Genomic DNA, 288,358 nt, shown 5'->3' on the forward strand with positions numbered 1-288,358 from the left:
CTCCAGACTGAACTGAACTTGACTCACTCCTCCAGACCAGGATCTTTTTTCAGGGAAGCTTCCCTAAAAGCGGGTTTTGAGCTCCCCTCCTGGCCTGGTTTCAAAAGGTGCTGTGTATGAGATTACCTGCCAAAGGATCACTCTTGTCTCCAGACATAGCACTACCCTCCCCAAGAGGAAGGCAGAACTACTGTGGTACCTGAACTCCTGGGGTGCCACAGTACCATTTATGACAATTCATTGTGTCCTGTCATTCAGCCAATTCCTTACCCAACTGCATGTAGTTTCCCCCAGTCTCTGCTTATGGAGCTTCAGTATAAGACTGTTATGTGGTACGGTATCAAATGCCTTTGCAAAGTCCAGATAAATCACATCAGCCGCATTACCAACATCCACATTTGCACTTACCTCCTAATAGAAACCCAACATTTTGGTTAGAAACGATTTATCTTTTATGAATCAATGCTAGTTGTCAGTTATTATATTATTCTCTGCAATATATTTCTGTAGGTCATCTCAACAACTACGCACACTACTGATGTCAGGCTTACCGGATGGTAGTTACCGTTATCCACGTTCTTACCTTTCTTAAATATGGGAACCACATCAGCCGGCCTCCAATCCTGTGGCACCACCCGTTACAAGAGAGTCTAAGAATATGAGATACATTGGTCTGTTGATTACTGAGCTCAATTCCTTAAATATCCATGGATGAATGTCATCTGGGCCAAGGGATTGTCAACGATTAAGTTACTCAGATGCAGGCGTACTTCTTCTTGTGTTAAACTGGTTATATCAGGTGATGAACATGGTAAACATGGATGAAAAGTGCCTGTTTAATATCTCAGCCTTTTCTTTGTCCTCTACAATTATTATAATATTGTCTTTTAAGGGTCTGATACCATCTGTTTTTTTTTTTCTTTTTGGCATTGATATATTTATAACATTCTTTGGATTTATTTTAATGTCGCTTGTGATTTGTTTCTCTGTACATAACTTTGCTAGCTTGATTTCTTTTTTTACATTTTTATTGAGATCTTTATACAACTGAAATGCTATTTCTGTGTTCTCAGCCTTCAAGATTTTGAATGTGAGTCACCCGCCAGGGCAGTAGGGTACTCGGTACTGGGTCCGGTCTTAAAGGGGATGTCACGATGGCTATGACCGGTCCGTGGCCCTCGCTCAATTAAAGGGGAAAGGTCTTTTAAAGGGGTTTTGGTATTAAGTCTATTTTCGTGATGCCACCTGTGGTTCTCGGTCAGTAGGGACCGACGCCGCTTAAAGGGTCCTCTGGGGTGAAGGTGTAGCAGCTGGAAGGTGACGTGGGCTCCCAAGGTGTGTGGTAACGATGTTGTATGCTGACGAATAAGTGAGGGACACAAGTTGTAAAGTCTTTACCTGGTTTACTGGTGGTAGTATTCCACAGTCAAGAGTACCAGGCACAGGTGGTGATGTGGTCCGGCCGGCTTGGAGACAAAGGTGACTCCTCTCCCAGGTGAGGTCCGTAAGCCTTTCCTACTTGCGCTAAGATGGCGAGGCCCCTGCTGCTTGTAGCTTACTGGCAAGGTATCCTCTCTCTCCTGTCCTGGAACAGCTGCCAGCACGGCCCGGACTCTTAGAGTACTGCTGTACCTCAGGCTTGGTGTGGGCAGTTTACGTGTAGTTTAGTGCCCTCCAGTTCTGCTATGTGTTTTAGAGTACCACTAAAGCCTCAGGCTCCCGGTTCCCGGTTTCTGCGCTTCGGCTCTGAGGGTGCCCGGTCACAATTCCCCTCTGAGCCCTTTTTCCACTCCTGTGCTCCATTCCTCAATGCTCCACTGCATACAAGAACCCTTCAGGTTCTCTTCCTTCCCTGGAGCTGCAGCTCAGTCCTGGCTGCATGGCTCCACTATCCACCTCACAGACTCCCTTCTGTCTCAGTGTCTCTCTCAGACTGCTCTCCTTGATCTCCCTGGACCAACTAACTGACTCCTCCTCCAGACCAGGATACATAAAGCTGGGGAAGCTCCCCTGAATCTGGGTCCTGAGCTCTCCCTCCTAGCCCGGATTCAGAATGTGTTGCATGTGTGTGCTTACCTGGTAAAGAGAATCCTCCCTGCCTCCAAGCATGATATCGCCCTCCCCGAAAGGAAGGCAACATCACTGTAATAACCGGTTACCTGGGGTGTTACAAAAGCCCTTTATTTTTGTCTTAATAAACTTTGTACTGTCTTATTTATCCATAATGGTTTCTTTTTACTCCTTGACATTTTCTACAGGGTTCTAGTAGTATAGCCTTAAACACGCCCCAGTTATGGTCGGGTATCCCCAGTTACCATGACATGGTCCCAGTCTACTCGATTAAGCTCTTCCCTTAATTTCTTGAAGTCAGTTTTCCTAAAGTTCCTCATTTTTTAATATTACATTAAAACTGACCTATTATTGTCACTGCTTTCCAAATGCTCCCTGACCTGTAGATCTAAAATTGTATCTGGTCTTTTTGACAGGACCAGATCCAGCAGATTACCTCCCCTAGTTGGGTCATCTACCAGTGGAGAGAAGTAATTGTCTTGAATTGCGAATAAGAAATTGCAGCTTCTAGCACAATCAGAAGATTCTATGTTACATTGAATGTCTGGATAGTCAAAATCCCCCATAATATGGACCCTATTATTATTTGCTGCCTTTTTAATTTGTTGCTGCATTTCCTTCTCTACCTGTTCTGCTATATTAGGAGGCTTGTAACAAACTCCAATTAGTAACTTCCCATTACTGCCATCCCCATATACATTTACGTATACTGACTCTACATTATCGCAACTCACTCCAATGTCATCATTGAGTACAGGCTTTAACAAAAATACACACCCTTCCACCTTTTTTTGCCTTTCCTGTCTTTTCCAAATATAGTGTAACCCCCTACAATTGTCATCCAGTCATGGCTTTTGTCCAGCCAGGTTTCCATAATGGATACCACATCATAATCTGTGGCAGACATAAGGGTCTCCAATTCATTTTGTTTGCAAGACTTCTTGTATTTGAGAGCAGACATTTAATACTATTAGAACATTTATTTTTCCTACTCACCTCCCTACTGTCCTTGCATATTCCAGCCTCCCTAAATCCTCATTGACCCCTTCCACCTCACTCTCTGTCTACTCTATCTATCAAGCAAGCAGATGTCAGTTGCTGGCCTTTGATTGGCTGTGTAGAGAGCTTGTCCCTATGCGGCAATACATTTCAATTGAGTGTGCATCCAAGGACACAGATTCAACAGAAATAAAATGGCTCCTGCACCAGGCCAGGATTGTCAAGAAGTCTACAATGTCAGTGGGCCGCACGTGCTGAAAGTACACTGAAAGAATGGATGACAGGTGAGAAGATTTTTTTTGTTTCTCTTGTATGTGAAGAATCTCATAATATGGGGACATACCTATAACATGGGGATCTGGATGGGGACATACCTATAATATGGGGATCTGGATGGGGACATAATTACAATATGGGGACATAACTACAGTATGGGGACATAACTACAGTATGGGAGCCAAAGTGGGGCAAAATTGCAAGATGAAGACGAGGTCACATTACTACAAGGGAACCAGGAGGGGGCATTAGTACAAGAAGGAGACGGGGATGGGGAATTATTACAAGAAGGGGACATTGCTACAAGATGGGGACCAGCATAGGGACATTGCTACAAGAGGGTGACAAGGATGGGGCATTACTACAAGAATAAGACTGGGATGTGGGACATTACTACAAGATGATGACAAGGATGGGGACATCACTACAAGATGAAGACCAGGATGGGGCATTACTACAAGATGAGGACCAGGATGGGGGACATTACTACATGATGGGGACCAGGATGGGGCATTACTATAAGATGGGAACATTGCTACAAGATGGATACCAGGAAGGGGGCTTTACTCTAAGAAGAGGACTAGGATGGGGACAGCATGTGGACATTAATACAAGAAAAGGACCAAGATGGGGGACATTAATACAAGATGGGGACTAGGATAGCGGACATTACGACAAGATGATGATCTGGATGGGGGACATTACTACAAGATGGAGACCAGGATGGGGCACATTACTACAATACGTTTGCCAGAATTACTGTTTGGTGCTAATTGTAAGACAATATTACTGTATGTTGTCAATTGGGAGAAATAAAATTATAAAAATAAAAATGTCAAAATAAAGCATGAAAAAATATTTTGCCACTTAAAATGCTGTTTTATATATAAAATAAAGTAATGAGAGAAAGTGCACAATTGTTATAGCCACATCCATAATGATCCACGCTATAAAAAATTAAATGAACACTTCAAAAATGTTCAAAAGGTGGATAGAAAAAAATGGAATCACTAAAAATGTAACTTTGTCCTGAAAAGATTGCAGCCTCCCAAATTCAATTTTTTTCTATGTGCGGTCTATTTACCAAGCCAAGTTTGAGACCCCTGGTGTAGAGCAAGAGGAGCTCAGATTACTGATAAAATATACAGCAGGTTGATGGAAAAGAATCAGTTTTAAGCCTGTTTCAGATGTACTAGAAGAAAATGAACCGATTTTCAGCAGTGTGCTGGATATTCATCAGTGTGTCAGTTTTTACCATCAGTGTAAAAAATCTGATGGAGGTTTTTAAGCCTCTCCAAGGAAAGAGTCAGTATAAAGTGACTACCACTTTGAGGCAACTAAGATGCCATCAGCATGCTGTCCGAGGCTTTTCACTGACCCAAAGATTTGCACTGATGAGGTTGATTCCTGACTTTGATCAAGAATGTCTCTGTATTTTATTTTTTGACAGACGGTCCACGAATAAGCTTGGACATGTGAACAGCCCCATAAACTAAAATAGGCACAGGTTCTATTTATGAAGAACACATACCGTATAAAAATTTATGTGAAAATCTTGCTCGGAGTCCTCATAGTGTATTGATAGCATTCTGTGCATGTGAGCATACAAGTATTGCTGTCAGCTACCTTCTCCTGGAAGCCTAACCCAAATAGAGTTTTACTTTGCAAAAATACAAAACAAAATCTTCTACCACAAAACTATACATCAATCTTATCAACTCCTCCTGCTTTATGATGTGCTGCACGCAGATTAGCTTTTTTCTAGTCTTATATACTAAATTTTTGCCATTTTCCCTCACACAAAAATTATTATATTGGTTTCATAGTGCCATCCTGTGGCAGAAAGATGTATTGTTACTTGCACTTCACATGGAAAATACAAAATATAGCATAAAGATACATGCAAACATTTCAATGTCACAGAAAGGTGATATAACTTTTATTGAATAACCAAGTACCATACAAATTATCTAACTCCTAAAGGGTCAAGTTATTTTCAGTTTTTTCTCTTTGGCACACATTTTTTTAATTTTCAGAACTTAGCATTAATAGTCTCATTTTATGTAGGACAAGTTTCATTTTCCACATTTACTATGTTATGATGGTTATTATGGCACCAAATACACCCACCTGGGATTTCAGAACTATTGAACAAGGGTAAGTAAAGGAGCAGACTGCATCCACAGGATGTGTAGAGCTATGAAAAGTTTATTTCTTCTGTTTTTGCATTTTGTCACATTTAAATGTTTCAGATGATCCAAATATTTTGACATAAGAAGGGACGAGTAAAACCAAATGGAGCTTTCAAATGACCATTTTCATATATTTCAGATGAAGACTTAATCAGGACCTTTATTACCCATGTGAAAAATTGAGCCTAGCTTGAGCCTATGCCATATTTCCCAACATTCACAGAACTGAAAGATGGACAAAACCTGCAGCACGCAATACAAAATTTTGACCATGTCCCCTATCCACACCCATTTACCATTTCTTTCTACCCTGGCAGGAGGAAATGTCAGGCAGGGTGGTGGTTATTGCATTTTTGATGCATTTTTTCCCCCTTCTTTGATGCATTTCTAGTGTAGATGTGAATCAGCATTTGTAATGTGTTTTTTATAATACGGAAAAGGTTTGATTTTGCAATTAAAAATGCAATTCTGTTTTTTACATAAGTTTTTTAGGCTCCACATAGAGACCTCTAGAGAAAAAAAAGCACCAAATTCACACAGTTCAGCAGCATCTTTAGGGCTCATACCCATTTGCGAGAGAAAAAAGTCGGACATGTGCTATGCGCGTGTCGTGCGAGTGTAATGCGATTTCCATGCGATTTTTTTTTCCTCAGAACATCGGTATGACATGCGTATGCAATCCGTATGCAATGCGATTTTAACATGAGGTTTTACATACAGCAATTCTCTGTATGTAAAAGCTCATGTTAAAATCGCATTGTAAAATACAACTGTACACATCGTTTCAAAATCAAATAATCTTCAAAGTATATATATATATATATATATATATATATATATATATATATATATATATATGTATATATTAGATAGATAGATTAAAAGCCGGCAGATGCCACGTACAGTATAGAATAGAATAGGTTAGAATAGAATATAGAGAATAGAAATATACACATAGAATAGGTATATATATATATATATATATATATATATATATATATATATACATATATATATATATATATATATATATATATATATATATATGTATATATATCAGTGATACATATACAGTGCCTTGCGAAAGTATTCGGCCCCCTGGAACTTTTCAACCTTTTCCCACATATCATGTTTCAAACATAAAAATACCAAGTGTAAATTTTTGGTGAAGAATCAATAACAAGTGGAACACAATTGTGAAATTTTTACCGAAATTTATTGGTTATTGTAAATTTTTGTGGAAATTCAAAAACTGAAAAGTGGGGCGTGCAATATTATTCGGCCCCTTTAACTTAATGCTTTGTTGCGTCACCTTTTGCTGCAATTACAGCTGCAAGTCGCTTGGGGTATGTCTGTATAAGTTTTGTACATCGAGAGACTGAAATTCTTGCCCATTCTTCCTTGGCAAACAGCTCGAGCTCAGTGAGGTTTGATGGAGATCATTTGTGAACAGCAGTTTTCAGCTCTTTCCACAGATTCTCGATTGGATTGAGGTCTGGACTTTGACTTGTCCATTCTAACACCTGGATACGTTTTTTTGTGAACCGTTCCATTGTAGATTTTGCTTTATGTTTGGGATCATTGTCTTGTTGGAAGACAAATCTCCATCCCAGTCTCAGGTCTTTTGCAGACTCCAACAGATTTTCTTCAAGAATGGTCCTGTATTTGGCTCCATCCATCTTCCCTTCAATTTTAACCATCTTCTCTGTCCCTGCTGAAGAAAAGCAGGCCCAAACCATGATGCTGCCACCACCATGTTTGATAGTGGGGTGGTGTGTTCAGGGTGATTAGCTGTGTTGCCTTCACCCCAAACATATCGTTTGGCATTGTTGCCAAAAAGTTCAATTTTGGTTTCATCTGACCAGAGCATCTTCTTCCACATGTTTGGTGTGTCTCCCAGGTGGCTTGTTGCAAACTTTAAATTACATTTTTTATGGATATCTTTGAGAAATGGCTTTCTTCTTGCCACTCTTCCATAAAGGCCAGATTTGTACAGTGTACAACTGATTGTTGTCCTATGGACAGACTGTCCCACCTCAGCTGTAGATCTCTGCAATTCATCCAGAGTGATCATGGGCCTCTTGGCTGCATCTCTGATCAGTCTTCTCCTTTTTTGAGATGAAAGTTTAGAGGGACGGCCGGATCTTGGTAGATTTGCAGTGGCATGATACTCCTTCCATTTCAATATGATCACTTGCACAGTGCTCCTTGGGATGTTTAAGGTTTTGGAAATCATTTTGCATCCAAACCAGGCTTTAAACTTCTCCACAACAGTATCACGGACCTGCCTGTTGTGTTCCTCCTACAGGGCAGTGGGAAGAGAGAGGCTAAGTGCCGGAATTGGCGCCTTTTCTGGGGTGGCTGGGGGCAGATGTTTTTAGCCGGGGGGGGCAATAGCCATGGTCCCTTTCTAGGCTATTAATATCTGCCCTCACTCACTGGCTTTCCCTCTCTGGTGCAGAAAATTGCACGGGAGCCCATGCCATTTTTTTCCATGAAAAAAATATTTTATTAAATACATACAGATGCCAAATTTTACACACACATAGTACTAACTGTATTAGTCACTGACATATATAAATCTAACTTTTCTGCAATGGTTTATTGTATGTAAACCATGCCTCCTATCCTGTCGGCTTCTGCATAATCATTGCAAAATAATTATCGGCTGTTCTGCTCTCTATCTCTCTGTGAAATATAATGATATATATATGTGTGTCACTGACATATATATATATACCATATATATATATATATATATATATATATATATATATATATATATAGGCAACACATACACAGAGCTGAGAACAGAAAAAAGCGGCACTCACCAATGTCAGCGCGGTGATGTTCTTTATTGTGTCATATTTGTTAAAATACAACAGCAGGTTGTAGGCGATGAGGGTGCGAGGAGGGTGAACTGGACGACGGCCGTTTCACGCAATCAGCACTTCCACGGGTTGTTGGACCCTCCTCGCACCCTCATCGCCTACAACCTGCTGTTGTATTTTAACAAATATGACACATTAAAGAACATCACTGCGCTGACATTGGTGAGTGCCGCTTTTTCCTGTTCTCGGCTCTGTGTTTGTGTTGCATGCTTTTGTATTTTTGAAAGCTGAGCACCACTTTGCAGTTACAATTTACACTGCATGCTGTGGGTCTGAAAAGGGTTACATACATCCGCTCCATTATAGTATTGCGCGTCCTGGTGCCATTCACTCAAGTTTGTTCTGAAGATATATATATATATATATATATATATATATATACAGTATATATATTCTGTGTGTATATATCCTATCTATTCTATTCTAACCTGTCAGTGTGATTTTACTTTACGCCGGACATGAATTGCCAGCTTTTCAAAGGACGCCAGAGCAAAAACATCGAATAGCACTCGCATGGTGCGAGGGCTGTGCGATTTTTTTTTTCTCGTACGCATTGACTTACATTGGCGAGTCTCGTCCGAGAATCGCAGCAATACGCAGCATGCTGCGATTTTTTTCTCAATCCGATTTCAGCTGAGAAAAAAATCGCAGATGAGATGTCACTCATTGAATAACATTGTTTTTTTTTTTCCCCAAAGAAACAAGGTGAATCACAGAGCAAAGTAAAATATATTATTTTATTAACAATAAACGCCAATAGTAATCATTAAAATACATAACAAAAAAAATTAAAGAAAAAATGATGACAGGGATAGTGACACCAATGAACAATGCTCAGCAATAATACATTATATACAGTACCAGGTATATCCAAAATATATTCAAACAAATATGCCCATGAGGCTAGGGGAAATAAGGTTTGGCAAATGCGAGGAGAAAGATGGTGGCCTATACTTATACACGCAAGTGCACAGCTGCTACAAGTAGCTAGTGTAACGCATCAATCAGTATGCCCATAGTATGTAGAGCCAAACCATCATGCAGTAGAGTAATCAATAGTACGCAAAGAAAACCCCCCACATCCACAATGGGTAAAAACCTCCCCACATCCAAAAATGGGTAAATCTGCAAGTATTTTGTAATGCTGGAGTGTAATGGAGGTAATACCAACCTAGATGCTGAGCAAAGGAGAGGACCTGACGCGCGTTTCGCTGATAATGCTTCCTCGGTTTTGGCAGGGGCGTAACATTGGTCTAAGTGAAATCTGATTTTTTTCGGATTGCACTTATCAGCTTCTCACACAAATGGGTATGAGCCCTTTGAAACACAATGGGCACAGTTTAGAAGATGCTATTGTACTGTGCGGTATTGGTACATTTTTTCTCTATAGGCCTCTATGTGGAGCCTGAAAAAACGTGTTAAAAAATGCCATTTCAATTTTAAGAGCAGAATCAAAGATTTTCTGCACTTTAAAAACCATATTAAAAACATGGCTTCTCATCTGTACCAAATAAGCATCAAATAATGGGGAAAGTCATAATAAAACGCAGCAAAAACGCAGTGATAAGAGAAGATTGTTATTGTGTATCAGTAGCCATGGGTGAGGTAGTCATGCTGAATATGTGGGTCCTGTCTGGGTGTGTGGACTTTGGCTATGCTGGCACTATGCCCTTGCAGACCTCATGATGCCCCTGACTTTGACTGGCTAGGACCAGATGATGTAGAGTTACTGAACAATAACTTGGGAAGAAGTATGTACAGGAGATAGCAGGTGCAAAAATTTGTGGACCTTTCTCTTAGGACATGTGACATTTTTATACACATTTAATTCGTTCCTGAGCTCGTTTATCTATCTCTGTCAGTTAGCCTCTCTCTCTAGGTTCACCTCTCAGCACAACACTTCAGGAGCTACCTTAGTCTCTAACAACAGCACCATTAACCATTAACCAGGAAGCGAGAGTTCTATTGTTCAAAGTGGTTCTGCGTCTGTTTCCCCTTAAGGGAGCTACTTGTCCCACTATAGCAATTACTTAGCTTCTCTGCTTGCCAATGCGCTGGGACTACCGCATGGGGGACTCTCATTTTGTCCCACTTCGTTTTCCTCCTTAGTGTTGCTCTGTAATTTCACTGTCAGATTACTCCATACCGTCCTACTAGGCTTCCTTCCCCAGATCTCATCTTCGGAGAATCACTCGCTCCAACCAATACTTTCCCTTATCTCCACTCTGGATCTTGCTTTCCATTGACTCAGTCTTGTCTCAGGGACACTCAATTCATGCGACTCTGAGGACTAATCAGACTAAAGGTCTGCCCAAGCAGCCAGCTAGGCTCTATATGCCTTCCTGATAGGAAACGCCTTCTGTCCCTTAACTTTAGTCCCTCTCACTCTGAGCTAGTCGCAACCATTAAGGGCTCCTTCTCACTTGCGAGAAATACGTCCGAGTCTTGCAGGTTAACGGCGGCAGAGCAGGGTTTTAACCTGCGAGACTCGGATGTATTTCTCGCAAGTGAGAAGGAGCCCTTACTCTACCTGTCCATATCAACTATCTGTCACTGGCCAGAACACAACTCTACTGCTAACAGACAAAAAAAAAGAAAAATAATACAATAATGATGCGCACACCTCAGTATGAAAATACATATATATCAACATGTTAGGGCATGCTAGGCTATGGGTTGAACTAGATGGACTTAAAGTCTTCCTTCAACCTTAATAACTATGTAACTATGTAAATATGATATATTTGTATAAAAATAGAAATTTTATTGAACCACTATCCATAAAACTGTAAAACCAAGTAAACTTGCTTCAATTTTTAATGTTTGAATAAAGGATTTTTTGATATTTTACATCCTGGAGCTGGATTCCTACATTTTTCTTCTCAAAACCAAGCAAACAACCTGAACCTATATCCAAAAGGTCAATTCTGATGTAATCATTGCATGGTAATACATAAATAATATATTATCAACCCTAGCAATAACACAAAAAATGTGCAATGCTAATACAGAAAACAGTATAACAATATACCAGCAGTGGCAACATATATAGAATATCCTTCAGAGTTTATACAATACGAGCATCAGACATATTATATCTACTGTATGAATGTATATGCCAATTACTAATGTAGCACCCCCACTGCCGCAGGGCCGAGGGGTACCCGGTACCGGGCCTCTGGGTCTCTGCTCTGGGGTTGTCACGGTGGCTAGACCCGGTCCGTGACCCTGCTGAGGGGCGCTCAATGGAAGGTGTGGATGGTGGTGGTAGTGCGGTGCAGTGCTGGTCACGGTAAATAACGAGGACACCAGGTTGCAGTCTCTTTACCTCTTTACTGAAGGCTTCAGGATCCTCAGTCCGGAATATGGTTAACCAGGCTGCGCAAGTCCGGCCGGTCCGATGGCACCTCCAGAGTTCCCTTTGCAGGTGGAAATCTGTGCCTACCTTCTAGCACTTGTGTGTTGCGGTCCTCCCCTGCTGTGCTCACGGGATAGTCCCCACAACTGTTGTGTCTGTTTCTCGTGTTCCCTCACAACTGTATTCTGATGTTCTTCTTCGTCCCCCAGATGCTAGGACGCACCCGTATGACAGGTAGGCTCGGAGCTCTTTCTGGACCCTAGTGTCGCCCTTCTCCTATTGTTGCCCCCTGTGTCTTCGTAGGTGATTTGTGTGAGACAGCCCGCCTATAGCTGACTGTCCTGCCGTAGGTTTGAAGTATTGCTTGGAGCCTAGTACTTCCTCGGCGTTCCGGCCACCGGCTACGCGCCTCAGTAGGATGTTGCCTCGTCTTACAGCACGACTCCTACTGGTATTTCTCCTTGTTGCGTTGATCTCGTTTCTCACTCAGCACAATATACCTCGCTTCTTGTCCTTTCTTAGGGCACCGCCGCTATCTAGTGCAGGCGCGGTCCCGTAACGTTCTCTCTGTTTGCTAGGTCTCTGCCAGGATCCCACCCCTGACAGGGACCCCCCTGAGTCTCTCCCCGCAACACCCTCTGCCACTGGGTGTTGCCTGTTCGATTCCCAGTCAGCTTCTGTCTAACTTCCTGTCTAACCCCCAGTTTTACCAGATTGTGAGGAGTGGCCTAATACATAGCACCCTTAGCTCCCCCTGGAGGCCAAACTGTGAAATGTATTGGTGTCTGTGATACCTGGTCAGGTGAACTCCTTCAGTGCCATCAGACGTACCATAGCCCCCATTAGCGGCGGAGCATCAGTACTGCAACGACCAGGACTCTGGGGCGCTGCACTAACATCAGCCAAGATATAAGTCTGTACAGTGTTTTCATTCAGCATAAAATAAATAACAGTCAAAATAGAGAGGGGTTATACAAAATAATTTAGAATATAAGCTTTAGCTTTATCTGTAATATTCAACCAAACACCTTCTCACATAGAATCTGAAAGAACCCACACTACTTGAAAAGGAAACACTGCTGGGGTAAATAGAATCACCCATGACAGGCCATGGAGCAGGCTATCACAAGCACCCCGATCGTATCGCTGTAAAACACAGATTCATTAGGGAAGGTGCCTGAAAGTTCAATAACATTTCTATTTGTGTACATATATATATCTTTTCATACTGAGGTGTGAGCATCATTATTGTATCTCTTTTTATTTTTTTGTCTACTGCTTGTTGTGGTACATGATGACGCACCCTAAATCATTTATGCCGTGCATCCTTTCTTTTTTTGTTTTCAAACTCTACTGCTAATAACGCACATCACTAAACACATTGAACATTAAAAACAATGCAATAATACATATGTCTTCGAGGGGTAAAGTGGCCAACACTTCCACCTTCTTACATGGACACCCGCAGAAAATGTGCAGAAAAAATAAAGTACTGCATGTGATCACCATCTCTGCATTACATTTTTATTACATTTTTTATGGGTTTAATGGAAAATAAAATCAATCACGTTATTTTTTAAGACCATTTATCGATCACCTTAAATAATCTGATAGCTGTTTTGATGTGGGGTATTTGCTGCTTTATATTTTTTTTTTATGAAAAAGTGCAGTACAAATGACATTATTGTAATTGTTTTCATTATTTTATTAATTTTATAGGAATTTAAAAAATCTAACTTTTTCTTTACATGGACATAGAAATACACAGCTACTGTATATACAAATGTACAGTATCTCTATATAGTAAATCCATCCTCAAAGGACAAAAGTTACACAGAGGTGTACACCACCCAGAGACTTAGAATACAGTATAGAAAAAGAAAAAAGATTATGCATAACTAAAATTTAAGTTTTATTCCAAGTTTTATTGTAATAAAATGTTAAATGTAAAACCATTGTACATACATCCTATTTGGATGTATATTGGGTCACAAAAAAAAAATTGCAATGTGACCCACTAGTAATCTTGAGCTGTATTGCATACTCTGACATCAAAGGCAGAATTTACTGGTACACTGAGATATATCTGTATGTACCAATGCATTTAAATGTCCCTGTATTCTAGAGGTGAAGGAAAAGTCAGATTTTATTCTTCCTAAAAACCTACAAAAAATAATGAAAAACAATTACAATAACATAAATTTCTCTTTTTTGAGAGTCTACCAGGAATCGACCCCACTACCTACATCATTGTAGACAACAGTTAAAGCTATGAGCCACACGCTCCAGTGACACTGCTGGCAAAATTTTGTATATTTAAATTTGCAGTGGAGGCCCTGAACTTACAGGCAGATTATACAGGCACATAGAGATACATTTGGAATACAGTATAGAAAAAGGAAAAAGATTATGTGTAACTAAAATTTTACTTTTATTCCAATTGTATTAAAATATTATATGTAAAACCATTGTACATACATCCTATTTGGATGTATATTGGGTCACAAAAATAATTTGTAATGTGACCCACTAATTCCTTTAGATAGAAGGATGTGGGAAACAAAAATAATAATAAGAACAGGGATAATGACTGCTGTCCCCCCCAAAATTAATGGTCAGATAAATCAACTATTAATCAAACAGGATCATATGGGAAGAATAATATAACTTTTAGCGCTAATAAGAATTAACTACACGCATCAAATTGTTATATCGTATAATTGGTGAATGATATAATCACATTTTCACCAATGCGGCGCTCCCATATGAAACCTGCGCTAGAAATTCTGCTAATTGTAACAACTCCTAGGACTGGTATGTTAAAAATGGTGGAGATCACTGTAGTCCCATTTGGGATAACTACAGATTATATCAAATATGAGACACACCACTAAAGGGGGGATTTTTGAACGCTGCCTGGGAGCCGCTACCATTAAGAGTATCCTGTGGCAGTGGTAATAATTGCTCTCAATCTCAGGCGTGATCACTCCCCGTACATATCACAGCCCATGGTGTGTTAATAGCGGGATTAAACACAAGTACGTGGCCGTGTGAAATATCCGCTATAAGCCAAGCACAGTTATGTACTGAGCGAGCGTAATTATCGCTCAGATTATATCAGTTGTAAATTCACCACCAAGAGGGGGTGATCGCTGCCTGAGAGCCTCTGCCAGTATTAGTAAGCTGCAACAGCAGTAATGAATGAACACTGCTCTCAGTATCAGGCGCGATCACTCCCCCTGCATGCCATGGCACATAGAGTGTTAACAGCAGGATGGAACACATGCACGTTACCGCGTGGAGTCTGTGATGTATGCCAGGTACAATCTAGTGCTGAGCGAACTAAATTATTGCTCAGATCATATCAGTTGTAAATTCACCACCAAGAGGGGGTGATCGCTGCCTGAGAGCCGCTGCCAATATTAGTAAGTTGCAACAGCAGTAATGAATGAACACATTCTAAACTATAGGACATGTGTCCCTACGTGCGTTTCACTGGTATACCAGCTTTTTCTAAGGGCATTGTCGGCCATACAACCCAAATATTTAGCTAACCTGTCAAGATTGACAGGTGTGATTGCTACCCAACACATGGGGTTGTGAATAAAGAGTTTAATAGGAATTGAATCATAGATGTCCATACTGCTCATTATTAGACTAAGACCAGATTTCAAACTTAACCATGAGCTTACAGACAGACATGTCATATATGCAACACCCAAGGTAACCGGTTGTTGCAGTGATGTTGCCTTCCTTTCAGGAGGGCGATATCACGCTTGGAGGCAAGGAAGATTCTCTCTATCAGGTAAAGCACTCACATCTGAATCTAGGCCAGGAGGGAGAGTTCAGGACCCAGATTGAGGGGAGTTTCCTTACACTTTATGTATCCTGGTCTGGAGGAGAAGTCAGTTAGTGGGTCCAGAGAGACCAAGGGAATAGTAGTGGAGAAGAGAGGAGAGCAGAACAACGTCTGGAGCAGACGTAGGGGCTGAGCCGCCACAAGGGAGCTGCAACCCTTGGAAAGAGGATTACTGAAAGAGTTGAATTGTGGAGGAGCTTAGAGGGAAGAAGCACAGAGGAGGAAGAGGCTCAGCAGGGGAACAGCAGAAGGACACCCTGGGAGCCAGAGTGCAGGAACCGGATACCGAGAGCCCGAGGCTATAGTGGCACTCTAGGACACTTAGCAGAACCGGAGGGCATAGGACTGTAGGTCAATTGCCTGCATCAAGTCTGGGGTGAAGCAGTAACTTTAGAGCCCGGGTCATGAAAGAGACCCTATAAACAGGCTCGAACTGCCTATCGTACAGACATCTGTCTTGGGACAGGAGAGAGGGGACTTGCACTGAGCATCAAGCGACAGGGACCTAACCAACTAAACAGCGCTAGAAGGAAAGGCTTACGGACCTCACCTGGGAAAGGAATCTCTTAATGCCTCCAAGCCAGACGGACCACAGCTTCCCTACACCTGGTACCCTGGACTGAGGACTACTACTACCACCACCAGTAAACCAGGTAAAGACTGCAAACCTGTGTCCTTGTTCTTTACTATATCATCCACCACATCATCGGTGCTATACACTTGGGAAGCCCTGGGGACCCCACATCACCTGTGGGAAGCGTCACCATCTAGCCACCCTACCATCACCCCAGAGGACCCCTTTAAGTGGCTTTGGTCCCTACTGCTAAGAACCACAGGTGACGTCACAAACCTAGACATTACAAATCCTATTAAGGACCTTTCCCTTTAATTGGGCTCCCAGGGCCACGGACCAGGTCGCAGCCACCGTGACATCCCCTTTAAGACCGGACCCCGCTGCCCTGGTAGGCAACTCATATATATTTCTTCTTTATCTAGAACATGATCTTAAAAGGATACACAGTGTATATCCAAAGAAGAATTGAATACACAAATTGTGAGCATCATAATATAACCAATTTCTATTATAATGTTTCTGACTCTATAACAGCAATAATAAAGGGTTATTGTCATATGTATATCCGATAGAATATTGGCAATACACCATGTTCCAAATTATTATGCAAATTACATTTTTCTCTGATTTTCCTAAATGGTCGGTGCATATGACAATCAGTCTAGTAAAAGTCATCACCCGTTAGAGTATACAGGTCCTTCTCAAAAAATTAGCATATAGTGTTAAATTTCATTATTTACCATAATGTAATGATTACAATTAAACTTTCATATATTATAGATTCATTATCCACCAACTGAAATTTGTCAGGTCTTTTATTGTTTTAATACTGATGATTTTGGCATACAACTCCTGATAACCCATAAAACCTGTCTCAATAAATTAGCATATTTCACCCGTCCAATCAAATAAAAGTGTTTTTTAATAACAAACAAAAAAAAACATCAAATAATAATGTTCAGTTATGCACTCAATACTTGGTCGGGAATCCTTTGGCAGAAATGACTGCTTCAATGCGGCGTGGCATGGAGGCAATCAGCCTGTGACACTGCTGAGATGTTATAGAGGCCCAGGATGCTTCAATAGCGGCCTTAAGCTCATCCAGAGTGTTGGGTCTTGCGTCTCTCAACTTTCTCTTCACAATATCCCACAGATTCTCTATGGGGTTCAGGTCAGGAGAGTTGGCAGGCCAATTGAGCACAGTAATACCATGGTCAGTAAACCATTTACCAGTGGTTTTGGCACTGTGAGCAGGTGCCAGGTCGTGCTGAAAAATGAAATCTTCATCTCCATAAAGCATTTCAGCCGATGGAAGCATGAAGTGCTCCAAAATCTCCTGATAGCTAGCTGCATTGACCCTGCCCTTGATGAAACACAGTGGACCAACACCAGCAGCTGACATGGCACCCCACACCATCACTGACTGTGGGTACTTGACACTGGACTTCAGGCATTTTGGCATTTCCTTCTCCCCAGTCTTCCTCCAGACTCTGGCACCTTGATTTCCGAATGACATGCAAAATTTGCTTTCATCAGAAAAAAGTACTTGGGACTACTTAGCAACAGTCCAGTGCTGCTTCTCTGTAGCCCAGGTCAGGCGCTTCTGCCGCTGTTTATGGTTCAAAAGTGGCTTTACCTGGGGAATGCGGCACCTGTAGCCCATTTCCTGCACACGCCTGTGCACGGTGGCTCTGGATGTTTCCACACCAGACTCAGTCCACTGCTTCCTCAGGTTCCCCAAGGTCTGGAATCGGTCCTTCTCCACAATCTTCCTCAGGGTCCGGTCACCTCTTCTCGTTGTACAGCGTTTTCTGCCACATTGTTTCCTTCCAACAGACTTACCATTGAGGTGCCTTGATACAGCACTCTGGGAACAGCCTATTTGTTGAGAAATTTCTTTCTGGGTCTTACCCTCTTGCTTGAGGGTGTCAATGATGGCCTTCTTGACATCTGTCAGGTCGCTAGTCTTACCCATGATGGGGGTTTTGAGTAATGAACCAGGCAGGGAGTTTTTAAAAGCCTCAGGTATCTTTTGCATGTGTTTAGAGTTAATTAGTTGATTCAGAAGATTAGGGTAATAGGTCATTTAGAGAACCTTTTCTTGATATGCTAATTTATTGAGACAGGTTTTTTGGGTTATCAGGAGTTGTATGCCAAAATCATCAGTATTAAAACAATAAAAGACCTGACAAATTTCAGTTGGTGGATAATGAATCTATAATATATGAAAGTTTAATTGTAATCATTACATTATGGTAAATAATGAAATTTAACACTATATGCTAATTTTTTGAGAAGGACCTGTACATCGCATTTTATTGAAGAAACCTCCAAATGATAAGAGTATAATCTCCAAAATGAATAAAAACTCAAAATGCAATGTTGTGTTATTAGGCACAGTAGAATTTCTAAACATTTCATATGTTTTAAAGAACTGAAAATGCTCATTTGTGGAATTTGCAGCATTAGGAGGTCACATTCACTGAACAAAAAAGCTATTTAATTCCAAAACATTCTAACAGGCCAAGTTACATGTTAAGGCTACGTTCACATTTGCGTTGTGCGCCGCAGCGTCGGGCGCTGCAGCGTCACCGCATGCGTCATGCGCCCCTATATTTAACATGGGGACGCATGGACATGCGTTGTGTTGCGTTTTGTGACGCATGCGTCTTTTTGGGCGCACGCGTCAGGGCGCAGAGGACGCAGCAAGTTGCATTTTTTTTGCGTCCAAAATCATACAAAAAAAGGACGCATGCGTCACAAAACAATGTGTTTTGCATGCGTCTTGCATGCATTGTGCGTTGCGTCGCCGATGCGTCGCCGACGCAACACACAACAACGCAAATGTGAACGTAGCCTAACATAGGAGCCCTTCTTTGATATCATCTTCACAATTCTTGCATCCATTGAACTTGTGAGGTTTTGGAGAGTTTCTGCTTGTATTTCTTTGCATGAAGTCAGAATAGCCTCCCAGAGCTCGTGTTTTGATGTGCACTGCCTCCCACCCTCATAGATCTTTGCTTGGTGATACTCCAAAGGTTCTCTATAGGGTTGAGGTCAGGGGAAGATGGTTGCCACACCATGAGTTTATCTCTTTTTATGCCCATAGCAACCAATGACTCAGAAGTATTCTTTGCAGCATGAGATGGTGCATTGTTATGCATGAAGATGATTTTGCTCCTGAAGGCACGTTTCTGCTTTTTAGACCATGGAAGAAAGTTGTCAGTCAGAAACTCTATATACTTTGCCGAGGTCATTTTCACACCTTCAGGAACCTTAAAGGGCCCTACCAGCTGTTTCCCCATGATTATGGCCCAAAACATGACTCCTCCACCTCCTTGCTGACGTCGCAGCATTGTTGGGACATGGTGGCCATCCACCAACCATCCACTACTCCATCCATCTGGACCATCCAGGGTTGTTCGACACTAATCAGTAAACAAGACTGTTTGAAAATTAGTCTTCATGTATGTCTGGGCCCACTGCAAATGTTTCTGCTTGTGAACACTGTTTAGGGGTGGCCAAATAGTAGGCTTATGCACTACAGTAAGCCTTTGAAGGATCCTACACCTTGAGGTTCGAGAGACTCCAGAGGCACCAGCAGCTTCAAATAACTGCTGCTTCGTAATGGTATTTTGGCAGCTGCTCTCATAATCCAATGAATTTGTCTGGCAGAAACCTTCCTCATTATGCCTTTATCTGCATGAACTCTGTCTGTGCTCTGTGTCAGTTACAAATCTCTTCACAGTATGATGATCACTCTTAAGTTTTTGTGAAATATCTAATGTTTTCATACTTTGTCCAAGGCATTGCACTATTTAACACTTTTTAGCAGCAGAGAGATCCTTTTTATTTCCCATATTGCTTGAAACCTGTGGCCTGCTTAATAATGTGGAACATCATTTTTAAGTAGTTTTCCTTTAATTAGAATCACCTGGAAAACTAATTATCACATGTGTTTAAGATTGATTTCAGTGATCCATTGAGCCCTGAGACAGAATGCCATCCACAAGTTTATTTGAAAAATAAAACAATTAAATCTTTATGACTCTTAAATCCAATTTGCATAATAATTTGGAACGCAGTGTGCATGCAGTCCATCCATATCAGAGAGATCTCAAATTATTTACCCCATCAGAAATTATATGTCTTTGTGCAAGGAACAAATTGTCACACTTTGAACCCTCAACACCTTGATCATTATTGTTAAGAATTATTGAAAAAAACTACATGTATAGATCACATGTACCTTGCTAATAGAAAACGCATAGATACTAATTGCACACAATTCCAAATTTAGATGTTATAACTAGTGATGAGCGAGCATACTCGGTAATGCTCGTTAATTGCCCCAGCATTGCTGTACTCGCGGTACTCGGCGAGTACAGAACATTTCCGGGTTTCCTCGGCGGGAGCTCGGGTCACCGCCCTGCATGTTTGGCGATCTTTAGAGAGCCAATCAACATGTAGGGATTGTCTGCCACACACTGCACTGCCATAGCCTTTTTGGTTGTGGCATTACAGTGATTGGCTGATCGCACAGCGTCATCAGGTCTATAAGAGACCTGGCCACCGCCCTGCTCGTCACGTTCAGCTTCTGATTCAGACAGTGTAGGGAGAGGTGCTGCTGAGATATGGTCAGATTTGGGGGTTTATCAGTTAGTGTGGGTCTACCATCATATTTTACACAAATTCAGTTAAACCAACAGTCCTTCTAAGGACTAATTACAGAGTATCTAGATTGCAGTGCTAGGTAGGCAGGGGACTGTATGTGGCTCTATACATATCAGTGCAAGGCATGCAGGCGCTGTATGTGGGTATGTAGATAGCATTGCATACATCAAGAGGGTCCATTCCATTACTGTCTGCTGCTGCTGCCTATTACATACAGTATATTGACCGTATATACCTAGCTCCAGGTATCAGTGGCTAGGAATAATTTTTTTTGCATCTTAATCCTGATTATTTTATTCCAAAGCAATCCAGGCCCCCTTTTTATTCTCCATTTGCTTGTTGACACTGCAGACTACAGCCAGATCCTTTTCATAGTACAGTGTGAAAATCCAGCTATTTTAAATGAGTTTGCCCGTCCCAGCCATCACATCTGAGTCCGCAGAAAATTCTGGCATTTTTTGTGGCACTGTAGTATTTTTTGGAGTGTCTTATACAATTTTTTGACACCATTTTGCTGCTAAAAAAATATTTAGCTACAGTTCAGATATTTAACTCTGTGTTTTGTCTGCCACACGGATCGCATATCATTGCGCTAAAAATTGTACCATTTCAGGCCTCCATAGAATTTTTTTTATTGTGTCATAGCCTACTTATTGACACAATTTTGGTGGCAAAAAAAATACAGGCCACATATTGTGGTATCTCTGTCAAATGCCTTTTCTATCTGTAGGCTAAAAATTGTGGCATTTGAGGGCTCCATTCAACTGTTTTTGCTGTGTCTTACCCTAATTCTATACAGTATTTTTCTGTAAAAAAACAAAAATACAGGCCACATATTGAACAGTGTGGTTCCTCTGTCAGATGCCTGATCTATCTGTGGTCTACAAATTAGGGCATTTCAGACCTACATTCACCTTTTTTAGCGGTGTGTTAGCCTAGTTCTATACAGTATTTTTCTGTAAAAAAAAGTACAGTCCACATATTGAACAGTGCGGTATCTCCGTCAAACGCCTTTTCTATCTGTAGGCTAAAAATTGTGGCATTTCAGGCCTACATTCCCCTTTTTTGTGGTGTGTTACCCTAGTTCTATACAGTATTTTTATGTAAAAAAAAAAGTACAGGCCACATATTGAACAGTGTGGTATCTGTGTCAGATGCATGATCTATCTGTGGTCTACAAATTTGGGCATTTCAGACCTACATTCACCTTTTTTAGCGGTGTGTTAGCCTAGTTATATACAGTATTTTTCTGTAAAAAAAAAAATACAGGCCACATATTGAACAATGTGGTATCTCTGTCAAACGCCACTTCTATCTGTGGGTTAAAAATTGTGGCATTTGAGGGCTCTATTCAACTGTTTTGCTGTGTCTTACCCTAATTCTATACAGTATTTTTCTGTGATTTTTAGCACAGATAAGTTTGGCCATTGATCTATTTTGTATTTGACTTTTTTTGGCTACAAACTATTTATATATATATATATATATATATATATATATATATATATATATATATATATATATATATATATATATATATATATTGTTCGGTCAGTTGATCTATTTTATTATATATTATTTTCTGACTTGAACGCCCTGCCCTTCTCCAGGTTTTAATTACATCTCAACACAATTGGTTCTGAGCCTCCTATATAAGTAGGCTTTATCCTGTCATTAGCCATAAGTAAGTGTTCACATTAGGCATTCAGCTCAGATACCATAGGTAAGTGTTCACACCAGACAGTCAGTGTAGTTACCCATTCGATCTGAGATTACCTTGACGTTTTGGTGAATGGGCTCACAACATTTGCAAATCTTGTGCTAAAAATCTCATGTGTTTGTTCATAAAGTTCATAAGCCAGTATGCTATTCACATTTCACATATTTCACATTTCCTTGTTTTTTAGCACAGATAAGTTTGGCCATTGATCTATTTTGAATGTGGTATCTCTGTCAAACGCCACTTCTATCTGTGGGTTAAAAATTGTGGCATTTGAGGGCTCTATTCAACTGTTTTGCTGTGTCTTACCCTAATTCTATACAGTATTTTTCTGTAAAAAAAACAAAAATACAGGCCACATATTGAACAGTGTGGTATCTGTGTCAGACACCCGATCTATCTGCTGTCTACAAATTTGGGCATTTCAGGCCTAGATTTACCTTTTTTGGTGCTGTTACCCTGGTTCTATACAGTATTTTTCTATAAAAAAGAAAAAAAAAAGGAAACATATTGAACAGTGTGGTATCTCTCTATCAAATGCCACACCTATCTGTGGGCTAAAACTTGTGGCATTTGAGGGCCCTATTCAAATGTTTTTGCTGTGTCTTACCCTAGTTATTTACAAGTTTGGTAAAAATAAAAAGAATTGTTACCTACAGTCCATATATTTTAAACTGTGGTTTTTACGCACACTGATCACATACAGTACAGACCAAAACTTTGTACACACCTTCTCATTTAAAGATTTTTCTGTATTTTCATGACTATGAAAATTGTACATTCACACTGAAGGCATCAAAACTATGAATTAACACGTGTAATTATATACTTAATAAACAAGTGTGAAACAACTGAAATTATGTCTTATATTCTAGGTTCTTCAAAGTAGCCACCTTTTGCTTTGATGACTGCTTTGCACACTCTTGGCATTCTCTTGATGAGTTTCAAGAGGTAGTCACTGGGAATGGTCTTCCAACAATCTTGAAGGAGTTCCCAGAGATGCTTAGCACTTGTTGGCCCTTTTGCCTTCACTCTGCGGTCCAGCTAACCCCAAACCATCTTGATTGGGTTCAGGTCTGGTGACTGTGGAGGCCAGGTCATCTGGCGTAGCATCCCATCACTCTCCTTCTTGGTCAAATAGCCCTTACACAGCCTGGAGGTGTGTTTGGGGTCATTGTCCTGTTGAAAAATAAATGATGGTCCAACTAAACGCAAACCGGATGGAATAGCATGCCGCTGCAAGATGCAGTGATAGCCATGCTGGTTCAGTATACCTTCAATTTTGAATAAATCCCCAACAGTGTCACCAGCAAAGCACCCCCACACTATCAAACTTCCTCCTCCATGCTTCATGGTGGGAACCAGGCATGTAGAGTCCATCCGTTCACCTTTTCTGCATCACACAAAGACACTGTGGTTGGAACCAAAGATCTCAAATTTGGACTCATCAGACCAAAGCACAGATTTCCACTGGTCTAATGTCCATTCTTTGTGTTCTTTAGCCCAGACAAGTCTCTTCTGCTTGTTGCCTGTCCTTAGCAGTGGTTTCCTAGCAGCTATTATACCATGAAGGCCTGCTGCACAAAGTCTCCTCTTAACAGTTGTTGTAGAGATGTGTCTGCTGCTAGACTTCTGTGTGGCATTGACCTGGTCTCTAATCTGAGTTGCTGTTAACCTGCGATTTCTGAGGCTGGTGACTCGGATAAACTTATCCTCAGAAGCAGAGGTGACTCTTGGTCTTCCTTTCCTGGGGCGGTCCTCATGTGAGCCAGTTTCTCTGTAGCGCTTGATGGTTTTTGCAACTGCACTTCGGGACACTTTCAAAGTTTTCCCAATTTTTCAGACTGACTGACCTTCATTTCTTAAAGTAATAATGGCCACTCGTTTTTCTTTACTTAGCTGCTTTTTTCTTGCCATGATACAAACTCTAACAGTCTATTCAGTAGGACTATCAGCTGTGTATCCACCAGACTTCTGCACAACACAACTGATGGTCCCAACACTATTTATAAGGCAATAAATCCCACTTATTAAAGCTGACAGGCCACACCTGTGAATTGAAAACCATTCCCGGTGACTACCTCTTGAAGCTCATCAAGAGAATGCCTAGAGTGTGCAAAGCAGTCATCAAAGCAAAAGGTGGCTAATTTGCAGAACCTAGAATATAAGACATAATTTCAGTTGTTTCACACTTGTGTATTAAGTATATAATTCCACATGTGTTAATTCATAGTTTTGATGCCTTCAGTGTGAATGTACAATTTTCATAGTCATGAAAATACAGAAAAATCTTTTAATGAGAAGGTGTGTCCAAACTTTTGGTCTGTACTGTATAGGTTTGCTCCAAATTCAGCCATTTGTAGTGAACGTGGAAGTCTATTTAAAATGGGCAAGGCACGTGGCAAGAGACAGGGAAGTGGACGTGATGCTGATGGTGCATGCAGAGGCGCAGGCCATAGGCAAGCTGAAATTGAGCCACAACAACCACCCACATCTTCTCACTCGACCTTCCTGTCCCAATTACTAGGGGACCGCAGCACACCACTATTGAACCCAAAGCAGTGTCAAAAGGTTGTTGGTTGGATAGTGGATAATGCTTGCAGTCACTTTGCCACCATCACCAACACCATGTCTTCCACTCAGTCAAGTAGCCGTGAGTCTGGACCGCATATTTCTCACCCTGATCCTCCTTCCTCCCACCATGTCCTCCTCATCTGTTAAGACACCACCAGTAGATCACCAGGGTTAACATGTTCCGTGATGCAACAGCCACATTACTATTGGCAAGGATGTTTATGATGCCATTATAAAAAATGTTTATACAGTAGGTTGATGCGTACCCCCCAGGGGGAAATGTTTTTCGGTACTTACACTTAGTGTATGGGCATTACAAGTAGAGTAGACCTGCTCCTTTAAACTGGGAAAACATTTTTCTGGCTGTCCTCCACATCTGTTAAGACACCACCAGTAGATCATTGGGGTGTGCGTGAATTTGGTGCAGGGCAGGCCTTAGAAAACAGTATGGCAGTACCAAATAAATAATGTGAACTTGGTTTTCCTGTGGCCATCCAGTACTTGGTTCAAAGGCTTATTGGGGTGCGTGTGAATTTGGTGAAGGGCAGGCCTTGCATTCAATGCATAAGCTAACAGTATGGCAGTACCAAATGAATAATGTGAACTTGGTTTTCCTGTGGCCATCCAGTATGTGGGTTCAAAGGCTTATTGGGGTGCGTGTGAATTTGGTGCAGGGCAGGCCTTGCATTCAGTGCATGAGCAAACAGTATGGGAGTGCTAACTGAATAATGTGAACTTGGTTTTCCTGTGGCCATCCAGTACGTGGGTTCAAAGTCTTATTGGGGTGCGTGTGAATTTGGTGCAGGGCAGGCTTTGCATTCAATGCAGGAGCAAACAGTCTGGGAGTGCCAAATGACTACTGGGAACTTGGTTTCATATGTCCATGCAGGACATCTGTTCCAAGGGTTATTGGGGTGCGTGTAACTTTGGTGAAGGGCAGGCCTTGCATTCACTGCATAGCCAAAGCAGTATGGCAGACTCAGTTCCCTAATAATGGGAACTGTAGGGATTGGTCAGCTGCTTCAACAATGCAGTTCTCCACTTTTGTTTCTTCATACTCAACACTGCATTTCTCCACTTCAATTTCTTCAGCCTCAACACTGCAATTCTCCACTGCCAGCTGTTCTTTAGCCTGAACACTGCAAATTCTCCACTGCCAGCTGTTCTTTAGCCTGAACACTGCAAATTCTCCACTGCCAGGTGTTCTTTAGTCTCAATACTGCAATTCCCCACTCCAGGTTCTTCAGCCTTGAAAAAGCCACTCAGGTGAAACGTACGTTGGGGTCGGAGTCCTGGAGGGCCACAGATCATCTTCACACTGGTACTAGTATTTTTCCAGAGATTTATGCACTTTAGTTGTCTGGGTTAGACTATTATTATTGATGCATATGCACTTTATTGGGATAGAAGGCCTATTGTAGCGCCATCTATTGGTTTTTGTTTTTGCACTTTGGAAGGTCACATATATGTATATGAATTATATATTTTTCTAGTACCTTTTTTATTATATGGATCTGGTCTTCTCATTAATTATACATTTTGTAATATAATGTAGTATTATTTGTTGTCTTTTCTTCTTTTTTGTAATAAATTTTGGTAATAAAATCATTTTTTAACATATATATATTTTTTATGTGATTATTTGATATATTTTCACTTTTGACATTGGTTATATGGTTATTTGTGGACATGAATTCGCTAGGGTGAATTTTGTTGTGTTTTTGACATTTAAAAAATGCACAACTCCGATTACAATCAAGAGTATGGGTCATACAAATGATGTGTACAATACAACAGAGTCCTACATGCCATAATATTTGATAGTTAACAAACCTCTAAATAGTAGCCCGATGCAAAGATTTGCAGATAAGAATAAATAAATGCAGGCTGGTAGCAATCACGAAATATATACAAAATATACCTGCTGCTATAATATAGTAAGTTTTAGATATTCAAACCCATAGAGGGTTATATGAAACCAGTCAGCTGCAAGGACCTCATTAAGCAGAGATTTAAATTAATGAAGTTAACAAGTAATGTGCAAACCGCTGACACATAAGCAACATAATACCCTTATCACAATTACCAGATAATAATTTAGACCCATATGGATATAATGGTCCATGAAAATTGCAAAAAAAGGCAAAAGACAAAATGAGGCAAAAAGATAGAGAGACTGCCACTTGAGATACCATTGAACCAGTAAGACCAAATACTTCACCCTATTCTAAGGTCATTGTCGCTCCCCATGTGGCAGAATAGTCAGGCAGAGTAGGTGCTAGACCCACGCGTATCGACACAACAGGGTGCCTTTCTTAAGGTCAGATGGGTGGGTATTAGAGCTGGAGTGACAGAGGCTTCAGATTTACAGCCTCATTTGTATATCAATTCACACGTTTTCTCAGTAGTGGAGGAACCCTCTGGCTATATAAAGGTGCTTCTGGACTTGTCTTTGAAAGAGATATAAATAGTGTGGAGAGTGAAATCCTGCTGACAGATTCCCTTTAAACTAAGTTGTGCCCTTGTACACCCATGTGCCTGTCTATGTCCATGGGATAGGTCAGAAGGTTTTACAGAGGACTGATGTATGCAGTGTGCAGGTCTAGAACACCACAGCCACACTCACAGGTACAGCAGCTTAGCTCCAATTTGCTTCAGTTGGGGTGGACCTGTAGTCCTTGAGAAAGGCAGCTACAGTATAAGGAGTGATGGGTTCCTGAGAGCATGCACTGATCACTTCCGGTGGCCCGGAGGCTTGCTGATGGTGGGAATGACAACAGCTGGACCCCTACCAATCTGATACTGTTAGTCGGACGTGTCCTGGACAGCCCATTTATTAATATTTGTGTGGACCACATAAACTAGACAGTCCTACTACGTCTTCAGAGACTGTACAGGTGCATCTCACAAAATTAGAATATCATCAAAAAGTTAATTCATATCAGTTCTTCAATACAAAAAGTAAAACTCATATATTAGAGTCATTACAAACAGTGATCTATTTTATATTTGTTAATATTGATGATTATCTCAGTAAATTAGAATACTTTGAAATGTATGTTCAATAAATGCACTCAATCTCCAGCATGCCTGACCTTAACCCCGTAGAGAGTCTATGTGGTATTGTCAAGAGGAAGATGAGAGACACCAGACCCAACAATGCAGACAAGCTGAAGGCTGCTATCAAAGCAACCTGGGCTTCCATAACACCTCAGCAGCGCCACAGGCTGATTGCCTCCATGCCACGCCGCATTGATGCAGTAATTGATGCAAAAGGAGCCCTGACTAAAGTATTGAGTGCATTTACTGAACATACATTTCAGATTTTAAAATCATTTTCAAGCTGGTGTTAGAGAGTATTCTAATCTACTGAGATAATGACTTTTGGGTTTTCATTGGCTGTAAGCCATAATCATCAACATTAACAGAAATAAACAATTGAAATAGCTCACTCTGTTTGTAATGACTGTATATAATATATGCGTTTCACTTTTTGCATTGAAGAACTGAAATAAATTAACTTTTTGATGATATTCTATTTGTGTGAGAAGCACCTGTATACTGTGGGGGCAAAGACTTGATGTTTACCATCAAACTCCACAAGTAATAGTTCAGTGGCTGGCCCTGTAACTGCCGCTCCATGATATTCTTGTAATCGGTGCTTTTCGTGCACTTGTTAATGCTCTGGCGTGAAGCGTCTCCGCACACTCAGTATATAACCAGCAATAGTCAGGATGTAACAAGTCCTGTATCCCTGCCAGGAACATGAATGTACAGCCGCTAATCAGCAGAACTGCAGCTTCCTGCCAGATAGCTGCTTCTTCACAATATCACAAGTTAAAAGTGGCCCTAATTGAGGGGCGGTGCGCAGTCAGAGCCGCCCAGCACCCTGCCATTGGCTGCCAAGCAAAACAAAAGACGGTATGAGTGAAGAAAAAACACAAGTAGGAAGTTCTCCCCCTGCCCGTCCTGCTGCTGTGCTGAGGAGCGGCTGCAGCCCCATGTCGTAACTACATCCTAATGTGCTGAAAACTTCTGTGCAGATTTAGTAATCGCGCTGCCTGTGACATGGCGACGTCTGGTACAGAGGACGACCAGCACAAAGAGATGCCGCATCATCGCCACCACACTGCAGCCGGCTCTCCAGCCCAGCACCACCGCTTGCGTCTGCCGAGCACATCCACAGGTGAGCGGTGAGGAGGCGCCCCCGAAATCAGCCAAGTAGTGGGGTACCTGGAAATGGACGGACTGTATGAGACCGTAGAGACCGACTCCGTATACAGCAGAGACCGACTCTGTATACAGCGGAGACCGACTCTGTATACAGCAGAGACCGACTCTGTATACAGCAGAGACCAACTCTGTATACAGCAGAGACCGACTCCATATACAGCAGAGACCGACTCCATATACAGCAGAGACAGACTCTACTATATACAGCAGAGACAGACTCTGTATACAGCAGAGACAGACTATACAGCAGAGACCGACTCTGTATACAGCAGAGACCGACTCTGTATACAGCATGCATGCATGCTTGATAAAGACCTGCTCAGGTCGAAACGTCGCTTGCTTTGATGGCATAATAAACTCTTTTGTATATACTTCACCTGGATGGAGCGCTGTGACCCTTTTTTCTGTATACAGCAGAGACCGACTCTGTATACAGCAGAGACAGACTCTATATACAGCAGAGACAGACTCTGTATACAACAGAGACAGACTCTGTATACAGCAGGGAAAGACTCTCTATACAGCAGAGACAGACTCTGAATACAGCAGAGACAGACTCTGAATACAGCAGAGAGAGACTATGTATACAGCAGAGACAGACTCTGTATACAGCAGAGACAGACTATATATACCACAGAGACAGACTCTGTATACAGCAGAGACAGACTCTGTATACAGCAGAGAAAGACTATATACAGCAGAGACAGACTCTGTATACAACAGAGACAGACTATATATACCACAGAGACCGACTCTGTATACAGCAGAGACAGACTCTGTAAACAGCAGAGACAGACTCTGTAAACAGCAGAGACTGACTATGAATACAGCAGAGATAGACTATATATACCAGAGACAGACTCTGAATACAGTAGAGAGAGACTCTGTATACAGCAGAGAAAGACTATATACAGCAGAGACAAACTCTGTATACAGCAGAGACAGACTCTGTATATAGCAGAGACTGACTCTGTATACAGCAGAGACAGACTCTGTATACAGCAGAGACAGACTCTATACAGCAGAGACAGACTCTGAATACAGCAGAGAGAGACTATGTATACAACAGAGACAGACTCTGTATATAGCAGAGACAGACTCTGTATACAGCAGAGACAGACTCTATACAGCAGAGACAGACTCTGAATACAGCAGAGACAGACTATATATACAGCAGAGACAAACTACGTATACAGCAGAGACTGACTCTGTATACAGCAGAGACCGACTCTGTATACAGCAGAGACCGACTCTGTATACAGCAGAGACTGACTCTGTAAACAGCAGAGACAGACTCTGTAAACAGCAGAGACAGACTCTGTAAACAGCAGAAACTGACTATGAATACCGCAGAGACAGACTATATATACCACAGAGACAGACTCTGTATACAGCAGAGAAAGACTATATACAGCAGAGACAAACTCTGTATACAGCAGAGACAGACTCTGTATATAGCAGAGACTGACTCTGAATACAGCAGAGACAGACTATATATACCACAGAGACAGACTCTGTATACAGCAGAAACAGACTCTGTATACAGCAGTGACAGACTCTGTATACAGCAGAGACAGACTCTGTATACAGCAGAGACAGACTCTGTATACAGCAGAGACAGACTCTGTATACAGCAGAGACAGACTCTGTATACAGCAGAGACAGACTCTATACATCAGAGACCGACTCTGTATACAGCAGAGACCGACTCCGTATACAGCATAGACAGACTATATATACAGCAGAGACAAACTACGTATACAGCAGAGACTGACTCCGTATACAGCAGAGACCGACTCTGTATACAGCAGAGACCGACTCTGTATACAGCAGAGACCGACTCTGTAAACAGCAGAGACAGACTCTGTAAACAGCAGAGACAGACTCTGTAAACAGCAGAGACCGACTCTGTAAACAGCAGAGACAGACTCTGTAAACAGCAGAGACCGACTCTGTATACAGCAGAGACCGACTCTGTAAACAGCAGAGACAGACTCTGTAAACAGCAGAGACCGACTCTGTAAACAGCAGAGACCGACTCTGTAAACAGCAGAGACCGACTCTGTATACAGCAGAGACCGACTCTGTAAACAGCAGAGACAGACTCTGTAAACAGCAGAGACAGACTCTGTAAACAGCAGAGACTGACTATGAATACAGCAGAGACAGACTATATATACCACAGAGACAGACTCTGAATACAGTAGAGACAGACTCTGTATACAGCAGAGACCGACTCTGTATACAGCAGAGACCGACTCTGTAAACAGCAGAGACCGACTCTGTAAACAGCAGAGACCGACTCTGTAAACAGCAGAGACAGACTCTGTAAACAGCAGAGACAGACTCTGTAAACAGCAGAGACCGACTCTGTAAACAGCAGAGACCGACTCTGTAAACAGCAGAGACCGACTCTGTATACAGCAGAGACCGACTCTGTAAACAGCAGAGACAGACTCTGTAAACAGCAGAGACAGACTCTGTAAACAGCAGAGACTGACTATGAATACAGCAGAGACAGACTATATATACCACAGAGACAGACTCTGAATACAGTAGAGACAGACTCTGTATACAGCAGAGACCAACTCCGTATACAGCAGAGACAGACTCTGAATACAGCAGAGACAGACTATATATACAGTAGAGACAAACTACGTATACAGCAGAGACTGACTCCGTATACAGCAGAGACCGACTCTGTATAAAGCAGAGACCGACTCTGTATACAGCAGAGACTGATTCCGTATACAGCAGAGACCAACTCTTTATACAGCAGAGGAAGACTTCAGATATACAGCGGAGGCAGACTTAAGATATACCGCAAAGACCGAATTCAGATATACAGCAGAGACAGACTTCAGATATACCGCAGAGACAGACTTCAGATATACCGCAGAGACCGACTTCAGATATACCGCAGAGACCGACTTCAGAAATACCGCAGAGACTGACTTCAGATATACCGCAGAGACTGACATCAGATATACCGCTGAGGCCGACTTCAGATATACCGCAGAGACCGACTTCAGATATACCGCAGAGACTGACTTCAGATATACCGCAGAGACTGACATCAGATATACCGCTGAGGCCGACTTCAGATATACCGCAGAGACTGACTTCAGATATACCGCAGAGACTGACTTCAGATATACCACAGAGGCAGATTTCAGATATACCGCAGAGGCAGATTTAAGATATACCGCAGAGGCAGACTTCAGATATACAGCAAAGGCAGACTTCAGAAATACCGCAGAGACCGACTTTAGATATACCGCAGAGACCGACTTCAGATATACCGCAGAGACCGACTTCAGATATACAGCAGAGACCGACTTCAGATATACAGCAGAGACCGACTTTAGATATACCGCAGAGACCGACTTCAGATATACCGCAGAGACAGACTTTAGATATACCGCAGAGACCGACTTCAGATATACAGCAGAGACCGACTTCAGATATTCCGCAGAGACCGGAGACCGACTTCAGATATACCACAGAGACCGGAGACCGACTTCAGATATACCACAGAGACCGGAGACCGACTTCAGATATACCACAGAGACCGGAGACCGACTTCAGAAATACCACAGAGACCGACTTCAGATATACCTCAGAGACCGACTATATTTTTATTTTATCTAGTTTTTCCTGGTTTAGCTAGGCCCACGCTCCTTGATTTCTGCACCAACTCTACGGGGGATGTGCAGCAGGAGGTGTCTAAAAGAGTTAATGGAGCTGTTTTGCATTGACTTGCATAACAAGTGGCCAGTAGCATCACTGTCCAGGTTCAATTGCTTGTCGCTTTGATCTCATGATTGTTGGGGTTTTCAGTAGTCAATCTTAAAAGGAACCTGTCACACCTGATATCGCTATTAACTTGCAGGTAAATTGTAAATTTGCAGGTTAATATTAGAAAGGTGTCCGCTATACTGAAAGCGCGGCTGTGTCTGACCATGCAGGAACATGGTGTGATCATACCTCATCTCTTGGGAGGGCAAGAGTATTGAGAAATTACTGCAGGGGATCACAGCTGCTGTTTTCTGTGAGGTAAAACATTTCCCTGGCTATTTAAAAACACTGTTTTACCTCACAGAAAGAACCAGCTGTTATGCTGTGTGCTGTCTGTATACTCTTTTGTGTCCCCTCTGCCCATGCGCTGTGGTATGATCAGACCATGTCCCTGTACGGTCAGACACAGCCATTACACAGTACACAGCAGGCGCACATTTATAAGATTATCTCAGCACAGGAACATTTTATTTAATCACATCAAATTGTGGAAATTATTATTATTCCAAGATCTATTGATTAAAATCAACTTTGTTTGTGGGGAAAACCCTTTTAATACCACACAAGATTGGAATACCCACATAGTAGTTGTTTCAGATACTATTGTTTACCTTGTTTGTCTCTCCACTCATCTAGTTTAAAAGTTTCCGTCCTATAATCAATTATAGAAATACACATATAAGGTTAGTCTAAGATACACATTTATTTTAGTTTCTGTTTACTTATACATATTTCTCATTCTTTACAGTTTTCCTGATTTTATAGTAATAAAATCTTTCCAGTTGTAGTTGTATGTACTGAATGTAAGGAATCTCGATGATAAGACTTAAAATATGTAAACACATCGAAAATAAATGATACAATGAGGGAATGAACCTCCAGACTTGGCTGGGATTCAGAGAACACCCACTTTGACTAAAATGTGAGAAATACGTAACTCATCAGGTAATTGTACACATTCCAACTAATTTCCAGAGTGTACTATTTACCACTAGTGATGAGCGAGAGTGCTCGTTACTCGAGATTTCCGAGCATGCTCAGGTGGTCTTCCCTAACAAGCAGGGAATCCCCAAACGTATTCAGGTTGTCTAACAGCCGCCAATCATGCAGCTGTGGCGACTCAAACATAATTTATGAGCAAGTCCAAAATATTCGGAGACCACCCGAGCATGCTCCGAAATCTCGAGTAACGAGCACACTCGCTCATCACTATTTACCACCCATTAAGAATATGGCATTGAGAGATTTGTCAACACTGTCCACATTTAGGCAAACACATCTCTCTGAGAGCTGAAACCCTGCAGCAACGCCCATGATTGATGCTTTCACTGATTGCCTGCGTATAGCCCTTCTGATGCTGCTGTCAATAGTAACAGCGACATTGCAGGGCATCGCAGAGGGCTCCCATTGGCACAACACAGGAGCAATCGCATTGGGCTAATGGTCTCCATGGTGACCCCAGGCCAAAAGATGGGATAGGGATGGTTTCCTTACTCTTTCCATTCTCAGGAATTATTATATTCCCTTTAAAGGGGTTCAATTATTTACAGTCAAAGGATGTATTTTCATATTTTGTAATTTTGGAGGTTTTTTTGAGCTTTGTATATTTTGTACTGTTTATATGAGTTTTTTTTCTGTATAGTGTGCCTGACCTCAGCACACTCCCGGTGCATATAGTGAAGGAGTCTGGAGGGTACTTATATGACCTTCCTTTGTTGTTGTTGTTCCTCTATAAACCTTTGGGTTTTTTAATTGTTTTTAAATCATGTCTTGCTTTGCTTGTCTAATTTTGAATAAAGATAATTTTGTTAAATCTTGTATATTCAATGGTGATCCTTGCCTTTACACGCTACTTTCTTTGTTGTTTGTCCAGGCCCAAAGACTGCCACAGGGTCACCCAGGGACGGAGGCCTGTAAGTTCCTGCTCAGAGCAGCAGCTGAAACGCCTCTTCCCTGCATGTGAGACGCTGATCTAATGCTCTGAAATGCAGACGTTTCCAGAGAATTCGATCAGTAATCAGGAAGGGAAAGTTGATATCCCATTCTGGGACAATGTAAAAAAAAAAAGTAAAAAAAAAAGTTAATAAAAATATAAATGTAAACATATTAAAAAAAAATCAGAAACTAAAGAACAAAAACAAGGAAAAATATGAATCCAATAAATACATTTATTTATGTAAAAGTAAAAATAAGGCAAAAAAGTACACAAATTTGGTATTGCCACTTCTGGAATAACCCGCCCTCTAAAACTGTCCCACCAGTTAACCCCTTCAGTGAACACCATTTAAAAAACAAAAAAAAACCAAGGCAAAAAACTATGCTTTGTCATCATACCACCGAACAAAAAGTGGAACAAAACGAGATCAAAGAGACAAATGTAAATAAAAATGGTGTTCTGAAAACAAGCCATCCCTACAGCTCTGTCAGTGGAAAAATAAAAAACTTATAGCTCTCAGAATGAAGCGATGCAAAACTAACTCTTTTTTCAATAAAGATAATTTTTATTGCGTAAAAACCCCAAAGCATAAAATAAATATGCTATCGCTGTAATCGTACTCACCTGAAGAATAAATCTGCTATATCAATTTAACCACATTCCCCCGAAAAATAATTCCTGAATTGTTGGTTTTGGTACATTCTGCTTCCCAAAAATCGGACTAGAAAGTGATAAAAAAAATATATCATGTGACCGAAAACGGTACCAATCAAAACGTCAGCTCGTCCTAGAAAAAACAAGCCCTCACATAACACTGTTGGCTGAAATGTGGAAGAATTATAGCTGTCTATACATGGGGATGCACAAAGTTGTTTTTACAATAAAAAGCGTTTTTTAGTGTGTGACAGCAGGCAAACATAAAAACCCCATATAAATCTGGTATTGCTGTAATCGCATCGACCCAAAGAATAAAGTCGTCTAATCCCTTATACCGCACGAGGAACGGCATAAAAAATAAATAAAACCAATTCACACTCTGTGGAAACTGGGGTGTGGCCTCCCTTTTCTGAGCGGGAAATTACACTTAAAGGCTTCCCCAGATTGGTGTTCACTGGTTGGGACCCGATCCATTTGTCTGCCCTTATTCACACACTGAGGTCAACTTTGACACATGATAAGGGTTTTAATATTAAACAGCCTAGGACCGTCCCGATCAGAGTCACCTTGTCGATGGTGGGATGGCTTATGCTATTTTTGATCAAAAACAGTATTACTAAGAACTCTGTGTTATTTAAATGCACTTTTGCTTTTTACTTATTTAGCTACAGTAGGGTTTTTGCTCATTTTGTTTCCTGTAGGTTTTTGAACAATTCACATGCTGTTGATTTTTTTTGTTTGTTTGTTTTCATTCTGCCTTCCAAAGATCACAGGAAGGCTCAGTGCACATTTATCCTGTGCTCTGCACTGAGCACTTACACCAAGGTTTAAGTGTAAATCTCTGAAAAGTGTGATTCAGATAGAACCCCCAGCAGTAGATTCCCTATAATGAGGCAGATGAAGGCACTGTGGACGCCATAGGACCTGTGATCTGGCGGTGTCAGTCTTTTTAGGATTGCATAACAGTGCTGTCTGCCACAGTTTTGGTAACTTCTCCAAAAAAAAAAACACTGAACAGAGGCCAGACTGAGTCCAGAGTAACTCTGCCGTTTCATTATAGTGAATGGATCCCTCGGAGTTTCATCTGAATCACGTCACTCAGAGACTTATATGGAAACCCCAATTTAAGTGCTCAGTGTAGTGCGCTGGATTACATGTGACATAAGAGTTATCAGCATACTCAGGAGAAATTTCGCAACAAATTGTATGGTGCAATTTCTCCTGTTACCCTTGTGAAAATGCCAAATTTTTGGCTAAAAAAAACATTTTTGTGGGAAAAATTATTTTTTTTCCATTTCCACAGGCTTAACGTTATACATTTCTGTGAAGCACGTGGGGGTTCAAGGTGCTCACCACACATCTAGATAAGTTCCTTGAGGGGGTCTAGCTTCCAAAATGGTGTCACTTGAGATCGGTTTCCCTTTCAGGCACATCAGGGGCTCTCCAAACGCAACATGGACAGCAAATTTTACATTCATAAAATCCAATGACGCTCCTTTCCTTCTGAGCTCTGCCGTGTTCCCAAAGAGTGATTTTCCCCCACATATGGGGCTTCTACATGCTCAGGAAAAAGTAGACCCTAAAATGTGTTGTGCAGTTTCTTCTATTAGGCTATGTGCACACGTTGCGGATTTTGCTGCGGATCTGCAGCTGCGGGTCCACAGCAGTGCCTTTTACCTGCGGATTTCTAAAATCTGCTTCGGAAAAATCCGCAGAGCTCCCCTTTCTACTGTGCACATACCCTTACCCTTGCAGAAATTTAAAAAATTGGGTCTCGTGAAAGAAAATTAAATGTACATTTTTTCCTTCTACATTTCATTAATTTATATGAAGCACCTGAAAGGTTAATAAACTTCTTGAATTTGGTTTTGAACACCGTGAGGGGTGCAGTTTTTAGAATGGTGTCACTTTTGGTTATTTATGTCATATAGGCTCCCTCAAAGTCACTTCAAATGTCATGTGGTCCGTAAAAAAAGGTTATGTAAATTGTGTTGGAAAAATTAGAAATCGCTGGTCACCTGTTAATCCTTATAACTTTCTAACAAAAAAATTATGTTTCAAAAGTTATGCTGATGTAAAGTAGACACATGGGAAATGTTATTTATTAACTATTTTGTGTGACAGAATTCTCTAGTTTAAGGGCATGAAAATTAACAGTATGAAAATTGCTACATTTTCTAAATTTTCTCCAAATTTCTGATATTTTCACAAATAAGTGCAAGTCATATAAAACAAATTTTGCCATTAACATGAAGCACAATATGTCATGAGAAAACATTCTCAGAATCAATGGGATCCATTGAAACGTTCCAGAGTTATTACCACATACAGTGACAGTGGTCAGAATTGTAAAATTTGGCCTGGTCAGGAAGGTGAAAACAAGCTTTGGGGTGAAGGAGTTAACGGGAACCTGTAACCAGATGTTTTCCCATATAAAGTAGGACCAGAACATGTAAGCCCTCATAGACAGCATTCAGACAGTGCTTTTTCTCTTTCTCATTACATGCTCATTGTAGTACTTTACTCTGCCCTTGCTCAGGCAGAAGGAAGTGTGCCTGCCTGGGAGCATGATGGAGGACACTGTGTGGATGACATAGGATGTGTTATCCACATGAAGCAAGAAGGAAGACAGTAAATGTAAAAAGAGAAGAGGTGCTGGCTCAAGACCAGGGACACCCATGGGATCGGACCGCGCAGTAGGTGAGTACATACAGTGAGGGAAATAATTATTTGATTCCTTGCTGATTTTGTAAATTTGCCCACTAATGAAGACATGAACAGTCTATAACTTTAAGGGTAGGTTAATTTTAACATTCAGAGATAGAATATCAAAACTAAAATCCAGATCAAATAATTATTTCCTTCACTGTAATAAAAACTTTTTTTGTGTGTTATGCAGAGCGCAGTGGGGACTTATAGTGCCTTGCGAAAGTATTCGCCCCCCTAGAACTTTTCAACCTCTTCCCACCTATAATGCTTCAAACATAAAGATGCCAAATGTAAATATTTGGTGAAGAATCAACCACAAGCGGAACACAATTGTGAAGTTGAGCGAAATTTATTGGTTATTTTAAATTTTTGTGGAAATTCAAAAACTGAAAAGTGGGGCGTGCAATATAATTCGGCCCCTTTAACTTAATAGTTTGTTGCGCCACCTTTTGCTGCGATTACAGCTGCAAGTCGCTTGGGGTATGTCTCTATCAGTTTTGTACATCGAGAGACTGAAATTCTTGCCCATCCTTCCTTGGCAAACAGCTCGAGCTCAGTGAGGTTTGATGGAGATCGTTTGTGAACAGCAGTTTTAAGCTCTTTCCACAGATTCTCGATTGGATTGAGGTCTGGACTTTGACTTGGCCATTCTAACACCTGGATAAGTTTACTTGTGAACCATTCCATTGTAGAGTTTACTTTAGGTTTGGGATCATTGTCTTGTTGGAAGACAAATCTCCGTCCCAGTCTCAGGTCTTTTGCAGACTCCACAGGTTTTCTTCAAGAATGGTCCTGTATTTGGCTCCATCCATCTTCCCATCAATTTTAACCATCTTCCCTGTCCCTGCTGAAGAAAAGCAGGCCCAAACCATGATGCTGCCACCACCATGTTTGCCCGTGGGGATGGTGTGTTCAGGGTGATCTGAGTTGCCTTTATGCCAAACATTTTGTTTGGCATTGTTGCCAAAAAGTTCGATTTTGGTTTCATCTGACCAGAGCACCTTCTTCCACATGTTTGGTGCGTCTCCCAAGTGGCTTGTTGCAAACTTTAAACAACACTTTTTATGGATATCTTTGAGAAATGGCTTTCGTCTTGCCACTCTTCCATAAAGGCCAGATTTGTGCAGTGTATGACTGATTGTTGTCCTATGGACAGACTGTCCCACCTCAGCTGTAGATCTCTGTAGTTCATCCAGAGTGATCATGGGCCTCTTGGCTGCATCTCTGATCAGTCTTCTCCTTGTCTGAGATGAAATTTTAGAGGGACGGCCGGGTCTTGGTAGATTTGCAGTGGTATGATACTCCTTCCATTTCAATATGATCACTTGCACAGTGCTCCTTGGGATGTTTAAAGTTTTGGAAATCATTTTGTATCCAAATCTGGCTTTAAACTTCTCCACAGCAGTATCATGGACCTGCCTGTTGTGTTCCTTGGTCTTCATGGTGCTCTCTGTGCTTCAACAGAACCCTGAGACTCTCACAGAGCAGGTGCATTTATACGGAGACTTGATTACACACTGATGGATTATATTTATCATCATTAGGCATTTAGGACAACATTGGATCATTCTGAGATCCACAATGAACTTCTGGAGTGAGTTTGCTGCACTGAAAGTAAAGGGGCCGAATAATATAGCACGCCCCACTTTTCAGTTTTTGAATTTCCACCAAAATTTAAAATAACCAATACATTTCGTTAAACTTCACAATTGTGTTCCACTTGTTGTTGATTCTTCACCAAAAACTTACATTTGGTATCTTTATGTTTGAAGCATGATATTGTCGGGGTCGTAAACGACAATAAACTCTCATTCACCAGTCATTCCAAATTAAACTATAAGCATGTGGTACCGGGTAAGAATGAGTCAGACAGGTAGCTGGTTCAATCTCAGTGCATGCTCGTGGATCCACACACATGTGTGTAACGGTCACAGCAACTGGCTTTATTTTAGAATACACAATACTATATTGAGTGTTAGGGGAAGGCGTGCATTAGGCGGGGTTTAAGCTAGCATTCAGTCTTTCTGATTTGCTCTGACATCTTCTGGTGGATCCTCCTTTTCTTCACATTCCTTAAGTTTCGATTTCCAAAGAAATGAATCTTAACCCTTCGGTCACTAACCTGAAACGAAACTGAACACTGGCAGCCATCTTTAAATACAATTACATTTGCATTAGCAGGGGAAAACTTATTGTTTCACAGTATAAGATATATAAAAGTACAAAGGTATATAAGAAAATATATTTTCACCTTGACAATCCCCCCTAAACACTAAGTTTTTCCCTTAAAGAAAGATCCTTCGAGACTGTCCATGTGATGGGAAAAGGGAGGTGGATTTCTTCATCCAGACACCTCAGAAACTCTCCCCTAGCGAGAGGCCTCCAGGCAGCTGAACCCTTCACTAACCTCACATGGAGTTCTCCCACTGTCCCTAAACTAAATCTCTTGGCATCATCTGAGAATGGGGGGTTTTGTCTACTCTCTTGAGGGGAATATACTTAGGGATCTCCCTTGGATCAGTACCATCGTACTCTGGTGGGTCTACTTCTTGATTGAGGAAGGCGCCAGTCGGAGTTGCTTTGGCAATAACCTTTTTATACAAGGGAATAACACAACAGAGAATTATTGATCCAATTATAAGGAAGGCAATTAGTACTAAACAAACTTATTGAAGGAATCCCTTGATCTCACCTAACCAACTGGAGAAGAAAGATGTGTCTACTCCAGCATACATGACACGTCATCTTATTGTCCTAATTTGTTCAACTTCTTTTTGGAACCTTCAGGTCTTTCGGATCTACATTTTTCCATTCAGGTCTGGCTGTCTATATTTCGTCTCGTAAGTCTTTGGTCATACCGTCAATGAATGTATTCACCAATACTCTAACATCAAGTGGGTTTATGGGACTGTACTCCATGTCTTCCCATTTCAGCTGTAACCGTCCAAAGTATAGCTCTACACTCTCTCCTTTAGTCACATTTGTAGAAAATCTTAATTTGCGTCCTAGCATGTCACCTGTTTTTGTGCTTACTAACTACCTAGGCCTGCCCAGGTGCACTTATACGTCCATCATATGATCATTATTTGTCTGTAGAATGAGAAAGGTTGGTTCTCAGGGTCAGCCAATTGTTTTTGCGTAGCTAGCTAGTCAGAGGGCCTCCAGGGATAATACTCCTGTATCTGTCTTACCCTACCTGATGTGGTTGGTGGTGGGGGCATGACATGACATGCTGGTCTACAGCTCCTTCCCAAAAGGATTACTGTCAGCCTACTCCTAAAAGTTAATGTCCCCACTATCCGCCAACCACAATCCTGTGTCAGCTTCTTATATCACTGCATGTGATCTTGTCTGGACAGGATTCAGTGTAATTCTCTTAGGTCGGGTTGCAGCACGAGTCATACAAGTGTTAGGGCCCAAATCCTCAACTATACCCTGGAAGGCATCACAGCTATAATTAACAAATCTTTGTTCACTGTAATATATATTATTGATCCATTCAACATTTTTATTAATCTGCACCTGTGGAATTATAGAAGCAAAGCCGGCATAAATCTGGTTCTGGGCTTTAAACTGGTCAGGCACCCCCCTTGGCACCCCAATAGCATCAATATATACTAGTGGATCTTCTTCATAACTCATGTGGAGCTGATCAAAACTTCTCCTCTTTCTGGTAGGTTCATCAGCTGTCTTTGGATCTCAAGGTAAAATCTTGAACTGCATAGCTAGTTTAACAGGGGTGCATTGGCCTATCCAGGCATTAGGCAACCTAGGACGGAGCTTACCGTCTCCACATAACCAATAAATATCGTACATATAATATATATGTTTGATTAGCAAGTCAATATCTAGAGAACTGTTCTCCTTGCAGAAACCTGTCTCAAAAATCCCTACTGGTGTACCTGTGGTGTCGTGCGAATTATAGCAGGTGTAATTGTCAGCTAATACGGTTACTTCTCCTGGGACCTTTAGTTTAGGTTCCTTATGAATTAGTGGGACGTAGTCTGGGCAATCAGTGGACTTCAAACCTTTCAACAAATTCATGACACAGGCGGTGGTGTTGTCATCAGGAAAAGCAATGCATGTGTGTACAGATGTGTATCCGCAGCAGCACAAGCAATACATCCTACAGAGATATTCTGGACTCTTACATTGTATCTCACCCATTCTAACCATAGGTTTTTCCTTGGGGCTGTTTGTGTTTCTATGGAGGAAACTTCTTGCCAACTGAGAGCTGGAATGGGTATCACTTCATTAACTACATTTTGCAAACGCTCACCTGGGCCTGTCTTAGCTGTACTGGTAACGGGGACTTTGGTTGGTCTGAAGCTAATATCCTGGAGCTGTATATGGCCTAAATTCCCATGGTATCCACTACTAAATACATAATTATAATGCCTTCCCAGTACATACGTCTGTAGGTCAGCAGATTGGGGCTTTCGAGATTTAGGAGGAGGGGGTGACAACTTTTACCCCATTTACAGCCCGTAAGTGGTTGCAGAAGGGCTGTTAGATGCATTCTCTCACGAAGACTCCTACCCGTCCCATCCTTAGGGAACATGGCTTCGCTAGGGTTATATCCCCAATCATCTCCCGTATTCCAGGCAGCATCTGTCCAATAATAACAATTATTGTTGTCATTTCTGGTAACACATATATAAAACTGGATGATCCCCTTTACCACCCGTTCAGTCTTGAGGCACTTGACTACATCACAGAAATCAAATCGCCAGATATTCACCAGGGCTGTCAGGTTTACCCAGAGAATAGTGGGACCAGAATTCTTATTTTTACAATAGGGACCAAAGAGGTAGGGGCGAGGATGGCCCCCATTTCCAGGATCAAAAACAACAGCAACATTTCCCTTCAGTCACTACTGTGACTAAACACTGGTTCGGTCTCTTTTACAATATGAGGCGTGGATCCAGGTGCTCTTTCCTTCAAGTTTTACTGCAGTGGGGGGTGACCGGGATCACCGTGTGGGGTCCTTCAAATCTCGGCTGGAGACAATCTCTGCGCACAAACTTTTTCACATACACCAGGTCTCCTGGCACAAAGGGATGGTGTCCAGAAACCTTATCTGGGTCTAGAAGAGAACTGAAGACAGTTAAATGCACTTTGGCAAGGTGTCCATGTAAGGCCTGCACATAGCTAGTCAAGTCCTGGTACTTGAGTTGCAACTGTTGTGGAAAGAAACATTCAAAATTGGGGATCCTGCCAAACAGAATCTCATACGGTGACAGTCCTGTCTTCCTGTTTGGGGTATATCTTACTGAAAACAAAGCTAGAGGAAGGCATTCTGTCCATGGTTTACCAGTCTCTGCCATTGCCTTCTGGATTTTAAGCTTAAGAGTTCCATTTAGTCTCTCCACTCTTCCACTGCTCTACGGATGGAGTATGCAATGCTTGACTTACCCCCAGTGCTGCCATTACCTCTGACATGATCTCTCCAGTAAAATGGGAACCCTGATCGCTTTCAATGACTTCAGGAACTCCATACCTGCATATGATCTCAGCCATCAGTTTCTTCGCCGTTGTCTTAGCCGTAGCTTTGGCAACTGGGTAGGCTTCTGGCCAACCTGAAAATAAATCAATGCAGACCAACACATACTCATACATCCCTACCCTGGGTAACTGAATATAATCAATCTGCAGTCTCTGGAATTGGTTAAAGGGCCGGGGAGTGTGCTTGGATGGGGTTTTCACTGTCCTACTCTGATTATGTGTGGCACATATCATGCAGCTCTGTACCTGCCTTTCTGCGCAGGTGGAAAACCCGGGGGGCAATCCATTGTTTCTGTAGGGTGTCATACATGGCCGTCTTCGAGTGGTGCACATTCTCGTGCAGAACCTGTGCCATCATTGGGTACAGTACCTGTGGTAGGCAGACCTTTTCACCCCTCCCCCATAGTCCAGTGACGGTATCAGAGCAAGCCCCTATCTTTTGCCACCTATTTTTCTCCTCCTTACTTGCCTGTTCTTGTAACCGGGCTAAGATGTCTTTCAACACAAGTGGAGATGGTGGGGTGTCTAGGTGATGTACTCTAGAGGCCACAGGAGTGCTTGCTGCTTTCTTGGCAGCCTGGTCTTGCCAGTGCGTTACCCTTTGTCCGTCCACCAGTGCCTTTGGTTTGTACCTTTACCTTTATAATGCCTGCTTGGGTCGGGAGCTGTAGTGCATTCATAAGTTGCTGGACTGCCTCAGCACGTTTAAAGGGATGGCCATTTGCTGTCAGGAAAGCCCTGGCTCTCCAGATAGGCCCATAATCGTGTGCAATGCCAAAAGCATACCTGGAATCAGTGTAGATATTTACAGTCTTACCTTCTGCTAGTTTGCACGCTTCTGTGAGCGCCTTCTGCTTCTTGTGCAGACATATGAGCTGGCATTGACTCTGCCTTGATTACCTCATGTTCTGAGACCACAGCATATCTGGTACAGTAGCGTCCTTGGTCATCTTGGTGACGGGATCCATCTACAAAAAGCTCAAAATCAGCATTAGAATGGGCACACTAGAGACCAGCCGTTTCCTGAGACATCAATTCTAGACAATCATGGGGTTTGGAAACCTAATCTTGTTCCTCTGGATCCATTCTAGAAAGAAAAAGAGTGTCCTTTTCCATGTCACCTACTCCTCCCCCCTTTGGATCCAGGGGAACTAGGAGAAAAGTAGCGGGGTTCAGGACAGTGCACCTTTTCAAAGTCACATTAGTAGGCATAAGAATAGCACAGCAAAGTCGCAGCTGTCCAGCCATGGACATGTGGCTAGGTTGTACTTGGTTAAGGATACTATGTACATCGTGTGGGGTGTGGACCATCAGTGGGTAATCCAAAACAATATCTGAAGAATTGTGTAGCAACAGCTGGACAGACAACACAGTCCAAATACATAAGGGATTTCCTCTTGCCACCCTATCCAGGCGGCCACTATAACAAGGTCTCTGTTTGTCTCCATGAAGCTGAGTCAGCACACCTGTAGCATGTCCTGCAGGTGAGCTCTGTCTGCAATACTGTGCAGCAGTGCTCGGGTGTCTTGGAATCATATACGGGGCCTGCAGTGTGTAACACTATATCACAGGGTAAATTCCCTTCCTGGGTGGACATAGCGTCTCCTGGATGCAAGGGGCCATAAACGGCAAGGCAGGCCTGACACTCTTGGGCTATGACTGGCCCCCCCTTTTCTAGCTATCTGTTGGGCCAAACCACCTCTATGTGACAGGGTAGAATTAGCTGGGTTTACTATGGCTCCCACCTGGTGGGTAAGTATGTCCCCATACCTCACTGAGAAAAGAACCTGGGATTCCTGAGGTGTGATGTAGTCAAGTGAATGACAGGGAACCAAACTTCAGATTCCTAGAAAGTCTGGCCTTGTAGGTGTGTAGGTTTCATGGGAAGAGGAGATGTAGGGGCCTTTCTGGGCTGGGGGGTCTGCTATCTACATCGATTAAAACAAATTCTTGGTCTGAAAATTGACATGGGGCTGGGGAGGGAGATTCCCAGACAGAATTAAAGGCGTATTGCAGTGTGAAGCTGGACTTGCGTGTAGATGGGAGGAGGCAGAAACTGGAGTCTGTTACATAGAGATAAGGAACACTATGACCTCGCAGCTACAGCGGTGGGGGCCAGTGAGCGAGCAAGAATTACTACTACTACGGCTAGTGATTTAACCCTTATCTTCCCTGCTGGGCTAAATTCCTTTGAAAACTCTTTACTATTTTCAATATATATCATCTGGAGTAGAAATCTCAATATCGGGTCTACTACAAAAAGGTATGAATGGGCTTTTTATTACAATGGGAATCCCAGATCTTTAAATACTACCATAAGACGCCCATAGAACTTCTCGGCAGTCCAGGATATATTGGTGCCTTTTTCCAATCTTTCAATTACTTACAAGTTTTCCTCTAAGACTAGACACAGGTCTATTTCACTTCCAATTTCATACAGTACTTATTGCTTTAAACACAAATCTCTCAGCGTGTACAAAACCAAGGACAGAGAAAACTTTGGGATGCAATACATGGTTTCCCTGTCTGTAGCCCACAGCACCGAAGGGAAAAAATTTCAAGCAGATCGCGCAGGGATTCACTCACCCCCTCCCATCTAGTAACACAGAGATAAGAACTTCCACTGCATTCTTCAGCGCTGAAGGGAGAGCAAGAGCCCAACTCTATACCCCCCTTTCTCCAGCACGTAGCGCAGATAAGGAGAAAAGAGAAGAACTGACAAAGAAATCTCGCAGCGGTCTGCTCCGCCCCTCCCCAACACTACATAGCACTGATACAAAGCTCCGTATCCTCTACAAAGTCACAAATTGCAGCAGTTTTCAGACTTAATTTCTACAAAACTTTCCTATAATCCTCCGTGGTCTGGGCGGAGCCCCAAGGAAGGTCCGTACGCACACACAAGGCAGGTCTCCACCCAGGTTGGATTCTGCACAACACAAACAGGACACACCTACGCTTCTGGAGATCTCTTTCCGCCGCCATTACAGGGCGCTGGCTGAGACTGCATTTTTATCATCAGTGGCACGGCGGCCATTTTACAATCTGTAAAATTACAGTTCAAAGGCATTTTATAACCAAACACGGGCTCTATATTGTCTGATCCTTCCTCTCAACCTATTTTCATCCTTTGTTCTTTAAGCCTCGCGCAACTCGCAGATAAGCTTCTTGACTGCCTCTTGCCCTCCCGTGACTATTGTCTTAACTTCCATGGCATCCTCATCTAACTTGTGGGGCACTGACTTCTTCTGCTTTAAGATACGCAGCTTGGCTCACAGAATACTACGCCCTGCTATAGCTCAGGATCGCTGGCAGCGATATCAACACTGGTATTCTACAATACGGAATCTCGCTCAACGTATTAGAAAAAGAAGAGCCTCGCGCTCAATATTTTCTGTCCCTAACCTGAACACCAGTGATTAACAGACTATCCTGCCACGATATTCTAAACAGTCGGGAGGCGGTCTCCTAGTGAGAGCCCTCCACAGAAATACAGGTGGTCCCTGCTCGGGACATCTTAATTACCTAGCTGGTACAACATCACAGAGGCTGCGTCTCCTATCCCTTCTCTAAGCCGCCCCACAATCTACAACTGGCTCAATCTATCACTCCACTTCACTACTAGACAATAGTCACGGGTAGGGTGGTTGAACGGAGTACAATGACCGGTGAAGGAGGTGTGGTGTACAGAGGACGCACCGGATGCGACGTCTCTCAGTTGCTGGTTCAGAGCGTGGCACAGGATCGCATTCGATCTCACCACTCGATCGGTCACCTCCCGGACCCAAGGAGGCCACAGACAAACCAATAACGGCTGAGACACTAGCAAGTGTGACACATACAATGTATATGATCGCCACTTACCGTGTGCGGAGGGTGATCAGTCCTCGAGGTCAGCCACTACGGGTGTCATCCACGGACATCCAGGCATGGGTCCAGGGGGTCTCAGATCGCTGGCCATGCCCCCCGTTGGGCTGCCAAATTGTCGGGTCGTAAACGACAATAAACAACTATAAGCATGTGGTACCGGGTAAGAATGAGTCAGACAGGTAGCTGGTTCAATCTCAGTGCATGCTCGTGGATCCACACACATGTGTGTAACGGTCACAGCAACTGGCTTTATTTTAGAATACACAATACTATATTGAGTGTTAGGGGAAGGCGTGCATTAGGCGGGGTTTAAGCTAGCATTCAGTCTTTCTGATTTGCTCTGACATCTTCTGGTGGATCCTCCTTTTCTTCACATTCCTTAAGTTTCGATTTCCAAAGAAATGAATCTTAACCCTTTGGTCACTAACCTGAAACGAAACTGAACACTGGCAGCCATCTTTAAATACAATTACATTTGCATTAGCAGGGGAAAACTTATTGTTTCACAGTATAAGATATATAAAAGTACAAAGGTGTATAAGAAAATATATTTTCACCTTGACAATATGTGGGAAAAGGTTGAAAAGTTTCAAGGGGCCGAATACTTTCGCAAGGCACTGTATATATAGCATTTTGGGCATACAGGTGCTGACCCTACTTTAAAGGGAATAGGTCACTAGGTTTTTACCATATAAAGTTGCTGTGGTTGTGGTAAAGTGTGTATTACCTTTTATTTAAAAGATTGAATGGAGATTTACTTGAAAACATAAGATTGCTATTGCAGCGAATACATGTATGACTCTCAGTTTATGAGACTAACAACCATTCTCACAAACATAATTAATTGTTTTTCACCACTTTATATTGTTTATTTTCCGTACCACATAACTGAGATTATGGCTACTAATAACAATGGTACCCACTCTGAGACTGACTTGTAAATGTTGAAAATTAATAAAAAGAGATTTGTTGTTAAGCCCTCTTTCACACATACATTATCAAGAATCAGTCACAATCCGTCAAAGTGTTGAAAAGATAGATCCTGTGCCGATTGTAAAAAATGGATGCACTGAATCTGTTTTTTTGATGGATCCGTTGAAGTAGTTACAGCTGGAATTTTGTGAGAGAGAGAGAAAGAGAGAGAGAGATTTTCCCCTGAATGGAAATCCTTCCAGGCATGCTCTGTTTCAAAAAACATAATCCATTGCTGGATTCCATTTTTTGATGGTCAGTGACAGATCCTGCATCCATTGGCTTCCATTATAGCCAACGACGGACAGCACTGGATCCGTCGCTGGGCGCTTTTGCGACGTACACAAAAAACGTTTCTGTGTGCGTTGTCCCCGCCCGACGGAGAAAAAAATTACGATGGATGAAGCGGAAGGCCATCCGTCACAATCAGTTGCTAATACAAGTCTATGAGAAAAGAACGGATCCAGCGGCAACATTTGCTGGCTCTGCTGTTTTCACAAAACGACGAACTTGGACGGAAACAAAAAGACTGAAGTGTGAAAGAGGCCTAACATCTAAGTGGTTTGATACTGTAAAAGATTTATTTAGCTTCTTTTATAATTAAGTCTTTCTTGTCAGAGCCAATTTTCACCTTCCTAACCGTGCAATTTTTTTTTTTTTTTTCAAATCTGACATGTCACTTTATTTGGTAATGACTTTGGAATACTTCTATAATATTTTGGTGATTTTGAGAAAGATTTTCCATGATACATTGTGCTTTGTTAGTGATACTTTTAGGTTGATATGATTTGCATTTTGTTTATAAAGATATCTGAAATGTAATGAAAATTTCCAAAAAATTGTGTTCTGACCCTGTCAGTCATAGTTCATTTTGCCTGGTTTGGTGTTGGAAGTGTAGTTTGTGTTTGGAGTAGGCATTTGGAGAGTTGTTTTGGGGATTTCTGTGTAGAGTTGGTTTGAGTGCTTATCCTTATTCTCACCTATTTGGTTTCTCCTACCTATCCCTTCTCTGTGATCCAACTCTGTTTTGTGAGTGTATTTGCATTATTGTAGTTTTTTTTATCAGTATCTGTTAACCTCTGTCCATCTGGTTAGTGTAATCTTAAGGTACCTTCACACATAACGATTTCGTTAACGATATTGTTGCAACGTCACGCTTTTTTGTGACGTAGCAACGATCCCGCTAACGATCTCGTTATGTGTGACAGCGACCAACGATCAGGCTCCTGCTGGGAGATCGTTGGTCGCAGGGAATGATCAGGACCTTTTTTTGGTCGCTGATCACCCGCTGTCATCGCTGGATCGGCGTGTGTGACGCCGATCCAGCGATGTGTTCACTTGTAACCAGGGTAAACATCGGGTTACTAAGCGCAGGGCCGCGCTTAGTAACCCGATATTTACCCTGGTTACCATTGTAAAAGTTAAAAAAAAAAACACTACATACTCACATTCCGATGTCTGTCACGTCCCCCGCCGTCAGCTTCCCGCACTGACTGTCAGTGCCGGCCGTAAAGAAGACCACAGCAGTGACTAGTGTTGAGCGATACCTTCCGATATGCAAAGGTATCGGTATCGGATTGGATCGGCCGATATCCAAAAAGTATCGGATATCGCCGATACCGATACCCGATACCAATGCATATCAATGGGACACAAAATATCGGAATGGTTCCCAGGGTCTGAAGGAGAGGAAACTCTCCTTCAGGCCCTGGGATCCATATTCATGTATAAAATAAAGAATATAAATAAAAAATATTGATATACTCACCCCTCTGACGGCCCCGGCTCTCACCGGTCCAAGCGTCTGCCTCCGTTCCTAAGAATGCAGAGTGAAGGACCTTCGATGACGTCGCAGCTTGTGATTGGTCGCGTGACCGCTCATGTGACCGCTCACGCGACCAATCACAAGCCGCGACGTCATTGAAGGTCATTCACTCCCTGCATTCTTAGGAACGGAGGCACCGCTAAGCGCCAGGGTCCGCCGGAGGGGTGAGTATATCAATATTTTTTATTTTTATTATTTATTTTTTACATGAATATGGATCCCAGGCCCTGAAGGAGAGTCTCCTCTCCTCCAGACCCTGGGAACCCGGAGAGCGGAGGATAAATGCCGGGTCGGGCTGTGTTCCGATTACTGGGAGATAGAAAGAACAAATAGCAGTACAAAATAGTTCTTATTTTTATTTTTGCATGGATCACTGTGCTGTATAGGTAATTGGGTGGATTTATTTTTCAGGTCGCTGCAATTACAGTGATACCAGATTTATATATTTTTTTTAGGTTTTGCTGCTATCACACAATAAAAATGCTTTATTACAAAAAGTATTTTTTTTTCATCACCATATTCTGAGAGCTGTAATTTTTTTGATCACTTTTTCTTCACATTTTCATACACGGACTGAACAAAAAACAGTAATTCAGTTACTGTTGGGGTTTTTATTTTGCGTCCTTTACCGTGATAAGTAATAAGACTGATTTGTTTGTCGAGTTGGTACGATTAAAGCAATATCAGATTTATATTTTTTTTATGCTTTGTTATTTTTACACACTAAAACAAATATTTTACAAAAATAATTTTTGTGTTTGCATTGCCACATTCTGAGATCTGTAACATTTTTATTTTTTTGGCGAATTAGTCATATTAGGGCTTGTTTTTTGCAGGACGGTTAGGCGTTTTCACTTATACAATTTTTCTTTACATATGACTTTTTGATTGGTTTTTATTCACTTTTTTTGAGTTACTATGATGAAAAAGTGACATTTTTAGTATGTTTTTTTTATTTTTTATGGCATTCGCCATACAGAATAAATAAAATGCTAGTTTTATAGAGTGGGATGTTCTGGATGTGTGCAATTATTTTTGTTTTATCCCAAACCTGCTTATTGAGTGGCAAAACGGCTTCTCGTGATTTGTGTGCCATTTTTTAAATTTTTACATGTTTTATTTAACTTTTTTTCATTTTTTACTTAGTCCCACTGTGGGATAGTTATAATTTTTATTTTGACTACTGTTCTCATACACTGCAATACTCGTGTACTGCAGTGTATGACACTGTCAGTGTCTCACTGACTCAGCCTGTGAGACCTAGCTTATAGCTGGATCTCCCAGGTCACCATACCCTTGGGTTATCACATGACCTCAGAGTACCATGTTAACCATCGCCACCAGCAATTCTCATCGCAGAGAACCAATGGTTACAAAGGAGGTCTTGTAGCCCCCGTTGTTGCTATTCACAGTTTTTTTGAAGGGGTTAATCGGCCTCTGTCAGTTGCAAATTTGCCCGGGGCTGCTACTGCAGGGTGTCAGCTGTCATGTACAGCTGACACCAGCTGGAATTGCGGCCACCAGATGGCGTTGGCCCTTATTCCCGATCACCATTTTAAAAAGATGATCAGGAAAAAGGCCCCTTAACGACCACCATTTTATTGCATACTTTCATTGTTTGAACTGAAGAAACCAGATCCCTGTGTGTGTACAAACACCTACCAGAGCTGACTATATATATATATATATATATATATATATATATATATATATATATATATATATATATATATATATATATATATATGTGTCATTTTTCATTGGGGAAAGTGTTCCAATATCATACTGTTTTTCTATGAGCAGCAAAAGCTATTGAATCTTTAGGATTAGCAGATAATTTGAAGATGAAATCAGACTGGTTTTTTTTTTTTAAATGGGATCACAGATGTGAGTGGAAGACTGTTTTTATTTAAAGAACAGGGTTCTATCAAAGTCTTATCTTTACAACATGTTTGTGCAAATATAACATGGCATAAACAAAGGAGACTTCAGAGAGTTGTTGATGCTCACAAGGCTGGTAAAGATTACAAAACCATCTGCAAAGCAAAGAGTTTGGGCTCTACTGTCAAACATTATGTACAAATGTAAGAAATTTAAGATCATTATTACCCTTCTCTGGAATGGGCAACCAACAAAGAGCACAAAGTAACCTCTAAGTAAATAAAGGCCTGTCTTAGGGTACTGTCACACAGTACCATTTTGATCGCTACGACGGCACGATCCGTGACGTCGCAGCGATCGTATGAATATCGCTCCAGCGTCGTAGACTGCGGTCACACGTTGCAATCACGGCGCTGGAGCGATGCCGAAGTCCCCGGTAACCAGGGTAAACATCGGGTAACTAAGCGCAGGGCCGCGCTTAGTAACCCGATGTTTACCGTGGTTACCAGCGTAAACGTAAAAAAAACAAACAGTACATACTTACATTCCGGTGTCTGTCCCCGGCGTTCTCCTTCTCTCCACTGTGTAAAAGCGCCATAGCCGGCAAGCACAGCGGTGACGTCAGACGTCACCGCTGTGCTCGCTTTCCGGCTGGCAGACGCTCACACAGTGGAGAGAAGCTGAGACGCTGGAGGACAGACACCGGAATGTAAGTATGTACTGTTTGTTTTTTTACGTTTACGCTGGTAACCACGGTAAACATCGGGTTACTAAGCGCGGCCCTGCGCTTAGTTACCCGATGTTTACCCTGGTTACAAGCGAACACATCGCTGGATCGCTGTCACACACAACGATCCAGCGATGTCAGCGGGTGATCAAGCGACGAAAGAAAGTTCCACACGATCTGCTACGACGTACGATTCTCAGCAGGATCCCTGATCGCTGCTGCGTGTCAGACACTGCGATATCGTAACGATATCGCTAGAACGTCACGAATCGTACCGTCGTAGCGATCAAAATGGTACTGTGTGACAGTACCCTTAGGGTACCGTCACACAGTGCTATCTTCATCGCTACGACGGCACGATCCGTGACGTCGCAGCGTCGTATGATTATCGCTCCAGCGTCGTAGACTGCGGTCACACGTTGCAATCACGGCGCTGGAGCGATGCTGAAGTCCCCGGGTAACCAGGGTAAACATCGGGTTACTAAGCGCAGGGCCGCGCTTAGTAACCCGATGTTTACCCTGGTTACCAGCGTAAACATAAAAAAAACAAACAGTACATACTTACATTCCAGTGTCTGTCCCTGGCGTTCTGCTTCTCTGCACTGTGTAAGCGCCATAGCCGGAAAGCAGAGCGGTGACGTCACCGCTGTGCTCGCTTTCCGGCCGGCAGGCGCTCACAGTGCAGAGAAGCTGAGACGCCGGAGGACAGACACCGGAATGTGAGTATGTACTGTTTGTTTTTTTTACGTTTACGCTGGTAACCAGGGTAAACATCGGGTTACTAAGCGCGGCCCTGCGCTTAGTTACCCGATGTTTACCCTGGTTACAAGCGAACACATCGCTGGATCAGTGTCACACACAACGATCCAGCGATGTCAGCGGGAGATCCAGCGACGAAAGAAAGTTCCAAACGATCTGCTACGACGTACGATTCTCAGCGGGGTGTCTGATCGCAGTAGCGTGTCAGACACAACGATATCGTAACGATATCGCTAGAACGTCACGAATCGTGCCGTCGTAGCGATGAAAATGGCACTGTGTGACGGTACCCTTAGGCTACTTTCACACATCAGGTTTTTTACATCAGGCACAATCCGGCGAATGTTGGAAAAAAACGGATCCGGCGGATCCGGAGCAGATTGTGAAAAACTGATGTGACGGATCTGTTTTTTCGACGGATCCAACTAGCATATCCAGATAATTGGATAAAAAAAAATTGGAGCATGCTCAGTTTAAAAAGCCAGAATCCGGTGCTGAAATCTGTCATTTTCCAGATCCGGCACCTTCCGACTCCCATAGGCTTCCATTCTAGCAAACAGCTGGAAGCGCCGGAGACAAAAAACGTTGATATGGACGTTTTTTCCAGAAACAGGAAACGGCAGATTTGCCGGATCCGGTGAAAACCGGATGAAAGACAATGTCATCCTGCGCAATCCGGCACTAATACAAGTCTATTGGAAAGAAAACGGATCCAGCGGCAACATTCCATTTTTTTTTAATTTAGCCAGATTGAGCCTGACAGCGAAAACCTGATGTGTGAAAGTAGCCTTACATTAGCTAATGTTAATGTTCATAATTTCATCATCAGGAGGACACTTAGCAAAAAGAGTGTGCATGGCAGAGTTGCAATGCAAAAACTATTGCTCTCCAATATTACTGCCTGTCGGTAGTTTGCTAAAGGCAACCTGTATAAGACAGAAAGCTAATGAAGCAGTGTGTTATGGTTAATGAGAACAAAATTGTAGTTTAAATAAGAAGAGTACTGTTTGGAGAAAGAAAAACACTGCATTACAGCATACAGACCTCATACCTTCTGTGAACCATGGTAGTGGTAGTATCCTGGTTTGGTTCTGGTTTCTACATTTGGCCCAGTACAGCTTACCATTATTGATGGGACAATGTATTCTGAAGTTTATCAGCAAATTCTAAAGGAAAATGTCATTACATCTGTCTATGAGCTGAATCTGAAGAGAATGTTGGCCATACAGTAAGACAACAGCAAGGCACACAAGATGTTCTACAAAAGAATCATTAAAAAAGAACAAAGTTGGGCCTCATTCAGGCCCCTGTTTTTTACCTAGGTATTCCATCTGTAGTTTTCATGGATAGAACAAGTGCCAATTATAATCTGTTAGGCTGTTCATATGTCTATTTTTTTCCGGACTGTGTGTATCTACAAAAAATATGCAGACATGTCCGCTTATGCATGGACCGAACACTGATGAAGCTCAGATCTTGGAATGGCCAAGTTAAAGTCCACTCCTGACATTACTCCTACAGAAATGCTGTTGAAGGACCTGAAGCGAACAATTCATAGGAGAAAGTCCACCAACATGATGGAGATTGAGCTGTTTTGTAGGGAGGAATGGGCTAAAATTCCTCAAAGCCTATGTGGGAGTTAATCAACAATTATTGGAAACAGACACAGTTTTTGTTGCATAACGGAATCCCATCACACGCGAAAAGCAAAAGTTCAAATATTTTTGACTCTCACAGATATTGTGATATTTGTTCATTTTCCTCAATAAGAATATTACAAAGTCTGTTTTTGAATGATTTGTTTAAATTGGTTCTGTTTATCTTCTTTTAAGACTTGAGTGGAAATCTGATGAAGTTGTAGATCAAATTTATACCATATCCAGTATGTAGAGGAAATTTGCTAGTAAACATTACAGTTGTAATATGATTCCCCTTCTTGTAACCATTTTCTTTTCTTGCAGTTCATATAAATTGTATTCAGTTGAGTAAACGAGTGTATGTCAACAATTTTTATATGTAAGCCATTTAAGCTTGTAGCTCTGAACTCTCCTGTCATAGTTTGTAGACTTGCTGCAGTGTCAGTGGTTCATCTGTAGAAAACACGTTTTGGTGACTCATTGTCCTACATGAAGAAATAACGCAGGATTATGTTTTTTGGAAAATTTTAGTGCCTGAACCCTCAATGTGGCTCTTTTTTACTTATCACTTGAGTAGAAAGTACTTTTTCTCAGGCTTTGTTCAATGAATACACTATGGTTAGGGAAAGTGTTGCATTAGAAATGGCAGATCGATCCATGGAGGACTGAGTTCAAGTCAAATTTCCTGAAATTTGCGGTTTCACTTAATTTCAAACATTTTTAAATTCAATTTGCAGTTTGCAAAAAAAAAAACACCTTACCTGTCACTATTTCCCATACTCCTGAAGCATCAGAGAGCAGGCTAATGCTATTTTGCATTGCTGCGTTGACTCTATCCATAATGCACTACAGCTTTGACATCTTACGGATTATAATATCTTGCACAGTGGTGATCTGTACCTGGACCATCGGAGATCATCTGGTCTCAGCGGAGCAGTTTGTATGCCATTTTCCATCTCCAGAGTCATTAGGTAAGTGCCTCTTTCCGGTAAAGTGTAAGCTCTAATGGTCAGCGGGGTCTTCTCTCTCTCTTGCCTGTAGAGTGTAAGCTCTTATGGTCGGCAAGATCCTCTTACACTCTCTCTCCATCCTGTAAAGCAGGGGTGGGGAACCTCAGGCCCCAGGGCCATTTACGGCCCTCGATGACCTTTTATCAGGCCCCGGGCAGATTTTCAGGGACCGCATTCTTGGGCAGGTAGGTGTATTTTGATTGCCACAAGCTCATTAATTTCTTCTTTCTCTGTTAGCACATACATGCAGTGTTCACTACTGAACATTGAAGGGCATGCAATGAAAGATTACATCCTGAAACCAGTGCCAGAGTCAGGATGTACTTTGTGGGCGGAGCTTTTACGGCCCCCGAATGTTGGTAAAAATATCCAAATGGCCCTTGGCAGCAAGGTCCTCTCTCACTCTATCGCATTCTCTCTCACGCTCTCATGCAAAGTTACTTGACTTTATAAGTAATTTTGCAATTTTACCCGTTTAAGAACTTGAGACAACCCCTTTAAAGTAATTTTCCTAAAGTATAACTCTGATTGAAGCTTCTGACACACTGTGGCATACATTGCTTATTAATTACCATTTTAAAGCGATATACCACATGATAAACATTGTATTTTGCCAGATGCCTTTGTATTGAGAAGTGTAGTATATTATGGTCTTCCAACTCACTTAAAAGAAATAGATGCAAATGCAACGCCCCCCACGGCCGTAGGGTACTCAGAAACAGGTGGGACAGTTCTTTGGAGAATTCACTGGGCCGTGACCCGACTCTGTGGCCCTGGGTGTGCAATAAAAATGATGCAAGGGAGAAAGTTTATACGGGATTGATTTGTGACGCCACCCGTGGTGTTCGGCAAGGGATGGTCCACTGGGGCCGATGGTGACCCAGCAAAGATGGTACAGCTCCCCACGGGTAGAGTGGCGCCCCAGGGCAGATATAGGGAAAATTAGATGATGGGTACTGTTGCAGTACTGGGCACGTGACGCAGTAAATAATTCTGAGGACACAGCAGGGTGCAGTCTTCACACTTTACTCACAGTCTCCAGGTTACAATCACCAGCCGGGTGCTGTGTCCTCCGGGTCGGTGGTCCAGCCAGCTCTCGGGTAGTTTGGGGTGCACTTTTCCAGGACCCCCTGCTTGTGTACCTTTCTGGGTCATCTCTCTGTGCTGGCTCTCACCATGGAATCCTTCTTCTTTTCCCACCAGCCATACCAGTAGGCGGATCCCTCTCCTTGATGGACAAGTCTTTTCTCATTCAAGTTTTTAGAGTGGGCGGGAACAGTTTTCGCGCCATTCGGTAACCCGGTCCACGATAGGCACACGAGACCCAGGTTTACCGGGTCGGTCCATCCTGTTCATGACATCAAAATGCGACACCCATCAAGGCCATGGTGTACTCAGAACCGAGTCGGACAGTTCTTTGGGGAAGTCACAAGGCCATGACCCGACTATGTGGCCCTGGGCGTGCAATAAAAATGATGCAAAGGGGAAAGTTTATATGGGATTTATTCGTGACACCACCCGTAGTGTTTGGCAAGGGATGGTCGACACTGCCCCAGGGCAGATATAGGGAAAATTAGACAATGGGTACTGTTGCAGTACTGGGCAGGTGACACAGTAAATAATTAGGAGGACACAGCAGGGTGCAGTCTTCACACTTTACTCACAGTCTCCAGGTTACAATCACCAGTCGGGTGCTGTGTCCTCCGAGTCAGTGGTCCAGCCAGTTCTCGGTAGTTTGGGGTGAATTTTTCCAGGACCCCCTGCTTGTGTAACTTTCTGGGTCATCTCTCTGTGCTGGCTCTCACCCTCCTGCCCTGTGCCTTACTCACAGTGTCCCAAGCCAGCAGCATCAGGTCCTGTCGGGTGACGTCCTCCTCGTCCCTTTGACCCTGTATATATATATATATATATATATGGCTGCCTTTTTAGCAAATGTGTGTAGATTTGGCTGTGGTACATACAGACACCAAAGCCTCCGGTTTGCTAGCTGAGTCCTACAGTCTCTCCACTAGTCTGGGGCCAGTGACCACTGTGACCTGATCCCTCCACCTGACTATGGTCAGCATAGATTCGGGCACCACGAGTGGATTCTTCACTTCTCTGGCCCCCAGGACCTCTTTCTCTCAGGAGCTCCTATCACACTGTACTCCTCTCACTCCTCTCCTCCTCATCAACTGACTAACTAACTCCACCTCCTTGCTGTTTCTATGACAACACTCCACTTCCTCCACCCACACCCTCTACCTAGTTCCCCCTCCAGCCTGAGATGGAGCCCTCCCTAAATAGGGTCCACCCAGGCCCCCTGGCCTGGAGTGGTGTGGGGTTGAATGGTAGTGTGTGGGTACCGGATAGTGCCCCCTCCTTACCCAAGAGTGAGATACCACACCTCTGGCTGAGGTGCAGTACCTCTATGGTGACTGGACCCTCAGGGGCACCACACAAACACATTGATTGAATAGGAATGAAACTTGACAAAAGAAGATGTCAAGTCAATAAATATGCACAATGGGTTTCAGTAATTCATATTTAGATAATCCCAAAATTTGATATTTGTATCTCCTTATTTTTCTAAGATTAGTTAATAATGAATATGATCATAGGATATTACTGAGTTTCTATAAGTAAATTACGTGCCTAGCCCATGCACATTGAGTAATTGTCACGATTCTTCCCCTCAGTGTGTCACGGGAAAATTGAATGACAGCTCAGTTGGTCCAGTCAAACTGGAAGGTGCTGGGTTTCTTGCAGATGCTCCTTGTTTCTAATTCCTTACTACTTAGCTGAGCTCTCAGCCCAGATCTCTGCCAATTGTAGCATTCACTCTCTGGTGCTATTTACCTGGAATTCTAGGCTCTGTCTATTGATTTATTGCTGTCTGACATTAGACCTAGTTCTGACTATCCACTTGCTCAACCCCTCTGCTCTGATCTGCTTTTCTCCTCGTATTCTGACTTCTGTGGACTGTGACTTGACTTTGCCTTTATCTTTTCCCTTTTGCTTATGACGTTTTCTCATGGTAGCTGACCATGGACTGTTTGACTATCCTGCCTCATGGCTTATCGGAGAAGGGTGACTAGCGTTACAGTAATCACTTGCAGAAGAATGTAAATGCTCATTTTCTTGTTTCTGACAATAATTAAATTAGATAAAGTGATAATTTTTATTTTAACTGAAAGGGGTTTCCCCACAAAGAAAAGCTAATTTTAATCAATACATCTTGGGATAGTAATCATTTCCACAATTGGATGTGATTAAATAAAATGTTCCTGTGCTGAGATAATCTTATAAATGTGTCCCTGCTGTGTACTGTGTAATGGCTGTGTCTGACCATATAGGAACATGGTTTAATGATAACACATCTCTTGGGCAGGAGGGGGAGCAAAAGAGTATATTGATATTATAGTACGGGATCACAAGTGATTCATTTGTGAGGTAAATATTTCCGTGTTTTTAAACAATGTTTTATGTCAAAGAAAGAATCCTTTACGATCCCGTGCTGTAATGTCTGTACAATTGTTTTTCTTTTTCTATCCCTCTGTGGTATGATTAAGCCATGTGCCTGTACGGTCAGACACAGCCATTACACACTACACAGCAGGGGCGCATCTATAAGATTATCTCAGCACAGGAACATTTTATTTAATTACATCCAATTGTGGAAATTATTATTATTCCAAGGTCTATTAATTAAAATTAACTTTGTGGAAAAAACTCGTTTAACTATCTGTTGCATCGCAGTGAGGAAGAGGGGAAATTTGCCAGGTAATTAAAGCCATTTATGTACCTTATTGTCACTTCCAAATTTTGATCTCCATTTAAAGGGAACCTTTCACAAGGATTTCCAAATATAAAGTACAGCTACCTCTTTTACAACATTCTAGTATGGTGTATGTACTGTATGTCCCCCAATCCCCTCTGCATAGCACAAAACATACCTTTTATTATCCCCCATACGGTGCTGTCCAATGGAAGTCATTGATCTTGATTCCTACTCCCTTCCTAGAATCACGGTCCTCCTTCTTGCTTCATGTGGATGACATGTCCTCCATCACTCACACAGTTTCCCCCATCACAATCCTGTGCAGGTGCACTTCTCTCTGCTCTGCCAAGGGCAGAGCAAAGATCTGTGATGTGCATGTACCAGGAAAGGCCAAAGACCACCAATGACCCAGAAGTAAAGCCAGTGCATGCACACTGCAGTACCTTGCTCTGTCTTTGGCAGGGTAGGGAGAAGTGTGCTTGCACAGACGCGGGATTGGGGACCAGTGTGTGGATGATGTAGGATGCATCATCCACATGATGCAGGGGAAGAGGATGGTAATTGTCGGAAGAGAGGAGGTACCTGATCAAAACCAGAGATGCCCATCGGCCCAGACCATGCTGTTTGTGGGTATAATAAAAGGGTTATTTTGTGCTTTGCAGAGGGTGCTGGGGACATAAATTAAATACAGCATTTTAGACTGCTGTAAACTAGAGCTTCTACCATATGCCTTTGGTCACGTTACCAAAATACTTGATGAATAAGATGGTATAAATTGTGTTTGTGTAGTAGTTACATTACCCTGATGATATTTGCATGTTTTAGTTTTTCAGCTTTGCATGTTGTTCTTCTCTATCAGGATATAAATTTGCATTGTAAAACAAGTATGGTCAAACATTATGATACAATGTTTCATTTTATTCTTCTTCCTCTTTTTTTAAATATTAAAGGGAACTATCACGTTGGATGTTGTGTTGGATATGACAGCAGTATGCTATAGAGCAAGAGTACTGTAGCTGAACACACTGATACAGTATATAGTTTTGTAAGAAAGGATTCTGAATAACTTTTATCCATTGAAATTCCTGCTTGGTTTATGTTGAGTCACGTGAGTCGTACTCTAATCATGGTTGTGTTTGACAGCTACTATATGTCTGTATGAGGCTGTCAATTGCTGAATTAGACTGATTACTATACTCGTACTAAGCATAAAAAGTATCAGTACTAAAGTGAAGAAATTACATTCCACCTGTAAATTACTGTAGACATAATGCGAAGCGTGACAGATTTCTTTTATAAATGTGTAGTGCCTCTTGGGGTGACACTCAAGGGTGTAAGGACCATAGAGATGGCTCTAAGGGACAGGAGACATGGGGCTATTATCAATTGAACTTGTCCTCATTTTATTGGTGGTGAGAGTCTGCACATCAGTGTGGTGAGATCTTCATCATTGCTGCAATTATGCCATATAACAAAGTAAAAATGAACTCAAATCATGAAAATAGATTGGGTTCGTCAACCCTTTTGTATGTTGTTAGCAGTGTGATGATGCTAAGCAGGCTCCAAAAGATGCAACATTTTTATTTTTACTTTTGCACTCCTGTCCTTCATGTAAACTCTGGTAACACTGTATTGTCCTCTAGTAGGTCATAGTTAAACATCATCTAGTATGGCTCTGATTCATCAAGAACAACAATTTTCTTGCCAGCCTTTAGGATGGAATGTGGTGGTGTCAGGTGCTTCTGACTCATGAAGAGGTGGACACTTCTTAATGAATTTGAATAATCTGACAAGTGGCGTGAGCCTCAGTGTGTTGCGCCAGAAATCTCACTCCAGTCAGAGACTGGAGAGAGCTTTACGGCATATGGAACACCACAGCTCATCATGAATTAAATGAGCTGTGGCGTCAAATCTTTGATGTGCCCCTGTCCTGCCCCAGCTCCATCCATTTCAGCAGTGCTGGCAGAAACTGCAGTGAGAATACCAAAACTCACAACCTTTTGGCACAACCCTGAGTTGTTCCAAAATTATATGACTTTTTCAAAGCTTTAAACCATATTGTTGGCATAAAATCTTTGCTGAATAAGCTCCACCCAATGTCATCTCCTTTTTAAGCTTTATATGTGTTATGAAAACAAATAGGGATGAGCGAACGTGCTCAGTGATACTCGGATATCGCTAGAGAATCTTGGTGTTTGGATGTGCACATTACTCGGTGAACATTAGCCTTTGCTCAATTTTAAACTCGAATACCTGTACCCCATGTTTGGCACCTGGTACACAGACTGAGACCAATGCACAGCTCTGTGAGAGTTACTATTGGAGGAAGAGATAGTGCTTGTCCAGGCCTGTATTTGCAGAGTTTAACGGATCAGAGTCATGTAATGTTGATACCGGTGCTGAAGATGAACCATCATACTAGCAGTCCTTGTAAGGGCTAATTTTGTGCTTTGCTGTTTATATCAGATACAATCTACATTTAGCCAAGCGAGGGACAGAGAGAGTTGCAAGAAAAGGGAGAGAGGCTGAATACAATCTTTAGGTAGGGATTAGGGCTATGCAGTCCATTTCGAAATATATAGCTGCAGCAGTTGACCACATCTTTATTTTTTGGGTGGAAAAATTGACTATATTGTCATCCATAGAGTATTATGTTCTTTGTGGTACATTTATGTGTTATATAACACTCCATAAAAGCATTGAAAATGTTCCTGTGTTCAATTACTCATCCATATAATATTATGTGGTCTGTGGTATATTTCATTGTTGCATAACAGTCTAAAAAAGCGTTGAAACATTTTTCTGTATTCAATTACTCATCCATTATGTGCTCTGAGGAATATTTGAGTAAGAGGAAGCTGTCGCAACAGTGGAGGTGGCAGGAACCCGTGGTCCAGAACTAGCCACTTTTCTGGAACCAACAAGACCCAAACCCAGGCCCCAGCCTTCACCGCTGGGGTTCTTGCGTACTGTGTACGGGAGAGTCAGGAACTGGGAAGCAGACTACAGGGCCTAAGCTGGTCAAAAAAGACAAGGAGGCAAGTCAGGATCAGGGCTGGAGAAATGTTAGTGGGCCCTCTAGCCACAAGGTACCGACAGTTGTCATCTCAGGAGGAGGTTGGGATCCATCAAAGATTTTGGGACCTGTAAACATATCTCATTCAACCAGCGGGCAGTAAAGATGGAACATTTGCCTTGAAGGCTGCAATAGCTGATGACTGGAGCCAGGGTCACGTTTCTCAAAATGGAGGGGAAACATCGTTGGTATGTGGTGGGTGTGATCTGAAAAGGAAGGGAGCTGGATGAACCCTTCTTGAGGAATGAATGGGCCTGGGAGAGGCTCCTTGAGGCGGCTTGAGACAGGGCTATTACCACCCCCTAGAGATTGTACTGTCCTTGGGGTTTGCCACTTCCTATATGGAAGCATGTAATAGTATAGGTGACACAGGGAATATCATCCATTTCTACATGTGCGGGCTCTAGCACTACCTGAAACCAGGTCACTTACAGCCCAGGCACCTGGAAATCGGGCTCCAGGAAGCACATGGAGGCAGTCTTCCAAGGAAGGAGAAGAAGTCGATGCCTTAAGAGTTTACTGTATTACTCTCCTTATAATTTTTTGCTGGCTTTGCAGTTTATGCAAAGTCTTTATGAGTGTAGGAGTATAGTAGCTACAATATTTGTATGAGGCCCACCAGTTGTTTACTTTCTGAAGTCTATGAATGATTGGATGACCCTCCTTAGAATCTTTCCTGTCTTTGCACCTTTTACAAAGCCCTTATGAGTGTGTGAGTACAACTAAAATGTAAAAATATTTAAACTTTTTTTAATGGATTCAATTAGTCATTTATACACGTTTACACAGTTCTTGTTACATTACGGTAGTATGTAACACTCCAAAAAATCGTTGAAAATTTTGTCTGAATTCAATTAGTCATCCAAACAGTATTAGTTGTGATCTGTGACATTTCAGTAGTACATAAGACTCCAAAAAAGCATTGAAAAACTTGTCTGTATTCAATTACTTATCCATAGAGTATTACATGCTCTGAGGGACATTTCTGTGGTATATAACACTGCAAAAAACATTCAAAAATGTCTCTGGATTGAATTAGCAATCCATACAGTGGGTGACAAAGATGGCAGAATCCAGAGAGATTCCAGAGGGAGTGACCGAAGGAATATCATAGCCAGTCCAAGCTGGCACGACAGCAGAGGTGGCAGTAGCCTGTTGTCTGGAACGAGCCAGAACCAGCAAGTCCTGAACCCAGGCCGCAGCCTTCACTGCCAGAGTTCTTGCAGACTGCAGATGGGAGAGCTAGGATCCAGCAACAAGTGAACGGGCTACAGGGCCTAGGCTGGTCAGGACCTGGGCTGGAGACATGCTAGCGGGGCTGCTAGCCGAAAGGTACCAACAGTTGGCATCCCGAGGGAGGTCGTTACATATGACCGGCAGCTATGTATTTTTCTTCTTTTATTTTTTTCGTGGCTTTGAACTTTCTGCAAAGCGTTTGAGTGTAGAAGTACATCAACTAAACTTTCAAAATATTTACACTAACATTTTTTTTCTGGACTCAATTAGTCATCCATGCAGTTTATCGCGTTTATTGTTGCATTACGTTGCTATCTTAATCTCCAAAAAAAAATCCTAAAATTTTTGGTAGATTCAATTACATTCAATTAGTCATCCATTCAGTTTAACGTGCTTTGTGTAAAGTTACAGTCTGTTAAAATATTTAAAAACCTCTTGGTACAGTTCACAAAATACTTTTATTCAAAAAATAAACTAATATATATAATGTAGAACCTGCTTTGCGTGAAATTTCATTAGTTTGAAATTAAAAAATGGCCAGCTACAGGTGTAAAAATTTGGTTGTTCAAAAATTGACTATTGTCTTATATCCTCTAGAACTTGGTTTGTGTGAAATTTCGTTCGTTTGCAATAAAAAAAAAATCTAATGTCAGGACTGTTTTTGGATTTCCAGGGGCACCTTCCCTGTGCTTAGCACTAAGGGTGCCTTAGCTATCACTGCTTCCCAGATTACTTCGAATGATGAAGATGCCAGGGCCACATACCTTGCTGAGCTCCTGAAACCGAACTAGGTCTGTTCCCTCCCCCACCCAGGGAAGAGGGGAGTAGTAGTGTATGGAAATGCACCAACCAGGGAATACATACAGGAATAAAGGAAAATACCAGTCATACAAATATGCTCTCACAAACAACAGACAGGAACAAAAGGGATTGAAGGAAGGGAAAAACCAAAGTAGAAGCAGAGGATCTGCATAAAACCAAAATCAAGCAAAAGTCTTTAGATAAATCCACCAAACGTCTCCTCAAACAGCAAAACTCCTCCAGCTCCGGAACCATGCACCATGAAACTAACTTTCTTAATCCCTGCTTGCCGGAGGCCAGTATATATAAGAGAGGAGAGTGGCCAACACTGAACAGCTGAGAGCATCAATGCAGGTAAGCATTCTGAACAGATTGAGCCCTGCACTGTTAGAAGAAACCTGGATTGTTTAATATGAAGGTGAAGGGCTTCAAATCAGTGCAGGAGTAGGAGAAATCAGACACCGCGGTATTCTGGCTCCTCTCTGTTGCGCTAAACCTGTGACCCCTAAATTGGTTTGCTATAGGTATAGAAATTTGCTTATTCAAAAATTTACTATTGCCACTGTATACTGTTGAACTTGGTTTTGTGTGAAACTTCATTGGTTTGAAATAAACAAAAATTGTCCTGCTAAAGGAATACAAATTTGGTCCCTCGGTACTCGGTCCCCAGCTGCCACTATTTTTCCTATTGTGGCCTCCCCATCTTGTACCAGCAAGTATCAAGAAAAAGCTCCTGTGGCCTTAACAAACGCGGTTACTGGGATTGTCCACTTAACGACTGGCATGTGGACAAGCGCTTGTGGCCAGAGATGCTATATTACTATGGCTGCACACTGGGTGAACATTGTGGAGGCCAGGGCCGAGTCCCGCTCTAGCACGGAACATGAACTACCAAAGTTGAGGATTGCTGGCCCTACTTCTAATGGGGTTTCCTTCACCTCCTTGACCAGTTCCTGCACCCCTCCTGCTCCTCCTTATCCTCCATCTCCAATATGCTATCTCAAAGCATGTCATCCACATCAACCGGAAACTGGAAACTCCAGAACACTGCCTCTGCGAAGCAGCAACAGGCTCTGCTGAAGCGAATTTGTCTAGGAGACAAACTGCATACTGTGGCAGAGTTATTGAAAGGGATAACAGACCAGACAGATCTGTAGCTCTCTCCGCTGAACCTACAACCTGTCAAGGTCATGTATGATAATGGAGGTAACCAGTTGGCGGCTGTGAAGCTTGGCAAGCTCACACATGTACCATGCTTCGCCCACGTGCTTAACTTGGTAGTTCACCAGTTTCTTTAAATCTACCCAGATTTGCCAGAGCTTCTGGTCAAAGTACGCCATTTCAGCACCCATTTCCACAAGTCAGGTATAGCTGCCGCCACTCTGACTGTGCTGCTGCAGCACCTGCAAGTGCCAGCTCACTGACTGTGTGCAATGTGACCACACTCTAGAACTCCACACTGCACATGTTGGCAAGGCTTTGTGAGCAACAGAAGCCAGTTGTGGAATACCAGCTCCAACATGCCCATCGGTATTCTGGTCAGCCTCCAGACATAACAACTGGAGAGTGGGCATGGATGTCTGACATTTGTGCAGTTCTTCAAGACTTTGAGGACTTCACAAAGATGGTGAGTGACGATGATGCCATAATCAGAACAACGATTCTGCTTTCTTGCCTACTTAAACAGTCGCTGCAGACAATTAAACATGAAGCTTTACATGAGGACCAGGTAGAGATGGAGGAAGACCTGAGACAGGGAGATATTACCCAGCCTCATCTCATCTGCTCAGATTGGGTAAAACTTGTGGTTTTCCTGAAGAAGAAGTAACTTTGTACTTCGAAACGCATCAAAATAAACCATCATTTTACTACACTGAGATATATGTCTTAAATCCTGTCGGTAGCGCGGAGACTATCCACAAACTCCTTCTAACCTATTGATGTCTGATGGTCACTGTCTGACCCAAGGATCTGCTGCAGCTGATATTGCACTGTATGCAGTTTTTTCGGATTAAACAGGTGAGTTTAATCTGAGCGTAAAGCTCACTATATTTCTCGGATACGACCCTATTTTGCGCTGATATCTCCTACAGTTTTCCTTACAGATTGGGTAACAATGAGCATATGAAGGCTGAGGAACAGGAGCACAAAAGAGGCAACCCACACAAACTTCTTCCCATCTCTCCTACGTGGATGGGCTGAGGAGTAAGAGATGGAGAAGATGGAGGGTAGTCATCATGGTGGAGACAGGGAAATGTTGGCTGTAGGGACCCTGCACATAAGGCAGACTTTATTTACCGTTGCCTTTCATGTGACCCTCGCGTTACATTCATCTTGACCAAAAAAAGGTCGGTTGTTCACCCTGCTAGATCCACGCTACAAGGAGAACTTTGCATCTTTTCTTCCTGAGGCGGAGAGGTCTTCAGACAATGCTAGTGGCAGGAGGCAAGTTTCCTTGCCCAACCAAGGAGGAAAGGTGAGGGAGACACACAACACTTACAGCAGAGGCAGGGGTACGCAGTCAAAAGGCATGGGACAATTTTATGACACCCTCCCAGCATCCAGGCCCTGATGACCGGGTATTTTTGACAAGGACACAACGTTTTTAAAGATGGTCAAGCAATAACTAGCTGACAAAACTAGCCTACTCCCTAATTCCTCTGCTACCTTCAGCTATTTTTTTATTTAAATTAAAAAATTTTTAAAATGTTGCCTTTACATGAAAGTTATTATACAGTAAACAATATTTGGTAACCTTTTTTCTTGTAAACTCCAATTTCTCATTGATTTTGAATGTTTTATTGTCAGTCCTTAAAGAGGAGTAAAAGTGTGACACATTTGTTCTCAGCAGCGATCTGGGAGTCTCAGAACTTATTCCAGCCATTTCAACATTTTCACTGCCCCCCAGACTTCATTGTAGGGTCTGCCAGAAAAATGCAATAAGATTATCTCAGCACAGGAACATTTGAATTAAACAAATTCAATTGTGGAACTTATTATTAAAACAGACAAGGCACCACGATAGGTGTGGCATTTGCTCCGTAATATGTAAATCTGTTTCTTGGCTTCTGGGAGAGACAGATTTTCCATGGTGATGTAGCACTCGCCTCTGACCTTGTGCAATGTGTGCATTGTCACATTGACAAAGTTCTGTCGATTTGCCAGGGAAACAAAACCGAAATGACTCAATTCATGCAGACTCTCAATCAAAATTCTTTTAACATCAAATTATCCTACAAATGGCACAAAGAAAGATCGATTTTCTGGAAATACAACTATCTGTTAAGGAGGATTGATCAATACAAATCAATCTATACTGCAAAGAGACAGCAGTCTATTCTCTGCTACACGGTTCCTCTGCACACATTCATCCAGTCATTAGGGCCATTGTGGTTGGACAGTTCCTGAGAACTCGATGTATCTGTTCCACCAATGAGAGGATTGAAAAACAATCTACCATTTTCAAAGACAGATTTAGATTTAGAGGATGTAGTGGCAGGAGTATCAAAAATGGCTACAGGAGAGTCATATTTTACTGCACATTTTTCCATTTTTGCAGGATGCAGCCAGGCTCTTTAGTGTTGGTTGGGTGAACTGGGACGTCTGTTCTTGTGGGGTGCACTCATATAGTGCTGGACAGCCCGCAGGATTTAATAGTATGGGTATCATTGATAGGCTGTAAGCCAGACACTGTGTACCACACGTACCTGTGTGAATGGCGTGCTATGCAAGCCTCTCGTGCATTTTTTACTAGGCAGGCATCCCCTCCATGAATTGGTAGGTTTGTGAGTGACTGTTTCCATCAGTATTTTGCACCTGTGCTACCCTGCCTTCATCATGGGGGTCTGCTGCATTTTGTCAGTGCATTTGTAATCTGACCTGGTGCTAGTAAGGCTGTTTCTTTTTCTAGTACGTTTATTCCACACCATCCATCAATGATGCGTCACACACATGTCTTTGACGTCAAAGAGTCATGATTTACCCGACGTGCGTGGACACGATGATGGCTTCTGACTGACATACACAGATTGGTGTGGACTGCGGTGCCCACACGCCACTTAAATGAACCCATTTTAAACCCATGTACAAGCCCTGACAGGGCAGCACAGTGTGCACCTACCCTTGAGAAAGCAATCAGGCAAAACGTGCTTCAGGACAGTGTGTATCATTTCCATACACCAAGCAGTGCATTTTGTATTAGCTTTTACACTTTTCTCAGGTAAATGCATGTAAATAAGTGTTTTTGAATGTATTATCAACTCTTGGCTAAAACAATTCCCATGGACTTTTGATATGTTTGTTTACAACTTGTCACTATTGCATTTGAGCTCAATGTTAATTCGTGCTTTTCCTGTGGATGTCACTGCTGATCAATATTCCTCCATTTTGTTATTTCTCCCTTCTTAGATTATGATACTATATAGGTATCATAATTTTTAAATATTGTCTTAATAAATCACAATTGTCTTTTAATATTCCTTGGTAGTTTTTGGCTATGCCAACCATGGTCTTTTGTTCAAATAATATATCTGTATGTGAAGGTCCTTCTGACCTGTCAATCACTGTGTTGGGCAGGTTTGGCAGCCAATGAGGGTTCTTGATGTGCTATTTAAATCTTCATTATCACTTGCCAGTTACTATTTTGTACACCACTTTATTAAGCTTACAATGGACCCTTTTTTTTCTTCCCTGGTTACTGTCCTCGTACACTCTTAGAGGGAACCTGTCACCCCCTCAGGCGTTTGTAACTAAAAGAGCCACCTTGTTCAGCACTAATGCTGCATTCTGTCAAGGTGGCTCTTTATTATTATTATTATTATTTATTGTTATAGCGCCATTTATTCCATGGCGCTTTACAAGTGAGGAGGGGTATACATAATAAAAACAAGTACAATAATCTTGAACAATACAAGTCATAACTGGTACAGGAGGAGTGAGGACCCTGCCCGCGAGGGCTCACAATCTACAAGGGATGGGTGAGAATACAGTAGGTGAGGATAGAGCTGATCGTGCAGCGGTTGGTTGATCGGCTCTTTTAGTTATGCTCCCTGCACACGCTGAAATAAACGCTTATAAAATGTGCCCCTCATACCATGAAATCGTCTCGGGTGCAGGTCTTTCCCCCCTACTCAGACGTAGCACAGCTGTCACTCCGGGCCTGTGCGCACCGGGTGCCACCTCCTCTTGCTTCATTAACATCCCTGGCGCCTGCAACTGCGCATGCCCGGAAAAAAAAAAATACAGCGCAGGCGCCGGGAACGCTAATGAAGCAAGAGGAGGCGGCGCCCGATGCGCACAGGTCTGAAGTGCGGCTGTGCTGCGTCTCATTAGGGGGGAAAGACCCACCCCGGGACGGCTCTTTTAGTTACAAACGCCTGAGGGGGGTGACAGGTTCCCTTTAACTCATTAAATACCTTTCTGGACTTGACCACAGAGAAGTTTTATTATCTTCTGCCTCACATCTTTGTCTTAACCTATGGACTATTCTGGTGTTGGCTACCAATATTGTTGTTGTCCTTGACTTTCTGGTTTTGACCGTCCTAGCTAACAGCATTTTCTCAATCAGCTCCACTATCCTGGAAGTAAACCAGGTACCTTAGCAGAAAAGAACAGATCACTTCACAGGGGTGAAAGAGTGAATACCAAACTGCACTTGAGACCTGCTGAAGTTTCTCTTCTTCAAAAGATAACATTAGCTTTTTATCGTTACTTTAGAGACTTCTATGGAACCTTCATGGATGTCTTCCATTCATGAGATTATAAAGAAATCATGGAACCAAGTACGCCAATATCTTCTTCTAGCTGTGGCAATGCTGTTCATGATGTGGCAACACTTCAAAGCCTTCATTGCATTGTGGTATGTTATTCCTTCCTGCATCTGGGCAATTTCCACATGTTCCTCCCTCACAACCATTTCCAATAACTTGTCTGCTTAATTTCAGGTGTAGTATTTCTTGCCAAGGACATTCTAAAAATAAAAGTGAGTATGACATTTCTCTTTAGATGACTGTAGGTCAAATGCTTGTTGTGCGAAATCTTATTGTTCTTGTTTTCATCTATGTTCAGGAAACCTGAGTGTGAATGCAGAAGTCGACTTGATCTCATATTGTTCTAACAAATGGAAAGGGGAAGCCCTTAATGCTAAGCAGATGCGGAAGGTAAACCTTATAAATTCTCCTCCTCTCCTACATTGTTCTTTTTGTACAATGGAAGCAAATGAAAGAATTAAAGAGTTGATTACCTTCACGTTGTCACACATGAAGGCTTAGGATGCAAGTCCCAGCACTGGGTATATTTCTGGCATATAAACATTTATACACCACTTGTTTTAATGACATTGAAATACATGAAAGAAATAAAGTTCAGATATCTTAAATTATTCTCCCTCCACAATATCTGTTACCAGATTTCATTATACAAACTACATATATAATTTGACAGATCTCTTAGGACTGATGAGGCCTGTTTACTAACTTTTAAAGTCAATGTCAGAATGGCTGTACAATTCTTTTTAAAAGTATCCCCACTTGATTTTAAAATAAGTAATAAGTCTAGGTAGGACAGGACTGATAAGAAGCTCATTTTAACATGAGACACAAATACTTTTAAAAATGATTAAACAGATGTTCTCACGAGGAATTTCAAAGTAACCACATCAGCCTCAAAGGGTGTTAAAGAGCCTATGTGTATATTGTGAAAAATATTGTTTCTATATATGAAACTGTATTAGTTCTGATACTAAGGCACCGACTCATTAAGACTGGTGTTTCGTATGCTGGTTTTAATGATGACCGGAGTGAAATGCGCCTTATTCATTAAGAGGGATGGAAAAGAAAGAGAATTCCAGCATTGAGATCTTCAGTAAAAACACTCTTTGTTAGAGAAATAGTTAAAAAGTTGCAATTCCAAAGCCAACTGTGATATGTAATGACTAAAGACATTTTCTTGCCATGGGGTAATGTGGTATTAGTATCTGAACCACTGGCGGACACAGACAGAAAATGGCCCCTGTGCAAGAACAATATATGGGCCCTTTGTAGCCCAAGAGCTTCTAAAAATGCAAAATTGCTTTGGAGATATAAATGGGCCCCCTTACCTCTTGGGCCCCCTTGCAGCTGCACAGGTTTCACCAATGATTTGTCCACCCCTGGGCTGATTCCCCCCCACCAATCTCAAAATTTTCACCTATTTTTAGCAAAATTTTTCGAGTTTATCATACAGTCATTTGAGCCCAAATCAAAAGTGGAAGCAAAAAAACAGAGTATATATATGAAGGAAGAACTTAAATTTCACCTTCTCCTGGATCAACATCTGTCTTTGGCTCAACACACTCCAAAATTACAACATAGTATTTCCCAAAAAAGGCTGTGTGTGAACCACGAAATTCCTCTGTTTGCTAATTATGTAATCATGATGCCCCTGGACTCACTGCCTGCTTAGAGGGTTAGAATGTGAGTAGGGGGCATCTTGGCCTCTTGGCCTATTAGGCTCGCAAAGCTGTAATTGGCATAAAGCATGGTTCTAAAAAGCATAAAAGTTTTTTAATCGGGTACAATAGTGTCAAGCTTCAGTGTGATGTTGCACAGAATCTGCAATCTGGATCAGATTCCCTTTTAGTTCACGGGTCTGGAAAAATCGATGGTCTGGTCTGAGACCTGTATGCATTTAGGTTTTCTGGTGCCAATTTCTTTTCTACTCTTAAAAATCTTCCTCATTGCCCATCTCAAAAGTTGTCATGTATATTTTTAAGCAGCTTTGATGTATCAGCCATAGTTTTCCAGTGTACATGCTCGTTTTTAGCTAGTTGTGCGTGAACCCTTTACAAGACAACTAGCTACTGTACACATATCTCTGATAGCTGCAGTAATATCTTATTTAGTCATCCCTGAAGGCTGATAGCACGTGTAAACGGCATAAACGTCTATAAAACTGTGCATCCAGTTTATTCACGAACAATATGTATCATATAAAACACAAGACCCAAGGATAAAAGGCACAAAGTGAGGATGCAGCTAATTTTACTGGCAATAGATGGATGCTCAAATGTTCTCTGAGGCAGTTACATAAGGAAAGCTTTCACGTCCATTACTGACTGCATGACTGGAGCTATGGCTATAACCACAGACTTTATTTGCTGTTTCAACTCTCACTTAGCAAATATAAAAATCTCATTAAATGGTTAATGTCACGTGATTCAGTCATCTGCCTAACCATGGGCAATGTGAATCCGAGCCTGGCTGTGTTATTGCACGTATGCTTTTCTATGAAAAGGTACGGTGTTACATATAATAAAACTAGTTTAACGATGCGGCTGTGGATGGCATTAAACTTATCTTGGCTTTGCCTATGGTCTCCAGCTGGGCTTCTCCAGTCACCGCTCTAGGTGATGACAGGTCTCTCTCCATAGGGAGAGAATTGTCAATCAACTAGACCGATTTTAGAAAAAGTCAGATTAGTGTCATCTCTACCTACCTATGGTCCATGGCCGGGTCTGTAAGCTATGTTTTCTCTAAAACACTGGAGCGTTTCATAGGAGAGCATACCTCACTGCAATCATACAACCAGGGTCTGATTCATGCTTGAATAGACTGAGGTTCCATTTAATAATCCTTCAAGTCCCAATTCAAGCTAGCTGCTTATTACTTCACAGTCAGTAGGGTTGTGACCATGCTTTTGCACAGGCCACCTGAGGTAATTGTAGCACACCATTGATTGTTTTGGTAAAGCAAAACTCTCAGCATGCTTTGTGATCTGCTTATTTCTATGAGTGAGGAGGGCATTCTCCACATAATTGAAGACTAGCTGTTCACAAGGAGAGAAGATATATCCACATCAAAACCAGTCTATATGCTGATGCCTGTGAGTAAAGTAGTTTGTTATCACAGAGACGATGAGGAGAACAGTGCCTGCGTGTCTGGGACTGATACATGGTAACTGTGTGAGTAGGTTGTAAGAGTGATGTACTGTTAGGTTAATGGTGTGTTATTAGTGTCTATTGCTGATATTACAGTACATAGCACTATAACAGGTTTTCCAAGCACCATATATGTGATCTATTTACATCTCCCCTTGGAGCCCAAACCACTTTCTTAATTGTATTCCTATTTACTCAATGCTGTTTTAGCACCACAGAGCTCCCATCCATGTTAGCATTGAATAAAGCATGCTGAGTGCATAAATTAAATTATATAATAACTTCCTCTCCATCCTTGGATCTGTGAGTCCCCCAGGTCTTGAGCGTACAACTTTAAGAAGTGGTTTCAAGGGATCCTGTCAGCAGGATTGTGCACAGTGACCAACAGACAGTGTCAGGTCGGCGCCGTTATACTGATTGACATGATACCTTGGGTGATGAAATCCATCTTGTGGTTGTTGTTTAATCTTTATTTTCAGTTTTGAGTTAATGATATGCTCATGCTCCGGGGCGGCCTGTGGGGGGTCTTCATGTGGTGCTGTGCTTACATATTCATCTGTATGACTTCTGACAGGTCACTGATCCCTCAGTGATCTGCCCCCTATTTTACATAATCTATCTATATAATTGTCTAAGGGTCACTTCCGTCTGTCTATCACGAAAATCCCGTGTTGCTGATTGGTCGCGGACGGCCGGCCGGGCATAGTCCGGCCGCAAATTCGCCCTTCTCTACTCCCTTCCAGTCAGCACCCCCTCCCTACTGCCCTCCAGTCAGCACCCCCATAGTGGTTTAGCAGTCCGTTAAACGGACTGTGCTACACCGCGGCATAACGAGGTGTAACGCAGTCCGTTAACGCTGCTATTAACCCTGTGTGACCAACTTTTTACTATTGGTGCTGCCTATGCAGCATCAATAGTAAAAAGATCTAATGTTAAAAATAATTAAAAAAATAAAAAATCATTATATTCTCATCTTCCGGCACCTTTCCCGCTCCTCGCGACGCTCCGGTCCCAAGAATGCATTGCGGCAATTACTGGAGATGACGTAGCGGTCTCGCGAGACTGCTACATCATCATGTGTTATTGCCGCAATGCATTCTTGGGACCGGAGCGTCGCGAGGAGCATCGCTAAACACCTGGGCTGGATCCAGGGGCCGACGGAAGGTGAGTATGTAACTATTTTTTATTTTAATTCTTTTTTTAACAGGGATATGATGCCCACATTGCTATATACTACGTTGGCTGTGTTGGATATTACGTGGGCTGTGTTATATACTGCATGGGCTGTGTTATATACTACGTCTCTGTGCTATATACTACGTGGGCTGTGCTATATACCACGAGGGCTGTGTTATATACTGCGTGGCCTGTGTTATATACTACATCTCTGTGCTATATACTACGTGGCTGTGTTATATACTACGTGGGCTGTCTTATATACTACGTGGGCTGTGTTATATACTATGTGGGCTGTGTTATATACTGCATGGGCTGTGTTATCTACTGCATGGGCTGTGCTATATGCTACTACACATATTCTAGAATACCCAATGCGATAGAATCGGGCCACCATCTAGTGAATGTTATATAAATATATGTATCATTGTAATCAGTATAACGGCACCTACCTGACACTGTCTGTAGGTTTCTGTGCGCAATCATGCTGACAGGTTCTCTTTAAGCTTCTCAGCCACAATCCCTAGTGATGTCACTGGCAGAATTCTCTATACTAGATTTGTATTCCAGGATCTCACTACAGGCAGATTATACTGTTAGAAATATACTGCTGTGTATAATGGATGTGTTTTTATTATAGAGGGAAAATAAGAGATTTTTTTAATCCTATAAAATTACTTAAAATTTACAATAAAAAAATACTTGATAATGAAAAAAAAGTCATTTTAATGTATTTTTTTAAATAATAAACATCACAAATCAGCAAATAATATGGACATATTTGGTGTCCATGTAATCTTAACGATTCGCACAACACAGTGATGCGATTATTTACAGGGATTGGTAAATGGCATAAAAAAGCGTGATTTATATTTTTTCGCTGTTAAACCCATAAAAAATGTAATAAAATTGTAATGCTGAGGCCGTGCTCACACATAACGTAAATGATGCGTTCTTTCTACTGCTTTATTTCTGTGCCAGACAACATAGTAAGAATCTTCTCTGATTATAGCGTATTTGCTACTTTTCTTTTATGTATTTTCCCCCTTATTTGATGCGATTTTTGGGTCATATATAACAAATCTATATGTTGTCTCTCCACTAGTGTTGAGTAGAGTTGAGCGACTTTCATTTTTTTAAGATCGAGTCGGGTTTTGTGAAACCCGATTTTGTCCAGAGTCGAGTCGAGTGCAGTCGGCCGATTATCGCTAAAAGTCGGGGATCGACCGAAACACGAAACCCAATGCAAGTCAATGGGGAAGCATAGTCGGCAGTGAGTGGAGGCCAGGAAAACACCTACAGTGCCCATTTTAATGCCAAAAACATCCATTCTTGTTTCTGAAGCTTGTCAATCTTAATTAACTTTATAATAATAGTTGGGCATAGGGAATTGGGGGTCATTTGGCAAAAGTTGTGGGGGGAGTAGGGCCGGCTCAAGTTTTTCGTGGGCCCAGGAAATGCGGACTACGTCACGGCGGTGTTGCAGGGAAAGGTAAGTATTTCAACGTTGCAAGTGCTGTGATCCTGAGCAAGCAGGGGGGGCCCACTCGTTCGCATTGGCACTGGCACAGGGCCCCTCAAAGTACAGCGATGTGTGTTTGCATGGCGGGGGCGCCTCCCACCAGCAGCGACACTTTTGCGTACTCTGAGGGGCCCTGTGCCAGTGACGTCGCCAACGAGTATGCCCCCCCACCTGATGAAGGAACCTGCACTTTCATCTGCACCTTCCTCTCTGTCCCTGTGTAAGGTGGTATAACATGCGGGAAGGGGAACCTTACTTTCAGCAGGGTCAGATTCTGGCTGTGTAGAGTATAAGGGGAATGTAGTGGTCTAGGTCAATGTACCAGCAGACTCATCTAGCAGTGGCTGGGCAATGGGCAGGATGAGGAGGAAACAGATATAGGGCCAAAGAATAAAGTAGGCTAAATGCAGTTCAAAATTGGTAACAGGACTAAACAGGCGGCATTGCTTTGTTCAGTGGAGTAGCAAACCCAAGAGCAGCAGACACTGTTTCAAGGGCATAACCACACTAGTAGGCCAAATGCAGTTTAATATCTGATAGTATAGGGCGAAAGCCAGAATGTGGAAGCTCAGCTTTGTTCAGTTGAGGACAACACCAGGCAGGGGCAGACAGACACCTTTAGTAGGCCGGAACAGCCAATTGCATTTTTAAAAATGGTAATTTGGAACTGAAGGTTGAAGCTCAGCTTTATTCAGTTGAGGACAACACCAGGCAGGGGCAGACAGACACCTTTAGTAGGCCGGAACAGCCAATTGCATTTTTAAAAATGGTAATTTGGAACTGAAGGTTGAAGCTCAGCTTTATTCAGTTGAGGACAACACCAGGCAGGGGCAGACATTCACCTTTAGTAGGCCGGAACAGCCAATTGCATTTTTAAAAATGGTAATTTGGAACAGAAGGTTGAAGCTCAGCTTTATTCAGTTGAGGACAACACCAGGCAGGGGCAGACAGACACCTTTAGTAGGCCGGAACAGCCAATTGCATTTTTAAAAATGGTAATTTGGAACAGAAGGTTGAAGCTCAGCTTTATTCAGTTGAGGACAACACCAGGCAGGGGCAGTCAGACACCTTTAGTAGGCCGGAACAGCCAATTTTTTAAAAAAACAGCAGTTAGTAAGAGGCAGAAGGTAGAAGCTCAGCTTTATTCAGTTGAGGACAACACCAGGCAGGGGCAGACAGACACCTTTAGTAGGCCGGAACAGCCAATTGCATTTTTAAAAATGGTAATTTGGAACTGAAGGTTGAAGCTCAGCTTTATTCAGTTGAGGACAACACCAGGCAGGGGCAGACATTCACCTTTAGTAGGCCGGAACAGCCAATTGCATTTTTAAAAATGGTAATTTGGAACAGAAGGTTGAAGCTCAGCTTTATTCAGTTGAGGACAACACCAGGCAGGGGCAGACAGACACCTTTAGTAGGCCGGAACAGCCAATTGCATTTTTAAAAATGGTAATTTGGAACAGAAGGTAGAAGCTCAGCTTTATTCAGTTGAGGACAACACCAGGCAGGGGCAGACAGACACCTTTAGTAGGCCGGAACAGCCAATTTTTTAAAAAAACAGCAGTTAGTAAGAGGCAGAAGGTAGAAGCTCAGCTTTATTCAGTTGAGGACAACACCAGGCAGGGGCAGACAGACACCTTTAGTAGGCCGGAACAGCCAATTGCATTTTTAAAAATGGTAATTTGGAACAGAAGGTTGAAGCTCAGCTTTATTCAGTTGAGGACAACACCAGGCAGGGGCAGACAGACACCTTTAGTAGGCCGGAACAGCCAATTGCATTTTTAAAAATGGTAATTTGGAACAGAAGGTAGAAGCTCAGCTTTATTCAGTTGAGGACAACACCAGGCAGGGGCAGACAGACACCTTTAGTAGGCCGGAACAGCCAATTTTTTAAAAAAACAGCAGTTAGTAAGAGGCAGAAGGTAGAAGCTCAGCTTTATTCAGTTGAGGACAACACCAGGCAGGGGCAGACAGACACCTTTAGTAGGCCAGAACAGCCAATTGCATTTTTAAAAATGGTAATTTGGAACAGAAGGTTGAAGCTCAGCTTTATTCAGTTGAGGACAACACCAGGCAGGGGCAGACAGACACCTTTAGTAGGCCGGAACAGCCAATTTTTTAAAAAAACAGCAGTTAGTAACAGGCAGAAGGTAGAAGCTCAGCTTTATTCAGTTGAGGACAACACCAGGCAGGGGCAGACAGACACCTTTAGTAGGCCGGAACAGCCAATTGCATTTTTAAAAATGGTAATTTGGAACTGAAGGTTGAAGCTCAGCTTTATTCAGTTGAGGACAACACCAGGCAGGGGCAGACAGACACCTTTAGTAGGCCGGAACAGCCAATTGCATTCTTAAAAATGGTAATTTGGAACAGAAGGTTGAAGCTCAGCTTTATTCAGTTGAGGACAACACCAGGCAGGGGCAGACAGACACCTTTAGTAGGCCGGAACAGCCAATTTTTTAAAAAAACAGCAGTTAGTAAGAGGCAGAAGGTAGAAGCTCAGCTTTATTCAGTTGGGGACAACACCAGGCAGGGGCAGACAGACACCTTTAGTAGGCCGGAACAGCCAATTGCATTTTTAAAAATGGTAATTTGGAACTGAAGGTTGAAGCTCAGCTTTATTCAGTTGAGGACAACACCAGGCAGGGGCAGACAGACACCTTTAGTAGGCCGGAACAGCCAATGGCATTTTTAAAAATGGTAATTTGGAACAGAAGGTAGAAGCTCAGCTTTATTCAGTTGAGGACAACACCAGGCAGGGGCAGACATTCACCTTTAGTAGGCCGGAACAGCCAATTGCATTTTTAAAAATGGTAATTTGGAACAGAAGGTTGAAGCTCAGCTTTATTCAGTTGAGGACAACACCAGGCAGGGGCAGACAGACACCTTTAGTAGGCCGGAACAGCCAATTTTTAAAAAAAACAGCAGTTAGTAAGAGGCAGAAGGTAGAAGCTCAGCTTTATTCAGTTGCAGCTTCTTGGCAATAATATAAAGAAGACGCGACAGGACAACACTCGGTGGATGCCATATCTGTGTTTTCAATGGAAAAAAACCTTTCAGTTAACTACTTGCAGGAGAAAGTTTTTGTAGCTGGTGGCCAATTTTTGTACTGTACCAGTTTTTTGTTGTATGTGTTTTTGTTTTTAATGTTAAAATGTCTGCATTTGATATCTCTCCAGTATTTTCTTTTTTATAAGCAAAATACTGCAGTTTTACATCGGTTACATGGATACACAGGCAGCTTGGTGGTGAGTGGAGGAGTATTTAAAGTAGGGACCGCAGACAGGCTATCAAAGGCCTAAAATAACAAACAATAGGCTCATGGCAGCTTTACAGCGGTTACATGGATACACGGGCAGGCAGCTTGGTGGTCAGTGGAGGAGTATTTAAAGTAGGGACCGCAGACAGGCTATCAAAGGCCTAAAATAACAAACAATAGGCTTATGGCAGTTTTACAGCGGTTACATGGATACACGGGCAGGCAACTTGGTGGTCAGTGGAGGAGTATTTAAAGTAGGGACCGCAGACAGGCTATCAAAGGCCTAAAATAACAAACAATAGGCTCATGGCAGCTTTACAGCGGTTACATGGATACACGGGCAGGCAGCTTGGTGGTCAGTGGAGGAGTATTTAAAGTAGGGACCGCAGACAGGCTATCAAAGGCCTAAAATAACAAACAATAGGCTTATGGCAGTTTTACAGCGGTTACATGGATACACGGGCAGGCAGCTTGGTGGTCAGTGGAGGAGTATTTAAAGTAGGGACCGCAGACAGGCTATCAAAGGCCTAAAATAACAAACAATAGGCTCATGGCAGCTTTACAGCGGTTACATGGATACACGGGCAGGCAGCTGGTGATGAGTGGAGGAGTATTTAAAGTAGGGACCGCAGACAGGCTATCAAAAGCCTAAAATAACAAACAATAGGCTCATGGCAGCTTTACAGCGGTTACATGGATACACAGGCAGCTTGGTGGTGAGTGGAGGAGTATTTAAAGTAGGGACCGCAGACAGGCTATCAAAGGCCTAAAATAACAAACAATAGGCTTATGGCAGTTTTACAGCGGTTACATGGATACACGGGCAGGCAGCTTGGTGGTCAGTGGAGGAGTATTTAAAGTAGGGACCGCAGACAGGCTATCAAAGGCCTAAAATAACAAACAATAGGCTCATGGCAGTTTTACAGCGGTTACATGGATACACGGGCAGGCAGCTTGGTGGTCAGTGGAGGAGTATTTAAAGTAGGGACCGCAGACAGGCTATCAAAGGCCTAAAATAACAAACAATAGGCTCATGGCAGTTTTACAGCGGTTACATGGATACACGGGCAGGCAGCTTGGTGGTCAGTGGAGGAGTATTTAAAGTAGGGACCGCAGACAGGCTATCAAAGGCCTAAAATAACAAACAATAGGCTCATGGCAGTTTTACAGCGGTTACATGGATACACGGGCAGGCAGCTTGGTGGTCAGTGGAGGAGTATTTAAAGTAGGGACCGCAGACAGGCTATCAAAGGCCTAAAATAACAAACAATAGGCTCATGGCAGCTTTACAGCGGTTACATGGATACACAGGCAGCTTGGTGGTGAGTGGAGGAGTATTTAAAGTAGGGACCGCAGACAGGCTATCAAAGGCCTAAAATAACAAACAATAGGCTCATGGCAGCTTTACAGCGGTTACATGGATACACGGGCAGGCAGCTGGTGATGAGTGGAGGAGTATTTAAAGTAGGGACCGCAGACAGGCTATCAAAGGCCTAAAATAACAAACAATAGGCTCATGGCAGCTTTACAGCGGTTACATGGATACACAGGCAGCTTGGTGGTGAGTGGAGGAGTATTTAAAGTAGGGACCGCAGACAGGCTATCAAAGGCCTAAAATAACAAACAATAGGCTCATGGCAGCTTTACAGCGGTTACATGGATACACAGGCAGCTTGGTGGTCAGCGGAGGAGTATTTAAAGTAGGGACCGCAGACAGGCTATCAAAGGCCTAAAATAACAAACAATAGGCTCATGGCAGTTTTACAGCGGTTACATGGATACACGGGCAGGCAGCTTGGTGGTCAGTGGAGGAGTATTTAAAGTAGGGACCGCAGACAGGCTATCAAAGGCCTAAAATAACAAACAATAGGCTCATGGCAGTTTTACAGCGGTTACATGGATACACGGGCAGGCAGCTTGGTGGTCAGTGGAGGAGTATTTAAAGTAGGGACCGCAGACAGGCTATCAAAGGCCTAAAATAACAAACAATAGGCTCATGGCAGCTTTACAGCGGTTACATGGATACACAGGCAGCTTGGTGGTGAGTGGATGAGTATTTAAAGTAGGGACCGCAGACAGGCTATCAAAGGCCTAAAATAACAAACAATAGGCTCATGGCAGCTTTACAGCGGTTACATGGATACACAGGCAGCTTGGTGGTGAGTGGAGGAGTATTTAAAGTAGGGACCGCAGACAGGCTATCAAAGGCCTAAAATAACAAACAATAGGCTTATGGCAGTTTTACAGCGGTTACATGGATACACGGGCAGGCAGCTTGGTGGTCAGTGGAGGAGTATTTAAAGTAGGGACCGCAGACAGGCTATCAAAGGCCTAAAATAACAAACAATAGGCTCATGGCAGCTTTACAGCGGTTACATGGATACACAGGCAGCTTGGTGGTGAGTGGAGGAGTATTTAAAGTAGGGACCGCAGACAGGCTATCAAAGGCCTAAAATAACAAACAATAGGCTCATGGCAGCTTTACAGTGGTTACATGGATACACAGGCAGCTTGGTGGTGAGTGGAGGAGTATTTAAAGTAGGGACCGCAGACAGGCTATCAAAGGCCTAAAATAACAAACAATAGGCTTATGGCAGTTTTACAGCGGTTACATGGATACACGGGCAGGCAGCTTGGTGGTCAGTGGAGGAGTATTTAAAGTAGGGACCGCAGACAGGCTATCAAAGGCCTAAAATAACAAACAATAGGCTCATGGCAGCTTTACAGCGGTTACATGGATACACAGGCAGCTTGGTGGTGAGTGGAGGAGTATTTAAAGTAGGGACCGCAGACAGGCTATCAAAGGCCTAAAATAACAAACAATAGGCTCATGGCAGCTTTACAGCGGTTACATGGATACACAGGCAGCTTGGTGGTGAGTGGAGGAGTATTTAAAGTAGGGACCGCAGACAGGCTATCAAAGGCCTAAAATAACAAACAATAGGCTTATGGCAGTTTTACAGCGGTTACATGGATACACGGGCAGGCAGCTTGGTGGTCAGTGGAGGAGTATTTAAAGTAGGGACCGCAGACAGGCTATCAAAGGCCTAAAATAACAAACAATAGGCTCATGGCAGCTTTACAGCGGTTACATGGATACACAGGCAGCTTGGTGGTGAGTGGAGGAGTATTTAAAGTAGGGACCGCAGACAGGCTATCAAAGGCCTAAAATAACAAACAATAGGCTTATGGCAGTTTTACAGCGGTTACATGGATACACGGGCAGGCAGCTTGGTGGTCAGTGGAGGAGTATTTAAAGTAGGGACCGCAGACAGGCTATCAAAGGCCTAAAATAACAAACAATAGGCTCATGGCAGCTTACAGCGGTTACATGGATACACAGGCAGCTTGGTGGTGAGTGGAGGAGTATTTAAAGTAGGGACCGCAGACAGGCTATCAAAGGCCTAAAATAACAAACAATAGGCTCATGGCAGCTTTACAGCGGTTACATGGATACACAGGCAGCTTGGTGGTGAGTGGAGGAGTATTTAAAGTAGGGACCGCAGACAGGCTATCAAAGGCCTAAAATAACAAACAATAGGCTTATGGCAGTTTTACAGCGGTTACATGGATACACGGGCAGGCAGCTTGGTGGTCAGTGGAGGAGTATTTAAAGTAGGGACCGCAGACAGGCTATCAAAGGCCTAAAATAACAAACAATAGGCTCATGGCAGCTTTACAGCGGTTACATGGATACACAGGCAGCTTGGTGGTGAGTGGAGGAGTATTTAAAGTAGGGACCGCAGACAGGCTATCAAAGGCCTAAAATAACAAACAATAGGCTCATGGCAGCTTTACAGCGGTTACATGGATACACAGGCAGCTTGGTGGTGAGTGGAGGAGTATTTAAAGTAGGGACCGCAGACAGGCTATCAAAGGCCTAAAATAACAAACAATAGGCTTATGGCAGTTTTACAGCGGTTACATGGATACACGGGCAGGCAGCTTGGTGGTCAGTGGAGGAGTATTTAAAGTAGGGACCGCAGACAGGCTATCAAAGGCCTAAAATAACAAACAATAGGCTCATGGCAGCTTTACAGCGGTTACATGGATACACAGGCAGCTTGGTGGTGAGTGGAGGAGTATTTAAAGTAGGGACCGCAGACAGGCTATCAAAGGCCTAAAATAACAAACAATAGGCTCATGGCAGCTTTACAGCGGTTACATGGATACACAGGCAGCTTGGTGGTGAGTGGAGGAGTATTTAAAGTAGGGACCGCAGACAGGCTATCAAAGGCCTAAAATAACAAACAATAGGCTTATGGCAGTTTTACAGCGGTTACATGGATACACGGGCAGGCAGCTTGGTGGTCAGTGGAGGAGTATTTAAAGTAGGGACCGCAGACAGGCTATCAAAGGCCTAAAATAACAAACAATAGGCTCATGGCAGCTTTACAGCGGTTACATGGATACACAGGCAGCTTGGTGGTGAGTGGAGGAGTATTTAAAGTAGGGACCGCAGACAGGCTATCAAAGGCCTAAAATAACAAACAATAGGCTCATGGCAGTTTTACAGCGGTTACATGGATACACGGGCAGGCAGCTTGGTGGTCAGTGGAGGAGTATTTAAAGTAGGGACCGCAGACAGGCTATCAAAGGCCTAAAATAACAAACAATAGGCTTATGGCAGTTTTACAGCGGTTACATGGATACACGGGCAGGCAGCTTGGTGGTCAGTGGAGGAGTATTTAAAGTAGGGACCGCAGACAGGCTATCAAAGGCCTAAAATAACAAACAATAGGCTCATGGCAGCTTTACAGCGGTTACATGGATACACAGGCAGCTTGGTGGTGAGTGGAGGAGTATTTAAAGTAGGGACCGCAGACAGGCTATCAAAGGCCTAAAATAACAAACAATAGGCTCATGGCAGCTTTACAGCGGTTACATGGATACACAGGCAGCTTGGTGGTGAGTGGAGGAGTATTTAAAGTAGGGACCGCAGACAGGCTATCAAAGGCCTAAAATAACAAACAATAGGCTCATGGCAGCTTTACAGCGGTTACATGGATACACGGGCAGGCAGCTGGTGATGAGTGGAGGAGTATTTAAAGTAGGGACCGCAGACAGGCTATCAAAGGCCTAAAATAACAAACAATAGGCTCATGGCAGCCTTACAGCGGTTACATGGATACACAGGCAGCTTGGTGGTGAGTGGAGGAGTAGTGCAAGGAGTGTCTGTCCCAGTACTCCCAAAATATAAATAGATGTTAATGTCTCGCAAAACAACCAAAACAAAAAAAAAGGTGGCATACTTAGGTACAGGGGTGGGCTCATCTACTGAGTTTCTGACATAGTAATTTGGCAGTAACTATTTAATGGTGCCAATATAGGACACAGACACAGACTACTTTAAGTTGCATCATAGATGTCTACAAATTTGTATTGTCAGTGCCAGACATTGAATGATGTCAGCGAATAGACTAAAGATTGGTGGAGCTGTGCGACATAATTTTGCACGTGGTAGAGCACATTTTGAGCTGGGGTAGGGGGGAACTCTCTTGAGGCCGGCGGGACCGCCCCAGGGCCCCTCATGTTACAACGGTGTGTCTGACGTTGGGTGCGCACCACCACCGCCAGAGACACTACATTGTACTATGAGGGACCCAGTAGCAATGCCGTCAACCAAAAGCGAGCACACCCACCTCTTCAGACAAACAGCAGTCTCACGGGTGCTTGCGCCAAGTCGCGATACCACGGCCCCGTGTGGGGAGTTTTGCCATTTAGGGAGGTGTAAACATGTCGTATGCTGTACAATCAGCTGCAGCAAATTAGACATTAGAAAAGTAATTCACAGGCAAGAGCTTTTCATAGGAAAGCTAGGTGTCGGCCGGGCAAGGTGGGGCAAAAGATTTCGAAATCCAGTTGTGGTTCATTTTAATGAATGTTAGATCGTCAACATTTTGGGTAGCCAGACGAGTCCTTTTTTCGGTTAATATTGAACCTGCAGCACTGAATACTCTTTCTGATAGGACACTTGCTGCCGGGCAAGCAAGCTCCTGCAATGCATATTCTGCCAATTCTGGCCAGGTGTCTAATTTGGAGGCCCAGTAATCAAATGGGAATGACGGTTGAGGGAGAACATCGATAAGGGATGAAAAATAGTTAGTAACCATACTGGACAAATGTTGTCTCCTGTCACTTTCAATTGATGCAGCAGTACCTGTCCTGTCTGCGGTCATAGCAAAATCACTCCACAACCTGGTCAGAAAACCCCTCTGTCCAACGCCACTTCTGATGTGTGCACCCCTAACACTCCTAGTCTGCTGCCCCCTGGAGCTCGTGTGAGAACGATCACGTGCGCTGTGTGCTGGGAATGCCTGAAGCAAACGGTCAACAAGAGTTGATTGTTTGGTTGCTAATATTAGTTCCAAGTTCTCATGTGGCATAATATTTTGCAATTTGCCTTTATAGCGTGGATCAAGGAGGCAGGCCAACCAGTAATCGTCATCGTTCATCATTTTCGTAATGCGTGTGTCCCTTTTTAGGATACGTAAGGCATAATCCGCCATGTGGGCCAAAGTTCCAGTTGTCAAATCTCCGGTTGTGATTGGTTGAGGGGCAGTTGCAGGCAAATCTACGTCACTTGTGTCCCTCAAAAAACCAGAACCCGGCCGTGACACGCAACCAATTTCCTGTGCCCCCGGGAAAGGTTCGGCATTAAAAATATACTCATCCCCATCATCCTCCTCGTCCTCCACCTCCTCTTCGCCCGCTACCTCGTCCTGTACACTGCCCTGACCAGACAATGGCTGACTGTCATCAAGGCTTTCCTCTTCCTCTGGTGCAGACGCCTGCTCCTTTATGTGCGTCAAACTTTGCATCAGCAGACGCATTAGGGGGATGCTCATGCTTATTACGGCGTTGTCTGCACTAACCAGCCGTGTGCATTCCTCAAAACACTGAAGGACTTGACACATGTCTTGTATCTTAGACCACTGCACACCTGACAACTCCATGTCTGCCATCCTACTGCCTGCCCGTGTATCCTCCCACAAATAAATAACAGCACGCCTCTGTTCGCACAGTCTCTGAAGCATGTGCAGTGTTGAGTTCCACCTTGTTGCAACGTCTATGATTAGGCGATGCTGGGGAAGGTTCAAAGACCGCTGATAGGTCTGCATACGGCTGGCGTGTACAGGCGAACGTCGGATATGTGAGCAAAGTGCACGCACTTTGAGGAGCAGGTCGGAGAACCCAGGATAAGTTTTCAATAAGCACTGCACCACCAGGTTTAAGGTGTGAGCCAGGCAAGGAATGTGTTTCAGTTGGGAAAGGGAGATGGCAGCCATGAAATTCCTTCCGTTATCACTCACTACCTTGCCTGCCTCAAGATCTACTGTGCCCAGCCACGACTGCGTTTCTTGTTGCAAGAACTCGGATAGAACTTCCGCGGTGTGTCTGTTGTCGCCCAAACACTTCATAGCCAATACAGCCTGCTGACGCTTGGCAGTAGCTGGCCCATAATGGGACAACTGGTGTGCAACAGTGTCATCTGCCGATGGAGTGGTTGGCAGACTGCGTTCTGTGGAAGAGCTGTAGCTTCTGCAGGAGGACGAGGAGGAGGAGGAGGAGGGGGTGCGAACGCCTACAGCCAACTGTTTCCTAGACCGTGGGCTAGGCACAACTGTCCCTAAATTGATGTCGCCTGTGGACCCTGCATCCACCACATTCACCCAGTGTGCCGTGATGGACACATAACGTCCCTGGCCATGCCTACTGGTCCATGCATCTGTAGTCAGGTGCACCTTTGTACTCACAGATTGCCTGAGTGCATGGACGATGCGCTGTTTAACATGCTGGTGCAGGGCTGGGATGGCTTTTCTGGAAAAAAAGTGTCGACTGGGTAGCTCGTATCGTGGTTCAGCGTACTCCATCAGGGCTTTGAAAGCTTCGCTTTCAACTAACCGGTAGGGCATCATCTCTAACGAGATTAGTCTAGCTATGTGGGCGTTAAAACCCTGTGTACGCGGATGCGAGGATAAGTACTTCCTTTTTCTAACCAGAGTCTCATGTAGGGTGAGCTGGACTGGAGAGCTGGAGATCGTGGAACTTTCGGGTGTGCCGGTGTACATGGCAGACTGAGAGACGGTTGGAGACGGTATTGTTTCCGCCGGTGCCCTAGATGCAATATTTCCTCCTACAAAACTGGTGGTTCCCTGACCCTGACTGCTTTTGGCTGGCAAAGAAACCTGCACAGATACTGCCGGTGGTGCGGAAAATGGTGGCCTTACAGTGACGGAAGGGATGTTGCGTTGCTGACTAGCTTCATTGGCCGAGGGTGCTACAACCTTAAGGGACGTTTGGTAGTTAGTCCAGGCTTGAAAATGCATGGTGGTTAAGTGTCTATGCATGCAACTAGTATTTAGACTTTTCAGATTCTGACCTCTGCTTAAGCTAGTTGAACATTTTTGACAGATGACTTTGCGCTGATCAGTTGGATGTTGTTTAAAAAAATGCCAGACTGCACTCTTCCTAGACTCGGATCCCTTTTCAGGGATTGCAGACTGAGCTTTAACCGGATGGCCACGCTGTCCTCCAACAGGTTTTGGCTTTGACACGCGTTTTGGGCCAGATACGGGCCCGGCAGATGGAACCTGTTGCGATGTTGATGCCTGCTGCGGCCCCTCCTCCACCTCCGCTTCTGAACTACTGCCGCCTGCACCCTGTTCCCCCAATGGCTGCCAATCGGGGTCAATAACTGGGTCATCTATTACCTCCTCTTCGAGCTCGTGTGCAACTTCGTCTGTGTCACTGTGTCGGTCGGTGGTATAGCGTTCGTGGCGGGGCAACATAGTCTCATCAGGGTCTGCTTGTGGATCTGTACCCTGAGAGGGCAATGTGGTGGTCTGAGTCAAAGGAGCAGCATAGTACTCTGGCTGTGGCTGTGCATCAGTGCACTCCATGTCAGAATATACTTGTAATGGGCATGGCCTGTTAAATGTTTCACTTTCTAAGCCAGGGACGGTATGTGTAAAGAGCTCCATGGAGTGACCCGTTGTGTCGCCTGCTGCATCCTTCTCTCTTGTTGTAGTTTTTGCTGAGGAGGACAAGGAAGCGACTTGTCCCTGACCGTGAACATCCACAAGCGACGCGCTGCTTTTACATTTACCAGTTTCGGAAGAGGAGGCAAAAGAGCTAGAGGCTGAGTCTGCAATGTAAGCCAAAACTTGCTGTTGCTGCTCCGCCTTTAAAAGCGGTTTTCCTACTCCCAGAAAAGAGAGCGTTCGAGGCCTTGTGTAGCCTGACGACGAAACTGGCTCCACAGCTCCAGACTTAGGTGGAATATTTTTATCCCCACGACCACCTGATGCTCCACTACCACTACCATCATTACCAGCTGACAATGAACGCCCACGACGACCTCTTGCACCAGACTTCCTCATTGTTTTAAAATCTTAACCAAAGTAACTTTATTTGTTGCTGTCAAACAACTTACACGGTGAGCTATAACTTCAGTATGATTTCAATATCCCTTAACAGGTTGGTGAGACCACAAGGAAAATCAGGCACAATGTTACACACTCTGTTTTCTGTGGCACAAAATCACAGAGATGACACACACGCAGGACTGTCACTCAAGCACTAATGTCAATATTAATCTCCCACCTAATTTATTTTTTATTTTTTTTCAGGGAGACTTTAGAAACCAAATAATATTAAAAAAACCAAAAAAATAAATAGCCTTTCTATGGCCCACTGAATGAGAGAGAGAGGTGGCACACCCAGGAGTCAAGACTGGCACACAAGCTGAAAGGGCAATATTACTCTCCCACTGTTTTTTTAAGTTTTTTTTTTTTATTTTCAGGGAGACTTTAGAAACCAAATAATATTAAAAAAACCAAAAAAATAAATAGCCTTTCTATGGCCCACTGAATGAGAGAGAGAGGTGGCACACCCAGGAGTCAAGACTGGCACACAAGCCGAAAGGGCAATATTACTCTCCCACTGTTTTTTTATGTATTTTTTGTTTTTTAAGGGAGACTTTAGAAACCCAATAATATTTTAAAAAATAAATAAATAGGCTTTCTATGGCCCACTGAATGAGAGAGGTGGCACACCCAGGAGTCAAGACTGGCACACAAGCTGAAAGGGCAATATTACTCTCCCACTGTTTTTTTATGTATTTTTTGTTTTTTAAGGGAGACTTTAGAAACCCAATAATATTTAAAAAAAAAAAAAAAATAGGCTTTCTATGGCCCACTGAATGAGAGAGGTGGCACACCCAGGAGTCAAGACTGGCACACAAGCTGAAAGGGCAATATTACTCTCCCACTGTTTTTTTATGTTTTTTTTTTTTTCAGGGAGACTTTAGAAACCAAATAATATTAAAAAAACCAAAAAAATAAATAGGCTTTCTATGGCCCACTGAATGAGAGAGAGGTGGCACACCCAGGAGTCAAGACTGGCACACAAGCTGAAAGGGCAATATTACTCTCCCACTGTTTTTTTTTTTTTGTTTTTTTTTCAGGGAGACTTTAGAAACCAAATAATAAGAAAAAAATAAATAAATAAATAAATAGGCTTTCTATAGCCCACTGAATGAGAGATAGCACACACAGCAGTGGCACACAAGCCCTGACTGAGGCCAATATTTTTCTCCCACTGATTGATGTAGTGTTTTTGTGTTGAGGTAGATTTTAGAACACAAATCAAGGAAAAAAAAAAAATGCTTTCTATGGCCCACTGAATGAGAGAGGTGGCACACCCAGGAGTCAAGACTGGCACACAAGCTGAAAGGGCAATATTACTCTCCCACTGTTTTTTTATGTATTTTTTGTTTTTTAAGGGAGACTTTAGAAACCCAATAATATTTAAAAAAATAAATAAATAGGCTTTCTATGGCCCACTGAATGAGAGAGGTGGCACACCCAGGAGTCAAGACTGGCACACAAGCTGAAAGGGCAATATTACTCTCCCACTGTTTTTTTATGTTTTTTTTTTTTTCAGGGAGACTTTAGAAACCAAATAATATTAAAAAAACCAAAAAAATAAATAGGCTTTCTATGGCCCACTGAATGAGAGAGAGGTGGCACACCCAGGAGTCAAGACTGGCACACAAGCTGAAAGGGCAATATTACTCTCCCACTGTTTTTTTTTTTTTTTTTTTTTTTCAGGGAGACTTTAGAAACCAAATAATAAGAAAAAAAATAAATAAATAAATAGGCTTTCTATAGCCCACTGAATGAGAGATAGCACACACAGCAGTGGCACACAAGCCCTGACTGAGGCCAATATTTTTCTACCACTGATTGATGTAGTGTTTTTGTGTTGAGGTAGAATTTAGAACACAAATCACGGAAAAAATAAATAGGCTTTCTATGGCCCACTCAGTGAGAGATGGCACACACAGGGATGGCACTGTAGCAGAAATGCCAATCTTAATCTCCCACAAAAAAAAAAAAAAAAAAAAAAAACAGGGACTGTCCTACAATTACTATCTCCCTGCAGTAATCTAAGCCAGGTATGGCAGGCAGCAATAGGAGTGGACTGATGCACAAATTAAATAAAAAGTGTGGACAAACAAAAAAGATAGCTGTGCAGAAAGGAACAAGAGGATATGTGCTTTGAAAAAAGCAGTTGGTTTCCACAGTGGCGTACACACAGCAATACAGCTATCACGGAGCCTTCTAGGGCAGCCCAATGAGCTACAGCGCTGAGGAAAAAAAAAAAAAAAAATAGCTTCCACTGTTCCTGCACACCGAAGGTGGTGTTGGACAGTGGAAATCGCTACAGCACAAGCGGTTTGGTGGTTAGTGGACCCTGCCTAACGCTCTCCCTGCTTCTGACGAAGCGGCAGCAACCTCTCCCTAAGCTCAGATCAGCAGCAGTAAGATGGCGGTCGGCGGGAACGCCCCTTTATAGCCCCTGTGACGCCGCAGACAGCAAGCCAATCACTGCAATGCCCTTCTCTAAGATGGTGGGGACCAGGATCTATGTCATCACGCTGCCCACACTCTGCGTTCACCTTCATTGGCTGAGAAATGGCGCTTTTCGCGTCATTGAAACGCGACTTTGGCGCGAAAGTCGCGTACCGCATGGCCGACAAGCACAGGGGTCGGATCGGGTTTCATGAGACGCCGACTTAGCCAAAAGTCGGCGACTTTTGAAAATGATCGACCCGTTTCGCTCAACCCTAGTGTTGAGCATTCTGATACTGCAAATATCGGGTATCAGACGATATTCGCTGTATCGGAATTCCGATACCGAGTTCCGATATTTTTGTGATATCGGAATCGGAAGTTCCTATAAGTTCCCAGGCGTGTGCGGTGCGTATGGTTCCCAGGGTCTGGAGGAGAGGAGACTCTCCTTCAGGCCCTGGGATCCATATTCATAATAATCTTTTATTTTTTATATAGCGCTAACATATTCCGCAGCGCTTTACAGGTTGCACACATTATCATCGCTGTCCCTGTTGGGGCTCACAATCTAAACTCCCTATCAGTATGTCTTTTGAATGTGGGAGGAAACCGGAGTACCCGGAGGAAACCCACGCAAACACGGAGAGAACATACAAACTCTTTGCAGATGTTGTCCTTGGTGGGATTTGAACCCAGGACTCCAGCGCTGCAAGGCTGCTGTGCTAACCACTGCGCCACCGTGCTGCCATTCATGTAAAAAATAAAGAATAAAAATAAAAAATATGGATATACTCACCCTCCGATGGACCCTGGACCTCAGCGGTGCAACCGGCATCCTCCGTTCCTAAGAATGCAGTGAGTGTAGGACCTGCGATGACGTCGCGGTCTTGTGATTGGTCGTGTGACCGCTTATGTGACTGCGACGTCATCGAAGGTCCTTCACTCACTGCATTCTTAGGAACGGAGGCAGACGCTTGCACCGGTGAGAGCCAGGGTCCGTCGGAGGGGTGAGTATATCCATATTTTTTATTTTTATTCTTTATTTTTTACATGAATATGGATCCCAGGGCCTGAAGGAGAGTTTCCTCTCCTTCAGACCCTGGGAACCATCCAGGATAGCTTCCGATATTTGTGTCCCATTGACTTGTATTGGTATTGGGTATCGGTATCGGCAATATCCAATATTTTTTGGATATCGGCCGATCCAATCCGATACCGATACTTTTGAATATCGGAAGGTATCGCTCAACACTACTCTCCACCTGTTTACAGGTGTTCCTACTTTCCCATTTCTTTTCTTCCCATCCAACCTCTTAAATGTTTTATGTATAAGGTATCTAATACAGTATGCGTATCATCACCCCTTTCCCTTACCCATTCTGTACATACCAATCTTTTTCACTTTTCTTTCCTCTAATTTTTTCTTTTTCCGTTTTCACAATTTTCCTTAATAAACCATATTTTTCCTTCCCCTTTTTCATTCTTAACCTTTTCCACCCTTTATTTTGTCTATATCTTTCATCCCTTTAAATTAAGCTTTTTTTGCTTTTGTTCTTGTTTGCGTCTATGTTACTGTGTATTTACAATATGTCTCACCCATATTTCTTTACCCCATTTACCGTTTTTTTTGGATTATAAGGCACTATGAATTATAAGATGCACCCCAAATTTTGAGGAGAAAAATAGGAAACAATGTTTTTTTTAATAAAATGGTGGTGCTTCTTATAATCCATGCGTCTTATTGCTTACCGGGGGTGGTGGCTGTGGTGAATCGGGGTCCCAGGGTCACTGCTGGAGGAGGCAGGAGTGGGGTGATCCCACAGGCTGGGATGAGGGGGTGTTCTGATGTGTGGCGTGCCGCTTCGAGTGTCTGTTGCTGCTTGTGTCCAGCGCTGCGGGGTGCCTGGCGGTGCTGCGGAGGTGTCCAGTGCTGTTGTGGGTGTTTCTGGTGCTGCGCGGGGCTCTGCCAACATTTTGTGAAAGGCCAGAGGCCCCTGCAGTTCCATGGTTTCCTGTGCGGTGGACTCTGTGAAAATGGCTGCCAGGGGGGCTCATGTGCAGATGGGGTTCTCTGCACCAAGATCTCGGGAGATGAGACCCATGAATCCATACGCTTATCTCTAGTCCCAGATACAGCGGAGAGTGCCAGATTTGGGTCTGTGGCGATCCAGTCTTGGGAGTCTTCTGAATTTCCCTCACTGCCACTGCTCCTCGGACAACTCCTCCTGCCAGGGGAGAAATAAATGGTAAACGGGTAGCTACAGCGCGCATAGCTCCCGAAAAGCTGAAATACATACTACTGATTAGGCCTACAAATAATCTGATAGTCTGATAGAAGGTACCAAGACTAAAAATGTTCATGCAAAACTTGATGTGCAAAAAATGTCACAAAATGCTATGTCCTTCATTACAGATGGCATTTTTTTTACAAGCAATGTAAAAAACCTACTACAAACAGTATAGCTCTATATGTATTTACACAGGCCTGCAGCTACTATGTGGGTTGGAGATGTTACCATTAGCAAGCACTTAATATGTGTTATTCTACATGATTGATACATTTACTGTACTGAGAAATGGCATTGTTCAGCCCCTGTAATCACTGTTTCACCGGTGATAAGTCTGAGAACTTCAATATTTGTGTTTTTAATCAATAAAATAAGTTTGTTACGTTTGTGATATTATGTGATGGAGTTTTTCAGGTAAATGTAATCAATATGCAAATCTGGCATTGTTTAGAGATGGTGTAAGGTTGGGACATAACGGATCTTCTTGACCATTTCTTACGGAAACCGCCAGTATTTGTATCAAGCCCTGAAATGTTGCTATTGGGATTCCAGAGTAGCAGCTGCCAAATCACAAATATCATTAATGGCATATAGTAGATGAAGAACACAGTTGTTAATATTGCATTCAGCTCCAAAAACCACTAAGTTAGTTTTTTGTATGAACAATAATACAAGCTTCAGCTCAGTGCGAAATTAAGGACGTAAGCAAGTTGTTATATCGCTACTGGAGAGAGGATAGGCAATTAGCTTCCTCAGAGAGAAAGAGGACTTGTATTTTACTGCCACCTATTGGTCAGTATCGATCCTCACAGGAGGCTTGCCACATGATTTAGGATAACTGGAGAATGCTGTCACATTTATGTTGTGTGTCATACTCATTGTAATGGTCGTTGAGAGACTGCACATGGATGTACTGTAACTCCCAATAGTGCTAGAAGTTTTACTAGTCAGGAATAGAAATGTGCTTGAGTCATAGAAATGTGATGGCGATGTTAATAAATCAATATATTAATAAAGTAACATGATTTATATGTTTATTAATATTGCTTTATTTTATATTACGGTACTTTAAGATGTGGTCTACCTTTTTGTAATACAGAATAAATGTATATCGCTATGATGACTGCAGTTTACTGACTATTTTTCATAGTTAGGATTGTAATGCAATGATCATTGAGATTCCTTAGCTGTGTTGTAAGCTGTTTACAGACCGTGGATTTTGCCGCAAAATAATACTAAGAAAATGTCTGGAAAATCTTACTAGAACAGCTAAACTTTATATGACGTTACTCAGAATCACTTCAAAAGATGGCAGCTGTGTACTGTTTATATGTGAAGGATGTTTCCCCACCTATCCCCACCCTCTTTAGCTTGACTTATAGCTTACTATCTGTGTGATGTCAAGAATGAGGCAAGGAAATTAGTCAGTGAGCTATCAATCAAGCTAAAGAGGCTTGTGCTAGGTGGGCAACACCCTCAGAGCTATTAATGCTTAATTTGCACAAAAAAAATTAAAAAGTTATTTCTCAGGAGTCAGGACTGCAACAACAGACAGGAGATCTAAACGTGTGAATGAATTTACCATATTCTTCGGACTATAAGAATCACCGGACTATATGACACACCTAGGTTTTAGAGGACAAAAATAGAATACATGGTCCCCTCATCCACATTTTGGTATACATGGCCCCCTCATCAATATCCTGGTATACATGGTCCTCTCATCCTCATCTTGGTACACAAGGTCCCCTCTTCCCCAATCCTGGTATACATAGTCCCCTCATCCACATCTTGGTGTACAAGGTCCCCTTATCCCCAATCCTGGTATACATGGTCCCCTCATCCACATCTTGGTGTACAAGGTCCCCTTATCCCCAATCCTGGTATACATGGTCCCCTCATCCCCATCTTGGTATACAAGGTCCTCTCATCCCCAATCCTGGTATACATGGTCCCCTCATCCCTATCCTGGTCAGAGCCGGTTTTAGGCAAAGTGGAGCCCTAGGCAAAAGTTAAATATGGGGCACCAAATGCTAACATATTGCACATCACACAGAAGCATTTCTGCAGTATTTACATGCGCTGAGTTCAGGCCGCTAAACGAGTGTGATCGACAAAATTTAAGTCGTTCGACACTTGTTTCCTGACCTCTTTACATCAACTGAGAAAGAATGATGGGAACAGAACAACCACTATTAGAACAATCTGTCCCCATATGGTATCATGTTATCAGCAGCACATCTACAGTTTACACCGGCGAAGTGCTGCTGAGAACAATGATTTCTTTTCCAGCATAAACAATCTAAAATCTTGATGAATAGGAATTTTGAGTGTTTAGCATAATATATCCCATAGTCCTCCACATAGTATAATGTGCACCACAGTCATCCATATTGTAAAATGCACACCCCATAGTCCTCCATATAATACAATGTGCCCCATAGTCCTCCATATAGTATAATGTACATCCCATAGTTCTCCATATAGTATAATACACTCCCCATAGTCCTCAATATAGTATAATGCACTCCCTATAGTTCTCCTTATATTAAAATACACTCCTCAGTCCTCCATATAGTATAATACACTCCTCATAGTCCTCCATATATTAAAATACACTCCTCAGTCCTCCATATAGTATAATACACTCCTCATAGTCCTCCATATATTAAAATGCATTGCCCAGTCCTACATATAGTATAATACATCGCCTCATAGTGCTCCATATAGTATTATACACTCCCCATAGTCCTACATATAGTATAATACACTCATCAGTCCTACATATAGTATAATACACTCCTCAGTCCTCCATATAGTATAATACACTCCTTATAATCATCCAAATATTAAAATACACTGCTCAGTCCTCCATATAGTATAATACTTGCCTCATAGTGCTCCATATAGTATTATACACTCCCCATAGTACTCCACATAGTATAATGTGCACCACAGTCCTCCATATTGTAAAATGCACATGCCATAGTCCTCCATATAATATAGTGTGCCCCATAGTCCTCCATATAGTATAATGCACATCCCATAGTCCTCCATATAGTATAATACACTACCCATAGTCCTCAATATAGTATAATACACTCCATATAGTTCTCCATATATTAAAATACACTCCTCAGTCCTTCATGTAGTATAATACACTCTTCATAGTCCTCCATATATTAAAATACACTGCCCAATCCTACATATAGTGTAATACTCGCCTCAGAGTGCTCCATATAGTATTATACACTCCCCATAGTCCTACATATAGTATAATACACTCCTCAGTCCTCCATATATTATAGTACACTCCTCATAGTCCTACATATAGTATAATACAGTCCTCAGTCCTCCATGTAGTATAATACACTCCTCAGTCCTCCATATAATATACAGTGGGGCAAAAAAGTATTTAGTCAGTCAGCAATAGTGCAAGTTCCACCACTTAAAAAGATGAGAGGCGTCTGTAATTTACATCATAGGTAGACCTCAACTATGGGAGACAAAGTGAGAAAAAAAAATCCAGAAAATCACATTATCTGTTTTTTTATCATTTTATTTGCATATTATGGTGGAAAATAAGTATTTGGTCAGAAACAAACAATCAAGATTTCTGGCTCTCACAGACCTGTAACTTCTTCTTTAAGAGTCTCCTCTTTCCTCCACTCATTACCTGTAGTAATGGCACCTGTTTAAACTTGTTATCAGTATAAAAAGACACCTCTGCACACCCTCAAACAGTCTGACTCCAAACTCCACTATGGTGAAGACCAAAGAGCTGTCAAAGGACACCAGAAACAAAATTGTAGCCCTGCACCAGGCTGGGAAGACTGAATCTGCAATAGCCAACCAGCTTGGAGTGAAGAAATCAACAGTGGGAGCAATAACTAGAAAATGGAAGACATACAAGACCACTGATAATCTCCCTCGATCTGGGGCTCCACGCAAAATCCCACCCCGTGGGGTCAGAATGATCACAAGAACGGTGAGCAAAAATCCCAGAACCACGCGGGGGGACCTAGTGAATGAACTGCAGAGAGCTGGGACCAATGTAACAAGGCCTACCATAAGTAACACACTACGCCACCATGGACTCAGATCCTGCAGTGCCAGACGTGTCCCACTGCTTAAGCCAGTACATGTCCGGGCCCGTCTGAAGTTTGCTAGAGAGCATTTGGATGATCCAGAGGAGTTTTGGGAGAATGTCCTATGGTCTGATGAAACCAAACTGGAACTGTTTGGTAGAAACACAACTTGTCGTGTTTGGAGGAAAAAGAATACTGAGTTGCATCCATCAAACACCATACCTACTGTAAAGCATGGTGGTGGAAACATCATGCTTTGGGGCTGTTTCTCTGCAAAGGGGCCAGGACGACTGATCCGGGTACATGAAAGGATGAATGGGGCCATGTATCGTGAGATTTTGAGTGCAAACCTCCTTCCATCAGCAAGGGCATTGAAGATGAAACGTGGCTGGGTCTTTCAACATGACAATGATCCAAAGCACACCGCCAGGGCAACGAAGGAGTGGCTTCGTAAGAAGCATTTCAAGGTCCTGGAGTGGCCTAGCCAGTCTCCAGATCTCAACCCTATAGAAAACCTTTGGAGGGAGTTGAAAGTCCGTGTTGCCAAGCGAAAAGCCAAAAACATCACTGCTCTAGAGGAGATCTGCATGGAGGAATGGGCCAACATACCAACAACAGTGTGTGGCAACCTTGTGAAGACTTACAGAAAACGTTTGACCTCTGTCATTGCCAACAAAGGATATATTACAAAGTATTGAGATGAAATTTTGTTTCTGACCAAATACTTATTTTCCACCATAATATGCAAATAAAATGATAAAAAAACAGACAATGTGATTTTCTGATTTTTTTTTTCTCAGTTTGTCTCCCATAGTTGAGGTCTACCTATGATGTAAATTACAGACGCCTCTCATCTTTTTAAGTGGTGGAACTTGCACTATTGCTGACTGACTAAATACTTTTTTGCCCCACTGTACACTCCTCATAGTGCTTCATATAGAATAATGCCCCGCCAGTCATCCATGTAGTACAATACACTTCCCATAGTATAATGCACCCCATCGTTCTTCATATAGTATAATGTATTCCACATAGTCCTCGATACAGTATAATGCAGCCACATATAGTATAATGCTGCCATCCCAGCATATAATGCAGCCACCCCACAGAATATAATATAACCCCCTCATAAAGTATAATGAAGCCCCTTACAATATAATCTAGCCACCCATAGAATATAATGCAGCCCTCAAAGAATACAATGTAGTCCCCTCATAGAGTATGATGCAATAACCCCTCATAGAATATAATAAATTTAATACATAGAATATAATGCAGTCCCCATAGAATATAATCCAACCTACCTTCCCATAAAATATACACTCCCTGACAGAAGTTATGTCACTTATCCATGTTATGTAAATAAAAGCTTATAACCTGACGTTAAATTCATCCATTGTTTGTATAAATGATTCTTTTGAAAGCTGAAATCCTCCGAAATGTGGTTTAGGTTAAGAAAATAGATTGGCATCAATGCAGAAATATTGATCAGTTAATGGACATAGATGCCTTTTAATGGCTAACTGAAAAGATGGTAACAAATTGCAAGTTTTCGAGAATACATACGTCTCTTCATCAGGCAAAGACTAAAACAAATTCTGAAGAATCACATATTTATGCACAACATAGTATAGAAAAAAAAAAAAAAAAGGGAGAGGGGAAAAAAAAACATGGATAAGCCAGGTGACATGAAGCAGAATTACCATGGGTGATAAACAGTTACGTCCATAAATATTGGGCCAATTCTTAGATAAGGATTGTTTTATTGTCCTGTGATTAGGGTCTGGTTCTGTTGTGATGACCCCACATGGTCTGATGGGCAAGTTCATTAGTTGATGTAACAGGACAATAAAACAATCCTTATCTAAGAATTGGCCCAATATTTATGGACGTAACTGTTTATCACCCATGGTAATTCTGCTTCATGTCACCTGGCTTATCCATGTTTTTTTTTCCCCTCTCCCCTTTTTTTTTTTTTTTTTCTATACTATGTTGTGCATAAATATGTGATTCTTCAGAATTTGTTTTAGTCTTTGCCTGATGAAGAGACGTATGTAGTCTCGAAAGCTTGCAATTTGTTACCATCTTTTCAGTTAGCCATTAAACAGTATCAACCACTGAGGACTCTCAATTCTAAATATTTTTCTATCTACTGGCTAACACGGTACCAAGATATATTTCTTTCCTGGACACAGATGGTCAGATTTTGGCAAGACAAAAGTTTTGTCATCCACAGAAAGTTATGTGATATTCAAACAAATAATTAACTTAAAATACAAATATATGTTGCATAACATTGGTTAATGAAGTTGTGGTGCTATTAGAGCCATATTTAATATTTTGTGTGACTTCCATGAGATTGAAGGACTGCATCCATGCGGTTCAACAACGATTCATACAATCTATTAATGAAGTCATCAGGAATAGCAAAGAATGCAATCTTACATGCCTCCCAGAGTTCATCTAGAGTCTTTGGTTTTGTCTTCCAAGCTTCCTCTTTCATCCTACCCCAAACATGCTCAATGATGTTCATGTCTGGCGACAGGGCTGGCCAGTCCTTGAGCACCTTGATCTTTTTTGCCTGGAGGAACTTTGTTGTAGAGATGGATATATGAGATGGAGCACCATCCTGCTGCAGAATTTGACCCCTTTTATGATTTGAAATATAAGAGGTAGCTAATACTTCTTGATATTTTAGGCTATTGATATTGACTTCCACCTTGCAAATGTTTCTCACACCGCAATACTGAATGTAACCCCAGACCATGATCTTTCCACCACCAAATTTAACTGTTTTCTGGGTGTATTTTGGATCCATAAGGGCTCCAGTAGGTCTACTGCAGTATTTGCGGCAGCTGTGGTGTAATTTTCTGAAGATTCATCAGAGAAATCCACCTTCTGCCACTTTTCCAGAGTCCATCTGTTTAGCACGCTGTGGGACTTTGCAAATGCCACATGGTTTTTTAGTTGCCTTTTGTTCAGTGCTGGCTTCTGGGCACTGATTCGACCATGGAGGCCATTTTGAGACAGAATCCTACAAACTATTCTAGTTGACACAGAGACTTGAGGTGACCAGGCCTGTTGGAGCTCTGCTGCAGTGGAAGAGGGGCTTGCTTTGGATTTTCTAACCAACAAACGTTCCTCCTGAGCAGTTGTCTTGCGGGGTCTGCCAGACTTGGGCTTGTCAAACACATCTCCAGTCTCTTCAAATCTTTTCTTAATTCTTTGTACTTGACGCTGAGACACATTAAAGGTGCCCAACCACCTCTGCAGTGGATCTGGTCTTCAGCCGCTTGATAATCCAGGCTTTGGTCGCAGGGTTGATTTTTGGCATGTTGTCAGAGCTCAAGTTGCAGTTTAAGTGAAGGTCTGGGGTGCTGGGTTTCTTTTTATGCACACTCTAATTAACCGATCATTTACTGAGCACAGGTGAGGATGTAAACTAGAATTGGGTGCATTATATGACCAGGTGACAAAACTTTTGTCTTGCGAAAATCTCACCATTCTGTGTCCTTTAACTGATCAATATTTTTGCATTGATGCCAATTTATTTTCTTAACCTAAACCACATTTCAGAGGGTTTCAGCTTTCAAAAGAATAATTTATACAACCAATGGATGAATTTAATGTCAGGTTATAAGCTTTTATTTACATAACATGGATAAGCGACTTAACTTCTGTCAAGGAGTGTTATGTAGCCCCATCAAACAGCTTGATGCAATCCTCCCCCAAAGAATATAATACAGCCCCCCATAGAATAAAATACAGCCCCTCCATAGAATATTATGTAGGCCCCCCATAGAATATAATGTAGCCCCATCAAAGAGTATGATGCATTCCTCCCCATAGAATATAATACAGCCCCCCATAGAATATAATACATATTTCCCATAGAATATAATACAGCCCCCCCATAGAATATAATACAGCCCCCCATAGAATATAATACAGTCCCCCATAGAATATAATACAGCCCCCTTAGTATATTATAGCCCCCCACAGTATATAATACAGCCCCCCACAGTATATAATACAGCCCCCCACAGTATATAATACAGCCCCCCATAGAATATAATACAGCCCCCATAGAATATAATACAGCCCCCCATAGAATATAATGTACCCCCTGAGAATTGCCCCACAGTCCAGCACTCATTGATATATTAGAAAAAAATAATCCTCACCGCTCCTCTTGCCCCTCACTGCTCCTGGCTTGGTTCTCAGCAGCTGCAGTCTGCCCGGCACACAGCAGGTGCCCGATGATATGGCGTCATCGTGCACCCGCAGTGTCAGGCAGAGGGGAATGATGGGAGAGGGAGCATCAGCTGACGCTCTCTCCTCCATCACTGAATTGAACTGTTCCGGCATCATAGACGCCGGTATAGTTGAATGCGTCGGCGCTGGCAGGGGGGTGAGTCGGCACTGGTGGGGCGAAGTCAGTGCTGGTGGCAGACGACTGGCTAGGGGCCCCTGAGGGAGCGGGGGCCCTAGACAGCTGCCTGGTCTGCCTGCCGCTAATGCCGACCCTGATCCTGGTATGCATGGCCCCCTCATCTATATCCTGGTATACATGGCCCCCTCATCCCTATCCTGGTATACATGGCCCCCTCATCCCTGTCCTGGTATGCACGGCCCCCTCATCCCCATTCTGGTATGCACAACCCCCTCATCCCTATTCTGGTATGCACGGCCCCCTCATCCCTATTCTGGTATGCATAGCCCCTTCATCCCTATCCTGGTATGCATGGCTCACTCATCCTGATCCTGGTATGCATGGCCCCCTTATCCCTATCCTGGTATGCATGATTTATGCCTGTAAGCAGCACATGGCAGTGATGTCATGCACTGCTTACAAACAGAGGACAGCTGCCAGAATACTCACTGCTCTCCATGCCCAGGGACTATGGGCATGGGGAGCAGTAGATATTCATTCCTTTTAGCAGTGGGCACACGTGATCCCCAGTCGTTGAATGCGATATGCATCGATTATGGAGGTGCCTCCACAAGCAATGCAGATCGCATTCCACAATCGCTGGTACCGTGGTTCCTCCTCTCATGCATTCAGTTCTGATGAAGGTCTGATGCAAGATCGTAAACGTTACACAAACCTTGAATGCAATAATTAAAGGAAATTTATTTCACTAGACAGAAATAGAAAAACCAGCTCACCTGTTGTGCATGTGTTGTGGGGAAGCACGGATATCGTGTAGTCATCACGTGTAACAAATGTAGCAAAAAAAGAAAAATCCAGCTTCCAAAAAAATTCCAAATTTATTGTGAATAAAACATGAAGTCCAATAGGATGAATTCACATGATAATGAGTAACAGATTACGCGTTTCGAACAACAGCTTGTTCTTTCTCAAAGCTACTCAGCATTGGTAACAACCTGATTATATATCAGCCCCAACCAATGAAAATTGAGTACCAATCACATGACACATAGTGACTCACAAAGTTTAAAATCACAGAGCAGATAAATATCTGGAGGATATACAAAGAGAAAAAAAAACAAAGAAATGAAAGAACACATTTAGGCCTCTTTCACACATCAGTGTCTCCGGGAAGTGTACTGACAGTTTTCTCATGTACCAGAGCCACTGACACACGTAGACCCATTCAAATGAATGGGTCTATGCACATGTCTCCATGTTTTCATGGACCGTGTGTCCGTGTTGAAAACACGGAGACATGTCCGTTTTTCTCCGGCAGCACGTACAGCAATACATCCTGCACACGTGCACATGGAGAACAGTGTGCACTCTCCTCCGTGTGCACGTACCGCCCGCAGGAGAGACAGCGCTACAGTAAGCGTGTGGTGCTGAAGGTGGCATTCATCTCTTCTCCCCGGCAGGAGAGAAGAGATGAAAGATCAAGTTTTTGTTCTTTTTTGTTAAAAATAAAGTATGCTGGTGACCTCCCACCTGCCATCCCCAGTGAGCCGCCCGGCCCCTTGCAGAGAAATACTCACCCAGCTCCCGCAATGTCTCCACTCTCCTCTCAGCGCTGGCAGCCTGTCCTGTGTGAGCGGTTACGTGGGACCGCTCATTACAGTGGTGAATATGCGCATATTCATCACTGTAATGAGCGGTCCCACCTGACGACTCACACAGGACAAGCTGCCAGTGCTGAGAGGAGAGATCGCGGGAGCTGGGTGAGTATTTCTTTGCAAGGGGCCGGGCGGCGCACTGGGGATGGCAGGCGGGAGGTCACCAGCATACTTTATTTTTAACAAAAAAGAACAAAAACTTGATCTTTCATCTCTTTTCTCCTACCGGGGAGAAGAGATGAATGCCGCCTTCAGCACCACACGCTGGGGGGACAGCGCTTACTGTAGCGCTGTCTCTCCTGCGGGCGGTATGTGCACACGGAGGAGAGTGCACACCGTTCTCCGTGTGCACGTGTGCAGGACGTATTGCTGTACGTGCTGCCGGAGAAAACGGACATGTCTCCGTGTTTTCAACACGGACACACGGTCATTGAAAACACGGAGACATGTGCATAGACCCATTCATTTGAATGCGTCTACGTGTGTCAGTGGCTCCGGTACGTGAGAAAACTGTCATTACACGTACCGGAGACACTGATGTGTGAAAGAGGCCTAAGAAATACAAGTTACATACAAGGGTTAACTCTAGTAGTGGAACATTATCTCCTTTCCAGCATTTAGACCTGCAGGGTGACAGGTATTCAAGCAGAACATCCAGTACACTTCACGAGTCATTAAGAGTCTTTTGACATCTCCACCTCTTGCTAGTGATGTAAGTTTCTCAATGCCGATCACTTGCAGAGACGCGGTATTTCTTTGATGACAGGAGACGAAGTGCTTGGATGCAAATGACATGGAGCGATTAGCACTAGTGGAGGTAACAATGTCAGTAATATGCTCTGAAATACAAATTTTCAGCATTTGGGGGGTGCAGCCTATTTAGCTCAAATTGCATGCTGCACATCTGATCAGGTAAACCACATTTTTGCTGTTGCAGTTAATAAATTGTTTTATTTTATATTGTTGTTTATTTTCACTATCATAGAAAAAGTGTGCAGTAGTGGAGTGAGTACACGTTCTGCATCTGGATGCACCACATTGATAAAAACCACTATTATGCAGCCAAGTGTGTGAATTGTTATTAGGATTGAAAAAACTTGGTGACAAAATGTTAGATAAAGCAGTGGCCTTTTTTGCCACCACTTGCCTCTTTTGTCAAGTGGTGTCAAAAAAGTGCACTACTTTATCTAACATTTTGTCACCAAGTTTTTTCAATCCTAACTTTTTGCAAGTCCAAGTGGGTGTTATCCGATGTGTTTCATTGGGGGAATGCCAATCATAAGCAGGCAGCAAAACAGTAAAAAATAAAAACACCTCCACCATGGCATAGGTTTCTCAGTGTGTGAGATATAATGATACAGCTGTGATCTCATGGTTTAACTGCATACATAATTAGAAAGTATTGGGAGATTAGAGCACAAATGACTCACACCTTTCATACACTGTGGGGTTAGAGGCAGCAAAGCTGAGTTTAGCAATGCCACATTACAAACCCTTCTATCAGCTATCCTCCTCTTGCAGCTTCTTCAGCTCTGCTGCACTGCCCCTTCTCCTTCACTGTGTATCCATAGCTGTGTGATACTAATTGCACTTAAGCAAACATTGAGTATTTGAAAAACAAACTGCATAACTGCTATATAGAATATACTTATAAAAATTAATAAACTCAGAGCACAAATTGACCAATTCATTACAGCTCTACAGCCGCGACAAGGTGTACGCTTCTTTGATGGGACCTTAACCTAATATCGTGCCTCTCACAGGCTAAAAACCTACAAATTTAAAGGGCTGGTATGATCCAGCACTAATTTAAAAATATGGAGTTGAAAAAAGCTTTAGGCTGGTGAGAGGAGTGCTCAGTCAGAAAAGGAGGCATTCAAGGCCTCCACTAGTACACTACAAAAAAGAAAACTGACTAGCACCTCCGAACAGAGTAAAGCAAGCGTGAACAAGTGCATGCTGCTATGACTGCATAATAGATAAATAAAAGAATACAGCAGCACTTTGTAAGTGCTAAGTAGAGTTGAGCGACTTTTACTTTTTTCGGATCGAGTCGGGTTTTGCGAAACCCGACTTTGTCGAAAGTCGGGTCGGGTGAAATCGGCCTATTATTGCGAAAAGTTGGGGGCCAACTGAAACACGAAACCCAATGCAAGTCAATGGGGAATCAAAGTCGGCTGTGAGTGGAGGACAGGAAAACACCTACAGTGCCCATTTTAATGCCAAAAACATCAATTCTTATTACTTAAGCTTGTCAATCTTAATTTACCTTATAATAATAGTTAGGCATTGAAAATTGGGGATCATTTGGCTAAAGTTGTGGGGGGTAGGGCTGGCTCAAGATTTTCGTGGGCCCAGGAAACGCAGAATACGTCACGGCGGTGGAGCAGGGAGAGGTAAGTATTTCAACTTTGCAAGTGCTGTGATCCTGAGCAAGCAGGGGGGCCCACTTGCTGGCACTGGCACAGGGCCCCTCATAGTACTGCGGTGTGTTTGACGGTGGAGACACTTTTGCGTACTATGAGGGGCCCTGTGCCAGTGACGTCGCCAACGAGTATGCCCCCCACCTGATGAAGGAACCTGCACTTTCATCTGCACCTTCCTCTTTGTCCCCGTGTAAGGTGGTATAGTATGCGGTAAGGGGAACCTGACTTTCAGCAGGGTCAGATTCTGGTTGTGTAGAGTGCAAGGGGAATGTAGTGGTCTGGGTCAATGTACCAGCAGACTCATCTAGCAGTGGCTGGGCAATGGGCAGGATGAGGAGGAAACAGATATAGGCCCAAATAATAAAGTAGGCTAAATGCAGTTCAAAATTGGTAACAGGACTAAACAGGCGGCATTGCTTTGTTCAGTGGAGGAAAACTGTAATGAGTGGCAGACACAGTTAGTAGGCCCAAATAATAAAATGGGCTAAATGTCTGCCAAAAAATTGTTCATAAATAAACAGGTGGCATAGCTAGGTACAGGGGTGGGCTCCTCTGCTGAGTAGCAGACAGTGGTAGTAGGCACAAAGTATTAACTGGTCTAAATGGAGGCCAGGGCCCCTGTATATTTTAACTATCATCTATCATTTCAACAAATTTGTATTGGCAGTGCCATTGAAGGATTTAACAGCACAGACTACACAGTGGTGGAGCAGGGAGAGGTAAGTATTGCAAGTGGTAGAGCACTGTTCGAGCTGGGGGGGAACACTCTCTCGTGGGCGGCGGTACTGGCACAGGGCCCCTCATATTACGACGGTGTGTCTGACATTGGTTGTGCACCACCACCGTCAGAGACACTTCATTATACTATGAGGGACCCTGTGCCTGTGCCGTCACCCAAGAGTGGGCCCACCCACCTGTCCAGGCAAACGGCACTTGCACGGGTGCTTGTGCCAGGTGGTGACCACGGCCCCGTGGGGGGAGTCAGCCCATTTAGGGAGGTATAAAAATGGCCTATGGTGGACATTCAGCAGCTGCAAATGGAGGAATTGGAGAAGTCAGTAAACAAGGTAGAAGGTGTATATAAACTTATTGAGAATTTAAATCTCCCTTTTTTGGGGGGGGAGACTGAACCAAAACTCAGGCCCTGTGCATAAAACAACACAATGTAAGTGGCAGAACGTGGCTGACTGACATACGACAAACTAACAGGACTGAAGTATATCCACTTTGTGAGAATTTGAATCTCACTTTTTTTTGGAGACAGCACCGCAACTCAGGCCCAGTGTGTAACACAACACAATGTAAGTGGCAGAAAGTGGCTGGAAGATATATGAAAAAATACAAGGACTGTAGTACAATTTCAGTCTCCCTACAATGATCTCAGGGCAAGTGTGGCAGCAATAAAAAGGACTGCTGCACACAAAAGTGTGGACAAATAAACAAGATAACTGTGCAGAAAGGTGCAACAGGATTTTTGCTTTTAAAAAAGCAGTTGGTTTGCACAGCTGCGTGCAAACAGCAATGCAGCTATCAGAGAGCCTTATAAGGCAGCCTAATAAGCTACAGAGCTGATGCACAAAAATATAGCCTCCACTGTCCCTGCAAAAAAAGGTGGTGTTGGACAGTGGAAATCGCTACAGCACAAGCGGTTTGGGGGTTAATCTTCCCTCCCTAACTATAGCCCTTCTTCGGATGAAGCTGCAGCAACCTCTCCCTATGCTGAGATCGGCAGAAGTAAGATGGCGGTCGGCGTGCACGCCCCTTTATAGCCCCTGTGACGCCGCAGAAAGCAAGCCAATCACTGTCATGCCCTTCTCTAAGATGGTGGGGACCGAGACCTATGTCATCACGCTGCCCACACTCTGCGTCCTCATTCATTGGCTGAAAAATGGCGCTGAAACATCATATGAAACGCGACTTTTGCGCGCAGATCGCCGACCGCATGCCCGATCCCACACTAGGATCAGGTCGGGTTTCATGAAACCCGACTTTGCCGAAAGTCGGCGATTTTTTAATTTGTCCGATCCATTTCGCTCAACCCTAGTGCTAAGAAGTATTAGGCTAGGATTCTTCTATATAGTAGTAATGCATTACATTACAAATTTGAGGACATACAGGCTTTGGAGGGATACATAAATTATTAACAAATTTAACAAATTTACTAATTACTTCTACTTATCATTTTGCACAAAAGATAGCAGTAAAGCTATACAAAGACAAATTAAAGTAAAGCAGATTAGGGACATTTCGATTTTATACCCTTCTAAATGTTAATAATACAAATAATAAAAGTTAATTTTTAGTCTTTCTAGTGATGATTCATTTGGGGTTCTCTCCAATTTGTTAGTAATTAATAATAATGCAGTTCAAACATCATATATTCAATGGCTGCATATTCTGTATCTTAGCACATACAGAGTGCAGCTGTATTATTTTTGTTTTACTCTGCAGTCATAGAAGATTGCACCTGTTCACACTTGCCTTGTTGTGTTTGGATGTGCTAGTCAGTTTTTTTTCATTATTTTTTGGAAATCACACATATCTGTTGTGCTCAAAAGTTGCTAACATACACCAGAGTTGGTAGGAATTATTTGCCTGTTTTTCTAAAAAAAATCACTAAAGGTGAAATGCAAACATTGTGAATAAATCAATGTATCCCATTGCAGTGAATCAGCTAAACCTAAATCAGAAAAAAATGTGTCTTCTCTCTCTAGGAGACTTCACTTTATTACATATAGAATATTATCATTTGTCAGACATACACAACATTGTCCCTATTATGTGCATAGAAAAAAGGAAAAAAACAGCTCACCCCACAATGTAGCTTGAGCTGCAGAGAGGCCTGCGATCCATGCCACCACACAGCGTTAGTTAGACACAGAGTAAGAAGAAGCTTAAACCAAGTCTAAGACCGCACTTGCGCTCGAAATGCATCTGGTAGCCTCTTTTTTTTGTGTCCCCCTACTACTCCTCCATTACAGAGAAATTTGTTTCCTACATATTTTTTAATTTCTCTGTTGATTTTTAACTGTTCTGGAAATTCATGATTTTAACCCCTTTCTGACTACCGTCGGTGAGCCCACATCAAAGCCACGACATATCGGCTGTTTTGAACAGCTGACATGTGAGTGCAATAGCGGCGAGTGGAATCGCGATCCACCATCCACTATTAACTAGTTAAATGCCACTGTCAAACGCTGACAGCGACATTTAACTACCACTTCCGGCCGCGCGGCCGGAAATACGCTCATCGCCGACCCCCGTCACATGATCGGGGGTCAGCGAAGCGTCGGTATAGTAACCAGAGGTCTCCTTGAGACCTCTATGGTTGCTGATGCCGGCTTGCTGTGAGCGCCATCCTGTGGTCAGCGCTCATAGCAAGCCTGTAATTAAAGGGAACCTGTCACCTGAATTTGGCGGGACCGGTTTTGGGTCATATGGGCGGGGTTTTCGGGTGTTTGATTCACCCTTTCCTTACCCGCTGGCTGCATGCTGGCCGCAATATTGCATTGATGTTCATGCTGTGTCCTCCGTAGTACACGCCAGCGCAAGGCAATATTTCCTTGCGCAGGCGTGTACTCCGAAGGACAGAAAATGAACTTCAATCCAATATTGCGGCCAGCATGCAGCCAGCGGGTAAGGAAAGGGTGAATCAAACACCCAAAAACCCCGCCCATATGACCCAAAACAAGTCCCGCCAAATTCAGGTGACAGGTTCCCTTTAAGCTACATCTGATGATCGCTGCTATGTAGCAGAGCCAATCAGGCTATGCCAGCTTCTAGCCTCCCATGGAGGCTATTGAAGCATGGCAAAAGTAAAAAAAAAAGTTTAAAAAATATGAAATAAATAAAAAAAATATAAAAGTTTAAATCACCACCCTTTCGCCCCATTCAAAATAAAACAATAAAAATAAAATCAAATATACACATATTTGGTATTGCCGCGTCCAGAATCGCCCGATCTATCAATAAAAAAAAGGATTAACCTGATCGCTAAACGGCGTAGTGAGAAAAAAATTCAAAACGCCAAAATTAAGGGGTATTTTGTTGTCGCGATATTGAATTAAAATGCAATAACGGGCGATCAAAAAAACATATCTGCACCAAAATGGTATCACTAAAAACATCAGCTCAGCACACAAATAATAAGCTCTCACCCGACCCCAGATCACAAAAAATGGACTACGGGTATTGGAAAATGGCTCAAATTTGTATTTTTTTTAGCAAAGTTTGGAATTGTTTTTCACCACTTAGATACAAAATAACCTAGACATGTTTGGTGTCTATGAGCTCATACTGACCTGGAAAATCATAATGGCAGTTTTAGCATTTAGTGAACCTAGCAAAAAAGCCAAACAAAAAACACGCATGGGATTGCACTTTTTTTGCAATTTCACCGCACTTGGAATTTTTTTCCCATTTTCTAGTACACGTCATGGTAAAACCAATGATGTCGTTCAAAAGTACAAGTCGGATCAACTTCTCCCTTCCCCATATATTATGACCAAATAAAGGACGAGTATAGAGCTTTTTCTAAAGCAGGGATCCCAAACCTGTGGCTCTGGAGCCACATGTGGCTTGTGAACCCATCCTGTGGCTCTCGACTGTCTGCCAGCTTAATGCATTAGCACCGTGTTTATCAAAAAGTTATGAAGAGAAAATCTCGTTGGTGTGATTTCTGTGGTAAAGGTTTTGGCTGTCATTATACTGATAAGGGCGTTCTTGGTGTCACTACTGTCGGGGGGGGGGGGCAGGAGCTGAATGTCACTGTTTGGGGAGGCACTGGATGTGGCTTGAAACCCTCTCTGAGATTTATGTGACTCATGAAGTAAGACAGGTTGGGGATTGCTGTTCTAAAGAGATAATTTACTAGAGAATGACATAGTGGCTTCCGAAGGGTTAGGGTACTGTCACACAGTGGCACTTTGGTCGCTACAACGGCACGATCCGTGACAATCCAGCGATATAGTTACGATATCGCTGTGTCTGACACGCTACTGCGATCAGGGACCCCGCTGAGAATCGTACGTCGTAGCAGATCGTTTGAAACTTTATTTCGTCGTCAAGTGTCCCGCTGTGGCGGCATGATCGCAGCGTCTAAGGCCGGCGTCACACTCGGCGTAAGACAATACGGTCCGTATTTTACGGCCGTAATACGGCCGAAATACGGTGAAATGTTCCCAAAATAGTGATCCGTAGGCAGGGTGTGTCAGCGTATTTTGCGCATGGCATCCTCCGTATGTAATCCGTATGGCATCCGTACTGCGAGATTTTCGCGCAGGCTTGCAAAACCGACATCTAATGGATTTATGTGCTCAAATGTTCATTAAAACATATATACAGTATGTATATATATATATATATATATATATATATATATATATATATATATATATATGTCATTGAGACACATATATATATATTCTGTATTTAGATTTCATTCAGCGCGATATCTGTGAACAGCCGGTAATTCAATTGCCGGCTTTTCATTTCTCCTGCACAAACCCGACAGGATATGAGACATGGTTTACATACAGTAAACCATCTCATATCCCCTTTTTTTTTGCATATTCCACACTACTAATGTTAGTAGTGTGTATGTGCAAAATTTCAGCGCTGTAGCTGCTGAAATAAAGGGTTAAATGGCGGAAAAAATTGGCGTGGGCTCCCGCGCAATTTTCTCCGCCAGAGTGGTAAAGCCAGTGACTGAGGGCAGATATTAATAGCCAGGAGAGGGTCCATGGATATTGGCCCCCCCGTGGCTAAAAACATCTGCCCCCAGCCACCCCAGAAAAGGCACATCTGGAAGATGCGCCTATTCTGGCACTTGGCCACTCTCTTCCCACTCCCTGTAGTGGTGGGATATGGGGTAATGAAGGGTTAATGCCACCTTGCTATTGGAAGGTGACATTAAGCCAGATTAATAATGGAGAGGCGTCAATTATGACACCTATCCATTATTAATCCAATTGTTGGAAAGGGTTAAAAAACACACACACACATGATTAAAAAGGATTTTAATGAAATAAACACAGCGGTTGTTGTAATAATTTATTGTTCTCGCAATCCATTTCCAGGCCCTCGCTTGGCAAAATAATAAACGCACAAGATACATACCTTCTGATGTCAGATCACGTCCCACGAAGTAATCCATCTGAAGGGGTTAACTAATATTACAGGCACAGCTGCGATAAACCACTCGCTCGTGCCTGTAATCCCCGGGTGCTGAAAGGAAAGCAGTGATCTGTACTTACATTGAGTCGCGGTGAGGCGCCCTCTGCTGGATGTTCTCATGAACTGCAGCCTGGGAACTTTTTCCCACGCTCCAGGTCATATGAGGACATCCACCAGGGGGCGCATCACCGCGACTGAAGGAAATGTAGGTCATTGACCTACATTTCATTCATTCGCCGGGGCTTACAGGCATGGAGCACAGCTGCATTTAGCAGGGCTCCTGCCTGTAATATTAGTTAACCCCTTCAGATGGATTACATCGTGTGACGTGATCTGACATCAGAAGGTATGTATATTGTGCGTTTATTATTTTGCCAAGCGAGGGTTTGCAAATGGATTGCGAGAACAATAAATTATTACAACAACCGCTGTGTTTATTTCATTAAAATCCTTTTTAATCATGTGTGTGTGTGTTTTTTAACCCTTTCCTACAATTGGATTAATAATGGATAGGTGTCATAATTGACGCTTCTCCATTATTAATCTGGCTTAATGTCACCTTCCAATAGCAAGGTGACATTAACCCTTCATTACCCCATATCCCACCGCTACAGGGAGTGGGAAGAGAGTGGCCAAGTGCCAGAATAGGCGCATCTTCCAGATGTGCCTTTTCTGGGGTGGCTGGGGGCAGATGTTTTTAGCCACGGGGGGCCAATAACCATGGACCCTCTCCTGGCTATTAATATCTGCCCTCAGTCACTGGCTTTACCACTCTGGTGGAGAAAATTGCGCGGGAGCCCACGCCAATTTTTTCCGCCATTTAACCCTTTATTTTAGCAGCTACAGTGCCCAAATTTTGCACATACACACTATTAACATTAGTAGTGTGGAATATGCAAAAAAAAAGGGGATATGAGATGGTTTACTGTATGTAAACCATGTCTCATATCATGTCGGGTTTGTGAAGGAGAAGGAAAAAGCCGGCAATTGAATTACCGACTTTTCACTAACACCGCTGCGTATTTCTCGCAAGTCACACTGCAGGTCCGTGTGGAATCCGTATTTTTCTCGCCCCCATAGACTTTCATTGGCGTATTATTAGCGCAATACGCTGACAAACGCAGCATGCTGCGATTTTGTACGGCCGTAGAAAGCCGTATAATACTGAACCGTAATATACGGCTAATAGGAGCAGCCCCATTGAGAATAATTGTGCCGTATGTAATGCGAGTTTTACGGACGTAGTTTCTGCGCTCTTACGTCCGTAAAACTCGCCAGTGTGACGCCGGCCTAACAAAGGTGTGCACGATATTCCCAATGTCTCGTATGACTTCTACATCGCAACTACGTCATGAAATTATCGCTCCAGCGCCGTGCATTGCAAAGTGTGACCGCAGTCTACGACGCTGGAGCGATAATCAAGCGACGCTGCAACGTCACGGATCGTGCCATCGGAGCGATCAAAGTGCCACTGTGTGACAGTACCCTAAGTCTAAATTTCTCAGTGTATATGCACGCAGAACTTTATAATTTACACAATGAAGAAAAGACTAACAGGATTTACTTCCTTTTAGCCTCCTCATTTGATGATTCATAATATACCTGAATCCATCTTACATACCATGAAGGTAGAAAATAGCACATATCTTCCCATGTGTTTACAAGCTGCATACAGTTTTCCCACAAAGTTGCATCTGCTGACTCAGAAGCGGGAAGTCTCACAAACCTGTCAAAAAAGTAAGACATTGGACAGCCCAACTATGACTAACTCAATATTCCTTGGCATAAATACAAGTGCTTTAATAATCATATTGGAGAGGAAATATTTTACTTTTGCTAATTATATACTGTAGTGTATATATAGCATAAATAAGAAATGTTTTATGGTTTGGTCTTGTACTTAAAGAAGTTTTTCAGGAGGTGACGAGTCCTTTTCAACAAGGCACTACTCTCTGTTTAGTGTGACTGGTGTATGGGGGTAATCTGGGAACAAGTAGCGTCTAAGTAGTTTCACACACCCCTGAAGGCAGCAAGGCATCTTTGCAGCAACTGTTCCACTGTTAACATTCTGCTGTTCTAGAGACTATGCCTACTAAGTATAAGAGTAACTGAGAAGCTAGTTACCTCTTCAACTTTAAGCTCCATGACTCTGTTAGAAAATAAATAAATGTTCATCTTATTTCCACAAAAAGGGTCTGCGATGACACAGTGGGGAACAGTGCACCTCCATTCACCCATTTTATACCTTAAAGTTGAGACTACTTTCATTAATAGAGCAAGTTCACAGTAGAAAAATGTATAGCTCTATAAAGACATCAACAAGAACTCATTATAATGGTTATATTTTATTGCTTATTTAAGTCCAAATCCACACCTGATAAAAATCTACTTCAGGATTTTATATTGCTTACCACCATGAACAGTGATGTATATTAGCAAGTCTCTGATATTACAGCTTACAACAGTTTCATTCAGTTTTCAAATAAATGGCAATGTACCTATAGGAAGGCCATGAAAATTACAGTCCTCGGAATCTACACTCATTATTTACTTTTCATCTTCTGGGTTAACTTTTATCTGCAATCACTAGACTTTTAATATATATGTGTATTATGTATACCAGCAATAGGTGATCTTGAATAGACTAAAATCTTGACATGTTAAAGTCTGACATTACTGCTTTCTGTTGTAGGCCTATGAAGATGTGTACTGGAAACATAATATCAAGACTTTACAACCAGTAAAGGAGGATAACTACTGTATGCTGAGAGCTGTAATGTTCCAGGTTTTCAGTCAAGCAATTCCTTTCCCTGCATGGATGAAGGAGAAAGACATCCTAAAGGTGCTCTATACTCTATACTGAGTACTGTATATAATCATTTTAATAATTATCTATTCTGTAGAAGAAGAAACTTTTGTATCTGGTAATAGGGGCTCTTTATCAGAAATGCTTGCAATTTCAGTTTTTCTGTTTAACCAAAAAAGGTTTAATTTTTACAACATTTTTGAAGTTTTTGATACAAAAATAAATGACTCACATCATAATAGATTTTACAGAATAACAGGATGCGATTTTTTTTCTTAACATCAAATGCCAGGTAATGTTGAATTGATTATTTTATATCACACAGGAAACATTATTTTACACAAAGTGCTTCATACATGAACAATGTATTAAGAAATGTGTCGGTGCTGCCCATTACAAACAATCACATTGCTTTAATTTTCTACTCAATACAAAACAAATCAGTGATCTGATTTTAGTTTTTGATCTGAGTGGCTGTAATTGACACTTAGGGTAAATGCACACGTTCAGGAATTGGCAGCGCTTTGGACACAGTGCATGTCCGCTGCATTCAAAGCGCTGCATGCTATTGAATGAAGGTGAATCCACGTGTTCACTGAACAGTGTGGATTCACTGCGTCCAATACATTGGACCGGTGAAATGTATCTTGCGGAGACAAGAATAATAGACGCGATAAACAGACATGCTGCGGTCTGGAAAGACGCACCGCATGTCTGTCTCCGCAGGTGACAGACGCATGGGATTGCACTTTTTTTTGCAATTTCAACGCACTTGGAATTTTTTTCCCATTTTCTAGTATACGTCATGGTAAAACCAATGATATTATTCAAAAGTACAAGTCGTCCCGCAAAAAATAAGCCCTCACATGGCCATCTCTGGACGCATACTGGACATGGGATTTTGTGAAATCCCATCCACTATGATGTAACATTTGTACACTACGGCTTGGACGCTACGCAAGTACGCAGCGTCCAACCCTCAACAATTACTGATTGTGTGCACATACCCTTACACTTTTCTGGGGCAGTTTTTATCTTACAAGTTGCATTGTCATAGAATAAATACATCTCATTTACATTTAACTAAACAGACCCTTTAACATGCATTGATAGTTTGATAGTGTGAAGGAATAATACCGGGTGGTTCAGAGGTCAAAGTTTGCAATGTGGAGTTCACAAGGAGCGTGTGACCGTCTAGACTGTACAGTGAGCGTGTATAGGAAGGCGAACAGTGGTCGCAGGATATTAACTGAATTGCAGAAGTGGCTGATTGGATCCCAGACACAACTAGTACACCCTTGTTGCCCTGGAAAGTGCAATAAAGTAAAGGGAAAGCTCAGTTTAGCAAATATGGAGCCAAGAGTCCAGGATGATAGCTGTCGATTTGTTGGGTCCCTGAGACACCAAAGGAAAATTTGGGACTGAGGCGACGTGTAGGTTAGTCAGAGAAGTGTGAGTCACTTGCACAGTGTATGAAGGGAGATACGTGTCACTGGGCATACTACAGTCAATAAAGTAGAACCAGACTGTTTATGCCACTATCACACTAAGTGCTGAGAGGGTTAATGTTAAAGTTACAATGTGCTGATTTTATGTGAGCACCCACAGCGTGGGAGGGAGGTTGCTCACCCTATCCCCTCTTGCAGAGCCAACACCGGCATGTATACTAGAAGGACCTGCGGTTATGTCACGTTCATGTGATCATCACATGGTCCTGGTTAATTACCTGAACACGAGAGACAGTTCTTATGGTGTAATGGGAGAGGAAGCAATCCCACGTGGCTCCAGGAGGAGCGGAGGACATTGCCAGGTGTCTGCAAGTGGAACTCTGGACTTTGATGAACTTTGTTTGTTTCTTTGTCCATTAAGCCAGGAAGGCTCTGCGTTTGTCTTCCTGAACCCTGCCTGACTTTAGTAAACCAGTAGGTGTTTCACTATCAAAGTGTTCCTGTGTCTACATGGAGGAGCAGATAAGCATGTCAACCCCTCACAAGTGTTAATGAATGAAGACCAGGTCACAAGTACTTAGAAGTGGAGTGGGAACAGAAGAGAGCAATGATACATAAAAGTATAGAGAGCTCAGATCACGTGCTACCACATGCAACTGCTACTAAGATTTCAACCAGCTGCATATCTTTCATCAAGTTCCATGAACAAACAATAAAGACATCACAATGTAACACATAGTTCAACGGTACAGATGGGCAGACACCTGGATGTTTGGGTCCGGCTGGTTTGGCCGAACAGTTACAGATAATTCGGGTACCAGAACAGTACCCGAACCCATTCACCTGAATGGGGGACCCGAACATCCAGTGTTTGCCATGTGCAAACACTGCTTCTGATCGGCGGTAAAATCATCCCCACCGGTCAGACAGCCGCGGTTCCCACACTGTCAAAAGACAGCATGAGACCGCATGTTTTCCGTTAAGCCAGGAAGACTCTGCTTTTGTTTTTCTGAACTCTGCCTTGGTCTTTTCTGACTTCAATAAACCCGCAGATGTTTCACTATCAAATGTTCCTGTGTCTACCTGGAGGAGCAGCTGAGCGTGGCAACCCCTCACACGTGGTGATTTGAGTGTGGGCAGAGATCCAGGAACATTTATAGAGGGTGAGGACAACTGCATGTCCTGGGTGAAATCCGCCATTCAGAGAAAGACGTCCGGAAGCATGGGAGTATTCATCAGCCAACACCTGCATTGTAAATAAATCATTTAAAAAAACACCTGCGTGGGTTCATATATAACCAAAATCTAAAGGACTGAGTACAAAGACAGCTTGTCAGGACTCTGAACATTTTTTACCTTTTGTGCTTTACTGCCCCTTTCCAAGATGGCATCTTTGGTCTCATGTGCACTGTGTCTTCCTGCTATAAAACTCCACCCCAGCCTTCAGTCTGTGCTAGAGTATTCTGCCTTGCATCCAGCTCCTGACCTTTGATTACTCCCTGGCTATATACCTGCTCCTGTGAACCTGTGTGGTGATCCTGCTACTCTGCTCTGAGTTCCTGCTGCATACACCAGTTCCAGTAATCCTCCTTCATCTGCTGCTCATATTTACTTCCATCTGCATTTGCTGGACATGTAAGTGTTTGCTGCTCTGCAAAATCCTGAGACTATTAACCAGGCCTCCCTGGTTGAGCTAAGATATGATTTGAACTGCCTTATAAGCTCATCTATCTGTGTTTGGACTAAGACAAGGATTTATTCGTGTCAAGTATCCTCAAGAATAACTGTGCTTCATAGACTTTCTGCTTGATTGCATTTTCCTCTGAAGTTTCCTATATACTGCTAAGCTGCGTTTAATATTTACACCAAGTGTTGTGGACTTGAGTCTCTCTCTGCACCTGTTTGAATCACCGTGTGATAATATAGACTTTACTACTTATAAAACTGTGTCCTGTGGTTGTCTTGTTCCACGTAAAGAGTCTCCTGAGTTATCCCCTATAATTATTACAGGATACTCTAGCCATAAAAAAAAGGAGACTTCTGGAACAATGACTGCAGAAAGCAGACTAGAGCAGGTGTTTTCCATAATTAGATCACTGCAGAAAGATGTGGAAGGTCTGCAAAATAAGTTTGGAAGCTTTGAACTCAATCAACAAGTGTTTGAATAGACTTTGCAGGACTTAAGCAACCGCATGGCAGCCCAGGAAAATAAACTTGCTGGCATAGAGTGCCAGTATGGACGGGCTTTTTAGGACATAAGCACGCAAATAGCTGCACAAGTGACTTTACCCTCTGGGCAACCGCCACCATCTAGCCCACCTAAGTTGCCCCCATTCAGATTTATTGGTGATCGCGACAAATTTTGTGGCTTTGTGAATCAATGTATGCTATATTTTGATGTGCATGCTGACCGTTTTCCTACTGATAGATCTAAAGTTTTGTGTGTAATAATGCTGCTGACCGCACGAGCGCTCGCCTGGGCGAATCCGATGATTGAGTCTCGTGACCCACGGTTAAATAACTTGGATGATTTCTTGGCTGCTATGGCATTAATGTTTGATGACCCTAATCGCCGTGCAACCGCAGAATCTGCTTTGTTGTCTTTACGCCAGGCTAAACTTTCTGTTATTGAGTATGCCACTGAATTCAGGAGATTAGCGGTAGATACCGATTGGGACAGTTATGCACAATTGCCTATTTTTAAAAGGGGTCTGTCTAGTATTATAAAAGATGAACTAGCTTGCTCAGAGTCACCCCAAGAGCTAGAGACATTTATACAGCATTGTGTGCGCATAGACATTCGCCTTACTGAGCGTAGGCAGGAGAAATTTGCTGCTTATAACAGTATTTCTAACTTTTCCCTTCCTTCCAAAGAGCCTGCAGGTAAAACCTCTCAGGAGGTGGAGGAGGTGCCCATGCAATTTGATTCCGTTCAGAGGCGCGAGATCAATGAGCGCCGGGAGCATTGCCTTCGTGAAAGTCTATGTTTCTACTGCGGCCAGTCTGACCACTTCTTGATCAATTGTCAAAACTGTTTTAAGATGTCTGAAAGAGAACCATCTGTATATTAAGCCGGAGAAATGCGAGTTCCATCGTTCTGAGATACAGTTCTTAGGTTATATCATCTCTCCCCAGGGGCTGAACATGGAATCTGGTAAGATTCAGGCTATCCTTGACTGGCCGGTACCCAAGAACGTTAAGGAGGTCCAACGTTTTATTGGTTTTGAAAATTTCTACAGACGCTTCATTCGAAATTTTTCTGATATTGTCCGTCCCATTACTTCCTTGACAAAGAAGGAAAAGCCCTTTAAGTGGTCATCACAGGCTCAAGAAGCTTTTGATCGGCTTAAGATCTGTTTCACATCAGCACCGCTGTTGATACACCCAGATCCAACACTTTCATTCATTGTGAAGGTGGACGCTTCTGATAATGCTTTGGGGGCTATTCTCTTCCAAAGAACTGGAGAGAAGGGTCTGCTACATCCTTGTGCTTTCTTTTCCCATACACTAACCTCGGCAGAGAAGAATTACAACATGGGAGACAAGGAATTGCTGGTTATTATTGCGGCTTTCAAAGAATGGAGGCATCATCTGCAAGGAGCTGCACAACAGATCATAGTGCTTACTGACCATCGCAATTTAGAGTTCCTTAAATCTGCTAGATGTCTTTCTCCTCATCAGGCTCGTTGGAACTTATTTTTAAATCAATTTAACTTTGTTATCTCGTACCGTCCAGGTTCTCGTAATGAGAAGGCTGATGCTTTATCCCGAATCCATGCTGTGGATTCCGTACCTGGAGCCCCGTCCAAGACCATTCTATCTGATGCCAATTTCATCGGAGTTATCCACGATCAGGACTTGTGGAAGGAGTACAGGGAGGCCTATGACGGTGATGTATTTCTGGCCAACCCACCTGTGGATATTAATCTTGTCTTTAAGGGTGGCATGTTGTTCAGAGATCGACGTATCTACATCCCTGAGGTCATCCGTCTGCAGATCCTCAAGTTGTTACATGATTCCAAGTTGGCTGGTCACAGGGGGGTACAGAAGACACAAGAGTTCCTGAGCCGATTCTTCTGGTGGCCAACTTGCCTGAAGGATACCAAGGACTATGTTCTCTCTTGCGAGGTATGTGCCCGTTACAAGACTCCTCATGTGGCACCTACGGGTCTTCTACAACCATTACCTGTTCCGTCCCACCCTTGGGGGTCTATATCAATGGACTTTATTGTGGAGCTGCCTACATCGGGGGGCATGAATACAATCATGGTGGTAGTTGATAGCCTGACTAAAGCTGCTCATTTTGTTCCATGCACCGGCCTCCCCTCAGCTAAAGATACAGTGAACTTGGTTATACAGAATGTCTTTCGGTTGCATGGGGTTCCGGATGAGATCATCTCTGACCGTGGAGTACAGTTCACTTCAAAATTCTGGAAGGGGCTTTGCTCTGCACTCAATATTAATGTCTGTCTCTCTTCCGCTTACCATCCCCAGACAAATGGTCAGACTGAGCGTACCAACCAGACGCTGGAACAATATCTAAGATGCTATGTCAGCCATCTCCAGGATGATTGGTTGGAGTTGCTGCCGTTAGCCGAATTTTCATATAATAATTCTCAGAGCGCCTCCACTAAATTTACACCTTTCTTTCCCAATCTGGGTTATCATCCGTGTATTTTACGTAGGTCTCCAATTAATTCTCCGGTTCCGGCAGTGGAGAAAAGGCTGACTGCGATGAGACAAAATCTGGAGGTTCTGAAGGAATCCCTGACCACAGCTCAAGAACGTTATAAGAGATCGGCTGATAGATTCCGTAAACCTGCACCCATGTTCAAGGTAGGAGATTCCGTATGGTTAGCAACTAAGAATCTGAAGTTAAACGTTCCTTCACAAAAACTTGGACAGAAATTCATTGGCCCTTTCAAGATCAACGGTATTGTGAGCTCTGTGGCCTGCCGGCTGAAGCTGCCTAGGACTATGAAGGTACACCCAGTTTTTCATGTATCTTTACTAAAGCCTGTATCTCCTAATACCTTCCAGGGACGTGTTGTGCCACCTCCGCAGCCTGTGGTGATTTTTTTTTTTTTTACTGAATCATGTTTATTAAAAATTTTTCAGGTTACACAGATAAACACAACAATTCCGCAAACAGAGCAGAGTAGATTATTAATACAATAAGAAAACAGACATACCAACGCAAGGGAGGGGGGGGAAAGGGAGTAGGTACACATAGGTATACAACTGTAGATTATTTAGATCAAAGGTCTAAACATAAACTAACCTACTGAAATACAGGTTCCTGAAAGTCAAAGCGACATATAAACTAGACAGCTAGGCACAGTGCAAGATTTTCACGTGCCGGGAGTATCAGATCCCGGATCACAGTAGGACAAGCGTCTTCACGCTGGGATAAAGGAAAACCGGCTATCAAGCCACGGCTCCCAGATCTGAGACTTTTTTGTTTTTGATGACGCAGATAACACCAGTGCCCGTTCGTATTGGCAATGAAGGTTCATCCTATCAATCACAGATTGTATGGTCGGTGCGCTAGTCACTCTCCATTTGGAAGCCACTGCCAGTCTAGCGGCTATAAACAAATGTGAGAACACACCTCTCAGCCCATGTGGGATCTCATCCAAACCAATATGCAATAAAACCATACTAGGTCGCAGGGCCACCCGAATCCCAGTCACCTCCGCTATCACGTCCTCTAAACTAACCCAAAGATTTTGTAATTTCGGACATGACCACCACATATGGCTAAGCGTCCCCAACATACCGCAGCCTCTCCAGCACAATGGGGAGCATTGAGGGCCAAAATGGGCAACTTTAACTGGGTAATAGTACCAGCGTAAGTGGACTTTTTTTAATTGTTCCAGATGGTTTACACATGAGGATACTCTCCGAACCTCTAACACCGCTTCCCGCCACCCATCAGGCGCTAGGGTGACCTGAAAGTCATCCTCCCACTGGCTCATGAATTGCAACTTAACCTCTGGGTCAGGATCATTCAGGGCTCTATACAAAATAGATACATTGCGAGTACTAGGACCAGGCACCAAGAAAAGACCATTTACTGTACGAACTAGGTTGGTATTAAAAAAGGGCGTCAGTTGAGTAGTGTGCATAAGATGTCTTAATTGTAAAAACTGATAAAATCTATGCCGAATATCAGGGTGTTTCGCAACTAGGCGATCAAACGGTTTAATCATTGTGTCATCAAGCAGCTGATGAAGTGATTTTACACCAGCTAGTACCCATGGCTGTAAATCTATATATGGAATATGTAATTCTAGCGCCTTCAGTGACACTTCAGTTAACGGAATTTTAATAAGAGACGGGACCGTCAGTCTCCAAAAATGCAGTGCAGTAGACATGGTCGGTAGGGGGAGACTACCTGTCCGCGGACCCAAAGCTTCAACCTCCAGCATGAATCGGGTGGAGCCTCTAGTTGCATAGAAATTTTCAATTTGCAACCATCTATGATCCTTATCAAGCTGCCACCAGTCCCGCAACCCTGCCACCACCGAGGCCTTATAGTACGCCATCAAATTTGGTAATCCCATTCCCCCCAACTCATAAGGGTAGTACATAAGGGATTTAGCCACTCTAGGAGTTTTGTGGGCCCATATGTATCTATTTGTTAAGCGTTGAAAGTTTGTTATAATTTTGCTTGGAACCCTCAAAGGGAGACATCTAAAACAATATAATATCTTGGGGAGAATTTTCATTTTGAAAATGTTGATTCTGGCCACCCAGGATGTCATAAACATATGCAAGGTGTCTAACACAGACTTAATCTCTCTGAATAGAGCAGAATAATTCACCCCTATAATATGTTGAGAACATGTAAGCTTTATACCAAGGAAAGGGATACCCTGATCAGTCCAACGAAAGGGAAACTTATTCTCTAATTCAGTTCTGACGACCAAAGGGACCGCGACAGGGAATACCAAAGATTTGGATGCGTTCAGTTTGTAATAGGATACTGACGCAAAATCCTCTAGTTCAGCCATGACTGCCGAGAACGACCGCTCCAGATCCACACAAGTTATGATAACGTCATCCGCGTATAGACCAATCTTATGAGCAGCCGGGCCCACCATCAGGCCTGAAATATCCGAGTTAAAACGGATTTTCTCCGCCAATGGCTCCATGCATAATGCAAATATAATGGGGGATAATGGACATCCCTGCCGCGTCCCATTGGTGATCAGAAAGGGGGCAGATACTACTCCAGAGGCGAGAACTCTGGCAGATGGAGTGGAATATATGGCCGAGATCGCCGATAGGATGGGGCCCTCCAAACCGAACTTCCGAAGAACACTTCCCAAATATCCCCAATGTACCCTATCAAAAGCCTTCTCAGCATCCAAAGACAGAAAGGCACTGGGAAGGCCCGACAGTTCCGCCACCCTGATGAGATTCAACATTCGGCGGGTACCATCCTTAGTTTCCCGGCCAGCCACAAAACCGACCTGGTCAGGAGAGACAAGAGAGGGGATTATCAAATGAAGGCGGGAGGCTAACAATTTGGTATATATCTTTAAATCACAATTCAATAAAGCAATGGGCCTAAAATTTCCAGGACTATCAGGGGTCTTACCTGGCTTAGGGAGAGTGGTAATAATAGCTTCCAGATTGGAGGCAGCAACTTTGCCTGATTCCCTCCAACTAGAAAACAACCTCAATAGATATGGGGCCAGAAGATCCTGAAAAGTGCGATAATATTCATTTGATAGTCCATCCGGACCAGGTGTGGTGTGCAGCTTACTACTTTTAATGGTTTTTTTAATCTCCTCCTCTGTAAATGGGGCATTTAACAAGAGTAATTGTTCTTGGGATACGCATGGTAAATTAACTGACTGTAGATATGAGTCGATTGATACCTGGGTGGGTTGACGGGTCTGCTGGTCAGAATGTAAGTTATATAAATGGGAGTAATACTTTGCAAATGTCTCTGCGATTTCAATCGGTTTCCTAACCAAACACCCATTCTGCCCTAGCAAACCATCTAATCTGGATTTAGCCTCTCGCTTGCGTACCCTACGGGCCAGTATAGCTCCCGCCCTATCTCCAGTGGCATAAAAATGAGTTTTAAATTTACGTAAATTATGGGCATAGGTAGAAAGCAAATTCTCCCGCAATTTAAAGCGAACCCCGTATATCTCATCCGATACCGCCTGAGAGGGTGAGGTTTTATTCAGTGATTCCAATTGATCAAGTCTAGTTAAGAGGTCATCCCGTAACCCTCTATTGCGCTTCAGTATGGAGGCTTGTTGAATGAGATATCCCCGAATAACCACTTTATGTGCAGCCCATAGAGTTTCATCTGAAACTTCCCCATTATTGTTAATGTGGAAATAGTGGGTCAGCTCATTAGAAATACCACACGTCACCCTCTCATTTAGTAAGAGAGAAGGGTTCAGGCGCCATCTAAAGGCAGGATTCACATGATGTTTTAATGCTAACTGTAACACAATGGGAGCATGGTCAGACCAGGTAATTAGTCCTATGTTGGAGGAGATGCATCTTGAAAGAACCGTAGTATCTACCAAAATATGGTCTATCCGAGAGTATGTACGGTGTCGGAAAGAATAGAAGGTATAATCTTTTTCACTCGCATGGGAGTACCTCCAGAAATCATGTAGATGATATTCTTTGGTTAAGCCTTTCAACTCTCCCCTAGGCCGAACGCCACCTCGTGAGCAGTCTAAATCTCTATCCATGGGGAGATTAAAGTCTCCGCAATATAACTTTTCACCCTGTGCCAAACCATCCACTCTTTGTAATACCTTGCGGATAAATGACTGTTGCAAATTATTTGGGGCATATAGGACTGTGATGGTGTGCAACTCGCCATTCAATGTGCATATGAGGATCAGAAATCTGCCCGCAGGATCCGCCACCCTCCGAATATATTTAAAGGCTAAAGTATTTTTAAAGATGATGCACACCCCAGCTTTTTTAGTGTTATTATTAGCGAAGTAGATATTAGAGAATTGTGGGTGACAAAGCCTAAAATTATCAGCTTCTATCAGATGTGTCTCCTGCAGGCAGATGATCTCCGCACCTGATTTTTTCACTTCTTTCCATAGGATGGACCTCTTACAGGGGGAGTTCAACCCCCTAACATTCAGAGACAAAATGGTAACACTCATAATTGAACATTCTAAACCTTGCTATCACACATACATCTTCATGAACCCACATCACTTGCATCAGTGTACCTGTGTTAGCCACATAAAAGATCACAGGAACCACATTAAAAAGACCCATCTCGGAGGTGTACCTAAAAAAAGAAAGACAAGGGAAACAAAACACAAAGAAAACTAGAAGAACTTCTAAACACAAAGTCATGTAGCCACTAGGCCAAAGGCCAGGCTGGTCAGGCGATAAACACCTAAAAGGTCAGTCCTAGACCGTAGGTGGATGCCAGCTCAGGGCAATTCCAAGAGTCACTCCCAAACAGGTAAAAATAACCAGGAGTTATCTTGGACGGGGTGCTGGAGCAGAGAAAAAAAGGTGGAGAGAAAAAAAAAAATAAAAATAGAGAAACAGAATATAAGATCCGCAGCACCCTCACAGCATAGTCCTGCATCCGGACAGCAACTCATTCTCCTCTTCAAGTTTGAAACCAGTCCTGAGCAATTTTCTTTCCTGTCGGATTCTGACGGGGAGTGAAGGAAATCTTCCATTCAGTTAGCATGATCTAAGCCTGCTTGGGAGATTGGCAGACTACACCACGACCTTCATAGGAAATTATCAGCTTGACAGGGTTGAATCCCCATTTGTATCGGATATGAACATCACGTAGTGCTTTACAGACATGAGCAAATTCTCGCCTCCTTGCCAGTGTGGGCGCTGATAAGTCAGAGAACACTTGTAAGCCATGGTATTCAGCAGGGAGCTCAGGGGTTTTCCTCATCTTCTGCATGAAGGCGTCTTTGGTAGAATAGAAATGTACGCGCGCCAAAGTGTCTCTGGGCAAGGCTGGGTTCACATGCCGTGGCTTAGGGAGTCTATGTATCCTATCAATTAGGAAATCCCTGGGGAGCAAGGAAGGGAGCACAGATTGCATGAACTTAATTAAAAAGTCAGCTAGATCTTTGTCTGGAATGTCCTTTGGTATACCCCTGACACATACATTATTTCTCCGTGATCTATCTTCCAAGTCATGCATCTTATCTTGTACCATATCCATATCCTCCCTCAAAGCTTTGTTTTCATCCACTAGAGCATTTATAGCTGTGGCATATTCGGCCATCTTGCTCTCAACATGTGCAGTCCTCTCCCCCAAGGATGAGACTTCCCCCCTAATCTCTTGCAACATAGACTGCATGTCTTCCTTTAGAGAAGCACAGATGGAGGCTAAAAATTCCTTCATGTCTCCTTTAGTAATAGGAGACAAGTTGCTAAGAGTCTCAGATGTCTCCCTCCCTCCAGAGCCACCAGATGAGTGGGAGGAAGCCGAGGGGGAAGCTGCTGCCATTTTACCTGCCGCATGTGCAGACTGTCTTCTGGGGAAGAAATCTGGGAGCCTCGGTGGGGAACTGCTTTTCTGCGATCTCCCTCGGGTCATCATGTGCCCAAGATCTTCCAGGAGCCGTTACAGTGCACAGAGAGGAGAAGAGATAATAAAAAGTGCTGATATTAGCCGGTTTAAGTCCGGAGAAGCAGGAGCCTGTGAGTTATGCTGCTTCTCTAGTCTGCATGCAGGCCACGCCCCTTTCCACCCAGCCTGTGGTGATTGATGGGCAAGAACAATTTGTGGTGGAGGAAATTATTGATTCCAGGATTTGCAGGAATCAGCTCCAATATCTGATAAGATGGCAGGGATATCCCCCCGAGGAAGACTCTTGGGAACCTGTGGAAAACATAAATACCCAACAGAAGATTTCTCGTTTTCATCAGAGATTCCCTGAGAAACCAGGTCCAGGATCATCCTGAGGCCACTTCTAAGGAGGGAGTAATGTCAGGACTCTGAACATTTTTTACCTTTTGTGCATTACTGCCCCTTTCCAAGATGGCGTCTTTGGTCTCATGTGCACTGTGTCTTCCTGCTATAAAACTCCATCCCAGCCTTCAGTCTGTGCTAGAGTATTCTGCCTTGCATCCAGCTCCTGACCTCTGATTACTCCCTGGCTATATACCTGCTCCTGTGAACCTGTGTGGTGATCCTGCTACTCTGCTCTGAGTTCCTGCTGCATACACCAGTTCCAGTAATCCTCCTTTATCTGCTGCTCGTATTTACTGCCATCTGCATTTGCTGGACATATAAGCGTTTGCTGCTCTGCAAAATCCTGAGACTATTAACCAGGCCTCCCTGGTAGAGCTAAGATATTATATGAACTGCCTTATAAGCTCATCTATCTGTGTTTGGACTAAGACAAGGATTTATTCATGTCAAGTATCCTCAAGAATAACTGTGCTTCATAGACTTTCTGCTTGATTTCATTTTCCTCTGAAGTTTCCTATATACTGCTAAGCTGCGTTTAATATTTACACCAAGTGTTGTGGACTTGAGTTTCTCTCTGTACCTGTTTGAATCACCGTGTGATAATATAGACTTTACCACTTATAAAACTGTGTCCTGTAGTTGTCTTGTTCCACGCAAAGAGTCTCCTGAGTTATCCCCTATAATTATTACACAGCTCTAATCCCAGCCACTTGCTGTTAAGGATCAGCAAATAATTTCTAAACAAATCAAATTTGTTTAGAATTTCCCAAGATTTGTGGATTCTAGTAAATGTGAATTTTGAATATGTTGTGATGCTACAGAATTAGGGATAGGTGAGGGGCCAGGTAGATTTTTTTTTTCATAAAATGGGGTTTCAGTAAATATAAATTAAAATAAAAGTGAAAGTTCTCTGAATGCAACAACATGTAAAAATAAAGTGTTTAAGCTGTTATGCCATTTTGTGCTCTTGTTTCTATATGTTTGGATCATGTGGTTGAGAGGTTTTAAAATTTATTTGATGTTAAAAGGGAATCTGTCAGTAGGATCAATCCTCCTAAGCCATCTATATGGGCATGTAGGTCATAGGAAGCTGAACAAAATGATGCCTTCATATTTGCAATCTGATGTGTTACTGCAGAGAAATCCACATTTTTCTTAATATAATGTGAATGAGCTGTTAAGATCTATGGTCCGGACATAGATCTGCATGAGAATCTGCCTCCAGTGCTTTTTTTTTTTTTTTTGTCCAATAAAGCATTTTTATAAAGGGCAGGAGTACACAGCTTTACATGGCATAGAAAAGATGTGGCAGGCTTATTAACTTATGTCCTGTTAAACTCAGTAGTACATCACTGGTCCTCGAGAGAATAAGTTAAAAAAATAATAACTTTGCTGCAAAGTATTGAAGTCCATTAGTGTCTTCTAAAACCACCTTCACGTCTGTTTACTCCCCTTTGGAATGAATTCTTGCTGTTGCCACTACGTCTTCCGTCAAAAGAGCTTTTATTAAGTGAAAGAATTACCTGTAGATAGATAAGGCGAGCTGACTGTCAGTAATTACATGAGTCTATAGGTCTCATTCACTAAATTCAAATCAAATGTTAGAAAAATAATGGCTTGCAAATTTCAAACTGTGTTACTTACAGTTGTATGAAAAAGTATTTGCCCCCTTCCTGATTTCCTATTCTTTAGCATGTTTGTCACACTGAAATGTTTCAGATCACCAAACAAATGTGAATATTAGACAAAGATAACACAAGTAATCACAAAATGCTTTTTTTAAATGAAGGTCTTTATTATTAAGGGAAACAGAAATCCAAACCTACAGGGACCTGTGTGAAAAAGTGATTGCCCCATAAACCTAATAACTGGTTGGGCCACCCTTAGCAGCTGTATATACAATAATTTGGGGTATACGTCAGAAGCTTACCCTTTTTTCTCCACCAACATTTCATGATGTTTGTCTGTTTTGTTCTTACAGCTCCCTGAAAAGCTCCTTTATTCCCAAGGATGTAACTGGATACAACAATTCAGCTTTGGCCCAGAGAAATATGCTGGCCCAAAAGTCTATACAAAATTACGCAGCTGTCTAGAACTTTTTAAAAATGAGGTAAATGTAAAAATGAGGTAATATTATCATATTTAATAGACTGATTTTTTTTTCCTACATATTAGAAACTCTGTGAATGATGGTGTCCTGTCCAGTATTTCTCACATGTTAAGTGTGCAACAGATCTATCAAAAAGCCATGCCAAATAATGAGTCTAGCTCAGACTAAAAATAATAGGTTTGGTCTGGTGTTGTTTTCCCAAACTTTTCTAAGTAAAAAAAAGTGCAATTTATTTTTTATAAAAGGTTACAGTTTGAATAAACTCTTTAGCCAAAATCACTCTTCTATTATTCATATTTCAGAGGTGGAGTAAGTGCTTTAAAAATATGTTGTCAAAACACTTTTCTTTATGAATTTATTCATACCAGACTACTGTCATAAAGTCATTGCTAAATCTCCCTATCCTGTTTCTATTTCTTGTCACATTGTACATGATTAAACTCATTTTTTATTCTGCTGAGAGCAAATTTTATGAAGGGATATGTCATAAATATCTGTACACCTGTGACCCAATTTATCAAAGTACTTAACCCATTAGTGACAGATCCAATTTGGTACTTAATAAACAAGCCAATTTTTATAATTCTGACCACTGTCACTTTATGAAGTTATAGCTCTGGAATGCTTTAATGTATCCCACTGATTCTGAAATAATTTTGTGACATATTGTACTTCATGTTAGTGGTTACATTTATTCGATATTACTTGAGTTTATTTATGAAAAAAACAGAAATTTGGCAAAAATTTTGAAAATGTTGCCTTTTTCAAACTTTTAATTTTGTTACCCTTAACCCCCTAACCCCCGGAGCTTTTTTCAATTTTGCGTTTTAGTTTTTCGCTACCCTCCTTCCCAGAGCCATAACTTCTTTATTTTTCTGTCAATATGGACATGTGAGGGCTTATTTTTTGTGGGACGAGTTGTACTTTTGAACAACACCATTGGTTTTACCATGTCGTGTACTAGAAAATGAAAAAAAAAATCCCAAGGGCGGTGAAATTGCAAAAAAGTGCAATCCCACAATTGTTTTTTGCTTGCCGTTTTTGCTAGGTTCACTAGATGCTAAAACTGATGATACCATTTCGGTGCAGATACGTTCTTTTGATCGCCCAGTATTGCATTTTAAGGCAATGTCGCGGCGACCAGAAAAACTTAATTCTGGCGTTTTGAATTTTTTTGCTTCCCCTCCCCCCTGCCCAGGAGCTGTGGTATGATCAGACCATGTTCCTGTATGGTGAGACACAGCCATTACACAGTACACAGCAGGGGCACATTTTTAAGATTATCTCAGCACAGGAACATTTTATTTAAATACATCCAAATGTGGAATCTATTATTATTGGTTCAGGATCTATTGATTAAAATCAAGTTTTGTTCGAGGGAAAACACCTTCAATGAATTCGGCACATTTTATTCCTGAATGCTCCTCATTAAGACTGCTGTGCAAAATTCAAGTCTTAATAAATCAGGGACCCAGAGTCTAAAAGGTGGGGACTCTCAAAATCATGAGAATGGAATCTCATGTTCTTTGTTCCTGTATGACTGTATACGACATAAAGGTAAAATATGAAGCAAACCTAGCCTGTGTAATCTTTCTTACAGTGTGTGGGTTCTCTATATTAAATTGCCATGTTTTTCTTTGCTTCAGTGGGTAGATTTTTGTGCCTCTAAAGATCGGATGAAAAGGATGAAAATGTGCCGGTCATTTTTTTCTGATGAAGCCAAAGAGAATAAAGTCTATGAGGCTTTAAAATTCATAATATTGTACTTGGTGATTGAGGCTCATGAAAATCTGAAGACTGAAGAGAAAACTCCCAGATTCTACGACTTCCTCTTTTCACGAGACACAACTGCTGATCCTCTGAGCTACATGATGAACCACTTGAACATGGTTGGTGATACCATGGGACTGGAACAGGTATAGTTTTTTTCATCTAAGACATATTTAGATAAAGGTTCACAAGGTTTTATGATTTTTAAGGTAGAAGGTAAGAGGATGAGTAATTAATTTCCTCTGATTTGATGTTTTTTCCTCAGTTTTATTGATTTGCAGGTTCATCACTCCATAGAATACAAGATGCTAAAATTAAACCAAAAAGGAGGCAGATCCTCTCATTTCTCTATATGTCAATGAAAAGATAAACTCACTTCTGTTATAACTTCTTACCAGAGGCGTAACGATCACGGTCACAGAGGGTGCAACCGCGACAGGGCCCACGGAGTCAGGGGTCTGCAGATGTCAATGCCGTTTTCATAATGAATGTGGTAGAAGCAGAGTGAATAATATAATGAATTCATTAATAATTTTGATAACTCTTTTACATCACATACCAATGCCCAAATCTACAGTACGCTTCAAAGATAGTGTGTTAAAATCTACATTAATAATGTTTCTGACTTGTCTATTATCCTGTTATATTGCAAGACCTGCTAAAGGGTCGATAGTGACTTTTAGGATTTCTGCTTTCAATAAGTGGCGCTATAGAGTTCAAGTCCTTTTCCTCTCTGTAGAGACAATTTGCATTAATAATAGCCACCCAGACAGAGAATATGTTACTGCTTAGCCAATGGTAAGGCTGAGTTCACTATTAAGAATAAACCAGTTTGGCTCACTTCTGAATCGAAACGTGAGCGGAGCTGGTGAGAAAGATGTCTGTAGTGGTGACTTTAACACACTTGTTCACCCTTAGATGTGGAACTAAGCAAAGCTGGATTATTCCTTTAAATGGAAACCATATTCTTTTTCAGGTGTGGTGAATTTTTCCTTGCTAACCCCCATTCGGTGTTTGTTTTAGTTGTGGACCAGTGAACACTAATAGTGACTAATATAGTAGATTGTAATTGTTTAGAAGTTACCCTGGAGATCTTTGAGATGTAATAGAAAATGACATTATTGTCTTGGAGTGATTTATATTGGGCTTCTAACAAATCGAGAAGAAAGTGACAATGGTGATACTTTTTTAATTTATGCACCGCCTGGTGGGATACGTGAGAAGCTGAAACAACAGTTTTATAGCGTCTTTATAAGTATATTTGATCAAAGGATGGTTTACTTTTACAAATCTGTCTTGTGAAGAGTCATCTAAATATGCTGTTTATTATCACAATAATAAAAAATAAGAGATCCACATTAGATAAAATTTGGCTATTCCCACTACTTTTATCTACCGTAAGATGTATGGAGACCTCCCAATTGTCCCTCAACAGATTATGCAAGGTCACAGGAGAAAGAGGTGGTTGGAATTCAATTGCCTAATCTGTTTGTTTGGCAGGGAGATAAGCCTGATGATTGTGACTTCAGCTCTTCTATAGAAAACATGGGAATGTTTGGATGTTCCTGTGCATGTGCACTTGAATGAGCGTGCTCTTCAAGAGTATTGGTAGTTGCTACATAATGTACAGAACTGTGCCAGGTCAAATGCTCCATGACCTGCTTTAATCAGCTGATCAGGGGAAATGCCTGGTGTCAGGACCCTAACCAAGATGATATTATTGTTTTTTTTTTTACTAAGGATAGCTCATCAATATTAAGTTATTTAACCCCTTAATGAAAACCAATACAACTTTTTACAGCAGTCATTAAGTGGCCTTGTTCCTCAGTGCTGCCTTTTAACAGCAAGGAGAAATAAACATATAACTCCCCCTGACTGACAAAAATGCAGCGGAGGTTAGTTTTGCATTATAGCTTCCTCCCTGCTGCATCAATCACAATCAATATTTGCACAGATTATGGCCATTTAATCCCCAAGATGCTGCTGTTTATGATGACTGTGGCATCTAGATCATAAACAGGGGAGGAGGTTCCTATGGTTGTCATGGCAACCGGAAGCCAATTAATGACCTCGGGATCTGCATCTGCCAGCTACTGTGGCATGCCCTGGTCAGAGTGTAACACTGAAACGTCTACTGCCCTGCACAACACAAGTATTGCAATGCAGTAGATTAGAGTATTAAATGTTCAATTCCCAGATTTGGACTAAGTAAGAAAGTTAAAAGAAAAAAATGTGTAAAAAGGTGAAAAAAAAATGGAAAAGGATGATACGATTGTGAAAACATGATTCGTCATTTCAAATTCAGTTTCTATTTAAACAGAAAAATAAACATAAAATAACTAAAAAAAATGTACATGTAGTTGATATTGCTGCATAAAAACTATAAATCGGTCACTTTCTTTATTCTTTATGGAGACACCATAAAAATATATAAAATATCTAAAAATAAGCCAAAAATGTAGCTTTTTTATCAGACTGGCACACACAGAAACTTAGATAAAATGCAATCAAAATGTATGTTAAAAGAAATTGGTACCTCATAAAATGTAAATTTGCCTTGCAAAAAAGAGAAAGCCCCCACACGGCTTTGTCAGCATAAAAATAAAAATATTATAGCTCTCAGGATATGACGATGCAGACGCAAATTATTTTTTGTAAAGAATTGTCTTTAATGTGCAAAAAGGGCAAAACATAAAAATACAATATAAACAAAAAACATTTCATGAACTGCTAATTTGGATTAGTTCTGCATCTGAAAAATCTGAATAAAAAGTGATCAAGAAATGTTATGCCCAGTAAGGCACCAATAAAAATCTCATCCTGCAAAAATCAAGCCCTCCATTGGCCAAAAGATTAAAAAGTTATAGCTCTTTTAATATCACTCCAATTTTTTTTTTTTTTTGTGTAAAAGTAGCAAAACATACGAAAAACCTACAGAAATCTTGTACTGCTGTGATTGTATTGACCTGAAGAATAAAATCACTTATATCCAACAGTCAACTACGATTAAAAAAAAACAAAGAAGCAAAACAATTCTTGAACTGCAGTTATTGTTCTTTCTGCCTCACATACATCAGAATGAGGCTTAATTTACATTTATCATCTTATTATCATCATCTTTTACATTATAAAAAATTACAAAAAGCAAAATGGGCTGATGCAAAAGCTTATCCACCCTTGGAGATTTGTATGCTCAGATAACTTTGAGCAAGATTTCGGACCTTAATTAGCCTGTTAGAGTTATGGTTGTTCACTATCATCATTAGGAAAGGCCAGGTGATGCAAATTTCCTAGATTTATAAAAATCCAGCCTCCTCTAATCTTATGCCAACAAATAGCAGCCATGGGTTAATCTAAGCAACTGCCTAGCACTCTGAAAATGAAAATGGTGGATGCCCACAAAGCAGGAGACGCTATAAGAAGATAGCAAAGCATGTTCAAGTTGCCCTTTTTCTCAGTCCGAAATGTAATTAAGATAGGGCAGTTAACAGGAACAGTGGAGGTTAAGTTAAAGTCTGCAAGACCATGTCAAATTTCAATGAGAGTTGATTGTAGGATTGCTAGAGAGGCAAATTGGAACCCCAGCCTGACTGCAAAAGACCTTCAGAAAGATTTGGCAGACTCTGGAGTTGTGGTACATTGTTCTACTCTTCAGAGACACCTGAACAAATATGCCCTTCATGGAAGAGTCATCATAAGAAAACGTCTCATGCATCCTCACCATAAAATTCAGCATCAGAACTGTGCAAAAGAACATGTAAACAATCCTGATGCTTTTTGGAAACAAGTCCTGTGGACCAATGAGGTTAAAATAGATCTATTTGGCCACAATGATCAAAAGTATGTGTGGGGAAAAAAAGGACACAGAATTTCAGGAAAAGAACATCTCGCCAACCATCAAGCATGGGGTTGAATCAATCATGCTTTGGGGTTTGTTGCAGTTAATGGCGCAGGGAACATTTCATGGGTAGAGGCAAGAATGGATTCAATTAAATTTCAATAAATTCTTCATGCAAACATAAAACTATCTGTAAAAAAGCTGAAGTTGAAAAAAGTATCACTTCTACAAATGGATAATGAGCCTACACACATCAAAATTCACAATAGACTACCTCAAAGGGTGCATGCTGAAGGTTTTTCAATGGCCCTCACAGTCCCTGTTCTGAACGTCTTTGAAAATCTGTGGCTGGACCTCAAAATAGCTGTGCATCCAAGACGACCCAAGAATATCACAGAACTGGAAGAATTTTCCAAGGAAGAATAGATGAAAATCACTCAAGAAAGAATTGAAAGAATCTTGACTGGCTACAGAAAGCATCTACAAACTGTGATGCTTGCATATGGGGTGCTACTAGGTACTTACCATGCAGGGAGCCCAAACTTTTGCATCAGCCAATTTTGTGTCATCTTTTTCCCTTTTTAGAGATCATTTCATCTTCAATTTGCTGTTCACAATACCAGTATTGGTATGTCACTGTATATCACGGTTTCCATCAAGCTGTGTAATTGTTATATAGTATCTTCAATCTAATCCAAAACACTCTTTTCGTTCTGAGCCACGCAGTGTGCCCAAGCAGTAGTTTTTAACCACGTGTGCGGTATCAATACATTAAAGAGGATTTTATGTGGAAAAAAATTACATTTGTCATTTTTTCGATCGATTTTGTGTTAGTTCCTGTGCTAACTTCCTGACTGCAGTTTTGAATTGTTTGAGGGGTGCAATTTTTACCAAATCTCTTTTGTAGTTGTTCCAATATATAAGACCCTCAAAGTCATTTTAAAACTGAATGGGTTCCTAAAAAAACAAGTATTGTACATTCCCTTGAAATATAATGAAAAATTACTGCTAAACTTTTAAGCCTTAAAATCCTAACAAAATTAAAAGATGTTTGAAAAATTATTGTAACATAAAATAAACACATGCTATATTTTATTTACTACATTTTTTTAAATGTTTTTTTAACTATCTGATTTCAAGGCATAAAAATTAAAAGTTTAAAAATTGCATATTTTTCTAAATTTTCAACGATATTTTCATAAAAAATGTAAAACCTATTGATCTAAATGAACCAATTACATAAAGTACAATGTGTCACGAAAAAACAGTTTCAGAATCATTGGGATCTGAAAAAGGCATAAAAATTACATGAAGTAAGAATTGAAAAATTGTGTTTTTGTCCAGAAAGACAAAATTGGCTCCATCACTAAGTGTTTAAACTTGCTTGGCATATAGAACTTCTACTTCTACTTTCAATTGTAGTCACTATGTAACTATATCTTCTCTTTTTTTTTCTAGGCTGAACTTTGTTTGTTGGGCTATGCTCTTGAAGTTAGGATAAAAGTGTTGCGGTTAACTAAATTTAACACAGAAGACTTTGAAATGATTTATCCTGCGGATCACAAACGAGATTGGCATGAGATTACTTTAATGACAGACGACGATCAACACTATAACATTCCAGTCATTCCCAAATAAAGCATCCACCAGATGTTTTCTGAAAGAGACAATATTGACTATTACAAATATAAATGACTTTATTGCAATGGTGGAAGTCATTCTTATTATCCCAATGCGTGAAACATGGTTGGATAGGATGAAAACACTGGATGTCTAGTGTTACATTTGTAAACAAAGATACTAGAATTCTGCTTGTACAAAAGTGTACATAATGCAAAATGTGTATTAAAATTGTTGAGGCTATATATATATATATATATATATATATATATATATATATATATATATATAGTACAGTTTTTATAATGTGCGATGTTAGCATATGCTGAACCTACCTGCATCCGGAGCACAGTAGGAGGTAACCCCAATGGTTTAGTTATGTCTGGAACCACAGAAAACTGGCCATCTGTAGATACCACCAGACAACATTTTAAAGGGTAACAAGGTCACGAAAGTAATTTAAGTCTTCACACACACAAAAAATAGCCTGTTATGTGCTACATGAGAGACAGCATCAAGCAATTATAGTAAGCCATGGATCTAGCTTTCCATTCAATGAGTCCAAGTCTGGGACTATTAATCTAAAGACTCATTTACACAACTGTAATTTTGGTCCTAGTGAAAAAAAAATGAAATCACTCTGATCAATGTTATTCAATGATGCAATGTAGATGAGCGATTTTTTTTTCATTGGCCAAATCTGCGTTTGAAAAAAATCACAGCATGAACTCGTTTCTTCTGTAAATTCGTTGAGACTCACCCATTCACGTCTGATGTCCTACGGATACACAGTGCAGCATGAAATTTTTACGGATACATTGCAATTCTGTAACATAGGAAACTGAAATTGGTCTTGTAAATGATTAATAGCTGCTGCAATAAAAAAAAACGGATTGTATACAGACTGCACACGGATGACAAATGAGAAAAAAAAATCATCCAAGGTTTTTGATGAAACGCTGGACAATTTTTTATACGCTCATATGAACTTACCCTAATCGGAAGTACATTTTCACTTTCATGCACTTTAGGTGCTACATGCATTATCACTAGAGATGGACAAACCTGAATAGTAAATTAGAGAACAAAATAGAGAAGTCCCCAAGTCTTTTATTTGAAATACAAAAACACACTCTTTAAATTAAAAATAACAAATACAGTTATACTCACCTAACGCCCATTCCACTGAAGCCATCATCTCCTGTAAAAAAAAAGAATAAAATAATAACATCCCTCACCTATCCGTCGTTCTGTCCCACACCATAATCCATGTCTGCGATAAATAGTTTTCAACCTGCATGGTGCCAAGATGCGACCGTCCAGGCTGAAAACCACTGGAGAATGAGTTGCTGGGAGCACAGCCTCAGTGACTAGCGGTGACATGATCGAGTATACCGTAGGTCACTGAGGCTGCTTTCCCAGTCGGGCCCCTGAACAGCTGTTACCTCAATGAGATCACAACTCATACAGTAAGAAAAAGTTTCATGGTGCATCCCTGAGCTCAGAGAGTTCATCTGGAGAAATTAGAAATTTCTCCCGGTGAACCCAAAACGGCACCGTTAAATTTTTTTCTCACTGTGCAAGTGGTGATCTCATTGGGGTCACCACAGTTCAGGAACCTGACTGGGAAAGCAGTCTCAGTGACCTGCGGTAACCTCGTCGACGTCACTGCTCGCCACTTAGGCTGAACTCGCAGCAACACATTCTCCCATGGTTTTCAGCCTCGACGGTGGCATCTTCGCAACATCCAGGTTGAAAACTATTAATTGCAGACATGGATTACGGTATGGGACAAAACGACGGATAAGTGATGGATATGGTTGTTTTTTGTTTTTGTTTATTTACAGGAAACAATTACTTCAGTTGAATGGGCATTAAGTGAGTATAACTGGCTTTTTTATTTTTAAATAAAAAAGTAAAAGTGTGTTTTTTAATTCTAATTAAGGACTTTATTCTGGGTGTGTGTTTATTTACCATATACGTGACTATAGGATTAGTAATGGATAGGCATCTTATAGACGCCAATCCATTACTAAGCTGTGGGCTTGATGTCAGCTGGACAATACAAAGGTGACATCAACCCCACAAACATGAACCCAACTTGTCACCACCACAGGACAAGTGGGAAGAGCTGGGCAAAGTGACAGGATTGGCGCATCTGATAGATGTGCCTTTTCTGGATAGCTGTGGGCTGCTATTTTTAGGCTGGGGGGTAATATCCATGTTCCCTTACCAGCCTGAGAATACCAGCCCCCAGCAGTCTGCTTTAGCTTGGCTGTTTGTCAAAAATGGGGGGAACCTATGCCTTTTTAAAATTATTTAGAGGTGACCCCTCTATTCTTGATAACTATGCCTGCTAAAGCTGACAACTCAGTGTTGCAGCCTGCAGCTGTCAGTTTTGCCTGGCTGGTTATCAAAAATACAGGGAAACTCATATTGTTCTTTAAAAAAAATATTTATTTATAGCGCAGGTGCCGGCTGATGAATGCTCCCATCAGTCGCCGCCTGCTCTCGCTGTTATTAGCTGGGCAGGCATAGGCTAATGGAAGTAGTAGTCCCATCAGCCGATGCCAGTGACAGGAGGTAAACTTTTTACCTCCGGTTACAGCTGCGGGTTCACGCTGTTATTTGACTGTATGGGAACCGCAGATATCTGTCGATCGGTAATGATTTTACCGCCGATCAGGGGCAGTGTTTGCTGCACTGTCATGCATATGACATTGTGGCAAACACTGGATGTTTGGGCCCCCCATTCAAGTGCACGAACCAAACATTTTTTTAACTTCGGCTGAACCCGCCGGACCCCAACATTCAGGAATTTGCCCATCACTAATTATCAGTACCATGGACAATAAATTAATAAATATTCCCCCCCCCTGCTTTTCATTAAATCAAAACCCCAGTTTTTACTCATCTTCAGGAAGCCTACTTAGAGATGTATGTTTTCATGGGGTTATGACATAAAAGTGTCATTTAAAATAAGAAGAATTTCATGCAGCAATATATTACATATAGTAATACAATTGTACCCATCTTAATTATTATGCCTTGATTATTACGTTTGTAAGGTGCCTGAGCGAGCTGTTGCTTCAGCACGCTCCGGCACCCTACATAATAATTGTGTCCCAGTTCCGGTGTGCATCACACTTATTTGTGGTACACAGATCTCCGCTGGCCCCAGGTTTTTATCTTCCAGGACTTTCGCAGCACACAATCCAGGGGACACCAAATACTTTGTAATAGTCAAACTTTTACTGATCAGTTTACGGTCATTACAATGAAGCATGTATGATATGGCACAACAGGTTACAGTCTTTCCCACCGGTTTCAGATATAACTTGAGCCCTAGTTCTCAGTCTGGCTAGAGCATCCCTCTTGCTAACTCATCTAGTGCTAGGAATTATTCTCCCCTGATGGCAGTGCACCCGAATTCCATCATTTCAACAGTGTCTAGGCTATACTGCAGCCCCAGAGGGATTTGCTTTCAGATAACATACATTACTATAAAATACATTTCACGATTTGGAATGTTAGAGAATTGAACACCATCTTTAGTCTACGTTCACATTTGCAGTCTGCGCCGCAGCGTCGGGCGCCGCAGCGTCGCCGCATGCGTCATACGCAACTATATTTAACATGGGGGCGCATGGACATATGTTGCACTTGCGTTTTGCGATGCATGCGTCACTGCGGCGCACGCGTCCGGGCGCAGAGGACGCAGCAAGTTGCATTTTTGCTGCGTCCAAAATCAACCAAAAAAAGGACGCATGCGTCGCAAAACGCAGCGTTGTGCATGCGTTTTGCTGCGTTTTTGTTTGCGTTGTGCGTTGCGTCGCCGACTCTGCGGCACACAACGCAAATGTGAACGTAGCCTTAAACACTCCCACAGGCTCACAAAGTATTTGGCATTGTGTGGGTGATACATTTTGGATGCATCCTTGGTTTGCACTATCCTACAATAGTTTCAGATCTCTTTCAATAAGTTCCAGATATTTCTGCATGGTTCCAGCATTTTTTTTCTGTATATAGTGCAGCAAAAGCCATTATTAAAGTATAATGTGGAGGTTTTTGTATATGCCCTGTGTATACTTGATTTAGTTGATGTGCAATTTCTCTGTTGTCAGCAAGTTGATTCCTTTGTATGCTTTAATATGATTCCTCTAATGTAGACTACACTTCTCATGATGCCTTTGGTACTAGCTCTGCTCAGCTACAAATGGTCTCAATCATACTGCAGCGTCTCATTGTATTTCTATGTGATGCAGTTTCAATTTCTCTGCCACCTCCTTGTGATGGTTTTCCCTATGTCAGCAATAGCAAGTAGGAGATAAAGTAACCCAGCTAAAGCTGCATCCCAAATGATTCACTAGACATAATGCTCAAAGCACACACAAATAGTAAAGACAGTCAGTGTGAGGCAGGGAAGTTTTATAACTCTGCATGTATAGGCTTCGGTGTCGCTGTTATTTGAATTGTGAAGCTGGAAAGAGAAGTATCTGAAAACTTCCAGGAAGGAAGTAATTGAAGATTACATAATCCTGTAAACCAGATGACGTGAGAGAATAATCTCCTTTCTAAACAGGAGTGCACTGGACTGGTAGTCATAATGGAGATGACATGATCCAAGAGCCAGTAATGAAAGGTTTAAAATGTGATGACACAACTCATCTGGAATAAAATAAATTACACTGTTCTAAAATTACTGTATTATGTGTCTAAAAAGACATGGAGTGCTTTTTAAGTAGATGTCAAGCTAGAAAAAGGCACTCCGTAGAATTGGGTGAACAGGATACCAACCCTTAGTATAGATGGGCGAACCCGAACAGTAAAGTTCGGCGTCCGTACCGAACACCTACTGTTTGGGCATGGAAACCGGACACGTACTTCACCAGGAAGTATGTGTTACTGTTCGGGTTCAGTGCCCCAAATACCGGGTGTTTATCGCACTGTCATGTGTATGACTGCTTCTGAGAGATATATAGCTCATAGTCAACTGGGGTGAACTCTCTAAGCTCAGCGCTGCACCGTGAGTCTTTCCCACTATGCTAGGAGGGATCTTACTGAGGTCACCGGAGTTCATTGGCCCAGTTGGGAACGCAGCCGCTCATTCCTCAGTGGTTATCCACCTTCACAGTCAAATTTTGACCCCGTCCAGGTAGAAAACTATTTATCAGACACCACCAAAGAAAACCTACCCCTATATATAGATACTCTTTATTAAATATCAAAAAACAGCAATGTATGAAAAATATACAAGAAAATACAAAAACACCCTAAAAAAAAAAGGGGATCACAGACAGGGAATCAGGGTAGCGACCCATGAAAAATTGTTGAAAAATAGCGATATGCTTACCATTGTCCCTAATAGGTCCTAGAATCTGATAGCCTACCTGACAGCCGAGGTTGGCACCCTAGTTTGTGATATGGCGCCCCCGCTCCACGGCGGCTCTCCCTTGAATCCCTAGGCCTTCCCTTAAATCTATCATTAAAATCACAGACAAAAACAACAGAAGACTACAGATCAAAATTGATGTATATCTCTTGTTGGCACCCTAATTAATGCACCCAAAAAATACCAAATATTCATAAAAGATCCAAAAAGCACTGAGATCTGAAGCAAAGAAAAGCTATATATGCAATTCAAAGGATACAACCACTTATAAGGGTAGTGAGCTTTCCTTGTGATAGAGTACATATAAACATTTGTCACAGATTATGTATAGGCTCAAAGTAACAGTTGGACTAGTAGTCCCATGCGATATATTCAATGTGAGCTCCACAAAGAAATATGTGTGCAATAACACGGCCACCTGCAACAGTAAAGTGCTTGAGGTGCAGATAAGGTGCCAAAAAAACATAGCTCATATATATGAATCAAACTTAGCTGTATACTGAAGGCCAATCCCTTGTGCACTATAGCTTTTCTTTGCTCTGCTTTGTTGAGCCCATATTGAACATACTGCACTAGACTGATATATTAAGCATATATTTAATATGTGATTGGTCTCTACATTTGGGTTATCATTGCTAATGCTCTGAGATTTATACAGTGCTAAGTAATTTTTACATTTTTTGGACATCTGTCTATATTATATTATTTATGTTTACATTTCTGAACAGATTTCAGTGCTTTTTGGATCTATTATGAATTTTTGGTATTTTTAGGGTGCCAACAAGAGATATACATCAATTTTGATCTGTAGTCTTCTGTTGTTTTTTGTCTGTGATTTTAATGATAGCTTTAAGGGAAGGCCTAGGGATTGGAGGGAGAGCCACTGTGGAGCGGGGGCGCCATATCGCAAACTAGGGTGCCAACCTGCGCTGTCAGGTATGCTATCACATTCTAGGGCCTATAAGGGACAATGGTAGGCATATCGCTATATTTCAACAATTTTTCAAGGGTTGCTACCCTGATTCCCTGTCTGTGATCCCCATTTTTTAGGGTGTTTTTGTATTTTCTTGTATATTTTTCATACATTGTTGTTTTTTGATATTTAATTAAGAGTATCTATACATAGGGGTAGGTTTTCTTTGGTGGTCTCTTAGTCATTACTCCCTTTTTTTTGGTAGAACAATGGACAGGTGAGGGATATGGTTGTTTTTTTAATCTTTATTTTATTACAGAAGACGAGGGCTTCAGTGGAATGGGTATTAGGTGAGTATAACTGTAATTGTTATTTTTAAATAAAAAAGTTAGTGTGTTTATTTATTTCAAATAAAGGACTTTATTCTGGCTGTGTGTTTATTTACAACTAGCTGTACTACCCGGCTTCGCCCGGGGTAATAACTGCTGTTAGCAAAATAGAATGTGTTAACAAAAATTTATTCTGCACAAAAAAACCACAAAACAAATAGATAGAAATGTAATTATTAAAAGGCAAAAACTAAGCTAATAGAAGCATTTTACAACATATATTTCAACACCAGAGATATTCCACACAGATTTAACTAAATTGGCCAAGTAATGTGAAGTAATCTTCTACTACTTATTCGAGAGCCTTTTGATAAACAACATTCTTAGTTTTTCCTTCAGGTGCAAAGACAAACAGATTTTTGGCTGTTCCAACTCTTGAACAGGCCACATAAAGTTGACCATGAGAAAAGCATGGAGATTGTAAATCTAAGCTAGCTGAAGAGCCCGGCGTTGCCTGGGCATAGTAAATATCTGTGGTTAGTTATAGCACCTCACTTCTCTTATTTTCCCATCACTCCTCTCATTTTCCCCATCACATCTTTCATTTTCCCCCTCACATCTCTCATTTTCCCCCTCACACCTCTCATTTTCCCCCTCACTCCTCTTATTTTCCCCCTCACTCCTCTCATTCCCCCCTAACACTTGTCATTTCGACCTCACATCTGTCATTTTCCGATCACTCCACTATTTTCCCTCACTCCTCTCATTTTGCACTCACACCTTTTCATTTTCACCTCACACCTCTCATTTTCACCTCAGTATATACATGTTTGTCATCTCCCTTATATATAGTATACACCTGTATGTCATCTCCTGTATATAGTATATACCTGTATGTCATCTCCCCTGTATATAGTATATACCTGCTGTGTGTCATCTCCCCTGTATATAGTATATACCTGTATGTCATCTCCTCCTATATATAGTATATACCTGTATGTAATCTCCTCCTGTATATAGTATATACCTGTGTGTCATCTCACCTATATATAGTATATATCTGTGTGTCATCTCCTCCTGTATATAGTATATAACTGTATGTCATCTCCTCCTATACATAGCATATACCTGTATGTCATCTCCTCCTGTATATACTATATACCTGTAGGTAATCTGTTCCTGTATATAGTATATACTTGTGTGTCATCTCCTTCTGTATATAGTATATACCTGTATGTCATCTGCTGTATGTAGTATGTACCTGTATGTCATCTCCTCCTCTATATAGTATATATCTGTGTGTCATCTCTCCTGTATATAGTATATATCTGTGTGTCATCTCCTGCATATAGTATATACCTGTGTGTCATCTCCCCTGTAAATAGTATATACCTGTGTGTCATCTCCTGTATATAGTATATATCTGTATGTCATCTCCTCCTGTATTAGACCTCGTTCACACGTTATTTGGTCAGTATTTTTACCTCAGTATTTGTAAGCTAAATTGGCAGCCTGATAAATCCCCAGCCAACAGTAAGCCCACCCCCTGGCAGTATTTATTAGCTCACACATACACATAATAGACTGGTCATGTGACTGACAGCTGCCGGATTCCTATATGGTACATTTGTTGCTCTTGTAGTTTGTAAGCTTATTAATCAGATTTTTATTTTTAAAGGATAATACCAGACTTGTGTGTGTTTTAGGGCGAGTTTCGTGTGTCAAGTTGTGTGTGTTGAGTTGCGTGTGGCGACATGCATGTAGCGACTTTTGTGAGATGCGTTTTGTGTGGCGACGTGTGTAGCAACTTTTTGTGTGTCGAGTTGCATGTGGCAGGTTAGTGTAGCAAGTTGTGTGCAGCAAGTTTTGCGCATGGCGAGTTTTATGTGTGGTGCATTTTGAGTATGTGCAAGTTTTGTGTGAGGCAACTTTTGCATGTGTTGCAACTTTTGTGCATGTGGCAATTTTTCCGCGTGTGCAAGTTTTGCGTGTGGCGAGTTTTCCATGAGGTGAGTTTTGCACGTGTGGCGAGTTTTGCATGTGGAGAGTTTTGCGCGTGGCGAGTTTTGAGCGGAGACTTTTGTGTTTCAACTTTTATGTGGCGAGGTTGGTGTATGTGTGGTGAAATGTGCGCTGAGGGTGGTATATGTGTTCGAGCACGTGGTAGTGTGTGGCGCATTTTGTGTGTGTGTTCATATCCCCGTGGTGGTGTGGTGATTATCCCATGTCGGGGCCCCACCTTAGCAAATGTACAGTATATACTCTTTGGCGCCATCGCTCTCATTCTTTAAGTCCCCCTTGTTCACATCTGGCAGCTGTTTAATTTGCCTCCAACACTTTTCCTTTCATTTTTTCCCCATTATGTAGATAGGGGCAAAATTGTTTGGTGAATTGGAAAGCGCGGGGTTAAAATTTCACCTCACAATATAGCCTATGACGCTCTCGGGGTCCAGACGTGTGACTGTGCAAAATTTTGTGGCTGTAGCTGCGACGGTTCAGATGCCAATCCCGGACACACATACATACACACATTCAGCTTTATATATTAGATATAACTATAAGATTAGTAATGGCTAGACATCTTATAGACTCTTCTCCATTACTAAGCTGTGGGCTTGAGTCACCTGACAAAGATGACATCAACCCCACAAATATGAATCCCACTTACCACCGCTACAGGGCAAGTGGGAAGAGCCATGCAAAGTGCAAGATTGGAGCATCTAATAGATGTGCCTTTTCTGGGTGGCTGCGGGCTGCTATTTTTAGGCTGGGGGCCAATGTACATGGCCCCTTACCAGCTCCCAGTGTCTGCTTTAGCAAGGCTGTTTTTTAAGAATGGGGGGGACCCCAGCTGTTTTTTTTTAAATATTTAAATAATTTTAAAAATTCTGAGTGCGGACCCCTCTATTCTTGATAACCTGCTTGCTAAAGCTGATAGCCGAGGGTTGCAGCTCCCTGCTGTGAGTTTTGCCTGGCTGGTTATCAAAAATACAGAGGAGCACCACTTATTAGTGGCAGCAGGCGTAGATTGATGGGAACAGTAGTCCCATCAGCCGACGCCAATGATCAGAGGTAAACCTTTTACCTACGATCACAGCAGTGGGCTCACACTGCCATTATATTTTACTTCCGATCAGAATCAGTGTTTACCATGCTGTTATGCACATGACAGCATGGCAAACACTGGATGTTCGGGTCCCCCATTCAAGTGAATGGGGTCTGGGTTCGGGTACTGTTTTGGTACCTGAACCCGAACGTTTTAAACTGTTCGGTCGAACCCGAACACGTTGCACCACAGACTGTCCAGAAGTTGACTGATGCTTTAATCCAGGTCTGGGAGGAGATCCCTCAGGAGATCATCAGCTGCCTCCTCAGAAGCATGCCCAGGCATTGTAGGGAGGTCACACAGGCACGTGAAGGCCACACAAAATACTGAGCATCATTTCCTTGTCTTGAGGCATTTCCACTGAAGTTAGATCAGGCTGTAATTTGATTTTTCTCTATCCCCATGATGGCACCACGGAGAGAGGGGTCCGCCCCCAGGGACAGGAAACCTACAGGTGAAAAAGGGCGTACCTCTCTCCCACATCAGTTGGTTTCCTGTCCCTGACGGGGAACCTACAGCAAATAGGGAAGATTCTTGAGTTCCTGCAGAAGGGGCTGGAAAAAGGCCTAGCTACAAGTACTCTAAAGGTTCAGGTAGCAGCCTTGGGAGCTTTGTATAATCATGATCTAGCCAGAAATCACTGGATCATGAGATTCATTAAAGCCTCAGGTAGGTCCAGGCCTATCCCTCTTCATAATGCTCCTCCATGGGATCTAAACCTTGTTTTAAATGCTCTAACCAAACCTCCCTTTGAGCCCCTGGCGGACGCCCCTTTAAAGATCTTATCTCTAAAAACCACACTCCTAGTGGCCCTAACCTCGGCCCGTCGCATCAGCGATATACAAGCATTATCTGCATGTCCACCCTTTACTCAAATACTTGAAGACAGAGTCATTCTTAATACTGACCCGGCTTACCTCCCTAAAATCGCGTCACAATTTCATAGAACACAAGAGATCTCCTTGCCCTCCTTTTGTCCCAGCCCCAAAAATGAGGGGGAAAAAGCACTACATACCCTAGATGTAAAAAGGTGTCTGTCCAATATCTATCAGCCACTAGGGAATGCAGGAAGGATAGGGCTCTGTTTGTCTGCTTCCAGGGTCCATGGAAGGGACAGAAAGCATCGAAAGCCACATTAGCGAGGTGGATAAGAGATGCCATCGCCCTATCCTACTCATCTGGCGGGACGGCCATCCCGGAGAATATAAAAGCTCATTCAACCAGAGCAGTGGCATCATCCTGGGCAGAGAGAGCTGCCGCTTCGATACAACAGATATGTAGAGCGGCCACTTGGTCTTCCCAGTCTACATTTTTCAAACATTACCGTTTAGACTTGACCTCCTCTGATCTCACCTTTGGGCGAAGGGTTCTAGAGTCAGTGGTCCCTCCCTAAGAGTTACAATCTATGCAAATCTCTCCGTGGTGCCATCATGGGGATAGAGAAAATTGTAGTTACTTACCGATAACGGTATTTCTCTGATCCCATGATGGCACCCGTATATTCCCTCCCCTTTCACACACAGGTGTGCACATTATAATGTATTAATAATTAGCTTTAGTCACGGTGCCTCTGATAAGTTAATTTGATTAAGTTTAATTTGTACAAATATTGAGTTGCAGCTGAAGTTCTGTATAAGGCTCTGTAAACCAACTGATGTGGGAGAGAGGAACGCCCTTTTTCACCTGTAGGTTTCCTGTCCCTGGGGGCGGACCCCTCTCTCCGTGGTGCCATCATGGGATCAGAGAAATACCGTTATCAGTAAGTAACTACAATTTTCACTTTGATTTTGAATATCACTCCAAATCCAGACCTCCATGGGATATTCATTTTGATTTACATTAATCATTTTCATGTTTTGTTTGTTCTCAATGCATTCCACTAAGTAACGAATAAAGATTTGCAACTAGAATATTTCATTCGGTGATATCTAGAATGTGGTATTTTAGTGTTCCCTTTATTTTTTTGATCAGTGTACACTCACCGGCCACTTTATTAGGTACACCATGCTAGTAACGGGTTGGACCCCCTTTTGCCTTCAGAACTGCCTCAATTCTTCGTGGCATAGATTCAACAAGGTGCTGGAAGCATTCCTCAGAGATTTTGGTCCATATTGACATGATGGCATCACACAGTTGCCGCAGATTTGTCGGCTGCACATCCCAAAGATGCTCCATACAAGGCAGGATGGATCCATGCTTTCATGTTGTTTACGCGAAATTCTGACCCTACCATCCGAATGTCGCAGCAGAAATCGAGACTCATCAGACCAAGCAACGTTTTTCCAATCTTCTACTGTCCAATTTCGATGAGCTTGTACAAATTGTAGCCTCAGTTTCCTGTTCTTAGCTGAAAGGAGTGGTACCCGGTGTGGTCTTCTGCTGCTGTAGCCCATCTGCCTCAAAGTTCGACGCACTGTGCGTTCAGAGATGCTCTTAGGCCTACCTTGGTTGTAACGGGTGGCGATTTGAGTCACTGTTGCCTTTCTATCAGCTCGAACCAGTCTGCCCATTCTCCTCTGACCTCTGGCATCAACAAGGCATTTCCGCCCACAGAACTGCCGCTCACTGGATTTTTTTTCTTTTTCGGACCATTCTCTGTAAACCCTAGAGATGGTTGTGCGTGAAAATCCCAGTAGATCAGCAGTTTCTGAAATACTCAGACCAGCCCTTCTGGCACCAACAACCATGCCACGTTCAAAGGCACTCAAATCACCTTTCTTCCCCATACTGATGCTCGGTTTGAACTGCAGGAGATTGTCTTGACCATGTCTACATGCCTAAATGCACTGAGTTGCCGCCATGTGATTGGCTGATTAGAAATTAAGTGTTAACAAGAAGTTGGACAGGTGTACCTAATAAAGTGGCCAGTGAGTGTATATATACAGGGCTGCCATCAGGGCATTACTTCCCTTACTGGTGTATGGGGCCAGGCGAGCAGAGGAGGCCCGCAGCGAGCCCCCTCTCTTCTGCTCACTGGGCCCCAGATTTTGCCAGCTCAGGAATGGCAACAGTCGCAAATCAATCACCGGCTGGCAGCTGATGTCCGTGCGCACATCACTGGCATATGAAGTCACTGTCATATGCCAGAACGAAGGTCCGCTCCTCAGATAAATCCTAGCAGAGGACACCGCTGGACTTTGGCCAGGTAAGGAGAAACGCTTTTGTAAAGCTATACTATTATACTACTACTAGAATGGGGTGCATTCTACTACTATGGGGGTGCATTGTACTACTCTGGTGGTGCATTCTACTGCTATGGGGGTGCATTATACTACTATGGGGTTGCATTATACTCCTATATGGGTTAATTATACTACTATGGGGTGTGCATTATACTGCTATGGGGGTGCATTATACTCCAATAGGGGTGCATTATACTACTATGGGGGTGCCTTATACTACTATGGGGGTGCATTCTACTACTATGGTGATGCATTCTACTACTATGGGGGTGCATTATACTACTATGGGGCTGCATTATACTACTATAGGGTGTGCATTATACTGCTATGGAGAGGTGCATTGTACTGCTATGGGGAGGTGCATTATATTATATATGACTATGGGATGCATTATACTACTATGCGGTCTGCATTATACTGCTATATATGACTATAGGGTGCATTATACTATTATATATGACTATGGGGATGCCTAATACTACTACATATGACTATGGGATGTAATATACAATTATGGATGGCTATGGGGGCAACATGGAGAGACATGGGGGCAGTATGGAGAGACATGAGGCAGAATGGTAGGACACGTGGGGTAGGTCCAGAATTGGAGGACATGTGGGGTCCAGAATTTGGACATTATTACTGTAGGGGCTAATTAAATTATATTGTTTTGAGGATACTGTTTTCAGTGTGGGGGAGGAGAGGTTTTTTCTTCATCTGTCATAGTGTAGAGGTTGGGGAATCTTGGAGTTGCTCTAGATAACTGTTACTTTCTGCAGAGATGAGTCCTGGCTAGTGTTGAGCATTCCGATGCTGCAAGTATCGGGTATCGGCCGATACTTGCTGTATCGGAATTCCGATACCGGGATTCCGATACTCTTGTGGTATCGGGTATCGGGTATCGGAACAACATTTTATTTTAATTCTCTCTTTTACACATTTTAACATTGTTAAAATGTGTAAAAGAGAGAATTAAAATAAAAAATATCGCTATACTCACCTGTCCGACGCAGCCGGGACCTCAGCGCAGGAACCGGCAGCGTTGTTTGTTTAAAATTCCCGCTTTTACATGGTTACGCGAACTCCCGGCTTGTGATTGGTCAGGGCGCCCATGTTGCCGGGCCGCGGACCAATCACAGCAAGCCGTGACGAAAATACGTCACGGCTTGCTGTGATTGGTCCGCGTCCCGGCAACATGGCCGCCATTAACCAATCACAAGCCGTGACGTCACGGGAGGCTGGACTTGCGCGCTTTTGAAAAAGCGCGCGTGTCCAGCCTCCAGTGACGTCCCGGCTTATGATTGGTTGCGCCGCGATCAACCAATCACAAGCCGGGAGGCTGGACACGCGCGCAATTTTAAAATGCGCGCTTGTCCTGCCTCCCGTGACGTCACGGCTTGTGATTGGTTAATGGCGGCCATGTTGCCGGGCCGCGGACCAATCACAGCAAGCCGTGACGTATTTTCGTCACGGCTTGCTGTGATTGGTCCGCGTCCCGGCAACATGGCGCCGTGACCAATCATAAGCCGGGACGTCACTGGAGGCTGGACACGCGCGCTTTTTCAAAAGCGCGCAAGTCCAGCCTCCCGTGACGTCACGGCTTGTGATTGGTTAATGGCGGCCATGTTGCCGGGACGCGGACCAATCACAGCAAGCCGTGACGTATTTTCGTCACGGCTTGCTGTGATTGGTCCGCGGCCCGGCAACATGGGCGCCCTGACCAATCACAAGCCGGGAGTTCGCGTAACCATGTAAAAGCGGGAATTTTAAACAAACAACGCTGCCGGTTCCTGCGCTGAGGTCCCGGCTGCGTCGGAGAGGTAAAGTATAGCGATATTTTTTATTTTAATTCTTTCTTTTACACATTTATATGGTTCCCAGGGCCTGAAGGAGAGTTTCCTCTCCTTCAGACCCTGGGAACCATCAGGAATACCGTCCGATACATGAGTCCCATTGACTTGTATTGGTATCGGGTATCGGTATCGGATTGGATCCGATACTTTGCCGGTATCGGCCGATACTTTCCGATACCGATACTTTCAAGTATCGGACGGTATCGCTCAACACTAGTCCTGGCTGGTTGACGATATGTGATGAAGAAAAGAGAAGGTGAAGAACTTCAACTAGAGACGTCGCCACTGAGTCAGTGTGTTACCTGTACACTGACACTGTACACTGCATACTATATACAGAGCTCCTGTCTATAATGTCACTGGGGGTCACTGTATTATATGTACACTATACACTATATACAGAGCTACTGTGTATAATGACACTGGTGAGCACTGTATTATGTGTACGCTGACATTATACACTGTGTACTATATATATATATATATATATATATATATATATATATATATATATATAGCTCCTGTGTACAATGTCACTTATGGCAAAATTAGTATTTTTTTTATTTTATTAATGATCAGTATTGTAGCATTCGGTTACTATGTGGTTGTAATATGTGGTCCGGCCATGGTGTGACTGGCCGTATTTTTTCCTTGTATGTGGTATTTTTCGGTAATTATGTGGTGGTAATATAAGGTCCAGCCATGGCGTGGCGGTATTTGTGCCCCGTATGTTATGTTATTTGGTCGCTTTAATCAGATGATGTGGATGCTGTGAAGAAGCATGTAACAAAGAGTTAACGGACGTGCTTTTAAGGAACAAATCAGTCTGTATGACACCATCTCCATCTACAAAAATGGAGATGTCCAGAAAGTCAATTTTTCTAGTATCAAATTTGTATGTCACTTTTGTTTTACTTCATTTTTTACTATAAATATAATATGACTAATGTTTGCGGTTATATTTGTATACTTGATTATTATACACTATAGACATGCTACTGTTATATTTAGGGTTGAGCGAAACGGATCGTTCATTTTCAAAAGTCGCCGACTTTTGGTAAAGTCGGGTTTCGTGAAACCCGACCCGACTCCAGCGTGGGATCGGCCACGTGGTCGGCGATCTTGGCGCCAAAGTCGCGTTTTGTATGACGCCTTCCCCGCCATTTTTTCAGCGAATTAAGGAGTGTGGGCAGCGTGATGACATAGGTTCCGGCCTGGTTTCTGCGGCGTTATAGAGCCATATTACCGTTTGGGCTGCAGTGATTTCCGCAGTTAAACACAACATATGCTTTGCACGGAGGAGAGAAAGAGAGAGAGGAGAGAGAGAGAGAGAGAGAGAGAGAGATATGAATCCACAGTGACTTGCATTGGGTTTCGTGTTCCGGTCCGGAACCCGACTTTACAGTAGAATCGGCCGATTTCACGCGATCCGACTTTCGAGAGGGTCGGGTTTCACAAAACCCAACTCGATCCTAAAAAAGCAAAAGTCGCTCAACCCTAGTTATAATAGTTTCTTTAATATATGCATTAATATTGGATATTTCTCCCCAGCAATTTTTCTTGCTTTCTTTGATGATACTCTCCACTTTTTTCGGTTCACTGTGCACTTTTTCACATTATTTTTGTTTTTTCGGGCTGGTGTTCTCAGTTTTGTTGCTGCAGTCTGTATGGTAACGGGTATTTTTATTGCCACACATTATGTTTACTTCGTTATGAATGTATTTTGGTTGTTATACCTACGGTATTTCTCTGGCGGCCGCTGTAATAACCGGTGTTTGTTTTGCCGGATATGACGTAATATACGCCTCGGCGTGTTACCGTGATTACGGCAATACTGTCCCACATGGGTCATTGTTAATGCACATGTTGGCGCTTTACTCCTATTGAGATCGCTGCCTCTACCGGATGTGTGTGATTGTTGCTGTGGTAAGCAATATCCAGTTTGTCTAACATGATGTACACATTATATGGGCCGAACGATCTGTTGTGTTTTTGTGGACATGACGACACTGATCCCACGTGGGTCATGACTATTATGCGCATGTGCTGTGCCCCGGAAATGTTTGCTCTATCCTGTGGTGTTAGTGATGAGTGGATGTCAATGTGACGCTACCCCTGATTGTATCCAATCTGATCATGCGTACATGGGAGGTTCCGATTAGCATATTTGAAGGTTCCTTTATCCCATTGATTCGTATTTGTATATATCATTACTGGCCAGTACCCAACCACCCCTGGACGAAGCATTTCATTGCAAAATGCGCGTCGGGTGTGGTGAGTCCCCAGGAGCATTCTTTTGGTAACTATACCCTTATTCACTTTTTTATATACACCTGTATTATTACTGTATCATTGGTGCCTTATTGTACATGGTCACACAGTTCCATTGGTTGTGCAGTGATTTTAGTATAGCACTTACGATATTTATTCTTGTATACACCGATTATTTGGGGCTACTCTTGGGTGTACCCACCATGTTTACCTGTACTTGTGGTTATATACCTTTTAATACATGTTTTTATTGTTTCTAATAAAGTTTATGGTTAATTTTACTGGCCCAGTGTGAAGTTGGTTCTTTGGTTGTATATGTGATTGTACTTCATGGCCTTTTTTGGTGGATATATTTAGGTGTTTCCATATATTTAATAAGTTAGTGTAGAGTAGGGCCTGGCCAAAAGAATCTACCTAGCCTTGGTGGTGGCTTAAAAAAATATTTTATCTAAAACAAAAGCTGCTGGCTGTGTATGTGATCTGGTGTTAGATGGGAACTGTTAATGAGTGATTGGTGAGGACGTGGTGAAGAGGTGGAGTTTTTCTATGATCGGGCAGTAGAACTGTGGATGGTTCAAGAGTTGGAGGCGGAGTTGGGGTGGAGCTTGGATGGAGTCTCAAGGGGGCCCCAACATTTTGCCAGTATGGGGCCCCAAAATTCCTTATGGCAGCCCTGTGTGTGTATATATATATATATATATATATATATAGAGAGAGAGAGAGAGAGAGAGAGAGAGAGAGAGAGAGACATATCCTCATCTGTGGGGTCCTATAGCCGGGGACACATCTATAAATGCAGTGATCGATACTGACCACTTAAGTCTGTTGCTCTATGTTGGGCATGATGAGATTTATGTCAACTGCTTTGAAATCTTTAACAGATCGGATGATGCTCAAGCGACTCGCATTGACAGAAGATCTGTTTACAAGTTCAAGCAGTGAAGTGTGAAGTGTGACTGTTTGAGGTTGTGGCCATATGTCTTTTATACTGATAACAAATTCAAAAAGGTGCCATTACTACAATTAATGAGTGTAGGATAGAGGAGCCTCTTAAAGAAGAAGTTACAGGTCTGTGGGAGCCTGAAATATTGCATGTTTTTAGGTGACCAAATACTTATTTTCCACCATAATTTGAAAAATAAATCTTGCCAAATCAAATTGATTTTCTGGATTTGTTTTCTCAATTATACACTGTGTGCAGAATTATTAGGCAAGTTGTATTTTGATCACATGATACTTTTTATACATGTCCTACTCCAAGCTGTTCAGGCTTGAGAGCCAACTACCAATTAAATAAATCAGGTGATGTGCATCTCTGTAATGAGGGGGGGTGTTGTCTAATGACATCAAAACCCTATATAAGGTGTGCATAATTATTAGGCAACTTTCTTTCCTTTGGCAAAATGGGTCAGAAGAGAAATTTGACGGGCTCTGAAACGTCCAAAATTGTGAGATGTCTTGCAGAAGAATGCAGCAGTCTTGAAATTGCCAAACTTTTGAAGCGTGATCACCGAACTATCAAATGTTTCATGGCAAATAGGGTTGCAAGAAACATATTGGGCAAAAAAGGCGCAAAATAACTGCCCATGAATTGAGGAAAATCAAGCGTGAAGCTGCCAAGATGCCATTTGCCACCAGTTTTGCCATATTACAGAGCTGCAACGTTACTAGAGTAACAAAAAGCAGAAGGTGTGCGATACTCAGGGACATAGCAAAGGTAAGAAAGGCTGAAAAACGACCACCTTTGAACAAGAAACATAACATAAAACGTCAAGACTGGGCCAAGAAATCTCTTAAGACTGAGTTTTCAAAGGTTTTATGGACTGATAAAATGAGAGTGACTCTTGATGGGCCAGATGGATGGGCCAGAGGCTGGATCAATAAAGGGCAAAGAGCTCCACTCTGACTCAGACGCCAGCAAGGTGGAGGTGGGGTACTGGTATGGGCTGGTATCATCAAAGATGAACTTGTGGGACCTTTTCGGGTTGATAGTGTTGAGCGATACCTTCCGATATCGGAAAGTATCGGTATCGGAAAGTATCGTCCGATACCGGCAAAGTATCGGATCTCGCGGATTCCGATACCCGATCCCAATGCAAGTCAATGGGACGAAAATATCGGAATTAAAATAAACCCTTTCTTTCCTTGTAGGTTCATTCTATATGAAGGAAAACAAATAAGAATAATGCAGGATGTATTGGGGGAGGTGGCGGAGACATTAAAGGCATAGAGGTTTAGCCCAATCAAATAGAATAGCAGGAATTTTAATTTTTTTTAAAGACGTTCGGAGTTACAAAGATATTGACTATGTTAAGATTTTTTTTATTTTGTCAGATATTGATGTTTCACTACTTCGACGCCCTTCACCCTCTTTTTTACTTCTCCACACTTTCTTCTTCATCATCATCAGCATTTTTGACATCAACTTCTTCTTCACCTTATTCATCTTCTTCATCTTCTACCTATAATTTTTTTCTTTTACATTGTTCATATTCTTTTTATTTAACTATTATTCTTTTTCATATTCAACTTCTTCATCATATTCTTATTTGTGACAGGCATTCCCGTAGTTGTTATCTATAAAAGTTTGAAGATTACACCTTCCGTTCTGCCTGTCACAAAACAGTTACATTTGTCCGCGTTCAGTTTGGCCTGCAGCATCAGGCTTTATCCAGGGGCACCACGAGGAGGAACGGACTCACCCCAATACACTGCTTAGTCTTCTTCTGCTTATAATTTAGATAATATCTTTTGCTCTGATATTTAGTGTTATGCTTAATGTTCTTCTGCTCTTTGTTCTGCAGCCTCTTGTTCTTCTGCTTCTCGGTCTCCCATGTCGTCGTCGTCTCCAGGGTCGTCGTCTCCGGGGTCGTCGTCATCGGGGTGGTCTTCAGGGTCATCGTCTCCAGGGTCGTCGTCATCTCAGTGGTTGTCGTCTCTGGTGTCGTCGTCATCTTAGGGGTGGTCTTCCGGGTCATTGTCTTTAGGGTCTTGAACTTGAAAATGTAGCAGAAGGTACAAGAAGGCTGAGAAAATGCCGAGAAACAGCTGATGGAACTGGAACTCGGATGGCTACCCGAAGGTCCAAGAGCCAATGGAACTACCGAGGACCAGCTGACGTTACTGGAACCCGGTTACTAAGCAGGAGGTACCTGTGCCTGAAAGCACTACCAAGGACCACCTGACGTTGGTGGAACTCAGACACCCAGAGGGAGGCACCTAAGCCAAAGGCTCTGCCCGGAACCAGCTGACGGTACTGGAACCAGGATGGGGAGCAGAAGGTACAAGAGCAAAAGGCACTGCCGAGAACCAGCTGACGGTACTGGAACCCGGATGGGTAGCCGAAGGTCCAAGAGCCAATGGAACTACCGAGGACCAGCTGACGTTACTGGAACCCGGTTACTAAGCAGGAGGTACCCGTGCCTGAAAGCACTACCAAGGACCACCTGACGTTGGTGGAACTCGGATACCCAGAGGGAGGCACCTAAGCCAAAGGCTCTGCCCGGAACCAGCTGACGGTGCTGGGACCAGGATGGGGACCTATTCAAGCTTGTCTTCCTAGAGCCCCAACTAGCGGTGTTGGAGCAAAGGGTCAGCAGGGGGAGCAGAGTGTAGGCCGAAGCCTGCACGGGAGGCATTTGTAGGTCTGTTGTGTCTGCGTGGCGTTTGCAGGACACGTTGCCGGCTACACAGCAGGGGAACAGCTGGCGGTGCTGAACCCCACTGACAGAGTGGCGGGTGTTTTGCTCTGTGCAGCCAGCACTTCCGGGCACCAACTGGCGGTGTTAGAGCCCAGGCTCTGCGGGAGGAGCAGAGTGTAGGCCGAAGCCTAATTGAACCAATTTTAAAGGTAACCTTTAACCCCCCCTCAGGGGTTACAAACTAGAAGAGCCACACCTTAGGCAGCAGTAATGCTGCACAAGTCAAAGGTTGCTCTTTTAAATTCTGTTCCTTGCACACGCTGAATGAAACACGTATGACATTTAGCCCCTTAAACAATCAAAACTGTCTTGGAGGCGGGAGTTTCCTTCTTAATGAGACGCAGCACAGATGTCAAGAATCCCATTTTGGTGCTGGGCGCGGCCTCCTGAGCGTCGTTATTTGCTGTACAGGAGTCTGCGCTGTCGTGTTATCCCTTGGCCTTGCGCTTTTAGCGCTGCCCGTCTTCTGACATCATTTAATGTCGGCCGTTGCGGTTCGCGATGACCATGAATCCCAGCCCCGCAGTGCCTTTACAGTGTTTCACACTGCGGGGCTGGGATTCATGGCCTTGCGCAGTACATATGTTCGCCTCTCGCTCGGGTCCTTACACCTGCTACAGACTGTGCGGCGTCAGCTGATCTCTTATCGCATGCCACGGCCATGAAGCCGTACAGTCTGAAGAAGGCGGAAGGAGCTGAGTGACAACAGGCGAAGATATGCACTGCTCATGCCCGTCAATCACACCCTCGCAGTCAAAATAAATAAGACACCGAGGGGCGTTGTGTCGGGCAGGGCGGCCGCAGAGGCGCAGCCAGCCAAACAATGATGTCAGAAGATGGGCAGCGCTACCAAGGGGGTTGCAGCGTGTCATTACAAAGGAAAGTCACACCTCAGGGACGGTTTAATGGTCTCAGGGGACACATTTTAGACGTGTTACGTTCGGCGTGTGCAAGGAGAATAACTTAGTGAGCTACCTTATACAAATGCAGCATTACTGCTGTACAAGGTGGCTGTTATACATACAAATGCCTGGGGGGGGGGACAGGTTCCCTTCAATTTCAGTTCTTGTGTCTGCGTGGCTTTTGCAGGACACGATGCCGGCTACACAGCAGGGGAACAGCTGGCGTTGCTGAACCCCACTGACACATTGGCGAGGTGTTTGGCTCTGTGCAGCCAGCACTTCTGGGCCCCAACTGGCAGTGTTAGAGCCCAGGGTCAGCAGGAGGAGTAGAGGGAGCAGAGTGTAGGCCGAAGCCTGCACTGGTGGCAGCTTTGTGTCTGCGTGGCTTTTGCAGGACACGTTGCCAGCTACACAGCGGGGGAACAGCTGGCATTGCTGAACCCCACTGACACATTGGCGGGTGTTTTTCTCTGTGCAGCTAGCACTTTCGGGCGCAAACTGGCGGTGTTAGAGCCCAGGGTCAGCAGGAAGAGCAGAGTGTAGGCCGAAGCCTGCACTGGAGCAAGTTGAAAGAGAACCTTTAACCCCCCCAAGGCGTTTGTAGCTGAAGGAGCCATCTTGTACAGCACTAATGCTGAAAAAGCTAAACTTAGCTCTTTTAATTATGGTCCTTGCAAACGCTGAACTTGACACTTATGATATGTGTCCCCTCACACCGTTAAACCATCCGGTAGGTGGAACTTTCATTTGTCATGTGACGCAGCACAGCCGTCATTCTTACCCCCTTGGCGCCGTGCGCCGCCTCCTCAGCGTTGTTTGAATCTGTCCCGGAGCCTGCGCTGTTATGTTAGCCCTTGGCCTTGGATCTCGTCCAGCACAGCCGCACAGGCGCAGCCAGCCTGACACCAAATAATGTCAGAAGAAGGGTAGCGCTAAGTGTGCATGGCCAAGGGCTAACATAACAGCGCAGGCTCCGGGACAGATTCAAACAATGCTGAGGAGGCGGCGCACGGCGCCAAGGGGGTAAGAATGACGGCTGTGCTGCGTCACATGACAAATGAAAGTTCCACCTACCGGACGGTTTAACGGTGTGAGGGGACACATTTCATAAGTGTTAGGTTCAGCATGTGCAAGGAGCACCACGAAAAGAGGCACTTTTTCCTTTTGCATCATTACTGCTGCACAAGGTGGCTCTTTCAGTAACAAACGCCTGGGGGGGGTACAGGTTCCCTTAAATTTAAGTTGTTGTGCCGCGTGGCGGTCGCATGACACGTTGCCGTATACACAGCAGGGGAGCAGCAGGCATTACTGAACCCCACTAGCACATTGGCGAGGTGTTTGGCTCTGTGCAGACAGCACTTCCGGACAACAACTAGCGGTGTTGGAGCCCAGGGACAGAAGGAGGAGGAGGTGGAGGAGAGAGGAGGGATTGCCACACACACAGCTGGGGAACAGCTGACGTTACTGAACCCCAATAACAGAGGAGCGACTGTTGACTGTGCGGACAGCACTTCCAGGCAACAACTAGCGGTGTTGGAGCCCAGGGACAGAAGGAGGAGGAGGTGGAGGAGAGAGGAGGGATTGCCACACACACAGCTGGGGAACAGCTGACGTTACTGAACCCCAATAACAGAGGAGCGACTGTTGACTGTGTGGACAGCACTTCCAGGCAACAACTAGCGGTGTTGGAGCCCAGGAACAGAAGGAGGAGGAGGTGGAGGAGAGAGGAGGGATTGCCACACACACAGCTGGGGAACAGCTGACATTACTGAACCCCAATAACAGAGGAGCGACTGTTGACTGTTCGGACAGCACTTCCAGGCAACAACTAGTGGTGTTGGAGCCCAGGGACAGAAGGAGGAGCAGATAGGAGGTATTGCAGCACACACAGCAGGGGAGCAGCTGACGTTACTGAACCCCAATAACACGGCAGCAAGTGTTGACTGTGCGGACAGCACTTCCAGGCACCAACTAGCGGTGTTGGAGCCCAGGGACAGCAGGAGGAGCAGAGGAACACAGTGTAGGCTGAAGCCTGATTGGAGAAAGTCAAAAGGGAACCTTTAACCCCCCCCAAGGCGTTTGTAGCTGAAAGAGCCAGCTTGTGCAGCACAAAGGATGCAAAAGGAAAAGGTGGCTCTTTTCATTATGCTCCTTGCAAACACAGAACTAAACACTTATAAAATGTGTCCCCTGATACCGTGAGACCGTCCCGGAGGTGGGACTTTCCTTCGTAATATGACGCAGCACAGCCGTCATTCCTACCCCATTGGCGCCATGCCCCGGCTCCTCAGTGTTGTTTAATTCCATCCCGTAGCCTGCGCTGTTATGTTATCCCTTGGCCAGGCACACTTAGCGCTGCCCATCTTCTGACATCATTTGTTGTCAGTCTGGCTGCGCCTGTGCGTCCGCGCTGGCTGAGATCCCGCCTCGCAGTGTCGTCTAATGTAATCCCACCGCGGGCCTGGGATCCGTGGCCATGCGCAGTGTATATCCTCGCCTCTCACTCCCCTCCCTCCGGCTTCTTCAGACTGTGCGGTGTCATGGCCGTGGCATGCTATTAGGGATCAGCTGAAGGCGCACAGTCTGAAGAAGGCGAAGGAAGATGAGTGAGAGGCGGAGGTGAAGATATGCCTGCGCATGCCCATGGATCCCAGGCCCGCAGTGTGATTAAATCAGAAGACACTGCGAGGCGGGATCTCGGCCAGCGCGGACGCACAGGAGCAGTCAGGTTGACACCAAATGAAGTCAGAAGAGGGGCAGTGCTAAGTGTGCCTGGCCAAGGGATAACATAACATCGCAGGCTTCGGGACAGAATCAAACAACGCTGAGGAGCCGGTGCACGATGCCAAGGTCGGTAGGAATGACGGCTGTGTTGCGTCACATTACGAAGGAAAGTCCCACCTACGGGATGTTTTTACGGTATCAGTGGACACATTATATAAGTGTTAAGTTCTGCGTGTGCAAGGAGCTAAACAAAAATAGCTACCTTTTCCTTGTGCAGCATTACTGCTGCACAAGGTGGCTCTTTCAGTAACAAACGCCTGGGGGGGAGGGGGACAGGTTCCCTTACATTTCAGTTGTTGTGTCAGCGTGGCGGTCGCAGGACACATTGCCGGCTACACAGCTGGGGATCAGCTGACGTTACTGACACCCAATAACACTGGGTCGTATGTTTTGACTGTGCAGACGGCACTTCTGAGCCTCAACTGGCGGTGTTGGAGCCCAGGAATTTAAGTTCAGGTGGTAGAAAGATGAACACAACAGGAGACCTGGATACTGTAGACAGTCACCTAATTATTTAATCAGGAAGAGGAGTGGCAAATTCCTGCAAGATCCAGGCCTGGTTCATTTTCAGGAAAGTAAGCCGGTCAACGTTATCGGAGGATAGTCACATGCGACGGTCAGTTAGTACACCACCTGCAGCACTAAAGACGCGTTCCAATAATACACTAGCCGCAGGGCAAGCCAGCACCTCCAATGCATACTGGCTTAGCTCTGGCCATGTATCCAGCTTTGAGACCCAAAACTTGAAAGGGGAAGAGCCGTCTGGGAGTACAGCAAGAGGGCAAGACATGTAGTCTGTCACCATCTGACGGAACCGTTGCCTCCTGCTGACTGGAGCCGTCTGTGATGGTGTAGACCTTTGTGGCGGGCACACAAAACTGTGCCACAGTTGGGCCATACTGGTCTTGCCTTGGGCAGAGGCACTGCTTCTGCTCCCTCTTTGTGCAGAGCCTCCTCCACTGCCTGGATGCACTGAGCTGCTTTGTAATGCACTAGCAGCACTTCTCTCAGTTGGACTGGAGAAGATGATGGAATTCACCAGTGTGTCTTGGTACTCCCGCATTTTTCACTCCCGGTTCAACGGTGTGATGAGGCTTTCTATGTTGTCCCGGTAGCGAGGATCGAGGAGGGTGAACACCCAATAATCAGACATGTTGAGAATGTGGGCAATGCGGCGGTCGTTTCTCAGGCACTGCAGCATGTAATCCACCATGTGCTGCAGACTGCCAACTGGCCAAGAAACGCTGTCCCCTGCTTGAGGCGTGATCTCTGCCCGCTCGTCATCGCCCCACCCTCGCTGTACACACTGACTACTGGACAATTGTGTAACTCCCTCCTCTGGACGGATGTCTTCCTCCTCCATTGACTCCTCCTCATCCTCCTCACAAAGTGTCCCCTGCCTACGCGTTTGTGAGGAACCACGTGGCGCTGACTGTCCAGAAGATGATGGAAATGGTGAATCCTCATCCTCCACCTCTTCCACAACATCATCCCTTAGCGCTTGCAGTGATTTTTCAAGCAGGTAGATAAGGGGGACAGTCATGCTGACTAGTGCATCATCTGCACTCGCCATCCGCGTGGAATAATCAAAGGGACGCAAAACCTGGCAGACGTCCTTCATAGTGGCCCACTCTGTGGTTGTGAAGTCTGAACTGCGCGGAGTGCGACTTCTTTGCGCCTGATGCAGCTGGTACTCCATTACTGCTTGCTGCTGCTCACACAACCGCTCCAACATATGTAACGTGGAATTCCACCTGGTAGGTAGGTCACATATGATGCGATGTTCCGGAAGGCGGAATCGGCGCTACAGAGCCGCAATGCGCGATTTTGCCGTGCTGGAACGCCGCAAGTGAGCACACTCTAGGCGGGCCTTGTGCAGCAGTGCATCAAGATCCGGATAGTCCCTCAAAAAACTCTGCACGACCAAATTGAGCACATGTGCCAGACATGGGATGTGAGTGAGGTTGCCGAGGCCCAGAGCTGCCACCAGATTTCGGCCATTATCACACACTACCATGCCTGGCTGGAGATTCGCTGGCACAAACCACACATCGCTCTCCTGCTTGATGGCATTCCAGAGCTCCTGCGCTGTGTGGCTTCGATTCCCCAAAGAAATTAATTTCAAGACGGCCTGTTGACGTTTGGCCACAGCTGTGCTCATGTCGGTCGTAACAGGTAAACGTTCACGGGTCCATGTGGAGGTGGACTGTGACGGCTCCTGCAGCGACGATTCTGAGGAACTTGTGTAAGAGGAGGAGTCAATGCGTACAGACTGGATTCCTGCAATCCTTGGAGTGGGCAGGACACGTCCTGCGCCACTCGCACGATCTGTACCCGGCTCAACAACATTAACCCAATGGGCAGTGAGGGAAAGGTATCGCCCCTGTCCATGTTGACTGGTCCATGCATCGGTGGTGAGGTGGACCTTGCTACTGACGGCGTTCAGTAGCGCGTGTTTTATGTGTCCCTCCTCATGCTTGTGCAGGGCAGGGACGGCTTGCCTGCTGAAATAAAAGCGGCTGGGCACATTGTACTGTTGGACTGCCAATGACATCAAGTCACGGAAGCTGTCAGTCTCCACCAGCCTGAATGACAGCATTTCCAGTGACAGAAGTTTGGCAATGCCTGCAGTCAGAGCCTGTGCTCGTGGGTGGTTTGCCGAGAAAGGCCGCCTTTTCTCCCACGCCTGTACTACCGATGGCTGTAGACTGGCCTGGGAGTGTGAGGATAACTGGGAACGTGGTGCTGTGGGTGGAATTACAGTGGGTCTCTGGACAACAGTGCCAGAGGTTCTTCCACGGCGATCCTGGGAGGAAGCCGAACCAGCTGCGTGTGAGCTGGAGGAAGAGGCAACACGAGCTGAAGAGGTGGTAGCTGCCGCTGTTGGTTGGCCTAGCTCTTCAGTGTGTTTCTGTAACTCCGCCGTGTGCCTGGTCCGCACATGTTTCCACATGTTGGAGGTTTTGAGGTTGCTGACATTTTTCCCTCTTTTGACTTTGTGATGACACACCTTGCATTTGACATAGCAAATGTCATCTGCAACTGTGTCAAAAAAGGACCAGGCACTGCAAGTCTTGGGAGCGCCCTTTTTGGCTGTTGGAAGAGACATGCTCCTAACGGGTGCCAAAGTGGAGGCTACAGGATCCGCAGTCTTCCCCCTCCCTCTCCCTCTTTGGCCCATTCGGGGAATCTCTTCCTCAGAGCTGCTCCCACCACCTTCCTGTCCCTCACGCCACGATGGGTCAAGGACCTCATCATCTACACTACCCTCTGCCACCAACTGCTCCTCCTGGGTAGTCTCAGCAGCAGAGCACGCACCAGAAAGTGGCACCTGAGTGTCATCAGCGGATGCGTTTTGCGGTGTGGTGACCGGAGGCACTGGCCCACCCGCCTCTTCAGACTCAGAGAGAAAAAGCTGTTGGGCATCACTGCACACTGCCTCTTCTTCCATTTCTCCAATGCTGCTTGGCTGGCCCCCTGTTTCCAAGCCAAGAGATTCAGAGAACAGAAGTAGAGACGGCTCCTGTCCTGGGCTCTCTGTCTGCCTGGGCAATTTGGCAGGTGGTGAAGAGACAGATGGGTGCTCTCCAGTGCTCTGTGTCTGAGAGGATGTGGCACTAATTGAAGTTGATGTGTTAGCTGCCATCCATCCGACAACGGCTTCAATTTGTTCTTCACGCAGCAGCGGTGTACGGCGCTCTACGACAAAGCTGCGCATGAAGGACTGTTCCCTGGTGAAACTGGGTGCTGATGAGTCACCGGTGCCCGCAGCAGGCACAGAATCCCCACGTCCTCTCCCTGCTCCACGCCCACGTGCCTTACTCACTGCCTTCTTCATCTTGGTTGACTGATAAAGATAAGCAGAAGAGTACTAACGGCTTTGTGTGCTTATTCCTGAGCAGCTCCTAACAGGTATAAGAAACACTAATTTTCTAAAGTGTGGACTAGACTTTAATATCAGCTAATGTGGCCTACACAACTGTAAAGTGGTGTGTTTGGTGAACTTTATTATTTAGTTATTTTTTGGGGGCTGAACTGACAACAGGGAGAGCTGCAGTCACACTGAGACCGTGCAATTTGGCAGGTGGTGAAGAGACAGATGGGTGCTCTCCAGTGCTCTGTGTCTGAGAGGATGTGGCACTAATTGAAGTCGATGCGTTAGCTGCCATCCATCCGACAAAGGCTTCAATTTGTTCTTCACGCAGCAGCGGTGTACGGCGCTCTACGACAAAGCTGCGCATGAAGGACTGTTCCCTGGTGAAACTGGGTGCTGATGAGTCACCGGTGCCCGCAGCAAGCACAGAATCCCCACGTCCTCTCCCTGCTCCACGCCCACGTGCCTTACTCCCTGCCTTCTTCATCTTGGTTGACTGATAAAGATAAGCAGAAGAGTACTAACGGCTTTGTGCGCTTATTCCTGAACAGCTCCTAACAGGTATAAGAAACACTAATTTTCTAAAGTGTGGACTAGACTTTAATATCAGCTAATGTGGCCTACACAACTGTAAAGTGGTGTGTTTGGTGAACTTTATTATTTATTTATTTTTGGGGGGCTGAACTGACAACAGGGAGAGCTGCAGTCACACGGAGACCGTGCAGACAGCCGTAAATGGCGCTGCAAGGCCCCAAAAACCACCTCTACGTTATCCTATGTAGTGTTTTTCCACAATTTAGCTGGATACGGGTGGAAAGACACTAATAGGAATTTTTGGAAAAAATGTGCAGCAGCCTGCACTACTTAGAAAAAAGGAAATTGGATTTTACGGTATGACGCAGTGATTTACCCTGAGCTGGATACAACCGGCTATGGCTGCACACAGACTACAGGGCGAGCTGCAGTCACACGGAGACCGTGCAGACAGCCGTAAACGGCGCTGCAAGGCCCAAAAACACTCCTCTATGTTATCCTATGTAGTGTTTTTCCACAATTTAGCTGGATACGGGTGGAAAGACACTAATAGGATTTTTTGGAAAAAATGTGCAGCAGCCTGCACTACTTAGAAAAAAGGAAATTGGATTTTACGGTATGACGCAGTGATTTACCCTGAGCGGGATACAACCAGCTATGGCTGCACACAGACTACAGGGTGAGCTGCAGTCACACGGAGACCGTGCAGACAGCCGTAAACGGCGCTGCAAGGCCCAAAAACACTCCTCTACGTTATCCTATTTAGTGTTTTTCCACAATTTAGCTGGATACGGGTGGAAAGACACTAATAGGAATTATTAGAAAAAATGTGCAGCAGCCTGCACTACTTGAAAAAGAAAAAAAAAATAGAACAGTATGAGGCAGTGAACCACCCTCCCTGAACTGAATACAACCAGCTATGGCCTATGGCTGCACACAGACTAGAGAGAGGGCTGCACACACACACACACACACACACACACACACAGACCTTGCAGATCGCTGTGAAAACAGCGCTGCAAGGCAAAAGCAAGGAGATTAGTAGGTGAACACAGCGGTTGCTAAATTAGCCTTGGAAAAGAACAATGAAGCAAATCGCTATCTCAACTGGCCCTCAGTCAGCAAACAGCGTCCTGTCACTAACTGAATTCACAGCAGAGTGAGCGCAAAATGGTGCCAGCGACTTTTAAACTGCAGCATGACATCATCAGCAGCCAATCACAGCCTTGCCAGTAGTTTCATGCCCACCATGCTGAACAGGATGTGCCCACACTCAGAATCATTCCTCATTGGCTGAATTCGTGCAGTTTGAATCCTGGGAACTTCCGATTCCGGTATCCGATACGCGGCAAGTATCGGATCTCGGTATCGGAATTCCGATACCGCAAGTATCGGCCGATACCCGATACTTGCGGTATCGGATTGCTCAACACTACGGGTTGAGGATAGAGTGGAGCTCAACTCCCAGACCTACTGCCAGTTTCTGGAAGATAACTTCTTCCAGCAGTGGTACAGGAAGAAGTCGGTATCATTCAAGAAAAACATGATTTTCATGCAGGACAATGCTTCATCACATGCCTTCAACTACTCCACAGCGTGGCTAGCAAGTAAAGGTCTCAAAGAAGAAAAAATAATGACATGGCCCCCCTTGTTCACCTGATCTGAGCCCCATACCCTCATAAAATGTGAGATCTAAAGGGAGGGAAAACAGTACACCTCTCGGAACAGTGTCTGGAAGGCTGTGATGGCTGCTGCACGCAATGTTGATCATAAACATATCAAGCAACTGACAGAATCTATGGATGGAAGGCTGTTGAGTGTCATTATAAAGAAAGGTGGCTATATTGGTCACTAATATTTTGGGGTTTTGTTTTTGCATGTCAGAAATGTTTATTTCTAAATTTTGTGCAGTTATGTAAGTGAGACGGGAGTATATTTGGTTTTTATTACGTTGCCTAATAATTCGGCACAGTATTAGCTACCTGCACAATCAGATATCCTCCTAAGATAGCCAAATCTAAAAAAAAACCCACTCCAACTTCCAAAAATATTAACCTTTGATATTTATGAGTCTTTTGGGTTGATTGAGAACATAGTTGTTGATCAATAATAAAAATAATCCTCTAAAATACAACTTGCCTAATAATTCTGCACATAGTGTAGTTGTGGTCTACCTGTGATGTCAATTACAGGCCTCTCTCATCTTTTTAAGTGGGAGAACTTGCACAATTGGTGGCTGACTAAATACTTTTTCCCCCACTTTATGTGATGCATTGTGACTTGTAATTTGTGTTAAAGGTGATAGCAATACTGATAATTTGTGTATTTTGATAATAGGGATAGTAAGAGTTAATGGCTGGGAGTAGCCCAGAGTAGGAGGGGCTAAGTTGCAGTGAAAGTGACAATATCCTGTCAGAGAGTGAGCTAGGGACTGGAGTGCATAGCTAGTGGACCTCAAGGTCCAAAGTGTGCAGTGTCGCATTCTGGGGTGTTCCTGAATGAGAGGAGATCGAAGTATAGGGGTAGCGAAATCTGGAGCAGAAGTGACTAAGAGACATAATGACCTTCTGGAGACAGGTCCTGGGAGAGGATGCCTATCAGAGAGGCTTGGAGTTGGCCGCTCACAAGGTAACAGGCCTGGACAGGACTGAGTATGGGAGGCGACTAGATTGTCCAGAGCATCAGAGAGCTTGAAGCTAAGTTCAGTTTTAGTAGCACCCAAAGGGTAAAGAAGAAGCAAGACAACAGGTCAATCAAAGGACTTTTTAAAAGCAGGAATGTAAAGTTTAGCTTAATAAAGGAAACAGTGTGGAAAATGCTTCAAATTGAAAAAGAAACAGTCACGACTCTGTTGTCAGGTGTCCCGGGACTAAGGGCTCCTTCTCTGTCACTAACGCTAGAGGCACCCTAGCTCACACTAGTTCCTGGATTACTTCTGATGGTGAAGACATCAAGCCACATACCTTGATTTAGCTCCTGAATATGCCCTCAGTCTGTACCCTTCCCCCACCCAGGGAAGAGTTGTAATGTACTGTAATACACCAACTAGACTAACAAGGTAATACAAACAGGGATAACGAAAAGTGCCGGACATACAAACATACTCACATAGACAACAGAGGAATGCACTGGGAGTGGAGGATGGGGTTATTCCAAAGTAGGAGGAGAAATGGAATTATCACACACTCAAAACCTAGCAACAGTCACAGATAAATCCACCAAACGCCTCCTCCAATAACAACAACCAGCCTTGCAGCATAAAAGCTGGCTCTGACAATGAGTGCTAGCCAAGGCCCAGATTACATTGGAGATGGGAGTGGGTAACAGTAAACAGTTTAACCTTAACACAGGAAAGCTTCCAGGAGCTCTCAAATGAGCAGATTACCCCCTGTGCTGCCAAACGAAACTTGCACTGTTTAATATGAAGGTAAAGTGCTTCTAATCAGTGCAAAAGTAGGAGAAATCAGATGCTGAGATATTCTGGCTCCTCTCTTTCACAGTAAACAGACAGAAACATTCACAAGACTGAGTACCCGCTATCTCTTCTATATTGTATAATTCCTTACCAAGTTCCCCTTCTGTAAAAAGTTTATTTTTAAAATATGGTCTCCCTCATTGAGCTGTGAAACATCTGGTCCTGGCAAACCAGCAACATTGGTTACATGCGGTCTGCACAGGCACAGAACCCTGAAAGCACAAGTCCATACACTCAGCCAGGTGTGTTATGTAGCATACAGGTGGTCAACAGAGGAGTGCCTAGCCCATGGCTACAGCCCTGAGCCACTTTACACAAGCATCACCATGATGTATCTGGATGTATATTAGAGGAACTCAAATAACTGCAATCTCAGTGTAGTATAGAAAAATTAAAATCCATACAAACATCTCCAGAGAAGGGGACATATTACCCTCACGTTGAATATATAGGGAAAGGAAGTGAGTTGCCATTGCAACTAAGAGTATTGTAAGGGCCCCCGTCACTCACTGCTATGTTGGTACTTATGTGAAGCCCTGTCCGTGGCTGGGGTCCATAGGAGACTGTGATTAGAACTATATACTGCAATACATGAGTATTGCAGTATTTAAAATGAACAAACACTCTCAGGTTCTAGCCCACTATAGTGGGTATGGAAAGTATTCAGACCCTTTTAAGTTTTTAACTCTTTGTTTCATTGCAGCCATTTGGTAAATTCAAAAAAAGTTCTTTTTTTTTCTCATTGATGTGCACTCTGCACCCATCTTGACTGAAAAAAACAGAAATGTAGAAGTTTTTGCTAATTTATTAAAAAAGAAAAACCAAAATATCACATGGTCATAAGTATTCAGAGTTTCAGACCCTTTGCTCAGACACTCTTATTTAAGTCACATGCTGTCCATTTCCTTGTGATCCTCCTTGAGATGGTTCTATTCTTTCATTGGAGCCCATTTGTGTTTAATTAAGCTGATAGGACTTGATTTGGAAAGCCACATGGAGTGCCCGCCAGAGCCGTGGGGTACTTGGGCCTGGTCGGACAAATCTTCAGGGGGGTGTTGCCACAGTAGCTGAGACCTGGTCTGTGGCCCTGGGCATCCAATAAAATGTAAATGAAGGGGAAAATAAAGTTTATAGGGGATTTGTTCGTGATGCCAACCCGTGGTGCTCGGCAATAGGGATATAGCCGACGCTGTGGTTCAGGTCCACTGGGGCAGTTGGTGATGCAGCAAAGATCTTACAGCTCTCCACGGGTGCTAGTATGGGTCTCGGGAAGTGGCACCTCCTTACTCGAAAGTGGAGTACCACACCACTGGCTGAGGTGCAGTACCTCTGTGGCGACTGCACACTCAGGGGCACCACATTCCCCCCCCCCCTGTTAAACACAGCACGTCCGTGGGCTAGAACAGATTAAATAAAACAAATGTTAAAAATATGTAAATTTTTGAAATGCAATTCAACAAGTCAAACGGGTAAACAATCAAGAACTATTTCTTCCCTTTATGGGAGGTATTGCGCACTTTAACGTTGCATATAAATAACAATAACTTAAAACATAGCATTTTGTTCAGTAAAACTTAAATCACAGTGAGATCCCGAGCCGGGTATTCTTCTCACAGTCCTTAGTGCAATATGGGGGAACCTGTCTCAAACCCCCAACATAGGCCCTGGGTGTGGCTACAGGGCATAGCTGGTCAACTCGTTGGACCACTTTTCGGCCACGCCAGACGGTTTTTGTTCTTTGGTCTTCTATTAATGGTAGAGTGTCCCACTCGCACTCCTAAGGTTTACCGTAAAACCAACAAGGAGCACATTAAGTGCTAACTTTATACAATAAAAGTTCTGGCCACTCACCGTCCATGACCACATTGTCTTTAAATGGAACAAACACTCAGTTTAACCAAAGATTCAGTTTAACTTGTCTTAGTACTCTACTTTCTCTTCCAAGGTAACACTTGGTGCCTGCATCCCTCTGACCGGCTAGCTCCCTTGTCAGGTATCACAACAGGTGACTCAAATGGTGCAAGTCCTGCAGCCAGGGTCTGTGTAGCCTGTGTCCGCACAGCCATGCTTGCTGGAACTGTAGGGACTGGTGCAGAGGCCAAGATTGGAGCTGCCAATTGCCTTTCTGGCGCTGCACTTGTTGGTTTAAGAGTGCACTTTTTCACATTGAGGGCTTACTATCCCCTTTCTCCCACATGCCGGGTGTAGGTCATTACCTCTCCCGTGTGTAAGTCACGATAAGGGTGGCCCTCTAACAGGTGTGACTCCACGTCCAGACAGGTGACAAATAGTTCAGAGGTCATCCCGGGCTCTTTAATGAAACTTCAGCCATTTTTCAAGTCAAAGGACACTACGGTGCCCTGTCTCAGCGGACCCCAGTCAGCTTTGCGGACCTGGGCCTTGGCCTTCATGTTCTGATCCTCCATTGTCCTCCACTGGGCCTTGCACTCCTGTTCCTCTGCCTCCCTTCTGGGCACTTGCTGCCGGCAGTAGTCCCCCCAGCTGAGGGTTTCTACCCAGTTTTCTCCCGCTTGGGCCTCCCCCAGGAACCCCATCAAGTCTGTCCCCTGGTGCTCCCACCGAATGATCACCCTCTCGCTATGCACTTCATGGGACATGAGTTCCGGCTGCACCGGAGCTCCCAGTTTATCTCATATGTCTGCTATCCGGTCCCAGGCTAAGTTTTTACACACTTGGCTGGATTTTAGGGCTGGCAGGGTTTTTAATGGCTTAACTAAGGTCTTCTTGGCCATCAGGGCAACGTTGGTACCTGTTTCCTCTGTGGTGCTGGTCTCCTCCTCCATCTCCACTGCTGGTCGCGAGGCTATCCTCCGTTCAGACTCTTTTTTCAGCAGGGCCTCCTTCCACTTTGCGACCGCAGTAAGTTGCTTCTCCAGGAGCTGGCAACTCAACTCCTTTACCTCGACTCCAAGGAACTCCAAGTCCACCGTGGGCAGCTGGTCCGAGCCCTCCTGTCAGCTGGGGGAGTCCACCGCTTCCACCCCACACTCCGGAGCCTTCTATTCACCGCTCGCCATGGTGCTTATGTGGCACCCCAGGAGTTCGGTTGCCACAGTGACATTGCCTCCCTCACAGGGGGTGATGTCATGCCTGGGAGCAAAGAGGAGTCCCCTTACCAGGTAACTTCAGCATACAACACCTTTCCAGACTCCAGACCAGAAGGGGGAGCTCTAACACCCGTTTTAGGGGAGCTTCCCTAGAGATTCTAGCCTGGACGCAGGGTTAGGGAGTGAAAGTCAGTGTTAGTCTGGGGCGCAGACAGTGAAGGAGGAAGAGGCAAGTGAGGAGAACCTTGGGGATTGGAGCTACGACTGAGCTCACCCCAGGACTGAGCGCCAAAGACTGGACACCAGAGTCCGTGGTTGTGTGGGGACTGCAGGCCCAGCAACTAAAATCAGAGGGCAGGAGATTGCAGGTCTCCTGGCCCCAGCTGACACCCTGAGGTACAGCAGCATACTAGAGCCTGGAGTCACCACGAGAGAGTGACACCTGAAACAGGCTCAAGCTGCCTGCTAGGCGGGGAAATGTTCCATTTCATGGACCGACTGTAACAGGGACTTGTGGGGAGCTTAAGGCACCAAAGACCTAGGGAGCAGCGCAGAGGGAAGGCCTCCAAAACCACCTGGCTAGATGAACCCTGAAATGCTTCCAGGCTACCCAGATCTCCATGACCACCTGTCACTAGTGCCCCAGACTGCATCTGCCATTAAGGTAAAATAAACTACAGTCTTTGTGTCCTCCAGTCCTTTCCCGCACCCTCAGTCCTGCACCCCAATGTTCACGATCCCTGATAGACTGTACTCGTAGCCCTGGGGCCTTGTTCCACCTGTGGGGAGCAGAACCATCTCAGCTGCAAAACCATCAGCCCCAGCGGTCCCCTTAAGCAGTGTCAGCTACCCATTGCCAAACAATACAGCATTCCCTCATCACTTTTATTACACACCAAGGGCCACTGTTGTGAACTCTGTTTTCAGGCTCCCTCTTGTGGTCACAGATGGTATTGTGTGACTTTTGTTTTTGGCTCCCCCTGGTGGCTTTGTTTGTTATCCTGCGGGTCTGTGGCTGATCAGCTGCCTCGTTATTCACTTGGGAGTTTCCTATTTAGCTCTGTTCCACTTCCACTTGTTGCCGGCTGTCAATGTACTCAGTGCTATTCTGATTACTCCTGATTATCTTCGGTTTCAGTCTCTTCAGGAGAAGCTAAGTTCTGTTTAATTATTTTTTGCTCATCAGTCTGCAATATGATTTCTGTGTATGATGAGTTTAGTCCAGCTTGCTAATATGTGATTTCTTCTGCTGGTTTGCTCTGGGGTACAGAGTTGCTTTCCCCGCACCGTTAGTTGGTGCGGGGGCTCAAGCAATCTCTGCGTGGATATTTTTGAATAGGGTTTTTAATTGACCGCACAGTTCCCTTCCTATTTTCTGCTTTCTAGTGTTAGCGGGCCTCATTTGCTAAGTCTAATTTCATCTCTGCGTTTGTGCTTTCCCCTTTACTCACCGTTAATATTTGTGGGGGGCTATTCTATATCTTTGGGGTCATTTCACTGAGGCAAGTGAGGACTTTCTTTCCCTCTAGGAATAGTCAGTTTCTCAGGCCGTGAAGAGACGTCTAGGATTTTCAGGTACGTTCCACGGCTGCCTATAGTTGTTTGCGGATAGGATCAGGTTGCGGTCAATTCAGTTACCACTTCCCCAGAGTTTGTAGTCGGTTTAGTTACTTAGCTAGTCCTACTTGCGATCCTTGCCACTAGGATCATAACAGTACAGCCGGCCCGTAAAGTGTTAATTGCATGGCAGAAGCAGGAGAAAAGAAGCCTTGAGAATTTTTTTTTTTTTTTTGCCGTATGTCTAGCTGCTGTGTGTCTAGCTTCTCTCCTCCTCTTAATCTTGGTGTGGCTCTGAACTCAGCTGCTGATATGGATATTCAGAGTTTGGCCTCCAGTGTAGATCATCTTGCTGCAAGGGTACAAAGTATTCAGGATTTTGTTATTCACAGTCCTATGTCAGAGCCTAGAATACCTATTCCGGAGTTGTTTTCTGGAGATAGATCTAGGTTCCTGAATTTTAAGAACAATTGTAAATTGTTTCTTTCTTTGAAACCTCGTTCCTCTGGTGATTCCGTTCAGCAAGTTAAAATTATAATTTCTTTCTTGCGTGGTGACCCTCAAGATTGGGCCTTCGCATTGGTGCCAGGGGATCCGGCATTGCTCAGTGTTGATGCATTTTTTCTGGTCCTTGGATTGCTCTATGAGGAACCTAATCTTGAGAACCAGGCTGAAAAAGCGTTGTTGGCCCTCTCTCAGGGGCAAGATGAAGCAGAGTTGTACTGCCAGAAATTTCGGAAATGGTCGGTGCTTGCTCGGTGGAATGAGTGTGCCCTGGCTGCAAATTTCAGAAAGGGTCTTTCTGAGGCCATTAAGAATGTTATGGTGGGGTTCCCTACGCCTGCAGGTCTGAATGAGTCAATGACTCTGGCCATTCAGATTGATCGGCGTTTGCGGGAGCGCAAACCTGCGCACTATTTGGTGGTGTCTTCTGAGCAGACACCTGAGTCTATGCAATGTGATAGAATTCTGACCAAAAGTGAACGGCAAGATTATAGACGGCAAAATGGGTTGTGCTTTTACTGTGGTGACTCAGCTCATGTTATCTCAGCATGCTCTAAGCGAAAAAAAAAGGTTGATAAATCTGTCACCATTGGTACTTTACAGCCTAAGTTCATTTTGTCTGTTACCCTGATTTGTTCCTTGTCATCTTACCCGGTTATGGCTTTTGTAGATTCAGGTGCTGCCCTGAGTCTGATGGACTTGTCATTTGCCAGGCGCTGTGGTTTTGTTTTGGAGCCTTTAAAATTCCCTATTCCACTAAGGGGAATTGATGCTACGCCATTGGCTACGAATAAACCTCAGTACTGGACACAAGTGACCATGTGCACGACTCCTGTTCATCAGGAGGTGATTCGCTTTCTTGTGCTGCATAATTTGCATGATGTTGTCGTGTTGGGTCTGCCATGGTTGCAGACTCATAATCCAGTCCTGGATTGGAAAGCAATGTCTGTGTCAAGTTGGGGTTGTCAGGGAATTCATGGCGACACTCCTGCGGTGTCAATTGCTTCATCCACTCCTTCTGAAGTCCCTGCGTTTTTGTCAGACTACCAGGATGGATTTGATGAGCCCAAACTCAGTTCTCTACCTCCTCATAGCGATTGTGATTGTGCTATAAATTTGATTCCTGGTAATAAGTTTCCTAAGGGACGACTTTTCAATTTGTCAGTGCCGGAGCATGCTGCCATGCGGAGTTATATAAAGGAGTCTTTGGAGAAAGGACTTATTCGCTCCTCCTCCTCCCCTCTTGGTGCGGGGTTCTTTTTTGTGGCTAAGAAGGATGGTTCTCTGAGACCTTGTATTGATTATCGCCTTCTAAATAAAATCACGGTCAAATTTCAGTATCCTTTGCCATTGTTACCTGATCTGTTTGCTCGCATTAAGGGGTCTAGTTGGTTCACCAAGATAGATCTTCGTGGTGCGTATAACCTTGTGCGTATTAAGCAGGGTGATGAATGGAAAACTGCATTTAATATGCCCGAAGGCCATTTTGAGTACTTGGTGATGCCTTTTGGACTTTCTAACGCTCCTTCTGTCTTTCAGTCTTTTATGCACGACATCTTCCGCAAATATCTGGATAAATTTATGATTGTGTATCTGGATGATATTCTGTTTTTTTCTGATGATTGGGAGTCCCATGTTAAGCAGGTCAGGATGGTGTTTCAGGTCCTGCGTGCCAATGCTTTATTTGTGAAGGGCTCAAAATGTCTTTTTGGAGTCCAGAAGGTTTCTTTTTTGGGTTTCATTTTTTCTCCTTCTACTATTGAGATGGACCCAGTCAAGGTTCAGGCTATTCATGACTGGACGCAGCCTACATCTGTTAAGAGTCTTCAGAAGTTCTTGGGTTTTGCTTATTTTTACCGTCGCTTCATCGCTAATTTTTCTGGTGTTGTTAAGCCTTTGACGGATTTGACCAAGAAAGGTTCTGATGTTACTAACTGGTCTCCTGCGGCTGTGGAGGCCTTTCGGGAGCTGAAGCGCCGGTTTTCTTCGGCTCCGGTCTTATGTCAGCCAGATGTCTCTCTTCCTTTCCAGGTCGAGGTTGATGCTTTCGAGATTGGAGCGGGGGCTGTTTTGTCGCAGAGAAGCGCCGATGGCTCTGTGATGAAGCCATGTGCCTTCTTTTCTAGAAAGTTTTCGCCTGCCGAGCGGAATTATGATGTCGGTAATCGGGAGTTGTTGGCTATGAAGTGGGCATTTGAGGAGTGGCGACATTGGCTCGAGGGAGCTAAGCATCGTGTGGTGGTCTTGACTGATCACAAGAATCTGATTTATCTCGAGTCGGCCAAGCGGCTGAATCCTAGACAGGCTCGTTGGTCGTTGTTTTTCTCTCGTTTTGATTTCGTGGTCTCGTACCTGCCTGGTTCGAAGAATGTAAAGGCTGATGCTCTTTCTAGGAGTTTTGTGCCTGACTCTCCTGGAGATTCAGAGCCGGCTGGTATTCTCAGAGAAGGGGTGATTTTGTCTGCCATCTCCCCAGATTTGCGACGAGTGCTGCAGGAGTTTCAGGCGGATAGACCTGACTGTTGTCCACCGGAGAGACTGTTTGTCCCGGATAGATGGACCAGCAGAGTTATTTCCGAGGTTCATTCTTCGGTGTTGGCGGGCCATCCTGGAATATTTGGTACCAGAGATTTGGTGGCCAGGCCCTTTTGGTGGCCTTCCTTGTCGCGGGATGTGCGTTCCTTTGTGCAGTCTTGTGGAATTTGTGCTCGGGCTAAGCCTTGCTGTTCTCGTGCCAGTGGTCTGCTGTTACCTTTGCCTGTCCCGAAGAGGCCTTGGACGCACATTTCCATGGATTTTATTTCGGATCTCCCTGTCTCTCAGAGAATGTCTGTCATCTGGGTGGTGTGTGATTGTTTTTCTAAGATGGTCCATTTGGTGCCCTTGCCTAAGTTGCTTTCCTCCTCCGAGTTGGTTCCGCTGTTTTTTCAAAATGTGGTTCGTTTGCATGGGATCCCTGAAAATATTGTTTCCGACAGAGGATCCCAGTTTGTGTCTAGATTTTGGCGGATCTTTTGCGCTAAGATGGGCATTGATTTGTCTTTTTCGTCAGCCTTCCATCCTCAGACGAATGGCCAAACAGAACGAACTAATCAGACCTTGGAAACCTATTTGAGATGTTTTGTTTCTGCTGATCAGGACGACTGGGTGACTTTTTTGCCATTGGCCGAGTTTGCCCTTAATAATCGGGCTAGTTCTGCTACTTTGGTTTCTCCTTTTTTTTGTAATTCGGGGTTTCATCCTCGTTTTTCCTCGGGTCAGGTGGAGCCTTCTGACTGTCCTGGAGTGGATGTTCTGGTGGATAGGTTGCATCAGATTTGGAATCATGTTGTGGACAATTTGAAGCTGTCACAAGAGAAGGCTCAGCGCTTTGCCAACCGCCGTCGCTGTGTGGGTCCTCGACTTCGCGTTGGGGACTTGGTGTGGTTGTCTTCTCGCTTTGTTCCTATGAAGGTCTCCTCTCCTAAGTTCAAGCCTCGGTTTATCGGTCCTTATAAGATTTTGGAAGTCCTTAACCCTGTGTCATTTTGTTTGGACCTCCCAGCATCGTTTGCTATTCATAATGTGTTTCATCGGTCGTTGTTGCGGAGGTATGTGGTGCCTGTGGGTCCTCCGGTTGAGCCTCCTGCCCCTGTGCTGGTTGAGGGAGAATTGGAATACGTGGTGGAGAAGATCTTGGATTCTCGTATTTCTAGACGGAGGCTTCAGTATTTGGTTAAATGGAAGGGCTATGGTCAGGAGGATAATTCCTGGGTTGTCGCCTCTGATGTTCATGCGGCCGATTTGGTTCGTGCCTTCCATGTGGCTCACCCTGATCGCCCTAGGGGTTTTGATGAGGGTTCGGTGACCCCTCCTCAAGGGGGGGGTACTGTTGTGAACTCTGTTTTCAGGCTCCCTCTTGTGGTCACAGATGGTATTGTGTGACTTTTGTTTTTGGCTCCCCCTGGTGGCTTTGTTTGTTATCCTGCGGGTCTGTGGCTGATCAGCTGCCTCGTTATTCACTTGGGAGTTTCCTATTTAGCTCTGTTCCACTTCCACTTGTTGCCGGCTGTCAATGTACTCAGTGCTATTCTGATTACTCCTGATTATCTTCGGTTTCAGTCTCTTCAGGAGAAGCTAAGTTCTGTTTAATTATTTTTTGCTCATCAGTCTGCAATATGATTTCTGTGTATGATGAGTTTAGTCCAGCTTGCTAATATGTGATTTCTTCTGCTGGTTTGCTCTGGGGTACAGAGTTGCTTTCCCCGCACCGTTAGTTGGTGCGGGGGCTCGAGCGATCTCTGCGTGGATATTTTTGAATAGGGTTTTTAATTGACCGCACAGTTCCCTTCCTATTTTCTGCTTTCTAGTGTTAGCGGGCCTCATTTGCTAAATCTAATTTCATCTCTGCATTTGTGCTTTCCCCTTTACTCACCGTTAATATTTGTGGGGGGCTATTCTATATCTTTGGGGTCATTTCACTGAGGCAAGTGAGGACTTTCTTTCCCTCTAGGAATAGTCAGTTTCTCAGGCCGTGAAGAGACGTCTAGGATTTTCAGGCACGTTCCACGGCTGCCTATAGTTGTTTGCGGATAGGATCAGGTTGCGGTCAATTCAGTTACCACTTCCCCAGAGTTTGTAGTCGGTTTAGTTACTTAGCTAGTCCTACTTGTGATCCTTTCCACTAGGATCATAACAGGCCACGGACCGGGTCACTGCTGCTGTGAAAACCCCTTTAAGAATCTTCCTGCCTGATGTCGAGTACCCCACAGCCCTAGCGGGCATGGCACTGTCCTGCAGCACACTTTCCCATGCTTCCACAAGTGCTCTCTTTCTTTCCCACCCTTCGTGGGCGGATCCTTCATCTTTTCCCACCAGCCATGCCAGGAGGCATATCCCCCTTGCAGACAGACAAATCCATTTTGCATTGCAGTCTTTACAGTGGGCTGGTACGGCTTTTGTGCTATTCGGTAACCCAGCCCACGACAGGTGCACGGGACCCGGGTTTACCGGGTCGGTCCATCCTGTTCATGATGCCAAAATAGAGCACCCGCTAGAGCCTTGGGTACTCGGGCCGGGTTGGACAGGTCTTCCGGGGGGTGTTGTCATGGCAGCTGAGACCCGGTCTGTGGCCCGGTGCGTCCAATAAAATGGAAGTGAAGGGGAAAATAAAGTTTATAGTGGATTTGTTCGTGATGCCACCCATGGTGCTCGGCATTGGGGATATGGCCAATGCTGCAGTTCAGGTCCACTGGGGCAGTTGATGATCCAGCAAAGACGTTACAGCTCTCCACGGGTGGAGCTAGGTCCCGTGGGCATTTAGAGGGTTAGTCAATGATGGTGAATGTTGTAGTGCAAGGCAGGTGACACAGCAAATAACCCTGAGGACACAGAAGGGTGCAGTTTCCACACTTTACTCATAGTTCTTAAATGCAGTCCCCAGCCGGGTGCCGTATCCTCCAGGTCTGTGGTCCAGCCAGTTCTCAGGTAATTTGGGGTTCACTTTCTGGAGACGCCCTTTCTTATGTTCCTTCTCTGGCCAACTCTCTGCGCTGGCTGTCACCCTCCTGCCCTGCGCCGCACACACAGTGTCCCAAGCCATCAGCCTCGGATCCTGTTGGGCGACATCCTCCTGGTCCCCTTGACCCTATGTGGCTGCCTTTTTAGTGAGTATGTGTGGATGTGGCTGTGGCACTTACAGTTACCACAGCCTCCGGCTTGCTAGCTGAGCCTTGTAGTTCTCCACTAAGTCTGAGGGCCAGTTCCCCCACTGCGACCTGGTCCTTTCACCCAACTACAGTCGGTGTGGATTCGGGCACCCAGGGTGGGTCCTCACTTCCTTAGCCCCTAGGACTCCTTCCTTCCTTCTCTCAGGAACTTCTCACTTCATGTCGGCTCTCCTCCAATTCTCCTCACCAACTCTTCACTTACTGACTAACTAACTCCGCCTCTAACGCTCACTCTCTCCACCCACACCCTCTACCTAGTTCCCCCTCCAGCCTGAGATGGGGCCCTCTCTCAATAGGGTCCGCCCAGATCCCCTGGCCTGGAGTGGTGTAGTGTTGGATGCTAGTATGGGTCTTGGGTAGTGCCCCGTCCTTACCCGAGAGCGGAGTACCACACCTCTGACTGAGGTGCAGTACCTCTGTGGTGATTGGACCCTCAGGGGCGCCACACACACACCTGTCTATATAACACCTCACAGCTCACAGTGCATGTCAGACTAAATGAGAATCATGAGGTCAAAAGATCTGGCCAAGGAGCTCAGAGACAGAATTGTGGCAAGGCACAGATCTGGCCAAGGTTACAAAATAATTTCTGCAGTACTCAAGGTTCCTAAGAGCGCAGTGACCTCCATAATCCTTAAATGGAAGAAGTTTGGGACCACCATAAGTCTTCCTGTACCTGGCCGTCCAGCCAAACTGAGCAATCATGGGACAAGAGCCTTGGTGAGAGAGGTAAAGAAGAACCCCAAGATCACTGTGGCTGAGCTCTAGAGATGCAGTAGGGAGTTGGAAGAAAGTTCCACAAAGTCAACTATCACTGCAGCCCTCCACCAATCGGGCCTTTATGGCAGACTGGCCCAACAAAAGCCTCTCCTCAGTGCAAGACATATCAAAGCCTGCATAGAGTTTGCTAAAAAACACACGAAGGACTCTTAGACTATGTGAAATAAGATTCTTTGGTCTGATGCGACGAAGATAGACCTTTTTTATGATAATTCTAAGTGGTATATGTGGAGAAAACTAGGCACTGCCCATCACCTGCCCAATTCAATCCCAACAGTGAAACATGGTGGTGGCAGCATCATGTTATGGGGTGTTTTTCAGCTGCAGGGACAGTACGACTGGTTGCCATTGAAGGAAACATGAATGTGGCCAAGTACTGAGATATCCTGGATGAAAACTTCTTCCAGAGTGTTCTGGACCTCAGGCTTGGCCGAAGGTTCACCTTCCCATAAGACAATGACCCTAAGCACACAGCTAAAATAACAAAGGAGTGGCTTCAGACCAACTCTGTGACCATTCTTGACTGACCCAGCCAGAGCCCTGACCTAAACCCAATTGAGCATCTCTGGAGAGACCTGAAAATGGCTGTCCACCAACGTTCACCATCCAACCTGACGGAACTGGAGAGGATCTGCAAAGAAGAATGGCAGAGGATACCCAAATCCAGGTGTGAAAAACTTGTTGCATTATTCCCAGTACTAGCTCAAAAGGGTGCTCAATACTGAGCAAAGGGTGTGAATTCTTATGACCATGTGATATTTCAGTTTTTCTTTTTTAATAAATTTGCAAAAATTTCTACATTTCTGTTTTTTTCAGTCAAGATGGGGTGCAGAGTACATTAATGAGAAAAAAAAGAACTTTTTTGAACTTACCAAATGGCTGCAATGAAACAAAGAGTGAAAAATTTATAGGGGTCTGAATACTTTCCATACCCGCTATATGTGTATTAGAAAAAGGTGAGAAGTAAAACAAAATATTTAAAAGAAATATAAAAACTTGAATCACCCACCTTTTCCCAGTTAGTTGCTATTTTGTGGGGAATACAAGTATTTAGTAATACAAATATGTCAGGAGAGCTGCAAATGATCTCTATAAATTAGATATTAATTCATAAAGAACGATTAAATTAATGAGTAGTTTACTTATCCGATATAACCCCAAGTATTTTTCGCCTATAGTGTAAATAGATTAAAAAAAGCATTCCACTCTCTGCCACCAGATGGCACTTTTTACCTTTTTATTCATACTAAAGCTCCAGCTGATCACATCTTTACCATGGCATTGCAGGACATTTATAAGCAGACAGCATTGTACAAATTTGCATGTTTTGCATAGGCCAATTGTTTTTTGAATTTTCATGTCTGATCCACTGCTATAGTGACTCTAAATTTTAAGTCATAGTAGTGCCTTTACTATAGAAAACAATCTATATACTGTTTCTATTTTGTCAAATCAATTAATATGTTTATTATGTAAAACTAATTTGTTGCTGGAGATTGACATCTATTGACAAGGCTCAGTTCGCACTAGCACTGAGTCAGGATGTCATTGCTTTTTGATGATCTGCTTAGTAATTACTGGAAGTCGCGACACAATTTGGAACACAACCTAACTACACTGAAATGATGGGAATTTATCATTTAACATCTCACCTTGACTGATTAATCAGAAAATCAATCAATCAATCAGTAAAATACAAGAATGGTAGGAAATGCTATTGCTATTTTTTATCCACATGCTTCAAACAATTAGGAATGCAATAAAAAAATGCTGGTTTAATGAATAAATATTAAGTCCATACATTCATTAATACATTATCTTTAATCCCGTCTGCATTTTATGATCATACTGTGAAGTGCATTGCAGTAAATCCTCTCGAATAATTCAGCTGTTTCAGGGTAAAAGGTTGATTTTTATGCTTTTTTTTCTTCTTTCCCTTGGAGTTACTATGGAAACAACCAATGTTGCTAAGGAAGTGATGCTGTAGCAATTCAATAGGTAGAGACGCGTTTTACATCAGGCAGTAGTATCAGACCATATTCGGTAAGAAGTGGCATGATGCACATTAATGCATCCCTGCCACCTAGCATGAGTGAGTACATGTGCAGACTATTTAGAACATGGAGAGATGCTCAGACACTTGATTTTTGTTCGTTCCTTGAAGTGTTTTCTCTAATAATCCAATGAGGACCGGTTCTACCTCGAGAGAATTCGAACATTTGCTTAGTTGTTTCTTTTTTAATTCAGCACCAAATGCATAACCTTATTTATGTTACCATTCAAATCATTTCAAAGCAAACAGGTCCATTAATAAAGTAATAATAATAATAATAATAATTTTATTTATATAGCGCCAACATATTCCGCAGCGCTTTACAACTTATAGAGGGGACGTGTACAGACAATAGACATTACAGCATAACAGAAATCACAGTTCAAAACAGATACCAGGAGGAATGAGGGCCCTGCTGTTCGCAAGCTTACAATCTATGAGGAAAAGGGGAGACACAAGAGGTGGATGGTAACAATTGCTTTAGTTATTTGGACCAGCCATAGTGTAAGGCTCGGGTGTTCATGTAAAGCTGCATGAACCAGTTAACTGCCTAAGTATGTAACAGTACAGACACAGAGGCTATTAACTGCATAAAGTGTATGAGAACATGATGGAGGAACGTGATTATGTTGTTGTTTTTTATTAATGGGCCACACAGGGATAATTAGGTTAATGCGTTGAGGCGGTAGGCCAATCTGAACAAATGAGTTTTTAGTGCACGCTTAAAACTGTGGGGATTGGGGATTAATTGTATTGTGTACTGTGCCCACATACAGCACCTGTCAGTAGAGGGTGCAGACTGTCTGGAATATCTGTATTCTTAGCATGACTTTACACTGCAGCTCAAAAAAGATTTTTCCTTCCTGCAAAAATACCATATAACAACTACAGGATAGATAGCAGGCAGCTAAAGGCATTTGAGTCTATTACTTTATAAGTTTTGCTATACAGTGGATGTAAATAATCGATAGACCCGTTAAATTGCCAGGTTTTTGTCTTGTAAAAAATTATAGCAAGAAGAATTATTTCAGAATTTTTTTCCAACTTTAATGTCACCCACACTTTGTACAAATCCATTGAGAAACAAATTGAAATATTTTCAGATCTACAAAGAAAAATAAAGAACAAAGTAATATGGTTGCATAAATATGCACACCCTTAATCTTATACTTTGTTGTACCTTTGAATTTATGACATCTTTTAGTCTTTTTGGCAGGAGTCTATCAGAATGGCAGATATAAAATTGGCAGTCTGTTATCCACTCTTCATTGGAGTAGTGTTCCAAATCTGTCAGATTGCGAGGACATCTCCCACGGACAGCACCCTCCTTAGGTCAACCCACATATTTTCAATTGGCTTCAGGTATGGGCTCTGTCTTGGCCATTCCAAAACTTTGATCTTCTGGCAAAGCCATTCTTTTATTGATTTGTAGATATGCCTAGGATGGTTGTTGTGCAGAAAGGTGATAAGGGAAGTTCCCAGGAGTAGTGTAGCGTCGGGTGGTTTCGTCAAACTCAATTTGACAGGTGGACCCGCCCCTATCAAAGTGTATCAGAGTGTGTAACCCCTCCCCTCCCTGGCTGCCAGCTGTCAGCATCTGTTCCCTGTGTGTCTGCTCTCCCCTTTTGATATAGTTTGACAATGTTAATTTGCTTGTGTTATTATTATCCCAGTATTGCCTTTATATTAGATTTTTTATTTTTATATGTAACTGCTGTGAGATTATTCTGTAATCAGGGCATTGTGTTTTATTTTATATTAGATAATTCGTTTTATATGTAGCTGGTTTGGGATTATTCTGTAAGATGTGTTTCATTATCAATGAACACATATAGTGAATAGTGCAGACGGTTATGTGAAAGCCAGGGACAAGAACTATTTCTTACATAAACACAAACAGATGTGTCCGTGCAGCTAATGGCCCATCAATCAACACAGCAAAACTGTCTGCAATTCCGGTTCACATACAACAAGCAGCTGTGTGTGTTATGAGTTATGGTGGGATATGGTGGGCCCGACGGATGCATGCAACAAAATCTGATACGATTCTATCATTTCTTTGCAAGTCAGAAGTGAAATGTTGTAAAAGTTTCTTGAATGGTAACCCGAGCGCTAAATGTTGCAATGGGCCCCATGGATGCTTCTTCCTTTCTGGGATCCCAGATAGATGTGCAAACACAGATGTATAATTATCGGCCTTCAGTATCGCTGTAAGCTGCAGACTGTCCATCGTTACTTAATTAAAATCGTACAAGAATTATGTATGTGACCATATTACAACACCTGCAAGTATGAAGTGCTATGTTTTATACGTTTATAAATAGCAAAGACACGATATTGTAAAAATTTAAAAGATTTTATTGTAAAATAAATACATCTCAAAGACATTTCAATACTATAAAATTCTTACAGAGTATAAAAGCAAACACATTAAATAATACAGTGATCATACATCAACACACTTCGTACAAAATAAATAGTGTCACAAGTACAGCAAACATACATCATTACACTTCTTGCAGAAATAAATATAGTGTTACAAGCCATGTACAGCATTTACCCAATACATTCTTTACATCGTGAGCCACATGGTTTGTAGCATCGGTAGAGACCTTTTTTTAGGTAGCAGAGTTCTGCGTGTGGTGCCTAATGACGGGGAATGTAAAGATTGAATTGTACGTGGCGGCGGGGCTAGCTTCTGCGGCGTAGATACAGCGTGTGTCTCACTGCTGGAAATTTTTAATTCATCTAAAAGCTTCCTAGTAGTGGGGTTACCAACAACTGTAGATGGTATATTTAGTTCGGCCATAGCCTGCATAAATGAATCCCAACCCGGCGGTAAATTTCTGCCAGTCAGAGCATGACTCTGCGTTGTACCACGAACCAAATCCAGTAAGTTAGACCCTGGTATTACGGATCCTTTGAAAATAAATTCAGCTTTATTATTCCAGGCTGTAACATTTCTATTCTGTAGTAACCTGTTTAGTAAAAATTCAGCATTCTTTTTATATCTTTGGTTTATATGGCTGACAATTTCAGCAATCTCTTGATTTTTATCAGAGTCGGTATTTGCCAATTGTTGCTGATCAGGATCAGGAGTGCTAACGAGATTTAAAGCCGTTACTTCTTTTGAGCTGTGCCTTGTATGTACCAAGTAGCGCTGTAGCACGGAGCTATACATTTTAATTTTCACATCATCGGGAATGTCGCGACGTTGTAAAATGTCGCTAATTTCACCATCAAGGCGTCGAATAACGCTGTCGCGTATGTTAACTGTAGCACCGGGTCTTAGTTTGTCTAGCTCCTGTTTGGGAACTAGATACATTTTCTCTGTATGCTACATTATCTTCCTGCAAGCAGACTTGTTATTATAGGGATTGCAAAAGCTAAAAGAGGGCCGATAAACCCGCCGGCCTGCTTTAGTAGCCGCTTCTTTTTCTTTATGGGCTGAGATCTGTCGCTCAGGGTTCTTATAGCTTTACGCCACTTCTTTAATATGCCTTTTTGACGCTCTTTCAGCGGAATCCTGCCTTTTAAGATGTTTAAAGCAATCTCGCCTATGGCTGTAATTAAATCATTGCTTGCATTGCGCAAAATAGACTTTCGGACAGCGGGGGTTGCTTTCACCAGAGAGCCCAGTTACGCCAGAGTCTCTCAGACATCTTTACAGCACAATGCACACAGCGTAGAATGTCTGATACCTGGGTAAAATTCACTTTTTAGAAGTGTTTTTCTTTTGAACATAGACACCAGGCAACGCTGGTGGAAACAATCCGGTCCTTAAGCGAAGATCCTCAGGGGTATTAGCTCTCAAATCTACAAGCAAATACCCATAAGGCTCCCGCGTGGCATCCTCAAAAGCTTCTAGGAAAAAACATGTTTTTCTGGGGTACATCTGACGAGCTAGAGTTAAAATTTGCAATTTATCTCGGGGGTTATTAAAAAGCACCATGTACTTTGTGTTTAAATTTATCGTACGGCTTTTCTTACCCTGACAAAATATGTTTTGTACCAGGTAGAAAATGCTGAGATTTCTGTGGTGCACATACTTGGTAAAGGTTTTTCTATCTCACAATTTTCACTAGCACTCTCCATGAGATCATCAACAATAGCCAAATTCATCATCTCCGGCGGGAATAATTCGTCATCTACGAATGTATTCGGCAGACCCTCCACAAATCTGGTGTGGGGAAAAGAGAGAGAGATTTCATCATATAGTTTCTGCCAACACGAATAAAACCAAACAATATTATCAGGTTTCTGAGAAAAATTAGTTTCAATATTATATAGCAGCTGTTTTACAAAATAGCTCTTTCCAGAATTAGACGGTCCTGCTAGAATGCATGAGAATGGGTGTTGCAGGTGTAGCGCCCCCACTGCCGCAGGGCCGAGGGGTACCTGGTACCGGGCCTCTCTGTCGCAGTTCTGGGGTTGTCACGGTGGCTAGGCCCGGCCCGTGACCCTGCTGAGGGGCATCCAGTGAAAGTTGAGAACGTGATACTGTTGTGGTGTGGTGCAAGTCGCGGTGAATAACGAGGACACCAGGTTGCAGTCTCTTTACCTCTTTACTGAAGGCTTCAGGATCCTCAGTCCGGAATACGGTTAACCAGGCTACCTGAGTCCGGCCGGTCCGATGGCACCTCCAGAGTTCCCTTTGCAGGTGGAAATCTGTGCCTACCTTCTAGCGCTTGTGTGTTGTGGTCCTCCCCTGCTGTGCTTACGGGATAGTCCCCACAACTGTTGTGTCTGTTTCTGAAGTTCCCTCACAACTCGATTATGATGTTCTTCTTCGTCCCCCCAGATGATATGGCTAGGACGCACCCGTATGACGGGTAGGCTCGGAGCTCTTCCGGGACCCTAGTGTCGCCCCTCTCCAAATGTTGCCCCCTATGTCTTCTTAGGTGATTTGAGTGAGACAGCCCACCTATAACTGACTGTCCTGCCGTAGGTTTGAAGTAAGGCCTGGAGCTCAATACTTCCTCGGCGTTTCCAGCCACCGGCTACGCACCTCAGTAGGATGTTGCCTCGTATTACAGCACGACTCCTACTGGTATTTCTCCTTGTTGCGCTTGATCTCGTTTCTCACTCAGCATAATAAACCTCGCTTCTTGTCCTTTTTTAGGGTACCGCCGCGATGAAGTGCAGGCGCGGTCCTGTAATGTTCTTTCTGTTCGCTAGGCCTCTGTCAGGATCCCACCCCTGACAGGGACCCCCCTGAATCTTCCCCTGCAACACCCTCTGCCACAGGATGTTGCCTGGTTCCAACCCAGTCAGTTTCTGACTAACTTCCTATCCAACCCTGTTATGATCTGGTAACCTTGGAGCCGCATGAGAGACGTTCTCAGGAGTAAGTGGTACCTGTACTGACCGCAAACCCTAAACTAACACCGCAACTAGAAGTAGCCGTGGGATGTACCTAACACGTCCTAGACATCTCGACACAGCCGGAGGACTAATTACCCCTATAGATGGAAATGGGAATTCTATCTTGTCTCAGAGCAGAACCCCAAAGGATAGGCAGCCCCCCACAAATATTGACTGTGAGTAGGGTTGAGCGAAACGGGTCGTTCATTTTCAAAAGTCGCCGACTTTTGGCAAAGTCGGCGTCTCATGAAACCGAGCCGATCCCAGCGTTGCATCGGCCATGCGGTACGCGACTTTCGCGCCAAAGTCGCGTTTCAATGACGCGAAAAGTGCCATTTCTCAGCCAATGAAGGTGAACGCAGAGTGTGGGCAGCGTGATGACATAGATCCTGGTCCCCACCATCTTAGAGAAGGGCATTGCAGTGATTGGCTTGCTGTCTGCGGCGTCACAGGGGCTATAAAGGGGCGTTCCCGCCGACTGCCATCTCACTGCTGCTGATCTGAGCTTAGGGAGAGGTTGCTGCCGCTTCATCAGAAGCAGGGATAGCGTTAGGCAGGGTCCATAAACCACCAAACCGCTTGTGCTGTAGCGATTTCCACTGTCCAACACCACCTTCGGTGTGCAGGGACAGTGGAAGCTAATTTTTTTTATTTTTTCTCTCAGCGCTGTAGCTCATTGGGCTGCCCTAGAAGGCTCCCTGATAGCTGTATTGCTGTGCGTACGCCACTGTGGAAACCAACTGCTTTTTTCAAAGCACATATCCTCTTGTTCCTTCCTTTCTGCACAGCTATCTTTTTTGTTTGTCCACACTTTTTATTTAATTTGTGAATCAGTCCACTCCTTATTGCTGCCTGCCATACCTGGCTGAGATTACTGCAGGGAGATAGTAATTTTTTTTTTTTTTTTGGAGATTAAAATTGGCATTTCTGCTAGAGTGCCATCCGTGTGTGTGCCATCTCTCACTGAGTGGGCCATAGAAAGCCTATTTATTTTTATTTTTTTATTATTTGGTTTCTAAAGTCTCCTTGAAAAAAAAAAAATAAAATAAAAAAACAGTGGGAGATTAATATTGCCCTTTCAGCTTGTGTGCCAGTCTTGACTCCTGGGTGTGCCACCTCTCTCTCTCAAATTGTGGGCCATAGAAAGCCTATTTATTTTTTTCCTTGATTTGGGTTCAAAAATCTACCTTAAAAAAAAACACTACATCAATCAGTGGTAGAAAAATATTGGCCTCAGTCAGGGCTTGTGTGCCACTCCTGACTCCTGTGTGTGCCATCTCTCACTCAGTGGGCCATAGAAAGCCTATTTATTTTTTTGCTTGATTTGGGTTCTAAAATCTACCTTTAAAAAAATCACTACATCAATCAGTGGGAGAAAAATATTGGCCTCAGTCAGGGCTTGTGTGCCACTCCTGACTCCTGTGTGTGCCATCTCTCACTCAATGGGCCATAGAAAGCCTATTTTTTTTTTGCTTGATTTGGGTTCTAAAATCTACCTTTAAAAATATCACTACATCAATCAGTGGGAGAAAAATATTGGCCTCAGTCAGGGCTTGTGTGCCACTCCTGACTCCTGTGTGTGCCATCTCTCACTCAGTGGGCCATAGAAAGCCTATTTATTTTTTTGCTTGATTTGGGTTCTAAAATCTACCTTTAAAAAAATCACTACATCAATCAGTGGGAGAAAAATATTGGCCTCAGTCAGGGCTTGTGTGCCACTCCTGACTCCTGTGTGTGCCATCTCTCACTCAGTGGGCCATAGAAAGCCTATTTTTTTTTTTATTATTATTTGGTTTCTAAAGTCTCCCTGAAAAAAAAAAAAAAAAAAAAAAAAACAGTGGGAGATTAATATTGCCCTTTCAGCTTGTGTGCCAGTCTTGACTCCTGGGTGTGCCACCTCTCTCTCTCAAATTGTGGGCCATAGAAAGCCTATTTATTTTTTTCCTTGATTTGGGTTCTAAAATCTACCTTAAAAAAAACACTACATCAATCAGTGGTAGAAAAATATTGGCCTCAGTCAGGGCCTGTGTGCCACTCCTGACTCCTGTGTGTGCCATCTCTCACTCAGTGGGCCATAGAAAGCCTATTTATTTATTTTTTATTATTATTTGGTTTCTAAAGTCTCCCTGAAAAAAAAAAATAAAATAAAAAAACAGTGGGAGATTAATATTGCCCTTTCAGCTTGTGTGCCAGTCTTGACTCCTGGGTGTGCCACCTCTCTCTCTCAAATTGAGGGCCATAGAAAGCCTATTTTTTTTTTTTTTTTTTTTTTATTATTTGGTTTCTAAATTGTCCCTGAAAAAAACATTTTATCTTATTTGGTTTCTAAAGTCTCCCTGAAAAAAAAAAAAAAAAAAATAGGTGGGAGATTAATATTGACATTTGGGCTTGAGTGACAGTCCTGCGTGTGTGGCATCTCTGTGATTTTGTGCCACAGAAAACAGTGTGTGTAACATTGTGCCTGATTTTCCTTGTGGTCTCAACAACCTGTTAAGGGATATTGAAATCATACTGAAGTTATAGCTCACCGTGTAAGTTGTTTGACAGCAACAAATAAAGTTACTTTGGTTACGTTTTTAAAACAATGAGGAAGTCTGGTGCAAGAGGTCGTGGCCGTGGGCGTTCATTGTCAGCTGGTAATGATGGTAGTGGTAGTGGAGCATCAGGTGGGCGTGGGGATAAAAATATTCCACCTAAGTCTGGAGCTGTGGATCCAGTTTCGTCGTCTGGCTATACAAGGCCTCGAAAGCTCTCTTTTCTGGGAGTAGGAAAACCGCTTTTAAAGCCGGAGCAGCAACAGCAAGTTTTGGCTTACATTGCAGACTCAGCCTCTAGCTCTTTTGCCTCCTCTTCTGAAACTGGTAAATGTAAAAGCAGCGCGTCGCTTGTGGATGTTCACGGTCAGGGACAAGTCGCTTCCTTGTCCTCTTCAGCAAAAACAACAACAAGAGAGAAGGATGCAGCAGGCGACACAACGGGTTACTCCATGGAGCTCTTTACACATACCGTCCCTGGCTTAGAAAGTGAAACACTTAACAGGCCATGCCCATTGCAAGTAGATTCTGACTTGGAGTGCACTGATGCACAGCCACAGCCAGAGTACTATGCTGCTCCTTTGACTCAGACCACAACATTGCTCTCTCAGGGTACTGATCCGCAATCAGACCCTGATGAGACTATGTTGCCCCGCCACGAACGCTATACCACCGACCGACACGGTGACACAGACGAAGTTGCACACGAGCTCGAAGAGGAGGTAATAGATGACCCAGTTGTTGACCCCGATTGGCAGCCATTGGGGGAACAGAGTGCAGGCGGCAGTAGTTCAGAAGTGGAGGTGGAGGAGGGGCCGCAGCAGGCATCAACATCACAACAGGTTCCATCTGCCGGGCCCGTATCTGGCCCAAAACGCGTGTCAAAGCCAAAACCTGTTGGAGGACAGCGTGGCCAACCGGTTAAAGCTCAGTCTGCAATCCCTGAAAAGGGATCCGATGCTAGGAAGAGTGCAGTCTGGCATTTTTTTAAACAACATCCAATTGATCAGCGCAAAGTCATCTGTCAAAAATGTTCAACTAGCTTAAGCAGAGGTCAGAATCTGAAAAGTCTCAATACTAGTTGCATGCATAGACACTTAACCACCATGCATTTTCAAGCCTGGACTAACTACCAAACGTCCCTTAAGGTTGTAGCACCCTCGGCCAATGAAGCTAGTCAGCAACGCAACATCCCTTCCGTCACTGTAAGGCCACCATTTTCTGCACCACCGGCAGTATCTGTGCAGGTTTCTTTGCCAGCCAAAAGCAGTCAGGGTCAGGGAATCACCAGTTTTGTAGGAGGAAATATTGCATCTAGGGCACCGGCTGAAACAATACCGTCTCCAACCGTCTCTCAGTCTGCCATGTCCACCGGCACACCCGCAAGTTCCACATTCTCCATCTCTCCAGTTCAGCTCACACTACATGAGACTCTGGTTAGGAAAAGGAAGTACTTATCCTCGCATCCGCATACACATGGTTTTAACGCCCACATAGCTAGACTAATCTCGTTAGAGATGATGCCCTACCGGTTAGTTGAAAGCGAAGCTTTCAAAGCCCTGATGGAGTACGCTGAACCACGATACGAGCTACCCAGTCGACACTTTTTTTCAAGAAAAGCCATCCCAGCCCTGCACCAGCATGTTAAACAGCGCATCGTCCATGCACTCAGGCAATCTGTGAGTACAAAGGTGCACCTGACTACAGATGCATGGACCAGTAGGCATGGCCAGGGACGTTATGTGTCCATCACGGCACACTGGGTGAATGTGGTGGATGCAGGGTCCACAGGGGACATCAATTTCGGGACAGTTGTGCCTAGCCCATGGTCTAGGAAACAGTTGGCTGTAGGCGTTCGCACCCCCTCCTCCTCCTCGTCCTCCTGCAGAAGCTACAGCTCTTCCACAGACCGCAGTCGGCCAACCACTCCATCGGCAGATGACACTGTTGCACACCAGTTGTCCCATTATGGGCCAGCTACTGGCAATCGTCAGCAGGCTGTATTGGCTATGAAATGTTTGGGCGACAACAGACACACCGCGGAAGTTCTGTCCGAGTTCTTGCAACAAGAAACGCAGTCGTGGCTGAGCACAGTAGATCTTGAGGCAGGCAAGGTAGTGAGTGATAACGGAAGGAATTTCATGGCTGCCATCTCCCTTTCCCAACTGAAACACATTCCTTGCCTGGCTCACACCTTAAACCTGGTGGTGCAGTGCTTATTGAAAACTTATCCTGGGTTCTCCGACCTGCTCCTCAAAGTGCGTGGACTTTGCTCACATATCCGACGTTCGCCTGTACACTCCAGCCGTATGCAGACCTATCAGCGGTCTTTGAACCTTCCCCAGCATCGCCTAATCATAGACGTTGCAACAAGGTGGAACTCAACACTGCACATGCTTCAGAGACTGTGCCAACAGAGGCGGGCTGTTATGTTTTTGTGGGAGGATACACATACACGGGCAGGCAGTAGGATGGCAGACATGGAGTTGTCAGGTGTGCAGTGGTCCAAGATACAAGACATGTGTCAAGTCCTTCAGTGTTTTGAGGAATGCACACGGCTGGTTAGTGCAGACAACGCCGTAATAAGCATGAGCATCCCCCTAATGCGTCTGCTGATGCAAAGTTTGACGCACATAAAGGATCAGGCGTCTGCACCAGAGGAAGAGGAAAGCCTTGATGACAGTCAGCCATTGTCTGGTCAGGGCAGTGTACAGGACAAGGTAGCAGGCGAAGAGGAGGTGGAGGACGAGGACGATGATGGGGATGAGTATATTTTTAATGCGGAAGCTTTCCCGGGGGCACTGGAAATTGGTTACGTGGCAAGGCCGGGTTCTGTTTTTTTGAGGGACACAAGTGATGTAGATTTGCCTGAAACTGCCCCTCAACCAATCACAACCGGAGATTTGACAACTGGAACTTTGGCCCACATGGCGGATTATGCCTTACGTATCCTAAAAAGGGACACACGCATTACGAAAATGATGAACAATGACGATTACTGGTTGGCCTGCCTCCTTGATCCACGCTATAAAGGCCAATTGCAAAATATAATGCCACATGAGAACTTGGAACTAATATTAGCAACCAAACAATCAACTCTTGTTGACCGTTTGCTTCAGGCATTCCCAGCACACAGCGCACGTGATCGTTCTCACACGAGCTCCAGGGGGCAGCAGACTAGGAGTGTTAGGGGTGCACACATCAGAAGTGGCGTTGGACAGAGGGGTTTTCTGACCAGGTTGTGGAGTGATTTTGCTATGACCGCAGACAGGACAGGTACTGCTGCATCAATTGAAAGTGACAGGAGACAACATTTGTCCAGTATGGTTACTAACTATTTTTCATCCCTTATCGATGTTCTCCCTCAACCGTCATTCCCATTTGATTACTGGGCATCAAAATTAGACACCTGGCCAGAATTGGCAGAATATGCATTGCAGGAGCTTGCTTGCCCGGCAGCAAGTGTCCTATCAGAAAGAGTATTCAGTGCTGCAGGTTCAATATTAACCGAAAAAAGGACTCGTCTGGCTACCCAAAATGTTGACGATCTAACATTCATTAAAATGAACCACAACTGGATTTCAAAATCTTTTGCCCCACCTTGCCCGGCCGACACCTAGCTTTCCTATGAAAAGCTCTTGCCTGTGAATTACTTTTCTAATGTCTAATTTGCTGCAGCTGATTGTCCAGCGTACGACATGTTTACACCTCCATAAATGGCCAAACTCACCACACTGGGCCGTGGTATCGCGACTTGGCGCAAGCACCCGTGAGACTGCTGTTTGTCTGAAGAGGTGGGTGTGCTCGCTTTTGGTTGACGGCATTGCTACTGGGTCCCTCATAGTACAATGTAGTGTCTCTGGCGGTGGTGGTGCGCACCCAACGTCAGACACACCGTTGTAACATGAGGGGCCCTGGGGCGGTCCCGCCGGCCACAAGAGAGTTCCCCCCTCCCCCAGCTCAAACTGTGCTCTACCACGTGCAAAATTATGTCGCACAGCTCCACCAATGTTTAGTCTATTCGCTGACATCATTCAATGTCTGGCACTGACAATACAAATTTGTAGACATCTATGATGCTACTTAAAGTAGTCTGTGTCAGTGTCCTATATTGGCACCATTAAATAGTTACTGCCAAATTACTATGTCAGAAACTCAGCAGATGAGCCCACCCCTGTACCTAAGTATGCCACCTTTTTTTTTTTTTTTATTTGGGTTGTTTTGCGAGACATTAACATCTATTTATATTTTGGGAGTACTGGGACAGACACTCCTTGCAATACTCCTCCACTGACCACAATGCTGCCTGCCTGTGTATCCATGTAACTGATGTAAAACTGCCTTGAGCCTATGTTTTGTTATTTTAGGCCTTTGATAGCCTGTCTGCGGTCCCTACTTGCAATACTCCTCCACTGACAATAATGCTGCCTGCCTGTCTATCCATGTAACCGATTTTAAACTGCCTTGAGCCTATGTTTTGTTATTTTAGGCCTTTGATAGCCTGTCTGCGGTCCCTACTTGCAATACTCCTCCACTGACAATAATGCTGCCTGCCTGTCTATCCATGTAACCGATTTTAAACTGCCTTGAGCCTATGTTTTGTTATTTTAGGCCTTTGATAGCCTGTCTGCGGTCCCTACTTGCAATACTCCTCCACTGACAATAATGCTGCCTGCCTGTCTATCCATGTAACCGATTTTAAACTGCCTTGAGCCTATGTTTTGTTATTTTAGGCCTTTGATAGCCTGTCTGCGGTCCCTACTTTAAATACTCCTCCACTGACAACAATGCTGCCTGTGTATCCATGTAACCGATTTTAAACTGCCTTGAGCCTATGTTTTGTTATTTTAGGCCTTTGATAGCCTGTCTGCGGTCCCTACTTTAAATACTCCTCCACTGACAACAATGCTGCCTGTGTATCCATGTAACCGATTTTAAACTGCCTTGAGCCTATGTTTTGTTATTTTAGGCCTTTGATAGCCTGTCTGCGGTCCCTACTTTAAATACTCCTCCACTGACAACAATGCTGCCTGTGTATCCATGTAACCGATTTTAAACTGCCTTGAGCCTATGTTTTGTTATTTTAGGCCTTTGATAGCCTGTCTGCGGTCCCTACTTTAAATACTCCTCCACTGACCACCAAGCTGCCTGTGTATCCATGTAACCGATGTAAAACTGCCATGAGCCTATTGTTTGCTATTTTAGGCCTTTGATAGCCTGTCTGCGGTCCCTACTTTAAATACTCCTCCACTGACAACAATGCTGCCTGTGTATCCATGTAACCGATTTTAAACTGCCTTGAGCCTATGTTTTGTTATTTTAGGCCTTTGATAGCCTGTCTGCGGTCCCTACTTTAAATACTCCACTGACCACCAAGCTGCCTGTGTATCCATGTAACCGATGTAAAACTGCCATGAGCCTATTGTTTGCTATTTTAGGCCTTTGATAGCCTGTCTGCGGTCCCTACTTTAAATACTCCTCCACTGACAACAATGCTGCCTGTGTATCCATGTAACCGATTTTAAACTGCCTTGAGCCTATGTTTTGTTATTTTAGGCCTTTGATAGCCTGTCTGCGGTCCCTACTTTAAATACTCCTCCACTGACCACCAAGCTGCCTGAGTATCCATGTAACCGATGTAAAACTGCCATGAGCCTATTGTTTGCTATTTTAGGCCTTTGATAGCCTGTCTGCGGTCCCTACTTTAAATACTCCTCCACTGACAACAATGCTGCCTGTGTATCCATGTAACCGATTTTAAACTGCCTTGAGCCTATGTTTTGTTATTTTAGGCCTTTGATAGCCTGTCTGCGGTCCCTACTTTAAATACTCCACTGACCACCAAGCTGCCTGTGTATCCATGTAACCGATGTAAAACTGCCATGAGCCTATTGTTTGCTATTTTAGGCCTTTGATAGCGTGTCTGCGGTCCCTACTTTAAATACTCCTCCACTGACAACAATGCTGCCTGTGTATCCATGTAACCGATGTAAAACTGCCATGAGCCTATTGTTTGCTATTTTAGGCTTTTGATAGCCTGTCTGCGGTCCCTACTTTAAATACTCCTCCACTGACAACAATGCTGCCTGTGTATCCATGTAACCGATGTAAAACTGCCATGAGCCTATTGTTTGCTATTTTAGGCCTTTGATAGCCTGTCTGTGGTCCCTACTTTAAATACTCCTCCACTGACAACAATGCTGCCTGTGTATCCATGTAACCGATGTAAAACTGCCATGAGCCTATTGTTTGCTATTTTAGGCCTTTGATAGCCTGTCTGCGGTCCCTACTTTAAATACTCCTCCACTGACAACAATGCTGCCTGTGTATCCATGTAACCGATTTTAAACTGCCTTGAGCCTATGTTTTGTTATTTTAGGCCTTTGATAGCCTGTCTGCGGTCCCTACTTTAAATACTCCTCCACTGACAACAATGCTGCCTGTGTATCCATGTAACCGATTTTAAACTGCCTTGAGCCTATGTTTTGTTATTTTAGGCCTTTGATAGCCTGTCTGCGGTCCCTACTTTAAATACTCCTCCACTGACAACAATGCTGCCTGTGTATCCATGTAACCGATTTTAAACTGCCTTGAGCCTATGTTTTGTTATTTTAGGCCTTTGATAGCCTGTCTGCGGTCCCTACTTTAAATACTCCTCCACTGACCACCAAGCTGCCTGTGTATCCATGTAACCGATGTAAAACTGCCATGAGCCTATTGTTTGCTATTTTAGGCCTTTGATAGCCTGTCTGCGGTCCCTACTTTAAATACTCCTCCACTGACAACAATGCTGCCTGTGTATCCATGTAACCGATTTTAAACTGCCTTGAGCCTATGTTTTGTTATTTTAGGCCTTTGATAGCCTGTCTGCGGTCCCTACTTTAAATACTCCACTGACCACCAAGCTGCCTGTGTATCCATGTAACCGATGTAAAACTGCCATGAGCCTATTGTTTGCTATTTTAGGCCTTTGATAGCCTGTCTGCGGTCCCTACTTTAAATACTCCTCCACTGACAACAATACTGCCTGTGTATCCATGTAACCGATTTTAAACTGCCTTGAGCCTATGTTTTGTTATTTTAGGCCTTTGATAGCCTGTCTGCGGTCCCTACTTTAAATACTCCACTGACCACCAAGCTGCCTGTGTATCCATGTAACCGATGTAAAACTGCCATGAGCCTATTGTTTGCTATTTTAGGCCTTTGATAGCCTGTCTGCGGTCCCTACTTTAAATACTCCTCCACTGACAACAATGCTGCCTGTGTATCCATGTAACCGATTTTAAACTGCCTTGAGCCTATGTTTTGTTATTTTAGGCCTTTGATATCCTGTCTGCGGTCCCTACTTTAAATACTCCACTGACCACCAAGCTGCCTGTGTATCCATGTAACCGATGTAAAACTGCCATGAGCCTATTGTTTGCTATTTTAGGCCTTTGATAGCGTGTCTGCGGTCCCTACTTTAAATACTCCTCCACTGACAACAATGCTGCCTGTGTATCCATGTAACCGATGTAAAACTGCCATGAGCCTATTGTTTGCTATTTTAGGCTTTTGATAGCCTGTCTGCGGTCCCTACTTTAAATACTCCTCCACTGACAACAATGCTGCCTGTGTAACCATGTAACCGATGTAAAACTGCCATGAGCCTATTGTTTGCTATTTTAGGCCTTTGATAGCCTGTCTGCGGTCCCTACTTTAAATACTCCTCCACTGACAACAATGCTGCCTGTGTAACCATGTAACCGATGTAAAACTGCCATGAGCCTATTGTTTGCTATTTTAGGCCTTTGATAGCCTGTCTGCGGTCCCTACTTTAAATACTCCTCCACTGACAACAATGCTGCCTGTGTATCCATGTAACCGATTTTAAACTGCCTTGAGCCTATGTTTTGTTATTTTAGGCCTTTGATAGCCTGTCTGCGGTCCCTACTTTAAATACTCCACTGACCACCAAGCTGCCTGTGTATCCATGTAACCGATGTAAAACTGCCATGAGCCTATTGTTTGCTATTTTAGGCCTTTGATAGCCTGTCTGCGGTCCCTACTTTAAATACTCCTCCACTGACAACAATGCTGCCTGTGTATCCATGTAACCGATGTAAAACTGCCATGAGCCTATTGTTTGCTATTTTAGGCCTTTGATAGCCTGTCTGCGGTCCCTACTTTAAATACTCCTCCACTGACAACAATGCTGCCTGTGTATCCATGTAACCGATGTAAAACTGCCATGAGCCTATTGTTTGCTATTTTAGGCCTTTGATAGCCTGTCTGCGGTCCCTACTTTAAATACTCCTCCACTGACAACAATGCTGCCTGTGTATCCATGTAACCGATGTAAAACTGCCTTGAGCCTATTTTTAGGTATTTTAGGCCAAGGAAGCCTGTCTGCAGTCCCTAATACAAGTTGTCCTCAAATGAATAAAGCTAAGCTTCTACCTTCTGTCTCTCATTAACTGCTGTTTTTTTAAAAAAAAATGGTGTTTAGGGCCTACTAACGGTTTCTGCCCCTCCCTGGTGTTGTCCTCAACTGAATACAGCTGAGCTTCAACCTTCTGGCTCTCATTAAGTGTTTTTTAAAAAACAAAATGGTGGTTAGGGCCTACTAACGGTTTCTGCCGCTCCCTGGTGTTGTCCTCAACTGTATAAAGCTGAGCTTCAGTCTTTAGGCTTTTGGCCTATAGTAGCAGATATTAAACTGCATTTGGCCTACTAGTGTGGTTGGGCCCTTAAAACAGTGTCTGCTGTTCCTGGGTTTGCTACTCCACTGAACAAAGCAATGCCGCCTGTTTAGTCCTGTTACCAATTTTGAACTGCATTTAGCCCACTTTATTCTTTGGGCCCATATCTGTTTCCCCCTCATCCTGCCCATTGCCCAGCCAGCGATAGATGAGTCTGCTGGTACATTGACCCATAATGCAACATTTCCCGTGCACGCTACACTGCAAGATTGTGACCCTGCTGAAAGTCAGGTCCCCCTTCCCGCATAAAATACCACCTTACACGGGGACAAAGAGGAAGGTGCAGATGAAGGTGCAGGTTCCTTCATCAGGTGGGGGGAGGAATACTCGTTGGCGACGTCACTGCCACAGGGCCCCTCATAGTACGCAAAAGTGTTGCTACCGGTGGGAGGCGCCCCCGCCGTGCAAACACACCGCTGTACTTTGATCGGTGACTACCCAGATAACGGTGCAGCTACGACATGTAAGTAAGCCCACCACGAAGTCCATCCCGACCATCTCCCAGGGCCTGTCTGCCACTGGCAGGGGGTAAAGTAGCCCAGCAGGCCGTTGCTGAGTAGACCGATTCTTGGTGCAGGAGACACATGCCCGAATATTATCACCGACGTCACGAGCCATATGCGGCCACCAGTATGTTCTCGCCAGAAGCTCAAATGTCCTCTTGATCCCGAAATGTGTACCCTCCTTGGACAAAGGAGCCCAACAGAGAAACTCCGGTCGCAAATTTGATGGTACAAAAGGCTTGCCCGGGGGAACAGACTCTAGTGAATCCGGAGCCACGGTTCTCAGGCTCTCAGAAGGGACAATAAGCCAAGGCTCCTCCTCCTCTGATGACACTACGGAGCGGGAGAGAGCGTCGGCACGAGTGTTCTTCAACCTGGAGAAAAAAGTTAGGGTGAAATGGAACCGGGAGAAGAACAGGGACCATCTGGCCTGGCGAGAATTTTGCCGCTGGGCTGTCTGTTAGTACACAAAATTTTTTTGGTCTGTAAAAACTTTAGGAGGTGTCTCCACTCTGAGAAAGCCAACTTCATGGCTAGCAACTCCCTGTCCACGATGGAATAATTCCTCTCCGCTGGTGAGAAGGTCTTGGAGAAGAAGCAAGGATGCTTCCGACCTTGAGCATCCTTTTGGAAGAGGACTGCTCCAGCACCAACGGATAAGGCATCCACCTCTATTATAAATGCCTTATCTACATCGGGGCGATGTAGGATGGGAGCGCTAGCGAAGTGTGACTTAATAGTGAGTAGGGGCTTGGAGACCTCCTCCGACCACAACTTGGGATTTGCTCCCTTCTTGGTGAGGGCAACCAAGGGAGCTACCAAAGATGAGAAGTGTGGGATGAACTGGCGATAGTAATTAATGAACCCCATAAAGCGCTGCACTGCTTTAAGAGAATGGGGTTCTTGCCAGTCCATTACAGCCTGTAGCTTGGCAGGATCCATAGCCAATCCCTGGTCAGAGATGATATAGCCAAGGAAAGGAAAAGACTCCTGCTCAAACACACACTTCAGTTTGCCCGTAAGAGGTCAAAAACTTTGCAAACATCTCTCTGATTGGAGTCAATATCTGGAGAGTAGATGAGAATATCATCCAGATAGACTACGACCGAGGTGGTGAGCATCACCCGGAAGATGTCGTTCACAAAGTCTTGGAAAACGGCTGGGGCATTACAGAGTCTATCAAAGAGCTCAGATATCAAGGGCAAAGGATACTTATTCTTAAGTGATGGCGTTAAGACCCCAGTAGTCTATGCATGGACGTAGTTCTCCCCATATTGACAGCAGCATCAGAGGGGCTAAACGCCCACGATCAATGCTAGCAGGGCGTCACCTCTCATATTGAGTTGACACCCACATTTGATCGTGACGGTGCTTTGTGTGAGCTCATATGATCCCACAGCACTGTACATATATGGCGCATGTTGGGAAGGGGTTAAGAAAGAAGTGTGTAAAGACAGAAGACACAACCTTCAAAGAAATCATGCATTTTGGAAATTAAGAAAAGTAAACACTGAATCAGAAGGCAAACATTTTAATAAAATTCACAATACTAATAACAATACCACACACAATACAATACAACCACTCACCGATTCATCAAACCTACATACTAAAGATGACCTGCTAATAGTTGTTATCACATTTTACTGTCTTTATAAGTATAACAGCAGCTCTAGAATGTTGTCTTTATGTTTTTTTAATCTATTTTGAAACACTACTGCTTTTGACAGAACAAACTTGACATTTCAGTCTGTCTTAAAATATTGTGCACAGGGCAACAAGCTCAGAGTACAAAACCAGCACTAAAACTACATATAAATTATGCAAAAGGAATCAATGAAGAAAGTAATGCAATAAAAGGAACAAATAATGTCATGTCAAATGCATACAGGTTGCTGGGGAGAGGATGTATGCCTACAAAAAAGTGCTGAATGATTGCCCACTGTCCTTAAAAGGTGATGATACCTATGGTGATAATTACAATCAGTTCCTTCTATAAAATCTTGCAATGGCTTTAAAATATAACACATTAAGTAGCAATGAAGAAAGTGTTTAAGTAGGAAAGATGGATATGCTTCTTAGACCAGCTAATTTTCCTTACTGCTCAGTTCACAGATCTGGGGGTATGACCTAGAATAATGGCCCAACAGACGGAACTTGATAACATTTCACCTGAGAAGAGCTGACAAGTGTCCATTCAGTTTTTAGTATATATAACAGTAAAGGCATAACAATCATTTCCAAACCATGAAATCTTTGAGATCTCTTAGAGCCACAATTACAAAAAATATATAATGTGACTCATTAGAAACACATATATAAGACACTTTATAAGTGTGTCCCGAGGAACACTCCGGTATAAAACATCAGAAAATATAAAAAGAAGTATTTTGCTTATAAAAAAGAAAATACTGGAGAGATATCAAATGCAGACATTTTAACATTAAAAACAAAAACACATACAACAAAAAACTGGTACAGTACAAAAATGGGCCACCAGCTACAAAAACTTTCTCCTGCAAGTAGTTAACTGAAAGGTTTTTTTCCGTTGAAAACACAGATATGGCATCCACCGAGTGTTGTCCTGTCGCGTCTTCTTTATATTATTGCCAAGAAGCTGCAACTGAATAAAGCTGTGCTTCAACCTTATGGCTTTCGGCCTATAGTATCAGATATTAAACTGCATTTGGCCTTCAACTTTGGTTACGGCCTACTAACGGTGTCTGCCCCTCCCTGGTGTTGTCCTCAACTGAATAAAGCTGTGCTTCAACCTTCTGTTCCAAATTACGATTTTTAAAAATGAAATTGGCTGTTCCGGCCTACTAAAGGTGTCTGCCCCTGCCTGTTGTTGTCCTCAACTGAATAAAGCTGAGCTTCTACCTTCTGCCTCTTATTAACTGCTGTTTTTTAAAAAAATTGGCTGTTCCGGCCTACTAAAGGTGTCTGCCCCTGCCTGGTGTTGTCCTCAACTGAATAAAGCTGAGCTTCTACCTTCTGCCTCTTATTAACTGCTGTTTTTTTAAAACATTGGCTGTTCCGGCCTACTAAAAGTGTCTGCCCCTGCCTGGTGTTGTCCTCAACTGAATAAAGCTGAGCTTCTACCTTCTGCCTCTTATTAACTGCTGTTTTTTTTTTTAAATTGGCTGTTCCGGCCTACTAAAGGTGTCTGCCCCTGCCTGGTGTTGTCCTCAACTGAATAAAGCTGAGCTTCTACCTTCTGCCTCTTATTAACTGCTGCTTTTTTAAAAAATTGGCTGTTCCGGCCTACTAAAGGTGTCTGCCCCTGCCTGGTATTGTCCTCAACTGAATAAAGCTGTGCTTCAACCTTCTGTTCCAAATTACGATTTTTTAAAATGAAATTGGCTGTTCCGGCCTACTAAAGGTGTCTGCCCCTGCCTGGTGTTGTCCTCAACTGAATAAAGCTGAGCTTCTACCTTCTGCCTCTTATTAACTGCTGTTTTTTTAAAAAATTGTCTGTTCCGGCCTACTAAAGGTGTCCGCCCCTGCCTGGTGTTGTCCTCAACTGAATAAAGCTGAGCTTCTACCTTCTGCCTCTTATTAACTGCTGTTTTTTAAAAAAATTGGCTGTTCCGGCCTACTAAAGGTGTCTGCCCCTGCCTGGTGTTGTCCTCAACTGAATAAAGCTGTGCTTCAACCTTCTGTTCCAAATTTCGATTTTTAAAAATGAAATTGGCTGTTCCGGCCTACTAAAGGTGTCTGCCCCTGCCTGGTGTTGTCCTCAACTGAATAAAGCTGAGCTTCTACCTTCTGCCTCTTATTAACTGCTGTTTTTTTAAAACATTGGCTGTTCCGGCCTACTAAAAGTGTCTGCCCCTGCCTGGTGTTGTCCTCAACTGAATAAAGCTGAGCTTCTACCTTCTGCCTCTTATTAACTGCTGTTTTTTTTTAAACATTGGCTGTTCCGGCCTACTAAAGGTGTCTGCCCCTGCCTGGTGTTGTCCTCAACTGAATAAAGCTGAGCTTCTACCTTCTGCCTCTTATTAACTGCTGTTTTTTTTAAAAATTGGCTGTTCCGGCCTACTAAAGGTGTCTGCCCCTGCCTGGTGTTGTCCTCAACTGAATAAAGCTGTGCTTCAACCTTCTGTTCCAAATTACGATTTTTAAAAATGAAATTGGATGTTCTGGCCTACTAAAGGTGTCTGCCCCTGCCTGGTGTTGTCCTCAACTGAATAAAGCTGAGCTTCTACCTTCTGCCTCTTATTAACTGCTGTTTATTTAAAACATTGGCTGTTCCGGCCTACTAAAGGTGTCTGCCCCTGCCTGGTGTTGTCCTCAACTGAATAAAGCAGTGCTTCAACCTTCTGTTCCAAATTACGATTTTTAAAAATGAAATTGGCTGTTCCGGCCTACTAAAGGTGTCTGCCCCTGCCTGGTGTTGTCCTCAACTGAATAAAGCTGAGCTTTTACCTTCTGCCTCTTATTAACTGCTGTTTTTTAAAAAAATTGGCTGTTCCGGCCTACTAAAGGTGTCTGCCCCTGCCTGGTGTTGTCCTCAACTGAATAAAGCTGTGCTTCAACCTTCTGTTCCAAATTACGATTTTTAAAAATGAATTTGGCTGTTCTGGCCTACTAAAGGTGTCTGCCCCTGCGTGGTGTTGTCCTCAACTGAATAAAGCTATGCTTCTACCTTCTGCCTCTTATTAACTGCTGTTTTTTTAAAACATTGGCTGTTCCGGCCTACTAAAGGTGTCTGCCCCTGCCTGGTGTTGTCCTCAACTGAATAAAGCTGAGCTTCTACCTTCTGCCTCTTATTAACTGCTGTTTTTTTTTTAAATTGGCTGTTCCGGCCTACTAAAGGTATCTGCCCCTGCCTGGTGTTGTCCTCAACTGAATAAAGCTGTGCTTCAACCTTCTGTTCCAAATTACGATTTTTAAAAATGAATTTGGCTGTTCCGGCCTACTAAAGGTGTCTGCCCCTGCCTGGTGTTGTCCTCAACTGAATAAAGCTGAGCTTCTACCTTCTGCCTCTTATTAACTGCTGTTTTTTTAAAAAATTGGCTGTTCCGGCCTACTAAAGGTGTCTGCCCCTGCCTGGTGTTGTCCTCAACTGAATAAAGCTGAGCTTCTACCTTCTGCCTCTTATTAACTGCTGTTTTTTTAAAAAAATTGGCTGTTCCGGCCTACTAAAAGTGTCTGCCCCTGCCTGGTGTTGTCCTCAACTGAATAAAGCTGAGCTTCTACCTTCTGCCTCTTATTAACTGCTGTTTTTTAAAAAAATTGGCTGTTCCGGCCTACTAAAGGTGTCTGCCCCTGCCTGGTGTTGTCCTCAACTGAATAAAGCTGAGCTTCTACCTTCTGCCTCTTACTAACTGCTGTTTTTTTTTTAAATTGGCTGTTCCAGCCTACTAAAGGTGTCTGCCCCTGCCTGGTGTTGTCCTCAACAGAATAAAGCTGTGCTTCAACCTTCTGTTCCAAATTACGATTTTTAAAAATGAAATTGGCTGTTCCGGCCTACTAAAGGTGTCTGCCCCTGCCTGGTGTTGTCCTCAACTGAATAAAGCTGAGCTTCTACCTTCTGCCTCTTATTAACTGCTGTTTTTTAAAAAAATTGGCTGTTCTGGCCTACTAAAGGTGTCTGCCCCTGCCTGGTGTTGTCCTCAACAGAATAAAGCTGTGCTTCAACCTTCTGTTCCAAATTACGATTTTTAAAAATGAAATTGGCTGTTCCGGCCTACTAAAGGTGTCTGCCCCTGCCTGGTGTTGTCCTCAACTGAATAAAGCTGAGCTTCTACCTTCTGCCTCTTATTAACTGCTGTTTTTTAAAAAAATTGGCTGTTCTGGCCTACTAAAGGTGTCTGCCCCTGCCTGGTGTTGTCCTCAACAGAATAAAGCTGTGCTTCAACCTTCTGTTCCAAATTACGATTTTTAAAAATGAAATTGGCTGTTCCGGCCTACTAAAGGTGTCTGCCCCTGCCTGGTGTTGTCCTCAACTGAATAAAGCTGAGCTTCTACCTTCTGCCTCTTATTAACTGCTGTTTTTTTTAAAAATTGGCTGTTCCGGCCTACTAAAGGTGTCTGCCCCTGCCTGGTGTTGTCCTCAACTGAATAAAGCTGAGCTTCTACCTTCTGCCTCTTATTAACTGCTGTTTTTTTAAAAAATTGGCTGCTCCGGCCTACTAAAGGTGTCTGCCCCTGCCTGGTGTTGTCCTCAACTGAATAAAGCTGAGCTTCTACCTTCTGCCTCTTATTAACTGCTGTTTTTTTAAAACATTGGCTGTTCCGGCCTACTAAAAGTGTCTGCCCCTGCCTGGTGTTGTCCTCAACTGAATAAAGCTGAGCTTCTACCTTCTGCCTCTTATTAACTGCTGTTTTTTTTAAACATTGGCTGTTCCGGCCTACTAAAGGTGTCTGCCCCTGCCTGGTGTTGTCCTCAACTGAATAAAGCTGAGCTTCTACCTTCTGCCTCTTATTAACTGCTGTTTTTTTTTAAAAATGGCTGTTCCGGCCTACTAAAGGTGTCTGCCCCTGCCTGGTGTTGTCCTCAACTGAATAAAGCTGTGCTTCAACCTTCTGTTCCAAATTACGATTTTTAAAAATGAAATTGGCTGTTCCGGCCTACTAAAGGTGTCTGCCCCTGCCTGGTGTTGTCCTCAACTGAATAAAGCTGAGCTTCTACCTTCTGCCTCTTATTAACTGCTGTTTTTTAAAAAAATTGGCTGTTCCGGCCTACTAAAGGTGTCTGCCCCTGCCTGGTGTTGTCCTCAACTGAATAAAGCTGAGCTTCTACCTTCTGCCTCTTATTAACTGCTGTTTTTTTAAAAAATTGGCTGTTCCGGCCTACTAAAGGTGTCTGCCCCTGCCTGGTGTTGTCCTCAACTGAATAAAGCTGAGCTTCTACCTTCTGCCTCTTATTAACTGCTGTTTTTTAAAAAAATTGGCTGTTCCGGCCTACAAAAGGTGTCTGCCCCTGCCTGGTGTTGTCCTCAACTGAATAAAGCTGAGCTTCTACCTTCTGCCTCTTATTAACTGCTGTTTTTTTAAAAAAATGGCTGTTCCGGCCTACTAAAGGTGTCTGCCCCTGCCTGGTGTTGTCCTCAACTGAATAAAGCTGAGCTTCTACCTTCTGCCTCTTATTAACTGCTGTTTTTTTAAAAAATTGGCTGTTCCGGCCTACAAAAGGTGTCTGCCCCTGCCTGGTGTTGTCCTCAACTGAATAAAGCTGAGCTTCTACCTTCTGCCTCTTATTAACTGCTGTTTTTTTAAAACATTGGCTGCTCCGGCCTACTAAAAGTGTCTGCCCCTGCCTGGTGTTGTCCTCAACTGAATAAAGCTGAGCTTCTACCTTCTGCCTCTTATTAACTGCTGCTTTTTTAAAAAATTGGCTGTTCCGGCCTACTAAAGGTGTCTGCCCCTGCCTGGTATTGTCCTCAACTGAATAAAGCTGTGCTTCAACCTTCTGTTCCAAATTACGATTTTTTAAAATGAAATTGGCTGTTCCGGCCTACTAAAGGTGTCTACCCCTGCCTGGTGTTGTCCTCAACTGAATAAAGCTGAGCTTCTACCTTCTGCCTCTTATTAACTGCTGTTTTTTTAAAAAATTGGCTGTTCCGGCCTACTAAAGGTGTCCGCCCCTGACTGGTGTTGTCCTCAACTGAATAAAGCTGAGCTTCTACCTTCTGCCTCTTATTAACTGCTGTTTTTTTAAAAAATTGGCTGTTCCGGCCTACTAAAGGTGTCTGCCCCTGCCTGGTGTTGTCCTCAACTGAATAAAGCTGAGCTTCTACCTTCTGCCTCTTATTAACTGCTGTTTTTTTAAAAAATTGGCTGTTCCGGCCTATTAAAGGTGTCTGCCCCTGCCTGGTGTTGTCCTCAACTGAATAAAGCTGAGCTTCTACCTTCTGCCTCTTATTAACTGCTGTTTTTTTAAAAAATTGGCTGTTCCGGCCTTCTAAAGGTGTCTGCCCCTGCCTGGTGTTGTCCTCAACTGAATAAAGCTGTGCTTCAACCTTCTGTTCCAAATTTCGATTTTTAAAAATGAAATTGGCTGTTCCGGCCTACTAAAGGTGTCTGCCCCTGCCTGGTGTTGTCCTCAACTGAATAAAGCTGAGCTTCTACCTTCTGCCTCTTATTAACTGCTGTTTTTTTAAAACATTGGCTGTTCCGGCCTACTAAAAGTGTCTGCCCCTGCCTGGTGTTGTCCTCAACTGAATAAAGCTGAGCTTCTACCTTCTGCCTCTTATTAACTGCTGTTTTTTTTTAAACATTGGCTGTTCCGGCCTACTAAAGGTGTCTGCCCCTGCCTGGTGTTGTCCTCAACTGAATAAAGCTGAGCTTCTACCTTCTGCCTCTTATTAACTGCTGTTTTTTTAAAAAAATTGGCTGTTCCGGCCTACTAAAGGTGTCTGCCCCTGCCTGGTGTTGTCCTCAACTGAATAAAGCTGAGCTTCTACCTTCTGCCTCTTATTAACTGCTGTTTTTTTAAAAAATTGGCTGTTCCGGCCTACTAAAGGTGTCTGCCCCTGCCTGGTGTTGTCCTCAACTGAATAAAGCTGTGCTTCAACCTTCTGTTCCAAATTACGATTTTTAAAAATGAAATTGGATGTTCTGGCCTACTAAAGGTGTCTGCCCCTGCCTGGTGTTGTCCTCAACTGAATAAAGCTGAGCTTCTACCTTCTGCCTCTTATTAACTGCTGTTTATTTAAAACATTGGCTGTTCCGGCCTACTAAAGGTGTCTGCCCCTGCCTGGTGTTGTCCTCAACTGAATAAAGCTATGCTTCTACCTTCTGCCTCTTATTAACTGCTGTTTTTTTAAAACATTGGCTGTTCCGGCCTACTAAAGGTGTCTGCCCCTGCCTGGTGTTGTCCTCAACTGAATAAAGCTGAGCTTCTACCTTCTGCCTCTTATTAACTGCTGTTTTTTTTTTAAATTGGCTGTTCCGGCCTACTAAAGTTATCTGCCCCTGCCTGGTGTTGTCCTCAACTGAATAAAGCTGTGCTTCAACCTTCTGTTCCAAATTACGATTTTTAAAAATGAATTTGGCTGTTCCGGCCTACTAAAGGTGTCTGCCCCTGCCTGGTGTTGTCCTCAACTGAATAAAGCTGAGCTTCTACCTTCTGCCTCTTATTAACTGCTGTTTTTTTTTTAAATTGGCTGTTCCGGCCTACTAAAGGTATCTGCCCCTGCCTGGTGTTGTCCTCAACTGAATAAAGCTGTGCTTCAACCTTCTGTTCCAAATTACGATTTTTAAAAATGAATTTGGCTGTTCCGGCCTACTAAAGGTGTCTGCCCCTGCCTGGTGTTGTCCTCAACTGAATAAAGCTGAGCTTCTACCTTCTGCCTCTTATTAACTGTTGTTTTTTTTTAAAAATTGGCTGTTCCGGCCTACTAAAGGTGTCTGCCCCTGCCTGGTGTTGTCCTCAACTGAATAAAGCTGAGCTTCTACCTTCTGCCTCTTACTAACTGCTGTTTTTTTTTTAAATTGGCTGTTCCAGCCTACTAAAGGTGTCTGCCCCTGCCTGGTGTTGTCCTCAACTGAATAAAGCTGTGCTTCAACCTTCTGTTCCAAATTACGATTTTTAAAAATGAAATTGGCTGTTCCGGCCTACTAAAGGTGTCTGCCCCTGCCTGGTGTTGTCCTCAACTGAATAAAGCTGAGCTTCTACCTTCTGCCTCTTATTAACTGCTGTTTTTTAAAAAAATTGGCTGTTCCGGCCTACTAAAGGTGTCTGCCCCTGCCTGGTGTTGTCCTCAACTGAATAAAGCTGAGCTTCTACCTTCTGCCTCTTATTAACTGCTGTTTTTTTTAAAAAATTGGCTGTTCCGGCCTACTAAAAGTGTCTGCCCCTGCCTGGTGTTGTCCTCAACTGAATAAAGCTGAGCTTCTACCTTCTGCCCCTTATTAACTGCTGTTTTTTTAAAAAATTGGCTGTTCCGGCCTACTAAAGGTGTCTGCCCCTGCCTGGTGTTGTCCTCAACTGAATAAAGCTGTGCTTCAACCTTCTGTTCCAAATTACGATTTTTAAAAATGAAATTGGCTGTTCCGGCCTACTAAAGGTGTCTGCCCCTGCCTGGTGTTGTCCTCAACTGAATAAAGCTGAGCTTCTACCTTCTGCCTCTTATTAACTGCTGTTTTTTAAAAAAATTGGCTGTTCCGGCCTACTAAAGGTGTCTGCCCCTGCCTGGTGTTGTCCTCAACTGAATAAAGCTGAGCTTCTACCTTCTGCCTCTTATTAACTGCTGTTTTTTAAAAAAATTGGCTGTTCCGGCCTACTAAAGGTGTCTGCCCCTGCCTGGTGTTGTCCTCAACTGAATAAAGCTGAGCTTCTACCTTCTGCCTCTTATTAACTGCTGTTTTTTTAAAAAATTGGCTGTTCCGGCCTCCTAAAAGTGTCTGCCCCTGCCTGGTGTTGTCCTCAACTGAATAAAGCTGAGCTTCTACCTTCTGCCTCTTATTAACTGCTGTTTTTTTAAAAAATTGGCTGTTCCGGCCTACTAAAGGTGTCTGCCCCTGCCTGGTGTTGTCCTCAACTGAATAAAGCTGTGCTTCAACCTTCTGTTCCAAATTACGATTTTTAAAAATGAAATTGGCTGTTCCGGCCTACTAAAGGTGTCTGCCCCTGCCTGGTGTTGTCCTCAACTGAATAAAGCTGAGCTTCTGCCTTCTTCCTCTTATTAACTGCTGTTTTTTTAAAAAATTGGCTGTTCCGGCCTACTAAAGGTGTCTGCCCCTGCCTGGTGTTGTCCTCAACTGAATAAAGCTGAGCTTCTACCTTCTGCGTCTTATTAACTGCTGTTTTTTTAAAAAATTGGCTGTTCCGGCCTACTAAAGGTGTCTGCCCCTGCCTGGTGTTGTCCTCAACTGAATAAAGCTGAGCTTCTACCTTCTGCCTCTTATTAACTGCTGTTTTTTAAAAAAAATTGGCTGTTCCGGCCTACTAAAGGTGTCTGCCCCTGCCTGGTGTTGTCCTCAACTGAATAAAGCTGAGCTTCTACCTTCTGCCTCTTATTAACTGCTGTTTTTTAAAAAAATTGGCTGTTCCGGCCTACTAAAGGTGTCTGCCCCTGCCTGGTGTTGTCCTCAACTGAATAAAGCTGTGCTTCAACCTTCTGTTCCAAATTACGATTTTTAAAAATGAAATTGGCTGTTCCGGCCTACTAAAGGTGTCTGCCCCTGCCTGGTGTTGTCCTCAACTGAATAAAGCTGAGCTTCTACCTTCTGCCTCTTATTAACTGCTGTTTTTTAAAAAAATTGGCTGTTCCGGCCTACTAAAGGTGTCTGCCCCTGCCTGGTGTTGTCCTCAACTGAATAAAGCTGAGCTTCTACCTTCTGCCTCTTATTAACTGCTGTTTTTTAAAAAAATTGGCTGTTCCGGCCTACTAAAGGTGTCTGCCCCTGCCTGGTGTTGTCCTCAACTGAATAAAGCTGTGCTTCAACCTTCTGTTCCAAATTACGATTTTTAAAAATGAAATTGGCTGTTCCGGCCTACTAAAGGTGTCTGCCCCTGCCTGGTGTTGTCCTCAACTGAATAAAGCTGAGCTTCTACCTTCTGCCTCTTATTAACTGCTGTTTTTTTAAAAAATTGGCTGTTCCGGCCTACTAAAGGTGTCTGCCCCTGCCTGGTGTTGTCCTCAACTGAATAAAGCTGAGCTTCTACCTTCTGCCTCTTATTAACTGCTGATTTTTTAAAAAATTGGCTGTTCCGGCCTACTAAAGGTGTCTGCCCCTGCCTGGTGTTGTCCTCAACTGAATAAAGCTGAGCTTCTACCTTCTGCCTCTTGTTAACTGCTGTTTTTTTAAAAAATTGGCTGTTCCGGCCTACTAAAAGTGTCTGCCCCTGCCTGGTGTTGTCCTCAACTGAATAAAGCTGAGCTTCTACCTTCTGCCTCTTATTAACTGCTGTTTTTTTTTTTAAATTGGCTGTTCCGGCCTACTAAAGGTGTCTGCCCCTGCCTGGTGTTGTCCTCAACTGAATAAAGCTGTGCTTCAACCTTCTGTTCCAAATTACGATTTTTAAAAATGAAATTGGCTGTTCCGGCCTACTAAAGGTGTCTGCCCCTGCCTGGTGTTGTCCTCAACTGAATAAAGCTGAGCTTCTACCTTCTGCCTCTTATTAACTGCTGTTTTTTTAAAAAATTGGCTGTTCCGGCCTACTAAAGGTGTCTGCCCCTGCCTGGTGTTGTCCTCAACTGAATAAAGCTGAGCTTCTACCTTCTGCCTCTTATTAACTGCTGTTTTTTTAAAAAAATTGGCTGTTCCGGCCTACTAAAGGTGTCTGCCCCTGCCTGGTGTTGTCCTCAACTGAATAAAGCTGAGCTTCCACCTTCTGCCTCTTATTAACTGCTGTTTTTTAAAAAAATTGGCTGTTCCGGCCTACTAAAGGTGTCTGCCCCTGCCTGGTGTTGTCCTCAACTGAATAAAGCTGATCTTCTACCTTCTGCCTCTTATTAACTGCTGTTTTTTGAAAAAATTGGCTGTTCCGGCCTACTAAAGGTGTCTGCCCCTGCCTGGTGTTGTCCTCAACTGAATAAAGCTGTGCTTCAACCTTCTGTTCCAAATTACGATTTTTAAAAATGAAATTGGCTGTTCCGGCCTACTAAAGGTGTCTGCCCCTGCCTGGTGTTGTCCTCAACTGAATAAAGCTGAGCTTCTACCTTCTGCCTCTTATTAACTGCTGTTTTTTTAAAAAATTGGCTGTTCCGGCCTACTAAAGGTGTCTGCCCCTGCCTGGTGTTGTCCTCAACTGAATAAAGCTGAGCTTCTACCTTCTGCCTCTTATTAACTGCTGTTTTTTTAAAAAATTGGCTGTTCCGGCCTACTAAAGGTGTCTGCCCCTGCCTGGTGTTGTCCTCAACTGAATAAAGCTGTGCTTCAACCTTCTGTTCCAAATTACGATTTTTAAAAATGAAATTGGCTGTTCCGGCCTACTAAAGGTGTCTGCCCCTGCCTGGTGTTGTCCTCAACTGAATAAAGCTGAGCTTCTACCTTCTGCCTCTTATTAACTGCTGTTTTTTTTTTAAATTGGCTGTTCCGGCCTACTAAAGGTGTCTGCCCCTGCCTGGTGTTGTCCTCAACTGAATAAAGCTGAGCTTCTCCCTTCTGCCTCTTATTAACTGCTGTTTTTTAAAAAAATTGGCTGTTCCGGCCTACTAAAGGTGTCTGCCCCTGCCTGGTGTTGTCCTCAACTGAATAAAGCTGAGCTTCTACCTTCTGCCTCTTATTAACTGCTGTTTTTTAAAAAAATTGGCTGTTCCGGCCTACTAAAGGTGTCTGCCCTGCCTGGTGTTGTCCTCAACTGAATAAAGCTGAGCTTCTACCTTCTGCCTCTTATTAACTGCTGTTTTTTTAAAAAATTGGCTGTTCCGGCCTACTAAAGGTGTCTGCCCCTGCCTGGTGTTGTCCTCAACTGAATAAAGCTGAGCTTCTACCTTCTGCCTCTTATTAACTGCTGATTTTTTAAAAAATTGGCTGTTCCGGCCTACTAAAGGTGTCTGCCCCTGCCTGGTGTTGTCCTCAACTGAATAAAGCTGAGCTTCTACCTTCTGCCTCTTGTTAACTGCTGTTTTTTTAAAAAATTGGCTGTTCCGGCCTACTAAAAGTGTCTGCCCCTGCCTGGTGTTGTCCTCAACTGAATAAAGCTGAGCTTCTACCTTCTGCCTCTTATTATCTGCTGTTTTTTTAAAAAAAATTGGCTGTTCTGGCCTACTAAAGGTGTCTGCCCCTGCCTGGTGTTGTCCTCAACTGAATAAAGCTGTGCTTCAACCTTCTGTTCCAAATTACGATTTTTAAAAATGAAATTGGCTGTTCCGGCCTACTAAAGGTGTCTGCCCCTGCCTGGTGTTGTCCTCAACTGAATAAAGCTGAGCTTCTACCTTCTGCCTCTTATTAACTGCTGTTTTTTTTAAAAAATTGGCTGTTCCGGCCTACTAAAGGTGTCTGCCCCTGCCTGGTGTTGTCCTCAACTGAATAAAGCTGAGCTTCTACCTTCTGCCTCTTATTAACTGCTGTTTTTTTAAAAAAATTGGCTGTTCCGGCCTACTAAAGGTGTCTGCCCCTGCCTGGTGTTGTCCTCAACTGAATAAAGCTGAGCTTCCACCTTCTGCCTCTTATTAACTGCTGTTTTTTAAAAAAATTGGCTGTTCCGGCCTACTAAAGGTGTCTGCCCCTGCCTGGTGTTGTCCTCAACTGAATAAAGCTGAGCTTCTACCTTCTGCCTCTTATTAACTGCTGTTTTTTAAAAAAATTGGCTGTTCCGGCCTACTAAAGGTGTCTGCCCCTGCCTGGTGTTGTCCTCAACTGAATAAAGCTGTGCTTCAACCTTCTGTTCCAAATTACGATTTTTAAAAATGAAATTGGCTGTTCCGGCCTACTAAAGGTGTCTGCCCCTGCCTGGTGTTGTCCTCAACTGAATAAAGCTGAGCTTCTACCTTCTGCCTCTTATTAACTGCTGTTTTTTAAAAAAATTGGCTGTTCCGGCCTACTAAAGGTGTCTGCCCCTGCCTGGTGTTGTCCTCAACTGAATAAAGCTGTGCTTCAACCTTCTGTTCCAAATTACGATTTTTAAAAATGAAATTGGCTGTTCCGGCCTACTAAAGGTGTCTGCCCCTGCCTGGTGTTGTCCTCAACTGAATAAAGCTGAGCTTCTACCTTCTGCCTCTTATTAACTGCTGTTTTTTTAAAAAATTGGCTGTTCCGGCCTACTAAAGGTGTCTGCCCCTGCCTGGTGTTGTCCTCAACTGAATAAAGCTGAGCTTCTACCTTCTGCCTCTTATTAACTGCTGTTTTTTTTAAAAATTGGCTGTTCCGGCCTACTAAAGGTGTCTGCCCCTGCCTGGTGTTGTCCTCAACTGAATAAAGCTGTGCTTCAACCTTCTGTTCCAAATTACGATTTTTAAAAATGAAATTGGCTGTTCCGGCCTACTAAAGGTGTCTGCCCCTGCCTGGTGTTGTCCTCAACTGAATAAAGCTGAGCTTCTACCTTCTGCCTCTTATTAACTGCTGTTTTTTAAAAAAATTGGCTGTTCCGGCCTACTAAAGGTGTCTGCCCCTGCCTGGTGTTGTCCTCAACTGAATAAAGCTGTGCTTCAACCTTCTGTTCCAAATTACGATTTTTAAAAATGAAATTGGCTGTTCCGGCCTACTAAAGGTGTCTGCCCCTGCCTGGTGTTGTCCTCAACTGAATAAAGCTGAGCTTCTACCTTCTGCCTCTTATTAACTGCTGTTTTTTTAAAAAATTGGCTGTTCCGGCTTACTAAAGGTGTCTGCCGCTGCCTGGTGTTGTCCTCAACTGAATAAAGCTGAGCTTCTACCTTCTGCCTCTTATTAACTGCTGTTTTTTAAAAAAATTGGCTGTTCCGGCCTACTAAAGGTGTCTGCCCCTGCCTGGTGTTGTCCTCAACTGAATAAAGCTGAGCTTCTACCTTCTGCCTCTTATTAACTGCTGTTTTTTAAAAAAATTGGCTGTTCCGGCCTACTAAAGGTGTCTGCCCCTGCCTGGTGTTGTCCTCAACTGAATAAAGCTGAGCTTCTACCTTCTGCCTCTTATTAACTGCTGTTTTTTAAAAAAATTGGCTGTTCCGGCCTACTAAAAGTGTCTGCCCCTGCCTGGTGTTGTCCTCAACTGAATAAAGCTGAGCTTCTACCTTCTGCCTCTTAATAACTGCTGTTTTTTTAAAAAATTGGCTGTTCCGGCCTACTAAAGGTGTCTGCCCCTGCCTGGTGTTGTCCTCAACTGAATAAAGCTGAGCTTCTACCTTCTGCCTCTTATTAACTGCTGATTTTTTTAAAAATTGGCTGTTCCGGCCTACTAAAGGTGTCTGCCCCTGCCTGGTGTTGTCCTCAACTGAATAAAGCTGAGCTTCTACCTTCTGCCTCTTGTTAACTGCTGTTTTTTTAAAAAATTGGCTGTTCCGGCCTACTAAAAGTGTCTGCCCCTGCCTGGTGTTGTCCTCAACTGAATAAAGCTGAGCTTCTACCTTCTGCCTCTTATTAACTGCTGTTTTTTTAAAAAAATTGGCTGTTCCGGCCTACTAAAGGTGTCTGCCCCTGCCTGGTGTTGTCCTCAACTGAATAAAGCTGTGCTTCAACCTTCTGTTCCAAATTACGATTTTTAAAAATGAAATTGGCTGTTCCGGCCTACTAAAGGTGTCTGCCCCTGCCTGGTGTTGTCCTCAACTGAATAAAGCTGAGCTTCTACCTTCTGCCTCTTATTAACTGCTGTTTTTTTAAAAAATTGGCTGTTCCGGCCTACTAAAGGTGTCTGCCCCTGCCTGGTGTTGTCCTCAACTGAATAAAGCTGAGCTTCCACCTTCTGCCTCTTATTAACTGCTGTTTTTTAAAAAAATTGGCTGTTCCGGCCTACTAAAGGTGTCTGCCCCTGCCTGGTGTTGTCCTCAACTGAATAAAGCTGAGCTTCTACCTTCTGCCTCTTATTAACTGCTGTTTTTTAAAAAAATTGGCTGTTCCGTCCTACTAAAGGTGTCTGCCCCTGCCTGGTGTTGTCCTCAACTGAATAAAGCTGTGCTTCAACCTTCTGTTCCAAATTACGATTTTTAAAAATGAAATTGGCTGTTCCGGCCTACTAAAGGTGTCTGCCCCTGCCTGGTGTTGTCCTCAACTGAATAAAGCTGAGCTTCTACCTTCTGCCTCTTATTAACTGCTGTTTTTTAAAAAAATTGGCTGTTCCGGCCTACTAAAGGTGTCTGCCCCTGCCTGGTGTTGTCCTCAACTGAATAAAGCTGAGCTTCTACCTTCTGCCTCTTATTAACTGCTGTTTTTTTAAAAAATTGGCTGTTCCGGCCTACTAAAAGTGTCTGCCCCTGCCTGGTGTTGTCCTCAACTGAATAAAGCTGAGCTTCTACCTTCTGCCTCTTATTAACTGCTGTTTTTTTAAAAAATTGGCTGTTCCGGCCTACTAAAGGTGTCTGCCCCTGCCTGGTGTTGTCCTCAACTGAATAAAGCTGTGCTTCAACCTTCTGTTCCAAATTACGATTTTTAAAAATAAAATTGGCTGTTCCGGCCTACTAAAGGTGTCTGCCCCTGCCTGGTGTTGTCCTCAACTGAATAAAGCTGAGCTTCTACCTTCTGCCTCTTATTAACTGCTGTTTTTTTAAAAAATTGGCTGTTCCGGCCTACTAAAGGCGTCTGCCCCTGCCTGGTGTTGTCCTCAACTGAATAAAGCTGAGCTTCTACCTTCTGCCTCTTATTAACTGCTGTTTTTTTAAAAAATTGGCTGTTCCGGCCTACTAAAGGTGTCTGCCCCTGCCTGGTGTTGTCCTCAACTGAATAAAGCTGAGCTTCTCCCTTCTGCCTCTTATTAACTGCTGTTTTTTAAAAAAATTGGCTGTTCCGGCCTACTAAAGGTGTCTGCCCCTGCCTGGTGTTGTCCTCAACTGAATAAAGCTGAGCTTCTACCTTCTGCTTCTTATTAACTGCTGTTTTTTAAAAAAATTGGCTGCTCCGGCCTACTAAAGGTGTCTGCCCCTGCCTGGTGTTGTCCTCAACTGAATAAAGCTGAGCTTCTACCTTCTGCCTCTTATTAACTGCTGTTTTTTTAAAAAATTGGCTGTTCCGGCCTACTAAAGGTGTCTGCCCCTGCCTGGTGTTGTCCTCAACTGAATAAAGCTGAGCTTCTACCTTCTGCCTCTTATTAACTGCTGTTTTTTAAAAAAAATTGGCTGTTCCGGCCTACTAAAGGTGTCTGCCCCTGCCTGGTGTTGTCCTCAACTGAATAAAGCTGAGCTTCTACCTTCTGCCTCTTATTAACTGCTGTTTTTTTTAAAAATTGGCTGTTCCGGCCTACTAAAAGTGTCTGCCCCTGCCTGGTGTTGTCCTCAACTGAATAAAGCTGAGCTTCTACCTTCTGCCTCTTATTAACTGCTGTTTTTTTAAAAAATTGGCTGTTCCGGCCTACTAAAGGTGTCTGCCCCTGCCTGGTGTTGTCCTCAACTGAATAAAGCTGTGCTTCAACCTTCTGTTCCAAATTACGATTTTTAAAAATGAAATTGGCTGTTCCGGCCTACTAAAGGTGTCTGCCCCTGCCTGGTGTTGTCCTCAACTGAATAAAGCTGAGCTTCTACCTTCTGCCTCTTATTAACTGCTGTTTTTTTAAAAAATTGGCTGTTCTGGCCTTCTAAAGGTGTCTGCCCCTGCCTGGTGTTGTCCTCAACTGAATAAAGCTGAGCTTCTACCTTCTGCCTCTTATTAACTGCTGTTTTTTTAAAAAATTGGCTGTTCCGGCCTACTAAAGGTGTCTGCCCCTGCCTGGTGTTGTCCTCAACTGAATAAAGCTGAGCTTCTACCTTCTGTCTCTTATTAACTGCTGTTTTTTAAAAAAAATTGGCTGTTCCGGCCTACTAAAGGTGTCTGCCCCTGCCTGGTGTTGTCCTCAACTGAATAAAGCTGAGCTTCTACCTTCTGCCTCTTATTAACTGCTGTTTTTTAAAAAAATTGGCTGTTCCGGCCTACTAAAGGTGTCTGCCCCTGCCTGGTGTTGTCCTCAACTGAATAAAGCTGTGCTTCAACCTTCTGTTCCAAATTACGATTTTTAAAAATGAAATTGGCTGTTCCGGCCTACTAAAGGTGTCTGCCCCTGCCTGGTGTTGTCCTCAACTGAATAAAGCTGAGCTTCTACCTTCTGCCTCTTATTAACTGCTGTTTTTTTTAAAAATTGGCTGTTCCGGCCTACTAAAAGTGTCTGCCCCTGCCTGGTGTTGTCCTCAACTGAATAAAGCTGAGCTTCTACCTTCTGCCTCTTATTAACTGCTGTTTTTTTTAAAAATTGGCTGTTCCGGCCTACTAAAGGTGTCTGCCCCTGCCTGGTGTTGTCCTCAACTGAATAAAGCTGTGCTTCAACCTTCTGTTCCAAATTACGATTTTTAAAAATGAAATTGGCTGTTCCGGCCTACTAAAGGTGTCTGCCCCTGCCTGGTGTTGTCCTCAACTGAATAAAGCTGAGCTTCTACCTTCTGCCTCTTATTAACTGCTGTTTTTTTAAAAAATTGGCTGTTCTGGCCTTCTAAAGGTGTCTGCCCCTGCCTGGTGTTGTCCTCAACTGAATAAAGCTGAGCTTCTACCTTCTGCCTCTTATTAACTGCTGTTTTTTTAAAAAATTGGCTGTTCCGGCCTACTAAAGGTGTCTGCCCCTGCCTGGTGTTGTCCTCAACTGAATAAAGCTGAGCTTCTACCTTCTGTCTCTTATTAACTGCTGTTTTTTAAAAAAAATTGGCTGTTCCGGCCTACTAAAGGTGTCTGCCCCTGCCTGGTGTTGTCCTCAACTGAATAAAGCTGAGCTTCTACCTTCTGCCTCTTATTAACTGCTGTTTTTTAAAAAAATTGGCTGTTCCGGCCTACTAAAGGTGTCTGCCCCTGCCTGGTGTTGTCCTCAACTGAATAAAGCTGTGCTTCAACCTTCTGTTCCAAATTACGATTTTTAAAAATGAAATTGGCTGTTCCGGCCTACTAAAGGTGTCTGCCCCTGCCTGGTGTTGTCCTCAACTGAATAAAGCTGAGCTTCTACCTTCTGCCTCTTATTAACTGCTGTTTTTTTAAAAAATTGGCTGTTCCGGCCTACTAAAGGTGTCTGCCCCTGCCTGGTGTTGTCCTCAACTAAATAAAGCTGAGCTTCTACCTTCTGCCTCTTATTAACTGCTGTTTTTTTTAAAAATTGGCTGTTCCGGCCTACTAAAAGTGTCTGCCCCTGCCTGGTGTTGTCCTCAACTGAATAAAGCTGAGCTTCTACCTTCTGCCTCTTATTAACTGCTGTTTTTTTAAAAAATTGGCTGTTCCGGCCTACTAAAGGTGTCTGCCCCTGCCTGGTGTTGTCCTCAACTGAATAAAGCTGTGCTTCAACCTTCTGTTCCAAATTACGATTTTTAAAAATGAAATTGGCTGTTCCGGCCTACTTAAGGTGTCTGCCCCTGCCTGGTGTTGTCCTCAACTGAATAAAGCTGAGCTTCTACCTTCTGCCTCTTATTAACTGCTGTTTTTTTAAAAAATTGGCTGTTCCGGCCTACTAAAGGTGTCTGCCCCTGCCTGGTGTTGTCCTCAACTGAATAAAGCTGTGCTTCAACCTTCTGTTCCAAATTACGATTTTTAAAAATGAAATTGGCTGTTCCGGCCTACTAAAGGTGTCTGCCCCTGCCTGGTGTTGTCCTCAACTGAATAAAGCTGTGCTTCAACCTTCTGTTCCAAATTACGATTTTTAAAAATGAAATTGGCTGTTCCGGCCTACTAAAGGTGTCTGCCCCTGCCTGGTGTTGTCCTCAACTGAATAAAGCTGAGCTTCTACCTTCTGCCTCTTATTAACTGCTGTTTTTTTAAAAAATTGGCTGTTCCGGCCTACTAAAGGTGTCTGCCCCTGCCTGGTGTTGTCCTCAACTGAATAAAGCTGTGCTTCAACCTTCTGTTCCAAATTACGATTTTTAAAAATGAAATTGGCTGTTCCGGCCTACTAAAGGTGTCTGCCCCTGCCTGGTGTTGTCCTCAACTGAATAAAGCTGAGCTTCTACCTTCTGCCTCTTATTAACTGCTGTTTTTTAAAAAAATTGGCTGTTACGGCCTACTAAAGGTGTCTGCCCCTGCCTGGTGTTGTCCTCAACTGATTAAAGCTGTGCTTCAACCTTCTGTTCCAAATTACGATTTTTAAAAATGAAATTGGCTGTTCCGGCCTACTAAAGGTGTCTGCCCCTGCCTGGTGTTGTCCTCAACTGAATAAAGCTGAGCTTCTACCTTCTGCCTCTTATTAACTGCTGTTTTTTTTAAAAACATTGGCTGTTCCGGCCTACTAAAGGTGTCTGCCCCTGCCTGGTGTTGTCCTCAACTGAATAAAGCTGAGCTTCTACCTTCTGCCTCTTATTAACTGCTGTTTTTTTTAAAACATTGGCTGTTCCGGCCTACTAAAGGTGTCTGCCCTTGCCTGGTGTTGTCCTCAACTGAATAAAGCAGTGCTTCAACCTTCTGTTCCAAATTACGATTTTTAAAAATGAATTTGGCTGTTCCGGCCTACTAAAGGTGTCTGCCCCTGCCTGGTGTTGTCCTCAACTGAATAAAGCTGAGCTTCTACCTTCTGCCTCTTATTAACTGCTGTTTTTTTAAAAAATTGGCTATTCCGGCCTACTAAAGGTGTCTGCCCCTGCCTGGTGTTGTCTGTCATGAATCCCCAATGGCTAGGGATAGCACAGGACAAGCAAAGTATAACAAAATATCGGACGAGCTCTAGGGTGATGGAACCTGGGCTGACCGCTGCCCTACGCCTGACAAACGCAACTAGAGATAGCCAGGGAGCGTGCCTACGTTGGTTCTAGACGCCACGCACCAGCCTAAGAGCTAACTAGTACTGCAGAGAAAACAAGACCTCACTTGCCTCCAGAGGAATTAACCCCAAAGGTATAGTTGCCCCCCACATGTATTGACGGTGAAATGAGAGGAAGGCACACACATAGAGATGATGTATATAGCTTTAGCAAATAGAGGCCCGCTGAAAACTAGAAAGCAGAATGATACAAAAGGGGACTGAGCGGTCAGCAAAAAACCCTAATCAAAAAAACCATCCTGAGATTACAAGAACCCATGTGCCAACTCATGGCACATGGGGAGAACCTCAGTCCACTAGAGCAACCAGCTAGCATAGAGACATTCTAAGCAAGCTGGACCAAAAACCAAACAACTGAAAATCAGCACTTAGCTTATCCTGAAAGATCTGGGAGCAGGTAGGCAGGAACCAAACAGAGCACATCTGAACACATTGATAGCCGGCAAGGGAAATGACAGAAAGGCCAGGTAAAATAGGAAACACCCAGCCTCTGATGGATAGGTGGAAACCAAAGGCCGCAACCCACCAAAGTCACCCAGTACCAGCAGTAACCACCAGAGGGAGCCCACCAACAGAATCCACAACAGTACCCCCCCCTTGAGGAGGGGTCACCGAACCCTCACGAGAACCCCCAGGGCGATCAGGGTGAGCTCTATGGAAGGCGCGGACCAAATCAGTCGCGTGAACATTGGAGGCGACCACCCAGGAATTATCCTCCTGACCATAACCCTTCCACTTAACCAAATACTGGAGTTTGCGTCTGGAAACACGAGAATCCAAGATCTTTTCAACAACATACTCCAATTCTCCCTCCACCAGCACCGGAGCAGGAGGCTCGACCGAAGGAACAACGGGTACCTCATACCTCCGCAACAACGACCGATGGAACACATTATGAATAGCAAACGATGCTGGGAGATCCAAACGAAAAGATACAGGGTTAAGAATCTCCGAGATCCTATAAGGACCGATGAACCGAGGCTTGAACTTAGGAGAAGAGACCTTCATAGGGACAAAACGAGAAGACAACCACACCAAGTCCCCAACAAGAAGTCGGGGACCCACGCGGCGACGGCGATTAGCAAACTGCTGAGTCTTCTCCTGAGATAACTTCAAATTGTCCACCACCTGATTCCAAATCTGATGTAGCCTGTCCACCACCACGTCTACTCCAGGACAATCCGAAGATTCCCCCTGACCAGAGGAAAAACGAGGATGAAACCCCGAATTACAAAAAAAAGGAGAAACCAACGTGGCAGAACTAGCCCGATTATTAAGAGCAAATTCGGCCAGTGGCAAAAAAGCAACCCAGTCATCCTGATCAGCAGAAACAAAACACCTCAAATAAGTTTCCAAGGTCTGATTAGTTCGCTCCGTCTGGCCATTCGTCTGAGGATGGAATGCAGACGAGAAAGACAAATCAATGCCCATCTTGGCACAAAACGTCCGCCAAAATCTAGACACAAACTGGGATCCCCTGTCAGAAACGATATTCTCCGGAATCCCATGCAAACGAACCACGTTCTGAAAAAACAAAGGAACCAACTCAGAGGAGGAGGGTAACTTAGGCAAGGGCACCAAATGAACCATCTTAGAAAAGCGGTCACACACAACCCAGATAACGGACATTTTCTGTGAAACCGGGAGATCAGAAATAAAATCCATGGAAATGTGCGTCCAAGGCCTCTTTGGGATGGGCAAAGATAACAACAACCCACTAGCCCGTGAACAGCAAGGCTTAGCTCGAGCACACACTTCACAAGACTGCACAAAGGTACGCACTTCCCTAGACAAGGAAGGCCACCAAAAAGACCTGGCCACCAAATCTCTTGTACCAAATATTCCAGGATGACCAGCCAACACAGAAGAATGGACCTCGGAGATGACTCTACTGGTCCAATCATCCGGAACAAACAGTCTTTCTGGTGGACATCGATCCGGTTTATCCACCTGAAACTCCTGCAATGCGCGTCGCAAGTCTGGGGATACGGCGGACAATATTACCCCATCCCTAAGGATACCAGCAGGCCCAGTGTCTCCAGGAGAATCAGGCACAAAACTCCTGGAAAGAGCATCTGCCTTCACATTCTTTGAACCTGGCAGGTATGAAACCACGAAATTGAAACGAGAAAAAAATAATGACCAACGAGCCTGTCTAGGATTCAAACGCCTGGCAGACTCAAGGTAAATGAGATTCTTGTGATCAGTCAAGACCACCACACGATGTCTAGCACCCTCAAGCCAATGACGCCACTCCTCAAATGCCCACTTCATGGCCAAAAGCTCCCGATTACCCACATCATAATTGCGCTCGGCGGGCGAGAATTTTCTAGAGAAGAAAGCACATGGCTTCGTCACCGAGCCATTAGAACTTCTCTGTGACAAAACCGCCCCCGCTCCAATCTCGGAAGCATCAACCTCCACCTGAAAAGGAAGTGACACATCTGGTTGACACAACACAGGAGCAGAAGAAAACCGGCGCTTAAGTTCCCGAAAGGCCCCCACGGCCGCAGGAGACCAATCAGCAACATCAGCACCCTTTTTAGTCAAATCAGTCAAAGGTTTAACAATACTGGAAAAATTAGCAATGAACCGACGATAAAAATTAGCAAACCCCAAGAACTTCTGAAGGCTCTTAACAGATGTAGGTTGTGTCCAGTCACAAATAGCCTGAACCTTAACGGGATCCATCTCAATAGTAGAAGGAGGAAAAATGTACCCCAAAAAAGAAATCTTCTGGACTCCGAAGAGACACTTTGAGCCCTTCACAAACAGAGAATTGGCCCGCAAAACCTGAAACACCTTCCTGACCTGTAGAACATGAGACTCCCAGTCATCAGAAAACACCAAAATATCATCCAAATACACAATCATAAACTTATCCAGATATTCACGGAAAATATTGTGCATAAAGGACTGAAAGACTGACGGAGCATTGGAGAGTCCAAAAGGCATTACCAAATACTCAAAATGGCCCTCAGGCGTATTAAATGCGGTTTTGCACTCATCACCCTGTTTTATCCGCACCAGATTATACGCACCACGAAGATCTATTTTAGTGAACCACCTAGCCCCCTTAATGCGAGCAAACAAATCAGTAAATAATGGCAATGGATACTGGTATTTGACTGTAATCTTATTCAGAAGGCGATAATCTATACAAGGCCTCAGGGAACCATCTTTTTTGCCACGAAAAAAAACCCTGCTCCCAGAGGGGACGAAGATGGACGAATATGTCCCTTTTCCAAGGACTCCTTAATATAATTCCGCATAGCAGTATGCTCTGGCAGTGACAGATTAAATAAACGACCCTTAGGGAACTTACTGCCAGGAATCAATTCTATAGCACAGTCACACTCTCTATGAGGAGGGAGCGAATTGAGCTTAGGCTCCTCAAAAACATCCTTATAATCTGACAAAAATGCAGGGATCTCCGAAGGAGTCGATGAAGCGATTGAAATCGGAGGTGCATCATCATGAACCCCCTGACATCCCCAGCTTAGCACAGACATTGTTTTCCAGTCCAGGACAGGATTATGAGTTTGTAACTATGGCAGACCAAGCACTAGTACATCATGTAAATTATACAGTACAAGGAAGCGAATCACCTCCTGATGAACGGGAGTCATGCGCATGGTCACTTGTGTCCAATACTGCGGTTTATTCATAGCCAGTGGTGTAGAATCAATTCCCTTCAGAGGAATAGGAACTTCCAGAGGCTCTAGACTAAAACCGCAGCGTTTAGCAAATGACCAATCCATAAGACTCAGGGCAGCGCCTGAATCCACATAGGCATCGACGGAAATGGAAGACAGTGAAAAAAATCAGAGTCACAGACAAAATGAACTTAGACTGCAGAGTATCAATGGCAAAAGATTTATCAACCCTTTTTGTGCGTTTAGAGCATGCTGATATAACATGAGCTGAATCACCACAATAAAAACACAAACCATTTTTCCGCCTATAATTTTGCCGTTCACTTCTGGACTGAATTCTATCACATTGCATAGTCTCAGGTGCCTGTTCAGAAGACACCGCCAACTGGTGCACGGGTTTGCGCTCCCGTAAACGCCGATCAATCTGAATGGCCATAGCCATAGACTCATTCAGACCTGTAGGCGCAGGGAACCCCACCATAATATCCTTAATGGCCTCAGAAAGACCATTTCTGAAGTTTGCAGCCAGGGCGCACTCATTCCACTGAATAAGCACCGACCATTTCCGAAATTTCTGACAATATATTTCCGCTTCATCATGCCCCTGAGAGAGGGCTAATAAAGCCTTTTCAGCCTGAATCTCTAGGTTAGGTTCCTCATAGAGCAATCCCAATGCCAGAAAAAACGCATCCACACTGAGCAACGCAGGATCCCCTGGTGCCAATGCAAATGCCCAATTCTGAGGGTCGCCCCGTAGGAACGATATAACAATCTTGACCTGTTGAGCAGGGTCTCCAGAGGAGCGAGATTTCAAAGAGAGAAACAATTTACAATTGTTCCTGAAATTCAGGAAGGTAGATCTATCTCCAGAAAAAAACTCTGGAATAGGAATTCTAGGTTCAGACATGGGAGTGTGAACAACGAAATCCTGTATGTTTTGAACCTTTGCCGCGAGATTACTCAGGCTGGAAGCCAAACTCTGGACATCCATGATAAACAGCTAAGATCAGAGCCATTCAAGGGTTAAGAGGAGGTAAGAAGCAGCTAGACAGCAATTAAGGGCTAGGCAGCAAAACTCTGAAGGAAAAAAAAAAAAATTTTCCTTGAACACTTCTTTTCCTCCTGCTTCAGCCCAAACAATTAACACTTTGTGGGCCGGCTATACTGTCATGAATCCCCAATGGCTAGGGATAGCACAGGACAAGCAAAGTATAACAAAATATTGGACGAGCTCTAGGGTGATGGAACCTGGGCTGACCGCTGCCCTACGCCTGACAAACGCAACTAGAGATAGCCAGGGAGCGTGCCTACGTTGGTTCTAGACGCCACGCACCAGCCTAAGAGCTAACTAGTACTGCAGAGAAAACAAGACCTCACTTGCCTCCAGAGGAATTAACCCCAAAGGTATAGTTGCCCCCCACATGTATTGACGGTGAAATGAGAGGAAGGCACACACATAGAGATGATGTATATAGCTTTAGCAAATAGAGGCCCGCTGAAAACTAGAAAGCAGAATGATACAAAAGGGGACTGAGCGGTCAGCAAAAAACCCTAATCAAAAAAACCATCCTGAGATTACAAGAACCCATGTGCCAACTCATGGCACATGGGGAGAACCTCAGTCCACTAGAGCAACCAGCTAGCATAGAGACATTCTAAGCAAGCTGGACCAAAAACCAAACAACTGAAAATCAGCACTTAGCTTATCCTGAAAGATCTGGGAGCAGGTAGGCAGGAACCAAACAGAGCACATCTGAACACATTGATAGCCGGCAAGGGAAATGACAGAAAGGCCAGGTAAAATAGGAAACACCCAGCCTCTGATGGACAGGTGGAAACCAAAGGCCGCAACCCACCAAAGTCACCCAGTACCAGCAGTAACCACCAGAGGGAGCCCACCAACAGAATCCACAACAGTTGTCCTCAATTGAATAAAGCTGAGCTTCTACCTTCTGCCTCTTATTAACTGCTGTTTTTTTTTAAAAATTGGCTGTTCCGGCCTACTAAATGTGTCTGCCCCTGCCTGGTGTTGTCCTCAACTGAATAAAGCTGAGCTTCTACCTTCTGCCTCTTATTAACTGCTGTTTTTTTAAAAAATTGGCTGTTCCGGCCTACTAAAGGTGTCTGCCCCTGCCTGGTGTTGTCCTTAACTGAATAAAGCTGAGCTTCTACCTTCTGCCTCTTATTAACTGCTGTTTTTTTAAAAAATTGGCTGTTCCGGCCTACTAAAGGTGTCTGCCCCTGCCTGGTGTTGTCCTCAACTGAATAAAGCTGTGCTTCAACCTTCTGTTCCAAATTACGATTTTTAAAAATGAAATTGGCTTTTCCGGCCTACTAAAAGTGTCTGCCCCTGCCTGGTGTTGTCCTCAACTGAATAAAGCTGAGCTTCTACCTTCTGCCTCTTATTAACTGCTGTTTTTTTAAAAAATTGGCTGTTCCGGCCTACTAAAGGTGTCTGCCCCTGCCTGGTGTTGTCCTCAACTGAATAAAGCTGAGCTTCTACCTTCTGCCTCTTATTAACTGCTGTTTATTTAAAACATTGGCTGTTCCGGCCTACTAAAGGTGTCTGCCCCGCCTGGTGTTGTCCTCAACTGAATAAAGCAGTGCTTCAACCTTCTGTTCCAAATTACGATTTTTAAAAATGAAATTGGCTGTTCCGGCCTACTAAAGGTGTCTGCCCCTGCCTGGTGTTGTCCTCAACTGAATAAAGCTGAGCTTCTACCTTCTGCCTCTTATTAACTGCTGTTTATTTAAAACATTGGCTGTTCCGGCCTACTAAAGGTGTCTGCCCCTGCCTGGTGTTGTCCTCAACTGAATAAAGCAGTGCTTCAACCTTCTGTTCCAAATTACGATTTTTAAAAATGAATTTGGCTGTTCCGGCCTACTAAAGGTGTCTGCCCCTGCGTGGTGTTGTCCTCAACTGAATAAAGCTATGCTTCTACCTTCTGCCTCTTATTAACTGCTGTTTTTTTTTAAACATTGGCTGTTCCGGCCTACTAAAGGTGTCTGCCCCTGCCTGGTGTTGTCCTCAACTGAATAAAGCTGAGCTTCTACCTTCTGCCTCTTATTAACTGCTGTTTTTTTTTAAAATTGGCTGTTCCGGCCTACTAAAGGTGTCTGCCCCTGCCTGGTGTTGTCCTCAACTGAATAAAGCTGAGCTTCTACCTTCTGCCTCTTATTAACTGCTGTTTTTTTAAAAAATTGGCTGTTCCGGCCTACTAAAGGTGTCTGCCCCTGCCTGGTGTTGTCCTCAACTGAATAAAGCTGTGCTTCAACCTTCTGTTCCAAATTACGATTTTTAAAAATGAAATTGGCTGTTCCGGCCTACTAAAGGTGTCTGCCCCTGCCTGGTGTTGTCCTCAACTGAATAAAGCTATGCTTCTACCTTCTGCCTCTTATTAACTGCTGTTTTTTTAAAACATTGGCTGTTCCGGCCTACTAAAGGTGTCTGCCCCTGCCTGGTGTTGTCCTCAACTGAATAAAGCTGAGCTTCTACCTTCTGCCTCTTATTAACTGCTGTTTTTTTAAAAAATTGGCTGTCCTGGCCTACTAAAGGTGTCTGCCCCTGCCTGGTGTTGTCCTCAACTGAATAAAGCTGAGCTTCTACCTTCTGCCTCTTATTAACTGCTGTTTTTTTAAAAAATTGGCTGTTCCGGCCTACTAAAGGTGTCTGCCCCTGCCTGGTGTTGTCCTCAACTGAATAAAGCTGAGCTTCTACCTTTTGCCTCTTATTAACTGCTGTTTTTTTAAAAAATTGGCTGTTCCGGCCTACTAAAAATGTCTGCCCATGCCTGGTGTTGTCCTGAACTGAATAAAGCTGAGCTTCTACCTTCTGCCTCTTATTAACTGCTGTTTTTTAAAAAATTGGCTGTTCCGGCCTACTAACGGTGTCTGCCCCTCCCTGGTGTTGTCCTCAACTGAACAAAGCTGAGCTTCCACATTCTGGCTTTCGGCCTATACTATCAGATATTAATCTGCATTTGGCCTACTAGTGTGGTTAGGCCCTTGAAACAGTGTCTGCTGCTCTTGGGTTTGCTACTCCACTGAACAAAGCAATGCCGCCTGTTTAGTCCTGTTACCAATTTTGAACTGCATTTAGCCTACTTTATTCTTTGGCCCTATATCTGTTTCCTCCTCATCCTGCCCATTGCCCAGCCACTGCTAGATGAGTCTGCTGGTACATTGACCTAGACCACTACATTCCCCTTGTACTCTACACAGCCAGAATCTGACCCTGCTGAAAGTAAGGTTCCCCTTCCCGCATGCTATACCACCTTACACAGGGACAAAGAGGAAGGTGCAGATGAAAGTGCAGGTTCCTTCATCAGGTGGGGGGGCATACTCGTTGGCGACGTCACTGGCACAGGGCCCCTCAGAGTACGCAAAAGTGTCGCTGCTGGTGGGAGGCGCCCCCGCCATGCAAACACACCGCCGTACTTTGAGGGGCCCTGTGCCAGTGCCAATGCGAACGAGTGGGCCCCCCCTGCTTGCTCAGGATCACAGCACTTGCAACGTTGAAATACTTACCTCTCCCTGCTCCACCACCGTGACGTAGTCCGCATTTCCTGGGCCCACGAAAAACTTGAGCCAGCCCTACTCCCCCCACAACTTTAGCCAAATGACCCCCAATTTCCAATGCCCAACTATTTTTATAAAGTTAATTAAGATTGACAAGCTTCAGAAACAAGAATGGATGTTTTTGGCATTAAAATGGGCACTGTAGGTGTTTTCCTGGCCTCCACTCACTGCCGACTATGCTTCCCCATTGACTTGCATTGGGTTTCGTGTTTCGGTCGATCCCCGACTTTTAGCGATAATCGGCCGACTGCACTCGACTCGACTCTGGACAAAGTCGGGTTTCACAAAACCCGACTCGATCTTAAAAAAATGAAAGTCGCTCAACCCTGACTGTGGGTATAAGAGGAAAGACACACGCAGGCAGAAAAACAGGATTTAGCAAAAGAGGCACTTCTAGCTAAATAGAAAAGGATAGGACAGAATTCTAAGCGGTCAGTATTAAAATCCTAAAAATATCCACAGCAGATAATACAAATATTCCACATCTAACTAAAGACATAGAAAGTATATCTGCATCTCCTGAGAATCCAGCATGACTGAAAAATCCAAAGTCTAAGCTGGACAAAAACACAATAAATTGCACTGAATTGCAAAGCACACGGCATGTGTGCACAGAGACAAAAAAACAGACACTTATCTTAGCAGACTTGGCAGTATGGCATGAGGAGCCAGAGAGAGATGCAATCCCTCCAAGTACAATGGACAACTGGCACAGACTCATGGATCCTGCACACCTTAATACCTAATAGAGCTGCAATCAGCAGAAACACCTGCCCGGATTACAACCCCAAGACAACTGCACTACCACCAACAACCACCGGAGGGAGCCCAAGAGCAGAATTCACAACACAGCACTCTGTCAACAGCCAGCTTCTTTAGCAATGTTCTTTTGTGGTTTACCAACCAAGTGGAGTGTGTCAATGGCTGCCTTCTGGACATTTGTCAAGTCAGTAGTCTTCCCCATGATTGTGGAGCCTACTGAAACAGACTAAGGGACCTTTCAAAATGTTAAGGAAGCCTTTGCTGGTGTTTTTGTTAATTATTCTAATTTACTGAGATAATGACTTTTGGGTTTTCATTGGCTGTAAGCCATAATCATCAACATTAACAGAAATGAACACTTGAAATAGATTACTCTGTTTGTAATGACTCACTATAATATATGAGTTTCACTTTTTGTATTGAAGAACTGAAATAGATTAACTTTTTGATGATATAGAAAAAACAACTTGAGCACAACTGGAGGGAGGTAATAAGGTTCAGGTTCTCAAACCATGCAGATAGTGAATAGAGTAGGGCAATGGGGTACTCGGCACCGGGTCCTTCGGATCGGGGGATGTCACGGTGGCTGACCCAGCCCGTGGCCCTCAAGGGTGTCCGGTAAAAGAGTTTATATATGGGAAAGGTGCAGTAAAGAATGAGGAGATTTTTGCAGTCTTTTTATCTTGTTTACTGAAGACTTCAGAAGGTATCCTCAGCCCGTAGCACCAGATGACAGGGCAGGCAGAGTCCGGTCGGTCTGAAGGCAAATCCAGAGTCCCCTTTATCCAGGCGGACATCAGTAGCCTTCCTCTAGCGCCTGTGTGTTGTAGTACCTCCCTGCTGAGCTTCTCGGTAAAGTCCTCACAACTAGTGTTGAGCATTCCGATACCGCAAGTATCGGGTATCGGCCGATACTTGCGGGTATCGGAATTCCGATACCGAGATCCGATACTTTTGTGGTATCGGGAATCGGTATCGGGATTAATATCAATGTGTAAAAGAAAGAATTAAAATAAAAAATAGGGATATACTCACCTCTCCGACGCAGCCTGGACTTTACCGCCGTAATCGGGAGCCGTTGTACCTAAAAATGCGCGCTTGAAGGGCCTTAGATGACGTCACGGTGCTCTGATTGGTCCGTAGCGGTCGCGTGACCGCTACACGACCAATCACAAAGCAGTGACGTCACCTAAGGTCTTTCAAGCGCTTGAAAGACCTTAGGTGACGTCACTGCTTTGTGATTGGTCGCGTAGCGGTCGCGCGACCGCTACAGACCAATCAGAGCGCAGTGACGTCATCTAAGGCCCTTCAAGCGCGCATTCTTAGGTACAACGGCTCCCGGTTACGGCGGTAAAGTCCAAGGCGCGTCAGAGGGTGAGTATATCCCTATTTTTTATTTTAATTCTTTCTTTTACACATTGATATGGATCCCAGGGCCTGAAGGAGAGTTTCCTCTCCTTCAGACCCTGGGAACCATACAGGATACCGTCCGATACTTGGTGTCCCATTGACTTGTATTGGTATCGGGTATCGGTATCGGATTAGATCCGATACTTTGCCGGTATCAGCCGATACTTTCCGATACCGATACTTTCAAGTATCGGACGGTATCGCTCAACACTACTCACAACTATTGTAGATGGAATTTCTCTTTCTCTCTGTCCCCCAGATGGTATGGATAGGACAAACCCGTATGGCTGGTGACTTGAGACTTTGGTTAGGGACTCTAGCACGCCCCAGCCTCTGAGTGGTGTCAACGTGCCTCCTGGGTATGCAAGGTTGGACAGGCAACTTGGAATCACTTGCCCTGCCAGTCTCTGAAGCAAGGCATAGAGCACTTACTTCCACGGTGCGTTGGCTACCAGATTCTGCGCCTCAGTGGGAAGCAGCTTGCTCCTGGCTGAACTCACTCTGATATTCCTCTCCTGTGCTCTACTTTCCTGCACACTCTTTGCAATATATTCACTTTAGTGTCTTCTTCCAGGAGCTGCAGCCCTTCAGGCTCCAGGACTCCTTCCTCTCCCTCTGTCCTCCTGACAGGAACTGAACCCTGACTTCCTCCAGCCAGGATGTTAAATAGGGGAGTTCACCCTAAACATGCTTAGAGCTCCCCCTTCTGGTCTGGAGTATGAACATGTTGCAGGTGTGTGATACCTGAATGTGGTTGTCTTTCATTGCCTTCAGACATGACATCACTTCCCTCCCTGAAAGGATAATCACATCACTGCGGCGACCAGGACACTGGGGCACCACACTCCCCCCTGTTAAATCCAGTACTCCGGGACTAGGAAAAGTAGAACAACAATACATGTTAGCAAAAGACATACAATTTTGAAATGCTATAAACAACTTGTGCAAGAGTAGTGCTTCCCTTTATGGGAGGTGAGGACACTTGAACTTTGCAAAAGTCTTGGTCATGCACAGTTCATGACTCCCAGTTCAGTGAGTGCAAACTTGAAACAGCAAGGATCCCGGGTAAACAAAGGGATCCCTTTTAAAAGTATAATGAAAGTTTTTGAGTAATTCACTGTCCATTACTCCATTGTCCATTTTAAACCTGTAACAAAGATATATATACAGACATTTTCAAACAAACAGCAGCAACCATTAATATTTCCAAGTTTTGTAGCGAATTGGGGTTTGATTCTTGGTGCTACGTGTAGACCTCCGCAGTACAGGGGTTGCTAATGACCTAACAGGGTCTGCTGTGCTTGCTATCGCTGGTGTAGTGCACTGTCTTTTGACTATACTTCTAGTGAGCCTAGGTAGCACTGGTATGCTGGAGCTCTCAGGACTGCTTCTACTAACTGTAGGCATGGCAGATTCACCGATAGCAGAGGGTGGACTTGCCGATTCAACTGTTGGCATGGCGTCCTCTGTTGAAGTCTGCTGTTGTTGAATTATGGCTGGGGTCATATCTGCTGTTTGAATCTGTTGGTGCAGAGTCTCTTTTGGCTCAAGATGGTCTGGCATGGCATTTGGTTCCGGCGTTTTCGGCTTATGAAACATCAAAACAGGTACCACGATTGCCTGACTTATTTGAGTCCAAGACTGGGGAAAGTCTCCAAGAACAGTGTGTATCATCTTCTCCTCTTCCATGGGTGGAGATGTTCCTGGATCTGTTTCTCTATCTCTCAACTTATCAGGGCATATTTTGAGGTGGTCTCTGGATATTGCTGTCGAAGTTTCTCCTCCATCTTTGCTGATGAGACAGACTTTTGTATTGTCAAAGTCGGATGGCAGGATGGTATATGGTTCTGCTTCCTATTGGTCGTCAAGTTTGTGTAGTCTCCTTTTCCGTTTGAGTACTTGTTCACCTGGTGACAAGGGAATTGCAGGAGCATGCTGGTTGTAGTCCCTTTCTTGTTTTCGTCTGGCTTGGGCTAGACTTCTTTCCACGCATTCCTGTACTTTGCGATACTTTTGCGGTCTTTCTGTATCCCAATCTGCATCTGGCGAGGTATCTTCTGGGGTTAGGACTCCCATGTCTAGATCAACAGGTAACTTACTGGATCTTTCTCTCATCAGGTATGCTGGTGTACAGGTGGAATTCACTGGGATGTGGTTGTACATGTCTACCAAGTCGGGCAACTTTGCTGGCCATAAGTTTCTTTCTTCCAATGGCAAAGTTTTCAGTAAGTCAATCACCACTTGGTTCATCTTTTCGCACATCCCGTTGGATTGTGGGTGATACGGTGTCGTTCTGATCTTTTTACACCCGTATAAATTGCAGAATTCCTGGAACACTTCCGCTTCAAAGGCTGGTCCTTGATCAGTCAGTACCTTCTCTGGGTACTGGCTACAGAAGTACTGCTGGAAGGCTTTGGCTGCTGTCCTTGCTGTCAGATCTTTGACAGGCACAACTACCAGAAATCTGGAGTAGTGGTCCACGATGGTTAGAGCGTAGACATAGCCAGACCAGCTTGGTGTTAGCTTCACATGATCTAGCGCGACCAGTTCAAGTGGCCGTTTGGTGATGATGGGCTATAGGGGAGCCCTTTGGCTGTCACGGTCCGTTCTGTGCAGGCTACATGGACCACACTCATGGCACCACTTCTCAATGTTTTTCCTCATACCAATCCAGTAGAATCTCCCCCAAAGTAGGATCTCTAGCTTCTTCCATCTGAAATGTCCTGCTCCATCGTGGTACGCTTCCAGAACCATTGGCACATCTTGTCTTGGGACCACTATCTGCCAGACTAACTCATGGGTGCGCGGGTCGATGTTTCTCCGGCACAGCTTACCATCGTAGATAAATAATTTACTGTACTTTTCTCCTTCCACAGCTGTCGGGTCTCTGGTGGAGCATCTAGGCCAGGGCGCGAGTCGGCTTGTGTCAGTAGCTCTTTCACCAGATGGACCGCGGGGTCGCTGTCCTGGGTTTCTGCCCATCCATGGTGGGGCAGGAGATTCCGTGTGGCATCCTGCTTGTCCTTGCACCTGTCCCTCACATGATGGGAATACTGATCTGCCTTGGGGCAATGGAAAGCTGATAACTCTATCTCTTCGAGTGTCTCTGATTCTTCTCCCATCTCTGGCAAGTTGGGCATTCGGGACAAGGCATCAGCATTCGCATTCTTGTGCCCTGCACGGTATTTGATTGTTGACCGTGAAAACGGTGAATCTTGCTGGAGCCAGATAGTGCTTGAATCTTTCTGTTATGGCCCAGACGATGGCGAGGAACTCCAGCTTAAAGGAACTGTGATTTTCGGGGTTCCTCTCGGTGGGACGCAGTTTCCTGCTGCCATAGGCGATGACCCTTTCTTTGCCTTTCTGGACCTGGGACAACACGGCTTCCAGTCCCACATTGCTGGCATCTGTGTACAGCACAAACGGTTGGTCATATTCAGGGTAGGCCAGTACCTCGTCTCCTGTCAGAGCCAACTTCAAACAAGTGAAGGACCTCTCCAATCTGTCGTCTCAGTCGAATGGGGTCTTCTTACCCTTGATCTTCTTGGATTGGCCCACTAACAGGTCTTGTAGCGGTGCAGCTTTCTTGGTGAAGTCCTTGATGAATCTTCTGTAGTAGCCTACCAACCCAAGGAACTGCCGGACTTCATGGAGGTTGCTGGGCTTCAGCCAGTCTCTATCACAGTGACCTTGTCAGGGTCTGGGGCCACTCGTTCGGCACTCACCACATGGCCCAGGTACTGCACTTTGGGCTTTAATAGATGACATTTGGACGGTTTTACCTTTAGGCCAAATTTGGGCAGAGCTTCGAACACCTCTGCTAGGTGCTTCAGGTGGTCCTCATAGGTTTTGGAGAAGACGATGACATCGTCCAAGTACAGCAGGGCTATTTCGAAATTCTTGTGTCCAAGACCGCACTCCATCACCCTTTGAAACGTTCATGGGGAGTTGCACAATCCGAACGGCATGTAGTTAAACTCACAGAGACCCATCGGTGTGGTAAAGGCCATCTTTTCCTTGTCCTCCTCCGCTACGGGAACCTGCCAGTACCCACTGGTGAGGTCTAAGGTAGAGAAGTAGTTAGCAGATTTCAAAGCAGCTAATGCCTCTTCTATTCTGGGCAGTGGGTATGCATCTTTGTGTGTAATGCGGTTTATCTGCCTATAATCAACACACGTTCTCATTGTGCCATCCTTCTTCTTGACGAGGACTAATGGGGCTGCCCAGGGGCTACAACTGTCTCTAACTACCCCAGCTTCCTTCATTTCTAGTAACATGTCCTTGGCACACTGATAATGAGCTGGAGGTACAGGACGGTATCTTTCTTTGATGGGCGGATGATTTCCCGTGGGGATATGATGCTGAATCCCTTTTACCTGCCCAAAATCTAATACCTGCTCATACTCACGGACTACCCTGTAAGCCCCTTGTTTTTGGTGTGATGGTTTAGAGTCGTGGACCTGTAGAAGTGCTGATTGCATGAAATGGCCGTTGTCCACCTGCACTCCTTGCTCCCTCGCTATTACCTGGCATGTGTCCAACATAATCTGAGATATGGCTTAAAAGACACATTAAAGACGTTCACAACAGCAAGCTGGTGAGTGCCGCCTTCTGTTTTATCTTTTTTTGACATGGAAAATGATCTTATTACTTCTACCCAAGTGCATGACCTTACATTTATCCCCATTAAAGCTCATTTGCCATTTATCAGCCCAAGCTTCTAGTTTACATGAATCATTCTGTAATATAATATTGTCCTCCTCTGTATTGATTACCTTGCAGAGTTTAGTGTCATCTGCAAATATTGAAATTCTACTCGGTATGCCCCCTACAAGGTCATTAATAAATATGTTATAAAGAAGAGGGCCCAATACTAACCCCTGTGGTACCCCACTGCTAACCGCGACCCAGTCCGAGTGTGCTCCATTAATAACCACCCTTTTGTTTCCTATCCCTGAGCCAGCTCTTAACCCACTTACACATATTTTCCCCTATCCCCATTATTCTCATTTTATGTATCAACATTTTGTGTGGCACCATATCAAAAGCTTTTGAAAAGTCCATATACACTACTTCCACTGGGTTCCCTTGGTCCAGTCCGGAACTTTCCTCTTCATAGAAAAGCAATGAGGGTTAGTGCACTTACTAGAGAAGTCCATTATTATACGAGGAGTAATAGTTCCTATGGAAAGTAAAAGTGGAACTCAGTGCTGTCCTTTGGTAAGTGTGGGTGCACTAGGAGAGCCACATGATATATTACCTTAAGCAGATGTGCTTCCAGACGTGGCATCCACTGCTAGTCTGGCCCCAGCGTGTGAGTGTGTGGGTATAAGAAGGAGAAAGGTGGGTCTAAAAAGATGCCGGCCAATGAGGCTGTTAGAGCCGAAGACACCAAAGTCACAGACCGGAACAACATAGCGGTGCATTCCAGCTGTTGCTATGTGAGCGTTCCACTTAGAGAGTGCTGATTTGTGGACAAGTGTAGATGCCTGTTAAGGTTAAGGTTAGGGTAAGGAGTTAAGAGTGGAGAAATGTGGTACCAGGTTGGCAATAATGAAATAAAGCAATGGCAAGAAACAATTAAGTGTCGTGAATATGACAGTTTGTTGCTGGGAGTGCATCCATGGAAACCTGCGTGAGCCGTGGGCGGGGTAACAGTGTCTGACCAATGGTGTTGAGGATGGGAAGCAGGGCCAGACTGGCCATCTGGCAAGTCTGGCAAATGCCAGAAGGGCCTGTCTGGTCATGGCCTGCCTTATCTGCTACGTTGTTAAGAGAATCGGTCTTCTCAAGATACCCATACTGTTAAGAGTTGTGATGGAGCACAAAGTTGCTCCGTCACCCCAGCAGGCCATGAGTATCATTACAAATATTGGTGTTGTAGTAAATCTTCCTTTCCTTTCCTCCATTCAGGGTAATATTAGTAATATGTTCCATCTGGTTCTTGGGGACGGGGCCAACATGGGTCTGTGTGATTTCAAATGCCAGGACTGAATTACAGCCCTAGTCCGTACCTGATGGGAAGCTATGTAATTAACATACGGTGCTGAGTCTCCAAAGGAACATAATAGGAGACTTAGGGAGCCAGTGCCAAAGCAGGTGAATTAGATTCATCCTATTATGCTGTGTCATCCATAAAGAAAGTGACTGTGATATACATTCCACATGAGACAGGAGAAAGCTTGTGTCAGTCACGTCCGGTCCACATACATTAATACAGACGGCTCTAAAAGGAAGAAAAATATATTAGCATATTTTTATGTCTCAAAACCTCCTACTTAAAAACATAAATAAATATATATATATATGTATATATATTAAAAATGAAATGGGTTTGCGCAGAGTAGGGTTATACAAAAGTATTTGCCGCAAAGCAACAGACAACACCACAAAATTGTCAATAAAAAACAACAAAATATACTAAATAGTTTGCGCAAAAATACCTTGTACAAAGAACATAACAAATTTATTATAGAGACCATAAAACACTAATATCAGTCAATTGACTGGTCACATTAAAACCACATAAAATGAACGTGAGAAAAGTCCCAAAAAGTTGAGTGAATTAGCTCCAAAGCATATGAAGTTAGACCGATAACTGCACAGAGTCCTGGACAATAGATAGAGTTGAAGCAGCTGTATATAGTTAGGGTTACCTCTATGGTCAGATGCTGGAGTCCACAGTATTAGATGCTTCTCTGAAGGTAATAGCAGCCAAAAAAAAGAAAAAAAATACTTTCAGGAGAACGGTCCCGGCCGGTGACTCACGCTTCCTGAGCCTTCTCCCTGCCGGCGTGCGAGCGTGTGCAAGCTCATAATTGAAGTCTGCGGTGAGATGGTGAGTCAGCAGGACCTGGCGTGACGTAGGTAGTCACATGACAGGCAAGGGTACGAGGCGGAATGAGGACCAATTCCAACGCGTTTCGGAGACCACGGTCTCCTTCGTCAGGGATGGTCCTTTAGGAGACAAGAGCTGCTTTATATATGATCGACTGATTTGCTGTAAGGAGGAAGGAACATATTAAGTGAATGCAAATAGCTCAACCTCACTGTTGAGGCCAGTGGGTTTCAATGAGTCCAGATTGAATATCCATTTGCTCTTAGCTCTGGACATTTTTTTAATATAGTCACCATTCCTCCAATCTCTTTTTATGATTTCCAGACCGGTAATAATTGTGCCATTAATAGAACCATTGTGTTTATCTCTATAATGCTTAGATAATGGATGTCCCACAAACTTGTTCTTAATATTTCTCAGGTGCTCATTAATTCTCACATTCAGTGGGCGTTTTGTGCGGCCCACATAGATTTTACAACAGGGACATTTCAGAGAGTAAATCACCCCAGCGGTAGTACAGGTGATAGCATCCCATATTTCAAATTCATTTGTCCCATTAGTGATGACTGACTGTTTTGTAGTCCTCAAAGTTTTGCACACTTTACATTTTGACATGGATAGAAACCACATATTTTTCTACCAATATACTGGCTAGGATTTCTTTTTGGTTATAACTGAGAATTGATGGGGCTATTGCATTACCCAATTTGTGGTTTTTTTTGAAGATGAATCTGGGATTAGGAGGAATAGTCTCCCCAATTATTTTATCCTCCTTTAGTAAATCCCAGTGCTTCCCAACAATTTTTTTCAAAATGTGTGCATTAGCATTATATTGGACAATAATAGGGATGTCATTTAGGATGTCAGATTTTCCTTTATCTTTCTTACCACCACTTATCAGGTCATTTCGTGGCCTCATAGTTGCCATCTGTCTAGCATTAAGTAAATGGCTTATCTCATATCCTTTATTTAAAAAGTTGGTAGTTAATAGGTCCGCCTCCATGTTAAAATCTTGAGGGCGTGAGCAATTCCTATACAAATGGGTAAACTGACTTCTTGGCACATTTAGAAGCCAGCTAAATATACAGTGTATATATATATATATATATATATATATATATATATATATATATATATATATATATTCATGGAGACCACACTGCAACATAACTGAATCATACTGGGAGGAATGAGGTGTACTCCCAGTTTAAGTAGTGATATTGGATAAAAGATAATCTGTGATCAAAATAATTTTACAAAAATGCTGACAGTTCATAATCTCTGTTAAGACCCCTGGGGCTCATTGTGTCCAGGGTGTGAATCCAATAGGCCTCCCGTTTTTTTTTAGGTGGAGGACTCTATTGCCGCCATGGCGGAGAGGTGATACTTGCTCGATCACCTGAAATCTAAGTTGGGAGATATTGTGGCCCATGCTGATGAAATGAAAGGGAATAGGAAGAAGGAGGTTTTTGCACCTAACAGTAGATTTATGCTTAGAGATTCTATCCTGTATTGGCTATGATGTTTCTCCTACATATAAGAGACCACAGGGGCATTTTACGAGGTAAATCACAAATAAAATAAATCGCAGGTAAAGAAATTCTGAATTTTGAATTCCTTATCAGAAAAAGGATGTACATATTTAACCTCTTTGAGTACATTGTTGCATTGGATACAGTGCAAACAAGGGAAAGTTCCCATTTTAGGGTTTTGAAGAATCTTTGCCTATGTGAACTAAGTTTAGGGCCAATATCTGCTGTGACCAATGAGTCCTTCAAATTAGGTGCTCGTTTGAAGCATGGAAGGAAAGGTTGACTACATTCCTGGACATCGGGGTAAGCTGTCGATAATAAATGCCAATTTTTACGTATGGACTTGTGGATGATATAGGCAAAAGGATGAAAGGTGTGTACAAAGGGAATGCGATTTGATGTTCTTTTTTGTGTTCTTGAAGGGGCATCCCTGGATTCAGCCAGTATGTGGGAAGAATAACCCCTTCCCATAAATTTATTAGTCATCTCACTCAGATGATGATCTCTAACGTCTGAGTCTGTGACTATACGTCTCACTGTTTGATATTGTGACTTGGGTATAGCCCGTTTGGTGGCAAGAGGGTGGAGACTTTGAAAATGTAGGAGGCTGTTACAGTCTGTTTCTTTGACATATAGGTCAGTGGATAGAGTACCCCCAGAATCTTTAATAACCATAGTGTCTAAGAAATGTATGCGTTCGGGATCGTGTCCCATTGTGAATTGGATACCAGGCCAAGATGAATTCAAGACATCAAAGAACAAGAGGAGGGACTCCAATGAGCCACCCCATATGCAAAAAATATAATCAATATAGCATTTCCATACAATGACCTTATTGAGGAATAGTTTCATGTTTGTAAATGATGGTCTCCTCAAAGTCTGCCATATAGGCATTTGCATACGGGGGTGCTACTTTGGGCCATTATGGCCCCACGTACCTGCAAGTAAAAGTTATCCTGGAACAGAAAAAAATTAGAGGTAAGTATCACTTGGAGAAGGTCAGTACATAGGTGTAATTGGTCCCTATCCATTCCTGTGGATGCTAATAAGCAAGATGTTGAGTTGATGCCATCAGAGTGGGGGATGGAAGTATAGAGATCTTTAACGTCCATTGTAACCAGTATAGCATCCTGTGGGATAGTATGAAGATGTTGGATGATTGAGAGAAAGGCCCCTGTATCCAGGATGAAAGACTTAGCTTTTTGGATTAGGGGACCACACCCGTTGTCATAACCACCACTATCTTCAATTGCTGGTACTGGATATATTGATATTGTATTTTTTTTTTTTTAAATGCTTCTTTTATATTATCACAATAGGGTTTTAGTCCTTTGTGTAGACCAGAATATTTTTTTTCCACTCAAAGCAGCAAAGATTTGTTTGAAATGAGAATGAAACACAGAATAGAATCATAATTTGCTTACATTTTCATTATACAGTAAATTAGCTTTATACAAATGAAACTGGAAATCTCCTTTAAGAGTTTTCTTTTTTGGAATATTACACATTTGTGGATAAAATTTAAATCGCTGCAGGGCTTGGCATTCTGCATGTTGAAGAACAACAGCTCATTAAATATCAAAGAGAGACTTGCAGAGTCATATTAAAAGCTAAAAAATGTTGTGTGAAATCATTACAATGGTGTTTTGCCCGATGAATAGCCAAATTGGACACTGTACTCGGCTTCTGAGCTGTCACTGCTTTCACCTGTCAGTGCTTTCACCTGCCCTTATTATCTTTGTTGTAAAGATTTTCAAGGTGAATGCTATACTTACATTATTTATCCATCTTATATCATTCTTAAAACATCTAAGGCTACTTTCACACTTCCATTTTTTTGTGTCCGTCGTAGTGCAGCAAAATGACAGATCGAGGGACGTCATGAAAATAGTGAAAAACGTGTGCAACGCATCCAGTGTAATCCAGTGTAATGACGAATGCGTCGTCCACAAATTCCAGGAAAATAAATGTCCGGGGACGAGAGAGAGAGAGATCTTTTTCCCGGACTTGAAAATCCTTCCGGGCATGCTCAGAGGGGATAAACTGGATCCGTTGCTGGATTCCAGTGTGTGACGGTCAGCGACGGATCCTGCGTCCATAGCCTTTCATTCTAGTGAACGACGTATGATGCAGGATCTGTAGCTACACGTTTTTCCCGACGCAGACAAAAAATGTTATATTGAACGTTTTTTCCAGACGACGGTCCGCCAAAACACGACGGATCCGTCGCACGACAAATACGACGTGTGGCCACGTCGTGATCCGTCGCTAATACAAGTCTATGGGAAAATGCAGGATCCTGCATTCTCAAAAATCGACAGATTGTGACGGGAGCTGAAAGACAGAAGTGTGAAAGTAGCCTAACTGTTTCTTCTGGTTGCAGCTATAATTGCTTTTATGGTTTTTATATGATTCTAAAATATCCCCTTTTCCAATTTTTTTCTCCTTTTTTTTCTCTCTTTTTCTTCCCTCTTCCCCCTTACCCCTCCCCACTTTGCACATTACCACAAACACTATACATATATGTATATCCATATATATATGTTGATCCAATGCCCATTTCTCTTTTCTGCTAATATGTTTTTAGAGAAAATAAGTTATATTAAAAAGTTTTTAATTTCAAATAGTAATATTTATGTTTTTATGAGCATAGCACCTTTTACCAATAAAAATAAAAATTTTAATTCATCTGTACAAGACCAATAGGGCGACATTTATACATGAATCAGTAATATACTTCTGATTTAATCATTAGTGACACATGAGCAGCCACTATGAAAACTCCATAGTATCTGAAAAGGTACTTTATCTCTATGTAACTAGTAAAATACATTCCAGCAGCAGCTAATTAATTAAACAATTAAGGCAAAGACATATTTGAGTGAATCAATGGGGGCCAGCTAATAAGTGAGGCCTTGACTCCAGCCAGAGGTACTGCCCTGACGAAGAGGGGAGATACCCCCCGTAACGCGTTGACCAGTTGTCCTATCGCGCACCCGTCCTCACTGCTTTGTGACATCACATTGGCTCCGCCCCTTCTCTTTCACGCCGTAATCTCAGCGCTGCTTCCGGCCAGGGCACACTAGACACCAGCGTTCTCCCACGTCCAGCGGGAGACTATCAGCTGTTAATTCGCTAGCTGTCACCCTGACCCCTAGCGGGGATTAATTAGTTTACACCCTGCTGGTTGGCTCTCCGGCAAACAAGCTACTTATCGCACCCCTCCATCTGAGCAACATACTTGGAGTTTTGGACCATAACCTGCACAACAGCTTTATCTATAAGCTGACCACTATCCCCCATTAAGCACGGGTTGTCTACATGTAGATCACATCATCAGTATTGGTACTAGTAAGTAAATTCAACCACATTTTATGATATATATGCATGATATTTCTATGTACACTGGTAACAAATAACTTTAATTTATTTATTTCAGCATATAAACCACGTTATCTGATAATTGACAACCAGCGTCCATATTTCATTGACCTTATCAGCACGGCACACTGTCTACAATAAGTACAATAAGTACAACAACACTATATGATAATTGAGTAGTGCCAGATTGCTGCCTTTCTTTATATATTGCATTCACTGTGCACTTTTTTCGTCTTCAAAAAACCCCAGTTTAGCGCAGGTGATCACTGTATAGCTATATATTTTGGCAGTTCTTGCAACCAACAGGTATACACAGAGCCTGTTAAGATCACTAGCTGCTTCTGGGCAATCCTTGCCATATCCTCCCTTGGTGTGTAGCGCCAGTGTAATCTCTCTTAAACAGCTATAGTTACTGTTTTATAAAACATTATATTGTTTATTTCATTTAATGATCAATAATTGCAAAGCTTCCATATATATAACTTTGTAAAATCTGCATATTTTCAGAAACAAGGCCACTCTTGTCCTATGGCTGTTTCTTATTTTGCTGCTGAGCCCCATTTAATTCTGAGTGCTGTGCTGTAATACCTAACATGGCGCACAGAGAAGAATGATGTTTCTGGAAGAAAGTAGAAATGATTTTCCAATCTAATAAAAATTCTTAAGTTGTATGTTATATATACAGTGTCGGACTGGGGTGCCTTGGGGTCACAAGTAGAATTGACTCTGGGTGCCCAAACTAAATCTATATGAAAATAACTGGTAGGCATTGCTCCCATTACAGTGGATTGTAAACTGTAAAATACATATGGTTCCTGCACATTTACTGTGCCCACTTCATAGCTGTGTTGTTATGGTAGTCTACATTAAAGAAGTTTTTCATACCTGTGGGTAGGTGATAACTTTTTTGTTGGAGGTGGTCCAACCACTGGGACCTCCACCGATTGGAAGACAAATGTACATTTATTTCCATTTCAAAATTGAATGGCAGGCCAGATATCTGACAGTCGCACAAATCATCCTCTTTGCGCTATAAGAAAAAGTCAAGTGAGGCACTCAGCAGCTTTAGAGGAAATTAATGGATTAGCGATCAAGGCAAAAACATGCTGTTCTATTGTTTTATTCTAATGGGGGTAAAAGTTCCACAACCTGGCTATTGGTGCCCACTGATCAATAAGTTTCACTTTCCCTGTGCATAGTTTTTAACAGTGAACCACATTACCCATTTCACATAATCTGACGTACCTATACGTTATTGGTCAGGAAGGGGTTCCCGACCAATGACTTAAAGTAAAAAAAAAATATTACACTGTGTTAAAATATTTTTAAAAATCCTAAATAAAGAAAAAAAATAAAATAAATATTGTTCCAATAAATACATTTCTTTATGTAAATAAAAAAAGCAATAAAAATACACATATTTAGTATCGCCACATCCATAATGACCCGACCTATAAAACATAAAAAAGATCTAAATGAGGTATCGCTGTAATCGTACTAACCCGAAGAATAAAACTGCTTTATCAATTTTACCACCCGCGGAACGGTATAAACGCCCCCCCCCAAAAAAAAAGAAATTCATGAATTGCTGGTTTTTGTTCATTCTGGCTAACAAAAATCGGAATAAAAAGCGATAAAAAAAATGTCATGTGCCCAAGAATGGTACCAATAAAAACGTAAACTCGTCCCGCAAAAAACAAGACCTCATATGATTCTGTGGACCAAAACATGGAAAAATTATAGCTCTCAAAATGTGGTGATGCAAAAACTATTTTTTGCAATAAAGTGTGTGACAGCTGCCAAATATAAAAACTCGCTATAAAAACCCACTATAAATAGTAAGTCAAACCCTTCTTTATCACCGCCTTAGTTAGGGAAAAATAATAAATACAAAAATATATTTATTTCCATTTTCCCATTAGGGTTAGGGTTGGGGCTAAAGTTAGGGTTAGGATTGGGGCTAAAGTTAGGGTTGGGGCTAAAGATAAGGTTAGGGTTGGGGCTAAAGTTAGGGTTAGGGTTGGGGCTAGAGTTGGGGTTAGAGTTTGGATTACATTTACGGTTGGGTTAGGGGTGATTAGGGTTATGGTTTGAGTTAGGATTAGGGTTAGGGGTGTGTTGGGGTTAGGAGTAGGGTTAGGGGTGTGTTGGGGTTAAGGACATGGTTAGGGTTATGATTAGGGTTGGGATTAGGGTTAGGGATCTGTTGGGGTTAGGGGTGTGTTGGGGTTAGGGGTGTGGGTAGGGTTGGTATTAGGGTTAGGGGTGTATTCGGGTTAGGGATGGAGTTAGAATTGGGGGGTTCCCACTATTTAGGCACATCAGGGGCTCTGCAAACACAACATGTTGAAAAAGTAAAATGGTGCTCCTTCCCTTCTGAGCTCTGCTGTGCGCCCAAACAGTGGTTTACCCCCACATATGGGGTATCAGCATACTCAGAACAAATTGGACAACTTCTGAGGTCCAATTTCTCCTGCTACCTTTGGAAAAATAAAAATTTAGGGGCTAAAAAATCATTTTTGTGGGAAAAAAATGATTTTTTATTTTTTCGGCTCTGCGTTATAAATTTTAGTGAAAGACTTGGGGGTTCAAAGTTCTCACAAAACATCTAGATAAGTTCCTTGGGGGGTCTAGTTTCCAATATGGGGTCATTTGTGGTGGGTTTATACTGTTTAGGTACATCAGGGGCTCAGCAAATGCAACGTGACGCCCGCAGACTATTCCATCAAAGTCTGCATTCCAAAACGCCACTTCTTCCCTTCCGAGCTCTGACGTGTGCCCAAACAGTAGTTTTCTCCCACATATGGGATATCATCGTACTCAAATTGGACAATCATTTTTGGGGTCCAATTTCTGCTGTTACCCTTGGAAAAATACAAAACTGGGGGCAAAAAAATCTTTTGTGGAAAAAAAATATTTTTTTATGGCTCTGCATTATAAACTTTAGTGAAACACTTGGGGGTTCAAAGTTCTCACAACACATCTAGATAAGTTTCTTGGGGGGTCTAGTTTCCAATATGTGGTCACTTGTGGGGGGTTTCTACTGTTTATGTACATCAGGGGCTCTGCAAATGCAACATGACGCCAGCAGACCATTCTATCAAAGCCTGCATTCCAAAATGACACTTCTTCCAAGCCCCGATGAGTGCCCAAACAGTAGTTTTCGCACACATGTGGGGTATCAGCATACTCAGCACAAATTGCACAACAAATTTTGGGGTCCAATTTCTCAGGATACCCTTGGGAAAATACAAAATTGGGGGCTAAAAGATCATTTTTGTGGAAAAATAATATTTTTTAATTTTCACGGCTCTACATTATAAACTTTAGTGAGACAATTGGGAGTTCAAAGTGCGCACCACACATCTAGATAAGTTCCTTAGGTGATCTAGTTTCGAAAATGGGGTCACTTGTGTAGGCACATCAGGGGCCAGGGCCGGACTGGGACTAAAATTCAGCCCTGGCATTTGAAGTTACATAGGCCCACTTGTCACATGGTGACTGTGTAATATCTTTGTACACTTGTAGGTAGGGCCGGTTTTAGGCAAAGTGGGGCCCTAAATGCTAACATATTGCACATCACACAAAAGCATTTCGGTTGTATTTACATGCGCTGATCTCAGGCCGCTAAATAAGTTTGGTCGACAATACTGAAGTTGTTCAATGCTTGTTTCCCGGCCTCTTTCCACCAGCTGAGGAATAATGATGGGACAGAACAATCACTAACAGATCACCATACAGTATCATGCTATCAGCAGCACATCTACAGTCTACACCGGTGATGTGCTGCTGAGAACAATGATTTTTGTTCCAGCAAAAACAATCTGAATATGTAAAATATTTCCCAGAGTCCTCCATATATTATAATGTGCACCACAATCCTCCATATAGTGTAATACACTCCCTATAGTCCTAGATATATTAAAAATACACTACTCAGTCCTCCATATAGCATAATACACTCCTCATAGTGCTCCATATAGTATAATGCACAGCCATAGTTATCCATGTAGTGCAGTTCACTTCCCATAGTATAATGCACCCCATAGTTCTTCATATAGTATAACGTATTCCCCATAGTCCTCAATACAGTATAATGCAGCCCACATATAGTATAATGCAGCCACCCCAGAGTATAGTGCAGCCACCACAGAGTATAATGTAGCCACCCCATAGAATATAGTGCAGCCCCCCTCATAGTTTAATGCAGCCCCCTCATAGAGTATGATGAGTAAGAGTTAGGGACCATCCTGATTGGGACCCTGTTGTGGTGGGATTGCTTTTATGCGCTTTAGATCAAAATAATGTCAACTAAGTACCCAATGTTATTTACAAGCTAATGCTTATGAATTCTGTTACTAAGCTGTTAGAGGTTGTAATTAGAGACAACTCTAGAGTCATAACCTGGGGATTCCCTGCAAAATGTTAATTTTCCCTTCAAGGAGCAATTTATAGTGAAAATCTCATAATCAAAACTAAATCTAACAATGAGACAAGCTTGTCAAAGCTGCCAAATTGAAGAAAGCTGAAGGAGTAGAAGAATGGACAGATGCCACTTTCAGTAGGAACATGATGTTTCCATGGTTCACCTCTTAAATGACTTTTAATGCATTGCATAAGAAAGGAAGGAGGGCACTCATCGATCTGAAGCTTGACTTTGCTTTATTAAATGTTCATTAAAACATCATGGCCGGGAGAGTAAACAAGGAGCTCCTGTGAGCTGTGTGAAGACAACGGCCGTTTCACGCTCTCACTGCGCTTCCACGGTCTGTATGTGGAAGGACTCCGGGAGGGAAGATCATATGCTCCGGCCACGGCATACTGCTCCTATTCCCAGTTCCTCCCACCTGGCCATGAGATACAAATCACAACAGAACACTAAAACACGATTAACACTGTGAAGAGCACCCATAAATCTTATACATTAACTAGTACAGTATAACCAGCACAAATAACGAGAACAACAATTATTCATTTTCTTTCTACCCCATTAGCGACCTTCAATCCTGCGAATGAGTCATTCGTATAAAAAAATATAAAAATAAAAATAAATAAAAAAAAAAAAAAAAGCTCTTTCGTTACCAATGTCCGATGATGTCGCGACTAACCCCCTTTTGGTAATTACAGAAAAACCGACATGTCCAACTTATCGTTGAACCCCGTCGGTCCCATTGCGTTAGTGCGCATTATCCACTTTGACTCGCGTCTGAGGAGGAGCTTATTCCAATCTCCGCCCCGCGCTGGTAAGCGGACCCTTTCAATGCCTGCAAAGGAGAGAACTCACGGATTTCCCCCATGTACCTCTCTTACGTGCGTAATCAATCTTGGCACTCCTTTGCCCATTCTGATTGACCTGTAATGCTCCCGGAAACGCACATACATGGGACGTATGGTTTTCCCCACGTAATAAAATCTACATGGACAGAAAAGGACATATACAACATGGTCCGTTTTACAGGTAATGAAATCCATCACCGGGTGCTCAATTGCCCCTATATGTAGGACCCGACTGGTGACATGGAATTCACAGAAGGAACAATGTCCACATCTGTGATTGCCCTTGGGGGCCCCCTCTTATCCAACCAATTTTTGTTCTCCTCTTTCTCAATACGGTTCCTCACCAACTTATCCGCCAATCTAGTGCTGCGCCTGTTCGCTATTAAAGGGCCCCTGGCTACCACCTCCGCTAAATCCTTGTCTCTCTCTAAGATGTGCCAATTCTTTCTTATAGAAGCCTGAATCTGCTGGTCCATAACACTATATCTGAAACAAAAATTGAATCTTTTATCTCTTTTCTTCTTATTTTCCACTGACATACTACCCTCCTGGGTCTTTGTACCTCTCACTGTACCATTTCTTACCTTCTCAAATGCTGTATTCAATAAATCCTCTAGGTAGCCTCTTTGCCGAAATCTATCATATAGCTCCCCTGACTGTCTCAAAAAACCTTCCTCCGTATTGTTGACCCTCCTGATCCTCAGGAACTGACTATAAGGTAGTGAATGTTTTACGTGTGCGGGGTGGAAGCTATCATAGTGCATCATCATGTTCGTCGCCGTAGATTTCCGATGGACCTATGTGCACAATGACCCCTTCCTAATCTCTACTAGTACATCTAAAAATTCCAACCGCTGTCCTCCAAACATGGCAGTGAACGTCGTATTCATCGTGTTTTGTGTAGTAAGGTGGGTTACAAATTCCTGAAAGATTTCCACAGACACATCCCACACGATGAATATGTCGTCGACATACCTTAAATATAACTTGATATGTCTCAAATACATATTTTCTACGGAGTATATGTACCTCTCCTCAAAGAGTCCTAGATATAAATTAGCATACGTGCATGCTGCCGGATTCCCCATCGCTGTCCCGACCTCTTGACGGTACCACCTGTCCATGAAAGTAAATGCATTGTGGGATAAAACAAATGATAGTCCCTCACATACGAAATCTATAAATGGATAATTTTTTCCTACTGTGCTTAGTTTCTGGCAGACGGCTTGGACCCCCGTAGTTTGGGGAATTCTCGTATACAAGCTTTCAACATCAATAGATGCCAAAGCGAAACTAGGTTGCCATGTAAACCGCTGCATATTATCTAGAAATTCTTGGTATCCGAAAGCTGTCTAACCACCGTATCCCCCCACCCTTTTATCTCTATTAGTGCCTTCGTTTCTGAATCCGTTAAATTTGATGGTGATCAGGGACATAGAGGCTCTGGTGTATCAAAAGGCTACATCAAATTTAACGGATTCAGAAACGAAGGCACTAATAGAGATAAAAGGGTGGGGGGATACGGTGGTTAGACCGGCCAACAAAGGGGGCAAGGTGGTCTTACTCCCTAGACCCCAATATATAACAGAAGCCACCAGACAGCTTTTGGATACCAAGACATATAAACCGTTAGATGGAAACCCAGGGTACAGGTATAAAAATGAATTAATGTCATACCTAAGAAAATATGTTAACTTGGGGGTCATATCACAAAAGAAAGCGGAGAGACTGCTGCCAGAGTTCCCATCGAGACCGCATTGGTACCACATTCCCAAGATTCACAAATCGATCATTTCTCCTCCGGGGAGGCCCATCGTGTCTGGGATAGGGTCGCTCACTGAGCCCCTGTCCCAGTACATTGATTGGCTCTTACGTCCACTATTGAAAGACATGTCATCTTATTTGAGAGACACCAACGAATTTCTAGATAACGTGCAGCGGTTTACATGGCAACCTAGTTTCGCTTTGGCATCTATTGATGTCGAAAGCTTGTATACGAGAATTCCCCAAACTACGGGGGTCCAAGCCATCCGCCAGATACTAAGCACAGTAGGAAAAAATTACCAAACTACGGGGGTCCAAGCCATCCGCCAGATACTAAGCACAGTAGGAAAAAATTATCCATTTATAGATTTCGTATGTGAGGGACTATCATTTGTTTTATCCCACAATGCATTTACTTTCATGGACAGGTGGTACCGTCAAGAGGTCGGGACAGCGATGGGGACTCCGGCAGCGTGCACGTTCGCTAATTTATATCTAGGACTCTTTGAGGAGAGGTACATATACTCCGTAGAAAATATTTATTTGAGACATATCAAGTTATATTTAAGATATGTCGACGACATATTCATCGTCTGGGATGGGTCTGTGGAAATCTTTCAGGAATTTGTAACCCACCTTAATACACAAAACACGATGAATATGACGTTCACTGCCATGTTTGGAGGACAGCGGTTGGAATTTTTAGATGTACTAGTAGAGATTAAGGAGGGGTCATTGTGCACATAGGTCCATCGGAAATCTACGGCGACGAACATGATGATGCACTATGATAGCTTCCACCCCGCACACGTAAAACGTTCACTACCTTATAGTCAGTTCCTGAGGATCAGAAGGGTCAACAATACGGAGGAAGGTTTTTTGAGACAGTCAGGGGAGCTATATGATAGATTTCGGCAAAGAGGCTACCCAGAGGATTTATTGAATACAGCATTTGAGAAGGTAAGAAATGGTACAGTGAGAGGTATAAAGACCCAGGAGGGAATTATGTCAGTTGAAAATAATAAGAAGAAAAGAGATAAAAAATTAAATTTTTGTTTCGGATATAGTGTTATGGACCAGCAGATTCGGGCTTCTATAAGAAAGAATTGGCACATCTTAGAGAGAGACAAGGATTTAGTGGAGGTGGTAGCCAGGGGCCCTTTAATAGCGAACAGGCGCAGCACTAGATTGGGGGATAAGTTGGTGAGGAACCGTATTGAGAAAGAGGAGAACAAAATTGGTTGAATAAGAGGGGGCCCCCAAGGGCAATCACAGATGTGGACATTGTTCCTTCTGTGAATTCCATGTCACCAGTCGGGTCCTACATATAGGGGCAATTGAGCACCCAGTGATGGATTTCATTACCTGTAAAACGGACCATGTTGTATATGTCCTTTTCTGTCCATGTAGATTTTATTACGTGGGGAAACCATACGTCCCATGTATGTGCGTTTCCGGGAGCATTACAGGTCAATCAGTATGGGCAAAGGAGTGCCAAGATTGATTACGCATGTAAGAGAGGTACATGGGGGAAATCCGTGAGTTTTCTCCATTGCAGGCATTGAAAGGGTCCACTTACTAGCGCGGGGCAGAGATTGGAATAAGCTCCTCCTCAGATGCAAGTCATAGTGGATAATGCGCACTAACGCAATGGGACCGACGGGGTTCAATGATAGGTTGGACATGTCGGTTTTCCTGTAATTACCAAAAGGGGTTTAGTAGCGGCATCGTCGGACATTGGTAACGAAGGAGCATTTTTTTAATTTATTTTTATTTTTTTTTATTTTTTTTTATTTTTTTTTTTTGATACTAATGACCCATTCGCAGGATTGAAGGTCGCTAATGGGGTAGATAGAAAATGAATAATTGTTGTTCTCGTTATTTGTGCTGGTTATACTAGTTAATGTATAAGATTTATGGGTGCTCTACACAGTTTTAATCGTGTTTTAGTGTTTTGTTGTGATTTGTATCTCATGGCCAGATGGGAGGAACCGGGAATGGGAGGAGTATGCCGTGGCCAGAGCATATGATCTTCCCTCCCAGCATCCTTCCACATACAGACCCGTGGAAGCGCATTGAGAGCGCGAAACGGCTGTCGTCTTCACACTGCTCACAGGAGCTCCTTGTTTACTCTCCCGGCCATGATGTTTTAATGAACATTTAATAAAGCAAAGTCAAGCTTCAGATAGGTGAGTGCCCTCCTTCCTTTCTTGTACAATGCATTGATTTTCATGTGATTTCTGGAGGAGCACCCGGTAGCTTGTGGTGGAATTTGGACTGCTTTTCTGCATGAAAGCACTTGATGTGCACAGAGGCTGAAGGTCTCCAAGTGGAAGGTAGTGCCATCCCTCTTTTTTCTTTTTCTTTTGTCTTAAATGACTTTTAGCTAATCCCGCATTGGACCTACTTGTGTCGAATTATGAATAGGGAGGATTTTAAGAACATTTGGTAATAAATGGAACATTTAATATACAAACAAAATTGAAGTACCGGTACCTGCAATATATAACAATTGTATTACAGTTGTACCTGTGTGAAACCTTACAGCCTTGTGTTTTTGCTCAGTAAAAAGGTTATAAAGCAAAACCTCAGCTATTTATTTATTATAATCCTTAAAAAGCATAACTTTCAAATGGATTAACAGCCTATAAATGTAAAGCAAATGCAAACTGAGCAAACCACAGAGCATATATAACAAAATAACAAAGTAACACATGTTTTGCAACATTTTCACGCCGTGAAAAAGTTCCATTAATAATTTAAACCTTGATCCATTTATACAGATCAGTAGGTGAGCATATCCGGTCAGTAGCTGAATTTTTCCTAAGCCTCCAACATATACTTAGTGCTTACTTTATTGTTTCTTCCATGCAGAACACAAAAATAAAGACATCATATTACTGGGCTTTCACAGCACATTTTAAGTCTTTTCTTTAAACTGTACAGAAGTGCGACCATTTTTTTAATGGATGTCTGAAAAGGCAATCTGGGAGCCCAGGGCTATGATTTTCTTTAGTTGCTTAGCAACCTGTGCAAATATAGAACTGCAGATGCAAAATCCAGTGACCTTTCTTTTGTGCTGCTTTCATGTAAGTGATTGCTTATTCTTTCCAATACTATGATTTGGAAGAACCCAGTAAATATACACACATTCATGTCAATATTTTGATGGAAACATATTTAGAATAGTAAATAGCAATATAATAGCCGAGAGAAATAGACTAAACTGACAGATTTGAGATAGATATATAGATAGATAGATAGATAGATAGATAGATAGATAGATAGATAGATAGATAGAATATGAAATTAATAGATTAGATATATAATAGATAGATCTTTTATGATAGATTTATAGACCAATAGAATGATCAGTAGGCAATAAATCAATATGAGCTAGATTTATTTTACAGAGAAGTGAGCAGTAAGTATGTGTTTTTTCTTTTTAATCTTTTGCTGGCCCTCTACTTTTCTGTTGTTCAGCAAGATAACTGTAACAGCTCAGCACCATTTTACTGAATCCACGTGGAACATGTTACAAGACATCTGTTTTCTCCAGAATACAAATTTTTGAAAATTCGAGTAGAATTCAATTCCACTTGAATCCATTTGCCCATCTCTAAAAGATCACAGGCTCACCAGTGTTAATTCACTGATTGTTGCATAGTTTGGTCGCAGAAGAAACTTGGGAGAGTAGATTATATGGGGTAATTCAACTTTTATCTACACAGAACATGAGGTACATGCATCAGTTTTTTAATACAGCATAACAGGAAGTCTAAAGGACCTTTTACCAGAGAGAAAGTGAAACCAAAGTACAAAAAGTATATGCAAGTATAAACACAAAAACTTTGCAACCAAAAACTCTTAAATGAGTCACACTTGGTTTCTTACCTTGCCACACTTCATATGTTTTTTTTTTTTCAGTTTTCTTGAAAAAAAAGTCTGTTTTGCAGATAAGTAGCTGTCATTGCTGCTTCACCCCAGTATTTCTCTGGTAGTTTCGAGTCTGTTTTCAAACGCCCTATCATTTCAGAGTTCTGGTTTTCCTTTCTGCTACCCCATTCTGTTCAGGTATGTATGGAACAGTCTTTTGATGCTCTATTCCATTCTGTTGTAAGTAGTTTTCTATTTGGTGTCCTGTAAATTCACCTCCATTATCACTTCTGATGATGATTGGCTTCCTCTGAAACTTGTTATTTGACTTTGTCACATAGTCTAATTTTTCAAAAAAATCACTTTTGTTCTTTATCAAGTACATGACTGTGTATCTTGAGTAGTCATCTATGAAGGTCATCTTATATCTATTACCTACTGATGTGGTCACTTTCATGGGTCCACATACATCAGTGTGTACCAAGTCAAGTGGTCTTGTGCTTTTTGTCTTGGTCTCTTTAGGTATAGATACACTTGTAGCTTTAGATTTTATATAACATTCACATTTTACGGTAATTGAGCAATCAGATATCAATAGGTCTTTTGTCAAATTCTTCTTTTGTAACGCCATTATACTCTCAGGATGTCTGTGTCCTAGACGTGTATGCCTCAAGTGAATACAATTCTTGTGATCATGTGTACATAACTTTATCTGTTCCTTTAATGTGTCTAGATTAGTGTTGAGCGATACCTTCCGATATGCAAAGGTATCGGTATCGGATTGGATCGGCCGATATCCAAAAAATATCAGATATCGCCGATACCGATACCTGATACCAATGCATATCAATGGGACACAAAATATCGGAATGGTTCCCAGGGTCTGAAGGAGAGGAAACTCTCCTTCAGGCCCTGGGATCCATATTCATGTATAAAATAAAGAATAAAAATAAAAAATATTGATATACTCACCCCTCTGACGGCCCCGGCTCTCACCGGTCCAAGCGTCTGACTCCGTTCGTAAGAATGCAGAGTGAAGGACCTTCGATGACGTTGCGGCTTGTGATTGGTAGCGTGACCGCTCATGTGACCGCTCACGCGACCAATCACAAGCCGCGACGTCATCAAAGGTCATTCACTCCCTGTATTCTTAGGAACGGAGGAACCGCTAAGCGCCAGGGTCCGCCGGAGGGGTGAGTATATCAATATTTTTTATTTTTGTTATTTATTTTTTACATGAATATGGATCCCAGGGCCTGAAGGAGAGTCTCCTCTCCTCCAGACCCTGGGAACCATACGCACCGCACACTTCCGATTCCGATTTCCGATATTGCAAAAATATCGGAACTCGGTATCGGAATTCCGATACAGCAAATATCGGCCGATACCTGATATTTGCAGTATCGGAATGCTCAACACTAGTCTAGATCAGGGATGGGCAATTAATTTTCCCAAGGGGCCACATGAGAAACTGGCACTGCTATGGAGGGCCAAACCAATCGGCTGAACTTAAAGGAGCGGTCTGAAACCAAAGGTGAATTTCCCTTCCCGACCTTTGACGCATACGCTGCGTCATGAAAGTCGGTGCCAATCCGACCTGTGACGCAGCGTATGCGTCATGGAGGGATCGCGTCCCTGCAGATCGGGTGAAAGGGTTAACTCCAATTTCACCCGATCTGCAGGGACAGGGGGAGTGGTGCTTCAGCCCGGGGGGGTGGCTTTAGCCCCTCGTGGCTACGATCGCTCTGATTGGCTGTTGAAAGTGAAACTGCCAATCAGAGCGATTTGTAATATTTCACCCAAAAAAACAGTGAAATATTACAATCCAGCCATGGCCGATGCTGCAATATCATCGGCCATGGCTGGAAAACCTAATCTTTCCCCCCCCACACCCACCGATCTCCTCCCCAGTCCTCCGTTATGTGGTCCGCCCCCCTAAGTGGTCCTGTCCGCTCCCCCCGTCGTCCTGTCCGCTGCCCCTGTGCTCTGGTCCCCCCCCGTGATCCGATCACCCCCCCTCATACTTACCGGGCCTCCCGGTGTCGGTCCGTCTCCTCCATGGGCGCCGCCATCTTCCAAAATGGCAGGCGCATGTACAGTGCGCCCGCCGAATCTGCCGGCCGGCAGATTCATTTCAGATATATTTTGATCACTGCGATATAGCCTATCACAGTGATCAAAATAAAAAAAATAGTAAATGACCCCTCCCCTTTATCACCCCCATAGGTAGGGACAATAATAAAAATAAATAAAATATTTTTTTTTCTTTTTCTACTAGGGTTAGGGTTAGAACTAGGGTTAGAACTAGGGTTAGAACTAGGGTTAGGGGTAGGGTTAGGGGTAGGGTTAGGGGTAGGGTTAGGGTTAGGGTTAGGGTTAGGGGTAGGGTTAGGGGTAGGGCATGTGCACACAGTGCGGATTTGGCTGAGAATCTGCAGCGGATTGGCAGCGGATCCGCAGCGGACTGGCCGCGGATCCGCAACGGATTGGCCGCTGCGAATTCGTAGCAGTTTTCCATCAGGTTTACAGTACCATGTACACCTATGGAAAACCAAATCCGCTGTGCCCATGGTGCGGAAAATACCTTGCAGAAACGCTGTGTTGTATTTTCCGCAGCATGTCAATTTTGTGCGGATTCCGCAGCGTTTTACACCTGTTCCTCAATAGGAATCAGCAGGTGAAATCCGCACAAAAAACACTGGAAATCCGCTGTAAATCCACAGGTAAAACGCAGTGCCTTTTACCTGTGGATTTTTCAAAAATGGTGCGGAAAAATCTCACACGAATCCGTAAAGTGGGCACATAGCCTAAGGGTTAGGGTTGGAATTAGAGTTAGGGTTGGAATTAGGGCTAGGGTTGGAATTAGGGTTAAGATTAGGCTTGTGGTTAGGGTTAAGGATAGGGTTAGGGGTGTGTTGGGGTTACAGTTGTGGTTAGGGTTGGGATTAGGGTTAGGATTAGGGTTAGGGTTGGGATTAGGGTTACGGGTGTGTTGGGGTTAGGGTTGTGGTTAGGGGTGTGTTGGGGTTAGGGTTGTGATTAGGGTTATGGCTACAGTTGGGATTTTTGCTGCTATAACTACGACTGGACTATAATTGTGGACTGATCGCTTATAAACTTGAACGAAGGAGGGAATGTGGAAACCAGACACAAAAAATGAGAATCAATATGTCCGTAGTAAAAAATGGTACTTTATTACAATTACAAATAATCCACACGTAAATGACAGGAACAAAGAGCATAAAATGCAGCCATTAGAACACCTGTAGCTGCTGAAATGAACGCCTCAGCCCAAGAGGCAAGCAGGCAGATAACAGAGTAATCCTATTGAGCATAACTATAATTCATTAAAATCATCCACCCCATATTGTATATCTATCATATTACACCAGAGCATATGTTACAATACACATACAGTATTGCATTAAACAGATTCTGAGAAAATCATTGGTGTGGTGTTAGAGCAGAAAAACTGCCGTATTATGCATACCAAGCAATGAGTGCCATAATATCCATTATACTGTATAGAATATACTCAGCACACTCCGAAATGTCTGATGCAAAAAGGGTGTTTAATACATACAGTATTCACATTTACAAATGTTTCGGTCTGCAAAGACCTTCATCAGAGTGCTCTATTATTAGAGCCAAAGGGCGTATATTATTCACCCATATAGTTTAGAAATTTGCATCAGATATTGGAGTTTAAACAGGGTAGGCTGTTTAAGGATAGAGGGCTGACACTAGCCGGTCGAGCACTGGAGGTAACACAGGGAGGTCTCGTTACTAGAGGGCTAAGCTAGCCGATCACGCCAGTAGAGGGTCCGAGGATGGAAGACGCGGTATCCGCCGCAAGTCAGAGGAGCTTACCCAGCGCCTCTGACTTGCGGTGGATACCGCGTCTTCCATCCATTATATCACGTTTAAGGTCTGGGCACCTACTTTTATGCACCTCCACCACAGGCTGTGCTGAACATTTACTTTACTATAATATCCATTATGACTCCTCGCCGTTATACCAGGTAATCATGAACCAAAACACCACTGTCTCAAATCATCAGGACAATTACGCAATTGACTGATGAGTGATGGACAAGGCTATGGATGTTTCTACTACTAGGCCAGTTGTTGGGGAACTCACAGTGAGCATATAGTAAACTGTATACACATGCGATTCCAATGCATGGAATATGTATATGTATATACCCTGGTGCAGTGACTGCAAAACATTACAAGAGCAAAAGGAACTAGCTGCCACCACTAATTGATTATACAGACCGATTGAACACCCATTACAGATAGTGTATTGCTTCAGTAATGCGATTTATAGGGAAAGAGGAACAAAGCTATTCAATTTTACATATTTAATCCGAAAAATAAATAAAAAACTGGAAAGGATAAAAAGCGCAAATAGTGTCTGATCTTGGTTAAAATTGTTAAGAGAAAATGTACAGTGTTGCTCACCTAGTATGATTGTGTGCAGACAACCACTGATAGAGTTTAAGGCTGCGCAGACCCATGAAGAGATACAGAAGATAAAAACCGAAAAAAAATGGTTTATCTTGCGCTGCCATTGAAAAAGAATGAAGAGATGTAGAATCCAAATGTAGGTGGGTAATTCGTCATCCCGTTTCAAAGTTTTACAATGTCTTCATCAGAATAAACCACGATATGAAACTTCAAAACGCATTGACAAATGAACCACTTACATTTGGTTTCTGCATTATTATTATTATTATTTATTATTATAGCACCATTTATTCCATGTCGCTTTACATGTGAAAAGGGGTATACATAATAAAAAACAAGTTCAATAATCTTAAACAATTCAAGTCATGACTGGTACAGGAGGAGAGAGGACCCTGCTCATGAGGGCTCACAGTCTACAAGGGATGGGTGAGAATACAGTAGGTGAGGGTTGAGCTGGTCGTGTAGCAGTTTGGTGGGTACTGCAGGTTGTAGGCTTGTCGGAAGAGGTAGGTCTTCAGGTTCCTTTTGAAGGTTTCTTCTTAAATGGCAGTGCAGATTAATCCATTGGCTTCCAGTTTTTATAATCTGAAAATAGGTAGTGTTTATAAAAATAGACAAAATGGACAAAACAATACAGTATATACAATAACATTAAATAAAAAAGATGAACAAAAGAAATGTACTAAACCTGTGTCATGGATTGTACTGGAGGGAAGCGCTCCTTTTTCTAATAAAATGCTACAGAGTACAGAGCTAGAGCACACTGCGCTTTACAGCACTGATGTAACACCCCAGGTAACCGGTTGTTACAGTGGTATTGCCTTCCTCACGGGGAGGGTGATGCCATGCTTGGAAGCAAGGAAGGATCCCTTTAACAGGTAACACGTACATACAACACTCTTCTGACTCCAGGCCAGTAGGGGGAGCTCTGATCCAGTTTGTGGGTGGCTTCCCTATATATATTCTGGCTGGAGGAGGAGTTGAGTAGTCTGTGAGAGGGAGTCTGTCAGAGGGACAGAGAAGAGAGGAAAGCTGGGGCCATGCAGACACATGGTTCTGCAGATCCTGGAAAGAGCAAAGGGAGGGAGACAGAGCAGATTGTAAGAGACTGTGAGGGAAGCAGAAGTATAGGTGAAGTAAAGAGCTGGAGGGGAGCTGCGACTGAGCTTCCTCCACGGTGAAGTGCAAGAAACCGGTGGCCAGAAGACCGAGGCTGTGGGGGTTACTGTATGCCCCACAGCAGAAACCGGCGGACAGGGGATTGCAGGTCGTCTGCCCACCCGAAGGCACAGCAACACATAGAGCCCGGGGTCATCCTTAGAGACACCCGTAAAGAGGCTCGAGTTGCCTGCCATTCGGGTAGTGTCCTACTAAAAGGGGCAATGAGAAAGCGAGGACCTTGTTTGAGGCCTAAGGCAGAAAGAGACTAAAACACAGCGCAGATAAGAAGGCATCCAACCCCACCTGGCTAGGGGGATTTCTGAATCGCTTCCCAGCTGGCTGGACCTTGCCATCACCTGTGATCCGTACTTTAGACTGTGGCTGCCTTACACTAGTAAAAGGTAAAGAGACTGCAACTTTGTGTCCTATGATTCTTTCTACACCATCTACCACCTGTCCCTACTACACCAGGAGCCCTGGGGATTAAGCTTCACCTGTGGGAAGCCATATCATCACTGCTGCAGTACCATCATTCCCAGTGGACCCCTTTAAGCAGCGTCGGTAATACCTGATTGAATACCACAGGTGGCGTCACAAATAGGGTTGAGCGAAACGGGTCGACCATTTTCAGAAGTCGCCGACTTTTGGCAAAGTCGGGTTTCATGAAACCCGACCCGACCCCTGTGTGGGGTCGGCCATGAGGTCGGCGATCTTCTGAATCTGGTATTGGGATTCCGATACTGAGTTCCGATATGTTTGCGATATCGGAAATCGGTATCAGAATCCACATTTAAGTGTAAAATAAAGAATTAAAATAAAAAATATTGATATGCTCACCTCTCCGACGCAGCCTGGACATCGCCGCTGGTAACCGGCATCTTCCGTTCCTAAAAATGGCGCTTGAAAGACCTTTCGAATGCTTCACGGCTTGTGATTGGTCGCGGCGGCCCACGTGACCGCTGAGCGACCAATCACAAGCCGGTGACGTAATTCTCAGGTCCTGTTCTGGTTCTCAGGTACATGAGAATTACTTCACGGCTTGTGATTGTTCACTGAGCGGTCACGTGGGCCGCCGCGACCAATCACAAAGCCGTGACGTCATCGGAAGGTCCTTCACGCGTTCATTCTTAAGAAGGAAGGCTGCCGGAAAGAAGCCGAGGGTGAGTATATTCCTATTAGGTATATACTCACCCTCGTACGCGCCCTGCTTCTTTCCGGCAGCCTTCCTTCTTAAGAATGAACGCGTGAAGGACCTTCCGATGACGTCACGGCTTTGTGATTGGTCGCGACGGCCCACGTGACCGCTCAGCGACCAATCACAAGCCGTGAAGTAATTCTCATGTACCTGAGAACCAGAACAGGACCTGAGAATTACGTCACCGGCTTGTGATTGGTCGCTCAGCGGTCACGTGGGCCGCCGCGACCAATCACAAGCCATGAAGCATTCGAAAGGTCTTTCAAGCGCCATTTTTAGGAACGGAAGATGCCGGTTACTACCAGGGTGCGTCAGAGGGTGAGTATATCAATTTTTTTATTTTAATTCTTTATTTTACACGTAAATATGGATCCCAGGGCCTGAAGGAGAGTTTCCTCTCCTTCAGACCCTGGGAACCATAGTATCCCATTGCACTGCATTGGGTTTCGCGTTTCGGCCGACCCCGACTTTTTTATAGGATCGGCCGATTTCACTCGACCCGACTTTTGAGAAAGTCGGGTTTCGTGAAACCCGACCCGATCCTATAAAAATAAAAGTCGCTCAACCCTAGCCACGAACAAACTTTATTCTTTAATTAACAATCCCTTTAAAGTTCTTCCCATTAACTTGGATGCCCAGGGCCACGGACCGGGTCACTGCCACCATGACCACCCCTTTAACGACCACCGGACCCAGCCCAAGTACTTCAGGGTCCTAGCGGGTGCTCCACTGACAATGACAAAAACTCAAAACTCTAATTTTATTAGATAAAAACTATGCCTACATACCTCTCCTCAGTGTGATCATCTAGGGACTGGTGTTAGGATGTTGCTAGGGTCCCAAAAATTAAGAGATCTCTAACTTTCAGGATATCTTTGCCCATGGAGGTCCCAGAAGAGATATATTAATGTCATATTTCCTATTATGATTTTAGCTTTCCATAGATAGGAATCAAGACACACACTACTGTTCAAAATTTTGGGGTCACCCAGACAATTTTGTGTTTTCAATGAAAACTCATACTTTTATTAATCAAATGAGTTGCCAAATGAATTTAAAATCTAGTCCAGACATTGACAAGGTTTGAAAAAAATATTTTTATTTGAAATAATAATTTTCTCTTTCAAACTTTGCTTATGTCAAAGAATGATCCCTTTGCAGCAATTACAGCATTGCAGACCTTTGGCAGTCTAGCAGTTAATTTGCTGAGGTAATCTGGAGAAATTTCACCCCATGCTTCCATAAGCCCCTCCCACAAGTTGGTTTGGCTTGATGGGCACTTTTTGCATACCATATGGTCAAGCTGCTCTCACAACAGCTCAATGGGGTTGAAATCTGGTGACTGCACTGGCCACTCCATTACAGATAGGATACCAGCTACCTGCTTCTTCCCTAAATAGTTCTTGCATAATTTGGAGGTGTGCTCCAATCAAGCGATGTCCACAGGGTATGGCATGGCATTGCAAAATGAAGTGATAGCCTTACTTATTCAAAATCAATTTTACCTTGTACAAATCTCCCACTTTACCAGCACCAAAGCAACCCCAGACTATCACGTTACCTCCATCATGCTTGACAGATGGCATCAGGCACTCTTCCAGCATCTTTTCAGTTGTTCTGCATCACAATCAGCCTCAGTTATTTGCTTTCCACACTGATAAATTACCCTCATGGTATACAGACAACATACCTATAAGGGTCCTGACTACAGTTGTTCTGCATCTCAACTTGGATTAGTTTGTCCATAACACTTTTTCCCAATCTTCCTCTGTCCAATGTCTGTGTTCTTTGCCCATATTAATCATTTCCTTTTATTAGCCAGTCTCAGATATGGCTTATTCTTTGCCACTCTGCCTTGAAGGCCAGCATCCCGGAATCGCCTATTCATTGTAGACGTTGACACTGGCATTTTGCGTGCACTATTTAAAGAAGCTGCAGTTGAGGAACTGTGAGGCGTCGATTTCTCAAACTACAGACGCTAATGTACTTGTCTTGTTGCTCAGTTGTGCAGCGAGGCCTCCCACTTCTCTTTCTACTCTGGTTGGACCCCGTTTGTGCTCTCCTCTGAAGGGAGTAGTACACACTGCTGTAGGAAATCTTTAGTTTCTTGGTTTCTTCTCTCATGGAATAGCCTTCATTTCTAAGAACAAGGATAGACTGTCGAGTTTCACATGAAAGTTAGTTCTTTTTTTCTGGCCATTTTGAGAGTTTAATGGAACCAACAAATGTAATGCTCCAGATTCTCAACTAGCTCAAAGGAAGGTCAGGTTTATAGCTTCTCTAATCAGCCAAACTGTTTTCAGCTGTGCTAATGTAGCGCCCCCACCGCCGCAGGGCTGAGGGGAACCCGGTACCGGGCCTGTGAGTCTCTGCTCCGGGGTTGTCACGGTGGCTAGGCCCCGGTCCGTGACCCTGCCGAGGGGCGCACAGTAGAATAGTGGGAATCGGTGTAAATGGATGATGATGATAGTGGAGGTGAGGCTGTGATGGTGCGGTGCAGTTGTGGGGTGCAGGTCGCGGTTAAATAACGAGGACACCAGGTTGCAGTCTCTTTACCTCTTTACTGAAGATCTCTGGGTCCTCAGTCCAGAACACGGTTCACCAGGCTGCGCAAGTCCGGCCGGTCCAATGGCATCTCCAGAGTTCTCTTCACAGGTGGAAATCTGTGCCTTCCTTCTAGCGCTAGGTGTTGTGGTCCTTCCCTGCTGTGCTTACAGAAAGTCCCCACAACTGTTGTGTCTGTTTCTTAAGTTCCCTCACAACTCGATTAGATGATGTTCTGCTAATCCTCCGTCCCTCCCTGATGTCCTGGTTGGGATGGCACCCGTTTGACGGGTAGGCTCGGAGCTCTTCCGGGACCCTAGAGTCGCCCCTCCACAAGTTGCCCCCCCAAGACTGCATAGGTGATTTAAGTTAGACAGCCTGCCTTAGACTGACTGTCCTGCCGCTGTTTAGAGTATTGCTTGAAGCTAGATATTATGATACTCCCTCGGCGTTCCGGCCACCAGTAGTGCGCCTCAGTAGGGTGTTGCTTCGGTCTTACAGCACGACCCCTACTGGTATTCTCCTACTGCTTGATCTCGTTTCTCACTCAGCACAATCTATCTCGCTTCTGATCCTTCCTTGGGCACCGCCGCTATCCTGAGCAGGCGCGGTCCCGTTACGTGCGTTCAAGTTGCCAAGCCTCTGTCAGCATCCCACCCCTGACAGAGACCCTACTGCATCTTCCCCACAACACCCTCTGCCACAAGGTGTTGCCTGGTTCCAACCCAGTCAGCTCTCTCATCTAACTTCCTGCCTGACCCCCAGTTTACCCACTATGGTGGGGAGTGGCCTAGTGAATAGAACCCTTAGCTCCCCCCGGAGGCCCGACTGTGAAATGTATTGGTGTCTGTGATACCTGATCAGATGAACTCCTTCAGTGCCATCAGACGCACCATAGCTCCCCTTAGTGGCGGAGCCACAGTACTGCAACGACCAGGACTCTGGGGCGCTGCACTCCCCCCTGGTTAAACACAGTACTCCGGGACTGGGAAGAAAACAACAATACAAATTAGCAAAAAGACATACAGTTTTGTTGAGTGCAATAACAATAAGTATGTTTGAACAGGCTTCCCTTTATGGGAGGTAAGGACACTTGAACGTTACAAACATGGTTAAATATCATAGCAACATGCTACAAATAACTTTCCTTTTACCCAACCGGGTATTCTACTAAGTGCAAAATTGTTGAACAATAATTTAACATTGCCTTTAAGGACATACACTCTGAATCCACTAAAGACCTTCTTATAATCACATTATAAGGCAATTTAACTTTTTCATTCTCCTACTTTAAATCTGCAGGACCGCCTGTCCTAACGGCACCAGACCTACTGCCTCTCCTTTCTGTTACAGGACCGCCCCATTCAGCCCGGACCTACTGCCTTTTCAACTACTATACACGGTATAGAGCATAACATTACTTTCAGTTTAAGAGCACCGAGCCATTTCTATATGGCTCCTAGGAGGACTCAGGGTTCACCTTCTATCCCCATTGTCTATCAACATTATCAATCATTTCCTATAGAACATTAAACTTTCTTCCTTCTTTCACTTTCTTTCAGGGAACATCATCAGCATTTCTTCACAATTAACTAGTTGAATACATATAACTTTCTCATGTCAACATTATCATCACTTTCTTTCGTCAAAACATTATTGCTACCTGTCTTAAAGCAATATCACTGTTTAAGTGCGACAAATGAACATCCCCTTTAAGAGGGGACCAAGTCTCTATGAGGTAGCACGTCTTCTCAAGCTACCAGTCCATACTCAGCAAAGGTTCCAGTGTGGTATCTTCACAAAAAGTCCTTCTTTAAGTAAAACCAGTAGGGAGCACCTTTAATAAGGTGCAAACTATGTACAAAGCGTTTGTATCATGCACTGTTCATGATTGCGGCAGTTCTGGAAACTTTGTGCAAAACTTTAGAAAAATCAAACAAAACAATAGGGATCCCGGGTCAACAAAAGGATACCCTTAAGAGTTAACCCTGGACGGGTCTAGCAAAATCAGGAATCAAACAAACAATTAAGGAACTATTTACATGTATTGCAATATACAGGAACATCTACGCAAACCACTCAGGAGGCAGCACCGGCGGAGGTAACCCCTTTGGGTATTGCGAGCCGCCTGGTACTGCATAAGGGGGTCTATCGTCCCATCTGGGGGTCTGTGTACCCACAGTCTTCAGCTCCGCAGCATTACAGGCACCACCCTCCGAGAGGGGTGCCTCCTTGGCTACGAGGGTGGTGGAGGTGACAATGCTGCATGTCGTGGTCTTGACCATAGTGCACGTGGGGGTGTCTTCGGAGGTCCTGGCCACGACCACGGGCTGACCGCAGGGGGACACCTTTGCTACAGGGGCCAGCTTTACTGGCACCCTAATCGGAGGCATCGCAGGGGTTGGCTCCTTGTGGACATTCAGGGCAAACCACCCCTTTTCCCCGAAGTGCCTGGTGTATGAGACTTCATCCCCCAGATAAAGATCCCGGCCTGGGTGGCCCTCCCGAAGGTGCGACTCAACATCCCTCCGGTTCACAAACACCTCCGCATACAGACCCGGTTCCTTGATAAAGCCCCAGCCCCCACGGAGCTTAAAGGTGGTGATGATGCCCTGCCTGCGCAGGGCCTGGTGAGTAGTGGGGTCCTTGCGGGCCCGGTCCTTGACCGCCAAGTCTTTCCGATGGTAGGCCTCCAGCCCGGCCTGGTACTTTTTGTCTTGTTCCTTCCACTGCTGCTCTAGCTGGGCCTGATATTCTCCCCAGCTTAGGGCCTGCACCATCTCTCCCTCCTGGGTCTCCACCCCGGGGAACCCCATAAGATTGGATCCGGGGTTCACCCAGCGGCACACTGTGCGCTCCGCGTGGACCTCACACAACAGGGGAGTAGGGGTGATTGGGGCTCGCATGCGGTGTTCCATGCCCGTGGCTTCCTCCCATGGTAGCAGGCGCTGGAGTCTATGGGTTCCCGGGAGAGGTGGTGCTGCTACGGGACCCACCAGCAAACCTTCGGCCAGCGGGACGGGGTCGGCGGACCCACCAGCCGATGCAGGTTCCTCCTCCACGGCGGGTTCCTCCGGCGGGGTCAGCGAAGATCTCAGCGGCTGCTCCGGTAACGGTGCAGGATCTGGCGCCTGCGGACTTTCTTCCGGCGCTGCCTGGTGCGGAGCCTGGGCCTTCATGTTCAGCTGAAGGAGCTGGTCGATCAGGCTCTCCATCTCGACCCGCAGAAGTTCGGTGTTGTCCACGGAGGACGGGCTGCTGTGCTCATCCGGGTAGTTGGGGAAGACTTCCACTTCAACCCCACTGTCGGGTTCGGAGCTGCTGGCCATAGCGTCCTCCACGTGGGTCACTTCCTGGTCTGTTTCCCGCTCTCTCCTTCGTGGGCGGTGTCGTTTTCTCGGTCTCCGCCCTCCATTGAGGATTAGGAGGCGGATCTCTGCGGCTGACGGACACGTCCTCACAGTGCAGAAATATTTAGACTGGGCGGCCATTGTTGTTCGCGCTCTTCAGCTTGTCTACGCCTACTCCACGCCCCTCTTCCCTTCCTGCGCTCTCCTCAGCGCTGTAATGGCGGCGGATTTTGGCGGTAAATGGCGCAGCACAGTCCTTGCAATAAAGTACAGTCCAAGCACAATAAATCACAGTTCCAAGGCACACATGACCTGATTCTTCAGGCTTAAGTAGATCCTGTTCGTGACGCCAAGTTGTAGCGCCCCCACCGCCGCAGGGCTGAGGGGAACCCGGTACCGGGCCTGTGAGTCTCTGCTCCGGGGTTGTCACGGTGGCTAGGCCCCGGTCCGTGACCCTGCTGAGGGGTGCACAGTAGAATAGTGGGAATCGGTGTAAATGGATGATGATGATAGTGGAGGTGAGGCTGTGATGGTGCGGTGCAGTTGTGGGGTGCAGGTCGCGGTTAAATAACGAGGACACCAGGTTGCAGTCTCTTTACCTCTTTACTGAAGATCTCTGGGTCCTCAGTCCAGAACACGGTTCACCAGGCTGCGCAAGTCGGGCCGGTCCAATGGCACCTCCAGAGTTCTCTTCACAGGTGGAAATCTGTGCCTTCCTTCTAGCGCTAGGTGTTGTGGTCCTTCCCTGCTGTGCTTACAGAAAGTCCCCACAACTGTTGTGTCTGTTTCTTAAGTTCCCTCACAACTCGATTTGATGATGTTCTGCTAATCCTCCGTCCCTCCCTGATGTCCTAGTTGGGACGGCACCCGTTTGACGGGTAGGCTCGGAGCTCTTCCGGGACCCTAGAGTCGCCCTTCTCCACAAGTTGCCCCCCAAGACTGCATAGGTGATTTAAGTTAGACAGCCCGCCTTAGACTGACTGTCCTGCCGCTGTTTAGAGTATTGCTTGAAGCTAGATATTATGATACTCCCTCGGCGTTCCGGCCACCGGTAGTGCGCCTCAGTAGGGTGTTGCTTCGGTCTTACAGCATGACCCCTACTGGTATTCTCCTACTGCTTGATCTCGTTTCTCACTCAGCACAATCTATCTCGCTTCTGATCCTTCCTTGGGCACCGCCGCTATCCTGAGCAGGCGCGGTCCCGTTACGTGCGTTCAAGTTGCCAAGCCTCTGTCAGGATCCCACCCCTGTCAGAGACCCTACTGTATCTTCCCCACAACACCCTCTGCCACAAGGTGTTGCCTGGTTCCAACCCAGTCAGCTTTCTCATCTAACTTCCTGCCTGACCCCCAGTTTACCCACTATGGTGGGGAGTGGCCTAGTGAATAGAACCCTTAGCTCCCCCCGGAGGCCCGACTGTGAAATGTATTGGTGTCTGTGATACCTGATCAGATGAACTCCTTCAGTGCCATCAGATGCACCATAGCTCCCCTTAGTGGCGGAGCCACAGTACTGCAACGACCAGGACTCTGGGGCGCTGCACTAACATACTTGCACAAGGGTTTTCAAGGGTATTCTAACCATCCATTAGCCTTCTAACACAGTTAGCAAACACAAAGTACCATAAGAATACTGGAGTGATGTATAACGCTCACGCCCAGACTGGTTTGCGTGGGCATGCAGGACCACAGACCAGACTTCTCTGGAAGGGGCATAACTAAGTAGCTTCCAAGGTATTTGCTGGAGCCTCTGATGGTGAGGACCGACTTGCGTGGCAGGTAGCTTCCAGGTACCACCCCAGGGTGGAGTCTGACTGTGGATGCTGATCCTACTGGGAGACAGGACACGGCAGTGACACTGGCTGACGGACGGGTATGGCAGAGGCCCTGACACTGGGGGCGGAGCCAAGAGCAGGAAGGCACAGAGCCACAGGTTGTGGTGAGCAAAGCAAAGAGGCACAGAGCCACAGGTAGTGGCGAGCAAAGCAGAGAAGCACAGAACCACAGACAGTGGCAAGCAGAGCAGAGAGCGCAGAGATACACACAGCAGAGTGGGAATGGCAACAACCAAAGCAGGAACAGACATAAACCAGAGTTCAGACAGGAATGGACATAGACCAGACTTCAGACACAGAAGTAACGGAACACAAATTCAGACCAGGGAATGATGTCCTACTGGGTGGCAAACAGACCAGGGTACTATGCCCCACTGGGTAGCGGACACAGAGACTGAACCAGACCCCTCAGCAGCAAAGTACTGACTGAGGAAGTAAGTTTGCTCCAGCGTCCTTCAATGGGTAAGGATACCTTAAGAAACAGAGGCCTCTAGGCTATTGGCCAGAGACACCTTAGGGAGGTGCACACAGACAGAAAGTGTACACAGAGCAAGCGGCCATGAAGCACACGACATGGAGCCGGCAGCAGACAGATCTCATAGCATGGCACTGGGTGAGTGAGTTGATGTAACAGGCAGGTGGGATATGGGAGGCCATGCAGTGATGCCGGCAGGGTTGTTACATGATGGTTGTTGGAAATGGGCCTTTATACACCTATGAAGAGATTGCATTACAAACTGTCACGGTCAGCTGCAGCCGCAGATGCGGCCCAGCCCATAGACGCCCCCAAGCCAACCAACCTCAGAAGGCGTGGGGCGTATGTCCCCCAGGGACAAAATATGGACCCTTTAACCCACAGAGGGGAACCCAGGCCTACCCAAACTAGGGGAGGGCAGAGACCGGGGTTCTGTGGCAGCTGAGCATGTGGACAAAGAAAGACACGTAGGACTTGATTACACCGCACAACTTCAGGTATAGAGAAAGTAAAGTTTACTAAAGTAAAGTCACACAGTACAAAAACAAAACATGACAATGTCAGGCTCCCGATTCCACACCTCCAGAAGGGTACCACCCAGTGGACCCCAAGGCCCCAAGGATCACCTAGGCACACATAGGCAGGACATCAGGACCCAGGCAGGACATCAGGGTACAAACAGGACATCAGGACACAGACAGGACACCTGGACTCAGGAAAGACCTCAGGACATCAGGACACAGGCAGGGCATCAGGGTACAGACAGGACACCGGCAGACATCAGACATGAGTCGTTCAGTTCCGGACATCCGACACAACCTACAGGCACCACCAGAGTCATCAGGCTCCAAGCTCCAGAGAGCGGTCATCTGGTTCCAGACTGCGGTCATCAGGCTCCGGGCATCGGACCTAGGAAGGAACTCAAGCGTGATGGTGCAAGCACTGCCGTACTGGACATGAGCCAGACAGGGTTAACACCGCATGGTAGTCAGAGCACAGAGTAGTAGATGCTCAGCAGAAACACCGGTTTAAAGAGACTCAAAGTCACTGGGAGTGAGGCTCCAGATGCAGGGGGATTCCAGGAACATAATCACAACAGACACAGTTCAGACAGGTTCAAGTACAGGATCAAGGATTCGGGCCTGGATATACTGCCTCCAGGACAGGCGTCAGAACAGGAACCAAGGCAAGGACTTTGGTACCAAAACATAGACAGGAGAGGTGCAGGAACACAAACACACATAGCAAAGTTCAGGATCTTTGTGAGTAACTCAGGCCCCGCCCATAGGGCAGGGGAATTTTATATAGGAGCTGCCCCTCAGCAATTGGCTGGGGACAGCATTCCAAGTACACACCCTAACCCTGATAAAAGCAGGGGAGGTGTGCCCTAAGCACAAACAGAAACCATTACAGCACAATCAGTGCAGGATCTGAGGCTCAGAGCACCTGACTGAAACTGCATGCACTGACCCTTGTGGAAAGTCATGCACCAGCTGCAAATGACCTCACAACCCGCGGACAGCTTCATAGCAGCAACCAGGGACCGCACATGCGAATGGTCCTACAACAGAAAAGACCTAACCACCATGTACGGCTGTACAGCAGAGCTGGGAACTGAGAAGGCTCCATCCAGGTAACAGCCAACAGTATCCCAGCTCAAATTAGGGGGAAAAGAGTAAAGGGTTAAAGCAAACATATGCATTGTCATGCCGAAAACCAGAAACAGATAGAATGGCATGACACAAACCAGACGTTTGCAGCTAGTCATTTACCACATTAACAATGTATAGAGTGTATTTCTGAATCATTTAATGCTAGCTTCATTTGTAAAAAAAAACTGTGTTTTCTTTCAAAAATAAGGAAATGACTAAGTGACCCTAAACTTTTGCATGGTAGTGATATTGTCATTCATCTGTCAGCTTTTAATTTTGGACTGATAGACAGGCCTCACAGTGACCATAAGTAGATATAATGCACTTGTTCCTTCGTTACGATACCAGAATCATATCTAATATAACTTTAGTATCTACAGCTGTTATGCCTTGGGGTATGATCTGGGGACTTTTCATTCTGTGGTCTGATTTCTTCCATGTTCAACTACAACTTGAGGTGTATGAGGTTTAGGTATTAGTCTACCAATATTCATAATTTGTATGTGAACTTCTGGACACAGGGAGTCCAAGGGTCATAGGTCATCTCAACAGGCCATAAATCTTTCCCCTTCATTTTCTTCTGAAAGCTGTGCCTAGGAATTTATGTCTGGGATTCACCACATAAAGAACTGAATAAGGGTCATGTGGAGGTTAGAGTGCTATACTTGGTTCTATTTAATTCATGATGAAGCCATGCTTCAATGTTCGCTATGAGAACTGTGAGATGACTTTATAGATTACATTTAAGATAACTATGTGACACAATTAGGCTATGTGCACACGTTGCAGATTTGCTTGTGTATAATTCTGCGTGGATTTTGTCACTCTTGGCAGAAAATGCAGTTGAAATTCCGAGCGGATGTGATGCATTTTTGATGAGGATTTTCATGCAGATTTGTATGCTAAATAAATATATATTATAAAAAGAATTAAAAAAAGTGATGTCCTTTCCTTGTTCAATCTCTTCAGCCAGATTTACTCATTAATATTAAATAAAGACACACACCCACACACACACACATACACACAAATAAAGAAACACACAATTAAATAAAGACACACACACAGTCACCAGCCTATGTAGGAGCATTATCATAATTAACCTAGATATGTTGTAACAAAACAGCAACTGTTATTAGGCTACGTCCCCACGGTCAGTAATCGGCAGCTTTTTGGACGCAGCACATGTCCTCTGTGTCCAAAGTGCTGCTGGCTTTTGAATGCAGGTGTTCATTGAACTGTGCTGAATCACCGCTCCCTATACATTGGATGGGTGACATTTATCTTTATCTGAGCATCTCCGCAAGATAAATAGACATGCTTGGTTTGGTCTGGAAAGACGCGCCACATGTCTGTCACCGCTTGGAAGCCGCGGGCGCCGATGCACACATAGTGGACATGGGATTTCTTGAAATGCCATCCACTATGCTGTAATATCTGGCCGCTGTGGGTTGTACACAGCGTCCAACCCGCAGCGTTTACTGACTGTGGGAACATACCCTCAGAAATCTGCATGAAATGCAATATCTGTTTATTTTTCCAAAAATTAAAAAAAAATTTGCGTGGGCTCCTGCGTCATTTTCATAACCAGCAGAGGGAAAGCCGATGGCTGAGTGCTGATGTTAATATTCGGGGAAGGAGCCAATAGCCACAAAATGTACCCAGGCTATTAATATCAGCTCATAGATGTCTGCTTAGCCTTTACTGGCTAGTTTACAGAGGAACCCCAGGAAAAAAATTGACATGGGGTCCCTCTATAAAATCTAACCAGCAAAGGCTATAGGCAGACAGCTGTGGGCTGATATTAATAGCCTGGGAAGGGGCCATGTATATTGGGAACCCCTAGGCTAAAAATATCAGCTCTCAGCTGCTCCAGAAATGGCGCATCTTATAGATGCATCAATTCTGGCACTTACACTCGATCTTCCCACTTGCCCTGTAGCGGTGGCAAGTTGGGTAATATTTGTGGGGTTGATGTCACCTTTGTATTGTCCGTGACATCAAGCCCACAGGTTAGTAATGGAGAAGCGTCTATAAGACACCTATCCGTTACTAATCATATAGTTACATGGCAAATAAAGACACAGCCAGAATAAAGTACTTTAATTGAAATAATCACACAGACTGCTTTATTGAATCTTAATTAACCATACTTACTGCATATCCTAATCCCCAAATCCCTCAATCTCCTGCAACAAAAATAAAATAATAAACTAACATAAATACTCCCTGTCCGACGTAGTCAATTTACAGAGTATCCCACGACGATCTCACATGTAGAACAGTCATATTGGGAGATGTGACCGCTCTACCGGCCTCCGGTGATACACTGACAGGAGCTAATCGCTCCTGCAGTGTATCACTGAGAGTTCACCGGAGTTCGTGCTCTCACTTATGGCACCACTGCATGAGAATTTTCTCACTCAGCGGTGCTACAAGTAGCAGCATAAACTCCGGTGAACTCTCAAGGTGGTGCAGTGATACACTATAGGAGGGATCACCTCCTGTCAGTGTTTTGCTGGAGGCCGGGTAGAGCGGTCACATCCCCCAATGTGACTGCTCTACACGTGAGATCATCATGGGACACTCATTATTAAATGGACTACGGCAGACAGGGAGTATACGGTGGTTTATTTTTTTTATTTTTGTTGCAGGAGACACGGGCGTCTGGGATTAGGTGTTTGGTGAATAAGAATTTTTTTTGTTTTACAATTGAACACAGTTGCCGGATGATGGGACTACTTTCCCATAATTGGCTCATGCTGTCACTGTTACATGTGACAGCAGACATAGCCAGATGGGAGTAGTAGTTCCATAAGACGATGCCTGACTACACACACACAGACATCCACACACACAGACATACGCAGACAGACACACACAGACAGACACACACACAGACACCCGCAGACAGATCCGCACTTATTCTCAGCTCACACATAGTCTTCGCTCACACACATATTCTCCACCCACATACTCCTCCTCCTTTTCTGCAGCGTTTTTGGCAACCAAATCCACAAACCTTTTTACACCTGCGGTTTAGCTGAGGATTTGACTGATTCAATGTAAGTCAATGGGTGCAGAAACGCTGCAGATCTGCAAAAAAAATTGACATGCTGCAGAAAATAAAATGCTGCAGATCAGTGCAGAATTTTCCGCAGCATGTGCACACCAATTCTGGCTTCCCATTGATTGAGCTACCCTTTGCGGATTTGGTGCAATTCCGAACGGAAAAAACACTGCCGATCCACTGCAAAATACGCGACGTGTGCACATAGCCTTGCTGTATTTAGGGTTTTAGACAATTTTTGCAACTCTCTAAATACTTTCATAGAAAAGGGAATATAGTTACATGAATTTGGTGATCTCCTGTTTTTTGTGTGTAAAAAGTAGTCTAAAAGTAAGTCAGACAATAGTTTGTGTAAAGTTATATTAGACAGTGTAAAAGATACCGCAGCTGTATTATTCTTGTTACGACACTGATACATTTTGTGAATTTTAGGGCTGCTAGTCTACATTTACCCTGTCTAACTATATGTAAATCAGTCCTTAAGTACCGTATATACTCGAGTATAAGCCAAGAATTTAAGCCCATTTTTTAGGCTGAAATTGCCCCTCTCGGCTTATACTTGAGTCATTCCCAGGGGTTGGCAGGGGAGGGGGAGCGGCAGCTGTCTAATCATACTCCCATAGGGGTGGAGCCGCATATTCATTACTGTAATGAGCAGTACCATGTGACCGCTCAACACAGGAAGAAGCTGCCAGCGCTCGGAGAACCAGGGATTTGCAGGGACTGCGCCAGGAGCAGGTGAGTATAACGGGGGCATTGTGGGATATTCACCTGTCCGCGTTCCATCGCCGCTCCGTCTTCCGCATCCTCTGCAGTGACGCTCAGGTGAGAGGGCGCAATGACGCGATTAGTGTGCGCGCCGCCCTCTGCCTGAACGTCAGTGCAGAAGATGGAGCGGCGCCCGGCGGTGGAATGGGGAAAGGTGATTATTGCAAGTGCTGGGGGTCTGAGAGCGACGAGAGGTGAGTATGTGATTTTTTTTTATCGCAGCAACAGCATATGGGGCAAATGTCTCTATGCAGCATCTAATGGGGTCTTAATCAGCATTTGTGGAGCATTATACATGGCAAATGTGTCTATGGAGCATCTTATGGGGCCATAATCAGCATTTGTGCAGCATTATATGGGGCAAATGTCCGTATGGAGCATCTTATGGGGCCATAGTCAGCATTTATACAGCATTATATGGGGCAAATGTCTGTATGGAGCATCTTATGGGGCCATAATCAGCATTTGTGCAGCATTGTATTGGGCAAATGTCTGTATGGAGCATCTTATGGGGCCATAATCAGCATTTATGCAGCATCAAAGCGGGAAAATGTCTGTATGGAGCATCTTATGGGGCCATAATCAGCATTTGTGCAGCATTGTATGGGGCAAATGTCTGTATGGAGCATCTTATGGGGTCATAATCAGCATTTGTGCAGCATTGTATGGGGCAATTGTCTGTATGGAACATCTTATGGGGTCATAATCAGCATTTGTGCAGCATTATATGGGGCAAATATCTATATGAAGCATCTTATAGGGCCATAATCAGCATTTGTGCTGCATTATATGGAGCAAATGTCTGTATGGAACATCTTATGAGGTCATAATCAACATTTGTGCAGCATTATATGGGGCATATTTTAATATGGAGCATCTTATGGGGCCCATCATGAACTGTATGGAGCATTATATGGGGCGCCAGATTCAGTATGGATATTCAAAAACACTTAACCTACTGATGTCTCAATTAATTTTACTTTTATTGGTATCTATTTTTATTTTTGACATTTACCGGTAGCTGCTGCATTTTACACCCTAGGCTTATATTTGAGTCATTAAGTTTTCCCAGTTTTGTGTGGCAAAATTAGGGGTCTAGGCTTATACTCGGGTCGGCTTATACTCGAGTATATATGATATTTTTAATTTTGTTTTCCACCCTAATCTATTTAGACCTGATGGGACTTGCTTTCATAAAAGCATCTTCTAGATGTTAAAAATATGGCCCAAAAAACTAAAAAAAAAATAATATATATACATTTGTATATCTGTGAATCTCTAGAATATTAGATCCCTAATCTATGCCAACGTTGTTTTGGGATTTACTCTAATTATGTTGAAGATATGGGCATAGTAAAAGACAATATCTAGCAAGAAAGCAAGGTATTTATTTGAGCCTTAAACCTTTTTTTCATTCTGGGCAGCTGATTCAGCATTGTCCCAAGAAGTACAGAGTGGGCCATGTATATGGATACACCCAAATAAAATGGGAGTGGTTGGTGATATCAACTTCCTGTTTGTGGCACTTTGTCACCTTGTTTTGCCCGAAGGGCTGTGTTTATTGTCACTTCTTGTTGGTTTATGTCACATGTATAACAAAACAACAGACGATTTAAAGAGACGTTGTACGTCTGCATACCTCCGTGTGCAGCCGAGTGAGCTGATCTACCACAATACACACAGTCAAGGCACCGTTCCCCATGGTTTTATAGTTATCTCACCACAACGCAAAGCTAATTATTCACAGTGCTTGCTTGCATGATCAACTTGGAAGTGCTATAAAAAAAAGACATAGCTAGAAAAAAAATGTTTTATTATAATATTATAATCCACTTTGTTGCATTTTTATGTGGTAGGTTAGATTTAGAATATAGTAAAGTGGTAATTCCCCTAGGTCAAGTAAGATAATGAAAAACATAATTAACCTCTGAGGCCTTTTTAATTAAAAGCTGACTATAATGATCTCAATTATGTAGGGACAGACCTTGGCTTTGAAATACTGTTGTATTTTCCTTCAAATATAACTTATAAGGAAATGTTTATTTAGATAAATTTCACCCAAAATATTGTATACTAGCTGAAGAGCCCGGCATTGCCTGGGCATAGTAAATATCTGTGGTTAGTTAAAGCACCTCACTTCTCTTATTTTCCCCCTCACGCCTCTCATTCCCCCCTAACTCTTGTCATTTTGACCTCACATCTGTCATTTTCTGATCACTCCACTATTTTCCCTCACTCCTCTCAATTTGCACTCACACCTTTTCATTTTCACCTCACACCTCTCATTTTCCCCTCAGTATATACATATTTGTCATCTCCCTTATATATAGTATACACCTGTATGTCATCTCCTGTATATAGTATATACCTGTATGTCATCTCCCCTGTAAATAGTATATACCTGCTGTATGTCATCTCCTCCTGTATATTGTATATACCTATGTGTCATCTTCTCCTGTATATAGTATATACCTGTATGTCATCTCCTCCTATATATATAGTATATACCTGTATGTCATCTCCTGTATATACCTGTATGTCATCTCCCCTGTATATAGTATGTACCTGTATGTCATCTTCTCCTGTATATAGTATGGACCTGTATGTCATCTCCTCCTGTATATAGTATATACCTGTGTGTCATCTCCTCTGTATATAGGATATACCTGTGTGTCATCTCCCCTGTATATAGGATATACCTCTGTGTCATCTCCACCTGTATATAGTATAAACCTGTGTGTCATCTCCCCTGTATATAGTATATACCTGTGTGTCATCTCTCCTGTATATAGTATATATGTGTGTGTCATTTCCTCCTGCATATAGTATATACCTGTATGTCATCTCCTGTATATAGTATATACCTATGTGTCATCTCACCTTTATATAGTATATACCTGTGTGTCATCTCCTCCTGTATATAGTAAATATCTGTATGTTATCTCCTCCTTTATTAGACTGCGTTCACATGTTATTTGCTCAGTATTTTTACCTCAGTATTTGTAAGCTAAATTGGCAGCCTGATAAATCCCCAGCCAACAGGAAGCCCTCCCCCCTGGCACTATATATTAGCTCACACGTACACATAATAGACAGGTCATGTGACTGACAGCTGCCGTATTTCCTATATGGTACAGTTGTTGCTCTTGTAGTTTGTTTGCTTATTAATCAGATTTTTATTTTTGAAGGATAATACCAGACTTGTGTGTGTTTTAGGGCGAGTTTCATGTGTCAAGTTGTGTGTGTTGAGTTGCGTGTGGTGACATGCATGTAGCGACTTTTGTGAGATGAGTTTTGTGTGGCGACATGCGTGTAGCAACTTGTGTCGAGTTGCATGTGACAGGTTAGTGTAGCAAGTTGTGTGCAGCAAGTTTTGCGCATGGCGAGTTTTGCGCGTGGCGAGTTTTATGTGTGGTGCGTTTTGAGTATGTTTAAGTTTTGTGTAAGGCAACTTTTGCATGTGTTGCAACTTTTGTGCATGTGGCAATTTTTCAGCGTGTGCAAGTTTTGCGTGAGCCTAGTTTTGCATGTGGTGAGTTTTGCGCGGGGCGAGTTTTGAGCGGCGACTTTTGTGTTTCGACTTTTATGTGGCGAGGTTGGTGTATGTGTGGTGAAATGTGTGCTGAGGGTGGTATATGTGTTCAAGCACGTGGTAGTGTGTGGCGCAGTTTGTGTGTGTGTTCATATCCCCGTGTGTTGAGTATCCCATGTCGGGGCCCCACCTTAGCAACTGTACAGTATATACTCTTTGCCGCCATCACTCTCATTCTTTAAGTCCCCCTTGTTCACATCTGGCAGCTGTCAGTTTGCCTCCAACACTTTTCCTTTCACTTTTTCCCCATTATGTAGATAGGGGCAAAATTGTTTGGTGAATTGGAACGCGCGGGGTTAAAATTTCACCTCACAACATAGCCTATGACGCTCTCGGGGTCCAGACGTGTGACTGTGCAAAATTTTGTGGCTGTAGCTGCGACGGTGCAGATGCCAATCCCGGACATACACACACATTCAGCTTTATGTATTAGATAGTTATCTCAACCATTGAATAGAAAAATTAATGATTGATCTAGCTTTGAATAGATTTATACAAAGATTAAATACATAAATAAATAGATAAAGAACAAACAGAAAAGCTTTCTTCTATCTGTATTAATACATTTTATTGAAGAAATTTTTGCCCTGGAATTTCTAAGGTCGTTTGTTATTTAATGCCAAAAATGGTACACAAAGCTATAGTATGTAGACTGTAAACATGCCACTAACACATTGCACATTCCATACCATACAACTGTACATACGGTATGTCACCCTCTTCAGCACACACTTCTTTAAATGATTTTTGTTACCTCACCTACTATTCTGTACACACAACCCACAATTATTCCAGAGACCTAACTCGAACAAATCCTTATATATAGTTTCTTATGTGGTTATTATCAGACACTGAGTGTTTAAATCCTATGCACCGATGCTATGATGTTAGACCAGGAGAAGCAGCATGTTACAAAGCAAAATGATGGTTGCCTGAGCTGCTGGTCCTGAAAGCTAAAGGGCTTTTGTTTAAATACACTTTAATGAAAACAAAGTTTTCTACAGTCAGTGAACTTTGGAATTTAGTTTCTTATACAGTTGAGAAGTGGTATAAAAAGAAAGTCTTTGAGATCTTATGGAAGCCATACACATTTGATATCTTATTTGTGTGATAATAGCCGAATGTGCACAACAATGCTCCAGTGCTAAAATAATACAAACATCCAACATTCTAAATGTGAACATCGTTCATAAAACAATAATATAACCTACTTATCTGTGCAGATTTAATTTTACTTTCATTATACAATTAAGATTTGTGGTCATAAGCTTCGAGTACCAGGCAATCTGTGGGTGCCAAGTTCAGCAGGGGTAGATGATACAATAGAAACCAGCCTTGGTAGCATACTTTATTGCATTTAGAATAAATGCATATGTTTTAGATACTTTCTTTAAGGAAACTGAGTTCATGTATTTGGTTCATGTTGTATTATCATTATAGCTCAATAATAATGGAAAATGGCATTTTAAAATGGCTCTGTAAGGAAATGGGAAAGATAATGTCCCCCCATTCTTTTGTTCTAGCAATGTGTTTTTACACTTTTAAATCTGTATCTTGAGATGGATCGGTATCCTATGTTATTGCACTGTTTCATTTGTAAATTTTTGCTGATGTACATGCATAAAAATGTTTATATGCAAAAGTGCAGTATAGGCACTCTGAATCTTAAGGGGTTAACTGACTATGGTATGACTTGTGACCTGCTGGCATGGTTTGTAATTAAAGAGGTCTTGTCAGCACAGATTTGGAATCTAAAGTAAAGACATGGCTGTAATGAAACTAATGACATTCACTTTGTTATTCTTCTGTAATCACCATTTCAAGTGTTATGCTAATTAGGTTCAAGTGCATCGGGGCTGGACTGTATTCTGAGTCTTCTCCTCCATGTCTGTGTATTCCCTGTCCCCCTCAGACTGCCTTCTTTCTTTGAATAACAGATTACTGCTTTTTTCATTATTTTCCTCCTCTGTTTTGAATCATTGCTGTGGACGGTGGCTGCGCAGATTGAGCTCCCAATTTACATATTTTAGAGATGACTGCGCATGCACCTCCCTCAGTAATGATGGCACCATTTTATTGTTGCCAACTAGAAACTTAATGATGCCATCTATTGTGAAATATGAAACACAGGAGCCAAGTATCTAAAAAAGCACTATCATGTCATTCAAAGGGATAGGGAATACACAGACAGGAAGAAGAAGACCAAGTGCAAAGTCCAGTACCAATGCACTTGAACCTCATTAGAACCACACTTCAAAACGTGATTAAGAGAAAAACACAGCCAATTTCTTCACAAAAGGCATAAATATAATTGGAATTACAACCATGTCTTTGCTATATTCCAAATTCATCCTGACGAGTTCTCTTTCTCCCTGATGTAGTTCAGATTAAGGTTGGAGTGGTGCACTAAAGGTAAGTGGACTGAGGCCAACTGTTAGTGCTACTCAGAAACCAGAGACCAAGCTCTTTTCTTGGAAAGAGGAGAATGGAACAAAGGTATTTTCGAGTTGGTTTACATTAGGTGTTGGAAGCTGAATGATGAAAGACAGCATCGGTCTGATGGAAACCTGAGAGAGAAACAAGGCTAGTATATGAGGGGCAGAAGCTTGTATAGGACTGCAGCAGCCAAGGCAGGTGGGCGGTAGACCTATTGAGATGGTCAGAACATAGAGAAGAAATAGACCCGTGTTTTCAGAGATTCTGAAGCAAGCGAAGAATACCCCATAGGGTACAATGTATATGTCACACCAGTGACTTGCACGGGCACTAACGCCACCCTACTCAATGCTGTCACCGCTCTGTTCCTACCAGTCTAGGGTCACTTTGCTGAGCTGCCTCTGGCAGTATTTTCAGCTCTGCTGCATCATACTGCTGCTAGTGAGTCTCCATCTGGCTAAAAGGAGGCAGGGCAAGACTTTGCAGGACGCAAGTGATTACATTCCTGCAGAGTTTGGTTTCCCTAGCCAATCCCTAGGCAGCAAGGGGTTTATTAGGCAGATCCTCCCACCACTCCTTGCCTTATCATTAGCTCCTAGTTAGTTTTTCTTCTAGCATCCTGTTTATGTGCTTGTTTGTATTGACTCTACCATTGTCAACCTGGCTTATATACCCATAATGTTTGACTTACTTCACCACTCCTGATCTCTGCTTTGTTCTCTGATCCTGTGCTGCCTGCCCTAATCCATGATTGCCTGACCATATTTTTGCCTTCTTCCTTCTGTACCTTGTACTCATGTCTCTGACCCTCCTCGTTCAGCCGCTGCAGACCCGGAGACTGTCCTGGAGTGGCACCTGGTAACGACTTTGGTCCAATCCTTTCCACACCATCATAGGCTCTAGTGCAGGGGTCCCCAACCTTTCTTACCTTGAGAGCCACATTCCGCTATGAAAGTTGGTCGAGAGCCACAATGCAGATAAAGACAGTCAAACCAATTTACTAGTAAAAAACAAGAAACAAATGGAAACTAACATGTAGTTAGTAGTAGAACTTCAACAGTGCAATGAAACTTGAAAATGTCCAACTTAATAGTTCAGTGTGAAATCTGGCACTGCATGTTTTCCGCCAGTGTTTCAAAATCTGGGTTGTAATTAGTGAGAGCCATGCGCATGCAGTCATCCACTGATGTACTGATATCGCACCTGCGTGTAGCAGAGGCCCCAGATCCCGCCCTGCAGTGTGTTATGATTTTTTCACACTGCGGGGCTGGAAATCTGGTGCCTGCACAACGAGTCTCTCTGCACCTGTCCCCATCACCATCCACCTCTTTCCGACATATTACAGGTGCAGAGATCCGCACTAGACAGGCAACAGATTCAGCCCCGCAGGAGGGAGATGGGGACAGCCGCAGAGAGACTTACTGCGCAAGCGCCAGATTCACAGCCCCGCAGTGTGCATAAATCATAACCCACTGTGGGGTGGGATCTGGGGCCTCTGGTACATGCAGGCCTGATCTCCATACATCAGTGGATGTAAGTTCCAGGGCAGCGCGCACGGTGCATGCCCGAAAAATGATTGCACAGCGCAGGCGCCGTGAGGAGACAGAAGAGGCGGCGCCCGGGGGACTGAGGGGGATGATGGATGGCAGCGAGGCGCTTGAGTCAGGGGGAGAAAACATACCTCCCTGACTCAATACAGGTATGGCGCGCAATTATATCTGTATTTCTGCATTACTCGTGATTAAAAAAAACATAAGAGCAACCTTCAGAGAATGCTTGTTAAGACACTTATATATACTTATGCTAAGACTTAGCTAAGTGCTTTATTGGACTAGCCTGCCCTTCTATCCGGATTCCGCAATCAGTGACTGCATTCACACCTGCACAGAGGCGCGGGTCACTGTGCTCTATAGAAGCCGCAGTAACCAAAGTCTTGCGAGATTTGTGAAGTCTCGCGAGACTTTGTGCGACTTTAACAGATCACAGTGACCCGCTCCACTGCGCAGGAGTGAATGCGGTCGCTGACGCTGGAGGAGCTGCAAATTACGGGGCAGGTATTGCAAGCGGCGGGGCGGCTCCTTTCACACATAGCAGGAGCAGGTCGTGGGCGGGTATTACAGGCAGGGGGGCGGGTAATAGAGCCGGCGGGGCGGGTAATAGAGCCGACGGGGCGGCACCTTTCACACATAGCAGGAGCAGGTGGTGGGTGGGTATTACAGGCAGGGGGGCGGGTAATAGAGCCGGCGGGGCGGGTAATAGAGCCGACGGGGCGGCACCTTTCACACATAGCAGGAGCAGGTGGTGGGCGGGTATTACAGGCAGGGGGGTGGGTAATAGAGCCGGCGGGGCGGGTAATAGAGCCGACGGGGCGGCACCTTTCATACATAGCAGGAGCAGGTGGTGGGCGGGTATTACAGGCAGGGGGGTGGGTAATAGAGCCGGCGGGGCGGCTTTTTTCACACATAGCAGGAGCAGGTGGTGGGTGGGTATTACAGGCAGGGGGGCGGGTAATAGAGCCGGCGGGGCGGCTCCTTTCACACATAGCAGGAGCAGGTGGTGGGCGGGTATTACAGGCAGCGGGGCGGGTAATACAGCCAGCAGGGCGGCTCCTTGGGGACTTTTTTCAGTGACCGTCGGCGAGCCACATGCCTGGAGCAGGCGAGCCACATGTGGCTCGCGAGCTACGGGTTGGGGACCCCTGCTCTAGTGAATACCAGGTAATCACTTAGTTATGCCCCTCCAGGGTAAGCACGGTCCGTAGCACAGTGGGTCCAAACACAAAATTATATGGACAATGTGACAAGGCAGAGTACTAGTGGATGTGTACATTTGCGCACTGTACATCATTAGGGTAGAACCAGGATTGCCTGCAAACAAGGGAGTGTTCCAGAGGTTGTCTTGTTACCTTGCAATATTACAAGCACTGCACTAGAAGGTGCTAAGTATCTGGCCCGGTTTCCTACATCTTTACAGCACTTTAGTAGAAGCTAAATTCATGAGTGGACAAAAATCTTCCTGGTGATTTTATTGGGTGATAATCCTCCTTATGCATAGTAAATGTCATTTTCTAACTATACTGGATTGAAGGCCATTTATCTGAATCGATTGCAGTAATATTTGCCTTCAAGTTTTCTATACTGATGATGGATGCACTAGGATTGTTAAAAAATAGTAAAGGATGATACTGTACTTGCCTTGAGACATATTTCTGAGTCATAAAGTTCTTTAAACTACTGTATACTTATTTTGCACTTGACAGATAATGATCACAATGGATATTAAGAGCAGACAACTGCAGCAGAGAGATATATTTTTGTCCATTAACTTTTATATCCTCAGTAGTATATTTATGATCAAATAAGTGCTCAAAGATCATTACACACTGTGTTAGGTTTATGTGCCCCCTGACACTTAAATAATGCTAAACCAAGATGGTGTCAATCTTCATTAATAGAATGGATCATCATCTTCTACATGGAGTATTTTTTTTATCTTTCCTTTCTTCTAAATTTGCTCTAAAATTCCACTGAAGCATGTGAATTATCTAGTTCATACAATAAAGCTTAAATCAGACTTGCAATTTACCTTATTTCTTATACATAAATGATTTACTGTAAACCATTCAGGAGCTTTAGGCTATGTTCACACATTGCGTTTCTGCTGCATTTATTTTCTGTAGGCAAAGCCTGCTGTTTTGGCAGTAAAGAAGCTGCTTAAAAAAGCATGCTTTTCTGTGTTTTTTGCTAATTTTTTTTCCGGCTTTTTTCAGGTGCATTTGTCTTTTATGCATACTGATACAGTTTATTGCATGTTGTTCCTGGGTTTTCTACATCAAAAACGCAGCAAAACGTGATAGCTACGTTTTTGCTGAATTTTTGCTCTTCTTCATTGATGAAAAACAGTGCAAAAGCGCTAAAAGAAGTGACATGCTGCATTTTTCAGAAATACAGCAGTTTTCCAATTCAGTCAGGAAAAAAACCAAATGTGTGCGCATGACATTTCTGAAATCTCATAACTGGTACTGTAAAACACAGCTTTTAATTTGCATAAAAAATAGCAAAATGAAATCTAGCAAAACCTGAATGTGTGAACATAACCTTAAAGGGAAGGTGCCATCAAAAAACATTTTTTTCCAGCGATTGAAAAAATGTAAAGAATTCATGTTTACATTTTCTTAAAACACATTATCATTTGTTTATAATTTAGTAAAATATGAAAAATAATTTTAAAAGGTTTGGTATTTCCACTTTTAAACACTAGGGGGAGCAGCTAATGAAATTTGACAAAAACCTAGTGTACAACTAGCTCAGATTACAGCACTGCAGTAATTATGGGCGGAGTCTGTTGATGTGTGTGTGATGTCTCCTCTCCTCTCCTCCTGGGTGTTTGTTAAGGGATAAGAGAGGATTCAGGAACACAGTGAGCAGCCATTTTGTTGGTGACTGCAAAGTTATACTGACAAGTACAGTCACAGAGGATGGCAGGCAGCAAGGATCCTGGGAGATATTTGGTGGAGGGAGCAGGGTGACAGCAGCACAGAGTATTTCAGGAGAGCAGTGTGCTGGTGTATGGAGGCACCATGTTTGGTGCGCGGAGCAGCCAGGGATTGTACATAGAGTGCTGTCTTTTATACACATGGATGGACCGTCTGCTCCACAGAAATCCAGGAAACATTTCTGTGGATTGATGGCATGTTCTGATCCAGACTTTGCATGCAAAGACCCCATTCCCCTCCTCAGATCCTGTCCTGGCGATGTGTGAAAGCAAGGCGACAGGCGCAGTCCGGGGTGACGCTGGGGGGAAATGTAACGATATAGTAACGATATAAATGAGACCCCTCTCTTCAGCTGCCTCCCCAGCCCTCCCCTGACTGCACCTAACTGGAGGTCATGCTGCCCCCTCTATTACCCCAGACCCGTGTGCAGCTGCTCAACCAGAACCACTCTAAATTGGGTCCCCTTTCTGAAGATAATACCGCCATACAGATCACACATAATACTGTCCTATAGTTCTCACATAATACCATCATATAGATCGCAAATAGCGACGCCATAGTGTTCTCACATAATACGGACATATAGAAATCACATAATATCGCCATATACTTCACACATAACGACGCCATATAGATCTCACATAATACCGCCAGTGTTCTCGCATAATACCGCCATAGAGATCACACATAACAGGGGGAGAGGAGTGCATAGTAGAGGATTAGATACCCGGCCCAGCAGTCAGTATCACACAGGACAGTATTAGATACACAGCTCTGTCAGTATCACACAGGATAGGATTAGATACATGGCTCAGCAGTCAGTATCACAAAGGATAGCATTAGATACACAGCTCAGAAGTCAGTATCACACAGGGGAGGATTAGATACACAGCTCAGCAGTCAGTATCACACAGGAGAGGATAGGATTAGATACAAGGCTCAGCACAGTATCACACGGGGTAGGATTAGATACACAGCTCAGCAGACAGTATCACACAGGATAGGATTAGATATACGGCTCAGCAGACAGTATCACACAGGATAGGATTAGATACACAAAAAAAGGTTGCACTCTATCGTGCCAAAGCATGTCTAATATGAAATACATGAAATTTGAATAGCAAAATGGCTTTTGAACATTAGAAAAATATTTAAGAGACGCTTTGCACAGAATTTGATTTAATCAAATAGTGTGAGCCCATCAACCATCGTCAAGGTGGTCTCATTAAACTGATGGGTACCTGACCTCCCTGTCCAAATGTGAACACTTACCGAAGTAAGTACCGGTAAGTGTTCACATTTGGACAGGGAGGTCAGGTACCCATCAGTTTAATGAGACCACCTTGACGATGGTTGATGGGCTCACACTATTTGATTAAATCAAATTCTGTGCAAAGCGTCTCTTAAATATTTTTCTAATGTTCAAAAGCCATTTTGCTATTCAAATTTCATGTATTTCATATTAGACATGCTTTGGCACGATAGAGTGCAACCTTTTTTTGTATATTATATATGGAGGTAGCTGCTCCTGGTATGCACCTATTCACACTAGTTTGGATGTGCCAGTCTTTTTTCTGTCATTTCAGGATTAGATACACGGCTCAGGAGACAGTATCACACAGGATAGGATTAGATACACGGCTCAGCAGACAGGATCACACAGGATAGGATTAGATACACGACTCAGCAGACAGCATCACACAGGAGAGGATTAGATACACGTCTCAGCACAGTATCACACAGGGTAGGATTAGATACACGGCTCAGCATACAGTAACAATCAGAATAGGATTAGATACACGGCTCAGCACACAGTATGCCACAGGAGAGGATAAGATAAATGTCTCATCACAGTATCACACAGGGTAGGATTAGATACATGGCTCAGCAGACAGCATCACATAGGAGAGGATTAGATACACGTCTGAGCACAGTATCACACAGGGTAGGATTAGATACATG

General features: G+C 43.6%; 1 protein-coding gene across 1 annotated transcript; it reads left to right on the top strand.

Annotated features, from left to right (window-relative positions):
- The first annotated feature begins 29,128 nt into the window (after window positions 1-29,128).
- Window positions 29,129-139,466, top strand: OTULINL (OTU deubiquitinase with linear linkage specificity like). The gene is made up of 8 exons (XM_077267629.1): window positions 29,129-29,373; window positions 71,292-71,433; window positions 71,519-71,556; window positions 71,643-71,734; window positions 116,022-116,171; window positions 130,525-130,653; window positions 132,300-132,569; window positions 137,720-139,466. Exons 1-8 carry the CDS (start codon window positions 29,256-29,258, stop codon window positions 137,897-137,899), a joined length of 1,119 nt encoding a protein of 372 aa, XP_077123744.1. The 5' UTR covers window positions 29,129-29,255; the 3' UTR covers window positions 137,900-139,466.
- The last annotated feature ends 148,892 nt before the right edge of the window (window positions 139,467-288,358 follow it).

This window comes from Ranitomeya variabilis, chromosome 6 (genome assembly GCF_051348905.1).
Source record: "Ranitomeya variabilis isolate aRanVar5 chromosome 6, aRanVar5.hap1, whole genome shotgun sequence".
NCBI classification, from domain to species: domain Eukaryota; kingdom Metazoa; phylum Chordata; class Amphibia; order Anura; family Dendrobatidae; genus Ranitomeya; species Ranitomeya variabilis.

What these genes read in the sequence shown, in the direction of transcription:
- OTULINL (XM_077267629.1), top strand. Translation starts at nt 29,256, where the DNA reads ATGGCGACGTCTGGTACAGAGGACGACCAGCACAAAGAGATGCCGCAT. An exon ending in TCTGCCGAGCACATCCACAG is followed by an intron (nt 29,374 to 71,291) that starts GTGAGCGGTGAG and finishes TCGTTACTTTAG; the next exon opens with AGACTTCTATGGAACCTTCA. An exon ending in ATACCATGGGACTGGAACAG is followed by an intron (nt 132,570 to 137,719) that starts GTATAGTTTTTT and finishes TTTTTTTTCTAG; the next exon opens with GCTGAACTTTGTTTGTTGGG.